The sequence below is a fragment of the Stegostoma tigrinum genome, chromosome 2 (genome assembly GCF_030684315.1).
Source record: "Stegostoma tigrinum isolate sSteTig4 chromosome 2, sSteTig4.hap1, whole genome shotgun sequence".
NCBI classification, from domain to species: Eukaryota; Metazoa; Chordata; class Chondrichthyes; order Orectolobiformes; family Stegostomatidae; genus Stegostoma; species Stegostoma tigrinum.
Window position 1 is genome coordinate 118,422,078 of NC_081355.1, and position 288,358 is coordinate 118,710,435.

At 40.8% G+C, this 288,358-nt stretch overlaps 1 protein-coding gene across 1 annotated transcript; it reads right to left on the reverse strand.

Moving 5' to 3' along the window:
• Positions 1-20,309: 20,309 nt before the first annotated feature.
• dnajc1 (DnaJ (Hsp40) homolog, subfamily C, member 1) lies at positions 20,310-200,738 on the reverse strand. Its single transcript, XM_048556105.2, has 12 exons — positions 200,270-200,738; positions 153,244-153,345; positions 153,109-153,155; positions 129,444-129,609; positions 125,319-125,416; positions 122,470-122,563; positions 110,250-110,337; positions 107,187-107,356; positions 61,612-61,731; positions 28,386-28,434; positions 24,773-25,239; positions 20,310-22,237 (listed from the first exon to the last, which is right to left on the reverse strand). Exons 1-12 carry the CDS (start codon positions 200,420-200,422, stop codon positions 22,169-22,171), a joined length of 1,623 nt encoding a protein of 540 aa, XP_048412062.1. The 5' UTR covers positions 200,423-200,738; the 3' UTR covers positions 20,310-22,168.
• Between the last annotated feature and the right edge of the window lie 87,620 nt (positions 200,739-288,358).

A 288,358-nucleotide genomic window follows, 5' to 3' on the forward strand; every position in this document is an offset into this window, starting at 1 on the left:
GCAAGGTGAACACAACAATCTTCTGAAGGGTTTAGGCCCGAAACGTCACTTTTGTGCTCCTAAGATGCTGCTTGGCCTGCTGTGTTATCCAGCTCCACACTTCTTGTTATCTCAGATTCTCCAGCATCTGCAGTTCCCATTATCTCTGAACACAACAATACATTTCTATCTGCAGAACCAGCATGCAAAGTGATCTCACAACCAAAGCTCTCAAGTCTTGTCACATACAGTTGTCCGCCACTATTCATGACTGAATAATTGATTGGACTACAAAGCTTCATCAATGCCCTCAACCTCAATGATGGGGGAACCCCTGTACATCACTGTAAAAGACAAAGCTAAAATATCTGCATCCAGAAGTGCCAGTCAACGATCCATCTTAGCCTCCTCTTTTTATCTCCAGCATCACGGCCACTTGCCTTTAGCTTGATTCATGCAACAAGATATCAAGAAAAGGTAGAGGGCACTTGTGACTGCAAAGGCTAGAAACCCTGACAACATTCCAGTAGTAATAGTAGTAGCAGTACACTCGCCTTATACTCCAGAGCATGCTGTACAGGTCCAGCTCACGGATATTTTGGTCATCAGCCGGGGCCATTCTACTCCCAACCTCATTATAGCAATGGCTTAATTGTGGACAAAAGATTTTTGTCTCCTTATTCGAAGGGTAATGTATTTGCATTGGAGGAAGCTCAGACACTTGTTCACTAGATTAATCCCAGAGAATGAGGGGTTTGTCTCATGAAGACAAATTGAGCAGTTTGACCCTATACACTCTGTCAATTCCCTTTAGCATCTTACATACCTCAATTCGATCTCTTCTCATTTTTTCAATCACCAAAATAGATGTAGAAAGGATACTTCCTCGTGGGACAATCTAGAATGAGAGGTCATAATTTTAGAATAAGGCAAGACTTAAAACAGACATGAGGAGAAATTACTTCTCCCACAATTGTGAATCTGTGGATTTCAATACCCCAAATTGTGATGAATACTGGAACAGTGAGTATATTTGAGGAATACATGGGCAGATTTTTAATTCATAATGGGTTGAAGGGTGGAAAGTGTACAGAAAAGTAAAGTTGAGATGGAGATGCAATCATGTTTAATGGCCGAGCAGACTCAATCACCTATTCTGCTCCACAGTCTTACGAGAGTGACAGCCCTTAACATTAAGGTTCGATCAGACACAGGAGCAGAATTAGGCTAGGCAGCCCATTTATTCTGCTCCACCATTCAAACATGGCTGCGCTGTTTCTCAACCCCATTCTTCTGGCTTCTCCCCATAATCCTTGATCCCCTTGAATCTATCACTTCCTTAAATACTTTCAATAACTTTGCCTGCCCAGCGGTTTGTGCCAATGAGTTCTACGGATTTACCACAAAATTTTGACTCGAAGTTCCTCCTCGTCTCGGTTCTAAAGGGTATGCTATTAAGTACAATTACTCCTCAATATAATAATCCCTTCATCCTTGGGATCATTCTTATGAACCTCCTCAGGACCTCCTCCAACGCAAACACATCCTTCCTTAGATACAGGGTCCAAAACTGCTCACAATATTCTAAATACAATAGTCTGACCACAGCCTTATACGGGCTCAGCAGTACATTTCTGTTCTTATATTCTAAGCCTCCTGAAATGAATGCCAACATTGCATTTGCCTTTCTAACAGCCAACTGAACCTGCATGCTAACATTAAAGAGCATTTGATTGAATATGACATCAAGGAAACCTGGCAGAACTAGAGTCACTGGTAAACAGCCACAGATGGGATTCATACCTGGCTCACAGGAAAGTGGTTGTGGTTGTTGGAGATGAATCAAATCAGCTTCAGAGCATCTCTGCAGGAGTTCCTCAGGGTACGGCCTTCATCCTCAGCTGTCAATGGCTTTCCACCATCACATCAAAACTGGCGATGTTTGCTGACGATTGTGCAATGCTGTGTATAATTTATGGTTCCTCAGATACTGAAGCAGTCCACATCCAACATTTGAGCTGTGTTAAGTGGTCAGAAACATTCACAAAACACAAGTGCCAGGAAAAGGCTGTCTCCTAAAAGAATCCAACTCCCTTTGATATAAGATAGAATTATCACTATCAACATCCTGGAGTTACCACTGACCAGAAGATGAACACAGGTAGCTATATAACTAATGTGTCTGACAGAGCAGGCCAGATACTTTCTGATTCCCTAACACCTGTCCACAAAGTCAAAGCCAAGATTGAAATGGAAAACTCTCCACTTGCCTTGATGACTGCAGTTCTCTCACAAGCAGCTTGTTTGACTGGTAGCACACACACTCCCTTCACCACTGAAGCAGTGTGTAACATAGCACTGTAGCAATCACCAAGCCACCTTTGACAGAATTTTTCAAACTCAGGTTTAGCAACAAAGACAGCAGATAAATTATATCAGAATCGGTACGTTCTCACATCTTCCTGACTTGAAACTATATCACTGTTCCTTCACGGTCATGGAGTCAAAATTCTGGATCTCTAACAGCACTGTGGATCCACCTATTCCTCATGGACTGCAATGGTTCAAGCAGGTTCACCAGCACCTTCACCAGGGAAATAAGGATGGGCAACAGAAGTTGGCCTAGTCAGTGATGCCCACATCCTGCATAAGAGAGAAAGAAATACCCAATGGTAGCCACAGCCAACTCAATTCATCTAAATATCTTGTAATGCTACAAGTTAAGTCACAATCTGATAACAAAATACACTGGTTCATAATGAGCTGACTCAGAACTCAGTTACCGACAGCAGGGTGGTGAAAGTAGACACAGCAATAATCTCAAAATCAAACTGGAATGAGCACGAGTGAAATAAATTTGCAGGGCCTCAGTGAGGCTGGTGTGGTGGGTGTGTACATCATAAGAGACAAAATATCCAGGTCTGGGCTCGTTGTAACAAATACAGTTTTTGCTATTATTCAGACCGAGAGGCAAGAGCTTGTCAAGTGTGATCTTCAACATTCTGGTCATCCAGCATCCCACCTCCTGAACTGGTATTGTTGCTGCTGCCGCTGCCACCAGTGATCCACACCAGGTCACTAAACAGCTAGTTTGACATTTTTTTTTATTAAAGGGTGCAGTGCCCAACAGAAATGGGAAGGAATCTGACAAAAGCAAGTGGGAGGCGTGGGCATAGAGAGAGGGAGGGTTTTAGAGTTTAGTGCAGTGGGATGGGGGGGCAGAAATGGCTATGAAGAAAAGGCTGGAGTGCAATCAAAACAGTGCAGAAGCAGCACATCCAAAAGCAAGGCAGTGGTTGGCTACTGACTGCTGATCTTGAGCCAACAGGGCCATGTGTTTACCCAACCATAGCCTGTGTCTTTTGGCACTAACGGAAGTAGGGAGACTGTGAACACAGCAAAGACCAAAGGCTTTGGACTAGGGACCCAAAAGCTAAGTGGGAGTTTCCATATGACAAGATCCTCAGAAGGTCTTCATTCATTTCGTCCCTCCCTCCTGGGAAGCAGTCTATGCTTCCCGCTGCCTGGATAGTTTGCTCAGAAAGACAGTAAGAAGCCACGTGTCACACGTGGAGGTGCCAGTGGGCAGATGTGATGTGTGAGCTGCCCAGGTAGGGAGAAGAGAGCTCAGGCGACAGAAGCAGGTGATTGGGAAGGTCTTCATTCCTCCTCCCTTCCTTCCTCTCCTTTTAGCATTTCTAATTTCTCTTTGACAAAGAAACAACGTGAACTGCAATTACACTTTGGATACTGTTGGGGGGTGGGATGACCTTTCAGGGGCTAGCAGCAGCAGTCAGGTCAGTGGCACTGTGATTGGCTCTGAGGTTCAGAGGGAAAGGGTGCAGTCAGACAGAGCGATACTGACTCAGTTGTGAGGGGGACAGACAGGAGATTCAGTGGCCGGACAAGAGAGACCAGGATGGTGTGTGTTTCCTCCCAGATGCCAGGGTCAAGGACGTACCTGAGCAGTTACGGGACATTCTGAAGGGGCTGGGTGAACAACCGAAGGTCATTGTCTACGTAGGTCATTTGTACTGATGTGAACAAAGGCATGGAGTCCTGCAAAATAAGTGCAGGGAGTTAAGTAATAAGTTAAAAAACAGGACCTCAAGATTACTCTCAATGCCACACAACAGTGAGGATAGAAATAGAAAGATAGGCCAGATAGCTGAGGAGCTGGTGTAGGGCAAGTCAGGGTTTTCAGTTCTTGGATCATTGGGATCTCTTCTAGGGTAATATTGACCTGCACAAGGGGGATGGATTACACTTTGACCTGAGGGGATCCAATAACCTCATGGGGAGATTTGCTAGTGTTACCTGGGAAGATTTAAACTAGTTTGGCGGGGGGATGGGATTCTCAATAAGAGAGGGGCCATTGAGATGTCAAGGGAAAATACATTAGCTATCGAAAGCAAGTTTATTATTCAGGATAGCGTAGGGGCACAATAAAGAGATGGCAACGGCTTCTGGATTAAACTGCATTATTTCAACACACAAGGCCTGACTGGCAAGGCAGATGAGCTCAGAGCATGAATTGGCTTTGGGGACTGGAGTATTACGGCCATAACAGAAACATGGCTGAGAGAAGGACAGGACTGGCAGCTCCATGTTCTGTAATACAGAAGCTACAATTATGACAGAAGTACAAGTAAGCGAGGCGGGGAAGTTGCCCTTTTGATAAGACAGGACAAAACAACAATGCTTAAAAGAGGATATTCTTAATGAGTCATCAAATGAGGCTGCATGGTTCGAACTTAGAAACAAGAATGGGACAGTCAGTCTGTTGAGAATGCATTACAGACACCCAAATAGCCAGTGGGTACTAGAGGAGCAGATACGTAGAGAGATTGCAGATGCCTGTAGGAATAATAGAGTAGTATTAGTTCGAGATTTTAATTTGCCCTGTATTGACTAGGCCACCCAGAGTGTAATAGGGCAGACGGGGTAGAATTTGTCAAATGTGTCCAAGAAAGTTTCCTACATAAATATATAGAGGGCCCGACTCAGGAGGGTACAACATTGGACCTCCTCTTAGGAAATGAGGTCAGACAAGTGACTGAATTGTCAGTTAGACTTTGGGTCCACTGACAGTAACACTCTTAGTATTAACACAGTTATGGAAAATGATAGGTCAGGTCCACAGGTTAAGATGCTGAACTAGTGCAGGACCAATTTTAGGGCTAGCAGCAGTCAAATGGGTGAGTCTGTTTGAAGGAAAAGGTACAACTGACAAATATGACACCTTTAAAAGTGTGATATCAAGAGTCCAGGGGCACTTTGTTCCCGTTAGGGTGAAGGGAAAAGCTGGCAGGTTCAGCAATCCCTGGCTGACGAGGGATATTGAAGCTCTGGTCAGGAAAAGGAAGGCGGCACTCATTGGGTATAAGCAACTGAGCTCAAGTGAATCCCTAGATGACTATAAAAAGTTTAGGCGCACACTGAAGAGGGAAATCAGAACAGGGTATGAGATGGATCTGGTAGATAAGGTTAAAGATAATCCCAAGAGGTTGTATATCTATATTAAGGGTAAAAGGGTGGCTTGGGAGAGCATAGGTCCCCTTAAAGATCTTTATGGCTGTCTACGTGTGGAGCAATAGGAGATGGGGAGATTTTTAATGAATATTTCTCCTCAGTGTTTACTGAGCAGACAGTCATGGATGTTAAGGAAATAAAGGAAGCAAATGGGGATGTTTTGGATTATATACTTATTACTATAGTGAGGGTAGTTATCAAAAATTAGAGAGCGATCTTGATCAGATAGGGAAGTAGCCTGAGGATTGGTAAATGCAATTCAATACAGACAAGTGTGAGGTATTGCACTTTGGAAAGTCAAACCAAGGTAGGGCCTATACAGTAAATGGTAGGGTCCTAGGGAGTGTTGTAGAATAGACCTAGGAGCACGACTTCACAGTTCACTGAAAGCAACATGACAGGTGGACAAGGTGGTGAAGGCATTTAGCGTGCTGACCTTCATCGGTTGAGGCATTGAGTTGAAATGTTTTGTTACAGTTGTACAAGTCATCAGTGAGGCTATATTTGGAGCATTCTGTAGATTTTGATCACCCTGGAAATTGTGCAAAGAAGGTGTACAAGGATATTGCCAGGACTAATAGGCCTGAGTTATAGGGAGAGGTTGACCAGCATAGGACTTTATTCCTTAGAATGTGTGGAGAATGAGGGGTGATCTAATTGAGGTGTATAAAATGAGGGGCATAGATAGGATGAATGCATATGATCTTTTCCCCAGGGATGGGGAATTATAGACAATAGGTGCTGGAGTAGGCCATTCAGCCCTTCGAGCCAGCACCACCATTGATCATGGCTAATCATCCACAATCAGTATCCTGTTCCTGCCTAATCCCCATAACCCTTGATTCCGCTATCTTTAAGAAATTTAATTGAAAACTAGAGGACATAGGCTTAAGCCGAGAGGAAAAAGATTTAAGGAGGCCCTGAGGGGCAACTTCTTCGGTCAGAGTGGTGCATATATGGAAAGGGCTGCCAGAGAAAGTGGTTGAGGCAGGTACAATAGCAACATTCATAAAAACATTTGTATACGTACATGGATGGGAAGGATTTAGAGGGATATGAACCAAATGCTGGTAATTGGAACTAGCTGAGTGGGCACCGTGGTGAGCATGGACCAGTTTGGGCCAAAGGACCTGTTTCCATGCTGTATTATTCTATGACTCTATAAGTAGATACAAGAAAACTATGACAGTTTTCCTACAATCTGGTTGCAAGTAGGAGGCAGGGACTGAAATCAGTGATTATGTGTGCACAGAGCTATAAATAGTTAATAGGGTATTTTCCCATCAACAAACTTGTGCAATGCTGTCCGAATGAAACCTGCACAATGTTTTCTTTAACAGTTGCAGTGGAATCATCTATAGGGTGATACAAAATAACTGCAGTAATGACATATATACAACATGGGATAATATGTCATTTGTAACTAGATACCAACAATGTATTTTATCATTTATTTTAATTAGAACTTCCTTTGATACTTGAATTAATTAATTCATGACCCTGTACGAAAAGCAGCATGCATGATTGAGGAGGGAGTGAGGGCTGGTTGCTAGACAGAATAGGGAGCCCAGAACCAGGAGAAATATCAGAATCAATGATTTCTCTCTGGGATCTTGGGGTTATAGCAGAGAATTGACCCAATTGTCTAAATTAGACTTTCCTTTTTTATAAAATAGCTCCATAACGCTCAAGTATTCTTCCAAGATTTCTGATCTCTAAATGAGCATTGCAAATACTCAAGCAAAAGATTGTCATCCCAGCTCATTTTATCTTAGAACATAGAACATAACAGCACAGTACAGGCCCTTCGGCTCTTGATGTTGTGCCGACCTGTCATACCGATCTTAAGCCCATCTAACCTACACTATTCCATGTACGTCCATATGCTTGTCCAATGACGACTTAAATGTACCTAAAGTTGGCGAATCTACTACCGTTGCAGGTAAAGCGTTCCATTCCCTTACTACTCTGAGTAAAGAAACCACCTCTGACATCTGTCCTATATCTTTCACCCCTCAATTTAAAGCTGTGTCCCCTCGTGCTCGCCGTCACCATCCTAGGAAAAAGGCTCTCCCTATCCACCCTATCTAACCCTCTGATTATTTTATATGTTTCAATTAAGTCACCTCTCAACCACCTTTTCTCTAATGAGAGCAGCCTCAAGTCCCTCAGCCTTTCCTCGTAAGACCTTCCCTCCATACCAGGCAGCATCCTAGTAAATCTCCTCTGCACACTTTCCAAAGCTTCCACATCCTTCTTATAATGCGGTGACCAGAACTGTACACAATACTCCAAGTGCGGCCGCACCAGAGTTTTGTACAGCTTCACCATAACCTCTTGGTTCCAGAACTCGATCCCTCTATTAATAAAAGCTAAAACACTGTATGCCTTCTTAACAGCCCTGTCAACCTGGGTGGCAACTTTCAAGGATCTGTGTACATGGACACCATGGACATCTCTCTGCTCATCTACACTACTAAGAATCTTACTTTGCCTTCTGGTTACTCCTACCAAAGTGCATCACCTCACACTTGTCTGCATTAAACTCCATTTGCCAGCTCTCAGCCCAGCTCTGCACCTTATCTATGTCTCTCTGCAACCTACAGCATCCTTCGTCACTATCCACAACTCCACCAGCCCTTGTGTCGTCTGCAAATTTACTAACCCATCCTTCTACGCCCTCTTCCAGGTCATTTATAAAAATGACAATCAGCAGTGGACCCAACACCGACCCTTGCGGTACACCACTAGTAACTGGTCTCCAGGGTGAACATTTCCCATCAACTACCACCCTTTGTCTTCTTTCAGCAAGCCAATTTCCGATCCAAACTGCTATATCTCCCACAATTCCATTCCTCCACATTTTGTACAATAGCCTATTGTGGGGAACCTTATCGAATGCCTTGCTGAAATCTATATACACCACATCAACCGGTTTACTCTCATCTACCTGTTTGGTCACCTTCTCAAAAAACTCAATAAGGTTTGTGAGGCATGACCTTCCCTTCACAAAACCGTGCTGACTATCCCTAATCAATTTCTTCTTTTCTAGATGATTATAAATCCTATCCCTTATAACCTTTTCCAACACTTTACCAACAACTGAGGTAAAGCTCACTGGTCTATAATTACCAGGGTTGTCTCTACTCCCCTTCTTGAACAGGGGAACCACATTTGTTATCCTCCAGTCATCTGGCACTATTCCTGTAGACAATGATGAGTTAAAGATCAATGCCAAAGGCTTGGCAATCTCCTCCCTGGCTTCCCAGAGGATCCGTGGATAAATCCCATCCGGCCCAGGGGACTTATCTATCTTCACCCTCTGAAGGATTTCTAATACCTTTTCCGTGTGAACCTCAATCCCACCTAGTCTAGTAGCCTGTATCTCAGTATTCTCCTCGACAATGTTGTCATTTTCTAGAGAGAATACTGTCAAAAAATATTCATTTAGCACTTCCCCTATCTCATCTGACTCCACACACAACTTACCACGACTATCCTTGATTGGGCCTAATCTTACTTCCGTCATTCTTTTATTCCTTAAATAGAAAGCCTTAGGGTTTACCCTGATCCTATCTGCCAACAACTTCTCATGTCTCCTCCTGGCTCTTCTGAGCTCTCTCTTTAGGTCTTTCCTGGCTACCTCGTAGCCCTCAAGTGCCCTGAGCCTTCACATCTCATCCTAACATAAGCCTTCTTCTTCCTCTTGACCAGAGATTCCACCTCCTTCGTAAACCACGGCTCCCGCACTCTACAGCTTCCTCCCGCCTGACAGGTACATATTTATCTAGGACACACAGGAGCTTTTCCTTGAATAAGCTCCACATTTCTAATGTGCCTATCCCCTGCAATTTCCTTCCCCATTCTATGCTCCCTACATCTTGCCTAATCTCATCGTAATTGCCTTTCCCCCAGCTATAACTCTTGCCCAGTGGTATACACCTATCCCTTTCCATCACTAAAATAAACATAACAGAGTTGTGATCGCTATCACCAAAGTGCTCACCTACTTCCAAAATCTAACACCTGGCCAGGCTCATTACCCAGCACCAAATCTAATGTGGCTTCGCCCCTTGTTGGCCTATCTACATACTGTGTCAGGAAGCCCTCCTGCACACACTGGACAAAAACTGACCCATCTATAGTACTCGAACTACAGTGTTCCCAGTCAATATCTGGAAAGTTGAAGTCCCCCATGATAACTACCCTGTCTCGCTCACTCCTATCGAGAATCATCTTTGCTATCCTTTCCTCTACATATCTGGAACTGTTCGGAGGCCTATAGAAAACTCCCAACAGGGTGACCTCTCCTTTCCTGTTTCTAACCTCAGCCCATACTACCTCAGTTGACGAGGCTCCAAACATCCTTTCTGCAACTGTAATACTGTCCTTGAACAACAATGCCACACCTCCACCCCTTTTACCATCTTCTCTGTTCTTACTAAAACATCTAAATCCCGGAACCTGCAACAACCATTCCTGTCCCTGCTCTATCCATGTCTCCAAAATGGCCACAACATCGAAGTCCCAGGTACTAAATCATGCTGCAAGTTCACCCACCTTATTCCGGATGCTCCTGGCATTGAAGTACACACACTTCAATCCAACTTCATGCTTGCCGGTGCCATCTTGCTTCCCTGAAACTTTAATTCGGACCTCCCTACTCTCAACCTTTTCTATAGTCGAACTACAATTTTGGTGACCATCCCCCTGCTGAATTAGTTTAAACCCACCCGAACAGCCTTAGCAATTTCCCCCCCCAGGATATCGGTACCCCTCTGGTTCAGGTGAAGACCATTTTGCTTGTAGAGGTCCCACCTACCCCAGAAAAGAGCCCCAATTATCCAAAACCCTCCCTCCTGCACCATCCCTGTAGCCACGTGTTCAACTCCTCTCTCTCCCTATTCCTCGCCTCACTAGCACGTGGCACGGGCAACAAACCAGAGACAACAACTCTGTTCGTCCTAGCTCTCAGCTTCCATCCTAGCTCCCTGAATTTCTGCCTTAAATCCCCGTCTCTCTTCCTACCTATGTCGTTGGTGCCAATGTGAACCATGACATGGGGCTGCTCCCCCTCCCCCTTAAGGATCCCAAAAACACGATCAGAGACATCATGCACCCTGGCACCTGGGAGGCAACACACCAACCGTGAGTCTCTCTCGTCCCCACAGAACCTCCTATCTGTTCCCCTAACTATGGAGTCCCCAATGACTACTGCTCTGCTCCTCTTCCCCCTTCCCTTCTGAGCAGCAGGGACAGACTCTGTGCCAGAGACCTGTGCCCCACTGCTTTCCCCTGGTAAGTCATCCCCCCGGTAAGTCATCCCCCCCACCAGTATCCAAAACGGTATACTTATTGTTGCGGGGAATGGCCACAGGGGATCCCTGCAGTGCCTGCCGGTTCCCTTTCCGTCCCCTGACTGTAACCCATCTGCCTTTTTCCTGTACTTGAGGAGTGACTACCTCCATGTAACTCCTCTCAATAACCCTCTCTGCCTCCCGAATGATCCGAAGTTCATCCAGCTCCAGCTCCAGTTCTCTCTTTCAATGCCAAACAGATGTGGGATGTCAATGAATAAAATGATTTCTGTTTTACAATCTATGAAGATACATTGGTTCTGATTCATTAACATAAGCACACCATTCACCCAGTGCCGTTTCAAAAGATACACAGTGCTAAAAAACACAATCACTAAGTAAGTGGTACTCAGAGAACTACAGGCCAATTAACTTCACATCTGTGAACATGCACATTAGGAGCAGAAGTAGGCCATTCAGCTCCTCACTAATGCTACACCATTCAAGAATATCATGGCCAATCCATTTGTTTTTTGAATTCTACATCCCCATCCACAGCCTTTGAACCCTTGCTTAAGAATCTATGAATAAGTATTACCTTGGTTTGACTTTCCAAAGTGCAACACCTCACACTTTTTTGTATGAATTGCATTTGCCAATACTTAGGCCACTTCCCCATCTGATTAAGGTGCCTCTGTAATTTTTGATAACTTTCTGCCTTAAACATCCTTAATGACTCTGTCTCCACTCTTATCTGAGGCAGAGTTCGAAAATCCTACAGGCCTCAAAAAAAACTCTTGGCTGTCCTAAAAGTTGCCCCTTAATTCTGAACTACAGTGACAAAAGGCACTTTGTTCATACAATTCAGGATCTTATGTACTTCATTCAACCACTGACTCAATGTTGTGAAGTGACGACTCCAGTGGGAACAAAACTAGTAATGTCTACTGTGGATAAAGAAGAACTGGTAGCAACTTGGATTTCCAGAAGTCTTTGATAAGGTATCAAAATTTAAAAATTACTGAGGAAAATATAAACTCTTGGTGTAGGAGGCAACATATTGGCAAAAGTATTAGATTGGTTGACCAACTAAGATTGGACAGAGTAGGCATAAATGGTTCATTTTCTGTTTGAAAAATGTGAATGAGTGATGCAATGAGTGCTGCAAAAATTGCAGCACGCTGCTGTGCAGAGGGACTTGGTGTCCTTCTGCATGAATCGCTAAAAGTGGGATTGCAGGTGCAGCAGGTAATTAAAAAGGCAAATGGAATTTTGTCAGCCATTGCTAGAGGGATGGAGTTTAAAAACAGGGAGGCTATGCTGCAGCTGTACAGGGTCCTGGTGAGGCCAGACCTGGAGTACTGTGTGCAGTTTTGGTCTCCTCACTTGAGAAGAGAAATACTAGCATTGGACGGGGTGCAGAGGAGATTCACTCGGTTGATTCCAGAGTTGAAAGGGTTGGATTATGATGACAAACTGAGTAGACTGGGATTAAACTCATTGGAATTCAGAAGAATGAGGGAAGATCTGATAGAAACATCTAAGATTATGAAGGGAATAGATAATTTGTTGTTTCCACTAGAGGTGAAACTAGGACTAGAGGGCATCGCCTCAAAATAAATGGAAGCAGATGTAGGTCTGAGGTTAGGAGGAACTTCTTCACCCAAAGGGTTGTGAATCTGTGGAATTCCCTATGCAGTGAAGCGGTTGAAGCTACCTCACTGAATGTTTTTAGGGCAAGGCGAGATAATTTTTTGAACAGTAAGGGAATTAAGGGATATAGTGAGTGGGCGGGAAAGTGGAGCTGAGTCTCAAAAAAATCAGCCATGATCATATTGAATGGCAGGGCAGGCTCACGGGGCCAGATGGCCTACTCCCACTCCTGTGCGCCACAGAGATCAATGCTGGGACCTTAACTTTATAATTTATATAAATTCCTTGGTTTGAATGCAATGATTGCTAAATTTGCTGAAGACACAAAGATAGGCAAGAAAGCAGATCGTGAAGAGGTTACAAGAGAATAAAAACAAAATTGTTTATTGAATACACAATGGTGTTGCAAAATTTAGCATAACGTGGAATTCTCCAATTCAGAAGGAAGAACAAAAAAGCAATGATGAAGCAGTTGTGAAAATATAGCAAGATTGGAAAAATGGAGTGGAAAAGAAAATCCAATTTTCCATGCAAGATTTTAATGGCAAGACAAGAATCTATTTGCATGTATTAGCATATCATGGTTACTTAATCTTGTCTAATTTATATGCAGCTTGCCATTCTGCAGGGCAGCAGAGAGAAACTGGATGGTGACATTTCCCAACATGAAAGCCTGAACAGGTTCCTAGTGGCTTCAGCTCACCATTTGTTCTTCAGGGCTCTGTTTTGGCCGGCATTCTCCAACATCTCCATGGGCAGCAGCCAGCTGGATCCTTTATCCACAGAGCTTAGCATCAGACAATCACCAGACTTCACCGCATCATAATGGCAGATCCCCAACTAACATAAAATACATTCATCACTTCAATACTGCACTTTTCTATTTGAAACATGTGATGAGTGATGTAATGAGTGGAATTCTGAGCACGTGTAAGGACAAACACTCATTTCAGGTATCAGTAGGATGCATATCAGGGTATTTTAGTGCTCACTCACTCTTCACTGAACTCCAATGCTCACCGCATCTCAGCCTTTTTGCACATTGTTACTTAATTCATAACATACAGGCTCAACCATATTCTGTCTTGCTTTGTCTTTTAGTGAAGGCACAAAGCCAAGCAGCTTGACATGGTTGCCAGCAATGATCAGAAATGATGCTGCAATGGCACCATGCTACATCAATGTTACACCCACAGCATGTGCCAGCAGCTTGCACCACAAACACACTAAACGTGCTACAACCAGACAGCCGTACCTCAAAGTCTCAGGGGAATGATGGTCAGTCAAAAGGGATTGTCACCAGACAAGTCAGTCAATCATGGACACTGTCCAATCTCCAAAGAGCTTGCACACTTGGGATGGTGGAACATAGTCAGTCCTGTAGTTCCAATGCAACTAGGCTGAGGATTAGCAGTAAATCAGATGGGGAACTGCACCACAGAGAACAATCAGGTCATCAGTCAGAATTGTTGCTCCAAATCAGTCCAGCTAATAGTTCATCATCATCATCAGCGGCATGACAAATCGTTGGGACTAGGGCTCAGGGAGACCTAAGACCTAATGTTGGGAGGCCAAGACTTAAATGAAAGAGTTAAATGGAAACAACATGAAGATCTTGAGAGGTCATTTAGATTAACAGACTGAGCCTAAGACTCACTCTGTGAAGCAGGGCCTATGTTCTGTTCAACTCTCTTCCATCGTACACTGGTGATTAGGAGTAGGTGAACTGTTTTATTTGTTATCTGAGGAAACACGCTTTATTCATGAGTGATGAGACATCTTTTAAAGGAGCAATTGCCTTAATCAGACACTCACAGGTTTTACATTTTTCTGATCATAGAATTCTGCATGCAAAATGCATGCAGTGATCGACTATATCAAAACAAATCCTGGCCGTAAGAAATTTTGACCATATAGTTTTATTATGGGCATTGATCACTGACATCTTTGTGAAGAAAGTAATCACGGATATCCATAAAAATGGCATACGGGAGTCACAATTCACAAAGACAATTCAAGATATCACAGGCTACATGCATGAGGGCATGGAGCAAATTTCCGCTCACCTTAAACTGTATTTGACAACATGTTCTCAAGTGCAATGATGCCTTTCTTGGTGACATAGCTGGGGGGTGGGGCTCAGTGATAGTACTGTGCAAAATCTCCAATTGTACTTGCAATGTTCTGGCTTGTCATAGTCATAGCAACATACAGCATGGAAACAGACCCTTCAATCCAACTTGTCCATGTTGACCAGATATCCTCGATGAATGTATTCCCATTTGCTAGTATTTGCCCCAAATCCCTCCAAACCCTTCCTCTTCTTCATATACCCACCTTGATGTATTTTAAATGTTGTAACTGTACTAGCCTCCACCAGTTCCTCTGGTAGCTCCTTCCATACATGCACCATCCTCTATGTGAAGAAGTTGCCCCTTTACGTCCCTTTTAAATCTTTCCACTCTCACCATAAACCTATGCCCTCTAGTTTTGCACTACCCCACCCCAGGAAAAAGACTTTGTCTACTTACCCTATCCATGCCCCTTATGGAGATTTCATAAACCTCTTTAAGATGATCCCTTAGCCGACGGCTCAGCAGAAAAAATAACACCAGCCTATTCAGCCTCTTCCTATAGCTCAAACCCTACAACCCTGGCAACATCCTTGTAAATCTTTTCTGAGCCATTTCAAGTTTCATAACATCCTTCCTATAGCAGGGAGACCAGAATTGCTACATACATTAGAAAAAAGGTTGATCTACAGGCATTCCATGACCCTCCCTAACAGGCCTGCCATTGGATTCAGAATAACGTTCAACTGTCATTTGCATCTGATGCAAATGTTGACCGCTCACATTATTAAGAGCCTGCTTGTGTTTCCGATATTCCCAAAAAAGGTGATGTAAAGAGGCAATACATTTATGTTTGTAAGGTTCTATTTTCAGTCATGTGGCCAAAAAACAACATGAGGTAACTCACTAGACTTTACAGAAAGAAATCCTCCATGAAAGGCCGTAAAATGCAGACTTAGGATGAATTTTACCAAAAATTGCTATTCTATAAAATAGCAAGAGCAATGAAATACTGAGGGATCTGGGGATATCCTCGTGCATGAATTGCAAAATATTAGTAATCAAATATAGCAAAAAAACTAAGAAAAATAAAATGTGGAAATGTCTTATATGGAGGAATTTGACAGGCCAGATTTGCATCAGTTGGAATTTAGAAGAACAAGGTGTGACTTGGTACGTACAAGATTCTGAAAGGAATTGACAGGGTGGATGCTAAAAGGATGTTTACTTTTGTGGGAGAATTTAGCACTATGGGTCACTGTTTGAAAATAAATAAGGAATTGCTGCTTTAAGACACAAGGAGCAATGCTTTCTCTGAGAGGGCTGTGATCCTTTGAAATGCTTTTTATGAAAATATGGTGTAAGCAGAGTCTTTGAATATTTTTAAGGTAGAAATACATAGATTCTTGATTGTCAGGTTAGGCAGGTATGTGGAATAATCATATCATCCATGATCTTATTGAATGGCAGTGCAGTTTCAAGGGATCATGTGGCTTACTAAGTGGTTCCTAATTTGTATGTATGTATTTAATGATAAATTTCTAATAGAGGAGTAACGCAAAAGGAATGTACCTTTCATTTTTTTGGCTCCTTGATCCATGTGTAATTTTTTTCAAAATCATTTTCTAATTCCAACAATGTCTCAAAATGAAACAAAAGTTTTTGCCTCTATTACTCTAAAGGTCACTGTACCAGAAGAACTAAACTCAGTACATAAATCAACAGTCATGTGCACGTGTATGACTTAAGATACTTCCTGCAAGATGTGACAAAGATTGATTTGCAAGTGTACAGCTCTACGTTTTTACCAGTAAGAACTTCATGTAAAGAGCTAGCATCTGGCTTAAGTTGTCCTATGTGACGTGCCTCCAAATCAACCAGAATTATGCTACCTAGTACCAACTAGCAACTTCTTCATTCTAGAACTACAGATCTATAATGCAACAAGTTCCACGGCTTCAACACAGCATGCCAGGCAACACACTACAATTCTCCTTTTGCTTCCTTATCCACATTTGGCATTGACACACGCTACATTCTTGAAGCAACATTTTATCAATGAGATAACTTACTTAAATAAAAATATAGATTCACACAGCACAGAACAGACCCTTAGGACCAACTTGTCCACACCAACCAAACATCCCAATCTGACCTAGTCACATTTGGCCCATAGCCCTCTAAACTCTTGCTATTCAAATACCCAGCCTTTTAAATGTTGTAACTGTACTCACTTCCACCACTTCCTCTGACATAAAACACTCTTTCCAAAAAAAAAAATCAGCTTCATTACTCTTTTTCTATTGGTGACAGTAAATTCAATAAATTCTTCCATTACCAACACGACTTATTTCTATCTCAACAACGCTGTCCACTTACAGGTCTTAAGTGGTCCATGATTTTCACATCTCTGAATCTGTTTGCTCAATATTCTTATTGCAGGCTTTCCAACTCCTTCTTGTGCAACCTTCAACTATCCCAACACACTATTACCTATTTTAGACTCTAATTGTTCATTGCTTTGAACTCAAAATCAATTTCCCATCCCAATTCTCTCAAGGTTCCTAGCTTGTTTAAAATTCCGATCAGAGATAATGGAAACTGCAGATGCTGGAGAATCCAAGATAACAACAAGCGTGAAGCTGGGTGAACACAGCAGGCCAAGCAGCATCTCAGGAGCACAAAAGCTGATGTTTCGGGCCTAGACCCTTCATCGGGCTCTGATGAAGGGTCTAGGCCTGAAACGTCAGCTTTTGTGCTCTGAGATGCTGCTTGGCCTGCTGTGTTCATCCAGCTTCACACTTTGTTCACTGGTTTAAAATTCCATCCAGTTTTATTTCCCATCTTGACTGGGGTCTCTGTCCATTCTCATTTCTTTTGCCTAGGCTCCTGTTCTTTGGAATTCCCTTTCCGTGACTTTCAATTTTTCTTTCTAGTTTTTGGGCTATTCTGAAAATCCAAAAGCAAAACACAAAGTGCTGAAAATCTAGGGTCAGGGCAGAAAATGCTGGAAGTATTGTGATGGCCGTGGAAAAAGTGAGACAGAGTTAGCTGTTCAGGTCATTGACCCTGTTTTGATGAAGATCATCGAGCTGAGGCGTGCTTCTGTTTCACTCTCTGCAAAGGCTATCAAATTTGCAGCATTTTGTGCTTTTCATAGAAGCCCTACAGTGTGGAAGCAGGCCATTCATCCTGTTGAGTCCACAATAACCCTCCAAAGAGCAGTCCACCCAGACCCACTCCCATATTCACTCTTTAACCCCAAATTTGCCACAATTAACCCACGTAGCCTCCATATCCCAGGACAGATTATGGGCAATTTAGCATGGCCAATCCACCTAATCTGTACATTTTATTTATTAAAATTCCAACAGCTATTCGCTTCCATAATTCACAACTTATTCACCTTGATTAATCTTTTCTCCACAAACTGTCAATTATCACAGGCCACCTTCCTTTATAAAAAAAGTTACACAATATTATAGCAATTACTATATTTTCTCCTTTAAAAAGTATAGAACAATGAAGACCATTCTGGCTAACAATATTTTAATTTTTAATGCTTACAAAGTGTAACATGTTACAGAGAACAGGTTGGAATAGTAAGTCAGTATTAGTGATGTGTTGAGTGTGAAACTAATATATAAAACTGGGAAAGTTGCCAATATTACCTCAAGTGCAGGCAGTTTGGACAGTCTTCTTCCATTTGTAGTCATGACACAATAACATATATGGTCAATGTCAAGATAATAAAATGTGAGACTGGATGAACACAGCAGGCCAAGCATTTCAGGAGCTTTTGTGCTCCTGAGATGCTGCTTGGCCTGCTGTGTTCATCCAGCCTCACATTTTATTATCTTGGAATTCTCCAGCATCTGCAGTTCCCATCATCTCTGGTCTATGTCAAGGTTCTTTTCAGTCTCAAGAAATACCAGTAAATTCAGCAGTTGCAACCGAAGTATAGTCAGAAACACAGAATGTTATAACACAGGAGGATTTGGCACACTGTGCCAGATTTCAAAGATGTATCCAATTAATCCATGTCTCCTGCTGGTTCCCTAAACACCAGAGTTTCCTCCAAGTCTACATTCAATTCCTTTTTGAAAGTTATCGATGATCTTGCATAAGGATGCCAATGTTTTTCTATCCTTTATTACAAAAGGGACTGAATGTACAAGTAAAGATGTTATGCTTCAAAAGAAAATGGACTATGTAAAAGTACAGCAAGAGCAAGCATAATTTCTTAGTTTCTAATCCTCTGAAATGCTTAGTAAGTCACTCTGTTCAGAGGCAATTATGAAGAAGCAACAATTGCTGGACTTGCCAGCAATGCCCAAATCCCATGAAAGATCAAATAAGGGAAAAACTTAATCTCTAATATTTCTGCAAAGACAGTAAAATAAAACAAAATAAACAAAAGTACCAATTATATTTCCGCTAGTAGTTACTGTTCAATGTTGAGGTTGTAATTATGAAGAAAATAGACTTTCCTCCATGTACAAGGGCGGTCTAATATAAAAGTTCAAAAGCAGCACACAAATAACTTACACTGGTTATTAAATTAAGGTGCTTAACTATAGGACAGTCATCAAAAAAAAAATTGAAGAGCTAAACGTAACTCTTTCAGAAAGCTGAAACAGGAATGTTGAACTACATCACCACCTTCAGTACCAAATCATTCTACATTTAAATTTTGGAGTGCATTATGCTATTGACTTTTGGGGCAAATTGTTGCTGGAAAGGGGACTGAATAGGAATTAAAGACAAAGAAAGGAAATAAAATCATTGAAGAAAGGAAATAAGATTAGAGTAGACAGAGTTAAACAATTTTATCTTTGGCCTTCTCCAAACTGGAAATTTTCTTGAAACCCTCAGGGATTCTGTTTTAACTCTAATGATGAATTTGCGAACTGATGGAACGTCTAACATTATATTATCCACCCCAGCTAAAATATCCAAGCCAAACATAGCCTTTTGATTCAGACACACAGAACCTGATCTTAGAAGAAACAAGGCCTACCTTGTTTGTTCTTCGTCTATTCTAACACGTTATGACGCAGGATCTAATTTCCTGACCATCCATAATTCCAGACAATTTATACATCAACTCTTTTATTTTGCAAACAAGTTAGCATCTTTTAAGATATATTTGGACAGGTACATGGATGGGCAGGGAGCAAATGGACACAGACCGTTAGAAAATAGATGACAGGTCAGACAGAGGATCTTGATCGGCGCAGGCTTGGAGGGCCGAAGGGCCTGTTCCTGTGCTGTAGGTTACTTTGTTCTTTGTTCTTCTTTCAGGTGCTTACTCCATTCTGTCAAGCACACATTCTTTATCAACATCAAACATAGGAAAGCAAATCGTAAGACAAAGCATCTAAGTACACCATGCTTGGGAAGAACAGGAGACAATGGATTTGTAAGGTCCCAACCTCTTCACTACTGGGGCTTCCTTGCCTCACTTTTCAATCTGCAATAAACTAACTTGTTTGCCTTACTCTCCCTTTCCAAAACTTTAAAGGTACGAGGACTAGAAAGCCACACTCCCCATCTGCAAATGTTTCTTATGCATGCATATTGTTTCCCGGAACAAACTATACTTTTAAAAATTCCTACTTACATTTTGAACCAATCTATTGAGTACGTCCAGTTTAAGAACGGCAGCTTCACAAACCCATCTTCATCAGTTTCATTCAACGACCTCTGGTTAAGGCAGGAGATCGTAATATGACTGAGACACTGAAAATTAATATGGAACCACGGTTTAAGGGGATAAGGTTTTCTTACAATATAATTTAATCCAGAGGGTTTACACCACACACTTGAAAATTATACAAGGGCATACCAGTACAGATGTGGGGAGAAAAACATGTCAAGCATTAACAGCTTTGAAAACAGTTTATCGTGTACAACAGATGGAACTGTTAAAACTGAACGCCTTGGGAACTAGATGCACTGTACATCACAGTACATAAGTAAGATTTGTTATTCGAAAGGAAGACTGCTGGCTAAAGCGTGCTTGACTTATGTTGTAATAAGCAGATATTGTGGAATCTTAAATTATCATAATTCATTCGAGATTAGACTTCCAAGTAGACTTCAGCATACAAACATGTAACTACACAAAGCCTTGATCTAAAAACAATACAAATATCAGTAAAAGAGTTTGGCATAAACCAAACTTCAAACACGTGTAATGATAATCACACATACATCACATTTGCCAACTGGATAAATGCTTGAATTAGAAAACATACCACAGAAAGTTTCTACACTGTGCTGTTCCAGCAACACATGTAACTCACAGATACAATGCTTCATTTGGCTTACTGTAAATGCTAAATGTTACACATTAACTTATTAATGGACAGGTTGCAGAAACAAGCAGTGACAGCACAGAGCTCGTGGTGCATCCTTTCAACTTAAACTCAAGAATTTAAGAGCAAGTTATATTTGTAATCTTTTAAAAAATGTCAATCTGAAGATGGCAAATCTTTACTGGTTATAGGGCAACATATTGTGTGGTACCGAGCAATTCTAAACTGGAAGGTAATAAAAGGTGAGGCTGGATGAACACAGCAGGCCCAGCAGCATCTCAGGAGCACAAAAGCTGACGTTTCCGGTCTAGACCCTTCATCAGAGCTCCTGAGATGCTGCTGGGCCTGCTGTGTTCATCCAGCCTCACATTTTATTATCTTGGATTCTCCAGCATCTGCAGTTCCCATTATCACTAAACTGGAAGGTCCCTAGTCCTATGACCCACCTGCATTGTATCAGCTGATCCCAGACGGGGCTGAAACTGGTCTTACTTTTTTGAGCTAGGGATAAGAATCAGATAGGATTCTAATTTTGTTCGCTACCCAGAAACTTGTACTGGAAGCACATGTACACAGTGACCAAGGATATGTCTGTTTCAAAGAACAGCTACATCAGACTCAATTCCTCTCACCACAGTTGCTGCCAAACCTGCTTAGTTTCTGCAGCACTTTCTGATTTCATTAAGAACAGGTCTGGTTGTGATCCAGATACAGTGTACTCCAATGCTTAAGTTAGGTCCACTTACTTGGATAAGTTACTGAAGGGCTATTTATCACCCTTGTTGCAGAACAGGATGGCACAACAAACTTTAGGAAAGATTGGGATGGAAATAAAACAAAAACAGAAAAACAGATTCAAACTAAACTCCTTAATTAAGATCTTAATTTTAAATTCAATTTTACACAGTGTCAAAACTTTCAGTTCTCTATTAGCATGTTATAAAAGAACTGGTCAATTAAAGACACAAGAATCAAAACTCTACCAACAATTTTCAAAGGAAAGGAATACGAACTTATAACCAGTATAGAGACAAACATGGAAGTGGGATACAGAAGATTAGCTTCTTATAAACAAAATAAAAACTAGCTAGATGGTAAACATTTAGTGAACAAAGAAGAATCTAAAACATGAGTGTATCTGATCTTTCTGTAGGACATTTTGGCACATTAATGTTTTTATTAAGGCACATGACATTGGCAAAAAGAAGGCTGAGGTAAGTTATAAGCAACTAGACTCCACATTTAACAATATATTTGTCCATGGTGCAGTACTGCTTCCTGGAGGGAGACCGTGCTTTGTAAGTACCATTTTCAGTCAGCTTTTAGCTTGTTTCCTCTTCATTACCAGTTCAGCCAATAGTTTGTATCTGATTATGCATTCTTCCTGCAAGACAATAATAAAAAAAAAGTTGAGTGTGTTTAATAAGCAAGCTACAGCTACAAGTTGCCTTTTAAAGCTTGATCAACATCAATAATGCTGACAGGGAGTTTGCAAAGAAAAGAAAAAATGAGTATTTAGAACTGAAGCAAGTTTGAAAAGGTGCCAAAGACTTAGTCAAGAAGTGATTTTATTAGAATCTGAAAAGGACACTGCTGAGAAGTAATTCCAAGTGTGGACAACATCTTCACATCTTTGTTACTATCCAATTTTCCTTTTTCAAAACACCTCTGGCTGGTCTCCCATCTTTTACCACCCATTAAAGAGTTCCATCCAAACCGCTACTGCTGATTTTCTAATTTATACAAAGTCGCATTCACCTGTCACCCTTGTGCTTGCTGACCTACACTGGTTGCTAGTTGGGAAATGCCTCAGCTTTAAAATTCTTATCCTTGTTTTCAAATTCCACTGTGGCCTTATGCACTCATCATCTCTGTAACTCCTCCAATTCTATAAACTTCTGAGATAACTGTGGTCCTCATTTAAAAACAGGGAATGTTGAGCAGACATTTAATTCAGATGAAGAAAAATATGACTTCTGAATAGTTGATAGAAAGGACCTTTTCACTTAGAAGAGGTCATTAGCAAAGGGACACAGAGTTGGAGAAAAATCTTTCTTGTCCACAGGATGTTGGTCAGGAAATCACTCCCTGAAAAGGGCAATGGATTCATGAATTCTAATCAGATTTTCTGAAATGGCAGTGACAAAAGGGATGAATGGCTGTCCTCTAAAATGTCTGATTTAAGGTGACACCCTTAGAGAACTGAAGTTCTTCTTGGAGCCCCAGAAATTAGAAGTTACAACAAGAGTGCAGCAGGGAGTCAGGTATCCATGCTAACGCAGGGAAAGAATTCCAGACTCCCTCCACCGTTCCTGAGATAAGCCCTTTTCTGCAGTCTGAGCAGAAAAGTATGCCTAAGAGCAGATTTGTTAAAATTGACTTAAAGACTCAGTAAGGATAGATGTAAAAATATGGTTATAATGGCCCTGTTTACTTGCACATTGCAAACCATTAAAGTGGAAGGATTGAAAGGCACAATAAATGAGCAAAATCCACTCGACGAGATTAAATAAATTTGGGCAATCTCCGGTTGTAAATTTGTGAACAGTTTGCTCTTGAGAAGGTGGTGGCCATCTTCACAGATTCTAGTGATTCAAAGAAGTGGTTTTTCAACACCTCCTCAAAGGAAATTAGGACTGTGCAATAAATGCTGTTCTGGACAACACCCATCCTGTGAATAAATATAAAAAAAACTTAACCTAAATTAAATTTTAAAAAAAGACCATAATGCATTCTGCTCACTAATCAAAAAAAACAGACAGAATTATTTGGGCTCGAAAAAGTGGGTACCAAAAGCAGGATAATTCATAATGACAAGTTCACGTTGATGCAAGTGAAGTACTGGAAAATAGTTGTGCACTGGGTAACCTGGCCAAATTTGATATGGGCATTATAACTTCATGGACCTTTTAACAGGCAGTACTTATCATTTAGTTTATAATTAAAGGAATTACATAGTTAAGTTCTGTTACCTCCACTCCACACTATTGTTTCTCGCTGATTTCACCAAGTCATGATCTCAACTATGCATTCCAACCAACTGTGCTGTTTTTATCAACTGGCCACTATAAAGCATGTTGTAATAAATGCTGAATTGTTTTGCTTCTCCACTTAGAGAAAGGGATGTAGTGGTGGAGTGGTAATGTCACCGGACTAGAGATCCAGAAACCTGGCTAAGTTAATGTTCCTTGGACATGGATTCAAATCCCATCGTTACAGATGGTGAAATTAGGATTACATTAAATAAAAAGACATGAAAAGAAAAGCTAGCTCAACAGTGACCATATAAATACAATCAACTGTTTCAAAAACCCATTTGGTTTGCTACAGTTCTTCAGATCTACCACCTTTACCCGAATTGGTTTATATGCGACTCCAGATCCACAGCAATGTGGTTGATTCTTAACAGACCTCTGGGCAATCAGTGCTGGCCTAGCCAGCAACACATCCTGTGAACGAATTTGTATGTGTTCAAATTTAAAAAGTCCTTGAACCTCTACACTATAGCACCACATCTGTTTCCACATATTCCATTTTAAAGGATGTAAAATCTTGAAACCGGCATTCAAATTGGACAGTTATGGACCAATTTATGCATATACATACTTTGGCAGCAGAGCAGCAAGGGAAAGAAGACAGACTAAAAGGAAGTAGGAGTTACCATCCAAAAAAAAGTTCTCATTTCCCCACCTAAAAGTTGCATTTATATATTTGGAGTTTGAACTCTTTACAGGAACATCTTTTTTAAATTACAATATTTTAATTACAGATATTTAAATTAATTTGTTTTATATTTAGTACCAAAACCATTCAAGTTATTTTGAAACAAAGAACCAAAACAGAAATGTACAAACTGACAAACTGTGAGGCAGTTTTGTAAGGATGATGGATTTAGATGTGCCATTAATAGAGGACGTACTTTTGTTTTTCCTGGTACACATTTTGCTATTTTGTCCCAGCGTTCAGAAGTCCCTTTTGGATACTGTTGCAAGGCTAATTCAAGCAGTTTTTGTTGATTTTGATTCCATAATTCAGCAATTTCTTCTGAAGATTGTATCTTCCATTTCCTTTTCTTCTCCTCATCACTATCATCATCCAGTTCTGTGTTATCAAAGTCTCTTTGGCGCCTTCCTTTCAGTTTATGTTCAATTTCATCTTGAATCATAACAGTTCTCTCTGATGTTTTTGCAATTTTTCGTTTCCGTGGTCTAGTCTCTGTGGACAATGCCTCAGTGTAGTTATCTTGTTCATCTGCATTTTCAAATTCATTTTCTTTTTCAACTTCCTCATCTCTTTTAGTGATTATGTGGTCAGGCAGGACTGTTTCACGTTTGGCACTCTTTACAGTCTGGGATACAGACTTCAGATCCAATAGTTTTATTGTTCCTAAATAAAAACAAAAATGGATTAACATTGCACATGGTTTAAGTTTTGATTTAAAACAATATTTGTATGAACAATTTTACCTCTTTACACATATCTATGCAGTGAACATGAGATTATCTGCCACATTATCTTCTAAACCCCCTGCCCCGCCTTGAAAGAACTTTTGCATATAAATGTATCTTTGTCTTCATGTGTCAAAGTTCATGGATGGGTGGACAGGCAGGAGAATTTCAGAATAGTCAAGTCTGGAGGTAACAAACATTATTATAAGGTTTTCACTATTAAATGAGGTTGAAGCATGGAAAGATTCAGATGTGACAAAAATATTAGCACTGGAAACAAGATGGAATCAGCAATTTAATTCAGCAAACAGGATGTAAAGCTTGCAGAGAAATCTGGTTTGGCTACAGATATTAACTGTATTGATAGAAAAGTGTGTGAAAGATACAGAGTTCATGGCAGTGCTTAAAGATTATGGCTTCAATCTTCCTAAAATTTAAGCGGAGAAAAGTAAGGTGTCAGCCAAAACAAAATTCACTGGAAGCATTGAAAGGATTGGATGTTGTTAGCTTATTAGTGGAGGTTGGCCCATTATTTTTCAATTATTTCACAAATGGACAGCAGGAAACTGAACAAGAGGAGGGGGTCAAGGATAAAACCTTGGAGTTTATAGAGGTAACAGTACCTGTGCAAAGAGCAGCTTGTTGAACTGCCTCTGCAATTGGATAACAAACTTCGTACTGGAGTGTAATAAGAGCAATGCCACTGAGGAAGATGATGGGGAACAGGAGATGCAGAAGGATAGTGTTTTAAATCATGTCGAAGGTGGCAAAGAGCTCTCATGTTAGTGATATAAAAGACACATTTTGTGATGCATTTCAGTGCCATGGCAAAGGCAAAGACCTGATTGGTTAGACATGAAGTTAAGATAGTGAGTAAGTTATGGGAAGCTATTTGTTAGAAAGTAATAACTGCAATTTTTGGGTAGCTAATTAAAATTTAATTTGTACACAAACAATAGAGGGTTAATCATGTCAATTAGTGGGGCTTCATGTTCTACTTGTGAGTTGTGGCAAAGGTACACATTCTTCACTGTATTTTGTATTGAATGCATATGACAATAGAAGGATATTGTATTGGTGACCAGAACTGCACACAATATTGCCAATACAGTCTGGCTAAAGTTTTATGCATCTGTAACATAATTTGCCAACCTTTAAATACAATGGCCCAGCCGATAAAGGCATGCTATATGCCTTCTTGACCACTTTGTCCACCCGTATTGGCACTTTCAGGGATCTGTGGAGCTGTATGCCCCAATTTCTCCATACATCAATGCTCCTAAGGGTTCTGCCACTTATTACGTAATTCACATGTGAACTTGATCTTCAAAATGCATCACCTCGCATTTGTCTGGATTAAACTCCATCAGCCATTTCTTGGTCCAAATCTGCAATCTATATCCTGCTGTATCCTTTGACAATCCACCTCACTATCTGCAACTCTGCCAATTTTAGTGTGATCCACAAGCTTACTATTCAGACCACTTACACGTATATCAAACAACAAAAGGTTCCAGCACTGATCCCTGTGGAACATCACTAGTTACTGATCTCCATTCTGAAAAGCACCCTTCGACTGCTATTCTCTGTGTTGTATAACCAAGCTGGTTCTATATCCATCTAGCCAGGACACCCGAGATTGCATGGCACCCTACCTTTTATACAAGCCTCATAAGGAACCTTATCAAATGCCCTTACTACTTACCATGTAGATAACATCCACTGCCCTTCCCTAATCTATCATCTTGTCACTTCCTCAAAAACCTCAATCAAGCCGGTGAGACATGACCTCCCTCGCACAAACCCATGCTGCCGACCACTAACAAGTCCACTCACTTACAAATGTGGGCAAGTCCTGTCTCTCAGTATCTTCTCCAACAGCTTCCCTGCCACTAACATCAGGCTCATCAGCCCGTAATTACCTGGTTTTTCTCTTTTTCCTTTCTTAAAAGAGAGGAACAACATTGGCCATTCTCCAGTCCTCTGGAACCTTGCCTGAGACCAAAGAGGATGCAAAGATATCTGTCAAAGCCCCAGCTATTTCCTTCCTGCCTCCCACTGGGATAGATCCCTCTCTGGTCCTGGGGCCTTCACTACTTAATGCATTTCAATACACCCAAAACTTCATCCCGCATGACCCTCTCTTTGATGAGTACTGACGTAAAGTACTCATTAAGAATCTCACCCACTTTCTTTGGATCCACACAGAACTTCCCTCCTTTATCCTTGCGTGGGCCTACTCTTTCCCTAGCTACCATCTTGATCCTAATCTATGTATAAAGTGCCTTGGGATTCTCCTTAACCCTGCTGGTCAAGGAGATTTCATGGCCCCATTTAGCCCCTTACTTGCTACTTTCTTGATATTCTTCAAGGACATTGTGCGTTTTCAGCATACATAAGGGTCTAGGAAACTACCTTTTTTTGACTAAACTGATAATTTCCCCTGTCATCCAAGGTTTTTGAATTCTGCCATTCTTTTCCTTCATTTTCACAGGAACATGCCTGTCCCACGCTCTAACCAACTGGTCTTTAAAAGACTCCTGCATGTCAGATATGGATTTACGCTTGAAAAGTCACTTCCAATTCATGTTCTCCAATTCTTGCCTAATTCAGTTATAGTTGGCCTTCCCCCATTTTAAACTTTCATCCAAGGTCCACTCTTGCCCTTATACGTAAGTATCTAGAAACATACACAATTAGGGTGACTATTACCAAAATGCTCCCGCACTAAAACTTTGATCACCTGTCTGGGCTAATTTCCCAACATTACGGCCAATATGTCCCCCTCCCTCACTGGACTATCCACATACTATTTAAAAAAAGCCCTCTGGACACACCTAACAAATTGCTCCCCATTTAACCCTCCCATACTAAGTGAGTCCCAATCAATATGGCTAAAGTTAAAATCATCCACCACAATAAACCATGTTATTTTCACATCTTTCTAGAATCTGATTACATATCTCTCCCTCTATCTCCCACTGGCAGTTGGGAGGTCCATAATACAATCTCAGCCTTCTGACTGCACCCTTCCTATTCTGGCATTATGATGTTGAGAAAGTTTTAAATGAAGAATCCTCATACCCGGTGTGCTCGAAACAAAATCTTTGACTTGTTTAGCTTTTGTTGTAACCTATATTAAAAGAAAAATATACAGTTTACTTCTCACTAAGCATTTAATTCATTATAAAATTCAGCCATATGCAGTCACAAGTTTTTTTCAAATTTACAAGCAAAAGCTGTAAACCATTTCAATTTTCGTTACATTCTAGTTTTTCATTTTGTGAATGTTTTTTCTTCAACATTACCAATCTGTCATGTGCTACCACAGGGCTTCCCAAAGTTAGGGTCGTTTGTTTTGAGGTAGCAATGGTTGGCATCGAATTTTGAGTGAGTTCTTACAGCCGTATCATAAGACGATAAGACATAGGAGCAGAAAATAGGCCATTTGACCCATTGAGTCTGCTCTGCCATTCAATCATGGCAGATAATTCCTCAAACCCATTGTCCTGCTTTCTCCCCATATCCCTTGATACTCTTGATAATCAAGAACCTGTCTATTCTGTCTTAAATGTACTCAATGGCCTGGCCTTCACAGCTTTCTACAGCAGTGAATTCCACAGATTCACCATTCTCTGGCTGGAGAAGTTTCTGCTTATCTCTGTTCTAAAAGGTCTTCCCTTGACTCTAAGACTGTGCCCTCGGGTCCTAGTCTCTCCTACCAATGGAAGCATCTTCCTAACATCCTCTCGCCAGGACATTCAGTATTCCGTAAGCTTCATTTAGATCCCCCTCATCCTTCTATACTCCAATGAATATAGTCCCAGAGTCCTCAAACATTCCTCATATGTTAAGCTTCTCATTCCTGGGACCATTCTCGTGAACCTCTTCTTAACCTGGTCCAGGGCAGTACATCCTTCCTGAGATATGGGGCCCAAAACTGCACACAATACTCCAAATGTGGCCTGACTAGAGCCTCAGTAGTATATTGCTGCTTTTATATTCAGGTCCTCTCAAAATAAATGTCCAACATTGCATTTGCCTTCCTGCCTACTGACTCAACCTGCAAATTTACCTTGAGTGTATCTTGGACTAGAACTCCCAAGTCTCTTTGCACTCCAGATTTCTGAATTTTCTCCCCGTTTAGAAAATAGTCCATGTTTTTATTTTTCTCACAATTTGCCACTTCTTCGCCCACTCTCCTAGTCTGTTCAAATCCTTCTGCAGCCTCCCCACCTCCTCAATACTACCTGTCCCTCCACCTATCTTTGTATCTTCTGCAAATTTAGTCATCTCGACCATTAATGTATAAAGTGAAAAGTTGTGGTCCCAACACTGACCCTTGTGGAACACCGCTTGTCACCGGCTGCCATCCTGAGAATGACCCTTTTATCCCCACTCTCTGCTTTCTGCTAGACAGCCAATCATCTATCCATGCTAGCACATTGCCTCTAACACCACAGGCCCTTATCTTACTCAGCAGCCTCATCAGCTTTAACAAGCCTCTGCTCTCTTGGTTCTTCCTGAGGGATCAGGATAATTTTCAAGCCTTGAAACAGGGAAAAAGTTGGGAAGCATCTCTTCGTGACCATACCTAAGTTCACAATCACAAAACCTCTTTCAGACCTAATCCACAAAGATACCTCAAGCATCCTATTGCCCAACCTTTTGCGTGGAATTTGTCAGATTTCATTTAGTCGAGATTGTACTTTTTTTATGAAGAGAACATACATCTTAACCTTTGTGAGCTTATTTGCCTATTGCACACTACCTGACCAAACATAGTTTCAAACCAAACAGCCTGTCCATCAGGAAAACCAGCTACTTCCACTTCCCCAACAAGACGCTGTATTTAAGTATCTTGGTTCAAAAAGTTGGTTTTAAGCAGTGTCTTCAAAGGAGAAAAGTGAGGTGGAGGGAGACTATCCCAGAGCTTGACACCTAGACAACTGAAGGCATAACTTCAATGGGTTTTTTTTGTTGTTCATTCAAAGGATGTGGACATGGCCAGCTGGGCAACCATTTATTGGCTATCCCTAGTTACCCTTGAGAAGGTGGTGGTGAGCTGCTTTCTTGAACAACTACAGTCTATTGGTGTAGGTACACTTAGAATGCTTTAAAGGTGGGAGTTCCAAGGTTTTTACACAGCAATTTTGAAAGAATGACAATATATGTCCAACTCAGCATTGAGTGGCTTAGAGGGAAACTTCCAGGTGGTGATACCTCCATGCATCTTTTGCCCTTGCCTTTCGAGGTAGTAGCAGCCATGTGTTTGAAAGATTCAATTGCGGAGTCTTGGTGAATTTCTGCAGTACGTATTGTAGATGGTAGGCACTGCTGCTATTGAGGGGCAGTGGTGGAGTGAGTAAATGCTTGCGAACATGGTGCCAAACAACCAGTCTGCTTTGTACTGAATGCTGTCAAGCGTCCACGGCTTGGTCAGCTATAGTCATAATGTAAAATATCACCTTGACATTGCAGGTTCAAGCAGCTGCCACAGTGACTGACGCAATCTGTGGCAACAAAACAAAGTTAGTCACTGGGTTCAAAATAAATTGCTAGGCATTCCAAATTCTTAGTGTTATAATGCGGAGGTCAACCCCCCTGTAATAACTAAAACCGAAGCTCCCAAAGAGGTTCGCCCCACCCTATAATCTGTTAACAGTGGTGTGAAGGTGGTATAACATGCCTTCACCTTCAAGCTCAAGGGGAAGGTAAATGAAATGAACTCCTGACAGTCACTCTATAATCAAGAACTAACAGTTTATTTATCTAACTCTAACAGTGAGCAAATTAACCAAGCTTACTATTCTTAATACTCTCAATAAAATCTTCTGGATTTGACTCCTTACTCTAACATTAAACAAATGAACCGAACTACTAACAAAGTAACCCAACAATCCCTAATGCCCCCTCCCCCGGCAACCGCTAACTATTGCCTATAAAACAAATTTCTAATGTTATGCTGTTCTAATAAACACAATTCCCATTTATCTAAATCAAATTTATTTTAAGAACTTAAAACTTAGTCTCTCAAAATTACAGCCAGAATAGGTCTTCCGGAATGTTCAGCGCCTTCTCTGCTGTTCTACAGTCAGAAACACTTTTCTCTGTCAAATTCTTGGTGTCAGAAATATTAGCCATGAGTTCTACTGTACCTTTAGTCTTTTATACCCTTGATGATCTATCAATTCTTACAGTAGAATTGGTCCTAGGTTGTCAAAACCATCAAACTTAAATTTAATTGATTTTCAATCCAGTTACTAGTTGGGTCCACTGCTGTTTGTCATTTTTATAAATGACCTGGATGAGGGCGTAGAAGGATGGGTTAGTAAATTTGCAGATGACACTGAGGTCAGTGGAGTTGTGGAAAGTGATGAAGGATGCTGTAGGTTGCAGAGAGACATAGATAAGCTGCTGAGCTGGGCTGAGAGGTGGCAAATGGAGTTTAATGCAGACAATTGTGAGGTGATGCACTTTGGTAGGAGTAACCAGAAGGCAAAGGACTGGGCTAATGGTAAGATTCTTAGTAGTGTAGATGAGCAGAGAGATCTCTGTGTCCATGTACACAGATCCTTGAAAGTTGCCACCCAGGTTGACAGGGCTGTTAAGAAGGCATACAGTGTTTTAGTTTTTATTAATAGAGGGATCGAGTTCCGGAACCAAGAGGTTATGCTGCAGCTGTACAAAACTCTGGTGCGGCCGCACTTGGAGTATTGTGTACAGTTCTGGTCACCGCATTACAAGAAGGATGTGGAAGCTTTGGAAAGGGTGCAGAGGAGATTTACTAGGATGTTGCCTGGTATGGAGGGAAGGTCTTACGAGGAAAGGCTGAGGGACTTGAGGCTGTTTTCATTAGAGAGAAGAAGGTTGAGAAGTGACTTAATTGAAACATACAAAATAATCAGAGGGTTAGATACGGTGGATAGGGAGAACTTTTTTCCTGGGATGGTGACGGCGAGCATGAGGGGGCATAGCTTTAAATTGAGGGGTGCAAGATATAGGACAGATGTCAGAGGTAGTTTCTTTACTCAGTGAATAGTCAAGGAATGGAACGCTTTGCCTGCAACGGTTGTAGATTCGCCAACTTTAGGTACATTTAAGTCGTCATTGGATAAGCACATGGATGCACATGGAATAGTATAGGTTAGATGGGCTTCAAACAGGTATGACAGGTCGGCACAACTGAGGGCCGAAGGGCCTGTACTGTGCTGTAATGTTCTATATTCTAATCTCTAAGTACCTGGTTTAAATTAATTGGCTGATTCAAACTGGTTGCCTTAATAACAAAACAAAACTGCTGCCTGGGTTGCTAATGCCACAGCCTTTGATACAAATGTTTCAACTTCAGGAGCTCTCTATACATCTGTAGACATTGTCTTTAAAAATCTCCAAGACTACAAAAAGCTACATTATGTTTTCAAGCGATCACGTGCTCTTCCTCCCTAGCATATCACAAACATCACATTCCAACATCTTGCCTTCTAATCCACAAATAATCTAACCAACTTCGAAACACCCACCCCAAGAAAAAAATGAACCATCATGATGAAAAGAGGAATTCATTTTTTTCTTTCCTCGACCTTAATGCCATTATTATTAGACCCATATCTCATTAATCTGGAGTTACACATCTTATACTAATTCTACATACATACAACATTGAACACTACGGTTTCTATCTTATACAGACCTTTTCCTTTTAAACCCGAGATAACTCACCACAATAACATTTTCACAACGCACAACATGTACAATCAAATTAAATGCTTGAAACATAAGGCTCCAATGAAATACTCTGACGTTCTTATCATTAAATCTTTCTAAAAATGTCAAAGGTTTGTGATCAGTGTACACGGTTTGCAACATAAACATTAAATTGTTGTTCAGGCCAGTACCAAACTCAATAACTCTTTTTCAAAGGTTGAATATTTTCTCTGGTATACATTAAGTTTCTTTGAAAATTAACAGGTCAGCCTTTCAATTCCACAATCATCCTCTTGTAATAACATAGCTCCAACCCCCACGTTGCTTGTGTCGATTGTGACTTTTTTGGGTTTCAAGGAATTTGGTGTGGCTAAAACTGGTAGCTCAGACCCAAAAATTGCAGCACCTCTTTCATCCAGGGTGGTCTTGGAAAATCCTCGATGGCCTCCGTCTTCAGGTTCCATGGTGTCATCCGTCCATGTCCAATGCTACACCCTAAGAATGTCACTTCTGCCTTCTGTTTTTTTGCCAGATTTGTGACCAACTTTGTCTTCCGTAGTCTCTCAAGCAGCTCTGCAAAATGCACCATGTGATCTGTCCATGAATTGCTAAAGATCCCTAAAGTCATCTATATGAATCCTGCCACAACTTTGTTAATAAGCCTTTGAAATGTGGCTGGTCCTCTCTTCATTCCAAAGGGCATTACTTGAAATCGATACAGTCTATTTGGGGTTACAAATGCAGAAACCTCTTTCACTCTCCAACAAGGATAATTGCCATGAAGTAGTTCCGGCTTAGTGATATAAGTGGTTTGTCCTACTTTTTCCACACAGCCTTCAAGCCTTGGAATTGGGTATCAGTCTGATTTAGTCACGGTGTTGACCTTCCGATAATCTATGCAGAATCACTGAGTACCATTAGGTTTGGGAACCAGCACGATTGATGAACTCTACTTGCTTTCAGTAGGTTCAATGAAGTCTTCTTGGAGTATCACTTCGACTTCCTCTGTACCCAAGATTAAGCCTGTAGGAGTATAAATCACTGAGATAGCAAGAACTGCAGAAACTACAGTCAGAAATAACAAAATGTGGAGCTGGAGGAACACAGCAGGCTAGGCAGCATCAGAGGAACAGAAGAGGATCCTGACCAGAAACGTAAGCTTTCTGTTCCTCTGATGCTGCCTGGCCTGCTGTGTCCCTCCAGCTCCACACTTTGTTAAGCCTGCACAAGTGTTGTTTTATTGGAACAGCATTCCCTATGTCAACCTCATGAATTATAGTATTAGTCCTCCCCATTCTATTTCTACACACATTCTCTGTGCTGCAATAAGCCTTTCAATTTAGTTCTCTGTTCCTGAGACAGATAGCTGACCACCTGTGCCATTCTCTAAGGATCTCCTCATTATTCAATTTATTCTGAGGCACATCAAAATCCAAGAACAGCATGGTGACTCAGTGGTTAACACTGCTGCCTCACAGCACCAGGAACGCAGGTTCAATTCCAGCCTTGGGCAACAGTCTGTGTGGAGTTTGCACATTCTCGCCCTGTCTGCCTGGGTTTCCTCCAGTTTCCTCCCTCTTGCCAAAGATGTGCAGGTTAGGTGGATTGGTCATGCTAAATTGCCCTTAGTGTTCAGGGATGTGTAGATTAGGTGGGTTACAGAGGGATGGGGTCTGAGTAGGATGCTCTGAGGTTCAATGTGGACTTGTTGGCCGAAGAGCCCGTTTCTGTCCTACACGGATTCTATACTATTCTTAATACTCTATTAAAATCACCTGGATTTGACTCCTTACTCTAACATTGAACAAATGAACCGAACTACTAACAAACCTAACAATTCCCTCCAACTGCTAACTATTCCCAAATAAAACAAAATTCTAATGCTATGCTGCTCCAATAAATGCAACTCCCACTTATATAAACCAAATTAATAAAAAAATTTAAAACTTAGTCTCTCAAAATTACAGCCAGGGTACTTCTGGAACATTCAGTGCCTTTTCCACTGTTCTTCAGTCAGGGGCACTTTTCTCCGTCAAATTCGTGCGTCAGAAACATTAGCTGAGAGTGCTGCTGTGCGGATGATGGTTACTCCGAGAGCTTAGAGAATTCTGTGAGACCCAGTGATTTTCTCTTTAGAGCTGATGGCTGTTAACTCTACCAGATTTAGCACTTTGGTTGGAATAAAAAAAACTGATTGTATACCCTCCATCATGGAGTTCCAGGAAAATTAAAGGGTTACATGATTGAGGGCTTGAGAGGAAAGTCAATTTAGATATGGGGTGGAAGTTTGAAAGGACACAGGTTCAGTGATTTTTTTTTGAGTGATGACTGTAGATTTCAAAATGACGAGCAAAAGTACCTGAGGAGACAGAACTGTTAACAATATCAGCGAACATGGCAGCCAGGTTTAAAAAAAAATGTCAAATGAACCAGCAGGCTGGTAGAAAGAGGACTGAGGGAGTAGAAGGTTGGCCTGATGGATAACAGGGTGGATGTACAAGGGAGGGAATGAAAAAGATTAGGAAGGGAAGACACGAAAAAGAGTTACAGGAAATAGAGAAATAGAAAAAGGTAACTGTAAGAAATGGAAGAGATAGTAGGAACTGCAGATACTGGAGAATCTGAGATAACAAGGTATAGAGCTGGATGAACACAGCAGGCCGAGCAAGAAGGGTCTAGGCCCAAAACATCAGCCTTCCTGCTCCTCTGATGCTGCATGGCCTGCTGTGTTCATCCAGCTCTGCACCTTGTTATCCATTCATTTAAGAAATGGAACTTCAGTTTGCATGTCACCTTAAAAAAACAGCATTTCTGATAGTACAGTACTCGTCACGTACTGCACTTGAGAACCAGTCAATATTTTGGGGTCAAGTCTCTGCAGTGGACGTCAACCCATAACCTCTGACTCAGTGTCCAGCGATTGCTATCATGGAGCCACAGCTAAAACACTGAACCTTCTACAGAGTCATTGTGTTCCTTCTTAAAGTATCTTTTACATGTGAGTAGTTTTAAGAATCTTAAGTTGAACAACATCTGACAGTTATAAATCATATACAATGCATTTCATTTAACAATGATAGCAACTGTACATTCAATAGATTCACTAAATAACTTTATATCCACACTACTTTCTTATATTCTGCCCTTTGCTACATTTCAGGACAAGCTTAGTTCACAAGCTATGAAAAGTTTGAAACACTGAAGCCTTTATCAAGTTTAAGATTAAACAGTTTCAACAGCAATTTACACAGAACTGGTTAAGTTTTATAAAGTGCTGATTATAATTGATTAAAAACATAAATTCTTCCGATACATGCAAAAATGTTCGACACCTGTTCAAGTATCGAACAGAATTTCATAAATCGGAAAGGACATTAATTTTGAATGAGCTCCCCTTCTGTAATATTGCGAACATGACACTGACAAAGCGACTCTTTTCCTGCATTCCAACACAGTTCTGGCCTACTTAGTCATTTTACGCAAAAATAATCTAATGTATAAAGTCCAAATTTCGTGACAGTGACCCACAAGAAGTGTCCTGGAGAACATTTAATGGTCAACTTTATTTGTTACAGTGGTTTCTTCCACAAATACCCGGAATTCCTATTAAATACTGGTAGCCTGTCTGCATTTTTATACCTTGTCAATCACTAAAGATTCCTTGACTTCGGTGCACTTAGTACATGATAAAATTCTAGATAGTATTTTTTCTTTGATTTCTTTTGCCATACATATAAAAGCAACATGAATCAATCAATATTTTCCTACCTGTTTGGTACAAAACCCGTTAATCATTTCCTCTTATTTTTTAAAGACACATGGGACAGTTTATCTAACTTCAGTCCTTCTGCCACATGCTGTCAGGCTCCACACTAATTAGAAAGGTCTGCTAGCATCAACCCACCTGTCTGTTGTTTTGTTTCCTACCTGAATCTCTTATCCACGGAGACAGTAAATCCCCTACCAACTTGCTGTCAAAGTCTGAATACAAGAGATTAGTGACCACAGAGGAAAAAGGAATCAGTTTACACACCGAGAGCTGAATGAATGATATCACCTTACAAATAAGCCATTCAAGCTTTCCCTGTCTTTAATTCAGCACTCCTGTGCTTAATAATCACATTACAGTCCCGTCAGCCTGGCAGACAGTTAAATTCATGTATTTTTCTTAAAGAATAACAGGTCCGACATTTGTCATACACCACAGTACAAATGATAGTGGGAATGGAACAAGGACTAAGCCTGAAGCTACAAGCGTAACTTGAAAAATGAGTCAAAGAGCAGATGTGAGAAGGCAAGGAGAGAACACTGGTATAGGTTACCAGGTCAAGCAACTAGGAACTCTGACTGGAGTAAACAAATTAGCTTAAGTGAAAAGTTGATAAAAACAAAATCAATTGTATGCTACACATCAATGTCACATTAAACAATTAATTATATTTTGACTTTTTACTTCATGTTTGAAACTAATGCTTAACACTAAACAGCTGGTCAGCACTTTGAATATTAACTTGATCAGCATCACAGTTCAGATTAAAGAATAATGACTTGTAAAGGGGTGTGTTACAAATAAAGAACACTGCTGGTATTTTAATGTAGCTATACAAATGATGGTGCTACAAATATTTATGACTGTGTACAAATGAGTCAGACGAGTTGAATGTTTTGATCTCTACATCTTGTTTGACCTTTAACTGAGCTTTAAATCCAAAATCGAATCCATCAACGGCTCTGCAATATTGCCTTCTCTATGCCAATTCAGCTTTTCCACTGTTCAAACCCTTAAGCGTGCCTCTGTTCATTTCCAAAACTTTTCAATGCAATCCTTGATAACTTCCCATCTTTCACCCCAGACTACTGACCATGTCATGCAGGACAATAAAATCACCCTCATCCATCACTACCAGTTTACTAACTTTATTATTACCAAGTCAGAGGCCCAGGCCCATCATACAGACTCCCACTGTCTATGGCAAGGCCTAAATGACATTACAGGATACAAAATGAAACAGTGCAAGATGGTGGACAATGACACATCCCTTCCCTGACACCCAATGCTTTCTATGATAACAAGGTGTAGAGCTGGACCAACACAGCATGCCGGGCAGCACCAGAGGAGCAGGAAAGCTGACATTTCAGGCCTAGATTCTTTTCAGAAAATGCTTTCTACGTTCGGTTTGAGCAGAATACCATCGGCGTGGTGATTCCTGCCCTGACAGCCCCAGACACCAGTGTTCCCTCTGTCACCGGTTCAGAAATCAGACCAGTTTTCCTGGGAGCCAACCCAAGGAAAGCGATGGGCCTGGATGGTGTCGGCGGCCGAGCACCCAGATCCTTTGCTGAGGTAGTGGTGGAAGTATTCACCAATATCTTCAAACTCTCCCTCATACAAGCTAACGTCCCCACCTGCTTCAGGAAGACCACCATCATCCCCGTACATAAGAAAACACATGCAGTGTGCCTTAATGGCTACCACTCACTTGCTCTAACTTTGATAACCATGAAGTGCTCCGAGAGGCTGGTCATGGCCCACATCAACTCCCATCACCCAACCTGCCTTGATCCCCTACAGTTTGCCTACTGACATAACAGATCCACAGAGGATGCCATATCCCTAGCCCTGCACTCATCCCTGGAACATCTGAGCAACAATGACACCAACGTCAGAGTCTTGCTCATTGACTACAGCTCTGTCTTCAACATCATTATCCCCTCCAGACTGATCTCAAAACTGTGTCACCTTGGTCTCAGCTCCACACTTTGCAATTGGATCCTCAGCTTTCTGACACATAGACTGCAATCATTGAGGATAGATAACAGCACCTCCTCCACAATAATACTCAACACTGCAGCCCCTGAAGCCTCAGCCCCCTACTGTACTCCCTGTACAACCCACAACTGTGCGGGCAAATTCCGAATGAATGCTATCTACAAGTTCACCGACAACACTGACTGTGGTGGGATAGATATCTAACAACGAGTCACAATACAGAAAGGCGATAGAGGGCTTGGTGACGCAGTGCAATGTCTCTCTGCATCATCAAAACTAATGAATTGATCACTGACTTCAGAAAGAAAGGAGAACATGCCCACATCTACATCAACGGAAAGGAGACTGAGAGGGTGAAGAACATCAAGCTCCTCAGAGTGATAAAAACTGACAACCTGTCCTGGATTTTCCACGTCGTCAAGAAGGCACAACGCCTCTTCTTCCTCATGCAGCTCAGAAAATTTGTCATGTCCATAAGGGCCCTCACCAACTTCTACAGATGCACCATTGAAAGCACACTGTCTAGGTGCATAAAGGCCTGGTATGGCAACTGCTCTACCCAGGACCATAAGCAAGCACAGAAGGTGATGTGCACAGCCCAGTCTCACTACTACAGAAATCGGCCATCATCATCAAAGACATTGCACCATGGTAATGATCTCCTACAATCTCTTCCGTCAGGTAGAAGATGGAGAAATCTAAACACATACAAGATCAGACTCAGGAACAGCTTCTTTCTGGCTGTTATCAGACTGTTGAATGGACTGTGGCCTCAAATAATACAACCTGTATGCCTCTAAGTCCTTTTGATCTGTACACCCTTTGTTTGCTGTGATCTGCTTGTACTGCTCGTAATCAAAGCTTTTCACTGTGTTGCAGTGCACATGACAATAAAATCAATTGATCAAAGGAGCTGAAGACACAAATAGAAATAAACTAATATTACTTGAAAGCTATTAGAAATATGTGGCTCCAGGGTCAATAGAACTGGAAACTCAATATTCAAAGGTGTTTGACAATCTGGAAGAACGGACCGAAAAGAGAAAAGGAAGTAGAGTAGTATTATTAATAAAAGAAGGCATCAGTGTGATGGCAAGTATTGACATAGATCATGAAGCTGACTCGTTTGGGTGGAAATAATGAATAGCAAAAGAAAAGAAAAATCACAAGTGGGAGTTTGAGAGCTGCTTCAACATAGGACAAAGTATAAATCAGGTGATAATACAGGCATGCAAGAAGGCCACTGCAATAGTGATTTTAATCTGCATATTGACTAGACAAATCAGATGGGTAAGGGTAACGTGGAAGACAATTTGTAGAGTACATCAGGGATGGTTTCTCAGAGCACAATCTACCCAGGACAGGCTATTTTAGTTCTAGTAATGTGTATGAGATGGGATTAATAAGAGATATCGTAGCTCAGGGTCCTTTCGAGCAAAATTTCCTTTGAACTGCAGCCACTCCAAGGGTTTGAGTAAAGATCTTGGAGGCCTGGGCTGTCAGAGAAAACATTAGAGGAAATGCTGCTCCAGGGCATAGGGATTACAACACTTGTCCTTCCCTGATGGACATTTGTGAACCACATGGGTTCTTTCAACAATCGAAATTTGATTCATGGTCATCAGTAGATCCTTGATTAGAAACTTTTTTCTTCCGAATTCAAATTCTACCATCTGCAGGGTTCAGATCAGGTCCCCAAAACATTAGCTGAGTTCTTGATTATCAGCCCAGCGATAATACGATTATGCCTTTGCCTCCCTGATCTATCCAGTGACAGTATTTAAGCAGATAAAAACTGAAAGAACTGCAGATGCTGTAAATCAGGAACTAAAACAAAGTTGCTTGAAAAGCTCAGCAAGTCTGGCAGCATCTGTAAAGGAGAAAACAGAGTTAATGTTTCAGGTCCAGTGACCCTTCCTCAGAACAGAGTATTGTTCTGAGGAAGGGTCTCTGGACCTGAAATGTTAACCCTGTTTTCTCCTTCACAGATGCTGCCAGACCTGCTGACCTTGTCGAGCAACTTTGTTTTTGTTGTTGTTATGGCTGTATTTAAGCAGATATTTCATAACACTCAGCAAAGATTTATTCCAGTCAAAAATGATTCACTAAGAAGGATGAACTACCCATGGTTAATATCTAAGCAAACTTTAAAACATAGGAAGTAGCTAAAATTAGTGGTTGGCCAGTGAACTGAGGATTTTTGTTCTTTAGGAACTAATTTTGGATGATTAAAAAATAATAAAGAGGGAGAAAATCGATAATAAACATAAATTAGCAAGAAATATGAAAACAATCGGCAATAGCTTCTATGTGCATATAAAAAGAGAATAGCTAAAGTTAGCAAGGGACCCCTTGGAGAATGAAAGTAGGGAACTGATGACAGGGCACAGGGATGACAGATAATCTAAACAAATATTGTGCACTGATCTTTATGGTGGAGAGCCTTGTAATCATCCCAAAGATAATAGGTAAGTAACAGCTAATGGGAGGAAAGATCTTGCAACAGTTCCTATCAGAAGGCATAAAGTATTCGGCAAGCTAAATGTACTAAAGATAGACAGGTTGCTGGGACCTGATGGCCTGCAGGCAAGGCTTTTAAGGAAACTAACTGCAGAGATTGTGGAGGCATTAGTTGCAATATTCAACAACTCACCAAATTCTAGGAGGGTTCCAAAAAATTGGAAAACCACTTGTGTTCAAGGAAGAGAGGAAGAAAACAGGAAACCACAGACCATTTAGCCTAACATCTATTGTTTGGAAAGAAAATGGCACAGAATTTATGAAAGTTTAATACGCACTATCTGAACTTCAGACAATCTAGTCTACTGCATTCACTGCTCACAATGCGGTCTCGTCTACACTGGATTGGGGAAATGAAGCATAGACTGGGTGACTGCTTCACAGAACACCTATGTTCCCTCCTGAACTTCCAGTTGCCTGCCACTTTAACACACCACCCTGTTCCCTAGCCAACATTTGTTTCAGGCTTGCAGCCATGTTCCAGTGTAGATCAGAGCAAGATGGAAGAACAACACCTCATTTTCCGCTTGGAGACCCTGTAGCCCTCCGGACTCAATGTCAAGTTCAATAAATTTTAGGGCCTGAACTCTTCCATGTCCTTGTGCCCAACCCCACACACCGGATCTCGTTATCACAGTCTACCACTGCACACTACCTATTGCTAGTCACTAACAGTCTCCATCAACAGCTATTCACTTTCCCAGCTAGATCATTATCCACTCCTTTCTCTGTCCAACCATTCTCTCTCTTTGGCTTCTATCCCCACATGCTGTTTACTCCTTACCCCCTATCCCCACACTATCATCTGCATATAAACCATCATTTTCCAACCTATGATAACAAAGTGTGAAGCTGGATGGACACAGCAGGCCAAGCAGCATCTCAGGAGCACAACAGCTGACGTTTCGGGCCTGGACCCTTCATCAGAGAGGGGGATGGGGAGTGGGTTCTGGAATAAATAGGGAGAGCGGGGGAGGCGGACTGAAGATGGATGGAGGAGAAGATAGGTGGAGAGGTGGGGAGGGGATAGGTCAGTCCGGGGAGGACGGACAGGTCAAGGAGGCGGGATGAGGTTAGTAGGTAGGAAATGGAGGTGAGGCTTGAGGTGGGAGGAGGGGATAGGTGAGAGGAACAGCAGGTTAGGGAGGCGGGGACGAGCTGGGCTGGTTTTGTGATGCAGTGGGGAGAGGGAACGAGCTGGGCTGGTTTGGGGATGCAGTTGGGGAGCGGGAGATTTTGAAGTTTGTGAAGTCCACATTGATACCATTGGGCTGCAGGGTTCCCAAGCGGAATATGAGTTGCTGTTCCTGCAACTTTCAGGTGGCATCATTGTGGCACTGCAGGAGGCCCACGATGGACATGTCATCTAAGGAATGGGAGGGGGAGTTGAAATGGTTTGCGACTGGGAGGTGCAGTTGTTTATTGCGAACCGAGCGGAAGTGTTCTGCAAAGCGGTCCCCAAGTCTCTGCTTGGTTTCCCCAATGTAGAGGATGCCACACCGGATACAGTGGATACAGTATACTACATTGGCAGATGTGCAGGTGAACATCTGCTTAATGTGGAAAGTAATCTTGGGGTCTGGGATGGGGGTGAGGGAGGAAGTGTGGGGGCAAATGTAGCACTTCCTGCGGTTGCAGGGAAAGGTGCCGGGTGTGGTGGGTTTGGAGGGAGTGTGGAACGGACAAGGGAGTCCCAGAGAGAGTGGTCTTTGCGGAAGGCAGACAAGGGTGGGGATGGAAAAATGTCTTTGGTGGTGGGGTCGGATTGTAGATGGCGGAAGTGTCGGAGGATGATGCGTTGTATCCGGAGGTTGGTGTGGTGGTACGTGAGGACGAGGGGGATCCTCTCGGGGCGGTTGTGGCAGGGGCGGGGTGTGAGGGATGTGTTGCGGGAAATGTGGGAGACACGGTCAAGGGCGTGCTCGACCACTGCGGGAGGGAAGTTGCGGTCCTTGAAGAACGCAGCCATCTGGGATGTGCAGGAGTGGAATGCCTCATCCTGGGAGCAGATGCGGCGGAGGCGAAGGAATTGGGAATGGGGGATGGAATTTTTGCAGGGGGGTGGGTGGGAGGAGGTGTGTTCTAGGTAGCTGTGGGAGTCGGTGGGCTTGAAATGGACATCAGTTTCTAGCTGATTGCCTGAGATGGAGACAGAAAGGTCCAGGAAGGTGAGGGATGTGTTGGAGATGGCCCAGGTGAACTTGAGGTTGGGGTGGAAGGTGTTGGTGAAGTGGATGAACTGTTCAAGCTCCTCTGGGGAGCAAGAGGTGGCGCCGATACAGTCATCAATGTAACGGAGGAAGAGGTGGGGTTTGGGGCCAGTGTAGGTGCGGAAGAGGGACTGTTCCACGTAACCTACAAAGAGGCAGGCATAGCTGGGGCCCATGCGAGTACCCATGGCCACCCCCTTTGTCTGTAGGAAGTGGGAGGAATCGAAAGAGAAGTTGTTGAGGGTGAGGACGAGTTCGGCTAGGTGGACGAGGGTGTCGGTGGAGGGGGACTGGTCGGGCCTGCGGGACAGGAAGAAGCGGAGGGCCTTAAGATCATCTGCATGAGGAATGCAGGTGTATAGGGACTGGACGTCCATGGTGAAAATTTTCCTACCTATCATCAATTCTAAGGAGGGATCACTTGAGGGGAGGCAATGGCCTAGTGGTATTATCACTGCACTGTTAATCCAGAGACTCAGGTAACGTTCCACAGACCTGGCTTCGAATTTCGCCACGGCAGTGCGGTTATCTGGAATTACTGGTCTAACGATGACCATGAATTCATTGTTGATTGTTAGGAAAAACCCATCTGGTTCACTCATGTCCTTTAGGGAAGGAAACTGCCATCCTTACCTGGTCTGGCCTCCATGTGACTCCAGACCCACAGCAATGTGGTTGACTCTTAATTGCCCAGAGGGCAATTAGGGATGGGCAATAAAAGCTGCCTAGCCAGCGACACTCTCATCGGTGAATGAATAAAAAAAACCCCAAATCATTAACTCTGATTTCTCTTCACAGATGCTGCCAGACCTATTGACATTTTCCAGCAAATTCTGTTTTTGTTTCTGACTTACAGCATCCACAGTTCTCTTGTATTTTATTTGGTTAAGGAATATTACTATCCCAAACCTCCTCTAATCCCGAGAAGCTATTGGTTTTATTTGGCTGTTAGAGAACCGGGGAACTTGTGTCGGGATTTTTGATGAGGTTATGACGACTAGCAGAGGCATGTGATTTTGGGTTAACACTGAATGAAATGCCGAGAGGCTGTCGGGTATGTTGGATTAATGATGTGACCATGCTGAAGCCCAACCGGACTTCACACAGACAGTGCAGCTGGTCTTGTCATTAGGAAACGTGGCAAGTGGAGCGTAAGAACTATGGAGAATCCCAACTGAAGTGAAGTGGTCAGCCACACCTGTCTGACCAAGCTTGAGGAACACCACTTGAATGTGGGCACTCAGACAGCCTCATGCAGGGTAAATCCTGAACCGAGGGACCCTATGTCAACTCACAGTAGAATCCCACAACAAAGCTGAGCCTTGGCCAAGTGGCTAAACTATTCTTCAGAGTCTGGGCTTGCAAGCCATTACAGTTGCTGTTGGCACACGGACTCGAGACAGCAAAGGAGTTCTACAAAGCCTGACTTGAGTAGGAAAACTCGTAGGCTGGTACCCAGGAGAGTGCACACCCAGAAAAGTTCCCCTTCATGTGGGTTGGAACAATTAAATTTCTTAGTGACACCCAAATCAAAACCAATTAAAATGAATGTTTGGTTAAATGGTCCCTCAGTTCCCATGGAGGTTGATACTGACGTGGCTGTATCCATGACTGCAGTATCTGCCTTTAACCAAATTCACTCGGGGCTCCAATATTTAAACTTGTGCAAGACCTCAGCCAGACCAAGAACATACACTGGGGAACCGCGGCAAATTAAGGATATGACTTCAGTTCCAGTTCCGAGAAGCAGTTGGTGCAGTTACCACTGATGGTAGTAAAAGGCTAAGGCTCAGGTCTACTGGGGCAGAATTGGTTGAAAAAGATTCACCTTGACTGGCTCAACATTTTTTTTGCTGGAAATTGGCTGCCTCAGTGAAGTCCTCGTGAAATAGTCAAGGAGAACTTGGGACTATCAAAGGGGCCAAAGCCACTTCACTCTTGACGAGACTTGCCGTCCTTCACTAAGCTGGACACGAGCCGTGTCCACCTGCAAGTGCGAATGGATGAGGAGTTCCAGATGTATGCCACAATTAACACCCATAAGGGTTTATACTGATATACAAGACTGCCATTTGGGGTATCATCAACGTGCTCCTTTTGCAAGAGACCAAGGAGAATTAGACTCAGCAGATTGCGGCAACGACACCATTTTTGCAGCAGCAGCAGGAGCAATGACAGCGTGGACCAGGGGGCTGTCAGGAGGTAAGTTTCCCATTTAAGTACTTACCTTGAGGAATCAGTGGCCTCCATTTTTGCTGCAGCAGCAGGAGCGGTGACAGGGAAGTAAGTTCTTCATTTTGGTAATGGAATTGAGTGGGAGCAGTTGAATTGTGCTCTAGGAAGGTGAGTTAACTGGGTTTAGGTGGAGCAGAATTTGTAAGGAGCATCCAAGAGAGTTTTCTAGAGCAGTATGTAAATAGTCCAACTCAGGAAAGGGCCATACTGGACCTGGTGTTGGGGAATGAGCCCGGCCAGGTGGTTGAAGTTTCAGTAGGGGGTTACTTTGGGAATAGTGATCACAATTCCATAAGTTTCAGAATACTAATGGGACAAAAACGAGAGTGGTCCTAAAGGAAGAGTGCTAAATTGGGGGAAGGCCAACTATACCAAAATTCGGCAGGAGCTGGGGAATGTGGATTGGGAGCAGCTGTTTGATGGTAAATCCACATTTGATATGTAGGAGGCTTTTAAAGAGGGGTTGATTAGAGTGCAGGACAGACATGTCCCTGTGAAAATGAGGGATAGACAGGGCAAGATTAAGGAACCATGGATGACAAAGTGAAATTGTGAGACTAGCAAAGAGGAAAAAGGAAACATACATAAGATCTAGGTGACTGAAAACAGACTACGAAAATTTGGAAGAATACCTCGAAAGTAGGACCAATCCAAAACGATGAATTAAGATGGCTAAAAGGGGTCATGAAATATATTTAGCAAACAGGGTTAAGAAAAATCCCAAAGCCTTTTATTCATACACAAGGAACAAGACGGAAACGAGAGAAAGGATTGGCCCACTCAAGGACAAAGGAGGGAAGTTATGTGAGAAATCAGAAAGTGAGCGAGATTCTTAACGAGTACTTTGCGTGGCATTCACTGAGGAGAGGGACATGATGGATGTTGAGGTTAGAGATCGATGTTTGATTACTCTAGGTTACATCCACGTAAGGAGATGGGAAGTGTTGGGTATTCTAAAAGGCATCAGGGTGGATAAGTCCCCAGGTCTGGATGGGATCTGTCCCAAATTACTGAGGGAAACAAGAGAGGAAATAGCTGAGGCCTTAACAGATATCTCTGCAGCATCCTTGAGCATGGGTGAGGTCCTGGAGGATTGGAGAATTTCTAATGTTGTCCCCTTGTTTAACAAGGGCAGCAAGGATAATCCAGGTAATTATAGACCGGTGAGCCTGACGTCAGTGGTGGGAAAGCTGCTGGATAAGATACTGAGGGATAAGATCTATTTACATTTGGAAGAAAATGGGCTTATTAGTGATCGGCAGCATGGTTTTGTGCAGGGAAGGTCATGTCTCACCAACTTGATAGAATTCTTTGAGGAAGTGACAAAGTTGATAAATGAGAGAGAAGATAAATGAGAGATTTCATATACATGGACTTCAGTGTGATGTTTGATAAGGTTCCTCCTGGTTGCCTGATGGAGAAAGTGAAGTCACAAGGGGTCCAGGGTGTACTAGCTAGATGGACAGAGAACTGGCTGGGCAACAGGAGACAGAGAGTAGTAGTGGAAGGGAGTTTCTCAAAATGGAGACCTGTGACTAGTGATGTTACACAGGGATCCGTGCTGGGACCACTGTTGTTTGTGATTTACATAAATGATCTGGAGGAAGGTATAGATGGTCTGAATAGCAAGTTTGCAGAGGACACAGAGACTGGTGGAGTAGCAAATAGTGAAGGCAACCGTCGAAAAATACAACAGAATATAGATAGGTTGGAGAGTTGGGCGGAGAAATGGTAGATGGTGATCAATCCAGGCAAATGCGGGGTGATGCATTTTGGAAGATCCAATTCAAGAGCAACCTATATGGTAAATGGAAAAGCCCTCGGCAAAACTGATGCACAGAGAGATCTGGGTGCTCAGGTCCACTGTACCCTGAAGGTGGCAACGCAGGTCGAAAGAGTGGTCAAGGCAGCATACAACATGCTTTCATTCACTGGACAGGGTATTGAGTACAGGAGTTGGTAGGTCATGTTACAGTTGTCTCAGACATTGGTTCGACCACATTTGGAATACTGCGTACAGTTCTGGTTGCCACATTACCAGAAGGATGTGGATTCTTTGGAGAGGGTGCAGAGGAGGTCCACCCAGATGTTGCCTGGTATGGAGGGCACTAGCTATGAAGAGAGGTTGAGTAGATTAGGATTATTTACATTAGAAAGACAGAGGTGGAGAGGGGCCATGACTGAGGTCCACAAAATCATGAGAGGTATAGACAGGGTGGATAGCAAGAAGCTTTCTCCCCAGAGTGGGGGACTCAATTAGTAGGAGGTCACGATTTCAAGGTGAGAGGGGAGAAGTTTAAGGCAGATATGTGTGGAAAGATCTTTATGCAGAGGGAGGTGGGTGCCTGGAACGCGTTGCCGGCGGAGGTGGTAGAGGCAGGCATGATAGCATCATTTAAGATGTATCTAGACAGATACATGAACGGGCAGGGAGCAGAGGGATACAGATCCTCGGAAAATAGGTGACAGGTTTAGACACAGGATCTGGATTGGCTTGGAGGGCCGAAGGGCCTGTCCCTATGCTGTAATTTTCTTTGTTGACATAAATTGGGATGAAGAATTGCATCAGTGCAGTCACCACCACCAAACAGCGATTTGGGGAGAACGTGCTGTCAAGGGACGGTGAGACCTCAAACATTACTTCAGTGTTTCCCGCCCTTCCTCCTCCTCTGACCAACAGAAAACGCACAAGCAGCAGCAGCAGCAGCATAGTGAGTATAAATCTACAGGAGCTCAGGGAACATTGCAGCTGCAGTGACATCACAGGGAGCCTGTGACCTAATTCGATATTCAGAAATCTGCACTAAATTTGAAAAAGAACACAGCCAAGAAGCATCAATAAATGTAATTAACTCAACAAAGAAATTAACTAAGTAGAAATAGCTGGACAAGTGATGAGGTGTAGCTGTATGATGTGGGAGTTGGCTGATCTCATTGCGAATGGTGGTGACCACATCAGTGGTGTTGCTTGCTCGAGGAACTTCAGCTCTGAATTGATAAGCTGGAATCTGAGTTTCAAACACTGCGGCACATCCGGGAGGGGGAGACGTACCTGGACACTGTGGTTCAAGAGGCAGTCACACCTCGTAGATTAAGTACTTCAAATTTGGTCAGTGACCAGCAACAGTGGGGCTGACTGCAAGTGAGGCGGGTAGAGTGATCCTGCATTCAGGAACAGAGGAGCCTCAACTCTTGACCTTGTCCAACAGGTACAAGGTACTTGCTCCTTGTGTAGATGAGAAAAAGGGCTGCTGGGAGGATGTGCCAACTGACCACTGCACCGTGGCATGGGAGGCTATTCAAGAGGGGGAGCAAAACGACAAGTTGTACTTGTAGGGGATTCTATAATCAGGGGAATAGATAGTATCCTTTGCAAGCAGGATCAAGAATCCCAAATGGTGTGTTGTCTGCCTGGTGCCAGGGTAAGGAATATCTCTGACTGGCTTGAAAGGATATTGGAGTGTGGGGGGTGCAGGATCCAGTTGTTACGGCCTACTTCGGAACAAACAACATAGGCAAGACTAGGAAAGAGGATCTGTTCAGGGGTTATCAGGAGCTAGGAACAAAATTAAAGAGCAGGTCCTCAAGGTTTATAATCTCTGGATCACTGCCTGAGCCACATGCAAATTGGCACTGGGACAGAAGAACAAGGGAAGTAGACACTTGACTAGAAGAGTGTTGCGGGAAAGAGGGGTTCCTTTTCATGGGGCACCGATAGTATTGGAACAGGTGGGGGGATCTGTACTATTGGGTCTCCACCTGAACCAAGCTAGGACCAATGTTGCAGTAAAAAGAGTAAACAGGATGGTCAACAGGACTTGAAATGAGAAAGTGGGGGGAAAGGAAGGGTAAAACATCCTCCAGTGCGGAATAATATGAAAATAATGATGGGAAAGGAGAACTCGAGAGATTATTCAAATCTCCAGCACAGACACAAACAGGACAGAGTGTTTGGAAAGGTTTAGGGATCAAACTTCAAGCACACTGGATAAACTAGTGACAATGAGACAATATGACAATGATTGGATGGTTAATACAGGACTGATGATGTTATATCTGAATGCACTCAGTATAACAAAGAAGGTAACTGAGCTTTGGCACAGATCGAAATTGGCAGATATGACTTGGTGGCATCACAGAGATATGGCTGCGAGGGAATCAGGATTGTGAGCTGAATATCCAAGAATACACATCTTATCAAAAAGATAGGCAGGTGGGCAGAGGGGATGGGGTTGCCTTATGTGTAAGAAATAGAATTAAATCAATAGTAAGAAATGAAGTCGGGTCAGATGGTGTAGAATCTGTGGATAGAGTTGAGGAGCCCCAGAGGTTTAAAAAAAAAACCATGGTTGGATTTATATACAGTCTTCCAAACAGTAGTCAGGAGTTGGGATGCAAGATACACCAGGAGATAGAAAAGGCATGTATGAGAAGGAAAGTCACAGTGATCATGGGGATTTCAATACGCAGGGGGACTGGGAAAATCATGTTGGTAGTAGACTGCAAGTAAAGAAATTTGTGGAATGTCTATGAGATGGCTTTTTGGAGCAGCTTGTGGGATCCACTAGGGAACAGACAACTATGGATTTAGTGTTGTGCAGTGAGGCAGACTTAATAAGGGAGCTAAAGGTGAAGGAACCCTTAGGAGGCAGTTTAAATTTACTGTGCAATTTGAGAGGGAGACAACAAAATCAGAGGTAATGGTTTTACAGCTGGGAAGAAGTGACTGGGAGAGGAGCCTAGCAATAAAGACAATGGAACAGCGATGGCAGGAGTTTCTAGGAGTAATTCAGGAGGCACAGCAAAAATTCATCCCTAGGAAAAAGCAGCATGGTACAGGGAGAATGAGACAACCATGGCTGACTGAGAAAGTCAGGGATAGCATGAAAGCAAAAGAGAAAGCATATAATGTGGCAAAGGGCAGTGGGAAACCAGAGGATTGAGAAGTTTACAAAGACCAATAGAGGGCAACAAAAAACAAGAAATAAGGAAGGCAAAAGTGGACATTGCAGCAGTGGAAAATGACATTGGAGAGATAGTAGTGAAAATATGGAAACAGCTGAGGAACTGAATAATTACTTTCTGTTCAGTCTTCACAGTGGAAGACACGAGTAATATCCCAAAAATTCAAGAGAGTCGGGGGCAGAGCTAAGTATGGGGGCCATCACAAAGGAGAAGTTGTTAGAAGAACTGAATGGCCTAAAGGTGAATAAATAACCAGGACCAGATGGACTACACTCTAGAGTTCTTCAGGAGATAGCTGAAGAGATAATGGAAGCATTCGTGGTGATCGTTCAAGAATCGCCAGAGTCAGGGAGGGTCTCAGAGAAATAGAAAATCGCTAAAGTGGCACCCCTGCTTAAAAAGGGAGTAAGGCAAAAGACTAAAGTTGTAGGCCAGTTAGCCTAACCTAAGTTTTAGGTAAGATTTTAGAGTCCATTGTGAAGAACGAGATTTCTGAATACTTGGAAGTGTATAGTAAAATAGGATAGAGTCAGCATGATTTCATCAAGGGGAGGTCATGCCTGACAAATCTCTTAGAATTCTTTGAGGAAGTAACGCGCAAGTTAGACCAAGGAGAGCCAATGGATGTTATCTACCTGGACTTCAAGAATGCATTTGATAAGGTGGTGCACAGGAGGCTGCTGAGTAAGATAAGGACGCATGGTGTTCAAGGCAAGGTACTAGCAATGGACAGAAGATTGGCTGTCTGGCAGAAAGCAGAGTGGGATTAAAAGGATCTTTCTCAGGATGGCAGCCGGTGACAAGTGGTGTTCCACTTGTTTTGGGATGATAACTTTTCACTTTATACATTAATGATATAGATGAAGGAACTGAGGGCATTCTGGCTAAGTTTGCAGATGGCATAAAGATCGTTGGAGGGATGGGTACCATTGAAGAGGCAGGAAGGTGGCAGAAGGATTTGGACAGGTTAGGAGAGTGGGCAAAGAGGTGGCAAACGCAGTACAATGCAGGGAAGTCTGAGGACATGCACTTTTTTTTTTAAAAAAGGCAGGTATGGAGAAAAATAGGGAGAAAACTCAGAAGTCTGAAGCGCAAAGAGACTAAGGAATTCTGGACCGGGACTCTCTCAAGTTAAACTCGCAGGCTGAGTCAGGCAGGAAGGCAAATGCAATGTTGGTATTTATTTTGAGAGGGCTTGAATATAAAAGCAGGGATGTACTACCAAGGATCTGGTCAGGTCACATTTGGAATAGTGTGTGCAATTTTGGGCCCTATATCTTAGGAAAGACATACTGACCCGGAGCGGTTTCAGAGGAGGTTCATGGCAATGGTCTCAGGAATAAAAACCTTAACATATGAGGAACGTTTGAGGACTCTGGCTCTATACTCATTGGAGCTTAGGAGGATGAGGGGGATCTAACTGAAACTTACAGAATACTGAATGGGTTGGGCAGAGTGGATTTTAGGAAGGTATTTCCATTGGTAGGAGAGACCAGGACTTGTGGGCACAGCCTTAGAGGAAAGGGAAGGCCTTTTAGAACAGAGATAAAGAGAAACATCTTTTGCCAGAGAGTGGTGAATCTATGGAATTCGCTGCCACACAAGGCTGTGGAGGCCAGGTCATTGATTATATTTGTGACGGAGATAGATAGGTTCTTGATTGTCAAAGCGGATCAAGGGTCATGGGGAGAAAGTGGGAGAGTGGGGTTGAGAAACTTATCAGCCATGATCGAATGGTAGAGCAGAGTCAGCGGGCTGATTGGGCTAACTTCTGCTCCTACGTCTTATAACATTTTACAAGGGCTACTCCAGGTCACCATTTATGTGAATGACATATTAATGACAGGAAAGACCAATAAACAGCACTTGGAGAACTTGGACATTGTGCTTAAAAGTTTCTCCCAGGTAGTTGCATGCCTTAGAGGAGAAAAAGAAATATGTTCTAGGTGCTCCAAGTGACCTACTTGGGTTACAGAGTCATCAAAACCTTTGGAAGAGAAAGTGAGGGTGTTCAAAAGAGCCCTAGCTCCCAAGTCTGTACTGGAGCTTTGGTCTTTCCTTGGATTTGTGAATTAATTATGGAAAATTCATATGTAACCCGACTTCCATCTTGGTACTGTCACACCTGCTACTTAAAAAAGGGTCAGCCTTGGAAATGATCGTGAAGCCATGAAGCAGCCTTTCGAGAAGTGAAAAAGCAGCTATCACAATCTAAGGTGTCGGTAGTAGTGAACAGTGAATACTAGTGTTGACATGCAATGCTTCTCTGTATGTTATCGGCGTAGTGTGGCTCACCAGTGGCCAAGAGAGGAATGCCCAATCGCATATGCTTCCCAGACTTTGACTGATGCCGAACACAAGTATGCCCAGATAGAGAAGGAAGGTTTGATGATCATCTTTGGTGTGAGCAAGTTCCACCAATACCTTCACAGATGGGAATTGGTCATAAAAGCAGATCACAGACCCCTGCTCAGGCTACTGCAGAAAGACATGGCGATGCCGCCCATAGTTTCCAGTAGAATTTAGTGTTGGGCCCTTATTCTCGGTGGTACAAGTTAGAACAGTGCCCAGGAAGCCACGTGGCTAATGCAGATGCATTGACCTGCCTCCCACTGACAGATATTCCATCGGTGGTGACTCCCCTGGAAGGTTTTAAACTTTCTGGACACCCTTCCAGTCCCTGCGGACAATATCCAACTGCGGACACAAGAACATCCTGTCCTAGCAAAACTGCAAAAGCTACAGGTAATGGGGGAAACAGAAGGACCATCGCAAACAGGATTAAAACAGTTTTAGAGCCCCCAAGACCAGGTCACCGTACCGGACAGTACATTACTATGGGGAGCAAGAGTGATTGTCCCGAGTAAAGGTTGCCACTGGTCGAACTCCACCAGGGTCATCCAGGGGTTTCCAAGATGAAGACGCTAGTAAGAAACTATATCTCGTGGCCAGAGTTGGATGCCAATGTAGCTGCACTGGTAGAACAGTGCTTAGAGTGCCAACAAGGACAAAAAGACAAAAACTGCCTCTAGCAGCAACCCTACATTTGTGGAAAGGGCTGGGTAAACCCTGGACTCAGCTACATGTCAACTACGTCAGTCCATTCACGGGCTCGACATTCGTGGTCATTGTGGATTCTCATTCAAAGTGGCTAGACCTGCTTAAGGTTCATTCAGCAAACTCAGGGATGACAACAGAGAAGCTGCAAGCATCATTCATGAAACATGGACTCCTGGGAAAAATGGTCACAGACAGTGGGATGTCATTTACCCACAGGGAAGGTGAATATTTCCTAAAGACCAATGGCATTTGGCACATAAGGACAGTGCCATACCACCTGTCTTCCAATTGTCTCGCAGAAAGAGTGGTCCAGACATTGAAGGTATGCTTAAAGCCTATGTATCAATCGAGACTAAACTCTCCCAGTTCCTGTTCAATATAGGATCATGCCAAACACAACAACAGGAATAGCTCTGGCAGAGTTGTTGATTGGGAGAAGACTAACAGGTTAAACCTGATATTTCCCAACCATTGGGTTGAGGGTTGGTGGGGGTGGAGGTGGTGAAACGGCAGCAGGAACACCAATGCCAGGCAAATGCCTCCTCTAAGTGAGGCAGACTATTTAATTCAGGAGATAAAGTTTGGTGCCGGATCCATGGGAACGGCCCTGTATGTGTACAAGGTAAGGCTGATGTGAAGTGAGGTCCCATGATTTACAAAGTTACGGTACATAATACTGTCCAGAACAAACATGTGGATCACCTGAAAGCCATTATCTCACAAATGGGGCAGCAGCAAAACATACCTGGCTCCTCAGAACAGCCAGAAGCCCTGGTAGGAACAGCAGGTGCTCCCCCTCTGTCTAGATTTCTTTCAAGAATCACTAGAGTCTCCAATCAAATGCTGGGAAGACTAATATCAATGCCTTCAGTTTACACTACAAACTCCAATCTCTAGCTACTAACTCCATCCCTCACCATGGCAACACTCCAAGATTAAATAAAACTAATGGATGGCAGCCTTAGTGATATACTTTACTCCAAGATGAGTATCTAACCACATATGCAGGCCAAACTGAGGGTGCCTATTATCACTTAATAATACTGCTTAACTTTGCCTCTAGTCAGATCATCTACAGCTAAAACTCTCTATAATTTGTTACCTAGACTTAATTATCCAAATGCATCCCTGGCTGGTCTCCTACTCAACCCTCTAAACAACCTGTGGCTACTGGGGTTCCACAGGGATCAGTGCTGGGACCGCAGATGTTTATAATATCTATTAATAATTTAGAGGAAGGAAAGGAACGAACTGTAGCTAAAGCTACAGACAAAACAAAAATAGGTAGAAAGCCCGACTACGGGCTTACAGAGAAATATCGACAGGTTCAGTAAGTGGGCAAAAACTTGGCAAATGGAGTACAAAAGTAGAAAACTGAAGTTCATTTTGAAAGGGAGAACAAATGAGCAAGAGTATTATTTAAATGGATAAAAACTCCAAGCTGCAAGACAAGGACTCAGGGATATTTGTGCACAAGACATAAAGCTAGCACACACATGCAGCAGGTAATCAGAAAGGTTAATGGAATGCTGGCTCCTATTTCAAGGGGATTCAAGTATTAAAGTAGAGAAGTCATGCTATAGCTGTACAAGGTGCTGGTGAGACCACGTCTGGGGAGCAGTTCTGTCCCTGTCTTACGTAAGGAAAGATATAATTTCATTGGCAGGAGTTCAGAGAAGATTCACTAGGATGATCCCGGGTGTGGACGGATTATCTTTTAAGCAAAGGCTAAACAGGCTGGGACTCAACTCACTGGTTTTAAGAATGAGGTGTGATCTCATTGAAACATAGAATTTTTTTTAAGGGGCTTGATAAGGTAAATTCTAAGAGGAGGTTCTCCCTCACAGGCAAGTCTAGGACCAGAAGCATAGTTTCAGATTATTTAGGTGCCAATTTAAAACTGAGAATGAGGAGGAATTTCTTCTCTCAAAGGGCTAAGAGTCTTTGGAACTCCTTACTGCAGACAGATGTGGGGAAGAATCTTTGTGTATACTTAAGACTGAGATAGATAGAGCCTCGATCAGAGAGAGAATATAGGGATATGGGGATAGGGCAGGAAAGTAGACCTGAAGAGTGTTGGATTAGCCATGATCTACTGAATGGCAGAGCAAGCTTGAGGGCTGAACAGCCTACTCTTGTTCCTATTTCTTACAGTCAAAACCTCAGATCTTTCAAGAATCAGGATCCAATGCAAAAAAGATAAGCAAGCTGTTGGGAGGATACAAAGGTTCTGCAAAACAATATCTTTAGGTTAAGAAAATGTTTTTTTTTATTATTTGTTCATCAGATATGGACACACTGGCTAGGCCAGCATTTATTGCCATCTACAACCAGAGAGAAGTTAAAAGTCAACCACTGAGGGCATAGAAACAGAATTAGGTCAAACAAGGTAATATGGTGCGTTTTGTCTTCTAAAGAACATTATTGAACCAGATGGGTTTTTATAATAATCAGTGGTTACGTCATCACCTTCAGGCGAACTTTTGATTCCAGATTTCATTTGAGCTCAAATTTCACAATCTGCAGATGCAATATAATGTAGAAATGTGAGAAGTTACCTACTTTGGTTGGAGAGGTAGAAAGCAAAAGACTATTTACGGAGAGAGTAAAAAACGCTGTGATACAGAGGGTACGTCCTTGTACATGAATCATGGAAGGTTACCATGCAGGTACCGCACTTAATTTGAAAAGCAAATGGATTGCTGGCCTTTTCTGTAAACGAAGGGGATAATATATGCAAATAGGAAAGTCTTGCTACAATTGAAATGTATATTAGTGAGACCAAACTTCAAATACTGCGTGGTTTTACAAAGAAACTAGCAAATAGCAGGAGAACATAGAACACGACAGCACAGTACAGGCTCTTCAGCCTATAATGATGTGCCGAACTTTTCCCCTAATCCTAAGGTCTATCTAATCTCCACCCCTACCTTATACTATCTTCCATATGCCTATCTAATAGCCATTTAAATGCCCCTGAGGCTGACTCCACTACCCTTTCCAGCAATGCATTCTATGCCCCGACCGCTCTGAGTAAAGAACCTACCTCTGACATTTCCCCGATATCTACCTCCACTCACTTTAAAACTATGTCTCCTCATAATAGCTACCTCCACCCTAGGAAAAACTCTCTGGCTGTCCACTCTATCTATACCTCTGATCATTTTGTATACCTCTATCAAGTCACCTCTCATCCTTCGTTGTTCTAAAGAGAAAAACCCTAGCTCTCTCAACCTTTTCTCATAAGACTTTCCCTCCATTCCAGGCAACATCCTGGTAAATCTCCTCTGCACCTTTTCCAACACTTCCACATCTTTCCTGCAATGAGGTGACCAGAATTGGTCACAATACTCCAGATGGTGGCCGAACCAGGCTTTTGTATAGCTATGATCCCTCAACCTTGCACCACCAGTTAACCAGACCATGGCTGATCTTTTATCATAACATTAAATTTCCACACTAATCCCTTAGTCCATAATGTCTTTAATAGCTAGAAATCTATCTCTCTGCATCTTGAATATTCTCAATTACTTAGCTTCCATAGACATCAGGTCTAGGGAATTACAAAGATTCACATCCTGAGTGAAGAAATTCCTTTCATTTCAGTCCTAAATGGCCTCCCTCATATTACATTTTGTCTCCTGGTTTTATACCCTTAACATCCTTCTTGCATCTGTCCTGTCAAACTCTAAGAAATTTGCATGTTTTGATCTCCTGACATGACAAGTATGTTTGCATTGGAGGCAGCTGAAAGTAGGTTTCGTAGGCTGATGCTCAGAGTGACGGGATGACGTCAAATGAGGAAGGGTTGGGCACATACTCACTGCAGTTCATTGCACCAAATACAGGTGATCTCACTGAAACATAATATTCTGACGCTTGATAGATTAGATGCTGAAAAACGTATTATCAGGTAGGTGAATCTAGAATAAGAGATCTCCCATTTAAGATAAAGATGAAGAGGATTTCTTCTCTGATTGGTTCTGTTAATCTTTAAAATTCTCTTCCATAAAGGACAGTAAACGTTGGAACTTTGAATGTATTCAAGTCAATGACAGATTTTTGATCTGGAAGGAATCAAGACAATTAAAGTGGTGTTGGGACAGGGTGCATTTGGCAGGATGTCAAGTTTAGGTCTCTAGAAGATCTATATGATCTTATTGAATGGTGCAATAGACTCACTACGGAGGATAGCCTACTCCTGCTCTCATGTCATAACTATTCACCGATGAGTCACGTAGTCACTGATCAACAGTGACTTCTAGTTAAGCATCAACTCAAATTTAAAACTCTTATCTTGGTATTCAAAAACATTCAAAAAAACCTCTAAAACATCCCCAATTTTAATTCCACACTATTGGTGGCCATGCATTCAATCTGACCAAGGTGCTTTTGGGTCAGCTATGCCACAGAATCATAGCACAACATAATTTCAACGTTTTCAGGAGAAAAGAAAATATTTTTGAAAAGTATATCTCAATGAACATAGAACATTACAGCACAGTACAGGCCCTTCGGCTCTTGATGTTGTGCCGACCTGTCATACCGATCTTAAGCCCATCTAACCTACATTATTCCATGTACGTCCATATGCTTGTCCAATGACGACTTAAATGTACCTAAAGTTGGCGAATATACTACCATTGCAGGTAAAGCGTTCCATTCCCTTACTACTCTGAGTAAAGAAACTACCTCTGACATCTGTCCTATATCTTTCACCCCTCAATTTAAAGCTATGCCCCTTCGTGCTCGCCGTCACCATCCTAGGAAAAAGGCTCTCCCTATCCACCCTATCTAACCCTCTGATTATTTTATATGTTTCAATTAAGTCACCTCTCAACCACCTTCTCTCTAATGAAAACAGCCTCAAGTCCCTCAGCCTTTCCTCATAAGCCCTTCGCTCCATAACAGGCAACATCCTAGTAAATCTCCTCTGCACCCTTTCCAAAGCTTCCACATCCTTCTTTTAATGCGGTGACCAGAACTGTACACAATACTCCAAGTGCGGCCGCACCAGAGTTTTGTACAGCTTCACCATAACCTCTTGGTTCCGGAACTCGATCCCTCTATTAATAAAAGCTAAAACACTGTATGCCTTCTTAACAGCCCTGTCAACCTGGGTGGCAACTTTCAAGGATCTGTGTACATGGACACAGAGATCTCTCTGCTCATCTACACTACTAAGAATCTTACCATTAGCCCTGTACTTTGCCTTCTGGTTACTCCTACCAAAGTGCATCACCTCACACTTGTCTGCATTAAACTCCATTTGCCAGCTCTCAGCCCAGCTCTGCACCTTATCTATGTCTCTCTGCAACCTACAGCATCCTTTGTCACTGTCCACAACTCCACCAGCCCTAGTGTCATCTGCAAATTTACTAACCCGTCCTTCTATGCCCTCATCCAGGTCATTTATAAAAATGACAAACAGCAATGGACCCAACACCGAACCCTTGTGGTACACCACTAGTAACTGGTCTCCAGGATGAACATTTCCCATCAACTACCACCCTTTGTCTTCTTTCAGCAAGCCAATGTCCGATCCAAACTGCTATATCTCCCACAATTCCATTCCTCCGCATTTTGCACAATAGCCTATTGTGGGGAACCTTATCGAACGCCTTGCTGAAATCCATATACACCACATCAACCGGTTTACTCTCATCTACCTGTTTCGTCACCTTCTCAAAGAACTCAATAAGGTTTGTGAGGCACGACCTTCCCTTCACAAAACCGTGCTGACTATCCCTAATCAAATTATTCTTTTCTAGATTATTCTAAATCCTATCCCTTATAACCTTTTCTAACACTTTACCAACAACTGAGGAAAGGCTCACTGGTCTATAATTACCAAGGTTGTCTCTACTCCCCTTCTTGAACAGGGGAACCACATTTGCTATCCTCCAGTCATCTGGCACTATTCCTGTAGACAATGACGAGTTAAAGATCAATGCCAAAGGCGTGGCAATCTCCTCCCTGGCTTCGCAGAGGATCCGTGGATAAATCCCATCCGGCCCAGGGGACTTATCTATCTTCACCCTCTGAAGGATTTCTAATACCTTTTCCGTGTGAACCTCAATCCCACCTAGTCTAGTAGCCTGTATCTCAGTATTCTCCTCGACAACATTGTCGTTTTCTAGAGTGAATACTGTTGAAAAATATTCATTTAGCGCTTCCCCTATCTCATCTGACTCCACACACAACTTCCCACTACTATCCTTGATTGGCCCTAATCTTACTTTCATCATTCTTTTATTCCTTAAATATCTGTAGAAAGCCTTAGGGTTTACCCTGATCCTATCCACCAACAACTTCTCATGTCCCCTCCTGGCTCTTCTGAGCTCTCTCTTTAGGTCTTTCCTGGCTACCTCGTAGCCCTCAAGTGCCCTAACTGAGCCTTCACATCTCATCCTAACATAAGCCTTCTTCTTCCTCTTGACCATGATACAGCACTGATACATTTTCTAGAAACACATAAATCATTGCTTAGTGCTCTCCCAAACTTTACTTTTTAAAAAGTAAAACCAGTAATGGAGATAATTCATCCATGTATGTTTCAACTGTGTATGAGTCAGTCACAAAATAAAAGTGTGAAAGCTACACTGTTTAAATGCAAAGAAGTACAAGTTAACAGACAAGGAAGTTGGGGAAAATACAAGTAGCATCTTTTAAAAAGAGACCTATTAAAAAAAGTGCAACAGTCCCTTCTTTTTCATGAAACATTCTCCAACCGAGCAACTTTTTAAAATAATTTTTATATTTTATAATTTGAACAAAATTTGCTTAGAAATGAATACTTTTGTTAGCAATTCATTAATTATAATATATTAAATTTAGCATAGATAAATTGACAATATCTGTGTGGCAGCTGCTTTGGGCAAGGTTATTCCATAACTGAAACAACTTCCTTTTCTCAATTCTAATGCCTCATTTTTAAAATTGCAGAATACAAATTTCAAAGACTATGTAAAGACTACTGTCTCACCAACAAACTACAAAGCAGTATCAATGGAAAATCAGAAAAGAGCAATTTTTACTTTTGCATTGGATCTGCTATAAGCCTTAAAGTTTATAATCTATGTGCAGGAACAGGGAAGCATTGACTTAGCAATTAAATACAAGTTTTCTTTCAAACAAAATTAAGGAAATCCCAACAGAGGAGTCTCACATTCTCACAAAGCATTTTAGGTGTATGACACAATTGCGAATCTGTAACTCTTGATTCGTCAGCTTTTAAATTGGTTGTTTTACTGAACTAAATACACTGAATGGCTCAGCTTCTGAAAGAACAAACAATTTGAATCCTTGGTTCCCATACATTTTTTTATAAAACTCAAAAAGTAAAAACATATCAATAAATAATTTTGATTATTAGATTTATGCATTCTTTACTTAAAAATCGAATTTATGCCTCCACATCTGCTAATAATTCACAATCAGAATCATCCATTGAATTTTGTCAATCAATCTGTGATGTAGTATTCTGTCTGGATGCTTTAAAATATAAATTGCCTTCTTAACCCAACAGAAATATGCTTTCACAACTCAAAAGAGGCTCACTGCATAGCTTTGTACTGTGGTATTGTCTTCCTGTGATCACATTACGGTAGCTCAAACCACCAAGTAGCAGGATCCTGTACAACTGATCAATTACAGCTGTTGATTCAGTGATTGGAACACCTCCACGTCTGCTTCTTGCTTAGTTAGTTAATGGTTCACTTCCAGGTCCTAAAAGAACTTCAGTATTTTTCAAACAGTGTCTAACCCTATATACGCTGCCCTTACACTGCCTGTCTTGTTCAGTTTTGTCACTCAATATACAATGCAAATCCAAGTGACTCACATCTGCCACTGATCGACCCAATTCGTGAGCAATCTTTTCCCATCGACCTGGAGTGCCCCCTGGGAACTTAACCATACTTCTTGTCAGCTGGCGGAGGTCCTCTTCTGTCCACTCAGGGGCCTGATGCAATGCACAAAAAAGCAAGAGGAATGTGTCATATAAAATGAATGAAACAGAGTTTGACAAAAAAAGGATATAGAATCTCTCTCTAAATAATACTTAATTTACAAAACAAATTCCTAGTTACAATAATAAGTTTCAAATCAATATTACACAAAAATACTTAAACTTGGTAAGTCATGTGCAGTTTGTGGCTTTTTTAAAAAAAAACACATCATGAAACATCACAGAATGTTTAAAGAAAAAACCCTGAAGATATAAATACTTTATATAAAGTAATCTCTGACCCCAGTAATGAACAACCATGCATCATGGGGTTTGTATTACTAAGCCGTCGGTGCAGAGTGCAGTCACAGAGGTGAGTGACCCTAGGGACCATCTCCACAGCTACCACAAAGCCTCTTGCTGACACTAATCCTCCATGTCATTCTCCCACTGTGTTCAAACCACATTGACATCCGCCTGCTGCACTGCAAGCTTAACAGGGCCTTCCTGACTTTTTCGCTGCTGCCCCTAATCAATGGTTCTTACATGCTCCTTTCACCATGTCCAAATGGCAACTTCAGTCATAATCAAAGCACACTGCCCTGTAAAGGGCTTCTCGACAGGTCTAGCTATTTGCATTAATTTGCAAAGCAAACTGTTATTTAGTGGTTTCTGTACTGCGGCTGTGAAGAATGTTCCTTGAAGCAGATAAGTAGGCATAAATATGACCTGCCACTTAAATCCAGTGAACAATTGCTAAAAATGTGCTCAATATTTTTGCTCTTTCACTTTTTGCTCCATATTTAAAGCCTTTCCCCCTCAAATAAGTTCCCATTTAGTATTTTCAGAATGTTGAACTTTGCATTCTAAATTACACAAAAAAATTAATGCATTTTTAAAAATAAAACAGAATTCAATAACTTTCCAGGTTGACAGCATGAAACATGGACAAAGATTTTTGTATCAATATAAGAGTCATTCTAAACGACTTATAAAATATTATTTCAAAATTTGTAAATGAGTAATGGAGATAAGATTCTGAAAAGCCCTCCTGGATACAATAATTATAACAGTGTACAGTTAGAATCATGAATGCCTCATTATAAAACTGCCTACACTACATTTATTTAAATTGAGGAGATGAACAGGCAAGAGATCATAATAGAAGCAAGATGATGAACCATGATTTTTTTAAACCAGTAGAAGTGCAATAATAGTTTTCAACAGTTTGTAAGTGAGCCCAAAAATAAACTGTAAATGCATTACCAGAATATTCAAATTTGAGAAAAAAATATTAAGAACTGAAGTACTGGTGCACAAATTACGCAGCTCTCAAAGCCATTAGAAGACTGCGACAATCAGATTTAAACAAAATTTTGACCAGAGGAATTCTCCAGGGTTCAAATCATTCTACAGCAATGCATTGATATTTTAAAAATAGCTACAATACTTTAATAAAAAAAACTCTTGCACTAATTCCATTTAATTAAATGGCGTGATCAGGTTAACCCCTGCTGCTCCCCTTACTTGGATTGTATTGATATGAACTGGATTCAATCTGTAACGTTTGCAACTCACCTTCCCAAACTCAGGTCGTATCTCACAGTATCAAATTACATTCCAGCATGCGCTCAATGCAAAATGGGCCCATAGTCGAGCCGGATTTCAGACATGTTTATAACAGCTAAATTTTAAGTTAGTTATTAACAGTAGGTTTAAACAACCATCAAGTTTAATAAGAGTTTCTGCTGTAATCAAAGATCTCAGTACATCAATTCTTAGTTGAAAAACAGTCAAAAGTATTTTAATTAAAATCTGATATAAATTGATCAATTAGTTTCTTTTCAGGCAGTTGCAGCAATGTAACAATTGAAATGATTCTCAGACTATGGATCTTTACCTACTGAAATACAAATAAGTTTTGCAATCTTCAATTATAGATTATATTACTCTTACCACACCTAAAAAACAATAGTAGGTGTTTTAAATGGATGTACTACTACATTATTTCTACCAAAATAAAGCATGCTTAAACCAATGTACGCTACCACAAATGCCACATCGGTATTTTTTGAATTCTAATTATAACAAATTTAAATATTTCAGTAAATATTACCATTACCATAGTGTCATCAACATCAATCAATGGGGAATAAATTTCAAATACCATGCAGGGCATTAGTTTTATAATATTAAATCTAATTAAAAGATTCCAATTCAAGTGCCATTTCAGGATTATTAATTAATATATCAAACAGAACCAGAACAATAGTGTCAAACTACACAGGCCTTCCACCAGAACAAGTTATATTTGCACTACATCAAGACAGATCTTGAATGCTTTAAATTAAATTGAAGCAAATTACTGCTAACACCACTATTTAAATAGATTTGTTAAAGCAACAGTCCATGCTTTCATTACATTCTTGGAATGGATCATAACAAACAGTGCAATTTAACTAGGATTTTGGAATGATTTTCCATAAAAGAAACTCCACACACCTTCTCTTCTAATTTATTCCTTAAGAGATTCACCATCCATTTCCCTTACATTGTAAAAAATGCTCGCAAAAATACATCCAGATTGTTGCGACATACTGAGGAGGTTATTTAAAATCACAAATTACCAAGTAACAAGTTAACCAAGGACAGACACAATGCGCTGCTCAGCCATTATGGCTGCAATCCATCCTAAGTGATTAATTAAAAATTCCACAAAAACAGCCAACAGTGTCTCCAGACAGAATGAATGAATACTACAGCACAAATTCCTTAAAATCAGGAGTTAAATAAGTTTAAGGTGTTAATTGCATGAGTAAATTCACCCTGATTTAACACTGAATCAAGCTCAGCTAATACAGTTAAATGGAAGCATAAGTATGCTGTTTTGTTGTTGAAAACTAGGCAATTCCCAATTTCTTTGGGAACCAAGACCCAAAAAAATCCATCCCTGCAGTACATCAAAGTAATGGCAGATGCCACATGGCGAGGAGACAGCTGTCATTACTGTACAATGTCTGCATTCTAATACGACAGTAGCCTGCTCAGCTATGTGACCTAAACCCAATTAAATGTTTCCAGAATGCAATCTCTGCACGGATGGAGGCTAGATTTACATTCACTACAAATGCTTCACCATATTAAAAGGCATTACTTATTGCATTTAGGCAATTAAAATAAAACACCAATTAATAAAAGCAGCATGGTTTTGCTTTATGTACTGCAAAGGTCTGGTAAACTACTTCTATTGAAAATATTTTGTAAGAGATATATAGAAACTACTGTTTAGTCGATTTGAAAAAAACTTTATTTTAAACTATTTTGATAAACTGTGCATACCATTAATTATTTAGTTTTATGGAATGATACATAAAGGAAGAACTATTAAACTTGATTTAACTAAAGCATACTAGTTTCTCAGACAACACAACATGCCCCTTTTTTGAAAACCTTACTGAAGTATTTGACTTTTAAACCTGTCAGGCAGGTAGAAGCTTATGTACTGCAAGTTTTGAATTAAATTTGGCCCTCAAAGGATCAATTTTACTTAACAAAACCAAGACTTCATTCATATACCTGCAGTTTCAGGGAATCCCAATAAGCCTTAAAAATTGATTTGAAGCAAAATTTTGGAATATTAAAGGATAAAAGTAAAACTGATCATAATATTTTCTGCAGCAGCTGTCAACCAAAAATCTGTTAGTTACTGTACATGTTCAACTAAATAAGCAGAAATTCATTAAGACTAAAATATATAGCACGCCCACTGTACCTTCTGTGGGAGGCTGCTAATAATTTGAACAATCTGGTTATTTGAAAAAGTATATCAAATTGCAGGATAATCACTAACACCAATTCTCTCTATGCAAAACAGAACCATGCTGTTTTCCATACCTAAACTGAAATGAATATACTGGTTTTAAAAATGATTTAGAATCTGGGAGTGACAAAGTTAAATGAAAAATTAGAGACAATAGAAACTGCATATGCTGCAGAATCCTACATAAGATGTAGAGCCGGATGAACACAGCAGACACTAGATCCTAGGCCCGAAACATCAGCTTTCCTGATCTTTAAGATGCTGCTTGGCCTCCTGTGTTCATCCAGCTCTACACTTTGTTACTGCAAATGAAAAATTAGATTTTCTTTCTACTCCCGATTACAAGCCAGCATTCTCTACCGTACACATTGTCATACAGCATGGGAACAGACCCTTCAGTCCGACTTGTCCATGCAATCAGGGATCCCAAACTTAACTAGTGCAATTTTCCTGTATTTTGTCGATATCCTGCAAAACACTTCCAATTCATGTATGTTTCTAAATGTTTTAAATACCGTAGTTGTACTATCCTCTACCACTTCCTCTGGCAGTTCATTCCATACAGGTACCACATTCTGCATGAAAAAGTTGCCCCTCAAGTCCCTTTCAACTCTTAAATTTAAAAAAATGTAAGAACCGCAGAGGATAGAAATCAGAAACAAAAACAGAAATTGCTTCAAAAGCTCAGCAGATCTGGCAGCATCTGTGCTCAGAACAGTTAAACTTCTTTAAATCTTTCCTGTCTCATCTTAAACCTATTCCTCTAATTTTGGATTCTTCTATCCTTGTCTATTTACCTTATCTATGCCTCTCATGATTTTATAAACCTCTATAAACATCAGCCACCAGCCTCCAACGCTCCAGAGGGGAAAGTCCCAGCCTATCCAGCCTGTCTTTATAACTCAAAACTTCCAGTCCAAGCAACATCCTGGTATATGTTTTCTGCACTCATTATGGGTTTCAGCTCTGCTGTAATTCCTCCCTCACGTGCACTCAATGCAGAATCTCACATAACCACTTCAGCACTTGGGAGTCTAGAACATCAGCAAAACATTATCTTGGATGGGAAGACACAGAGTCCATGCGGACGAAGGCAAGCAACAAAAACGGATGGACAAAGGTAGGAGTAGTTTATAGAACCCCCAACGCAAACAGTAGCTATATGATGGGACAGAGACAAGGCTGTATATATTGATCACAGGTGACTTTAAACTTCATGTAGGTTAGGATGGTCAGATTGGCAAAAATAGACAGCAGGAAGAATTCATGTTTATTTGGGACATTTTCCTAGAAAAATTAGCTGTGGATCAAGCCAGGGATCAGGCTCTTTTTGTTCTGTGATCTTTAATGAGGCAGGTTTAATAAACACTGCCAGAGTAAAAAAAAACAGAAAACAGTGATCATAACATGGTAGAATATAGCATTCAGTTAGAGAGGGGAACATGGGTTGGAAACAATTGTGCTAAAAACTTAAATAACGCAATTACAAAGAATATGCCACAGCTAGCTGCAGTAAACTGGGAAAGGCATTTAGCAGCAAAGATGGTTGAGGAACAATGGCAGATGTTTAAGAAAATAAGGAGGATTCTAAGAGGGGATAAGCCAAACATTGCTAGCCAGGGAAGTTGAATGTAGCATCAAATTGAAAGAATAAAAATACATTTCAAAATGCTTTGTGGTAAACCCAGAGGATTGGGAAAGATTTAAAAACAAGAACAAAATCAGAGGAAAAAAATAAATGGGAGGGTAAACTTGCAAGAAATATCAAGATAAAATGAAAGAGCTTCTTTTTAATATATAAAAAGGAAGAGAAAAGCCAAAGTGAAAATGACATGAGGCTGGGGAAATAATATTGGGGAACCAAGAAATGGCAAAGAGTTAAATACTCTGCAATATTCTCAGCAGGAGACACTAATAGTATTCCTAAAGTATTTAATAATCAAGGTGCAGAATTTATCCCTGGACATTATGGGAAGCTGAGGACGAAATGATGAGGCCCTCCTAGCAGAAATACTGCTTCATCTACAGCCATGGGTGAGGTGCTGAAGGATTACAGGGTGGCTAATGTTGCACCTTTAGTTAAGGATAGCTATGAGGAGAAGCTTGGAAACTGTAGGCCTGTGAATCTTATGTCAGCGGTGGGAGGGAATTCTGAAGAATAGGAATTATATACATTTGGATCTGGGATAGCCAGCATGGCTTTGGGATGACATTGTCTACATGGACCTTAGTAACGCCTTTCACAAGGTTCCACTTGGTAGACTGATTAGTAAAGTTAGATCACATGGGATTCAAGGTGAGCTTGCTAATTGGAGACAAAATTAGAGGGTGTTGGTGAAGGATTGTTTTTTAGAACAGAGGCCTATGTCCAGCAGTGTGCAACAGGGCTCAGTGCTGGGTCCAGATTTGTTTGTTATTTATATATGATTTGGATGAGAATTTACAGAGATATGGTATGTTAGTTTGAGGATGACACCAAAATTGATGATATAGTCAACAGCGAAGAAGTTATCTAAGATTACAAAGGGATCTTGATGAATTGGGTCAATGGGCTGAGGAGTGGCAGATGGAGTTTAATTTGGGTAAATGTGAGGTATTCCATTTTGGTAAAACAAAGAAGGGTAGGATTTAGACAGTCAAAGTGATGTACAGCATGGAAGCAGACTCTTCGGTCTAACTTGTCCAGCCGACCAGGTATTCTAGATGAATCTAGTCCCATTTCCCAGCATTTGACCCATATCCCTCATATCCTTCCTAGTCATATACCCATGTCTTGTAAATGTTCTAACTGTGCCAGCCTCCACCAGTTCCTCTGGCAGCTCATTCATACAAACGCCACTCCCTGCATGAAAAAAAAATCACCCCTTAGGTCCCTTTTATGCCTCTAGTGTTGGACTCCCCCCTTCCTGGGCAAAAGACCTTGTCAATCTATGTCCCTCATGATTTTGTGTCGTCTATAAAGGTCGCTCCTCAGCCTCTGAAATTACCTCCAGCTTATTCAGCCTCACCCTACAGCTCAAACCCTCCAACCCTGCCAACATCCTTGTAAATCTTTCCTGAACCCTTTCAAGTTTCATAACATCCTTCCTATAGCATGGAGACCAGGTGTGCACACAGTATTCCAATGGTGGCCTAACCAATGTACAGCCACAATGTAACCTGCCAATTCCGATACTCAATACACCGACCAATACAAGCAAACATATCAAACGCCTTCTTCACTAGCCTGTCTATATGCAACTTCACTTTCAAGGAACTATGAACCTGCACTCCAAGGTCTCTTTGTTCAGCCACACCCCTCAGGACCTTATACCTTAAGTCCTGCCCCGAATTGCTTTTCCAAAATGCAGCACCTCATATTTATCTAAGTTTATACCATTAATGGTGGGGCACTGTCTAGTGTTGTCAAATAGAGACCTAGAGGTTCAGGTACATGGTTCTTTGAAAGTTGTGTCACATGTAGACAGGATGGTTAAGAAGGCATTTACTGTACTTGCCTTCATTACGCAGACCAGAGTATGGGAGTTGGGCTGTTACGCTGAAGTTGTACAGGTCGTTGGTAAAGCCGCTTTTGGTAGGATTGGAGAGGGTTCAGAAAAAAAAATTACCAGGCTGTTGCCAGGACTGGAAGGTTTGAGGTATAAGCACAGGCAGGGGCATTTTTTCACTCGTGTGTAGGAGGTTGGGTGGTGACTTTACAGAAGTTTGTAAAATCATGAAGAGTAAAAATAAGGTGAATCATAGAATTCCTCCAGTGCAAAGAGGCGCCTTTTGGCCCATTGACCCTCGGAAAACCATCACACCCTATCCCCATAACCCCACATTTATAGATACTGTAGGGCAATTCAGCATGGCCAATCCACCAAACCTGCATATCATTAGACTGTGGCAGGAAACCCACACAGGCACAGGGAGAATGTGCAAACGCCACACAGGAAGTCAGCCACAGCTGGAATCAAACCCGGATCCCTGGCAGCAATGCTTCCCGCCATGCCAACCCACAGGTCTTTTCCCTTAGATGAGGGAGTTCAAAACTAGGGGGTATATTTTTAAGGTAAGGAGAAAGATTTAGAACGGACCTAAAGGGCAACCTCTTCACACAAATGGCCGTTCGTATGTGGAATGAATTGTCAGAAGAAGTGTTAGATGCAGGTATAGTTACAAACATTGAATAGGTACCTGGACAGGAAAGGTTTCAGTGATATGGGCCAAATGCAGGCAAATGGGACTGGTTTAATTTGGAAAATAAGAGAAGCATGGACGAGTTGGACCAAAGGGTCTGCTTCCATGCTGTATAACTCTATGAGAGGAAATACAACTATCGCCAGGGTAAAAGTGCTAGGGAAATTAATGGGGCTAAAGATTGAAAAGTACCCTGGACCTGATGGGATACATTCTAGTATATTAAAAAGGAAGCAGCTAGAGAATTACTAAATGCATTGGCATTCATTTTCAAAGAATCAACAGATTCTGGATAAGTCATATATGATTGCAAAACTGCCAATATAATGCCTTTATTTAAAAAGGGAAGACAACAAAAAAAAATCCAGTTAGATTAATGTCTGTATTTGGGAAAAATGTTAGTCTATTATAAAGCATGTAATAGAAGAGCATTTAGAATTACATAATACGGTCAAGCAGAGTCAGCACGGCTTTACAAAGGGGAAATCATGTTGGACAAGTTAACTAGAATTCTTTGAGGTGGTAACGAGCAGGATAGATAAAAGGGGGAGCAGTGGATGTAATAGATATTTGGATTTTCAGGTGTTTTATGAGGAACCACACATTAGGCTACTTAATAAAATACAAGTGCATGGAGTTATAGGTAGTACATTCGCATTAGAAAGTTGTGTAGAATACTCATGAACTTGAAGGCAGGAAGTTAGATTTTGTTTATAAAAATGATAGTGGGTTAAAGCAGTGCGTGGTTCCTTTAAAAGACTGTGCTTAGAAGTTTGCAAGTATTGTACAGAGAGCCGCAAATTGAAACTAGGGTAACAAAGGCCTTACAGTTGGCAGGCAAATCAGCAGTCTTGTTTTGATGTTTTGGCAACAAGCGAGCCTCAGCCAATTAATTTAAATCAAGCACTCAGCAACTGAAAGCCAACTAAATTTAAAACTGATGGTTTTGACAATCTGAAACCAATCATATAAGAAAATGATGTGTCATTGGGGATATAGAAGAAGAGGGGTTTTGAAAAAAAAAAATCAGGGTGTAAGCCAACTGCCATCTGAAGCAAAAGCAAATCCACCATCTGAAAAACCTAGCTCTCAAACAAAATCATTAAGCTCTTAAAAAAAAACCAAAGGTACCATGGCACTTCTAGCCAGAAGTCCTCACAGAAGACATTACAGAGAAAACATCCTTGACAACAAGATCAGAAGAAAGGCTGGAGAGACTGTGGAGGAAGCAAAGTGTTCCAGAAGTCACAGTTGGTGTGAACTTTGAAAGACTAAGTTTTAATTTGTTTTCTTTTTACTTAGATTTATATGTAGGATTTGCATTTATTGAAATAGCATACGATTGGAATCTTGCTTTATTAGGAAATAATTTGTAGTTGGAGAGAGGAATTGTTCAGTTTGTTCATAGTTCTGTTAATTTGTTCACTATTAGGGTTAAATAAATAAATAAATAAATAGTTACTTGTTGCTTATAAAGTGACTATCAGGGAACCCCTTCATTTAACTCCTCTTTTAATGGATTATGACAGGCAAGGCAAGCTTCTCTGGGTGTTTCGGGTTTAATTAGAAGAAGGGAATCTCTACTCCTGCCATAACAGATTGGGGGCTGGTATTTCAGGTTAATTATCAGAAGGGTTTGACCTTCAATTTCTCTGTAACATTAGCACGGATAGAGGATTGGCTAACAAATAGAAGATTGATCCATTCTATAATTAATGGAGTGCCACAAGTACCAGTGTTTGGGTTACAATTATTTACAATGTATTAACATGGTTTGGATTAGGTAAGTAAATGGGGTCACCTCTCACTCTAAGTTCCAACAAACTACTCAGCTTTCCTCAGGAGACAGTCCTGTGGCCAAATCTGTAGATGATTAAAAAAGTGCAAAGGCAAGTGTGAGGATAGCACAGAATCTGCAGACAAATAAACACAGATTAAACAAGCAGGTAAAGATTGGCATACAGAATATAATGTGGGGGAAAAGTCAGATTATTTAAATGGTGAAAGATTCCAGAAAGCTACAGAAGAGGACTTTGTGAGTCCTCATCCATGAATCACAGAAGAAGCTAGCATCCAAGTTCAACAGATAATCAGGAAGGCAAATGGGGAAAGCAGAAAGAAGCATAAAAATTGGGAGGTCTTACTAAAAATATACGAGACATTAGTCAGACCACAACCTTATCTAAGGGAAGATGTGCCGGTATTGAGGCAGTTCAAAGGCGGCTCACTAGGTTGATAGTAGGTCTGAGGGAGTATCTAAGAAGAGTTTTACCAGCTTGTACTCATTGCAATTAAGAAAAATGAAAGTTGACTAACTGAAACTTACACGGATTTGTCAGAGTCTACGACCAGAAGGCAGCATTTCCTGCTGAGGGGTTGCACATTTAAAGTCAGAGAACTTCTTCTCTGGAGGTTACGATTCTGTGAAATTCTTTACCACACTCAGCCTTCAAGGCTGGAATGTTCAGTACAGTTTAGGCTGAGACAGACATTTTTAAGTAAGGAGGAAAGCGAGGGATATAAGAATAAGGCAGGAAAGCAGAGTTGAGGATTACCAGATCAGTCACGATTCTCAATGCATGGCTGAATGGCTTATGTTGCAAAGTTATGTAGAGTACTTGTAAATTGGAAGGAAGGAAGATAGAATTTGTTTGTAAAAATGATAGGGGGAGGGGGAAAGCGTGTGTAATCCCTTTTAAGAGGTGTTGTGCTTTTCTAAGCTTGGAGATTTAAATGAAAATGTTTCTGTAAGCACCTGAAGAGGTACATACAATTCTGAAATTGAAACATGTCAATTGGCTGTATGATTGGAAACCATAGGCTCGTTTTGATGTTTTGGCAACTAGCTTGAAGATCAGCCAATTAATTTAAACCAATTTAGGAGGCTGAAAACCAACAGAATATAAATCTGATGGTTTTGACAACCTTCAACCAATCCTATTATAAGAAAATTGACTGATCATCGGGAGTATATAAGAAGAGGGTTTTCGAAAACAGTATGAAAGTGAACTGCCATCTGAAGAGCAAATATTTGTTTCTCACAGAAATCTCTAAGCTCACTGAAAAAAGCACTACCTATTCATAGAAGTACACAACACTTCTAGCTGAAAGTCCTCTCAGAAAAATTCGGAGACAAAACGTCCCTGATAGAAGGATCAATGGAAGAAAGGCATATATGACTGGAGTGACAGCAGAAAAGGCAGAACATTCTGGAAGACACACCCCTGTATGGACTTTGAGAGTCTGAGTTTTAATTTACTTTTATTACTTGGGTTTATATAAGTGGAACATGTTTATTAGATCAACGTACCTGTAGAATTTTATTCAGTTAAGGAATAGTTAGTAAAGAGGGAATTGTTTGATATGTTAACAGTTCTGTTAATTTGTTTAGTTAGGGTTAAACAAATAAATAGCTACTTATTGCTTATAAAGTGAACATCAGGGATTTTCTTTCATTTAACCACTGCTTTTTAACAGATTGGGTGAGGCGAGCTTCTCCAGGTATTCTGGATTTAATTATTACAAAAGGAGACCTCTACCCCTAACATAACAGATAGGGCACTTGTGTTTTCATTTTAATTATCAGACAGGTTCGACCTCCCCTTCCTAACACCTACTTCTGCTCTTACATCTTACTGTCTGTAGATGCTACAGAATTCTTCTCAGAAGAATTAGAATTTCACAACAGGGAGATTTAACCATGAATTATTAAAGCAAAATGGTTCTGCCTTTACAAACCACCTTTTACACTTTCAAGATATTCAAAAATGTCCTATGGCAAATAGATAATGAGAGTGATGTGTTTTGAAATGCAAATAAACAAACCACATTGACGATTTGCTTGAACATAATTCATTTGCTTTTGGTGCTGTTAATTGCGGCATAGGTATTGGCTAGATCAGAAAAAATGTTTTGTTGCTTTGCTTTTCTTTCTGCAATCCAGGGTTTAGATTTTGCATCCAGCAAACTGAGCAAATATTGTCTTATCTGAAATCTGAAACCTGAAATCTACAACAAAGCAAGGCACTCACAGAACTTCAGTGAAGTGTTGGGCTAGATTATTGAAAACAAAAAAATTGCTGGAAAGAACAGCAGATCAGGCAGCATCTGTGGCGAGACAGCAAGCTAACACTTCGAGTCTCGATGACTCTTCAGTCAGATTACATTGTGAAGGCCTAGAGGCTGCCTTAAAACAAAGTCACAGCCTGCATGCTAAGGCAACTATTGACAGATTATAGAGGAGAGAGTCAACAGAAAAAAATTTAGGCAGTAACAAAAAATGTCATTGATGCTATCCTAAAGGAACAGCTCAAGTTGATACAAAAGCAAATTCTGAAGATATCTGAAATTTAAATTAAAGCAAATGCTGATGATATACAGCAGCTACCAAGAAAGTAACAGTGAACATTTCTAGACAATAACCTTTCATTTTACCCCATTCTTCAACCTGAAGTGTCAGTGCTGCTTTTCCTTCTAAGTGTGCTGCACGAGCTGCTATGCATTTCCCGCATTTCTTGTTTTTACTACGTCATATTTTTGACGGCTTTGTTTAATGACATACACTGTAAAATGGAATTGTATTAGTTTGTACTACTCATGGTCACTTACATTCTAAAAGCAAAATGCTACCAGGTCATTTAAACCTAAATATTTGAATTCTGGTCGTAGAATGTTGCAATTGTTCGCTCCAAAATTAAAATTAGCATGCACTTTTAATGCTGTTCACAGTCTTTTTTCAATACAGGCTGAAAAATATCAATGAACAGTGTAGGTAGAGATTTATCTATTTTGTCAACTTGTTGTTTGAAGAACTAGAGTATTGTTCTGTGTTGCAACCTATCTCCTTCTCTAACAGCAGAGATTTTAACATTGTTGATTCATTTTGATAATTAACACTCCACTATTTACTCCAACATCTATTGTGGGGCCATTATTATAACCTGTTCTGTCCAAATGCTCATTCAGGCTGGATAAATACATGAGATGAATAGGGCCAGCAAGCACTCTCAAACAGCAAGTTATTGACAAATGAACTTCAGTGACATTGTTTTAAAGGTTAGTAACGTGATGAACAAGTGAGTGCTTAAGGATATTATTTTTGCACACAACCAGAAGGCATTCAATGAAGTACTGCATAAAAAAAACCTAATATAAATGAGCACATATGGATTTGGAGGCAACCTACTGACTTGGGTAGAAAATGACTAAGGAGGTAGGGGACAGAATGTGACTCCTGGGATTTCTCTTGGGGCACAGGATTCTATTAGGTTTATAAATTAGTGGATAAGAGAGAGAGAACTGTATTTGAAGTTAAATGGCAGTGTAGTAAATAGTGATAGATGAAAGCAGGATGCTGCAGAGTGAAGTGGCCTGATTAAATGAAGGGTCAAAACCATGTAAGACGGAGCTCAATGGAATAAAATGCAAAGTCATTCAATTGGATACAGGATACCTTAGTATTTCTTAACGGTGAGCACTAAGAACTAGGAATAGTAATAAGCAGATTGATTTTAGGTGGTCAAAGCAAAAATTGGAAATGGATAGCAGACTAGTTCAAAAATTTACAGGATTAAAGGAATAACAGAAATAAAGGTGCTTATGATGATAGAATAAATGGAAAAGTGTCTCATCTTTTGAGAGATTCCCCATCAAGATATAACCTTACAATTGTTTTACTCTATTCAGCGAGTGATGTTAGGAAGTATTTCTTCATACAGAAGGTACGGTGTGAACGCCATGTGCCCCCCCCATCCCGAACCAAAAGCAGGTGTGGTTAGGTCAATTGGAAAATTTCTAAACTTCTATTTAACTGGGGCATTAAGGAGAAATGTAGGCAGGTAGATGGAATTAAGGTACGGATCAGTTATTGATCTAATTGAATGGCTTACTCTTGATCTGACATTCCCATCCAAAACCATTACTTCTTTAAAGAAGTTAAAATTGTTGCAATGTTCCACAAGTATGGTACCCTTTATTTTAGGCAGCAGTTCAAACAACCTAACTGGAAAGCCATTCCTCAACAGATGGATAAATTTTGTTATGCATAGGTATCAACTGGTATGGCCCAAAAGTGTTAGGCCACAGATCAGCCATGATCTCACTGAATGGCAGAACAGGCATGAGGGGCTGAATGGCATACTTCTGTAACTGATGTTCCAATGGAAGCCTGAGTTAACTGATGTAGGCAATATATTAACAATGTGTGTAAAGTTACAATAAGAATAAGCATTTTAAAAAAAACAAAAATTGCAAAAGAACAACATAGGCAACAGGGGCAAAAAACAAAGTTGCTGGAAAAGCTCAGCAGTCTAGCAGCATCTGTGAAGGAACAAAGAGTTAACATTTCGGGTCCGATGACCTTTCCTCAGAGGAGTTACAGCAACTGCAAGTCTTTCAGTTTTTAATGTAGGGAACAGTATTTATTCCACTGGTATATATGAAGTTGTTTACAATTACTTTTCCCCAATTGTTTTATTCTGAATTATTTTATCCCGCTGCTGCTTATCATTCAACCCATCATTCAAATGACTTATGTTCCAAATACTCATCTTTCCTTTAAAAGAAAAATCTGAAATTTTCTTTTCCACAGACTTTTATGAACATATTGCTATACCTTTAAAATGTCAACATGCCTGCAGTTATTTAATTTTGGATGTCTATAGGAATTAACCGCTTTTCCTACAAGTCAACTAAAAATGTTAGCATTTATTTGCAAGTTGGCCAGCAGCACAAGATGCCTCAAGACCTCTTCACACAAAGTGGACATCAAAATTACATTTTGGTGTCTTCCTTTTATTAATGGGAGAACCCAAAATTGTCTCAAGTATTTGCACTCGAATTAAATTCATAGAAGCAGATTACACAAGCAATTTGTTAGGATAAACCTACAAACATTAGATATCAAGTGCTATTCGCTCATTACAGAGAACTGCGAGGGCCAATAACTGACATAACAAAACAGGCATTTTGTGAACTGGAGAGGTTTATACTTTTGAATGAGTAGCATCCTAGTAACTGGCTGAATTTAAATCACCAGATCAAGCTTTACCTTCTGTGGATTTTGTGATTAAAAGGTGTATTATATAATTATTTCCAAAAGTTGGATTTTAAAATAGAGACAGAGGCAGGGCTGTTATGGTCAGATCTATGAAAGTTTCTTTTGGAAAAAAAAGGGTCAGAAAGTCATTTAGGAGCCAATGGCCTAAATACCTAATTGCCAAGAATGCATATGACACTAATCATGTGCTTCACAAAACCCCTGCAGTGTTAATGGATAGGATATTTACACTGCAGAATTTGATAGAACTTAGGACGTCATTGAATTTATGGTAAGAGACAGAAGTCGTAGGCCTCGGTCCTGCTCCTAGGCCAGATCACCAACACATGTCCCAAGCTCTGTGGCCAGGTAGAGTCAACCGAATAAAGTCATTAGCTTTAATTTGGCTTCAGAGCAGAAGAACTAACATTGTCAGTTATTTTCAGAAGAAACAAGAGTAAAAGTTCAGTTCAGTGCTTTCGAGTCTGTGCACTGGGCAAGGAAATAAGAGGTGCTCACTGGCTATAGAATCAGGACACAGCAAGGATTCAAAATCTTCAGAATAAAACTGAGAAAATATTTAAAAACAACAATTATCATTAAAGTGTCATAAATGCTTTTTGACCAGCATATATAAAAGTCTTCAAATTTTTAAAAATGAGAAGGGTTAGGCTCTCAGAATTCAGAAAGTTTTACGCCTACAAACTGGAGAAGAAATATAGTTGTCTTCACAACCCATGGAAAATAAACTGAAAGGGGCCACTTGAAAAGAAACGAAGTATTGAGGTAGGAATATAATTTTTTTAAACATGAGTCACTGTAATAGATGGTTGGGAAGCAGAAAAATTTTGTTTCTGTTATATTAAAAGTCTTACTAACTGCATTAGGAAAAGTAGCTTTTTTTCTCCCCCCCCCCTCACGATTTGTATGCTTTAATAAAAGAACATATGCAGCCTCGTGTGACCATATTTTGGTGATTTAATTATTTGATTTGATTTATTTCATTTATTGTAGTCCCATGTACCTAAGTACAGTGAAAACCTTTGTTTGCAAGCAGTACAGCCAGATCATAGCAAGGACATACAGATCAGAGTGCTTAGACAGAGTTACACCACATGGGAGATGCACAAAGCAAGATCAACATTAACAAAATCAACATTATTTGAAGTCAGAGAGTCTATTCATCAATCAAATAACGGCAGGAAAGAAGTTGTTCTTGAACTTTGATGATGTTTGCAGCCTTTCTGCAACAAGACTTGTTGTTGGCTCTTGTTCGTGGTCTGGGCTGTGCACCTAATGTTACAATCCTGAGCACAGCAATTGCCATACCAGGCTGTTACGTACCTGGACAGTATGCTTTCTACGGTGCATCTGTAAGGTTGATAATGGTCCTTATGGACATGCCAAATTTCCTAAGCCACCCAAGGAAGAGGTGGCATTGTTGTGCCTTCTCAACCATCACATCTACACAGGACGTCCAGGACAGTTTTATCAGTTATTGTCACTTCTAGGAACTTGACACTCAACTCTCTCAATCTCCGCTCCACTGATGTAGATGGGGGCATATTCTCCTCCTTTCTTCCTGAAGTCAGTGATCAGTTTATTTGTTTTGCTGACATTGAGAGTTAACCATATCATTAAAGTACCTAAAATATTATATATGTAGTCTCCATATTAAATCTATTAATTTTGGAATCTGACTTTTCCAATTGTTCCATCCATTTGGGATTTTTTTTTTAAAAATGTACACTTCTTTGGTTGCCAGCCTAAAATACCAAATTACAGTGTTAATGTTAGAAAAGAAGTGAAAGACCAGAACGCTTCAAGCTGGCAAGCTTTGGGCAGTCTAACAAGTCAACTGTGCATCACTGCAACCATGTTACAGACAGTGGGTAACATTAGCACACCACTTCCAAGTGATCTCACTACTCTTGCCAAAGAGAGGAAAATCAACAGCATTAAAGACTGCATATTTGGTGTTGACATAAATGACAACACTTAAAATAATACTGGGCCATTTGCAACTTTCTAATTACCGCTGTCATCCTATTCTCTTTTCTACATGCCTTTTTAAAGCTTCGTATCAAATAACTAATCAGAAACAGATTTACACATATGAACGATCACTTCCCTTGACTAAACTCATCGACAAGTGAGAGTAGACAAGTGAAAATTTTGGTACATTTAACAATTAAACTGACAAATTTCACAAAATGTAGTTAAGAAATGAAAATGGATAAAAACCCCAAAAATGCTAATTTAGTTAGAAGACCACATACACAATATTAATAAGATATCAGTAGCTGCAAGATAATTTCTTAGTTATGTATTTATTTTTGACAAATGTAATAGAAAAGTAACCATATTTAATTAGTTCACAACTCAGTAATATCACAAGTACATTTGTAGGCAAAGAACTATAGTTTCGTGTACTGAACAGAAATAGAAAGATAAAGTCATTTATTTACAACCGTATTTGGGAGGTCTTTTGTGTCATAAACAAGCCCACAAAATTTCCAACAAATCGAAAAATTCACCAATCTATTAACATGTGATGCTCACTTGAAAGAAAATCCAGCTCAGTGAAAGGAGAGTTTTAGAAACCAGAGAAATTTCAAAAATTAATCACAATTCTCAGCTAAATGAGTTGATGTCACCTAATAGCTGTAAAAATGCAACAAATCCTGGTTTAGGGAGTAAGGACAGGGATGGCTCCACCTGCTATCCACCCATTCTGTTTTAAAGTGCATGTGACAATTCAATAGATAAAACTGATTATTATCTCACCACTGTAAAACAGCATAAATGAAACACTGTCATGGCACATCAACAATTGGTAAATTAGGCAAGGAAATGAGAGGTGCTCACTAACTATAGAATCAGGACACAGCAAGGATTCAAAATCTTTAAGAAAAAACTGAAAGTGGACAGAATTTTTTTTAAAAATTCTTAAAATGTCATGGATGCTTTAGATTTCTAACATAAGTGCGTTTTTAAATAATATTACAATAACTAGTTAGTCAATATAAAATGATGATTGGCATGAAACGGTGTTCAAATACTTGAGGAAATACCTTTATAATAATTGCTCTTTAAAAGAAGCTATTAAAATCAACAAAACGTCCAGAGGACCATCCTGTGTCCACAACACTGGTCATTTTATTTAACAACGTCCCTTTTAATTAAATTAATAAACAATTTTGTTTTGAATTGAAAATACTTTTATAACTTCATCTATGATGGTTACAACAATACAAGTATATTTCCAAACAAATTTAAAGGTTTAAACTAAACTGAAGTATTTAAATATTGGCTAAGTGGCCTAAATTTATATTAATAGTGCTTTTACATGGATCAACATTGTGACCAATGCATTCATGAGTGGGTTAATTCCACCACAAATACCCGTTAATGGGAAGACAGGTACAATCTGAAACGTTTTGATTGCTTTGGATCAAAGCATAGCCTAATAGTGAAAATCCAGAAGCATGGTTAAAATAAATAACATGCATTAAGGCATATTTTCACTCAATTTTCTTGAATTTTCTTCTTGTCAAAGAAATCTCCTTACAAATACACAGCAATAAAAAGTACATATTTCATAACAAAAGGTGATAGTTTGCTTAAAACAAATAGGGAAAAATACTCATCTTAGCTTTAAGACACATTATATCTATTGCCTCTCCAGAATACAGCATTACACTTGGAATATCAACAATTAAATTGAAAGAAAACTGCTTTTCATTGTTTGTCAAGTCCTGTCAAGTTTGACGGCTTTGATCCATTATTCATTGGAGTATCAGTTTTGTATCCAGAAGCCAAGTTCATGTATGACAGCGTTAGCATTTTTTTCCAGTTTGTTTTATCTACCATACTCTCGTTCATGACAGCCACCTTTGGTGACAGCATTCCATCAAGCTAGGGTATTCAAATTTTGAATTAAGATTTAATGACGTGTAGATGTGCAACAACATCCTGGCATAATCATGCAATTTCCACTTTACATATGCGTGGCTTTAATGAAGGAACATACTACAGATTTCATTAAAGGAAAATGCCCATATTTCTACTATCATACATTCTAGAAATATTAACGACATTAACAAAAATTTCTCACAAGAAAATGCCCACTACAGCCTCTGCACTTTTTGTAGCATGCCTCGTAAGCAACCAGTTCAGTGTTTTCACCAGGCACTATAAAGTAGAAATGATTTTGTGTACTTTGGAACTTCAGAAATTCAAACAGGCTGGCACTAATGTGAATAACTCAAAGTTGATTGAGAGAATAGGTGAGGATCAGCAGGTGTGGGAGTTGGGGTTGTGGTTGAGATGGAGATGAACACATGGGACCCAACCGGACAATCAAAAGCGAGATAACAAAGGTGTGGAGCTGAATGAATACAGCGGGCCAAGCAGCAACCTAGGAGCAGGAAAGCCGACGTTTCAGGCCTAGACCCTTCTTCAGAAATGGGGGAGGGGAAGAGGGTTGTGAGAGAGAGGGAGGGAGGGAGGGAGGGAGGGAGGGAGGGAGGGAGGGAGGGAGGGAGGGACACAGACAGACAGACAGACAGACAAGATAGGTAGAGAGGAGACAGCTTTATTGGACACTAAAAACCGTAAGTACAGGAAACTTACTGGTGCCTGCCACCCAAAACGGGATTCCTCCACCTCCCAAATCCCTACCCGTGCCCAGGACCTTCCCCACAATGTACCCGCCGCCACTGGCCATGAAGCCACTTTCAGCGAACCCACAGGTGACGTCCCATCCACCATCGCTGGGGACACCACTTCCGGGAAAGCGAACACCATTGCTGCTGAAGCCACCACCTCCATCTCCGAGACCAACACCACAGACATTACTGTCACCGCTGCTGCCACCCCCTACCTCGCTCTGCCCACCGATGCCACCCCGGCCACTGCCGCCGACACAACCCTGCCCACCACCAACGCCGTCAATCGCTCTGCCCACAGCCAACAGCTGCAGAGGAGACAGCAACACTGAGCCCTGCTGAGTCTTCACCATCCCCCCAGACCACTCCCCTTACTGAGAACGAACGATCAGTCTTCAGTAAAGGGCTCAAAACTGTCCCCCTCCAGCCACACATCAACAAATACGGATCACATTTGGACACTGAGCAGTTTTTCTGCCACCTTCGCCTCCACGCCTACTTCTTTAACTGTGAGCCTGACCCTCCCTCTACTGACCCCTTCGTCCGCTTCTAATGTGCCCCCTCTTCCTGGACACCACCCCAAGGCCTCCTACCTTTCCTCGACCTCTTCACCTCCAACTGCCGTCGAGACATCAATCACCTCAACGTCTCCACCTCTCTCACCCACTCCAACCTCTCCCCTGCAGAACGTGCAGCCCTCCGCTCCAATCCCAACCTCACCATAAAACCCACAGACAAGGGAGGCTCAGTTGGAGTTTGGCACACTGGCTTCTACATCGCTGAGACACGGCGCTCACTCTCTGACACCACCTCCTACTGCCCCCTGGATCGTGACCCAGCCCTGAGCACCAAACCACCACCTGCCAAACCATCTGCAACCTCATCACCTCAGGTGACCTCCCACCCACAACCTCCAACATCATCGTTCCCCAATCCCACTCCCCACTGGCTTCTATCTCCTTCCTAAAATTCACAAACCTGCCTGTCCTGGTCGACCTATTGTCTCCGCCTGCTCCTGCCCCAGACCCACCAAAATCACCTCCATCTATCTAGACTCCATTTTCTTCTCACCTACGTGTGTGACATCACCCAAGCCCTCCATCCCCGAGAACTTCCAATTCCCTAGTCTCCAACACCGCATTTTTATTATGGACGTCCAGTCCCTATCCAACTGTATTCCCCATGCAGGTAGCCTGAAGGCCCTCTGCTTCTTCCTGTCCCGCAGGCCTGACCAGTCCCCCTCCACTGATCCTCTCATTCACTTAGCCAAATTCGTCCTCAACCTCAACAACTTCTCTTTCAATTCCTCCCACTTCTGATAGACAAAAGCGTTGGCCATGGGTACCTGCACGGGCCCAAGCTTTGTAGGTTATGTGGAACAATCCCTCTTCCATACCAACACTGGCCCAAAACCCCAACTCTTCCTTTGTTACATCGATGACTGTATCAGGGCAGCCTCATGCTCTCACGAGGAGCTCGAACAGTTCATCCACTTCACCAACACCTTCCACCCCAATCTTAAGTTCACCTGGACTATCTCTAACACCTCCCTCACCCTCCCAGACCTATCTCCATCTCAGGCAATCACCTAGTAACCGATATCCATTTCAAGCCCACCGACTCCTACAGCTACCTAGATTACACCTCCTCCCACCCACCTTCCTGCAAAAATTCCATCCCCTACTCCCCAATTCCTTCACCTCCGCCGCATCTGCTCCCAGGATGAGGCATTCCACTCCCGTACATCTCAGATGTCCTCGTTTTTCAAGGACCGCAACTGCAACCCCACCCCCGCAGTGGTTCAGAAAGCCCTCAACCAAGTCTCCCACATTTTGCGCAACTCATCCCTCACACGCTGTCCCCGCATTAACAGCCAAAATAGAATACCCCTCGTCCTCATGTACCACCCCACCAACCTCCAGATACAACGCATCATCCTCCGACACTTCCGCCATCTGCAATCCAACCCCACCACCAAAGACATTTTTCTATCCACACCCTTGTCTGCTTTCCGGAGAGACCACTCTTTCCGTGACTCCCTTGTCCGGTCCACACTCCCCTCCGGCCCCACCACACCCAGCACTTTCCCCTGCAACCGCAGGAAGTGTTACACTTGCCCCCACACTTCCTCCCTCAACCCCATTCCAGGCCCCAAGACCTTCCACATCAAGCAGATATTCACGTGCACATCTGCCGATTTGGTATACTGCATCCGCTGTACCTGCTGTGGTCTTCTCTACATCAGGGAAACCATGAGGCGGCTTGGGGACCGCTTTGCAGAACACCTATGCTCGGTTCGCAATAAACAACTGCACCTCCCAGTCGCAAACCATTTCAACTCCCCCTCCCATTCCTCAGACAACATGTCCATCCTGGGCATCCTCTAGTGCCACAACGATGCCACCTAAGGTTGCAGGAACAGCAACTCATTCTGCTTGGGAACACTGCAGCACAAATTGTATCAATGTGGATTTCACAAGCTTCAAAATCTCCCCTCACCCCGACGGCATCCCAAAACCAGACCAGCTCATCCCCAACTCCCTAACCTGTTCTTCCTCTCACCTATAGCCCCACCCCCAATTCCTACCTACTAACCTCATCCCGCCCCCTTGACCTGTCGTCCTCCCTGGACTGACCTACCCCCCGCTCCCTACCTCCACTGGCTTCATCCCCGCCTCTTTGACCTGTCTGTCTCCTCTTCACCTATCTTCTCCTCTATCTATCTTCTACCTGCCTCCCCCTCTCTCCCTATTTATTTCAGAACTCTCTACCCCTCCCCCATTTCTGAAGGTCTAGGCCCAAAACATCAGCTTTCCTGCTTGGCCTGCTGTGTTCATCCAGCTCTACAGCTTGTTATCTCGGATTCTCCAACATCTACAGTTCCTATTATCTCTGATACAATCAAAAGCGAAGCCAGTACCTACAAGAGAAAATCAGCACTAAACGTATCCTTGGAAGGCCTAATGCTGCAAAACGGGACTAGAATAGTTAGGTGCACATTTTTGACAGGTGCACACTCAACGATCCAAATATCTGTGCTGTAGATTTCTATGACATGGGACCAGAAGCTAAAATATATACTACACTTGACAGTTAAATCACCCTGGCTTTCATGAGGTTGGGCATCACAGAAAGTAGTGCAGAAATATACAAAGAGGTATTGGTGAATTAAATAGATTGAACTGTATCTACAATAGTTTTGCCAATGTGTGGAACGGTGAAGTCAGCGACAGATATAATCCCAACTGATGTTATTACTGGACAATCAAATCTCAGACTGCAATCTGACTTGAATAGATCATATTTGTATTTTTTTATTAAAGATATGAAATTTCACCAAAACACATGCACACACTGCTGCAGAACTGGTTTTAACAAGTGGTATATGATGCAAAAGATAAAATATAGAATAAATCAAGCTACCTACATTTCACACAAATCTTTACAAAGATTTTAAAATATTCAGTAAAGGTACAACATTCCATCTATCCCAACAGTAAACCTTTATAATACTCAAACAGAGAGAATCCCCTTCTTTATCACATCTATAGGTTTGACTTAACGTTTGCCTTCAATTCCCCATTTTGAGTCTGATTTCCTCATCCTTGAATATTCGCAACTGAACTTAGGCTTTCTCATCCTCAAGCAAGCCTTTCAGGCTTCTAACCAAACACCCAGCTGGTCTTAAAATTTCAAACTAAAAACCTTTAAATGAGATAACCTATTTTCATTTTTCTAACTAACTCATTGTTCTGTGAGACTGTTAACCACAATGTCTACAAACTGAAAAGCAAAATAGTTTCCAAGCTATAGGTATTTCTCCTCAGCAAAAAACAAAATCAGCTCCTGATCCTTCTAACTGACTGATGTTCTATCAATATTTACTCCAACTATTAGTAAAACTCTCCCAATGCAAACAAATTCCCATCAGCACTCCAGGAACTCTCTCAAACAAACTAGCTTTTAAAAAAAACATGGCTCCAGAAATACTGACATATCAATTAAATCCCCTCACACACAGTTCAAAACCTATAAGACACTAAATCAAAATTCAAACTCAATGTATTTTAATATCATTTATTTTAAAATACACATCACACTATCTTTGATAAAGGTTGATTGATCAGGAGTATTTTCTAAATGTGAAAAATTAAAAACTGTAAAGGAACAAACAGCATTAAGGTTGCATACAAAAACCATTAAAAAGGAGTTTACAGTACAAAAACATTTTTTAACAGTTTAACAGAATGTTTGTCTTCATGTCAAAGTAACTAGAAAACCGGAGGGAGAAGATATTTTAACAACATTTAACTCTATTAGAACGTAAGAAATAGGAAGAGGAGTAGGAGTAGACCGTTCAGTCCCTCAGGCCTCTCTGTCATTCAACTGGATCATAAGGTCTGACAAGAGTGTCACGGCTGATCTGACATTCCTCAAAACTGTTTCCCTGCATTTTCTCCACAACCTTTGATTCCCTTAATGATTAAGAATCTGTGTGCCTACCAAGTTATCTATCTCAGCCTTAAATATACACAGGGACTCTGCTCCCACAGTTCTCCATGGCAATGAGTTACAAAGATTCTCAATCCTCAAAAGAAGAAATTCCTCCCCATCTACCATTTGTAGATCAGATCTCCACATCTCAGGAAAGATAGAAAAGATGTTGGAGTGAATGCAGCATAGATTTACCAAAAAGATTTTGGGGCTAAATTGGTTCACTGCAAGGAAAGTTTTATCACTTCAGCACATATTCCCCTTCAGATCAGTCCCAGATAGTATGGGTATTTAAGATGGTTAAAGACTTTATAAAATAAATATAAGAAGAAAATTATTTCCAGAACAAGAGGTGCTATCTTAAAATTATTGCTCGGCTGTTGCATCAACAAGATCAGAAAGCACTTCCTCGATAAACTGAAAAGCAAAATAGTTTCCAAGTTATGGGTATTTCCCCTCAGCAAAGAGTATGGAAATCTATAAAGTTTCATCCCCAAATTGCTACTGGGGATTATTTAGTTGCAAATTTTCAAAACAAAGATTAACTTGCAAACATTTGGAGGGATATGAAAACAACAAAAGGTACATGCAGTCATGATGCATATCCATTTAAAATGTAACTGAATGGCAATGTCAATTACTTCTCTGATCCTGTATCTCAAATTTCTACATCATTGACAATGATTGTAAAATCAAATAAAACTGCAAAAGGTCTATTTACATGATTTGACAACATGACCTGCACATTTAGTTTTAATTTGGTTTAACATTTTCAGTTCAAATGTTATTTTAAAAAGGCATATAAAATGAGAAAAAAGTTCAGATCTAATACATAAACATATCACCAAACAAAATATACAATAAAATAATTTTTGACCCTCAGCCAAAAGTAATGACATAGTTAATGAAACAAAATATGCATTCAACAAAAAATTTAGAAGCATTAAATAATCTCAAACCCAATGTAGCATTTGACCCAAAGACAGACCAAGTCAACTGAGGTGACCATGGTGGCACAAAACCTTGCTCTCTATTAATGCAAAACATGTGGCCACAATGCTCACAATTTCTTAGAAATATGCAGTTTGACATTTGCAGCAAATCAATCTGGAAAGGTGAACTACACTGAGTACTGCATGCTGACCAAGATGGTCCAGAAGTGACTACTGAACTTTAAATTTAAGAAATAGCCTGGGTTGTCTTATTTATTCTTTAAATGTCTAATGACTGCCTCATCTGCCCTGCATTAACACAATTTTAGCTTAGGGTTCACAGCTTGTCCCAGTGGATGGAGATGTGAAAAAAAAGGGCAGGGAATGGAAAGAAAATAACTTAAGATTTACATTTCTGACCGCTAGTCAGTAATTTCCTGTTAGAAAGCGCATTTTTGCAGATGTCAAGGATCAGAAGAGAGAAATAGGCCTCCGTTTATGGTCTTCCTTCTTAATCAATGATGTGTATATAGCACCTTACAATTTGTAAAACATTCCAAGTCCTCTTATAGGAGGTGGGAAAGAAACATATCCATCAAGAACAAAAAGAAGCTTTAGAACACTTGGTCAAGGGAGTTAGTTTTTGAAGGATGTCTCCAATATGGAGAGAGATAGGGAATGAAATAAAAATAATTCTGGATAGCAAGAATGTAGCATTTGATGGCTCTTCTACTAAAAATGGAATACAGGAACAGAGATTTTCAGCAGGCTAAACTGATGTTTGAAAACAAGCCTGGAAGAGATCATGCAGGAAAAAAGGCATTAGAAATAATTTAAACAATGATTTAAACTCCATGCATTTGAATGACTGGCAGCCTGTGGAGATCAGCAAGGACAGAAGTAGAGATGAAAAACAACTAATATTGGCTAGGATGCAAGACCAGGCAAAATTACGAATAAGCTAAAGATTTTGTAGAAAATGCTTAGGCAGCTTTAAGACTTTAGCTGGAGAATGATTCTCAAAAAAAAAGGTTTATTTGAATATTCAAGCTCGAGTAAAGGAAATTCTGTTCAGATTGTGGACAACGTAACAGAAATGAAAAATGATAATACTTGGTGATGGATTGAATGTGGAACTTAAATCTTAACTCTGAGCCAACAATTCAAATGATCCAGCTTAAGCAACAGGAAAGAACGAACCTTGAGCCTGATGAGTAGTTTCTGGGGCTAAATGCAATAGCCTCTGCCTGGTCAGTTTAGGTTTTGATTCATTCACAAATTTTGTGTAACCAATAAAGGTTGGACAAACTACAGCAGCGTTATAAATATTGGGGTGACACTACTATGGATTACATGCAGTCTTGGCTTATAGAAGAGCAGCCACTTTTGGGGAAGATACTAAAGGGTTAACAAGGGAAGAGACTGCTGGGGTCTTGATAGAGATCTTTGTATCCTCTTTAGCCATATGCTAGAGAATAGCCAATAGCCTCCTTTTAAACAAAGGAACAGTAACAGGGAGACACAAGGAAATTGTAGGACAGTAAGCCTTACAAGAGTGATAGGGATTATTCCTGATTCCATGCTGATTAGTCCTGATGAATCTATGACTTATCAAGTAACAGCTAATCCTCTCTCGCAATATTAATTCCAGTAATTTGCCCATCATGAAGGTCAGGCTCATCAGCCAATAATTTTGTCTATCCCTCATATCATTTTTGAACAGTGGTACAACATTTGCAGACCATCAATCTTCTGATCCCTCATCGATATCTAGATGAGGATTAGAAAATTATGCTCAGAGCATGCACTATTTCCTACCTGGTTTCCTTCAATACCATAGCATACAATTCATTGGGCCTTGTTGATTTGTCCTCTTTCGAGGTCAGATCCTCAGTTATGTTTATTTTACCTAATATTTCACAACCTTTCTCGAACTAGGAAGTCTACCATTATCTCTCCCCTTTGAAAGAACAGAGACATAATACTCATTAAGTACCATGGCCACATCTTCAGCACAAACACAAGTTACAATATAGATCTCTGGTAGGCTCAAACTTTTGAGCCTCTTTCAATGTTTCACATCTTTTAATGTGCTGATAAAAGACTTTTCATTTTCCTTCATTTTACCAGCCAATTTTTTTCCTATAACCTCTCTACGCTTACCCAATTTTTTTTCCCCACTTCACCCTAATATTTTCTAAATTCCTCAACATGTCCTAAACTATTGCTTCTTTTGAGAAGATCATATACCCTATTCACTGCATTATTCAACTGTTTATGCATTTGGATAATCAGGGGACTCGAGATTTGGTAATTCCATTGTTTTTCATTGTCAGGATATGTCTACATTGTGTCCAAAGAATCTCACTTTCCATCGATTTATCACCAACTTTCGTCCAAGTGGCTGTAACAAATCCACTTTTGCTACATCATGTTGTAAAAGGTAGCCTTTCCTCAAAGCTACAGCAGGCATAAATTTCTAAATTTGTCTCTTTTCGTAGTTATGAAAATCTAACCATTATGATCACTCGCTCTAAAACGGTCTCCCTCTTCTACTTCATCCATCTGCCCAGCCTCATTTCCTACTACAATTTAGGATTGCACACTCACTCAGGCTTGTTATATGCTGGCTAAAGACATTATCTTGAATGCAGTTCAAGCATTTATGTTCTCCGAGCCTTTTATACTGTTTTCATCCTAGTTTATTTTTGGACATTTGAATTCCCCAACTATTAATGTGCTATTGTTTGTGCACTCACTTTGTTCTAACATATTTGTTCCTTTAACTCTCTCCCACTCACAACAAAACCAGCAAATCTTCCTGCAAGCATATTCATCCCAGTCCTATTTAGGTGTACAGGCCGCACCTTACCCAGAAGCTATCTCAATGTCCCAGAAACCTGATGGTCACCTCCTACACTAGCTCTCTAGCTAAATGTTCAATTGCTCAATTCTTCTGCTTTTACGCTCACTAACACATGAGACTAGAAGTAACCATAAGCCTACCATTTCAGATGTCTTGCCTTTTAAACTCTTATCTACGTCACTGTAATCTGTTTTCAGGACCTCATCCTCAAACCTAAATCATATCATCAGTACCAACATGGAACAACCTCTGACTGATAATCATCCCCCAGAAGAATATCTCACTACTGTGCAACATCCTATACCCTGGCATCATCAGGGACGCAATGCACCGTTCTATAGTCATGATGCCTGCTGCAGAAACGTCTGTCTGATTCCCCGACTATGGAATCTACTTTCATTACTGTTCTTCCATCCTTCTTCCTTAGTGATCTGCCTTGTGGATGCACGAAAGTGACAACAGCCATGCTCAAGTCCTGAAACCCTGAGCAGTAACTTGTGCAGTCAGTGATAGTTCCTGCAGGTATGTTTGTCTAAGACAAATTTTTACAGAGGGGGAATGGCCAAATCCCTCTGATAATTAAACCAAAACGCAAGGTCCGATCTGTTATGACGACAGTCGAGTTTCCCTTCTAAAAATTACCCCCAAAACACCCAGAGAAGCTTGCTTTTCCCCTCGTAATCTGTTAAAAGAGTGATTAAAAGAAAGAAAAATCACTGATCCCCTTTATAAATATCAAGAAACAATTTATTTAACCCTAACAAAGAAGAATTTAACAGAATTACTAACAAACCGAACAATTCCCCCTTCAACTACAATCTACTCTTTAGCTAGTCTAAATTCTACTGGAATGTTGTTCAAATAAACAAATCCTACTTATATAAACACCATTAAGAAGACAATAATAAACTAAAAACAAAACTTAATCTCTCCAAATTGGCACAGACTGTCTTCTGGAACGCTCAGCCTTCAGTTACTCCACAAATGTCTTTCTTCCACTGATTCTGCTGTCATGCACGTTTTTGTCTGGAATTGCTTCTGTGAGGACATTTTAGCTGGAAATGCCATACCTTTTTAGGGTAGATGGTGCTTTTAGTACACAGATGGCTGTGATAGCCAATTTCTCTCTTTAAACAGAGAGAGAGGGAGAACAAGCAAGAGCAAGCGGAGGTAAATGGCAGAGATAATGGGAACTGCAGATGCTGGAGAATCCAAGACAACAAAATGTGAGGCTGGATGAACACAGCAGGCCAAGCAGCATCTCAGGAGCACAAAAGCTGACGTTTCGGGCCTAGACCCTTTTAAGTATCTAATGGCTTGGTTTAAATTAGTTGGCTAAATTCAAAAACCTGTTCGTCTTAATAAAAATGCTACTTTGCCTGCCAACAGTGTAGCCTTTTGATACAATATTTCCATTTCAAGAACTTTCCGTGCAGCTGCTGCTGTTTGCAGACATTTTTATTAATTTCCAAGCCTACAAAAACATATCATTTAACGGGAAAATGCACTCTTCCTCATATCATTTTACAAACAAATGCTAACACCCTACCTTCCAATCCACAAGTACCATACCCAACTTCGCAACATTACCTATTATGTATATCAATCAATGGCACAGAGTCAAACAAATGAGAGTATTAAATACATGGCTCAGAGTGGTGTGGAAAGCAATGTGTGGTCGAGATAAGGTTGACAAACAGGAGTCTGGAAGAACACAGCTGGCCAGACAGCATCCGGAGGAAAGAAGCAGTCAACATTTTGGATGTTACCCTTCATCAAGACTAGAGAAGGATTATACCCAAAATGTTGACTGCTTCTTTCCTCCAGATACAGCCTGGCCAGCTGTGTTCTTCCAGACTCCTGTTTGTCAACCTTGGATTCCAGCATCTGCAATTTTTTTAAACATCTCTAACTGTGATAGAGATAAACCTACTTTACATCTAGCATTGTGAAACAAGGCAGATTTAGTTATCAACATGTTCTGAAGAAAAAATGATCATAAGAAAATTGAATTCTACATCAAGTTTGAAAGTGAAATACTTCAATTCCAAACAAATTTTAAAAAAATTAACTAAAAGCCAATTATATTTGCAACATAAGACAACTGACTAAGGATTATTAAAGCAATGTTTTTATTTTCTGTATTCTTTCATTGGATGTAGAAATCACTGGCAAGACCAGCAACTGTTGCCATCCTTAGTTCCCCTGGAGCAGAATGGACTTGCTCACCTATTTCAGAGTGGAGTGAACCACATTGCTGTGGTCTGGAGTCAGACTAAGTTAGGATGGCAGATTTCTTTCCTTAAAAAGTCAATAGCAAACTAAATGGGGTTGTACAACAATAGATGATAGTGCCATAGTCAATATTACTGAAAATAATGTCAGAATCCAGATTTTGTTAATTTAACTTAAAATTCCACCAGCCACCAAAGTGGGATTTAAATCCATGCCCCCAGAGCAAATGTCTGTGCCTCTGGATTACTGATCCAGTAATAGTACCATGACAGCATTATTGCAAATCAAAATGTCCCCTACTGGTATGGGGTGAAAGATAATGTAAACAGTGCAAAATATTCAAAGAATCAATCCAAAATGTTCAACAAAACACTTTCGTAAAAAATACAACGAAAGTTCCTTCCATGCCTTACCAAGGATTGAACATAGAACACAAGACAGTACAGGCCCTTTGGCCCACAATGTTGTGCCAAACTTTTGCCCTAATTCGAAGGTCTATCTAACCTTAGGGGTGATACCTTATACTATCATCCACTTGCCTATCCTAACAGCTGCTTAAACGCCCCTCATGACGTCGACTCCACGACCATCTCCGTCAATGCATTCCACGACCCTACCACTCTCTGAGTAAAGAACCTACCTCTGACATCACCCCTATATCTACCGCCTCTCCCTTTAAAACTATGCCCCTCTCGTAATAGCTACCTCCACCCTAGGAAAAACTCTGGTTGACCACTCTACCTATACCTCTGAGCATTTTGTACAGCTCTATCAAGTCACCTCTCATCCTTCATTGTTGTAAAGAGAAAAGTCCTAGCTTTCACAACCTTTCCTCTTGAGACCTTCCCTCCATTCTCGGCAATGATCTGGCAAATGTCCACTGCACCTTTTCCAATGCTTCCACATTTTTCTTGTAATAAGGTGACCAGAACTGGACACAATACTCCAGATGTAGCCTAACTAGGCTTTAGTATAGCTGGAGCATAACTTCACTGCTCTTGAACTCAATCCCTCCATTAATAAAAAGGTAATACACCATACGCCTTCTAAACAACTCTATCCACCCTGGGGGCTGAAGGATATTATTAGATCAGAAAGGACTTAAAATTATACAAAAAAAGTTATATACTTGAACATTAGTAGAATCACTGAAGTGTGCGTTGGTAGTGTTTTGCTTTAGTAAAAAAAACGCAAAAGACATGACCAAAAGGTAAGTGCTTTTGCAATTATATCCAAAGGAAAGTTGTCCAAGTAAACACTGTCTTTTAGAGGTAGACACATACGCACATACAAAATCGGGAGCATTGGTAAGCCATTTAGTCCCTTGATCCTGCTCCATTATTCACTAAGGTTGTGGCCTCAATTCAAGTTTTCTGTCTAACCAAAACCCTTTGCTGGCCAGGAACCAATCCAACGCCACCTTAAAAATTTCAGTGGCCTGATCTCCACCAATCTCATAACTATTTAAAGTGATAAGCAAATTGAATGTAATGTGGTAAAGTTTGAGATTTACCTTCAAAATTGAGCTTTTTGGTGTTCAGTGAAACATTTCAGAAATTAAAAAGAAGTACTTTCTCATTTTAAAATTCTCCTGTAACAAAATTCACAATTTGTCCCTTTATAGGAGAACGTTTCAGTGATTTGGTGGTACATAATTTGAGCATCGTTTAGAAACACACATTTTGTCAATGCTTTGTGCCTTGCACTCATAGGGGCGTTCACAATAACACCAATATAAAGGGAAATAACTATTATTTGTTAGCAACTTGGCTAATGGCAATAAAAAGTCATATATCCAAACTGGCTGATGATACAAAGTCAGGCTGTACTGTAGACAGTGTAAATGATAGCACAAAATTACAAAGGGATATTGTTAGATTAGATGAATGAGCAAAACTGTGGCAGATGGAGTTCAAAGCAAGTGTGAGGTCATCCATTTTGGACAGATAAAGGATAGGTCGGGGTACTTTCTAGATGCTATGCATTAAATACAGGAGGAGATGTCAAGAGACTTGGCGATTCAGGTACACAGACCTTCAAAATGCCATAAACAGGTACTAAAAATAATCAAGGCGACTCCATGGCTAATGTAATGCTGACTTTTATCCCTCAAAGAGTGGTGCACAAGGACTCAAAAGTTAAACTGCAGTTACAAAAAACTGTGGGTAGACCATAATTAGAGTCATACAGCATGGAAAAAGGCCCTTTGGCCCAACTCATCCATGCCAACCAGGTTTCCTAAACTGAACTAATCCTATTTGCTTGCATTTGGCTCAATTCCCTCTAACTCTTTGCCATCTACGTACCTGTCCAAATGTCTTTTTAATATGATTCTGCCTCTACCACTTCTTGTACTTTCAGCAAATCAGGACAACACACCTGAGGAAGGTTATACTGGCTTTGGAGGGACTACTAGTTTTACAAGAATGATACCTGGACATTCTATATGGGGTGATTATACAAATTAGGCCTGTTTTTTCTATAATCTAGAAGGTTAAGGGCTGATCTGAATGAAGTCTTCAAGATATTAAAACCTTGCCTCTTCTGGTTGAAGGTAAACTGTTTCCACTAGTTGGGGATTCCTGAACTAGGAGGCACAGTCTTGAAATTACAGCCAGATCATTCAGGAGAGACATTAGGAAGTATTTTTACAGACAACAGGTGGTAGGTTTTTTTTTACAAACAGTAGTTGATGCCAAAATCCGTTCTTAATTTTAAATCTGGAGCTTGATGAATATTTGTTTAAACAAGGTATTAAGGGATAAGGGCCAAAAGCAGGTATATGGAGTTCAAACACAAGTCAGCCACTGAATGGCATAACAGGTTCATAGGGCTGAATGGCCTACGTCTATGTACGAGAAGGAAATGCTAAATGTGGAACTCTGTTTAGTACAGGCATTGTCATTGGAGACTACAAGTTAGATGATGACTGACAAGTCAACTGCAAGCTTTGTTTAAATTTAAACCATACAGATTGACTGTGATCAGTCAAGTCATTTCCCTGATGTATGATTGATTGATTGATTTTATTGTCACATGCACTGAAATATAGTGAAAAGCTTTGTTAATGAGTGGTACAGGCAGATCACAGCAAGAAAAGGTTGCACAGATCAAAAAGACTTAGAGGCACACAGGTTACATTGCAGGTTACATTGTACGAGGCTAGTCTTGTCTGATAATGGCCGGAAAGAAGCTGTTCCCGAACCTGCTTGTCCATGTGTTTAAGCTTCTGTATCTTCTGGCTGAGGGAAGGAGGTTGTAGGAGGTCATTACCAGGGTGCAATTGGTCTTTGATGATGTTGGCCGCCTTTCCATAGCAGTGAGCCGTGTAAATAAAGTCTATGAATGGAAGATTGGCTTCCATGATGGGCTGGGCTGTGCACACAACCTTCTCTAGTTTCTCATGGTCTTGACCAGAGCGGTTGCCATGACTGTGTTGCCAAATTCCAAACAGAAGCCATCAACAAGTTCAGTCACGATACCACCGTAGTGGGACAGATATCTAACAACGTCTCAAAATACAGAAGGGAGATAGAGGGCTTGGTGCAATGAAAACAACCTGTCTCTCAAACGTCAGCAAAACTAAAGAAGTGATCATCAATTCAGAAAGAAGGAAGGAAGGAGAACATGCCCCCATCTACATCAACGAAATGGAGGTTGAGAGGGTGAACAGCATCAAGTTCCTCTCAGTGATGATAACGGACAACCTGTCTTGGACTTCCCATGTAGATGTGACAGTCAAGAAGGCACAACAACACCTTCTTGCACAGGCACATCAGAAAATTTGGCATGTCCGTCAGGACCCTCATCAACTTCAGAATGCTTTCAATGGTGCATCTGTAGTCTGAAATCACCATGCTCACTGCAAGCTTGATAGTGAAATAGGACACCTCAAAACCATACCTCAAGATAAGTGGTAACTTGATCAGCAACAGGTTAGATTAGTCGTTTCATGCGGTTACTATGCAGGCGAGTCATTGAATCACAGTTCGCAACACAAGTGGTATTTGCCACAAACAAGAGTTTGTCAAGCCAGAAAGGCCTACTGCCTATTGCACATACATGACTAATGTGGTTATATAAAATTCAATCGCTAGTGTGATGCTTAGTATGTAGGGAGCAAGTCTCAAAGACTGTCAAATGGTATGACACATTTCCCTTAAAAAGTGTTCACGATGTTTTGACCATACTCAACCAGCCCATGAATGCAAAATGCAATGTCCAATGTTAGATGTGATTCTGCAATTAGATAAAATTTGCTAAATAATCCTGAGTGTACTAAATATATGGCAGACATTGAAGTTTGATACCGTTGGTTTGATCATAGATAATCGAATCCCTACAGTGTGGAAACAGGTCATTTGGCTCAACAAGCCCACAGCGACCCTTGGAGCATCCCCCCAGACCCAGCTCCCAATAACCCACCTAATCTACACAATCCCTCAACACTATGGGCAATTTAGCATGGCCATTCCACCTAACCTGCACATCTTTGGACTCTGGGAGGAAACCCACACAGACACGGGGAGAATGTGCAAACTCGACACAGTCGCCCAAGGGTGGAAATGAACCTGGGTCCCTGGTGCTGTGAGGCAGCAGTGCTAACCAATGAACCAATGTGCCGCCCCACCATTCCCAGTGTGGCGCATGAGCACACAATAGAAATGAAATCTATTAATACACAAGTCCCTTACTTTGCTGACAGAAATAACATGTCCACACACTGCACCTATTTCAACTGAACAAAATAAGTGTCTGCCATTTTCTAATTCCTTCTTCAGTGTGATGCCTTGACCAATTAGAGTCAGAGTCAGTCTGATTTAAATTTATACAAAGCTTGGCACTTAACTTTTGATCATTATCTAACACCACCACATCCTCCAAGGCATTGCCTCTTTTAATCATAGTTCACTTGTCAACCAATCACACATTATAAAATGTTGATCTTCCTTACATTGGCATTCTTGTAAATGTCCTGACATGTACTAGATGAAAAGTTTTGTCAAAGTGTGACTATTTTCAGCTGTAAAGATGTTTTCTTCCTTTCTTTTGACAGTTTTAATCTTCCTTCAAAGCGTGAAATGTTGCCCAAAGCATCACATTTGTTTTAACTGCTCTTAGACATTTAAAATAAATTCAAAATTATAAACCAACGTTTATACTTACTTAAGCTGAAACATGCAAAGTGCTTGTGATAACTTTCAGAGGTGTAAGAGTAAACTGATACAAAGAATTACAAAGAAAAGAATTATTAACTGCTAAGTGATCAAAAGATGAAATAAACATTAAGCTTTTGCGTAATGCAATACCAAACTGCTCAAAACTTGCATTGACTGCAATTCATCTTGAGATGAGAGTCTTTTAAGGAGACATAGACCAGGATGGCTACAAATGGAACTTTCATTCAGAAATTCAGAATAGCAAAAGGTGCCTTCAGGACACAATTTTAAAGATTTAACTGTGTTACTTATTGCTGTTTCCCAAATATTCAACTGCCGTGTTACTGAGAAACATTAAAACCAACTACATTGCCTCTTTATTTTAGTACTCAAAAGTTTTAAAACTGTTGGTGCCATTGAACGAATTAAGAACAAATAAAGTAGGTTAATTGAAGGCAGCAGTTACAATGGCACAACCCATTTTAAATAGCGAAGTCATACTCCAGCAGCTTAAGCAATAATGTGTGAAAAGTAGGAAGAAAATCAGGTAATCGGTAGCAGGGCTCCCAGGATCAACAAGCAACATGTTATTTGCCATTCCAGAAAAAGGTTTCTCATATTTCAAAAAGTGACACAGATGCATGGCAGGTGTTGGTGAAATCTCAGTACCAGATGAGCCCACAGGTATTTCTATTCTAGGTAATCTACTGTAGTTCACAGGCACTAAAGAAGTTTTTAATAAAACATAAAGCCAATTATTGCTAATGCTGGATATCTAAAACAAAAAGCAAAATACTAGCAACACTCTAGGTCAGACAGCAGGCTTTAATCCATAACTGGATATTAAAAATACAACAGTTGAATGGCTTTTAAAATGGAGATTAGTTTGGATGGGTTGACGGTACTGGGCTGGGGGGGTGGGGTGGTTGTGGCGACAGAGGGTTGTGTTGGCAATGAAGGTCCAGGATTTTGACCAAGCCGCAACGAAAAAATAGCAATACATCCCCATGTGGGAACAGCAAGTGGCTTGGAGGAGAACGTGTATGTCATGGTCTTCCTGTATATCTGCTACATAGTAGCGGTCTTTGATTTGCGAATTGCACTCCTGAGGTCTTGAATCCCATTGGGACCACACACTAGTTAGATCGCGTAGTCCATCATGGTTAGAAACACAGTGGCCAGGTTTACTTAATTAAAGCTATTGCATGTCAGTCTCCCTCGGCAGGAAAACCACTGATCACTAAGCTGGAAGGGGGAATAGGCCCATTGGGGAAAATAGACCTACTCACATATTCTCTACTAGGCTCATTATTAATCTAAGTAAGATCAATTCTTAATCAATAAGAACCCACAGAATTTAATGGCATCTGAGGGATCAGTCAGAAGTGGCACAGAATTCCCTTGCCTCCAAAAGTCCACACAGCAAACCCTATCAGATTTGCCTGCAACCTCACGAACATTATGAAATAGAAACAGAAGCATTTAGCCCCTCCAGCCTGCTCAACCAATCAATAAGGCCAAGGATGATCTGTTTCTGTTTAGAATTCCTCATGTCCGTTTATTGTCAATAACCTCCGATTCCTTTCAATCCATCCATTTCTATGGTAAAAATACTCAACAACCCAATCTCTACCATTTTCTTACATTGAGAGATTTTAGAACACTAAGCTCAAAGAAAAAGAAACTTAATCCTCATTTCTGCGCTAAAGGGCAACTCTAATTTTAAAACAGTGTCCCCTAGTTCTGGGCTGACCCACAAAAGAAAACATCTTTCCCTAACCTGTGAGGATCATTCAGGATCTTAGTATCTTTAGGGTAGCACATTGGCCCAGTGGTTAGCAGTGCTATCTCACAACACCAGAGGCCCAGGTTCACTTCCAGCCTTTTGACTGCAAACACCATACAGCCATTCTCCCCTTGTCTCTCTAGGATTCGCCTGCATGCTCCAGTTTCCTCCCACAGTCCAAAGATGTGCAGGTTAGATGGATTGGACACAGTGATGTGGCGGGGATGGGATCTGGGTGAGATGTTCTTCAGAAGGTCAATGCAGGCTCAACGGGCCAAATTGCCTCATTCTGCACTGCAGAAATTGTACATACTTCAATCAAGTCACCCCCTCACTCTTCTAAACTCCAAGAGAAACATGTCCAGCCTATCTCCATAAAACAAAGTACCTCCTAATGCACCTTTCTTTCAAAAATACTTAGCGCTTGATCGAGGAACAGAACATTGGGCAGGAGACTAGCTACTTAAAGCTATTCCCCTGCACCACCATTGCCTGTCCTCAGACGTGATCCAAGATCCCTTGATGATCCTTGGCTTTCTATTGAGTACACTACCGGTAACAGTCACCCCTTCCAGTGGTGTAACCTGTATTAGAAAACTTCCAGCCTCTGATGGACCAGCAGCTCTCCATTGACAGGATTTCTACATCCAGGTCTTGCAACACACTCATCTAGCTAGTTAAGTACCTGACTTAATCCGTTCAGACATCAGGACCAGTCCAGTTTTCCCACCGGTCTGCCAACAAGATGACAGAACCTGTGTCCGTTACATTAAAGTCTGTCCTGTGCATCAGACATTTGGTATCTAACAATCTTCTGTTTGACAAAACATTTCCCCCCCACCCCTCGCTTTTTTTTGTGCTGGTCTTTTATACTCCCCTTTGTTCTGTTCCGATTGAGTAGTACACTTCTATTATCTTCCAGTTACAACAAAGGGCTCTAAGCCTAAATATTAACTTTTCTAATCTACCCACAGATGTTCCCTGGCCAAGTATTTCCAGCACATTGTGCCCCACTCCCCCAACCTCGAACATACCGATGTCCAGGATGCACATGGAATAATATTTTGATTCACTTCAAGTGCAGATTTGTTCATTCATATTTTTGTATGCAACTGCAGAGACAGCTGCAAATCCACATCTGATGAGAATTTCCTGTTGTGATATAAAAACAATTTTTCTAAAATCTGAGCACTGCCCCAAAAGCTACCTTGAAGGATATGAAGTTAATGATTTGTTTCATTAGTAAGTGTAGAAAAATTTACTGAAGTGCAAAATATTGCAGCTGGGTTGTTAGCCAGATGTTTGTAAGTGACAGGATACGTTAGTTTTTTAAATACTATTCTGACATTATAAAAGGTGTCTGTCCTCTCAAGATTTTCTGAACACCCGTTTACAATGAACGAAGTAGAGGAATTTTAGGTGCCATAAGTAATTTACTGTAATAGCATAAAGGAGCACAAGTGCAAGTGCTCAAATACCCAAAAGTAGCCCAAGATTTAAAAAAAATGCCCTAACAGGAACAATGTAATCTAAGCCAATCTCCTTTTCTCCCCCATGAAAGCACTCTTGCTCGAGTGCCAGTAATTGAAGCAATAGTTTTGGACCTAAATACAAGATAGCTTTTCTTTGAATATAAAAACTAGCAAACACAAAACAGCTGACATGAACTAACCAACCAAACTTTAACTATTGTTTAAATTCCAGAGATTCTAACAATTTCCAGGTCACAAAATTGCATGGTGGGGAATAAATTTTAGAAGTGAAAAGTGCCATAGCTTGTTGATTCAAACTTTGAGAGACACAGGAAGCATATCATCTGCAACAGTGTAAATATTATTTCTTAGTCCAGATAAAGATGATAAACTAAAAGCACCTCATCTGAACTTCTGTCATTTACAGATAAGTAAGACTTTAGTCGGCTTACTCACAGCACACATGAATGTTTGTGTTAATGCATAATTAATACAGCTACAGACATTCATCTTGCATTCGGTTAGGATTTACATGAAAAATGAATAGTCAAAATGTAGTGGAATTGATGAGTGTACTGTCAGTAACAGAGCATGAAACCACAGAGCAAAAGCAGGCAATATTTTCAAGCTTCTTGTCATCTCCTGGTAAAATCCACCACAATCTAAAAGTTGAAGAATTCCAGGTGTTTTGAGTGCAAGTTGGTACACAACATGGAAAACATGAATTATGATGTCCGTAACATGGTTACCAAAAGAAGGAAGTAGTGGGAAACAAACAGAATCCAACCATCCACATCACCTATTTCATGAGGTCTGGTGCTTAATTTATTACTACTTTTTTTTGAAAAACTCATGTTTTCAGTTACATTTTATAATGACTTTAAAGGCTTAGAGGACATGTGACAGGAACCTATCCAGAGGTGAATATGAAAGTGATGAACTTATAGGGCTAAGGAGAATGGAAGTAGTAGGTAGTTCTTTCAAGGTAGACAAACAGGAGCCTGGAAGAATACAGCAAGCCAGGCAGCATCTGGAGGGAGCAGTCAACATTTTGTCAGTCCTGAAGAAGGGTAACACCCGAAACATTGATTGTTCTTTCCTCCAGATGCTGCCTGCCTGCAGTGTTTTTCCAGCTTCCTGTCATTCTACCTTGGATTCCAGCATCTGTTAGAGACAAAAAACTACAAAGCTGTTTCAGGGGCCTGTACAAAGATGATGGGCTGAGTGGCACCTTTCTGTAGTGTGAAATGCACTACCCACAATGAGATGTAACATATTCCAGTGGTTAATAATGAGAAACTGAACTGGAAAAGCCATTGAAATACTGTGTCTACTACAGCAGACCTGAGCAGGGATTTCTTTGAGTAACTCACTTCCTGACTCCCTAAAACCTGTCCACCATCTGAGGAGATAAAAGTCATGCATGGTTAAGAATGCTCTAATAACAAGCTCAGATAATCAGTCCACTCGATTAAGACCTCATTTAACACTTTCATAGGGTCATAGAGCACAGATAAGGCCCATCAAGTCAGCGCAGATCTACACTTAATCCCATTTTCCAGAACTTGGCCTTGAATTTATGATATTTCAAGTGTTTATCCAGATACTATTTAAAGGGTGTGATGTTTCCTGTCTTGACTACCCTCCCAGGCAGATTCAATCCAGAATCTCATCACTCTCTAGGTGAAAATGCTTTTCTTCAAATCCCCTCTGAACCTCCTCCTTAACCTTAAAATTATGGTCCCTTGTTATTGGCCCTTCAACTAAGGGGAATGGGTGTTTCCTATCCATCCTGTCTGTGACCCTCATGACTTTATTCTTCTCAATCAGGTCATCCTTTGGTCTTCTCTGTTCTGAAGCAAGCAAGCCAAACATACCCAGCCTCTCGTCAGCACTAAAATGTTCCACTGATGTAACATCTTGGTGAATCTGCTCTGCATCTCAAGTACATTCACATCCTTCCTATAATGTGGTGATCAGAACTGCAGAGTACCCCAGCGGTGGCTTAAATCAACCTTCATGCTCTTACAATCTATGCCATGATTTGATAAAGGCAAGTGTCCCACATGCCTTCTTAACTATCCTATTAACATTCCTTGCTACTTTTGGGGATCTGTGGAAAAGCACCCCAAGATCACACTGTTCCTCCAAGCTTCCTGGTGTCCTGGCATTCATTTGCCCTTATCTTGCTACTTCTTCTGAAGTACATCACCTAACACTTTAAGGTTAAATTGCACTGGTCAAAGATATGCCAACCTGACCAATCCATGTATATCTTCCTGAAACCTAAGACCTTCTTCCTCACAACTAAGTCATATTCATTATTTTGACCATTAACACACAATGGCAGCTATGTGCGCCATCTAGAAGATGCACAGCAGCAACTCACCAAGGGTCTTCCAACAGCACCTTCCAAATCATGACCTAGAGGGACAAGGGCAGCAGATGCATGGGAACACCACCATCCTCAAGTTCCTTTCTGAGCCATACACCACCATGATTTGGAAATATAACTGCTGTTTTGTCACCAGCGCTGTGTGTACACCTACACCATGAGGACTACTGCTGTTCAAGAAAGCACCTGGCCACTACCTCAATGGCAACAAGGGACAGACAATAAATGCTAGCCCAGCTAGCAATACTCAGATCTCATGACAGAATTTTAAAAATATGATAAATTTGGTTTGGCTTTCCTGGGTTTGGAGGGAGAAGTTGCTGCTCCTAACAATCACCCGTGATCAGTCTGGAAATGTCTGCTCAGAGATGAAGTGTTGAGGACATTGTCAGACTTGAATCTAACAACTGCTTGGCTGACCAGCCTACCAAACACACCGAGTTTCACATATGAATAGGATGTAGTTGGAGGAAGATTCTTTTGAGTGACTAGACAAAATTTTTCCAACTAAACAGGCATTTCTTTCAAATGTGGAAAGAGATATTTACATTCTGAAGAAGAAAAAGGTTTGTAACAACATGAAGATTAAAATTGTTTGTTAGTTACATTGAAATTTTCACATATTTCTATTTCACCTCTTAGCATAATCATGAATGGATTACCAAGGTAAATCGGTAGGCAAAGTAATTACTGAACAAATAAAATTAACAATTCATCTTGCATACTTAGAAAAGCCTCTAATTGGAAAATTCATTTACCATGTGGTTCACAAAGTACCTTTCAGGAAAAATGCCACCCTCAGACTCAGGTTATATCACTTAGAGCAAATGAAATTCCTCTGTCAGAGTGAATAAGCAGTTTGAATCTGAGCACAAGCCACCATACTCCACAAAACAAACAGCACCTGCTGGTTCCCATCACTAAATGCTAATAATGTGTAAACTTGGAAGTACCTAATTCATTTAAATAAAACAGAAAAAAAATTGTTTCCAAAAGAGAGTCACATTTAAACTTAATGAAGTGAAGTCAGGCAGCAAGTTAAATCTTTTAAACTATAATTGAAATTAATTTCATACATTTAGAACATTATATACAGTATTTCACTAGCTTATATTTTTGTTTATTCCTCAATACTGGTAGACATTCTTGATATACCTGGGAAATCTAAAAAAAAAATCTACATTGGCAATGTAGCACACAGTGAGATGGAGTCACACATTTAAGGAATGCACTTTCAATTCCCAATTTCTAATGTCAGTCATTTCACTGCAAGGACATGCTGAATACAAACTGGTCAGCTGGCAATAGGAACAGGGAATTCTAAATGGAGTTTCATTATCGTACTACTAACTAGCTTGATCAAGATGTAGATGCAGGCTTAGGGTGATTTGCATTGCCCAGCTGGACAATGAAGGGCCTTCCATTGTAATTAAAAATAATAGGAACATAGTTGGATTTAACATGCCAATCAAAATCATGCTTATTCTCTTGTTGAGATGAAAAAGGGAGAACAAAACCTTAATCTGTTTACTGCATCATGTGCCTTAAACATTCTGTCACACTTCACAATGAACACAGTTAATGCTGACCTGTAGCTAAACATGACAGTCAGTCTGCACAAACAACAGATGAATGTTTTGCATTGTTGATCAGGAGAGAAATGCTAGCTCCAGAATTGTCACACTCGAATTCAACTAATGAAGCTTGGTGGCCTTAATATCTTATTTTTTAAAAAGCATAACTCGTGCTTACTACTGCATGTCACGCCAACCCACATTTCAGAGAAAAATAAACTTGAGCATATATGGCATCGTAAAGGTTATAAAATGTCCCAAAAAGCAAAACAAAAGCTATCAGGCAGAGTGGCCAATAGGCTGGTCAAAAATGTCACCTTAGAGGGGGAGGGGAAGGTAGCGTAGAGGCAGAGAGACTTAAGCCCTAGACACCTGAAGCCTTGACCACCAAGAGTGGAGTGAAGGACGTGGAGATTCAGGAAAAGCTAGAGATTTGGAGAAATGCTTAAATCTTGAAGGGTTGCAAGGCAAGTCAGGTTATACAGATAAGGAGGGAAGAGGATATGAATTGAACATGGAATAAAAGTAATCAAAAAGGATATGATTTATGTAGGTTAGCACTGTAGAATGAGATAAATTAAGATTAGAGTTGAATTTAAAATTCAGAGTCAGGCTTATTAGAAATTAAGCAGAACAGCTTGTGAAAAAAAACTTTGAATCAACTATCCTATTGAGAGAAACTTACTTCTATCTAGAACTATCTTGCTTTGTACTAGCCATCACTCAAGCCAGCGGGGAGTTTTATCTATTCCCCATTCAATTTTCCAACAGTTCCTTGATATCATCCAGGGTCAAGAGCATCTTACTCTCACCGCATCGCTCATGTTTAATTTTTTTGTTCATTTTTGGACCACGTAACGAGGTCTGGAGTTTAACAATTCTGGCAAAACCCAATTGAGCATCAATAAGCAAGTGTTGCATTCATCAAACCCGATTAGCAAATGAAATTTCAAGGAAATTAGCAGAGATCAAGTAGATAAGTAGCTTTTGTTTCAACCCACCAAGTTTAAGGGGTCTTGCAGCACATAATGCCAACTCTCCCATCTCTGGGTCACAAGGTCCACGTTCAAGTCCCACTCGCCAAGGAATTGTCACAGTATATTTAAACAGGTTGATTAAAATATTTAAAAGTCTAAAATATTTATCTAAATTCACTGAAATATTAAAAAGATTATTTAAAATATATGAAATGATTAACCTGTGTCCAGACATCAATAATTGAATCTGCAATGAAATCATTTGTAGATTGAAGGGACAAGCAGCAATTCAGTATGGTTTACAAAACATTATCAACATGAGCAACTAAGTTAAAATGTCTCTCAATATCACGAGGTGACACTACTAATTCAGAACTAGTTTTGAGATAGAATCAAAAATTCTCTTTTCCCTACCATTTCTCCACTTCAAAAACTTTGAAATCTAAATCCCAGGAAAACACATTCATGCTTAGTCAGCTGATCAACAACAAACAATGGGGTTCAAACTTTGGGCTTTATCAGATATTAACCACATTTATACATTATCTTTAGTGTTACACTTCACTGGGGCTATGCACTGGAAATCAAGCTCCTCTGTTCCTGGAGTCATCATGGAAGATAAAGATTTTAAATTAGAATTCCCCAATTTTCTACTGGACCCAAGTTCACAAAACACAGACCACATTTCTGTACTTAATTATTATTTATTACAAATCATCATCTCCAACGATAAACAATTATATACAACAAATAGCTCTACTAGTCAAAACTCATTTCCAAAACTTCCGTACTAGAAATATATACAGAGACAAAATAAAAATTATGGACAGAGGGAAAGACTGGGAAGGTAATTCAGTAGTTCCCATCCACAGGGAATGCTGATCAGAACATTGTTTATTATTCTTTCATTGCCAGACCCTGCCACTTCTTCCAAGAATTTTAGGATGAATTCTTTACACTTATGAAAGGTATAAAAGACTTATCAATAACAAGTCACAGCAATTGACATGGGGAAATAAACTGGCTGTCTTCAGTTGGAAATGTTTCTGACTGCAGAGTAGAACATAAAACTCTTTCCAGAGGTCCAATGGCTTCACCCTCAAACATTCACACTCCCAACCTATCCTGCTACGTGGGAGCCAATCACCATTTTGTTATAATAGGCAAGAGATCTTTGTCGATAACTGGCCACTAGTCCACAAACCAATTAGCTACTTACTAGCCAAATCTCCATTCACATACAACTCCCTTGGCTCCAGCTCATCTGCAACTAGACATTCCTCATTTTATACAGCAGCTGTGTAAACTCTTCCTAAAATTAGTACCAGGTAACTTGCTGTTTTTATTCCAGTTCAGTCTACAATCAAATACATGGAAAAATGAAAAGGTATGGTCTTTACTTTAGCTTAGCCAAGCACTCCAAAAAGAAACATGGTGTGAAATTACTTTTAAAAGACAAAATATTGAACAACCATGTTTGCAAATAAAAAGCATAAAACTCTCTACCCACACTATTTCTTGCCAAATCATTTTGTCCAATTCATTTTTATTATTGTTTAACATTAACTAAACACAAATTTATGCACATTGCTCTAATACAAATGTAACTTCAAAAATCTTGAGTGTGACGGATCAGTTCATACAAAAATTAAACAGTAGTGATAAATGAGGGGTGAAAAATCACAACATTGCAACAAGCTTATTGGGCTGCAGCATTTTAGTTGCTGTTAACAGCAGATTGCACCAATTTTCACACAACACACTTTTAAAACAAGATATTTAACTCTTGCATGTTCCATGTTTTGACATTTATTTTATAATAAAAAGCATCCTCATTAGAAGTGTTACATTCTTATTTATTTTGTGACTTACCTTTCTTGACCCTTTTGACCTGTCTTCTAGCCAGTCTGCTACCTGATCCTCAATATCCTCGATAGTTGAAGCTTCTTCATGTAATGCTACATAGGCAACACTTCCAGTGGTAGGGGCTGTGTACACTGGAAACTCAGATTTTAGCTTCTTTACTTTTGGCCTTTTTTCTTCTGCAAGGCACAAAAATTACTTTTCAGCTTAAACTGTTGAAAAATCAATAAAAAAGCTTTTCGCATTTTCTGAAAATTGACATTCTATTAACACTTGCAATATATACCTAAATGGCAGTGAAACAATACTGTTAAGTAATTAGGTTACCTTCAGTGATTCATAAATGTAAATTAGGAATAAAAGACAACATCAATTATTTTAAATGCTATAATGATATCGAGCAAGCTGTGCACCACTGTAAAGGAATAAGGTTTTTCTTGTTTTAAATTTGGCAACAACAAAGAAATGGAAAACTGCCAAAAAAATCTCAGAAAGGTGCAGACATAACATCATAGCTCACTATATTTGTGCAAAGATGCACCCAATGGGGTAATATTTAGCTTCTGCAGATTATCTATTCACACCTCTCGTCTTCTGCTGCAACACATTGCTTTAATGAGACCCCATGTTGCATTCTCTCAATTTGCAAATTGCATCGAATTTCCCACTACCATACTACTTCTGTTCCCAGAGGACACTGCACAATCTCCGCTGAAAAGCAGATAGACGTGCAGGCAGATTAGCAATTAGGTCATGAAAAACAGCCAGAATAAAACAGCTCCATGCCAATCTGCATGATTTGCATTTACCCTCTCAAAAAGATGTTAATGTTATCATTAACTGTGCTTCCAAACTACGATTTCCCATGTTAAGAACACAAGCAACAGCTGGAAGATACACAGCAAACATCCCTTTGTTCGGTTTTGCACATCATGATTACACCGAAATTTGTTTTTCTACAGCAGTATGGCTGTTTGGGACTATCATATTCTCTTATTCTTAAGACACAAGCACTTAGCTTACTGTGGGGGTTTTGGTAACCCAAACAGTTCCTGAAATAATTCTTCTCAGATGGAATACATTCAGATTGCTGATCCCATTATTTCCAATTGTGTACATTAACTGCTATTAATTCAGCACAGGAACTGATGTACTCTGAAGTTATTTCAAAAATAAAACACTGTGTACAGTTATTTCTTATAAGTCGTTGCTGACTGTTTTTCTTATTACAGTACCATTCACAAAATGACACTGCTTGAAATAAATTGACTTTTAACATCTGGGTTAAACCAGAAAATAGAAATACCTAGGTACGATTTTACAAACTCAGACAAACATTTTAACATGTGACATATGAGCAAGGAACCAATGGGGCCCAAGCGTGGCGCGCCATTTGGTAAGACCACAGCTGATTTGATTGTGGCCTCATTTCCATTTCCCTGCCTATCCCCCACATGCCTAAAATTCTTGACTAATGCAAGAGTCAATCTACCTTTGCTTTAAAAATGTTCAAGGAACCTGCCTGCACCACTCTATGGGGAAGAGAATTACACAGTCTGCCAACCCAGAGTGAAAAAATCTCTTCAGATTGGTCTTAAATAAGAAACTAATTATTTTCAAACTGTATCTTTTAATTCTAGTCTTTCCCACAATGGGAAACAACCTTTCAGCATCCAACCTGTTAAATCCCTTCGATATATTATGTTTCAACAAAATCGCTGCTCATTTGGGGAGGCACAGTGGCTCAGTGATTAGTAGTGCTGCCTCACAGTGCCAGGGACCCGGGTTCGATTCCACCTTCAAGTGACTGTCTATGTGACGTCTGCACATTCTCCCTGTGTCTGTGTAGGTTTCCTCCGGGTTCTCCAGTTTCCTCCCACAGTCCAAAGATGTGCAGGGTAGGTGGATCCACCATGCTAAATTGCCCACAGTGTCCAGGGATGTTCAGGTTAGACATGGGAAATGCAGGGGTAGGGGAATGGGTCTGGGTGGGATGTTCTTCAGAGGGGCAGTGTGGACTTGTTGGCTGATTGTGTCCCTACAGTGTGGAAACAGGCCAATGATTTTTCTAAAGTCCAAAGAATATAGGCCCAAATTGTTCAACCTTTCTTCAGAAGTTAGAACCTGCATCCCAGCAATCGGTTGAATGAAACTTCTCTGAACAACTTCAAATGCAGTTACATCTTTGTCTTAAATAAGGCGACAAAATTATACACAGTACTTCAGACCTGCTCTCATAAATGCCTTTTACAACTGCCTTCCTAATCACGTTATGAACCTGCATAATAACTTTATGATTCATGCACCTGATCACCAAGTTCCTCTGTACTGCAGCATTTTGCTATCATTCTACATTTAAATAATATGCTTTATTTCTTCTTTCACCTTTGGTCTAAAGGTGGATACATTCACATTTTTCCACATTACATTCCATCTGCCAAAATTTCACCAATTCATTTAATCTATTTATATCTCTCTGTAGATCCAAATGTCTTCTTTACAACCTACTCTGTAGTAACTACGCATTCCGTTATGGTCACTGGTCGACAGTATTCAGATCCCTACACGCTCAAATCTTTCAGCGGACAGTTTTCAAAACATTCATGAGAAGACATGACTCGAAAAAAAATAACACCAGTCCCTTCAAAGAAAAATGGAGATTGTGGAGTTTCTCACAAATTTCATTTCTTAAGTTGTTTCAACATAAACATTGTAAATATGAAAAATGGGTGTTTGAAAATTGTCAGCTCTGTTTGTTTTATTCATGCATACCATGGAAATTTAGAGGCAATTCTATACAAGTCTAAAGCAGAGCTTGCTATAATATATATTTTATATTGCAAGATTGTGTCCCTCAGACACTGTAATGAGCTGAGTGAATTATTTTGCTGGTGATTCTTGATGGCAATGATTAATAGATGATTGTCATCGCTTGGCCTATAGATTATCATAAAATACAGTAATGTTAGGAAGAAAAGTGCAGTATTTTATGATAGCTGTTCAGTATATATTAACTAGGCTCACTTCACTGACAAAAGCACACAATATTTACACAACACAGATGTTTCTTACTCTGCACAGCTTCAAACTGGGCTTGGGTTTCTGCTTCTTTTTCTTTCACTTTCATTTCTTTCCATTCCAGATAAGAATCCTTAACATTCTGTAACAAAGCATATACACATATTGGAGCCATCAAATCAACAACACTGAATCAGTGCAAAATTTTTCAGCAGTCGTCATTATTTTAAATAATAAATATTGCTGATTTTACTAACAAAAGAAAACACAAGATGAGAGATATAAATTGAGAATCAAGTGAAAGTATTCTTCTATGTAAAACAGTGGAATTGGCATGATCCAATGTGACTACCATATTTCAAAATTAGTTGTTGATTTTCAACTCATCTGAACCTGCAAGCATTGCACACTAAGCAACTTATTACTTAGGCAGATAAATTGGTGAGCAATTCTCCATATGCTGATTGATCAACAGCAGTCTTAATACAATAATTAGCAAGAGGTGGATTTTCATAATTTGCTTATAGAATGTAAATTTGATTTGATAAAGTGATGCGGAACACCCAGCCAAAAACAACATTAAAGGGTCAAAAATAAATGAGGTTACTAAAATTTCTCTAGTGATAGAAGAACCAACTTACGTAAAGAACATAATTTTCTTGACTGCATACAAGATGAATATATGCATTGTTCAGGGATCGAAAGACAGGGACCAGGGTATTTCAGATACAAGTCATTGTAGTTGGTGCTGTTCCACCTATGTCCATTGAGAATCAAGCCTTATATTTGACTAAAACATATTTTAAAAGTATTCAACATTTAGCTGAGCCAACTCATTTAGCAGAATCAACTCTGCACACACGTGGAACCTTATGTAGCTCATCTCAAGCAGAAACAGCAGCTATTCAGCCGAGAGGTTGGTTATTAAGCAAGCTACAAAATCCACAGATTTTGTACAGGACAAGTTCCTACCAACACCATCAGTTGATATTAGGCCAGCTGATCTTTCTGGTTGAGACACACCAACAACAGAACAAGAAAAGAAGATTCTGCTGATAGATTTTCAACGTTAAAACTAAATTGAAAAACAGAACCTTCAAGGTAGTAATCTCTGGATTACTATCCAAGCCGTTGACAAACCAGCATAGGGTAAATAAAGCCCAGCAGTTAAATAAGTGTCTCAAAGACAGATATATGTGGAATGGGCTTCAGTACACTGACAATTGGGTAGAAGGAAACTATTTGCATGGGATGGGCTTCATTTGAACTGTTCTGGGACCAGTGTCCTAACAAAGTGAATAACTGAGTCTAGTGAGGGCTTTAAATTAATGAGAGAGGCATAGAGAGTTTGCATTAGGGGAATTGTAAGATTACACACCAAATGGCTATGCCCTCACAACACAGCAGCTATTTCCATTATGATATCAAGAGTAGTACAGGAAGGAACAGAGTGTACAAATATAGAAGAACAGCAGTAAACAGGATCAAGGGGGGAAAAAAGTAAAAAGACAAAGTGATTGGCTTTCTAATAAAAACAGCATAGTATTCGGTATGAAATAAATGAATGAAGGACAAGAATTGTTGGGTAGCATTGCTGGTACTGTATGGAAGAAATACAATAGAAAAAGAGATTGCTTAAGATTGCAAAGTTCAGAATCCATATAGTTGGAGGCAAGAAACAAAAAAGGGAAAGACCACACTGGTACAGTAGTCTATAGATTTCATAGAACATAGAAAAGTACAGCACAGTACAGGCCCTTTGGCCCACGATGTTGTGCCGTGGAATAATCCTAATTCAAAATTAAAATAACCTAAGCTACATTCCCCTCAATTCACTGCTGGCCATGTGCATGTCCAGCAGTCGCTTAAATGTCACTAATGACTCCGCTTCCACGACTACCATTGGCAAACTATTCCATGCGCTCACAACTCTCTGGGTGAAGGACCTCCCTCTGACGTCTCCTCCACACCTTCCTCCTAACACCTTAAAGCTATGAACCCTCATGGCAGTCAATCTGCCCTGGGGAAAAGTCTCTGGCTGTTGACTCTATCCATGCCTCTCATTACCTTGTACACCTCGATCAGGTCACCTCTCTTCCTCCTCTCCAGAGAGAAAAGTCCGAGCTCAGTCAACCTCTCCTCGTAAGACAAGCCCTCCAGTCTAGGCAGCATCCTGGTAAACCTCCTTTGCACCCTCTCCAAAGCCTCCACATCTTTCCTATAATAGGGCAACCAGAACTGGACACAATGTTCCAAGTGTCATCTCACCAGGGTTTTGTACAGCTGCAGCATAACCTCGCAGCTCTTAAACTCGATCCCCCTGTTAATGAAAGCCAAAACACCATATGCTTTCTTAACAACCTTATCCACTTGGATGGCAACTTTGAAGGAGCTATGCACTTGAACACCAAGATCCCACTGTTCCTCCACACTGCCGAGAAACCTGCCTTTAATCCTATATTCAGCATTTAAGTTCGACCTTCCAAAATGCATCACCTCGCATTTATCCAGGTTGAACTCCATCTGCCATTTCTCAGCCCAGCTCTGCATACTGTCAATGTCTCGCTGAAGCCAGCAATAGCCCTCGATACTATCAACGGCACCTCCAACCTTTGTGTCATCAGCAAACATACTAACCCACCCCTGAACCTCCTCATCCAAGTCATTTATAAAAACTACAAAGAGCAGAGGCCCAAGAACAGAGACCTGCGGGACACCACTCAGCACTGACTTCCAGGCAGAATACTTACCACCTGCAACCACTCTCTGCCTCCTGTCAGCCAACCAATTCTGAATCTATCTTCCTTTTCTATTGTAAACATTGAGGCAAATTGATTATTCAGCATGTCTGCCAGATCCCCACACTCAAGAGACAATGACATTGCTGACTGATTAGCATTTATTGCCCATTCCTCGTTGTCCGTGAGGAAGTGGATTTCCTAACAGTTGCTATAAAATGGGGCAGAAAATAAATCAGAAGATAATGAGAGGTAATTAAAAAAAAAGCACAACATTTTCAATGGGTGACTTTAAGCTTCATGTAGATTGGGACTATCAGATTGGCAAAGGTAGTCAGAAAGAATAATTCAGAGTGTATTCAGTATAGTTCTTGAAAAAATTAGTTGTGGATCTAACTAGGAGTCAGACTATTTTGGATCTGTTGAAATGAGTCAGGTTTAATAAATTATGTCAGAGTAAACGATTGCCGAGGAAACAGTGACCATAATATGGCAGAATTTAGCATTCAGTTTGAGAGGAACATTGGACAGAAACATTGGACAGAAACAAATGTGCTCAACTTAAATAGGGGCAATGACAAATGGCAGAGCTAGCTGGGAAAGGAGGTGAACAGCAAGAATGATTGACGAACAATGGTAAATATTTAAGAAAATAGTTCATGGCTCAGAGCAAAGATAGATCCCGGCAAAGAGAACGAAGTCTCAGAGGGGGATAATTTAACCATGGTTAAACTGGCAAGTTAAGGATAATATCAAATTGAAAGAAAAAGAACTATGTGGAATAGATTAGTGTAAAGACAGAGGATTGGGAATGTTTTAAAGAGCCAAAAGACAAAACAATAATGAAAAAAGAGGGAGACAATAAACTTGAGGGTTTAAAGACTTGCAAGTAACATCGAGTTGACAGCAAATCTTTAAATACGTAAGAAAGAGAAGCCAAAGTGAACATAGGCCTCTTAGACAATGAGACCAGGGCAATAATGGGGAAAACAAGAAATGTCAGAGGAGTTGAGTAAGTGCTAGAATCTCCATAGGAGAAGATACTAATTACATTTCAAAAACGTACAAAAGGTTGAACAGTTTGGGATTCTACTCTCTATAGCTTAGAAGAATGAAAGGTTATCTAAAATGAAACATATAGCATTCTTAAGGAGCTTGACAAGATAAATTCTGAGAGCATTTCCCCTCATGGGATAGCCTAAGACCAGAGGGCATAGTCATAGACTAAAAAAGGGTGCTAGTTTCAGATTGAGATGCGGAAGAACTTCCTGTCTTTAGAACTTGTTGCCACAGATAGCTGTGGAGACAGAGTGCTTGTGTATATTTAAGGCTGAGATGGATTCTTGATCAGTAGAGGAAATCAAGAGTTACTAGGAAAAGGCAGGAAAATAGATGTGAGGCGTGTCAGTCAAGCCATGATCCTACTGAGTGGCAGTGTAGGCATGACATTTCAAATAACCTACTTCTGCCTTATTTCATATGGTCTAAAATTACTAAATCACGAAGTGGCAAAAGGAGATGAAACAAATACAATGACCATCATGAGAAAAAAAGTGCTAAGAAAAATAATAAAGATCAACAAGTCCCCTGGACCTGACTGGACGCATCTTAGGATATTAAAACAAGTATCTAATAAAAATCAGTGGATGATGCTGCCAAGGATGCCTAGGTACTCAAAGTTCCAGAGAATTGGAAAATTGCCAAAGTCACACCTTTATTTATAAAGGGAAGAGGACATAATGCAGGTAACAAGAGTCCAGGTAGTTTAATGCGTGTTACTAGAGAATGTTGCAGGGTCTATTAAAAATGATGTAAAACAAGAGTATTTAGAAATACGTAATCTGATGACGCAGAGATAGCATGGCTTCATGTAGAGGAAATCATACCTGACGAATCTACTAGAATTCTTTGACCAGGTAATGGGCATTCATACATAAAGGGGAAGTGGCCGGTGCAATAAAATGCTTGGGTCTTAAATAGCCTAGCAAGCCACTTTGTTTCAGTGCAATAAATGCTGGTTTTGCCAACTACACCCATATCCCACTAAAGAACAAAGATAAAAAAGTAAATAAGTAATGACAGTTCACAGCCAGAAAGTAATTTAGAACTGCTTTAAAAAAAATAGGCTTACATAACTAAACTTCCAAAGGAACATTTGGTTAAGAGTGGGTAGTGTTGTCTTAATTTATATCTGACAGCAGATGTGTTCCTTACTCCAAAATGAAATTATAAACAGCTATTATAAAAACCAAACTGTCCATGAACAAGAAGAATGAGAGATATCCAGACTGCAGAACATGAAAAAAAATTCAACCTAACAGTGGGGATTGTGATGCACGGCTACACCGTATCTGGACTCCTCAAGACAGACACCACACAAATTTTACATTGACCTTCTTCTCCAAATAATTTCTGAACAAAGTAAAATATGTGCCATGACTAGATGGATAGACTAGATACAGGCCCTTCACTCCATCCAGTCCAGGCCAACCGTAATCCCAAACTATACTAATTTCACCTGCCTGTGCTTGGCCCATATCCCTCCAAACACTTCTTATTCATGTACTTATCCAAAATATCTTTTTAACACTGTAACTTTACCAACATCAACCATGTCCTCTGGAAGTTCATTCCACACACCAAGCGCTCTTTAAAACTAAACTGCCCTATTTTAGATACTCTCACCTTAAAAGTATGTTCTCTAGTCTTGATTTCCCCCACCATAGGGAAAAGACACCTGCTATTCACCTTATCTGTACCCCTCATGATTTTATAAACCTCAGCAAGGTCACACTTTACCCTCTTACGCTCCAGTGAAAGGAGTCCCAGCTTATCTAGTCTCTCTTTATAATCAAATCTTCCATACCCAGCAACATCCTAGTAAATCTCTTCTGAACCCTCTCCAGCTTAATAGTATCCTTCTGTAACTCTGCCCTCTTCAATCTTCTGGTTACATACTCAAAAAACTCAAATCAAGTTTGTGTGACACAATTTTCCTCGCACAAAACCATGCTGCCCATCCCTAATCATTCCTTGCCTCTTCAAATGGCTATAAATCCTATCTTTCAGAAACACTGCAAACAACTGACCCACCAAAGTCAGACTCAGATCTATAGTTCCCAGGCTTCTCCTTACATCTCTTCTTAAACAAAGGCACAACATTAGCCATTCTCTAGTCATTTGGTACTGCACCCGTAGATATACAAAAGCTACAAATATTTCTACATGGGGTCCTATAATTTCCTCTCTAACTTTCCACATCATTCTGGGATACACTAGAACAGGTCCCAGAGATTTAGCCACCTTTAATGTTTCCAAAGACTCCCTCTTCTGTAATGTGAACTATTTGGAAATAAATATATTTGTTTTGAAGAGTTCTCTAGCCTCCATTTCTTTCACCACAGTAAAAACTGACGCAAAGTACTCATTTACTAATTCACCCATCGAGGTTCAACACAAAGCTGACCTCTTTGATCTTTAAGGAGCCCTACTCTCTCTCTCTCTCTCTCTCTCTCGTTGCTCTCTTATTCTTAAATGTACTCATAAAATCTCTCTGGATTATCCTTGGTCTTGGCAAACAAGACTATCTCATATCCTCTCTTTGCCTTCCTGATCTCCATCTTAAGAATACCTCTACACTCCTTATACTGCTCAAGAGATTCACTGGAATCCAGCTGTCTATATTGATGATTTTTTTTTAAAATCTTTGACTAGAACCTCAATATCTTTATTCATCCACTATTCTCCAATCCACCGACCCTACTTTTTCATTGTAACAGGAATATAAATGACTCTGCAGTTTTGTCATCACACTTGTGAAAGCCTCCCACTTGTCAGTCATCCCTTTACTTGTGACCAGTCCACCCCAAATCAATTTTTGAAAGATCTTGCCTCATACAATTAAAATTTGCCCTACTCCAAATAAAAGCTTTATTTTTTTTTAAAATGGAGGCTTAACCTTTTCCAATAACTATTTTAAAACAAACAGAATTATCTCAACTATCACTTCAGTCATCCGTCTTATTACCCAAGAGAAGGCAAAGTTTTGTTCCTTCGCTAGAAGGAATGTTTACATATTGACAAAGAAAATTTTCTTGAACACATTTGACAAATTGCTCACCACCTAACCTTTAACACAATGGTAGTCCACGTCAATTTTTGGTAAATTAAAAGTCACCTATTCCAACATTATTATTCTGACATACATCTGTAATCTCTCTACATATTTGTTCCTCAATTTCTCTGACTATATGAGGGTCATTATTCTGGCATAGTTAAGGAAATGTGTTCAATCAACTACTAAAAGGTCACTATGGCATTGGTAGAATGAAGAGATAACCAAACCTCTTTTTGTGCTGGCAGGGCTGCACTCCAAATTTGAGAGAAACTACTTTAGTCACCAAATTACCACCATAGGAATAGTCAGAAAAGGTCATGACAAAGAATCCAAATTGACAATATCACCTTTTGAAAGGTGCAAGTTTTTCCTAGTGGTTGACCCACATACTAAATGGCCTGAAGTTACCAAGGTGAAGATGACACCTTCAAAGAAAGTCACTGAAGGGTTGAAAGAACCCCTTGTAAAGTTTGCTTATTCCGAACAATTTTTCCGTGATATCAGTCCACAATTTATACATCAAAAGTTTACAGATTATCTGAAGTAGAATGGAATTCAAAGTGGTATCAGCTCCATACCACTCAGCCACAAATAGCTTGGTAGGAAGATTCGTTCAGACAATTAAATACTGTTTAAAGGTAACTCAAGAATGAGGATTACTATCCAAGGTCTGAGCCAATTTTTGTTAACATAAACAACCTGTTTGATGACTCAGTCCTCCAGCATTGCTCACAGTACAACATCAGTTGTTCACGGCATTTGACTTGCTGAAACTACCCTTCACAAAGACATTGTTGACAGCAAACAACAGAATCACGTTGTCAAAATGAGAGAACAAGGCCAAATGCCACATTTTATAAAAAGAACGAGAAATGTTGGCAAAGAATTACACCACTGGTGAGAAGTAGGTACCAGCCGTCCTTGTGGCAGATGTACAGGCAATGTCCCTACAATGTACAGGCAAGAGACAAATGTAATACTGAGAAAATATGCAGATCAACTCTTGGCAACCAGATGAAATGTGCTCAGGACAAGGCTAATTTAAGATCCACAAATAACTATGCCAAATAGAGATACCCAAATATGCTAGGGAACAGAACAGTAACTGAAACCTGAGGAGGCAGTACCTTTTTGGAGAATACAATGACACTGTGCAAATCTCCAGATATTCAGTCACCTCAGGAAAAGACAAGTAATGTTCCGAGATAGTAGGAACTGCAGATGCTGGAGAATCCGAGATAACAAAGTGTGGGGCTGGATGAACACAGCAGGCCAAGCAGCATCTCAGGAGCACAAAAGCTGACATTTTGGATTAAGTAATGTTCCGAATATGTCTAAACCACCAGAGGTTAAAGCCAATGAGAAAAATAAACAGATGCCTGAGGTGCACTGAATTGACATCTTTTGGTATGTTTTATCAACTAACTATTTCATACATGTCTGTAAAGATTGAAAATGTTTTTATTGCAGGAGCCTCTGATAACATAGTAGACTATCACTTTTAAGAGTCCAATCACATGATGTAAGGCTGACGCTATCAGCAATGTTAGATAGGAAATAACAACTTAGTCCAACCATGCCAGCTGTAGAGTAAACACGCCCATAATAAAGTTTCTTCGGTTTAATGTTTCAGCCTCCTGGTCCTTCTTGGGACATAATACTGTGGGCCTGAAGTCACATGTAGGCCAAACTATGCAAGGTGACAGATTTGCTTCCTTCGTGGTTATCTAGATGGGCCGTTATGACAATGGCTTGACATGGCTTTTTTAGCCAACTATGTAAATTGCTGATAGCAGAAGATTGAAATTTTAGATTCAAAATAATACCTAGAAATGGACTCTTCCCCCAAAACACATGAAAAATTCTCTGGAGGTGATGACAATCATCAGAAAAACGTAAGACACAGAAGGGCACCTAATTAGTTATGGCTTAGTATGCTAGTATATCAATTAGATTTTTAAGAAACTATACACCAATTATTTATTTTCCATATAACAGTGGAAACAAATAACAAGTAAAACTGGGAAACATCTGTACAACAAATAATGGTAACACTTCAGAAGAATTCTGTTGGGAAAAAAAATCCCCTTTTAACTTCTGAGCAAGTGACTACTTAAATGGGCTGCAGCAATTCTACAGCACAACGTTTAATTTCCAAATAAACCAATGAATAATCTAAAAATATCTAAATTTAAATATAAACATGAACTGTAGGCCTGGAATGCCAGGAGAATAACACAGCAGGGTTGAGTTGTTTTAACACTTCTCCAGCAAGTAGCATAATTACAAATGAGAAAAGCATAAAACTCATCTTAATTCATCCATTTAAAAAGATTCAAATCATCCTTCTCATTGCAGAATTCAATTAAAATAATTTCTAGCGTTTTCCTGATCACAGTGCATGAGGAATAATATCCTGAATGCAGCTTTCATTAGTTTGCTTTAAGTAGAAAGAAAAACACAGAAGCAATGTTGCTGATTTAACTTTTACATACAATTAACCCTGTTGTACACAACATCACCTATCAAAAGTGTCCTTTCAAGACTGAAAATCCTAAGACTTTTAATCCTCATAGTTTAAACTTCTGACAGGAGGCTACAGTTCTCAATTATCTGGTTGCTCCAAGGTTCAATCAGCTGACAGCATTGAAGGTTTGATCACTAGTTATTCCGACTTGCACTCTATCATTTTAGTCCAATAGTTCTGAGTGTTTTGATGACTTTGACGCTAGCCGAGGCCAATTAGCTGTTTTCTGTCCATACATCCACTTGGTCATATGTGAATACCATAGGACCTGAACAGACATATTTTTCAAAATTTCAAAGAGGTTGCTCCAAGCTACTTTTCATTTTGCTGTAGATTTCAACATATAAGTTTCATGCACCCGGTAGCAACTTGCTCAATTAATCAAAATCACCTACCAGCAAGTAATTCCTCTTAAAAATCAACTTCTTAATGATAGGTTCAGTGCATCCATTAAGCATACACATCTAGCAGCAACCTGATGCAGGAGCTGCATGTTGGAACAGGGGCCAAAAATATCATTTGAAAGCCAATGTAAATCTGGTGTCATACCACAAGACAAGGCACATGGTAGTGCCAGATATTACAAGCCAGTAAAATTCACAAATCAAGAGTGTCGTGCTTTAGTGATAAAACTTGAGCTATTCAAAATATTTAACCATGAAATATCTAGACGTTCTCAGTTAAAAATACTAGCCGTGAAAGAGGGGCGCAAAAACATCAGAAAGGGCGGGCAAGAATGAGCACAAGAGATAGAGATACATAGACATACGCAGGGAGAGAGGCAGCGAGAGCGACTGACAGCGACAGCGAGACAAAGACACATGGGGAGACAGAGGGAGACGTGTGCAAGGACAAGACAGAAACACAGACGGCAAGTAAAAAGTAAGCCAGAGAAAGGTAGATAGAGACGGCAGCCAAGAGAGCGCGATAGAGACAGAAAGTGGGTGTGAGCAACACACAGAGTGAAAGAGAAGTGCGGTGAGGGTAAGGGGAGAGAGACAGGAATAGAAAGACCAAGGAATAGGCCAATAGGAAGCAACAGACAGAATCACTGGGTCTTTTTCTAGTTGGAAGGACGTATCTATTGGGATGGTCAGAGATAATGTGAACTGCAGATGCTGGAGAATCCGAGATAACAAAGTGTGGATCTGGATAAACACAGCAGGCCAAGCAGCTCCTAAGATGCTGCTTGGCCTGCTGTGTTCATCCAGATCCACACTTTGTTATCTCTACTGGGGTGCCACAGGTTTCATTCCTCAGGCCCAAACTATTCACAGTCTGTATTAATGACCGCCCTTAGTGCTTAAGCTCTTTACAGTCCAAACTCAGACTTTTCTCCCTGATTTCAGTGGCATATTAGTTCACAGCGAAACAATCAGCAGCAAATGCAGAAACAACTAGCTGGTGACTGGCAGAGCAGCTTCTCACCAATCCCTTCCATTATCATTTATAGTAGCAACTTTTCTGACTGTTCACCCCACGAGCAGATTTTCCATATCAATTTGAGGGCTTCAACCAGCTGCCGCTTCCAGTATACTTTAAGCATTGGCGATTTTGGTGCATTTATAATTCTGGAATGTTTTTGTGCATCTGTTAAACAACGTTTAACAATATTTATCTTACCTTGCCATTGAAAAAATACCCAAAACTTGCTTCATGTTGATTGCTGAATATCAATAACACACCAAAGAAACAGATATCAGGTTGATGTCCATAAAAATGTACCACTAACAGGCCACTTCATATTCTGAGGAATTCCATCCAAGTGCAGAAAGAAATAGATGTTCAGGCTTAAGTGCCAAATAACATTCACAAAGCACAACAGTCAAGCAATGATTATTTCCAACAACACAGAATCTAAACATTTTTCCTTGAACAGTAATACAATCACCAAGTCCCCCATCATCAATCTCGGGGCTACCAATGACTAGAAATTAAACTGAATTAACCATATTAATGACCTGCATTTAAGCATGCTAGAGGCTGGGAATTCTGTGGTAACTCATCTCCCAATTCCCCAAACCCTGTCCATCATATACAAGGAACAAGTGTGATAGAATACTCTCTAGTCACCTGAATGGTGTCAACTCGAACAACACTTTAGAGATCAGCACATACTAGGACAAAGCAGCCGACTTGATTGGACATCTTAAACATTCACTTCCCCCACCACAAATGCACAGTGGCATTGGGGTATTCCATCTACAAGATGCATTGCAGCTACTCACCAAGACTCCCTGGAACAATACCTTCTGAATCAGTAACATCTACGTTTGAGCAAGAAAAGCATGGGACAGCAGATGTATCATAACCTGGAAGATTCTAATCCCTACAACTCCTCCAAACATCAAATCTCACATCTTTCGCAGCTGAAATTAAAATCAGTGCTCAATCATTTCTGGGTCACAATTCTAGAACTCCATTCCTAACTTCACTGTGGGTGTCTATCTACACAATGCAGATTGGAGCAGGTCAAGGAGGCAATTTGCCACCCTGCCTTCAAAAGCAATTAGGAATGGGCAACAAATACAGGCCTTGTCAGCAATGCTCACAGCCCGGGAATTAACACTTAAAAGAGAACATAATGCACATTGTTCAATCTATTTTTCTATCCAACCGGTTCAAAGATGTTGTCACACACCTTTGGGTCAGGTGGTGCTCAAACATCACAGTACGTCACTACCAGTGCACCACGAGAGGGCATTGCACATTTTTCAATAGTGCATAAACTAGATAGAACAATAGATCGGCATTGATGGAGTTTTGTTGCTACAGGTGTGACATTGACTCTTTAGAAAGTGCTGTTTCCGGAAATGAGAGAAGGTAATAAGGATTCTTTCAATCAAATGAAAATCAAAATTAATTAACTTTAAAGATTTCTTCTCATCTTACCTGGCAGCACTGTGGTAATGACTTCAGAAAGAAATAAAACCAAAGTCCTATCTTGCAAGGCAACAGGTCCTGCCATTGAGGCTTTACAACAGATCTGCAGGATAGGCACAAATCAAACAAAATACAAGTTACTCCATTCAAAGTAATTCCTTTAAGTGAAATTTAATGCAACTCAAACTTATGTTCATCTGTTTCTGGCTGAGGCGGCAACCTCCTAGCCCGTTAGTTTGTCAAACTGCCTTCTTACCTCATACATCAGATGCAAAAGACAACAGTAATCAAATAAAAGTTGTTGACCTTAAGAAGATGACGAGAATGAACAGTGAAAGTCCAATGTTTCTCCACAGATGATGGATGTCTTCTGCACTTAATGGTAAGGTCCTGGGGAGTGTTGCTGAACAAAGAGACCCTGGAGTACAGGCTCATAGTTGCTTGAAGTGGAGTGACAGAGAGACAGGGGAGTGACAAAAGCGATTGGTATGTTTGCCTTTACTGGTCAGTGCTTTGAGTATACACGGTGGGATGTCATGTTGTGGCTGTACAGGGCATCGGTTAGGCCACTTTTGGAACACTGTATTCAATTCTGGTCTCCCTGCTACAGGAAGAGTGTTATGAAACTTGAAGGGGTTCAGCAAAGATTTACATGGATGTTGCATGAGTTGGGGGGTTTCAGTTGTAGACAGAGGCTGAATAGGCTGGTGCTATTTTCCCTGGAGCAGCAGAGGCCGAGGGATGACCTGATACAGGTTTATAAAATCCTGAGGGGCATGGATAGGGTAAGTAGTCAGAGACTACGAATAATGTGGTGAATAACTTGTAGATGGCACTGGGGAGCAGGATATAAAAGGACCAGGTTAGGACTGTAATGGAATACTCTCAACTTGCCTTGATGAGTAGAAATTTGACTCCAGCTCAACTGGAATGTCATTTACCTCCTTCAACATTGATACATGGTGGCGGCAGTATATACCACACAAGAGATTCACTACAGCAACACTCAATATCCTCTTCAACAGCACCTTCCAAACTCATGATCTAGACCTGCTGGAAGGACAAGGGGAGGCAGTACATTGCAGCAATACGATCTGCAAGATCGCCCTTTAAGCCACACACTATCCTGATTTGGAACTATATCACTGTTCCTTTCGTGTCACTAGGTCAAAATCTTGGAACTCCCTTTCCATCAGTATTGAGGGTGTACATGTACCAGATAAACTGCAGACAGTGGCTCATTACTTATTCAATTAGCAATTACAGAATGAGCAACATATATGTTTTGCCAGTAATCCCGACATCTCATGAAAGAAAAGACAAAGGACGACACATCAGGTTCAGGAGGGGTGCATCAGTCTCAGTTGTCTCCAGTTTCCTCTTTTGAAGTCCATCTATGTGGATGTGGATTGAAATCAGCATCAAACTGAGCTGTCACACAGTCCACAGTTGTATAACTTGTCAATGCTAACTGCTGGAGCATACATATGAATAATGGCCACTGGTACCTACAAAATTGTACCTTAAGTTATTAGACATAGGAACAGACCTCTCATATTAGAGATGATCTTTCTCTGCACCTTCTCTGTAGTTATAACACTGTATTCTGCCATCTGTTCAATTGCCCTGATGCACTTACATAAGATATGATTTGTCTGGTTAGCAAACAAAACATTACTATATCTCAGTACATGCTAAAATAATAAATTAAATCAAATAAATATACTTAATAATACAAATCCCAAAAAAGATACTATGAAGCCACTTAACGTGCATATCTCTGGTTGTGTGAAATAAACTTGCATTTTTTAAAAAAAATTAATACTCCACTTACTATTTTCTTATTACCACTTCACTAGCTATGAAATGCAATTCAGGAGTACGATGATTATTCTTCACTTGCCTGGATTGTTGCAGTTTTAAGTAGCACTCAAGAAGCTCAACATCATCCCGGGAGCCAGTGCGGATGGTACCACATCCAACACATTTAACATTCAGCTCCTTCACCATCAGACAGTGGCAGCATTGTGTACCATCTACAAAATGCACTGCCATAACTCACCAAGGCTCCTTTGATAACACCTTCCTAACCCACAACTATTTAAAAGGACATGGGTAACAGATGCATGGAGACACTGTCACATACGAGTTCCCTCTAAGCCAAACAGCACCAGCTGGAACAGTACCACCATTCCTTGACTGTCACAGGATCAAAGTTCTGGAGCTCCCTTCTTCATGAGCTATGGGTGAGCCTACGTCCCACGGACAGCAGCAATTCAAAACGGCAACTCAGTACCATCTTTTCCAAGGCAATTATGGATGCATGATAAATGCTGACCTAACCAGTTATGCCCACATCCCATGAATAGATAAAAAAGTACACCAGTTTACTTCAGTACCCTCATTTTGTTTGAGTCTTAATTTTATTTAGCTGAAAATAACATTTTCAGAAAACAACCACGTGAGCTTGAAGGCACAATGAGTTGGTCATGAACTAAGAGACAGTAGACTTGACAGATGGAAGCAGAAAATGTGTGATGTGGAAACTGAGAAAGGCTGGCATCATTTTCTTGTTTCCCTAGTCCCCATGTTATCACCTGAAAAGGATTAGACAAAAGTGGCACTATCCAGAGGATTTTTAACATTCTTCACTCATTTACGAAGTTTACAAATTATATCTTCATGCCACAAAAAAACTCACGTCCCCATTTCTGGGCTAATGATGTTTATCAATATAAACCTACAAAATTATGAACAACAATTATTGGCAATAATACTTTATTCTTTTTACTATTATTTTTTAAAATCAGTTTTCAAGAAACTTTGCTGCCAAACATTTAAGTATTTTGCAGTGGTACCTCTCATTCTTCTCAAGAACACCAGCTTTTCCTTCATCCGAAGATTTACCACTTGCTTTTTTCTTTTTCTCTCTCTTCTTTCTAGTAAGGAGGTCATCCTGAAAGACAAATAAGGTTACAGGTGACTGCCAAATAATTCTTATACAGACAAGGATGAGGGTCTGACTAAGAAATATCAGTTGCTCTCTGCAACCGTATTGCCCTGAAAATCATCTAACAAAAGTCATCTGTTGCCATAGTATTAGGTTCAGTGTTTCTCAAACATGTGATTTAACATCAGCGGTCAGTCATCCACAATTCCATAGCAGTCAATGCCTTCCAGAATCGAAACAATTCAACTCCCTTTCTCTCACCCTGATCTGAGTCCCACCTCTACCACCATTATAAATACTACTCAAAATCAGGAATCACCAGATTTAGCACAATAGGTAATGGCTAAATCACATCTGCAGATCTGTAAGAAGTTCTAATTTTGCAGCTGGACAATTGATTAATATCCGTTTTGTGCAAGATAAGAAAGTAAAAATCCATACAATGACAGAAATAAATACTCTAGTGGTTGCACTTTGAGCACCTATTCAAAAATCTTACAGTTAAAATTGCCAACAGCAAGCATGAAGAATAGTTACCACAATTAAAAATAGCTTAAGTGAAACTGCTCTGTTACGAATTGCATCAGGGTTAGAATGGCATTCATGAACCAGTCAATGCTAAATACTACTACACAAATTATTAAGTCATCTAACGTGTAATGCTTCAATATCATTAGGCAATTTTTAGAACTAACAGATTTGTCTTCATTTGAGCCCTAAATACTACCTAGTGGGACCTGGGTTTCCAAATTCAACTCGTAATTATCTAAATAATTATTTATTGTTTTGGAACGTAGAGGAATTGTTATTTTTGTAACAATATAGAAACATTGTGTTGGGTGGCGCAACCACTGTGCAGCTGCAGATATTTAAAATGACAAGAAATAACATGGATGTTGAGAAGCAAAATGCTGTCATCCAAACACAGCTATATTTATTTGTGCACATACACTGTACCCATTTGCTTCAACTCATGATTTTGAGAGTGACTCTTAAGTATTATTTCCAAAGATATTTGCACCACTTTAATATTGAGTGAGAAACGTTGTTTTGTTCATTGGCCTCTTATGATGTCCTGCTGAGTTCAGTTAATAAATACTTTAAAGCTATTCTGAAGCTGGAACACTTTGAAGAAACATAACGCAGTACGTAACTATTTGTATCTAAATAAAATTGGTTTTAACATAGAACAATACAGCGCAGAACAGGCCCTTCAGCCCTTGATGTTGCACCGACCTGTGAACTAATCTAAGCCCCTCCCCCTACACTATCCCATCATCATCCATATGCTTATCCAAGGACTGTTTAAATGCCCCTAATGTGGCTGAGTTCACGACATTGGCAGGCAGGGCGTTCCACACCCTTACCACTCTCTGAGTAAAGAGCCTGCCTCTGACATCTGTCTTAAATCTATCAACCCTCAATTTGTAGCTATGCCCCCTTGTACAAGCTGAAGTCATCATCCTTGGAAGAAGACTCTCACTGTCCACCGTATCTAATTCTCTGATCATCTTGTATGTCTCTATTAAATCCCCTCTTAGCCTCCTTCTCTCCAATGAGAACAGGCCCAAGTCCCTCAGCCTTTTTTCATAGGGCCTGTGCTCCAGACCAGGCAACATCCTGGTAAATCTCCTCTGCACCTTTTCCAATGCTTCCACATCCTTCCTGTAATAGGGCGACCAGAACTGCATGCAATATTCCAAATGAAGCCGCACTAGCGTTTTGTACAGTTGCAGCATGACATCACAGCTCCGGAACTCAATCCCTCTACCAATAAAACCTAACACACCGTAAGCCTTCTTAACAGCACTATCAACCTGGGTGGCAACTTTCAGAGATTTAATTAGAAAATATTCTTCATTTCCATCAACGAAAACCTGTGCCCTGGACATAGCATAAATATCAGGCATCAAGAGTCACTAATATGTACATTCAAAACAACAGAATGGTTTTCGTTTCTGGTACATTTTAGAATTTAAAAAGAAATCTCCTCACACTTATGACTCCAGCAGCTCAGTTTCTAATGTTTTTTGACTAGCATCCAAAGCCAACTCTCATTTAATGTCTTTTTAATCCATTCACAAGATGAGGGTGTCACCAGATAGGCCCATCCCTAAATGCCCAAATTGCAGTTACCAGTCAACCAGATTGTGGTGGGTCGAGAGTCACATGTCAACCAGACCAGGTTAAGGATGGCAGATTTCCTTCCCAGATGAACCAGAATGGGCTCCCCCAAGCCCCAATAACTGGCAATGGATTCATGGTCATCACTGGACTCTTAATTCCAGATTATTTTTTGTTTTAATTAGACCCTGCCAGGGCTGAATTTGAACCCAGATCCCCAGAACATTATCTTTGTTTCTGGATTAACAGTCCTGTGATAATACCATCACCTCTCCAGTTGAATTTTAAACTGTTTGCATGTTCTACCATACTGTAAATTAGGAGGAGCTTCAATGTAGGAAATAAATAAGAGGAAGTTTTCAAATTTACTTTGGAAAACAAAATGGCTGACAAACGTAGCAAACTTTACTTGTTACAACTCGTCGAGCCACCTTCAAAAAAATGGGGCTTCAAAAGCCACACTGAAGGAGCAAATGCTTGAGAACACTACTGCTAGCAAGCTCTACTCTTAAGTCACAAATCACACTGATCTGAAACTATATTGTCATTTCATCAGTGACACTTGGATCACACACTTGGAACTCCCGTCCTAAGTGCACTAACAGTACCTATACGGCATGGACAAAACAATTCATCAACATGTTCTCGAGAGCAATAAATTCTGGTCTGGCCAACAATGCTCACAATCCATGAAGAAATTTTAAAAAACCTCAATGAGGATAATTAGCATAATAAAATAAAAACTTCTAATAACAAATCTTCTCTCAGAATAATGCTCAATTGTTTATTTGCAAGCTGAAGTTTATTGTGGCTCTAGTACAAATTGCAGTGTATGGGTTCATCATTGCAAGTGTCCAGTGCAACAGGATATAAGAAACCAGTCAAGCCCAAAAAACTGGACAGTTCAGTCAAATTATAGGCCATGTCAAGAACAATGCCAAAAAAAGAAATAATTAAAATAATTTTCTTTATCAATAAACTTCAACTCTGTTTCTTCCATCTCACTGAGATTGAAAGATTCCAAAACAGTATTGAAACATTTACAGCAATAAAAGGTTGCAAACAAAAATACAGGTTAACAACAGGATTAAGTCATTTGTTTCAGCGGACAATATTTTCAGAATCTCACCAAAGGCAGGAGTTAGGAAATGGCTTCGGCTCCCCTGACGTTTCGTGGTCTCCCAAGCCAAATAGAAGAGGAAGACAATATTTGATATGCAGCCTGAAGGTCACAACTTCTTGGTTCGACTGGCTCCATCCTCTCACCTAAAACTGACTGCTCAGTAATGCCTGAACAGCTCTGAATAACCTATTCAAAATCTAGGCAGGATTGAATTTGGCAACAATTTGGAAATATTTGGTTCTAGTTGTCACAATTCACATGGCACTTACCTAGATCAAATGAATACAGAGGACCGTAGTGGCTGAGTCATTAAGAACAGCCAAGGATGGGACAAACAGATGATTTCTAATCAACAAGGGAATGAAGAGTTATGAGGAAATGGGAAGAAAGGGGAATTGAGTATTGTCAGATTGGGTATGATGATATCAGTCAATGGTGGAGCAGACGTAGGGGCCAAACGGTCTGCTTCTGCCCCTATATCTTATGTGCTTACAATCAATTGATCAAACTGTTTTATAGTAAAACAAGCACACATTCCTACTAAAAATGAAAAGTTAAAATTCCAGAAGGAAATTTGTAAATGGATGTCCATCTGTTCCAACTTTCTACAAAGGATATTCATAGAACCATATAAAAGCTTAAATAGAGTATTTAAAAAATGGGATAAAATCCATAAAAGGTTGATAATGTGATGTTTTACTATTGAAGATTAATAATGCTGATATTTTAAAAGATAAAGTCAACAACACTTTTCACCAAAGCTCTTCTGTATTTACATCAACTTACCAGTTGTTTCTCAAAGTATATCGACCAAACCACAGCATAATGGCCCACAGTCAGGATAATAAAGAGAAGCAAAGAAAGTTCAACATTGCTCATCTTTCTCACTCTACGGTAGTAGAAAACGGGCTGTCGCCAATCCGGCAGACCACTTTTCAAAACTTCATCATATCTGCAAACAGAGAAAAAAAATAAAAAAGAAAAAAAGAGACTTGTGGATTGAAAATATTATTGTCATAATTTCCAAAATAATTACAATCACTTAACAATCAAGTTTCTCTTCCAAACTAAAAAGTTATACTCCATTCAGCTCCTATAAGAATTGCATCCAAAAGATCACCATATATTCAAAAATTTATTATTGCAGCGCTAATTGTTTAGTGCCACTAATATATTATTGTTATGGAAGTTAATCGCTACATTTAACACAAGTTCTACATACTTTCATTTACAAAAAGGAAAATCATGTAAATTTCATAAATCAAAATCAGTGGGGAATAAGAAAATGCTAATTTATTCCACAAGTGAAGAAAGCCTTATAAAATTCTTATGATGCATTACGATGCCAGGAGAAATAAAATGGGGAAGCTCTGGTTTCTGGGCATATTGTTGCACAAGCAAAATACAGATGGTTTAAATCTAAACTCTGGCAAGATGAATAACGTGTTGTTCTGTGGATACGGTTCTTCCCATTACATCCCAAATTCTTGAGGATGACAAATGATAAATGAGTCTGCAACTCATGGTCATGCATGTGCACTTCCTAGTGGTTGGATGAAGAACAGCACGATCTAACGTTTTGAAGCAAATTACAGATCCAACAAATTTTTGTTCGGGATGATAGAACATACACCCTGAAAAGTATTCTTTTTAAAATGGAACTCAAATATTCAAAAAAGGTAGAAATTATTATCAGCAGATCTTCCATGACATTACAGAAGACAAGTCCGTGTATCAGGTATATCATGACAGTCAAGATGTAACATAGTTCATCACCCACAATTTTGTACATTTATTAATTCAAACACAATTTACCTTACAGAAGACACAAAGATAGGTGGTGGGACAAGCAGTATTGAGAAAGCAGGAAGACTGAGGAAGGCTTTCTAAAGAAGGGTCTCAACCCGAAACGTCAGCTTTCCTGCTCCTCTGATGCTGCTTGGCCTGCTGTCTTCATCCAGCTCTACACCACGTTATCTCAGACTGAGGAAGGGCTTGGTCAGGATAGGAGAGTGGACAAAGAAACGATAGAAGAAATACAAATGTTTAAAGTGTGAAGTTACATACTTTGGTGAGAAAGTTCAGGGGTAGACCAGTTTCTACAGAGGAAAAGGTTTCAGAAATTTGAAGCACAAGTAGACTTGGGAGTCCTAGCTCAGGATTCTTACAGTTAACATGTTCTGATGGCAGCTAGGAAGGCAAATGCAAGGTTAACATTCATTTCAAGAGCAGAGATGTCCTGCTGACAGTGTAGAAGGCTCTGGACAGACCACATTTGGAATACTGAGAGTTGTTTAGACCCTGCATCTAAGAAAGGTTATGCTGGCACTGGAGGGGGTCCAGATGACATTTACAAAAATGAAGGGCTTATTACGTGACATGCAGTTGAGGATACCAGGTTTGTATTCAATGGAGTTTAAAAGGATGGGGGGGGGGGGGGGGGGGGGGGGGGGCAGTCTGACCGAAACTTACAGAATACCGAGCAGCCTGGATAAAGCAGAAACAGAGAGATGCTTCCACTACCAGGACAGTCTAGGAGCAGATGGCACACACAGTCTCAGAATGAAGGGATAAGACCATAAGACATAGGAGCAGAAATTAGGCCATTCAAATCATGGCTGATAAGTTTCTCAACCCCATTACCCTACATTCTCCATGTAACCCTTGATCCCCTTGACAATCAAGAACCCATCTATCTCCCTCATAAATACATTCGATGACCTGGCCTCCACAGCCTTTTCAGGCAGCGAGTTCCAGATTCACCACACTCTGACTGAAGAAGTTTCTCCTTATCTCTGTTCTACAAGGTTTTCCCTTTCCTTTAAAGGTGTCCTCAGGTCCTGGTCTGTCCCACAATGGAAACATCTTCAAAACATCCACTCTGTCCACGCCATTCAGTATTCTGTAAGTTTCAATTAGATCCCCCTCATACTTCTAAACTCCATTGAGTCTAGATCCAGAGCCCTCAACCGTTCCTCATATGTTAAGCTTTTCATTCCTGAGACCATGGTCATAAACCTCCTCTGAATCATCTCCAGGGTCAGTACGTCATTCCTAAGATACAGGGCCCAAAACTGCGCACAATACTCCAAATGTGGCCTGACCAGAGCCTTATAGAGCCTCAGAAGTATATCCCTGCTTTTATATTCAAGTCCTCTCAAAATAGATGCCCAACCTCACAATTGCCTTCCTGACTACTGACTCAACCTGCGAGTTTACCTTGAGAGAATCCTGATCTAGAATTTCCAAGTCTCTTTGTACTTCAGACTTCTGAATTTTCTCCCCATTTTTCTCCATACCTCTATTCTTCTACCGAAGTGCATGACCTCACACTTTCACATGTTGTACCACTTGGCACTTCTTCACCCACTCTACTAACCTGTCCAAATCCTTCTGCAGCCTCCCCACTCCTCAATACTACCCATTCCTCCACCTTTGTACCATCTGCAAACTCAGTCAGAATGCCCTCCGTTCCTTCATCTAGATCATTAATGTATAAAGTGAAAAGTTGTGGTCCCAAAACGGACACTTTTTGATCACCACTTGTCACCAGCTGCCATCCTAAGAAAGATCCTTTCAATTCCACTCTGCTTTCTGCCAGACAGCCAATCTTCTATCCATGCTAGCACCTTGCCTCTAACACCCTTGTCTTACTCAGCAGCCTACCTGGCATATTGTCAAAGGATTTCTTGAAGTCCAGGTAAATAACATCTTTTGGCTCTTCTTGGTCTAACCCACTCATTACTTTCTCAAAGAATTCTAGCAAATTTGTCAAGCACGTCCTCCCCTTGATGAAATCGTGCTGACTTTGTCCTATTTTGTCATACACTTCCAAGTATTCAGAAATCTCATTCTTCACAATGGACTCCAAAATCTTGCCCATGACCAAGGTTAGGCTAAATCGGCCTGTAATTTTCCATCCTTGCTCACTCACATTTTCAACAGGAGTGCACTTAGCATTTTTCCAGACCACTGGGACCTCCCCGATCCTAGCGATTCCTGAAAGATCACCACTAATGTCTCCGCTATCTTCAGCTATCTTTAGAACTCTATGACATAGGTAAATCGCTAGGGCCAGATGGACTATCTTCAGGCCATTCAGTTTTTCTAGCACCTTTCTCCTTGGTGATGGCCACCATACTGAGCTCTCCCATCTGTCTCTCTTGAACTTTTGGGATATTACTAGTGTCTTCCACAGTGAAGAGTGATCCAAAATAATTATTCAGTTCGTCAGCCATTTCCTTGGTCCCCACTACTATGTCTTCAGTATCATTTTCTACAGCTCCAATGTCAACCTTTGCCTCTCTTTTGCCCTTCATATATCTAAAGAACCTCTTGCAGTCTTCATTTATATTACTAGCTAGCTTACCTTCAAATTGTAAACCTTTTCCCTCCTAATTCCTTTTTCATTGTTGCCCTCTTAGTCTTTGCAAGCTTCCCAATCTTGAGTTCCCACTGCCCTTCACCACATTATATGCTTTCTCTTTTGCTTTTATGCTGTCACTGACTTTCCTCATTAGCCATGATTCTCTCATCGTCGCTGTACCATGCTTCTTTTTACTGGGGAGTTAATTTTTGCTGTGTCTTCTGAATTACTCAAACTCCCCCCATTGCTGTTCCATTGTTTTTCCTGCTAGGCTTCTCTCCCAGTCAATTCTGGGCAGCTTCTCCCTCATGCATCTGTAGTTGCCTTTATTAGCTGTAATACCGTTACCTCTGATTTTGTTGTCTCCCTCTCAAATTGCAGAGTAAATTCAATCATATTATAATCACTGCCTCCTAAGGGTTCCTTCACCTTTAGCTCCCTTATCAAGTCTGCCTCATTGCAAAACACTAAATCCATAGTTGCCTGTTCCCTCGTGGGTCCACTACAAGTTGCTCCAAAAAGCTTTCTCGTAGACATTCCACAAATTCCTTTCTCGTAATCCACTATCAACATGATTTTCCCAGTCCACCTGCATATTGCAATCCCCACGATCACTGTGGCTTTACCTCTCATATGCACCTTTTCTATCTCCTGGTGTATCTGGTGCCCCAGCTCCTGACCACTGCTTGGAAGCCTCTAATTTTAATCTAACTATTGGTTTTGTTTTAACCTTTGCGGTTCATCAATTCTACCCACACAGATTCAACACCATCTGACCCTACTTCATTTCTTACTATTGATTTAATTCCATTTCTTACTCATAAGGCAATCCCACCCCCTCTGCCCACCTGCCTATCTTTTTGTTAAGTTGTGTATTCTTGTAAATTCAGCTCCTAATCTTGATTCTCTTGCAGCCATGTCTGTGACACCCACCACATCATACCTGCCAATTTTGATCTGCACCACAAGCTCATTTACCTTCTTTCTTATACTGTGTGTATTCACATACGACACCTTCAATCCTGTGTTAACAATCCTTCTTCTCCTCACGGTCACTTGTTTATCCAGTGTGCTGGAAGTTTGATTCATAACCCTTTCCAAACATGGTCTTATTCGTGTCTGTGCTGGAAATTTCATTGAAAGATGGCACAGCATCCCAAGGGTGAACAGCAACAGTCACGTCAGTACCAACATGGATTTGTAAGAACAATCCTGTAGCCATAATGTAAGGAGCTAGGTGCAAATTAGCAAGGAGACTACCACAGATAGCAATGTCTAATTTACTTTTAGGATCAGGAACTTGAGGACAGAGCAGATGAATGCCATTTGCACAGACAGAGGAGGGAGGTAGGGAGGGAGGGAAACTTCTGGATTCTTGGAACACGGAGACCAGTTGCAGAGAAGATGAGACCAGACCACATAGGTAAAAGCAGGCTGTGCCTAAACAGAGATAACAAGGTGTAGAGCTGGATTAACACAGTCGGCCAAGCAGCAGAGGAGCAGGAAGGCTGACGTTTCAGGCCTAGGCCCTTCTTAAATTTCTGAAGGAGGATCTAGGCCCGAAATGTCAGCACTCCTGCTCCTCTGATGCTACTATTGATAGAATGGGCTGAAGGACTAAACTTAATGATAATATTTGACAGCTGCATGACCTTGAATGAGTTCTGTGAACATGCCTGTAGGTGCCAAAGCCAGCACTTCCGTACCTTTTTGTTTGTTACGCTGTATGAGAGCGCACACGAGAAAGCGCGAGAAGTTTCATTCCAAGTCACTTGACTTTGCCTCAGACTTGGATCACAAATGTTGCCAGGAGCATCCTTCGCCTCCAGGCCAACCGTCAATCGAGGGGTCCCCAATGAGCAAAAGGGCATGAGGCTTACTGATATTTTCCCCCTCACTTTTTCATTCTTTTTATTTATCTAAAAGGTTCTTTCCTCCCCCCCCCCCCGCACCTTTTATTATTACTCAATAAATGTTCATATTTAAGCAAATTGTTGTTGTTGAATCTTCTCTTACCTTCATTTAACAAAAGCCAATAAGAACTGCTTAGATACGCCCCAGGATGCAAGGTTTTAAGAGGTGTATTTTGTCCCTTTTTTAAAAAAAAATGAGGAATGGTTGTGACAGAGTTTACAAGCAGCCTGTGCAAAGCCATTAAACCATACAAGCTTATAAGGCTTTGGGTGTTTTATTTAAAAATATGGAATAATAGAAGCAGCATGAATGGGTGGGGTCAAGCTCCCACCAAACAAGAATTTTAGTTTAACGGTCAGTAGTTGCTGAGGTCTTGAAGCTGGATGTGGAAGCTGTTATTCCTCTCTCTGCTACAGTGAAATCTTGGGTTCTCTTCCTACTGTGAGAATTACATCCGAGACAATCTATTTTACCAAATTTGCCTTTGCCAATGGTGTGTTTACAGGATGTTACTATTTTGGAACTGTTGCTATTTAGCAGTTAAGTGATCTATTACTCTTAAGTTTTCCAAGAGAATTGGGTTATTCCAATTTCTTCTATTGTTTGCATTTTAACTGTAAAGAAAGAGTCATGTGTGTTTTGCTTCAAGCCTGGTAGTCTCACCAACTGAATTGCATCCAGAACACAACACATTATACTTGGTTTTAAAAATAAAAAACAATTGGGATCTAGGCCATCTTTTTCATATAATTTGAGAGGGTTTTGTCTGGTTCATAATACAAGTAACAGTAACTTGTAAGATGGAAAGTAATTAAGTCTAAATTTGGGCTGCAGTATATGTATGCAAATGCAGAGTGTGATTGGTCAGTTGCAAATATAAATACAGCATGGAAAATGACACTGGCAATTACAGACTTCACCCAAGGAAGTTAGGACTGGGTATTAAATATTTCTGGATACAAGTTATGATGTCTCAATTAAGGAGAATATTTTAGTGCTGGAGAGAGGGCATGTCTCTGAACAGTCTAGAACAAAATTAAATTGTTTTGAGCCGAGGAACACTGCCATATAAGGTATAATTATATTGCCCAGTGTCATCTATAGTCCACCAACCCATGGACAAATTTAAAAAGGAAATTACAGAGAAGTGCAAGAAACGTAAAGTAGTTATAATGGGAAATTCCAAATTTGACTTGAGGAAGAGTGCAAAGGCTTTAGACAGAGCACAGAAGATTTACAAGTGTCGTTACGAGGATTAGAATTTCAGTTATGTCAATAGATTGGAGAAGTTAGACCGTCTCATTGGAGATAACGTTGAGAGGAGGTTTGATGGCAGCACACAATTTCATGACTGTGTGTGGACATAATGGATAACGAGAAACTGTTCTCTTTGGTGCAAGCATGGAGAACAAGAGGGTGCAGAATTAAAGCACTTGGCAAAAATAACAATGCCAACAAGAGGAGAAACCTTTTCACAGAGCATGTGGTTGAGATCTGGAATGCACTACATGAGTATGTGGACAGTTGAATAGAATGTGAATTGGATTATCTCAGGAGAAAGACATGAGCAATAAGCTACAGGGAAAAAGGCTAGGTGTGGAATTAAATGAATTGCTCCTCAGTTAGCACAGGTATGGACCAAAAGGTTCAACTGTTCTACGAATTTTTGATTCTTCAGAATGAGAGATAGTAGCACTGCAAACGGCAGAGAACAGCAAGGGTTTCTAAAATGTATTCTGGAGAATTCTTTTATAACAGTACATTTCTAGTCTGGGAAAGGGGGCACTGCTAAACTGGATACTTGGGTATGAGGTGGATCAAGTATTAGTAGGGGAATATTTGGGGTACTATAAGGTTCAGATTAGCTACAGAAGCAGGTACTGAGAAATCCAGAATAAAATAAAATTTATTTTGGTTTTAATTCAGTCATGGGATAAGGGCATCACTGGCTGCGCCAGCATTAATTGCCGTCCCGACAACAAAACATCCAAGAATAATTACTGTAAAATTTGCAATTGAACTAGAATCTGGGAGGTGATTCCAGCCGGGCAAACAGTTGAGGAACAATTGACAGGAATCAACATTCATCATTTTTAAGAAAACAAACTCACCAGAAATCAATTACATATTCCAAATGCAGTTTGAAAGCGATTGATAACGTTTTGAGAATGAAGTCACAGATTCTATTTATACTGGAGTGTGCCTAAAAGGCCGTAATATTGAGAGACATGCAGTCCGTATTTAAAATGATTTTATGGCTTCAAATCATGACGCATTATTAAGGTTTCCCAAAATATTTCTTTTTATGAGAATTGCCATCTGTGTTCACTTAGCACGTTCGTTTTTTTTTAAACTAGAGCTTTTACTACTACTTTACATAATAAAAACAAGGTTCCCGAATGTCTCAGCAATATTGTTCAGGAAGTATTTGAGTCAGTAACTAAAGAAGCATTTTTGAATAAGATGTTAAAGTGAGGCCTAAACTGTCCTCTCAGTAGTACGTTAAAAAAAAATGCCATTATACGATTCAAAAAATTCGAAAGCATTGTACTGGCCAATATTTATCTTTCATCAACCATTTTTTAAAAGTCTAGTTACTACACCATTGATGTTTTTTGAACTTTGCTGTGTACAAACTGGCAGTCATTTCTCATGTAGTAACAGCAACCCTCCACTTCAAAAAAAATCCTTTAAATGTGAAACACTTTAGGACATGCGAGTTTTGAGAAGATTTGTAGCTCAGGTTGAGGTTCTGGATGGGAGTTTGCTCGCTGAGCTGGAAGGTTAGTTTTCAGACGTTTCGTCACCATTCTAGGTAACATCATCAGTGAGCCTCCGACGAAGCGCTGGTGTTATGTCCCGCTTTCTATTTATCTGGTTAGGTTTCCATGGGCTGGTGATGTCATTTCCTGTTCTTTTTCTCAGGGGATGGTAGATTGGCTCCAAATCAATGTGTTTGTTGATGGAGTTCCGGTTGGAATGCCATGCTTCTAGGAATTCTCGTGCATGTCTCTGTTTGGCTTGTCCTAGGATAGATGTGTTGTCCCAATCAAAGTGGTGTCCTTCCTTATCTGTATGTAAGGATATGAGTGATAGTGGGTCATGTCGTTTTGTGGCTAGTTGATGTTCATGTATCCTGGTGGCTAGCTACCTGCCAGTTTGACCAATGTAGTGTTTGTCACAGTTCTTGCAAGGTATTTTGTAGATGACGTTTGTTTTATTTGTTGTCTGTATATGTCTTTCAAGTTCATTAGCTGCTGTTTTAGTGTGTTGGTGGGTTTGTGGGCTACCCTGATGCCAAGGGGTCCGAGTAGTCTGGCAGGCATTTTGGAAAGGTCTTTGATGTAGGGGAGCGTGGTTATGGTTTCTGAGCCCGTTTTGTCTGTTTGGGTTTGTTGCTGAGAAATCGGCAGACTGTGTTCATATCTACCATCCCCTGAGATTTAACAGCAAAATACGTATTTTCACTCTAAACCAATAGGTCAGCAATACATTAAATTCAAAAGAAACAAAAAGTGTTAAAATGGGTTTGTACACTAAAAGAAAACATCAACATATCCATCATTATTCTCTGCAACAATGAAAAAGTTCAAAATCAGGTCTAGCTGTTCGGGCTAAAATGATCAAAGGGCATGGGAAAAAAAGTGGAAATAGGGTACTCAGTCAGATGAACAGTGATGATCATACGGAATGTCAGAGTAAACTTGAAGGGTTGAATGTCCGACTCCAGCTGCTATTTTGTCCAAATGGCATGAATTGCTCTTACTACAAAAAGTGTAAATTTTTAAAATCAACAGGCCAAACAAAAATATGAAAAGACTTTCTAATATGGCAGTGACCCCTCTGCTCCATTTCACCAATATAATTTGAGAGCTGAAAACAATGTTTAAAAAGTATTCAGACTGAAAGCAAATTCACCACACTGATTAATAAAAGCAAAATACAGTAGAGCTGGAAATCTGAAATAAAAATACTAGTGAAATGCATCAGGTCTGGCAGCAGCCATGGAGAGTGAAAGTGTTAATGGTTATGAACAGATTCCACGAAAGAGGAATTGAGGCCTAGGGCACATCAAGGGCATGGTGCATATGCATGCAAGGAGGAAATTTTTAATATTAAGTTAACAACATTAAAATGCTAAATTTTACCTTCAATTTTACTTTGCTTTATTCTAGATAGAACTGACTTTTAAGAACATAGTAAATAGGAGCAGGAATAGGCCATTCAGACCTTTGAGCCTGCTCTACCATTCAGTAATCTAAATATTCTGTGCCAACGTATAAGTCTGAATGGTGTTTAGGCAATCCCAGCAGTCACCTGAAAATGAGAATTAACTATAATATTCAAATAGGTGCCTTAGGGCACTTGTGGTGTAGTGGCAGTGTTCCTACCTCTGAGCCAGGAGGCCTGGGTTCAAGTCCCATGTGTTCCTGAGGTGTGTAACAACATTTCTGGGCAGGGTGATTCAAAAATATATCATATAGGTGTCCTGCGTTTGATTTGGTATCCTTTCGGAAAACTAGAGTAAGGCTACATTGACTAGCTCATTACTAATCTCACACAGCATTAAAACAAAAGTAGAACACTCAGGAAGCTAGCTATAGAAGCAGCATTTGAAAGGGATGGCTTCTCCATTAAGACAAGTCTCTAAATAGATTTTGGAGATTTTGCAGCCACCTTTGGTTAATTTGGTTAAGTTCCAACAATTTCAGAAAACTGCGCAGCTGACCTTTGGCTACTGCTACAAATGTTTCAGTTAACTACACATGTTGTTTCTGCAGTCTCCCAACCATAAACTAGCTATTTGAGAATGGAACAGAATTCCCATTCCATAAACATGCAAGCTAGTTTCTAAGCTCAATAGATAGCAAAGAAAATGTCGGAAATAGCACCTAACATTTTCTGTTTTTATTTCAGCCATTCTTCATTCACAATATTTTGTTTTTGAACACAGGCTTATACTTGAAAGACTCTGTTGTCATGTCCCCACCACCGCTACTTTCTTTTAAAAATACCAGCGCTGTAAGGAAAAAGCAAGCATGTTGGCAGTACTTAAAGAATGCTCATGTCAAGGTTGAATATTAGTTGTTTGCATGGAGGGTAGTATGTGCAGTGTATAACTTTAGGAGCATCAAAGATATCCCATTACATCATCTGGTGCCTGCACTGCGTTAAATAGGACAGCCTTTCAACAGATTAAGCAATTGAAAACTTGACACCCATGATGCATTACAGTCCATTTGCAACAGAATTACATTCAGCCACAATCTGGAATCTCATGACCCCAACTCTACTACTGTAACCATGCCACAAGATCAAACTTAGTTTTATTAAGAATTCAGGCAAGCATGTAAAACAGCAGCATGACACACTACATCACAGGTCCACGTTTACCAACAGCAGAAGCAGCATACAATAGAGCAAGATTACCCCAACAGATCAAACCCAAGCACACTGTCATCCTGTCACATCTAGCTGTGAATGGTGGTGGTAATTAAGCAACTAAAAAGGAAGCTGCAACTTCACAAATATCTGCATCTTCAATAATGGGAGCACAGCACATCAGTTCAAAAGAAGGTAGAAATATTTGCAGTCTTCTGCCAGACGTGCCAACTAAATCATTCAACCCAGCCATTAGCGGTCCTCACTATCAGTTGTTATTATTCAACAAACTCAATTTACTCCATCTGGTATACAGATAGGCTAAAGGCACTGGATACCACAAAATGTTCTGGGTCCTGACAACATACCAACACTAACATTAAACATTTGTATTCCAGTATCTGATACGCCCATAGCCAAGTGATTCCAACTATTACACTGGCAACTATTTGACTAGGTGGAAAACTGCACAGATCTGTCCCCTACACAAAGAGCTGGGCAAATCCAAACCAGTGACCTCTAACACCTAGCAGGATGATGACAGCAAACGGTTGGAAACACCACCATCCAAATGTTCCCTTCCAAGCCACACATCATTCTCACATGCAATGGTATGTTCATTCCTAGATTGTCACAGGGTCAAAAGTCTGTAACATCCATTCCTAACAGCAATGAGTGTGACCCTACACCCCAAGGACTACAGGGGTGCGACAGCTCACCAGAGTAAACAAGGATGGAAACTAAAATGTTAGCTTAGCCCAGGATGCCCACATCCTATTAACATTTGTTTTTAAATTCTAACCCGGACAATTACTGTTCCATCAGGCTACTCTTGTTCAGAGAGATGTAAGGGATTGTCAACAGTGGTACCAAGTACACTTGATCAGTAATAAAGTCTGAATATGGACAAAGTAGCTCAAATCGAGGGTGGGGAGAGATACTGGACACAAATGTAGCATTCGACCAATTTCGGTATTGAGGAGCTCCAGCAAAACTGAAGTTAATAGGAACCGGGGAAAGCTCTCCCCTTAGTGGAGTCAAGCCTGGTACAAACAACCTGTGCTTGTTGATGGGCCATCATCTCAGTCTGGGAAATCACTGCAGAGGTTCCGCAGGGTTTTGACCTTCCTTTCATCATCACGAAAGGGTAGAAGTAGGATGTTCACGGATGACTGTACAATGTTCAGCACCATTCTTAACTCCTCGGACAGGAAGCAGTTCATTTACAATGTGCAGCATGACCTGGACAACATCCATGCTTGGACTGAGAAGTGGCAAATAATATTTGCAGCACATAGTTACCAAGCACCAATCATCTTTAAGAAAAGCAAATCTAACCATTGCCTCTCAACATTCACGGAATTGCCATCTCCAAATTCCTGACCACCAAAATCCAGTGGGCTACGACTGGCCAGAAACTGAATGGACTAGCCATATAAATACAATGGCTACAAGAACAGAACAGAGGCTATGAATTCTGAAGCAAGTAACTCACCTCCTGGCTCCCCAAAGTCTGTCCATCATTTAGAAGGCACAGGTCAAGAGTATGATGGAATACACCCTGCTTGCCTGGATGAGAACAGTTCCAACAACATTCAAAAAAGTTCAATACCATTCAGGACAAAAACAGCCAGTTTGACTGACACCCCATACACCATTTTCAACACTTACTCCCTCCACCACCACAGCACAGGCAGCAGTGTAACCCTCTACAAGTTGCACTTCAAGGTTCCTTCAACACCTCATTTCTAACCCATGGTCCATACCATCTAGAAGCACAAAAGACAGTAAGTGCACAGGAGCCACATCAAGCCACAAACCATCTTGATATGAAACTATAATCACCATTCCTAGGATTCTGTCCATTGAACAGTAAAGAACTCCATTTCTAATAGTTTCTGCAGGTATAAGTTACTTTTTAAACTACTGAGTCAATGGGGTAAGTTCACTGCCATCTCCTTGTGGGCAAATAGGGGTGGGTAATAAATACTGACCTAAACACACACACACCCCTCTATCTGCTCCAACAGTACCTCCAAGCAATACTTGGCATCTAGAGGGAGTAGGCGCTTCCAACTAGGAAAGCTAATGGCATGCTGACCATCATAGCGAGAGGATAGGAGTATCAGAGCAAGGGTGTCTTGATACTGTTATACAGAGCAATGGAGAGGCCACACCTTGAGTATTGCATGTAATTTTGGTCTCCAAGTCGGAGGAAAGATATTCTTGCTGTTGAAGGAGTCCAGCGAAGGTTCAGCAGACCGATTCCCAGCAGGACTGACATAAAAGGAAAGACTGGACTGACTAGGCTTATATTCTCTGGAATTTAGAAGGATGAAAGGGGGAATCTCAGTAACATTTTAGAATCCTGACGGGATTGGACAGGCTAGGTGTGCGAAGAACTAGGGGTCACAGTCTAAGAATAAGGGGGTAAGCCATTCAGAACTGGGATGAGAGAATTTATTCACTCAGTTGTGAACCTGTATAATTCTCTCCCACAGGAAGCTGTTAGGCCCGGTTCATTTGATATATTCAACAGGGATGTGGACGTAGCTCTTGCAGCTAAAGGGATCCAGGGATACGGGGAGAGGGCGGGAATATTGAGCTTGCATGATCAGCCATGATTGTATTGAATGGTGGTGCAGGCTCCAAGGGCAGAATGGCTTACTCCTGCATCTAGTTTCTATGCAAAAAAAAAAAAGAGGAAGAGTTACTTACAGTTCCAGCAGATGAGTTGAAATTTTAAGTCACTTCAAGGCCCAAGTATTAAACCAAACAGAAAAATATCTCCTAAAAACAAGCTATGCTGGATCTTGCTAGAAGTGGAGCACTGAATGCTCATGGAATTGCAACATTTGGATACCATGGTGTACTCATTCTGCGGGAGTTATTTTTATATGTTCAAAAAGTTTTGAATCTGCATGACAGTTGATTAGAGTTTTTGACCCTTATCTATGTTTATTTCTGCTATTAATAGAATTTTGTTTTGTTCTACTGTTAAAAGTCTCCTTTCAAATGATGTTTATGATGAATTCAAGTGTGGACCAGGTGCCATAAACATTGCGATCCCTGGTTGTTGAGTTTCTCCTTTTAGGCTGCATGACATTGACTGAATAGGTGTTCCTCGGCAGAGTTCTTGCATCTATTGACATTGAACTCCATTTTGCTGCTGCTGTTTTTGGGCAAGGTCAATGAAGTTCGTAGACTGAATTAGATATTAATCAGTCCAGAAGTCATTTGCTCCTGATGTGATATGGGTAATGTGAACATCCTCATAGTCCCTTTCTTAACAATAAGATGGTCAACTAGGTGCCAAAATGTGGAGTGTGTATTAGCCTGAAGTCACATATTTTTCTCCAACGAAAAAGGGAGTTTGTCATGACCAGTCCACACTAAGAATTTTAATAGGCGCAGGAGTCCATTAGGATTTGCCTTATCTGTACATTCCTTACCAATCATGTCTTTGAAGAAGTTTGTGTTCCTGCCAGTTCTACAAGTGGAACCGCTGCTGAAATGGAGAAATATGGTGGAGGAGCATTCAGAGCACAAAGACATGGCCTAATCATGACCTCATCTCCCTTATCTGGATGGAGAAGAGCAAGTCCAAGTGTGATAGCTAGAGGAGTTTCACTTCCCTGAAGCACAGGGAATGTCATTTCATTTTGATGCACCGAATTGAGGGGTGGAGGCAATTGAGAATTTTTGCACTGTGGACATTATCTTCATAGCAAGAGAAGTCCAGAGAGCAGCAGCAACCTCCGAGGTCAAAAAATGCCATGAACAAAAAGACATTCAACTCTGTCAACTGGGAAGAACTGTGTCATATTCTCTTCAATTCAGATTATTTGCAAAATTAACATGAGCAGGTGATAGTGGTAATGCAATAATCTAGTAACTCAGAGCCCCAGATTAATCTTCTGGGGATTTCTAATCTTATGATGGGGGGGAAGTAGTCATTGAAGTCACTGAAGGTGGTTTGGCTGAGGACATTATTACGGAGAACTCCTTAAGTGGCACCCTGGAGATGAGCACCCTCCACAACCATCACCCGTTATGCTAGGGCTGACTCCAATCAATGGAGATATTTGTTGCTGATTCCCATTGATCCTGGTTTTGCTAGGGCTCCTTGAAGCCACATTTAGTTAACTGTGATTTTGATGTCTAGGGCTGTCACCCTCACCTCACCTCTAGAATTCAGCTCCTTTGCAGATGTTTGAAGCAAAGCTGTAATAAGGTCAGGAGCTGAAGGGCCGTGGTGAAATCCAAACTGAGCATTAGTGTGGAGCTTATTGCTAAGAAAATGATAGTTCTGTTAAAACCTTGTGACACCTTTCTGATAAAAGAGCAGGTTAAATTGGATGGTAACTGGCCAGGTGTATCTGACCTGTCTGTGTGCGTGCAGAACATTGCTGGTCAATTTTCCACTTGGTCAGGTAGATGCCACGGTCACAGTTGTAAAGGAGCAGCACTGTTAGGAACTCAGCAGGTTCTGGACCACATATCTTCAGTGATATTGTCAAAATATTGTCATGGCCCATAGCCTATGTAGTATGCAACATCTTCAGGCATTATCACGTGGAGTGAATCAAACGGCTAAAGACTAGTACTCAGGTTACTGGGGACCTCTGGAGGAAACCAATATGGATCATCCACTCAGCACTTCTATTGGAAGATTGTTGCAAATGCTTCAGCCTTATCTTTGACACTTTAGTTCTGGCTCTCCCATTATTTAGAATGTTGCTATTTGTAGAACAGCTTCCTCCAGTTAGTTAATTGTTGAATAAATAGCTAATCTAATGACAACCATACAACTATCATATACTGCTGTAAAGATGCATTTGGTTCACAAAGGGTGCTTTAGAGAACGAATTCTGCCACCCTTGCGTGACCTAACCTATATGCGTTTCAATACCCACAGTAACGCTTTTGACTTTCATTGCCCTTGAGCAATTGAGTATGGACAATATATGCTGGCTGGGCTAGTGACATCCAAATCCCATGAATGAGTTAGGAAAAAAACTGTCCACTACATTCACAGTTGTATATGGAAGGGGTGCAGAGCTTGGATCGGATCTATTGGTTGTGGATCCATTAATTTTATCCATCAGTTGCTGCTTAGGACAACTTTCATGGAGCTTCACCAGGTTGACACCGGACTTTTAAAAGTGGTATGCCTGCTGTTGTCTCTAGCATGCACTCAGCATTGAATCGGGTCAATCCTGGCCTGACGGGAGTTGTAGAGTTGGGGATACACCAAGCTATGGAGGTTGAAGATTGGACTGGAGTAAAATTCTGCTGCTCTGGTGGCCCAGCGCACTTCATGGCCGACCAGGCAAATGAATTGTTAGATCTGTTCAGTATATCCCATTTAGCAAGGTGAAAGTGCCATCAAACATGATATGCAGTATTCTCAATGCAAAGAAGAGGTCTCCACAAGGACCACTGTATTGTGGTCACTCTTAACAATACTCCCATGGATAGGTGCATCAGTGGTGACTGGTGAGATGTGGTTACTTATTTTTGCCCCTCAAATACTCACCACCTGTCCAGCAGTTATGAGCTTTAGAACTTGACCAACTCGATCAGTAGTGGTACTGCTGAGCCACTTATGATGGGCATCGAATTCCCCCATATAGAACACATTTTGCATCCTTGTCACCTTCAAATGATTCTACCAAGTGGTGTTCAAAATGGAGGAGAACTGACTAAAATCAGCTATGGGTGGATGGTACTAATAATCAGCAAGGGGGTTTCTTTACCCATGTTTGACCTGACGTATAACATTTAAAGGGGCCTGGTTTCAATATTGACAATTCCAGGGAAACTCCCTCTTAGCTGAGACTTTTCTGTCAGCTTGTGCATACAGTCATTTAAGATAGGGAGGCTATGTGGGCTTCATGTTGTGTAACCTTACATAAATGCATTAGGGTGCTAGACTGCAATGACATTACTGGGTCATCCTCTTCCTTCAGGTTGAGATCACATCACCACATGATGGGATCAGGAAGGCCATTTCCTAAAAGTTTGTATCAGAACGTGAAGAAAACAGCAGTTGCTGGAAGCTCAGCAGGTCCGGCAGCATCTGTGAAGCAAAAAAATCAGAGTTAACGTTTCAGGTCTGGGTGATCCTTCCTCAGAACTGAGGGTCATCAGACCTGAAACATTAACTGATTTTTTTGCTTCACAGATGCTGCCAGAACTGCTGAGCTTTTCCAGAAACTTCCATTTTTATTTGCAATATGCTAGACTATTTGGCTGCTGAATCCTGGCCTGGCATTCAGCACAATTATGGTTGATTTGCTCGTGTTTCAAATTTGACATTCCCATCTTACATACCTCCAACCCCTAATAACCTTTTCATTTCCTTGCCCTACAAGAACATACATACATACAAATCAATGGTTCTACTATCTTTAGCTTCCAAGGCAGAAGGTTCCAAATTCACACAGCTCCCTGACAGAGAAAAATAAATTCTCCTTACTGCGCTAAAAGGATGACTCCTAATTTTAAAATAGTTCTGAACTCACCACAACCACAAATGTCATTCCCACATTCACGTTGTCAAGACTGCTCAGGATCTTAAATAACTCAATCAAGTCACACCTAACTCTAATAGAGGCAAAATACTGTGGATACTAGATATCATAAACAAAAACAGAAAATACTGGAGAAAGACAGCAGGTGTGGTGGCATTTATAGGCAAAGTAGAATTAACATCGAGTTCAGTATGACTCTTCTTCAAAAAGTGGTATTGCGATCACACTTAGCAATATTGTCATGGACAGAAGAATCTGTAGGAGACGGGTTAGCAAGGACGTGGACACAGACTTGATTAATGCAATCATTAGGGGTTATGCTCAAAAATTGCTGAATTCAATGTTGAGTCTGGAAGGCTGCAAAGTGATTATGCAGATAATTAAGCCTTCTTTCCCCATCTTTCATCAGTTCTGAGGAAGGGTCACCTGACCTGAAACATTAACTGTTTTCCTTCAGATGCTGCCAGACCTGCTGAGCTTTTCCAGCAACTTTTCAATGAAACAAAAACACTTTGTTGAACAACTGCAGCAGGGCCAGCACAAAAATGTTAGCATGGGAGGAAGATGGTTTATTAAAACGGCAAGCAATATTCCACAGAGTGGTCATCCAGTCTGCATTTAGTCTCACCATCGTCCTCTGACAACAGCATAAAAGTTACCATTTTCCCTCCACTTTCAGTTCTGAACAGTCATGTTGATGATACCGGTAATTAGCAGGAGGATTTTTTTTTGTCCAACCTGAACTCAAAATGTTAACTCTACTTATTTCAATACTGTTGGGCCATCTCCAGATAAATGATCTTTTGCAATACTTGAAAGACATCTGTTCAAGTACAGCTACAACTGGCATCTACCCAAAATTGCCCAGGCATGCACTGTACAAAACCAATCTGCCAATTATCATCGTATCAGCTACAATTTTCCTACATATTTGATCCCCAATTACTGCTGATTACTGGATGCCTTTAGTAAAATCCCAACGTGATCACCCCCTTCCCATTTCTCAATTCCACCCATATAGCTTCACTAGATGATCCCTCAGGAATACCCTCCAAGTACTGCCTTGATGTTTCCCCAAAATCAAAAATACTACTCCCCCTCCACAATTGCCTCACCTTCTATCACTCCTATAACATCTGTACCCTGGAACATTGAACCGTCGGTCCTGTCCCTCCCTCAGCATATTTCTTCAATAGCTACGAAATTTCAGTCCCATGATCCCAATCATGTCCTGAGTTCAGAGTTCATTGGTCTTACACGTCAAACCTCTTGTATTGAAATAAACAGTTTAATTCATTATTCTTCCCTCGTTCCCTGCAGTGCTCTTGCTTACCTTGTCAATTTAACTTGGTCTCTAACTTCTGCACTAGCCTCAACTTTCTCTTATCTCTTTGTGATTAACGGTTCCACATGCCAGATCGAGACATTAAAAGGAATTTCTTCTCTTGGAGAGTAGTGATCTGTTGAACTCTTTACCACACAGAACTATTGAGGCTGGATCATTAAGTATATTCAAGGTTGCAGCAGTCATATTTTTAATTAGTAAGGGAATCAAGAGCTGGCCAGCAATGATCTCACTGAATGACAAGTAGATTTAGTGAGCCAAATAGTCTGCTTCTGCTCCTACATTATCACAAGGCCATGATTTGTATGCTTTAAAAGGAGCCCAAACAAAACTGGAGCCAATGGGAATTAGGGAGAGAAATGCTCTACTGTTTGCAGTCATACCAAGCACAAAAAGAACAATGGTTGTGGTTGCTGAAGGGTAGACATCTCAGTTTCAGAATGCCTCTGTGAGAGTTCCTTAAGCTCATATCCTAAGCCCAACCATCTTCAGCATCTTTATCAATGCCCTTCTCCCCATCACAAGATGGAAAGTGACCAGTTTGCTGATGGTTGCACCATTCACAACTCCTCAGATAGTGAAGCAATGCATGTCTAAATGCAGCCAGACCAAGACAACGTCCAGGCTTGGGCTGACAAACGGCAAGTTATATTAGCGCCAAGCAAGTGCGAGGGAATGATTATCTCCAAGAGAAAATCTAGCCATCACATCATGGCATTAGCGTCACTGAATTCTTTCATTTACCCTTGCTAACAAATCCTCGGAGGCATCCACCTCATGCAATTCTTCCCTCAGCACTCAACAATTCATTTCATGAGACAGGCTTGAATAAAAAGTAATATCATTTAACCTATATTGAAGTTTATACAACCTCATTCTGAAAATGTTTCTTTAATGCTCACTTTATAACTATACAGATTGCAGTTCTGTAACAACCAGAAAATGTTGCGACATAAAAGGTGTAATTGACTACATGAAATTAATGTTATTGCTGCATTTAGAAAGTCATTTGACTTTTTGTTTCCTCAGATTCAATTTAGATTGAATCAACGCAAGCATTGTAACAATAAAAACACATCATATGATTTTGTTAACCCTATCAACTTAGCACAAACACTACAGGCAGAATTTCATTTAAAAGGTGATAATATCTGAATAAACACACAAATCAGCGAACAATTTATCAAAAAGGATAAAATGTCCATGAATTGTAAAGATGATACCTTGTACATAAAACTTTCCCACAATTTTGACAGTGTTCACATTTGCATATTAAATCTCTCTACTGAAGGTCAAGTTTAATAATTAACCACACGAGTATCCTCTCAATAATGCAAGTATTGTAAATGACTGTTAATGAACTTCTCTTGGCCAGACAGCAAACAATTATAAGTGGTGTTTTTCAGTTTGCCAATGGTTAGAATTTTTCAAAACGTCAAATATTGCATTTTGCTTTACAATTTTTCTTTCAATGTTTCTCTACATCTGCTTTGACAGTGAACAAATTTTAATTCACCCACCTTCAGTTTTTAATCTGGATACTTGAATCACATTGATTAAAGAAATATCCTGTTTATTCATTGTTCGCTTAAGGTCCACATGCCCTCGCAGTGGCATCACTGTATATTTTCAGCAATTTGGTAGGTAAAATTACACACAAAGTTTAATATGCCCAAAACAAGTCCAATGTACACAAACTAGCAAAATCTGGCCCTTTTCACATGGAAAAGACTATTCTGCATTTACAAATATTGGGCAAGTATTGCATACAAAAATTAAAAAGGGGAAGCATACTGCAACACATTTCAGAATCACCGGCTGGGAGATTTTTAAAGAGCTTGTACAGTAGATATGTACAGTCCTGGTCAAAGTGGGAAACTGTAAGCATTTCATTACAAGTGCTAAAGCATATACTTCAAAAAATGTCTCAATTTTATTTCATAATCCACTGATGTTGCTGTCAAATTTGTATTGAATACTGCCTCCTGGTGATGGAATACAATTTCTGCCCCAAAGTAAAAGTTCTTTTTGGCAAATTTTACACTATTCAATTTGATGTTCTTTCCTTTTGTGCTCTTGACACAAAAATGCAACATTATAATGAACAGAATTTAAAATGACAAACATTAAATTTGTGCAATGTATAAAAATACTGACGTATTAAAATAATCTCAATCTTAAAAATTTTAGCTAAAAAAAGTTATGCATAAACCTGAACATTTTTTTGAAACTTACTTTAAATACTTTTGTGATAGTTCTTCAAAGACTATCTTACTTTCAGATATCAAGTTAATTCACAACAGAAAAACTAAACATTTGGGAACCAAACTTCAGATTTTTTTTCCCCCCATACTATGATGGGCTAGATAAGGATCGCAAGAGTAACGAGTACAGCATAAAATATATTGTGATTAAATCATAGAATCCCTATAGTGTGAAAGCTGGCCATTCCACCCATCGAGTCCAAACCAACCCTCTGAAGAGCATCCCAACGAGACCTCCTCCCCACAATCCCTGTAACCTCACATTTCCCACAGCTAATACACCTAGCCTGCACATCTTTGGACTGTGGGAGAAAACCGGAGCACCCAGAGGAAACCCACACATACGGGGGAAAAGAATGTGCAAACTCCATATAGACAGTCGCCCAAGGGTGGAATCGAATTTGGAGAAAACTGGTGCACCCAGGGGAAACCCACACAGTCGGAGGAAGAATGTGCACACTCCATACAGACAGTCGCCCGAGGGTGGAATCGAATTTGGGTCGTTGGTGCTGTGAGGCAGTAGTGCGAATCACTGAGCCACCATGAATTCTCACAAATGACAAGAAGCATTTCTTTTGAGTGCCATCAGCCTATGCTAAGTATGGAATCCTGACAGACACAAAAATGGAGCTGCAGAACAAGCTCCTGAAAGAACACAATTCATGCTATAAGAATACCTGGAACTAGCAAAACTCATGAGGAGAAATTTCAATATGGTCTTCCTAAACTGACTTTAGTATTAGTATTATTTAGACTTTCCCATTAGTACCCAAAAAATGCACAAATTCAGGACATTGGGATGATAGCCATGTTTGAAAAGCTGTCCAATTCTGAACAGAAAGACTTCGGTGGAACGTGTTCTCTTCCCATCATTCTTTTCCATTTGCAGGCCTGTAAATTTATTCATATATTAATACTTGCTATATTTGAAGCAAACGGATAATAGCCTAACAGTGTAAAAGTTAAATTGGTTTCAACAAAGTTTTAATAGTTTAAAAAAAAATTGGCAGCTGCAGTTTCAGCAAATACAAGTTCACTCAGTTTGTCTCTTGCATGCACATGTTCTATTCGTAACCGAGTCCCATCTAGGGTGACAACTGCAGCAAACGGAAGCTAACCGCTGCTCCACAGGCAGGAAAGAGGGGAAAAACCTTGAAATAAAAAAAGACATACATACCAGAAATCTTTGATATTCCCTGCAAGTAGCACACTGCTTTCACACGCATGACAATACCACTCAAGTCCTCTCACTAAAATTCCTCCACTTTGTATGAAGATGGCATTATTATTTAAAGGGTAGAATTGTGCAGTGTTTTCAAATAGTTTACATAAGCTAAATGTGGCTTCTTTTCTGGAATTCACACCTTAAAGTACCAACTACTATATGCCTGTAGATTCCTTTTCTCCAAAGTCCATTGGTTTACCTAATTAAAACAGAATTCTGGAAATACTCTGATTAAATGAGATTTGAAAAGTGCAAAGGCAGACTGAAATTTTAGAGTAATCCCCATCACGCTAGTGTTGACGATTTCTTGAAAAATTTACCCCTCTTTTCAGATGCTGAAGGACAAACTAAGCATTTTCAGATTTCTGGAGTTCAGAGATCAGAAGAATTTCTAGACTCTCTCTTTACATCTGCTAATAGAACATGTTACTTAGCCAATTTTAAAGGAATTAGAGACCTTGGATTCTGAAATCTGTCACTGCATTTTCACTTAACTGTGTAAAAGCACAGAAAAACCAATTTTAAATAAACATCAATGGAAATTTGCAACTACACTTAATTATCAAGTTAAAGAAGGTTTCTTAACACCAAATTGTCTAAGAATTAGAAGTCACATTGACAAATGTGGTTGAAGATTAAATTTAATTTGTGTAATTCAAAGATAATAAAAATGAAGTACCACATATTTCCCTTTCTTAACCCATCTTGTGTTATGGTGTTTAAGCTGGATTTCAGTCGCCAACCATTCAGGCCATGTTCTGGAGTTTAACTCAGTTTTCTCATCTCACCAGACTAATAGGCCCTCAAGCAAAGTCTGTACTGGAATAGGGAAATAGATGCAGCAGTGTAAACATTTAAAGCCAGCTCATGAAAGCTGAACTATGCTAGCAGCAGTGTAAAACTGAATGCAACTTCAATGATATCACCAAAGCCGAGCTTCACAATCAAGTTTGTAGCCTCTCCCACAAACAAACAAATTTAACTTATTTTTTATTGGTTAAAAAATAATATTTTAACAAAAAGTTCATTATTAAAGAGATCACATGTAAAACAAAAAACAACTTTTATTTACTCACATGTCTCCTGAAGCAACTGTTCAATACTTTCAAAGTCCGCTAAACCTGAATTTACTATTACATTCAATGATTCTCCAATTACCCAAAAACTGATGGCAAAATAACAGTAAAAAAAGTGGCTTCATTACTCAGCATAAATCATACCACACAGCTTCCTCAGTGACACACTAATTTTAAGGATGTATTTAACGCAGAAACAAAAACAAACAAGCGACTGTTATACCTGAACATGTTCCATAAAAACAAGTTGCTATTCCTTCTGTCATTGAACTAATCCTCGATTAGGATATTCAACTACAAAAGAATAAATGTTTTAACAGGTTTCATAAAACACTCAACATACCTCTGTCTTTTCTCTTCATCTTTCAAAACTTCATAGATAGCCACTAACTATAAACAAAAAAAGAGTCAAAATACAAAGTACACGAGCAGAAATACGAAATTAAAGAAAGGCTAAAGAAGAAAAGATTGCTCTTACTTGTCTAAATTGAATTTCTGCATTTTCATCTTTGTTTTTGTCCGGGTGTAAGATCAAAGACATTTTCCGATAGGCTTTCCTTATGTCAGCAGATGTAGCTTCCTGCAAAATACAAAGTCGACTTTGTCAGAAATATATAAAGGCTCTTAGCATAGTGCTATGATCGAGGAAGACAGCAAACCCAGTACAACTCCTCAGGCGATGTAATTTGAGCAACACGAGCAATGGCCATGTTATGCATTCAGCTGCACATGACTAAACAGTCATTGGTTCTGATTCCCTATTCTTTTCCACATCTGAACTAGTGCAAGACTAAAGTCAATATAAATTTCACCAAAACCTTCTGGAATTAAGGACTTTGTTCAACAGTGAAGGAACAGGGAGGTGAATACAGAGTATTAATAACATGAATCTGCTTAAACAGAGACACCTGCTTGCTGGGGAGACCGGAGTTTCCACTTTTTCAACCGCTGCGTATTGATGCAACGAATTTTCTCTTTCTTAAAAATTGCATGCAACTTTAGTATTTCTAACAACGCTTCTACTTTTTGCCAAAGACAGCTTTCAGCCCAAGTGCGAGAAGGCTGTAGCTTCAAATTAGCTAACAATTAGAAGACCCGATTGCTTTGTTTTACAGATCTATCAAGCAAACAGTTTTGCAATTCCAAAATTGAGACGTGCGTAAAATATTGTTTTGAAGTGTAAAGCAGGGAAATAATAAATCATATAGAATTTCAGCTTAGTCTTGCTGTGTTACCTTAAATCGCAAACGATTACTACACAGTATTTCTGTCCAACATATTTGCATGCATTTCCCCCAGTATAATTCAAATTTTATATAACCCCACACTACGCAGAGATGAAAGTTATTTTCCTTCAAAGGCTTTCAATAAACAGATTGCAAAATACAATTGATAAAATTTCAACCTTAAAACCAAACCAATTCTAAAAAAGGAATAGAAAAAAAATTGAAGTTTGCAAAGATCTTCATATTTCAATATTAAACCGAATGCAACACGTCAAGCTTTGCCTACTACCAGTTTTAAATTCATATTTAAGTGTTACCAATTTTAACAAGTAGTCATCTGGTGCAGACGTCACATAACAAAAAAATATAAATTGTCTTCAGTAATACAAATGGGCTCAGTTTAACTCAAAATGTAGCTCCTCAAGTAACAGATTGACATTAACGCACAATACGGCTGTCTATGCATTTAGCCCTCAGGTTCAATAATTCTGTTTCTTGTGTGCTTTGTTAATGATTTATGCTTAAAAAATGAAAGAGAGCAGAACAAGAAAGGGCTTCTAAAGAATGTGACAAGCAGCACTGAATCATCTGCAGTACCTGAAGCAACTAAGACTTCAGATTACAATTTAAGGTTTAAAACTGAATGTCTGCTACTATAACATTTTAAAATCAGTGTGCTTCAAAAGTGATAAATACTAAGTAATTTCAAAAAATATGAAAATATAATTGAAAAAATATTCTGAAAAAATATTTCAACATGAGAAGTATCTACAATCCTTCCTGCACCCTCTCAGTTTATATGGCAAATTGTTCCAATTCTCTATTAATAAAGCAGCCATATCCCTTAAAACCTTTCATTTTGAAATAATGTTTGCAACAGTATGTGAATGTTAAGAATTACAACAGTCGAAATGTCTGCATAAAACTCAAGGCCTTCACCCAGTTTGGACTCTCTAACAAAGTGTACTAGGAAAGCAATCATTTTCTGCCTGTACTACTCTATGGAATATCATTCAATATTAGATGTTTTCACTAAAAACCTGCATATGTGTTATTTATAAATTTAAATTATGTTAATACTGTATATACATCAACACAAAATACAATGACTTAAGCGTAATTGTTCTTAATGCTCCACAAGTGGTGCACAAAATGAAAACAAAAACAAAAATCAAGGCAACTTATCAAGGCACTACAAAGTGGTTAATTTGTACAAGAAAGACAGAAGGCTCCACATCTAGCAAGTTATCTTGGGATTAAAGAAATGCCAGTTATGATAAAATTCAAACAAGTGGCTTATAAAAACAGCATGGAAAGAGAATGGTTGCAAATGAGGGAATCCAATATAAAAACTGGAAAAATACAATAAAGTCTAACTGCAATTGAAAGCAAATTGAAATTGAAATAGCGTGTTTTGCAGCTCAACCCTGAACAAAGCCTTGCTATTTAAAACTATAAATTTGCTTCGCCTTATTTAGCAGTTTTGTACATGGTTCTTTGTAATATTATTTTCAGATCTAGAATAATGAGCTGGACTAGTATAGTTGCTTCAAAGTGGTAAATCATCGGTTCCTATTTACAACAAGCAAAAATGATGTATTTCCCACAATATACTCCCTCCCTGTCTGTCCCACAATACGCTACATTAATCCTTAGGTAAAAATCAACAGCCGGAATAACAGCAATGCTGCCCAGCAAAGAGCCAGTTCATCATCATGGGATGAAAAAAAAAGCAAAAGCAGAAAGTTTATGAACTAGTTTAGAGATTTTTTTTCAGAAATTTCAGCTACGTACTCAACACTTGTAATCAATTTCACATTTTGGATAATTAAATATTTTAATCACAATCAAAACTGAAACATTGAAATCTCAAAACAAAGTTATAATTTGAATAAAGCTAACGGGAGAAGTAAACTGGGCATTCAATTACATGTTCCAGGGTATGATGTAATTATTTATTACATTTTCAAGTACATCAAAATAAAAAAAAAATCAGACCATCAATAAAAAAAGCCCCAGTTGAAACAATTCATCAAATTTTGTTCATGCTGTCCTCAACGGGTTTCCCCCCGCCAATTGTTGAAGAAATATTCTGTTGTTCATATGGTGAACAATTTTTTTTTAAAAAATGTGCCAGTGTTCAGTTTGGGTTGAACGAGTTAAGTTTCAAAATTTTAAACTAAAATATCAGCAATTGAGCATCATAGGATGATGTCAGTAAGTGCTTGTTTTATTGCACTCATTTGTTTCTGAATAAAATCATTTTTTAAAAACTGGTTCTCTCCTCTACTCCTCAGGTTGCTTATACTTAAGCATGGATTTCATTCCCATTTTGACAAGGAATTATTCAACCACAGATAGCATCACAATCAAACCAGCTCTGGCCCAATTCAGCCACAAATGCACATTTGATCTCGGGCCATATGATACAAATTAATGGCAAACTTATTTTATTTTTCTCGTTTTCCCCACTTTGCTGTGGCTGAGATCAGCTTAACTCAGGACATACCAGAATTAACCCTGGGTTGTTTGAACAAAGATATAGAACAGTTTCATTGGTATTAACCCTGAAATTTACACCAAGCAACACCAGTGAGCAAATCTATAACGTTCATCTCCCATCATTTTATTTTTCCATTGTCTGGGTGAAATATTGGCAAGTTAACACCTTTTCAAAAATAACAGAGTTGTGAAGATTGCCAGCCAAGTGCACAAATACTCATATTCCACAACATAATTTCTGTGCCACTCTTTCTCATCAAAATTACATCAATTTCTCTTTCAAAATAAATAAAATGATTGTAAAACATTTGCCACTTTAACCAGTTTGACAAGAATGCAAATTACCATGAAAACTACGAGGTTATATAGCACAATGAAGCTAGATTAACAGATGTGGTTGAACAGAGTTACTATAGTATACTGGGTAAGTGACTATCTTTACAACTATCAATTTAAATTGTCTGCTACCTCAGACTTGGTACCTCAACACTCGAGATATTTTTTACTCCCTTGCACTGAAACTAAAATCCAATAAAAATAGCCAATGTTATCAAAATTTTTATGCAATAAGTTTCAACTAAAAAAACTTCCATAATATTGTACAGTGAAAATCAATTGCATGCAAGATTGAAGAGTTCTCCTACAGTCCCTTATCTAGCCTCAAAAAAGTTATTCATCCTTCAGTTCTTGGCTTACATTTACAAACCATCATTGATTACGAAGGTCGAAACTAATTTTAATTAGGACAGTATTTTGCTTGCACAGACAGCCTTGTTTCTGGTAGCTGGCAGCAGAATAATAAAACTGTGTGAAATGCATGCTCCCTGACAAGTTAGATTTATTTGTATTATATTTAATCTATGCCTGGCCTTGGAAAGAATTCTGAAACAAGGTTAGCGCAACAAAAACTAAAATTATCAGGATTGCTACGAGTGCATTTGTTGTGTGTCTCTTAGGCACTTATTCTTGCACTATTGTATTGACGCACAACCCCTGTTAATTAATAAGCAGAAAGCTGGAACTATTTCACCATAACATGCAGAATTATAGTACAAAGCACCAATATTTGCCACAATAAACACACTGTACCAACAGATCGTATCAGTATTCAAGCCCATAATTGTGTAATTTCTTCCCTGCATCACAAGAATATTAGTTATGATAATCAAAATAAAAGAAGAGGAGAAACAACGATAAAGCTCTTTCCATTTAAGTGAAAAATCACATTTAGAGATTTAATTAAGTCATCTAATAGCAACGACATTGCAAAACAAAGAGGATGGAGTGCAACATATACTCCAAAACATGATAAATGGCATAACAGCAAATGAAAAATCAGTATCACCAGGATAAAATACTTCGTAGCTCAGTTCTTAGTGGCTTTAACTGTTTGTTAATTTACTAAAGGTACAAACAGTGACTAAGCTACATTTCCTAATGTGAAATATTTGAAATGGGAACTGCACTGAGGCATGAACTGATTTGGTGGATGCCATGTAGATTCCACATTCCAACCTAAAATTTTAATTAACTCATCTTCACTTAAATTAAACAAAAAAAATCCCCCAAAATCAACTGCAAACATAAAAATTTGCTTGCCCACAATTCACTATTTAAAGGTGATGCCACGAGAATAATTTTCAACACAGATCTCCCCCTTACTGCCTTAGAATTTCAAAGCTAAAGATTTAATTGTAGATAAACCAGAGTAGGTTGGTTCTACTAGACAGAACAAAAAGAAAACGCAACAGTTCTTCTGGTAAGTGATTATCTTGGTTGATTGAGAGTGGTTACATTTAACCTCTGCCTAGCCATACCAGATGTATGGGTGGAAATCAATGCAATGTTGAGCTGTTGTTCTCAACCAACACAAAAGGAGGTTCAGAAGGATTTGTGCTTAGAAGGGTTATGAAGTTAGATAATTCAATTGAACCACTGTGCATATGCTTCAGACATACATTCTGTTTGGTAGAAAGATTGAGGGCTTCTGAAATGTGGGACAGTATTGGAGAGCATTAGAAAAGTTGATTCGATAATCAGGAAAGTACATTTTAAAAAAAAAGTTGCAGGAATAGTGCACCAGCTTCAATGTCTTTTTCATGGGGTAGTGAGAGAAAGAAGAAAAAAGGTTGGTCTTTCCCTTTTCACTATCACAGCTAAACTCTGTTAAATCTCTAGAAGGTAGACTATTACAACTAGTTGTTGGAGATTTACAGCCAGCCACAAAAATGTAGGATGCAGCAACTTACAGCTAGCTTGCCAACCATTACTTAGTAAAATAAGTTTTTCCCTGTTGTATTGTAAAACTTAAAATTATTCACATGCTACTCCCAGTCAAATAAGTCAACTTCAATGCCTTTTTCACTATATACTGCTGCTTGACCATAACTGAAACATGTCCTATTAAATCAGGCATTAACAAACTGATTCATAAACGTTATGATTGAAACTTAGTTTTAAAATAGCAAATTAAGGCAACCTAAAAATTTACAGTACATTCGTTATATCATTGTTTCCTTTACTCAAAATGTGAGATTAAAAATTAAAACGTAATAAAAAGTGGCTAGCATATAATTTATAAAGGGAATATTTACACAATGCTCCAGTGCTTTCAAATTTTAATTCCTGGTTTCTCTTCTAAATAGTAGAAGCATACATTTAATGCAGGAGAATGGGAGTGAATCATTTCAACATTTAAAATAAATCCATAGTTCTCTTCACACTGTTACAGAAGATAAAAAGAACAAAAGATACATATTGAAAAAGTATCTGAGCGGAGTCACGCCTCACAGGTTGTCAAATTCTTAAACCTACAAGCTGATCTAGCTCGTCCCAGGTACCAAGCATATATGCACTTCTTCAAAATGTACAAGGGATTTAAGAAACTGCACAAGCCAACATCAGGACACACACACACACACGCACGCAAGTTAAAGATGCTTCAAATGTCCCAAATACATTAATCAGAGATACCGGACAAACCAAACGTTGTGGTGTCCTGCAACCATGTTCTTATCAAGATTTTTAAAATTAAAAAATTTGCTGGCAGAGGCCAAGTCACTGTAGAGGTTCAATATACTTCTCTACGTGCAAATTTAAAGTCAACTTTCAAACTCATTTTGCTGTTTTCCTCAGTAAGATCATCAAGAACAATGACTTTAAAAATTGCACACATGGAAACTTACAAAGTCTCAACTTACAAAGTCTCAACTCACAATTCCATACAACATTGAGCATAACAGAACACTTCCCTAAAAGTTCCTTAACGCAAATGCCAGAGTAAGACAGCCACTGCAATAACACTCATTGGAAAACTCAAAATTTTAAAACTGCAGAAACTGACCAATACAAATGTCAAAGGAATTCCCCACACACTTAACTTCCGCGTTTGTTTAGCTATTTGAATGGCTTAAATATTGCAAAAAGGTGCATCTGTTTTGAATTTCAGTTTTGCTAAAAATTCTGAAGTATACAATTCGCCACTTGCGAAGATCTTTGCATCCTCGCTGTCCACTGGAGTTGTACCTGAGGACTGGAGAGAGGCAAATGTAATTCCTCTCTTCAAGAAAGGAAATAGGGAAATCCCTGGCAATTATAGACCAGTAAGTCTCACGTCTGTCGTCTGCAAGGTGTTAGAAAGGATTCTGAGGGATAAGATTTATGACCATCTGGAAGAGCATGGCTTGATCAAATACAGTCAACACGGCTTTGTGAGGGGTAGGTCATGCCTTACAAACCTTAGCGAGTTTTTTTGAGGATGTGACTAGAAACGTTGATGAGGGTCGAGCTGTGGATGTGGTGTATATGGACTTCAGTAAGGCATTTGATAAGGTTCCCCATGGTAGGCTCATTCAGAAGGTCAGGAGGAATGGGATACAGGGGAACTTAGCTGCTTGGATACAGAATTGGCTGGCCAACAGAAGACAGCGAGTGGTAGTAGAAGGAAAATATTCTGCATGGAAGTCAGTGGTGAGTGGGGTTCCACAGGGCTCTGTCCTTGGGCCTCTACTGTTTGTAATTTTTATTAATGACTTGGATGAGGGGATTGAAGGATGGGTCAGCAAGTTTGCAGACGACACAAAGGTCGGAGGTGTCGTTGACAGTGTAGAGGGCTGTTGTAGGCTGCAGCGGGACATTGACAGGATGCAGAGATGGGCTGAGAGGTGGCAGATGGAGTTCAACCTGGATAAATGCGAGGTGATGCATTTTGGAAGGTCGAATTTGAAAGCAGAGTACAGGATTAAGGATAGGATTCTTGGCAGCGTGGAGGAACAGAGGGATCTTGGTGTGCAGATACATAGATCCCTTAAAATGGCCACCCAAGTGGACAGGGTTGTTAAGAAAGCATATGGTGTTTTGGCTTTCATTAACAGGGAGATTGAGTTTGAGTCGTGAGATCTTGTTGCAGCTCTATAAAACTTTGGTTAGACCGCACTTGGAATACTGCGTCCAGTTCTGGTCGCCGTATTATAGGAAAGATGTGGATGCTTTGGAGAGGGTTCAGAGGAGGTTTACCAGGATGCTGCCTGGACTGGAGGGCTTATCTTATGAAGAGAGGTTGACTGAGCTCGGTCTCTTTTCATTGGAGAAAAGGAGGAGGAGAGGGGACCTAATTGAGGTATACAAGATAATGAGAGGCATAGATAGAGTTGATAGCCAGAGACTATTTCCCAGGGCAGAAATGGCTAGCACGAGGGGTCATAGTTTTAAGCTGGTTGGTGGAAAGTATAGAGGGGATGTCAGAGGCAGGTTCTTTACGCAGAGAGTTGTGAGAGCATGGAATGCGTTGCCGGCAGCAGTTGTGGAAGCAAGGTCATTGGGGTCGTTTAAGAGACTGCTGGACCTGTATATGGTCACAGAAATTTGAGGGTGCATACATGAGGATCAATGGTCGGCACAACATTGTGGGCTGAAGGGCCTGTTCTGTGCTGTACTGTTCTATGTTCTATGTCTTAGCGTTTGTATTGCTTATCGAATTTTGCATAGCAGGTTTTTTAGGGAGGCCAGTTTCCATCTTTAAATTATCATCATTAGTAACTTCGATTAAGATTTGTCATACGAGCAAAACTAGAACCCTTTTTACCATAAAGATGCACATTTTTTCATTGTTGAAACACTTAGTGCATTGAATCTTCTAGAACCAGCAAAAAAAATCTGAAACCATAGCTTGATCTTCTCAACCTTTTCTGCATCAATTCCCAATGAGTCTGAAACATCTGAATTAAACTAAAGTATAGATTTAAATTCAAACACCCACCTGACCTCCAACCTAGGACAGAGTTGGAAAAAAGATGATGAAAAACTCTAAGAATTAAAGCATGTTCTGAAAATTGTGGTGCAATTATTTAGCCATTTAACATAACACTATTTTTAGCAATATGAAATACAAATGCTAATTTAAGAAATTCATCAATGGGACCTTTAGAACAGAATGAGTATGATTCAGTTCCTTCTTAATTCATAACTAAAATCAACAGAAATCTTTGGTTAACACATAGTATGGCAAGCTCTGCAGTGCTGCCATCAGGTGGTTAGCTAGGGGATGGCAACTGAAACAATTCTCTTGGTACAATGATAACTAGGTGTAGGGCTGGATGAACACAGCAGGTCAAGCAGCATCAGACGAGCAGGAAAGTTGACACTTCGGGCCTAGACCCTTCTTCAGAAATGGGTCAGCCGAAACGTAAGCTTTCCGGCTCGTCTGATGCTGCTTGGCCTGCTGCGTTCATCCAGCTCTACACCTTGTTATCTCAGATTCTCCAGCATCTGCAGTTCCTACTATCTCTTGGTACTATTGTGGTTGTCACTGTAGCAAATTGCTTTAATTTTGTTTTTAGATTCCTTCCCCTAAGTTAACACATAGAACATAAGAAACGGCCAAAAATTGTGAAATTAAGCCAACAGGCATGAGAAGTATATTCTGTTCTAAGATGTCTATCAACGCATCATAGTCAGTTTCAGTTGTTTACAGCTAAAAGTACTGCATGCTTCCATAGAATGAAGTTGCCAAGAACAGAAAATTACATTGCACTGGTAAATTCAGTCTGCAAAACAATAAACCCACTTATAAACAAGTAAGTGGCTATCAACTAAATTGATCCAACTAGGTAGGGGTAATAAATGCTAGACTTGAATAATCAAAAAAAAAATTACCCTGTGAAAGAAATATTCCCAAATGTATATTTCATGTGGCTAATGTTTTATGTATCTCACAAGTAACTACAACTTTTTGATGCAATGTTGAGTGAGAATCTATGTTGTCAAGCATGTTAAATACTGACTTAATAGCCAAACACTTTTCATGACATAAAATTTGGAAATGAGAAAGAATGACAAAAGTTGCCAGAACTTTGAAGCAGTTCAGTCAGCATCCGAAGCATAACCATCTATAAGAGACATACACTAAAACATATAATTAATTTGAAAGAGCAAATGGCACATTTCCAGCATGTTATATTTCCCTTTTAAAATTTTGTCTGCTGCAGGTCTCATCTCCAAAGAAGATTCTGGCAGGTGCCCTATGCTAGCTTGTCCACACAGCCTATAACTAGACAGTAGACACAATATTAATTACAAAGCAATTTTACCATATGAAGCATCACAGTGGGCAATATATGCTATTTCCCAAAGTTCGACAAGAAGTGCCCTTTTCAGAGGGTTGATTAGGACTCTGAATTATTACCAGGTTTTCTCCTCCACAATCCAGGGGTACAGAGACAAAAAAAACAGACCTCACATCAGCTCAAGAGATCAGTTACCACATATCAAAATTCAAACTTGGGACTTCCCTAGATTGTACAAAATTAGTGAATAACGCCACTGAACCAGAATTTCTAGCATTCTTGAATTGTATTTTTACTTTTTAAGAAAAATATAGAGAACGAAATTATGTAATACTGTACAAAGCAAGAAGAAAGATTCCATAACCAACAAAGCACATTCACATTCTTAAGTACCTCTCAATGGACTTCATTTTCCAGGACCTGTGATAAAAAGATATTTTATAGTTTTATCCTAAGCAACAAAGCCATGAGAATAGTAAATATGGCGAAGGCAGAAAAGGGAGATTTTGTTTAAAGAGGTCTTATCAAGATTTGTAGCTAATTCAAAATAATGGATGAGTCAATCAAGTTAATGCAGGTGGCAATCATATTTTCTAATCAGCCTGTTCAGAGATGTCAGTACACTTCTGAAGCAGGTGGAACCTGGACCTATACTTGAATATTCAATATATCTTTCATAAGAAATGAAAGAACATATACAGACCCACTTCACCACAAGATAATGGTTAATGTGATGTGACCTTATGTTTCCTGTCTGGCCTCCCCAATAACCTTCAACTCCCTCAATTTAAAAGCTGCCTAACTCAACCTTGTATACAGTCAATAACCCAGGCTCCATTGAACTCTGGCGAAAGAATTACAAATACTGGCAACCTCCAGGAGAAGAAATTTCCCCTCATCTTCATATAAAATAGGAGATCCCTTGTGAAACGGCGTCCCCAACTCCAGCTACAGCCATCCCAGAGAGAAAATATCCTCTCAGCATCCATTCTGTCAATTACCCTCAAAATCTTGAATGTTTCAATAAGATCACATTTCATTCTTCTAAAATCCAATGTATAGAGGTCCAAACTGTTCAACCTTTTCACAAAAGACATACTCCTTCACTACAGGAATCAACCAAGTGAATCTTCTCTGAACTACTCCCCAGGTCCCACCTTAAGCAAGATGACCAAATCTGTACACAGTCCTAGGCGTGCTCTAACCGAAAGCCAGTACAGTTGCAGCCACACTTCCTGCCTTAACGCATTATCCTATTACAATAGAGCCTAATTACTTGGGTGTACCTGTAGGCTGACATTTTTTGACTTTCTGAATCTTGTATACAGACATCCTGGCACCTCGGTACCCTAGCATTCTCTCTCCATTTAAATAATATTCTGCTTTTCTATCCTTCCTGTCAAAAGGTGAACAATCTCACATTATACTGAAGCTGCTAAACGTTTGCCCACTCACTCAATTTGAAGATTCTGCTTCCTCCTCACAACTTGCTTTCCATCAAAAAGGTGTAGAGCTGGATGAACACAACAGGCCAAGCAGCATCAGAGAAGCAGGAAGGCTGACATTTCAGGCTGAGACCCTTCTTCAAAAATGTTTTGCACTGTCAGCAAATGGTGACCACTACAGTAAACTCCCTTTAAGTTTTATTAATATAAATTGTGAATAGTTGAGGTCCCAGCACCAATCCCGGCAGCACTCGACTAGGTACAACTTACCACTCAAATATGACCCACTTATCCCAATTCTCTCTCTTATTAGTTAGCCAGTCCTCTATATTCAAGTTAATACATCATCCCCAAAAACCATAAATTCATAACTTGCAACGCACAAGTGATCTATTCTGGGACTACAGCTTATAATATAGATTACTGACTTGGAGGATGGAAGTGAATGTAAAATAGCCAAATTTGCAGATAAGACAAAAGTAAGTGGAAAGGCAGGTTGCGAGAGGGTTATAAAAACAGTTTACAGAGAGCACACTTACAGTTCTGAGGAAGGGTCACTTGACCCAAAACGTCAGCTCTGCTTTCTCTCCAGAGAAGCTGCCAGACCTACTGAGCTTTTACAGCAATTTCTGATTTACAGCATCTACAGTCCTTTTAGTTTTTATTTATGGAGAGATACTGCTAGGTTAGTTAAGTGAACAAAAAAAGTTAGCAAATGGAGTAGTATGTGGGAAAATGTGAAGCTGTTCATTAGGAAAGGGAGAATAGCTACAAAATATAGCAGCATAAAAAAGGAACTTTGGAGTATCTGTGCTTGAAACATAAAGCTTGTGTCAGTGGAGGCTAGATGGGTCCATGGGCTTGTTCCTGTGTTGTAGTGTTCTTTGTTCCAGTACACAGGTGCGACAAGTAATACTCTAAAAAAGTGAATTTGTTAACTGTACTCTTTAGCTGTAATAAACATCCCCTGATTTAAGCCACTTGATTAATCAAGGAAGAAATACTGAGCAGTCACCTACCAGCTTTCCTGTGGCTGGCAGGTAGAAACAGGTTGAAGGGTCTCTCTTCAGCTGTTTGCTATATCCCAACACCGCTGCCATTCTCAGCCAGGTCCACTCTCCGCATGCCTGGTCTCCCTCTCTACCAGATTTATTCGGCCACCTCTCTGCACTTTTGACACTTCTCTTCTCTTTACTAAACTGCTGTTCCCACGCTGTCATGTTATTTGAGATGCTGCTGACTCTGCTCTGTCCCACACTTTATGAAGTTACTGTTCCTGTGTTCTCGGATACTAACACAGGTAAGAAAAGGGACATGGTTCTGCATTCAGAATTTAGGAACTGCGTTCCTTGCATGGTGTTTTGCTCATGCTGTTTTGGAATGCTTGGGAATCAGGAAAGAATATTGGAAGGCAATTCTAGGAGAAGCAGATAGCAATGAAGTAGAGAATACAACATTATAGGGAGGTTCAGAGTAAGGGAGAAAGCAAAAGTTTAAACTAGAGTTATTATGCAAGTATGTGAATGCACAGAGTACAGTTATTAAGAAAACAAAAACGGTGGGTTAACAGATACGCATTATCCTGCAGGATGGTGATGTTTTGGAGATAGTGGAGACTGTTTAAAGGAAGGGCAGATCTGGATGTCAGATGTTCCTAGCAACAGTGTGACCCAAAATTTAAAAAAGAACAGGGTCATTTTTTTTTAGTGAAGTCTATCACTGCAATACTGAGAAAGTTTCAGGAGGGTTCAAGGGCAGTGCTCATTTTGCTACAGCTAAGGAATAAGAAGGGTACAATTACATTACACCTAGCAATACAGCCATCGCATGCTAGTGGAAAGGGCACAGAAGGAAAAAAAATCCCCAAGGAAATTGCAAAGAGGTGTAAACATCAAGAAATAGTTGTAGTGGAGAACTTCAACTACATGTATAATCAATATGGATCACAATTGTGAAAGGGCAGCAAGGAGCAAACATACTAAGTTTTTGATTAAGAACAGTAGGAACTGCAGATGCTGGAGAATCTTAGATAACAAGGTGTAGAGCTGGATGAATGCTGTTTGGCCTGCTGTGTTCATCCAGCTCTACACCTTGTTATCTCCGATTTTGAATAAGACTACTTCCTACAACAGTTGTATCCAGTCCACCAAGAAAGGAGGTATTGCTAGATCTGGTTCTGGAAATGACGTGGGCTAAGTCAAACAAGTGACAATGGAGGAATATTTAGTGAACAATCATAAAATATTAGGATGAAGAAGAGCATTTCATTAACCTTACTCTAGAGCAATCAATTAATTGGTGGAGAACAGACTTCAATGGGGAAAGAACATAGCTGAGCCAGACAGACTTGAATTCTTTATTCATTAACAGGATGAGGGTGTCGCTGGCTAGGTACCATTTCTTGTTCATACCTAATTGCCCAGAGGGCAGTTCAGAGCTTCTAAAGTAATTTCCCTAGAACATGATTTTCTATAGAGCAAGAACACAGCAATCATTGTAGGAGGGCTTGCTACACCTGTGCACTGAAAGAAAGAACACTACAGCAGAGGAACAAGCCCTTGGGCCCGTAAGTTATGTTTCATGCTCAAGTACTCCCAAGCTCCCTTTACAGTGCAGTTTTTTTAAAAAACTTTTCTCCTTTTAAATAACATACTGTTCCTTTGTTCTTCCTTCCAAAATGATTGCTTTTTCTGGAGATCAGAGAAATGAGGGGGACTCTCAGAGAGTTGCAATATTCTAACAGGACTAGACAGAGTAGAGTAGATATAGGGAGGATGTTCCCAATGGTGGTGTCCAAAACCAGGAGTCACAGTGTGAGGATTCAGGGTACACCATTTAAGGCAGAAATGAGGAGACATTTCTTCACCTAGAGTGGTGAGCCTGTGGAATTCATTACCACAGGAAGTAGCTGATGCCAAAACATTGAATGTATTCAAAAGGCAGCTAGAGATAGCACTTGGGGGCAAATTGGGTCAAATGTTTTGGGAAAGAAAGCAGAATTAGGTTGATGAGTTGGATGATCAGCCATGATTTTGATAAATGGTGGAACAAGCTCAAAGGGCTGAATGGCCTCCTCCTGCTCCCATCTTCAATATTTCTATAACCGCCTCACTGTCGATACTAATTTCTTTAATCACACAGCTAGAAATCAAGTTAAAAGAATAAAAAGGCTAACTAACGAGAGAGAGAGAGTTGGATAAGTGGGTCATATTTGAGTGGTAAGTTGTATCTAGTCGATTAGTGCTGGGACCTCAGCTATTCACAATTTATATTAATAAAACTGAGAGGGAGTTTGCTATAGTGGTCACCATTTGCTGACAGTGCAAAACATTTCTGAAGGGTCTCAGCCCGAAATGTTAGCCTTCCTGCTCCTCTGATGCTGCTTGGCCTGCTGTATTCATCCAGCTCTACACTTATCTTAAAGAATAAAAATGGTGCCTTTATGACAGGTATCAGGTAGTAAATACAGCTAAGAGGTGAAAAAGCAAATACACACAGCAAAGATGTGCAACTCACGTAAAAAGGGAAAACCCAAAGTCTTGGACAAGCACATCATTTGTAAAAAGATAATGAAAGAAAGAGTAGGGCGTATTAGGGACCAACAAAAGGGATCCATACTTAGGAGGCAACAGGCTAAGTTGCTAAAAGAATACTTTCATCTGTGTTCACCTCCAAGGCAGGTGTTTTACTAATATGCAGTACCCTATTTCTGCATATGGAAAAGTAAGTGTCCATGCAGTTCACTTGCTTCAACTCAACAGAAGAAGTAGATAACAGCCACTTTTTGCAGGGCAATGCCTGACCAGAGACTATAAAACTGAAAGAACTACAGATGCTGGAAATCTGAAACAAAAACAGAAATTGTTAGAAAATCTTAGCAGGTCTGGCGGCAGTGGAGAGAAAGCAGAGTTACTGAAATTCTGGACAAGGGTCATGGGAACTGAAAAGGTTAATTCAGATTTCTCTCCAGAGATACAGCTACACCGGAGAGCTTCCAGCAAATTCAGTTTTTGTTCCTGATCAGAATCAATCTGCTTGGTTTAAAATCTAAGTAAAGTCTGTCCTTTAATTGTCAATTCGCATTACCTGGTACATATCCATGACAACCAATCAGCACTCTTCCCTCATGCAGTATAAATGTGGGTTTTCTTGCAAATTAGCGCAATGAGTCCAAGACCAAAAGTTTTGGCAAAATGTGTAATTTTTCAGTGATATTCAAGTTCTATACCATCAAACGATAAACCACTATTTATATACTGAATTAAACTTTTGACAGCATGCTCAGTATAATTGGGCACAAAGAAAGTACTGACATTTAAAAAAAAACTCAATTTACATCAAAGAACAGTCTCAAAAACATTGCAAAAAAAAGTAACCAGCCACCAAATCTATACAGAGCAGAGCCTAAAAGGAGGGGCATCGACAAGTTTGGTCAGTGATAGGTTTAACGTGTCATACAGGAAATGAAGACAAACCGTTTATGGAAACAGATGGTCAAAGGTAAAGATGTTAACTGTTGTGTAAAAATGTCCAAGTGCATATATGAAGTATTAGAGGAACAGAGTTTATATCAGAAGGCTGTATACAATATTTCCTCCAAATTTCTTTTTGAAGCACAGTGGCTTGCTCAAGCTAAGACTCCTTTAAATTTTTTTGTTTCATTACATTGCAACATTAAAAGGAGCCAGTTTATGTAAAGACCAGGTTGTTCAACAGATTAGAGTGAGCACAGGCCAGGAGAAAACAGAGTATGAAGAGATTAGAAAAACGAGAGAGAGTTACAAAACGGAAATGTTGGTCAGCAGATAGCTAGTGCTGACCATTACGTTTAGGACAAGTGGACTTATTGACAGTTTATGATAATGGATAGAGTTTTCATGGAGATCAGGTTTATGCAGAGTGGGGTTCAGCAGCCAGGTTTTTAAAAACACTGCAGTAGCTGAATTGAAGGACAAAGCATGGACAGGGATTTTAGCTACAACAGGACTAGAGACACGGGATGCTAAAGGAGGTGGAAGAAAACTCGAATGATGCAAGGGAGGGTGGGGTCAGAAGTAGAGTTCAGAGTCATAAAAGGACACAAAAGTCGTGAATAGTCTGGTTCCAGATGAAACAGCATCCATAAAGATCATAAGTAGGAGGCTGCTATTTGGCCTCCCAAACCATTCAATAAAATAGTGGTTGATTGTGCCTCAAGGTTCCTTTCTTGTCAATATCCTATAAATTTAAACTTATTAGATCAAACATATATCTAACTCCACTCTGAATATATTTGGTGGTCCAACTCCACTGTTCTCTAGGGGAACGAAAATCCAAAACATTTCAGAGAAGAAATTCCTTAAATCCTTACATTTGAAAAGTTATGTTCCCTATTTCTATGTTCCCTGCAGAAAACAGCCTCTTAACATTTACCCTGTACAAGACCTTTCAGAATCTTATAAGTTTTGAAATTATACAAGGGAACATTGGTAAGGTCATGTTGAAAAGTGACCTTGCAAAAAGAAAGAATTGGGGTTTGGAAAGGTAAAAAGAGCTTCAATTTTCCAAATGTTTAAGTAGTAAAGAAATTGCAACTCATCGCAGACAGAATAATAGACAGAGATAATGGGAACTGCAGATGCTGGAGAATCCAGGATAACAAAAAGTATGCTGGATGAACACAGCCGGCCAAGCAGCATCTCAGGAGCACAAAAGCTGACGTTTCGGGCCTAGACCCTGCATCACAGAGGGGGATGGGGAGAGGGTTCTGAAATAAATAGGGAGAGAGGGGGAGGCGGACCGAAGATGGATAGAGGAGAAGATAGGTGAAGAGGAGAATACAAGTGGGGAGGTAGGGAGGGGACAGGTCAGTCTGGGGAGGATGGACAGGTCGAAGAGGCGGGATGAGGTTGGTAGGTGAGAAATGGAGGTTCAGCTTGAGGTGGGAGGGGATAGGTGAGAGGAAGAACAGGTTAAGCAGGTTGACAAGACAAAGACAGTGCCTCTTTTTGGGCAGCACGGTGGCTCAGCGGTTAGCACTGCAGCCTCACAGCACCAGGGACCCGGGTTCAATTCCAGCCTCGGGTGACTGTGCAAACTCCACACAGACATTCTCCCCATGTCTGCGTGGGTTTCCTCTGGGTGCTCCGGTTTCCTCCCACAGTCCAAAGGTGTGCAGGCTAGGTGGATTGGACATGCTAAATTGCCCGTAGTGTTCAGGGGTGTGTGGGTTGTAGGGGACTGGGTCTGGATGGGATGCTTCAAGAGGCGGTGTGGACTTGTTGGGCCAAAGGGCCTGTTTCCTCACTGTAGGGAATCTAATCTAAGTTATCGAAACAGGTGATGATCTACAGATGATTGTAACATCATCATACATGTGTCTCCTCACATCAGATCTTCAGCTGGCATAGGTACAACTTGCAGATGTTGATTAACAGAGAGCAAGGAACAAATCCTTGGCAAATTCCAGAGGTAACAGTAAAGGGAGTCACCATTGGTAGAAATTAGTCAATATAGTGCAGAGCTGGAGCAACACATCAGGTCAGGCAGCATGAGTGTCAACATTTTGGGCCGTGATCCCACCCCCATCAATCCTGATTAAGGGAATAGGCCCAAAGCGTTGACTCTCCTGCTCCTCTGATGCCACTTGACCTGCCGTGTTCCTCCAGCTCCGCACTGTATTGACTGACTCCAGCATCTGCAGTTCTTGCTATCTCATTACTATCCATTCATAAACAACTAATGTCTACCAAAGTAAAACCAAGGGAAGGCAACTCCAAAAGGTGGACAGCAGAGAGAGGAAAAAAAAGATGAAAAAAATATGGTGTTTGTTATTAGTGCACACCTATAATTACATATGATTTTTTTAAACATGCTATAGAATGTTTTTAAAAGATTGTCACAGCAAAAGAAAATATTGCCATGACAGCTATTCAAAAACACTTGTGTATGAATGTTTCATATTCTATCCGTTTGTCAAAATGAAATACCACAAAAAACATCTTAACCTAAGAATCAAAAGTTACAGGTACAATGTGTAATTGCAGCAATAAATGGAGGACTATATAGCACTATGCATTAACACATTTACTTTTCACTCAAGGCCAGAATTTGAATCCAAACTAGTTTGTTTGGAACTGCTCAATCTTTCTGTTGGTTGCACAGATAAAGTGCAAGTTGAGACAAAACACAGAATACTAGAGAAACGCGAGATCTGGCAGCATCCCATGGAGACAGAAACAGAATTAGCGTTTAAAGTCCGATGAGATTTTTCTTCCTCCAGCATTCAGTAGTTGTTTCAGATTTCTAGTGCCTGCAGTATTTGCTTTTATTACAGCGCATGCTGGTTTAAGCGGTCTCAGAGTGGACACAATTGGCTGAAGTGAGACTTGCAAAATTACATGGCAGTTGTTAGCTAGGTATCCTAAAGTTCGGGTCAGTATACAGTGTTGGAGTAGAATCAAGCAACTCTTTTTATACTGGTCACATTTTACAAAGACTTTGTATCAAAACTGAACAAACATCTGGAACACAAATCCTTTTTGTATCCAGGATGGTCATCTTCCCTATCCCCATTAGACCGAAAAAAAAAATCAATTTATCATTGTATTTATACAAAATCAGTTCAGATTGATTCACTTTTTAAAGCATGTTTTTAAAAGTTTTTTAGATTTATGAATAGGCATTGCATGAACCAGGTTTGTGACAGAGTCACGATTTTTCATTTTGCTTTTTTTAAAAAAAAATTTTCTAAAAGGTTGCTGTGGCAATTACCTTACAAAAAGAAAACCACAGTTCACCATCAGGGAAGTAGCTTCTATACATTTTTGTCTTTGCTTCCAATCAAATTTTGTTCCTTTTGGAGTTGAATTTATCAGATAGAACACAGCTATTATACCATCCCCATATGTTACTAACTAGTGGTTGTTAGACCTGCCACAAGTTAAACATATTGATTATTTTAATTCTTTCATATCATTGATGACAGGGTCAGCAATTTGCTGCACACTCAAAAATGGACTGCTTTGCTCTGGATGATAGAGTTTTTGAAAAGTTGTTGGAACTGCACTCAGAGGCAAATGGTGAGTATCTGTCACACTCCTAACTTGGGCTTCGCTGTAATCATTTTACGATTTCTTGAACTACATGGGAGGCATTCAGCCCATCATGTCCACACTGTCCTTTGAAGGATCAATTCATCAAGTGTCATATTGCTACCTTCCTCACGAAGACATGCAAATATAAAGTAAGTAGTTAAGGTCTTTTCCCCAGGATAAGAGAGTCCAAAACTAGAGAGCATTAGTTTAAGGTGAGAGGGGAAAGATTTAAAAACAAGGGACCCAAGGGGCAACTTTTTCCACACAGAGGACAATGTACGTATGGAATGAGCTGTCAGATGAGGTAGTAGAGGCAGTTACAATGGCAGTATTTGAAAGACATTTGGACAAGTTTTTAGTTAGGAAAGGTTGAGAGGGATATGGGCCAAAGGCAGGCAAATTAGACTATTCCAACAACTTCTGCTTTTCCCAAAAAGTTCAGCAGGTCTGGCAGCAGCTGGGGAGAGGGAAAAAAAAAAAAATCAGTGTTAACCTTTCGGGTCCGAGGAAGGGTCACTGGATCCAAAATGTTAATTCTGATTTCCGCCCCCCCCCCCCAGATGCTGCCAGACCTGCTGAGCTTTTCCAGCAATTTCTGTTTTTGATCCCAATTTACAGCATGTGCAGTTCTTTTGGTTTTTGCTGAGACTAGTCCAGTTTTGGACACCTGGTCAACATGGATGAGTTGGGCTGAAGGGTCTACATTTGTGCTATATAACTCTATGGCATTATTGCTCAAACCCTGGAAGCAGAATATTTCAGTAAACATGTTCTTAACTTGTTTGGCCATTTTCAATGACTTATGCACATATGCAGCTAGGTTTCTCTGCTCCTGTATTCTCTTTAGAAATGTATAAATTTACATTTGTATTTTCCCATCAAATTGGCTCATTTCACAAATCTCTGCATTAAAATTCATCTGAATTTGGTCCACCCATTCCACCAACCTGTGTACATCCTTCTGATATTCTACCAAATCCTCCTTGCAATATCTTCAAGTGTTCTACCATCCGCAAAATTTGAAATTGCATCCTATACATTAAGGTTTTGGCTGTCAATATCAGAAAGAGCACAAATCAGAATACCAATCTCCAGGATAAACCTCATTCCAGTCCAAAAAAAAAAGCATTAAACTGCTATTCTGTTTCCTATCGTGCAGCCAATTTCATGTTGTTACTGTTCCATTTATTCCAACAGAATTTTGTTCACAAGTTTGTTGTGCAGCACTTTACCAAATGCCTATGAGAAGTCCACATTTACTACATCAATAGCATTTCCCTTAACAATTGTCATCGTCTCATCAAATACTTCAGCAAGTGAGTTAAACATGACTTGCTTTCAACAATTCCATGCTGGCTTCCTTCATCAGCTCACATTTGTCAGTGACTATTAATTTTGTTCCAAATTATCACATTTAAAATTTGGCACACCAAAAGGTTGAGCATAGAGGTGTCTGGATATCATGAATTGGACTTAATCAGCCATTTCATAACTCAGATTGGAGTGGAAGGAAGTCATTGTCAATCCAGAGGTAGTGTCCATGAAACAGCTAGGGCTGTTAAGTTTCAGATCAATTGTAACCGCCAGGATGTTGATGACAGGGATTCGCAGAAGGTAATGCTGGATCTCTACAGAAAAGAATCTCTCTTGTTGAAGAAGAAAGGACAGTTGATTAACAGTGACAGACATTTAAGGAGACTCAATTCCTCCCAACTAAAATACAATCTTTCTTCCACTCTGAAATGCAAAGGGGTAAAAGCATCCATGGCTAAACAAGGAAGAGAAAGATACCGTAAGGGCAAAAACTAAGGTATAACATTTTGCAAAAAAGGGCAGTGGCAGGCTGGAGGATTGGGAAACTTATAGACTAACGCAAGGGTACCAATGTCATAAAAAGGAAGAGCAAAGGTTAATTATGAAATAAAACTAGTGCAAAATATGAAAATGAATAGCAAAAGCTTCTTTAAAGTATATAAAGGAAAAGTGCAGCTAAGGTGAAGGTTGATCCCTTTTAAAAGGCAAGGGTGAGGTTAAGAATGCAAAACAAAGAAATATTTTGCTCAGTTTTCATAGTGAAGGAGACTGAAACCATCCCAATAGTATGTAGGAAAAAAGTGATTCAACCTAATTTAGTCTGGTGAAAGTCCTAGTCATTGGTATTAGAATGACTCTAGCATAACAGACTTTAACAAGCAACTATTTAGTGCTAAGTCTTCACAGTTTTTAAAAAAATGATATTTCTGAGGGATCTTATTCTAAATATAAAATTATTTTTCTTTTTCCAAAATAGATTACATAAATTTCAGTCTTTATTCTGATTTCCAACATTTTTTCCTTTTTCATCTCAAGTATTACGATATTCTATCAATTGATCACTTCAAATCAAGCATTTAGTCACCTGACTGCACTCGTGAGAACCTGTATATTTAGATTCAGAAACCTGCTAAGAAGTTTCAAGTTGGATTTTACCATTATTGAAATAAAGGTTCTGAAAGAGCCAACACTGAGCTGTATTGACCTCCACCCCTCTGATGTCACACAATCCCTGGCTAGAGAAATGGGTGGTCTTGCAAAAGGTTCTGATAGAGACAAATGTGATACACTTGGTTCCTGATAGTTCTCATTATGCCTAACTAATTATTTATTGAACCAATTGCTATCATGCAATACAGTGCACCTTGTTCTACAAGACCGGTTGTTATCCTTTTTAAGGATTTGGAGTGTCCTCTAACGCTGTTAATTAGACAGACCCATAGTGATAGAACAGAAAAGAGGATTGGTCAGTTAGCTCAAGTAGTTGGATGACTGGTTACAATGCACTTCAACAGCACTGGTTCAATTCCTGTACTGGTTAAAGTCACCATGAAGGTCCCACCTTCTCAACCTCACTGCTCACCGGAGGTGTGGTAACCTTCAGATTAACCTCACCACCTGTTGCACGTCTCTCTCTAATATTAAGGAGAGCAGCTCTATGGCCCTCTGGGACTATTATCACCTTACATTGTTTTAAAAGAATAGAAAGGAGAATTTCAGATGGGAAACTACCTAAACAACACAGCAAAAGTGGATGGAACCAGAAGATACCTGAAATAACAATGTGAGTAGCTGTGTTGATTTGAATTCAAACTCGCCTTCAGAAGAAAAATTGCAGGCAAATTAATACACAATTAAGGAACAATACTGTCCTTTTTTAAAAAAGGAGTAGTAAACAGTCAAAATGCAAAATCTGACAGATGGGAGCAACAGTGGGGCAAAAAAACAACACTTCAGAAGATGACCTTCACCTTGTTGCTAGTAGCAGATGCAGGAAAAATAATGCAAGGCAAGGAACAGACTGAAAGCTAGCCATACAGGGAACAGGAAGTCTTTGTATGGAGCCATTAAAGGCTCCAGAAATAAAGTCAAAGTCAAAGGCCTGACAGAATTAGAGAAAAAGAAAGTTGCAAGCGTTGGAAGGGAAAGAGTCATCTGCTTCTGTGCGTTTTTTTCCCCTTGGAGCCTTTTATGGCGAGTTAGTTGGTGAAGTGGGTGTGGCAGCCAGAGTGGGCTGTACATGGAATGGCAGCTACCCCTGATGGTTGGATGTGGCAGCAGATATGGCTCCTCACAGTGACTGGAGGCAGCAATGCTAGCAGGGACATTCTCCTAGCATTCAGGGAGAATGGCGACAAAGTTCCTCCAGTGTTGGAACCCACAGTGGTAGACTTTTCAAGATGGCAGTGATGGCACGGTGATATGAGTGTAATTGGTGTGGGACTTCTGCCAGGATGGTAGTGATCTGGTCCGGCAGGGAGTCAGGGACTCGTGATCGCAGTCAGCCCAGGGAGGGGAGTCCTGACACTTGCAAGGCAGCAATACAATGGCATCACTATATTATGCCCAGAACAGAGACTCCTGCTTGTGGAGCTGGTGTGGGTTCAGCATGGGACCTGGCATTGGTGTCAGTGGTGGTCCCAGCAGTGGAGACAGTGTGTCTAAAGAGTGGAGTCTTCCAGGTTGCTGGGTCTGGTGCAGGCAGTGAAATGGGGGTAGTGGCACAGTCATCACTGGTGAGCCAGCTCAGGTCTCTCTCTCTCTCACACACACACACACACAGTTATAGCTTTCATCCTTATTAAACTAGTCTCTATCTCTGGATTGTGGCAAATGTTGAAGCTTTTTACTGTATTGTTCACTGGAAAATGCAAGTGGCAATAAATAAATCAATTATTCTTTAGATGGCCATCACCACCATTGTGAATAGGCCTGATGAAGCACACTGCAAGTGGAACAGTAAGAACCAGAAAATTACTTTCTAGGGGCTGCAGCGGCAAGAAGTTTCAAACTGCAAGGTGATTAGAAAAAAGGGACAAATGTATAACATTTGAAGCAAATATCTAACAGATGAAGAAAACTTGAACAATTTTAAGACTTTGAGGGGGTCAGGACACTGAGGATTTAAGTCGTAATTTTGATTAAAATTTATTATGGCAGTAGCCAAAGGAACTGCATTTTTAAAAATAAAAATTAAGAGGATTTAGGTAACACGGTGGCTCAGTGCTGCCTCTCAGCTCCAGGGGCCCATTTTTGATTCCTGCCTTATATCTGTGTAGCATTTACATGTTCTTCCAGTGTTTCCATGGGTTTCCTCCAGTTGCTCTGGTTTCCTCTCACTATCCAAAGATGTGGGGAATAGGTGGATTTGACTTTGGTAAAATTGACCTATATAGTGTTCACGGATGTGTAGACTAAATGGGATAACTGCAGTAAATGTGGCATCATTGGGATAGGGTGGGATACTGTTCAGAGGGTAGGTGCAGAATGGATGGGCCAAATGGCCTCTTTCCACATGGATTTACTTTCTATAATTTATTAACTTGCTTTGTCTATTAGACTAGGAAAGGCTGGAAAGCTTCCACTTTTTAAATTCAGGATAAAGTGGGAAAATACCATTTTGACCGTAGCAGGCAGGTAAGACCTGAAAAAGTTAGGAAGCTACAATTTTGATGACTTAAAGCAGGAAAATTCAAAGCTGAACAGGTATTTAACAGGCTTTTGCAGAAGAATTTAAAACAGCATAATTTTAAAAGAGTTTGAAAGACCTCGAAGAATTTGAACAGCATTGATTGAATGAAAGTTTAAAGACAGCAGATTACAAACAACATTGAGATAATGCAGCTTTAAAACATCTTTGGTGTAATAAGAATAAATAACCACATTTTTTAAAAAGGAAATGTAACGTAAAGTGAGTCAGTTTTGGTGCTGTGGATCAGCAAACAATCCGATTATAAACTATGCCCAGCCAAAGGCAAAAGGATTCCACATTAGTAAAATTACTGGTCCCTAGCAGGAGGTATGCAGATGTAGAACAGTCATAGAACTGCAAAAAAAAGGAGGAAGCTACATATACAAAGAACTCTGTATGGTTCAGCAACCAAGGCATTTATACGGGAAATCTGTGATCACAGACTCCAGTTTCACAGATCTGGTGTCAATGGACATCCTGTTGGTTTTTTTTAAGCTTGACAGAAGTGTGGGTGTCACTGTTACAGATACAACAACTGAAGAACCAGAAGTTACAGCCCACTGAGATTAGCCTGCACGTGGAATAACTGTCAAGAGTTTAGATAGTTCACAATGTAACTTCTAGTCTATGTATACCTTGAGTTGCAATCATCACCTCAGTTTTGAGCCTGAGGCCATAAGATACAAGAGCAGAATTAAGCCCTTTTAGCCAATCATGTCGGCTTTGCCATTCGATCACGGCTGCTCGTATTTCTGAACCCATTTTCCTGTCTTCTCCCCATAACTTTTGATCCCCTTACTAAGGACCTATCCACGTCTTTAAATAAACTCAATCTCTTGGCCTCCATACCGTCACTACCCTTTGGCTGAAGAAATTGCTCAACTCAGTTCTAGAAGTGTCACCCCTTCACTCCAAGGCTGTGCCCTCAGGTCCTAGTCTCTCCTACTAGAGGAAACATCATCTCCACATTCTCTCCAACAGGGCCTCACAGTATTCTAAGTTTCAACCAGATGCCTCTTTACCCTTTTAAAGGATCAGAGAGTACAGATCCGGAGTCCTCAGCCACTCTCTCTTTTTTTGTTTTAAAGCTCCTCTAGGCCCCCTCAATTCAGTACGTCTTTGTTTTAGATACAGGACCCACAACTGCTCACCGGATCCTTTTATACCGGCCTCCGTGTGCGTGTGCATGTGCAAAGAAGTTCTGTGCCTTAATAGGAAAATCAGCTGTTTCAAAGTCATACTTCTATCTTGACTTATGAACAAGTTTGAAACCAGAGAATCCACTCCCTTAAAATTCAGAAAACCATCAGAACATATTCAATCACAAAACACTTGGTACAAGTCTTGTTTGCCTCATCCACATTGATAAAAAAAGAGCTGTCAATGTACCTTTACTATTTTTGTTTAAAAATTATCTATTTTATTACCTACTGAAAATAACTGAGTTAGAATACATAAATTTTCTTTACAGCATAAACATGTTCAAACAAAGTTATCAGATCTATTGAGTTACCTCAGTCTTGATAAACATTAAAAATTATGAATACCATTGTACAAATCAATGTCTGGAGACTTTCAACAACTATCCCTTTGTAGCCTTTATTTCTAATAACATCATTCAGGAAAAGTAACACTTAAGCAATTGCACTTTAATCAGTCGTCATTTGGAACACAGCTTATTATTCTTCATGTTCTTTGCACAATAAAAGTAGCTACATAATCTAAACAATTTCATTTTCCAGATACAAGTTTTCAGAAAGCAGAATTCACATCTCATAGGAGTGCTTTTCTACAGTTCAAACGAACCCAACATACAAAAAAAAAGTTTGAACCACAGCAGCATGAAATTGTCTCAAACTCTCACCTTACTGGTGTAAGTAAATATCAGTCAGTATTAGAGGGACACAAGACTGTTCAATATCCCTCTTAACCCAAGCTGAATACTACAAACTTGCAGATGCCACAGTGTGCATTTCTCTAAGTCTTTTGGCAACAGAGTCTGGCAATAGCAAGGTGAAATGGGGAAGCTCATTTATGAGACAATGTCAAATATTCAATGTTTTTATTTTTTATGGTTATGCAAGGCAGATTGTCCTATTTAAAACACTTAATATTTTGGGAGGACATCATTTTTAATAAACAGCTCAGACAAAGATCTGTCTCCTCAGAGCTTGTTAGTTGACCCAGACAGTAAGTTTGGTTAATTCTCCCTAATGATAATTTCTCCCACTCAGCTGAAACACACCAAGTCATTTCACTTATAAAGTGAGAAGACAAATTTCTGTTCTGTAAGAGCATCAAGGGGAAATGGGACAAAAATGGTTAAATAAAGTTAATGCTCAACTATATTAATGAATATCAAAATGTAGAAAATGACCTATTAGAGTTATACACAGGTTTGCGTGTGGCACTAAACTAAGGAGGTTCATAAAACAGTGTGGCTATAAGGTCAGCAAACAGGTACAAAAAGTAATCAAAAGCTAGTGGAATGTTAAGCTTCCATCTTGAGGAGATGGAGATAAAGCCTAGCATTACAAAAAAAGTGCAAGTGACCTTTGAATTGTCCAGACTTCTGGTCCAGCTGTGTCTATGGTGCTGTATTTAAATTTTAGGCACTGAAACCCAGATTAAATCTAACAGTTTTAGAAGGGATACATTACAGATACTCCAGAATACCTGGCTTAAATGCACCTTCTTGAAGATTGACTGCATAAGCTTGGCATGTACCCTTGAATTCAAAATGTCAAGGAGCAACTGGTCAAGTTGTATAAAAATGATAATGAAATTTAACAGAAATGCTGGATCACCATACCTTTTAGAGAGAATCCAGAACAATGTACAGTAATTAGAAGTGAGATTTAGGAATCACTTATTCCAAGATCATCATGTACCTTGAAGTTTCATTTCAAAATCATGATCTGTTTACAAGCAAAGGACACTGATTGTGATTAGATCTAAACCATTTATCTCTTATTTATCAAGCCACAAGGATCTGTGCTGGGTCCACTGCTTTTTGTCATTTATATAACTGATTTGGATGTGAACATAGCAGCCATGGTTAGTAAGTTTGCAGATGACACCAAAAGTGGTGATGTAGTGGACAGTGAAGAATGTTATCTAAGATTACAAAAGAGATCTTGATCAAATGGGCCAAGGAGCAGCAGATGGTGTTTAACTTAGATAAATGTGAGGTGTTGTATTTTGGGAAGGCAAACCAGGGCAGGTTCTATACACTTAAAGGTAGGGCTCTGGAAAGTGTTGCACAGGCACAGTGCCTTGAAAGTGGTGTTGCAGGTAGACAGGGCAGTAAAAGACAGTATTTGGCACATCTGCCTTCATTGATCAGTGCATTAAGTACAGTTGATGGGATATCCTGTTGCAGCTGTACAGAACATTGACGAGGCCACTTCTAATACGCTATGTACAACACTGATCACTTTTCTATTGTGATGATGTTGTTAAACCTGAGGGTGCAGAAAACATTTACAAGGATGTTGATAGGTCTGGAGGGTTTGAGTTGGGGAGAGGCAGAATAGGCGGGGGCTATTTTTCCTGGAACGTCAGAGGCTGAGGGGTGATCTTAGAGGTTTACAAAATCATGAGGGACATTAATAGGGTGAATAGCCAAGGTCCTTTTCCAGCAGGGTGTGGGGTCCAAAACTAGAGGGCTAGGTTAAGGAGAGAGGGGTAACTTTTACCATGCAGAGGTGGTGCATGTGTGGAACAAGCTGCCTGAGGAAGTGGTGGAGGTGGATACAAATTACAATATTTAAAAGGCACCTGGATGCATAAATGAATGGGAAGGGTTTAAGTGGGATATGGGCCAAATGGGACTAGGTCAGATTGAGATATCTGGTTGGCGTGGACTAGTTGGACTGAAGGGTCTGTATCACTACCACTCAATGACTCTGAATGTGTGATGCTTTTGCTAAAAGAAACTTATAGTATGAACAGAGATAAATGGTTTAGATCTAATCACAATTAGTGTCCTTTGCATATGAACAGATCATGATTTAGAAATGAAACTTCAAGGTACATAATATTTCAAAAGACAAGCAGGAAGGTAAAAGGAGGCACAAGGACAGGAGTGAGAAATGGGCTTTGAGTCAGAAGAGCATGAAGTAGTATCAATATGGGTGGAGAATACAAAAAGAGAAATAAAGTGCTGGGGGTAGTTTATAAGACACAAAATCAGAAATTATGCCAAAGGACAGAGCATTAAGCAAGAGACAATAGGAAGTCTACATCAAAAGGCAATGTAATAACAATAGGAGACTTGATGTTCACACAGGCTGGCCAAAATAAATTGGCAAAAAATGTTCTTTTAGTGTGCAGGAACATACATTAGAATGGGCAAGAACAAAACTGTTTTAGATCTATTATTGATAATCTGTTTGATTAGGTAATGATTACAATCAATCGCTGCTTTATGAAAAAGGGAAATAGCATCTGACTAAATTTAGAATTTTAAGGAAATATCAACCAGAGTGGATGGAAGGGAACCAGTAAATGTATTCTGGACTTCCAGAAGGTATTTGTCAAGGTACTTCACAAAAAGTCATCAGCGCTCACTGTTGGAACTGGCATATTAACATGGATAGCAAACAAAAAGACAAAGATATTTTTCAAAGTGGGCAACCTGTGACCAGTGGAGTTCTACGGGGATCAGTGCTGGGACCACAATTATTTCCAATATATAGTTAATGACCTAGAAATTGAAAGTACTGCAGCCAAATTTGCAGACAACTCAAATGGAAATGCAGGTTGAGTTAGTGATACAAACAGTTTACATTGAAATAGGTTAAGTGAATAAAAAGTTGGAAAATTGAGTATAATATGGGAAAATGTGAATATTTAAAATGTAGAAAAACTGAAGGAAGGTTGCAATGCAAATAGAAAGCGAGGTACGTGTACACAAAATACAGAAAGCACACAGGTACACAGCGCACAGAGAGTAAATCGAGAAGGTTGGCTATGATTTCAAAGGGGTTGGAATATAAAGAGTAGGGAAGTGGTACTACAACTGTACAAGGTGCTGGTGAGACCACACCTGGAGGACAGTGAGAAGTTTTGATCCCCTTATTTAGGGCAAGATATCATTCCATTGGAGACAGTTCAGAGAATGTTCACCAGGATAATCCTTGGTATGGAAGGATTGTTTTGTGAGCAAAGGCTAAACAAATTTTGACTCTACTCACTAAAGCTTAGCAGAATGAAGGGTGATCTCACCGAAATACAATTTTTAAAAGGGCTAGACAGAGTAACTGCTGAGAGGACATTTCCCCTCATGGGAACAGTCTAGCACCAAAGCTCATTCCCTCAATAAAAGTGGCACTGACTTTTTTGTATTGTAATGACGGGAAATTTCTTGAGGGTTGAAAGTCTTTGGAACTCTGTCACAGAGCTGTTGGGGCAGCTTAAGGCAAAGATGGATTCTTGATCAGTAGCAGAATCAAAAAGGTCATGGGGAAAGGGCAGGAAAGCAGACATAACTAAATGTCAATCAACCATGACCCCCTATTGAATAGCAGAGTTGGTTCAAGGAGTCGATTGGTCTACTCTCATTCTTATTTCTTAGTCCTATCATGCAAATGAAACCAGGCTTAAATATTTATTACAAATTTTTTTTTAAAATCACTGAAGAATAGAATGTGATCACATTACATTAGAATTCCATACTAAATTTCAAAGTGACAAACTCTAGTTCCAACCATTTTTCAGTTACACAAGAAAGAATTATACAAGTACCAAGGTTGATTTGGTTTGGCAGGAAAGAAAGAAACAATTCAATGTTCAATTTTTTAAAAATCCAACCTATGTGAACAAGTGTCCCATGATTATCATATTGCCTTCATTACATACTCCAATCATCTGTTTTCCTAAGGAAATAAGGATGGCATTACATTGAGCACTCCATCCTGTTGTGAAGAATGACAGCCTGAGGATTGATCGCACTTTAAAAACCAAAGCTGAACCAAGAAGTTGTCTTGTTTTGCACTTGGGTTGTTTGGGATCTTAGAGTGGAGGACAAGAAATAAGTGTTGCTAAAGTTAACATTGATTCTTCAAAAAGGCGAAGACTGAAATCACCTTGCAAGATGGGGATATAGCAAAGAACAAAACAATGTTTTTGTGTCTACACAGCAAAACGATACAAGGAGTACTGGAAGTAAAAAGGAGTTAATAAGTATTCGTTAGTTAGTCAGATATTTAATATCAACAGATGAAAAGTATTGAAGAAGGCTACGTGGCTAAAAGCCAATGAATTCCCAGGATGGGATGGTTCATTTCCCATGGTTCTAAAAGGAAGTAGCTGCAGTGATAGTAGATGCATTGTTCATGACTCAAACTTCCTAGAACAGCTCAACCATTAATGGATTAACTATTAGCAAAATGGAATTCCATTATTCAAGAAGGGGAAGGAAAAGGAGAACTAGAGCATAGAACATAGAACAATACAGCAAAGAACAGGCCCTTCGGCCCTCTATGTTGCACCGACCTGTGAACTAATCTAAGCCCATCCCCCACACTATCCCATCATTATCCATGTGCTTATCCAAGGACTGTTTAAATGCCCCTAATGTGGCTGGGTTAACTACATTGGAATGCCCTGCCTGCCACACCCTTACCACTCTGAGTAAAGAGCCTGCCTCTGACATCTGTGAATGTGAGTTTGCTCGCTGAGCTGGAAGGTTAGTTTTCAGACGTTTTGTCACCATTCTAGGTAACATCAGCAAGCCTCTGACGAAGCGCTGGTGTCATGTCCCGCTTTCTATTTCTCTGTTTAGGTTTCCTTGGGTTGGTGATGTCATTTCCTGCATTGGTGATGTCTCCAAAAATCAGGGTGTTTGTTGATGGAATTCCAGTTGGAATGCCATGCTCCTAGGAATTCTCGTGCGTGTCTCTGTTTGGCTTGTCCTAGGATGGATGTGCTGTCCCAAAGTGGTGTCCTTCCTCATGTGTATGTAAGGATATGAGTGATAGTGGGTCATGTCGTTTTGTGGCTAGTTGATGTTCATGTATCCTGGTGGCTAGCTTTCTGCCTGTTCATCCAATGTAGTGTTTGTCACAGTTCTTGCAAGAGGTATTTTGTCGATGACGTTCGTTTTGCTTGTTGTTTTTATAGGGTCTTTTAAGTTCATTAGCTGCTGTTTTAGTGGGTTTGTGGGCTACCCTGATGCCAAGAGGTCCGAGTAGTCTAGCAGTCATTTCAGAAATGTCTTTGATGTAGGGGGGAGTGGTTATGGTTTCTGGGCCCATTTTGTCTGTTTGGGTTTGTTGCTGAGAAATCGGCAGACTGTGTTCATTGAGTACCTGTTCTTTTTGAATACGCTGTACAGATTATTTTCTTCTGCTCTTCGTAGTTCCTGTGTGCTGCAGTGTGTGGTGGCTCGTTGGAATAATGTTCTAATGCAGCTTCGTTTGTGGGTGTTGGGATGGTTGCTCCTGTAGTTCAGTATTTGGTCCGTATGTGTTGTTTTCCTGTAGACGCTGGTTTGAAGTTCCCCATTGACTGTTCGCTCTACTGTGACATCTAGGAATGGCAGCTCTCTGATGAAGGGTCTAGGCCCAAAACGTCAGCTTTTGTGCTCCTGAGATGCTGCTTGGCCTGCTGTGTTCATCCAGCCTCACATTTTATTATCTTGGAATTCACCAGCATCTGCAGTTCCCATTATCTTTGATGGCAGTTTGTTGTTGTTTTCCTCCTCTTTTGTGAATGTTATGCCCGTAAGGGTATTACTGATGGTCTTGAAGGTTTCCTCCAATTTGTTTTGTTTAGAGATGACAAAGGCGTCATCCACATAGCGGACCCAAAGTTTGGGTTGGATGATTGGCAGAGCTGTTTGTTCGAGTCTCTGCATTACTGCCTCTGCTAAGAACCCTGATTTCGGAGATCCCATGGGTGTACCGTTGGTTTGTCTGTAGGTTTTGTTATTGAAAGTGAAGCGGGTGGTAAGGCATAGGTCCACTAGATGATGAGGTCCTTGCTGATGAAGTTGGCGTCTGCTGTATGTGTCGTTGGTTCTTCTAATAGTGCAGTCAGTGTTTCTTTGGCCAGGTTGATGTTAATGAATGTGAACAGGGCTGTTACGTCAAAGGAGATAATTATTTCATCCTCTACTATCTTGGTGTCTTTGGTGTTCAGGAATTCTTGGGTGGAGCGAATGGAGTGGCGTGAGTCTTCCACGAGGTGTTTTAGTCTTTGGTGTAGTTCCTTGGCTAATCTGTAGGTTGGTGTTCCAGGTAGCGAGACTATGGTCTGAGGGAGGCTCCTGGCTTGTGAATTTTTGGTAGTCCGTAGAAGCGTGGTGTGTTGGATCCATCTGGTTACATTTTTTGGAAGTCTCTTTTGTTTAATTCTCCAGATTTCAGAAGTTTGAGTAAGGCTGTGATTCGGTTCTCTAGTTGTGGGGTTGGGTCTATTGCCACCTGTTGGTATCTGCAAGCAATGCCACCCGCGAGCAGCTGTACTTCTGACTTCTGTCTTAAATCTATCACCCCTCAATTTGTAGCTGTGCCCCCTTGTACAAGCTGAAGTCATCATCCTCGGAAGAAGACACTCACTGTCCACCCTATCTAATCCTCTAATCATCCTGTATGTCTCTATTAAATCCCCTCTTAGCCTCCTTCTCTCCAATGAGAACAGACCCAAGTCCCTAGCCTTTCTTCATAGGGCCTGCGCTCCGGACCAGGCAACATCCTGGTAAGTCTCCTCTGCACCTTTTCCAATGCTTCCACATTCTTCCTGTAATGGGGCGACCAGAACTGCACACAATATTCCAAATGAGGCCACACTAGCGTTTTGTACAGTTGCAGCATGACATCACAGCTCCCAAACTCAATCCCTCTACCAATAAAACCTAACACACCGTAAGCCTTCTTAACAGCACTATCAACCTGGGTGGCAACTTTGAGGGATCTATGTATATGGACATCAAGATCCCTCTGCACATCCACACGACCAAGAATCTTTCCACTGACCCAGTATTCTGCCTTCCTATTATTCCTCCCAAAGTGAATCACCTCACATTTATCCATATTAAACTCCATTTGCCACCTTTCGGCCCAATTCTGCAGTTTATCCGAGTCTCCCTGCAGCATTCTTCCACAGTGTCCACCACTCCACCGACTTTAGTGTCATCTGCAAACCTACTAACCCATTCACCTATGCCTGTGTCCAAGTCATTTATAAAAAACTGACAAACAGCAGTGGTCGCAAAACAGATCCTTGAGGCACACCACTAGGAACCGGACTCCAGGCTGGATATTTTCATTCAACCACCACTCGTTGCCTTCTTACAGAAAGCCAGTTTCTAATCCAAACTGCTAAATCTCCCTCAATCCTGTGCCTCTTTTCTCCAACAGCCTACCATGTGGAACCTGATCAAAGGCTTTACTGAAGTCCATGCATACCACATCAACTGCCCTACCCTCATCCACATGCTTGGTCACCTTCTCAAAAAAAATGAGGTTTGAGAGACACGACCTGCACTTGACGAATCCATGCTGACTATCTCCAATCAAATCGTTGCTTGCTAGATGATTATTAATCCTATCTCTTATAATCCTTTCCAAAAAAATTTTCCTACAACAGACAGAGGGTTAGAACATAGAATAGAACATAGAACAGTACAGCACAGAACAGGCCCTTCAGCCCACAATGTTGTGCCGACCATTGATCCTCATGTATGCACCCTCAAATTTCTGTGACAATATACATGTCCAGCAGTCTCTTAAATGACCCCAATGACCTTGCTTCCACAACTGCTGCTGGCAACGCATTCCATGCTCTCACAGCTCTCTGCGTAAAGAACCTGCCTCTGACATCCCCTCTATACTTTCCACCAACCAGCTTAAAACTATGACCCCTCGTGCTAGCCATTTCTGCCCTGGGAAATAGTCTCTGGCTATCAACTCTATCTATGCCTTTCATTATCTTGTATACCTCAATTAGGTCCCCTCTCCTCCTCCTTTTCTCCAATGAAAAGAGACCGAGCTCAGTCAACCTCTCTTCATAAGATAAGCCCTCCAGTCCAGGCAGCATCCTGGTAAACCTCCTCTGAACCCTCTCCAAAGCATCCACATCTTTCCTATAATAGGGCGCCCAGAACTGGACGCAGTATTCCAAGTGCGGTCTCACCAAAGTTTTATAGAGCTGCAACAAGATCTCACGACTCTTCAACTCAATCCCCCTGTTAATGAAAGCCAAAACACCATATGCTTTCTTAACAACCCTGTCCACTTGGGTGGCCATTTTAAGGGATCTATGTATCTGCACACCAAGATCCCTCTGTTCCTCCACGCTGCCAAGAATCCTATCCTTAATCCTGTACTCAGCTTTCAAATTCGACCTTCCAAAATGCATCACCTCGCATTTATCCAGGTTGAACTCCATCTGCCACCTCTCAGCCCATCTCTGCATCCTGTCAATGTCCCGCTGCAGCCTACAACAGCCCTCTACACTGTCAACGACACCTTCGACCTTTGTGTCGTCTGCAAACTTGCTGACCCATCCTTCAATCCCCTCGTCCAAGTCATTAATAAAAATGACAAACAGTAGAGGCCCAAGGACAGAGCCCTGTGGAACTCCACTCACCACTGACTTCCAGGCAGAATATTTTCCTTCTACAACCACTCGCTGTCTTCTGTTGGCCAGCCAACTCTGTATCTCTCTGATGAAGGGTCTAGGCCCGAAACGTCAGCTTTTGTGCTCCTGAGATGCTGCTTGGCCTGCTGTGTTCATCCAGCCTCACATTTTATTATCTTGGAATCTCCAGCATCTGCAGTTCCCATTATCTCTGTATCCAAGCAGCTAAGTTCCCCTGTATCCCATTCCTCCTGACCTTCTGAATGAGCCTACCATGGGGAACCTTATCAAATGCCTTACTGAAGTCCATATACACCACATCCACAGCTCGACCCTCATCAACCTTTCTAGTCACATCCTCAAAAAACTCGATAAGGTTTGTAAGGCATGACCTACCCCTCACAAAGCCGTGTTGACTGTATTTGATCAAGCCATGCTCTTCCGGATGGTCATAAATCTTATCCCTCAGAATCCTTTCTAACACCTTGCAGACGACAGACGTGAGACTTACCGGTCGATAATTGCCGGGGATTTCCCTATTTCCTTTCTTGAAGAGAGGAATTGCATTTGCCTCTCTCCAGTCCTCAGGTACGACTCCAGTGGAGAGCGAGGATGCAAAGATCTTCGCAAGTGGCGAAGCAATTGCATTTCTCGCTTCCCAAAGCAGCCGAGGACAAATCTGATCCGGGCCTGGCGACTTGTCAATCTTAATGTTTGACAAAATTTTCAGCACATCAGCTTCGTCTATCTCTATCCATTCCAGCATGCACACCTGCTCTTCAAAGGTTTCATTCACTACAAAGTTCGTTTCTTTCGTAAAGACAGAAGCAAAAAACTCATTTAGGGCTTCCCCTACCTCCTCAGGCTCCACACACAAGTTCCCTATGCTATCCCTGATCGGCCCTACTCTTTCTTTGACCATTCTCTTATTCCTCACGTAAGTGTAAAATGCCTTTGTGTTTTCCCGGATTCCTTCTGCCAAGCCTTTCTCGTGCCCCCTCCTGGCTCTCCTCAGACCATTTTTGAGCTCCTTCCTTGCCTGCATGTAATCCTCTCTAGCTGAACTTGACCCTAGCTTCCTCCACCTTATGTAAGCTACCTTCTTCCTTTTCACTAGAAGCTCCACCGCTCTCGTCATCCAAGGTTCCTTAATCTTACCCCTTCTTGCCTGTCTCAGAGGGACATATTTACTCATCACTCCCAACAACTGTTCCTTAAACCGTCTCCACATGTCTATAGTTCCCTTACCATGGAACAACTGCTCCCAGTCCATGCTTCCTAACTCATGTCTAATCGCATCATAGTTTCCTCTTCCCCAATTAAATATCCTCCCATTCTGCCTAATCCTCTCCTTCTCCATAGCAATGTAGAATGTGAGGCAGTTATGGTCACTATCACCAAAATGCTCTCCCACCACAAGATCTGATACCTGCCCCGGCTCGTTTCCGAGCACCAAGTCTAGAATGGCCTCTCCCCTCGTCGGCCTGTCAACGTACTGCGTTAGGAAACCCTCCTGAACACACCTTACAAAAACAGCTCCATTCAAATCTTCTGCTCGAAGGAGGTTCCAATCAATATTAGGAAAGTTAAAGTCACCCATTACAACAACCCTACTGCGTGCACACTTCTCCAAAATCTGTCGACCTATGCTTTCTTCAATCTCCCTGCTGCTATTGGGGGGCCTGTAGTAAACCCCTAACGAGGTGACTACTCCCTTGCTGTTCCTAATTTCCACCCATACTGACTCAGTAGGCAGATCTTCCTCGACAAAGGAAGCTTCTGTAGCTGTGATACCCTCCCTGATTAGTAGTGCTACACCCCCTCCTCTTTTTCCCCCCTCCCTATTCTTTTTAAATGTTCTAAACCCTGGAACATCCAGCAACCATTCCTGCCCATGAGAAACCCATGTCTCTGTTATGGCCACAACATCATAGCACCAGGTACTGATCCATGCTCTAAGTTCATCACTTTTATTCCTGATACTCCTTGCATTAAAGCAAACACACTTTAACCGATCCCTTGGTTCCTTCCCAGGAAAATCCTTCCCACTAGCTGGTCTACCTCTTGCTACTGCCTCACCTGCATCAACGCTCACCTCTGGTATACAGCTCAGGTTCCCACCCCCCTGCCATACTAGTTTAAACCCTCTCGAACTACTCGAGCAAACCTTCCACCCAGGACATTGGTCCCCTTCCAGTTCAGATGCAACCCGTCCTTCTTGTACAGGTCTCACCTTCCCCAGAAGGCATCCCAATTATCAACATATCTGAAGCCCTCCCTCCTACACCAGCTGCGTAGCCACGTGTTCAGCTGCGCCTGCTCCCTGTTCCTCACCTCACTATCTCGTGGCACCGGTAGTAAACCAGAGAACACTACTCTGTTCGTCCTGCTCTGCAGCTTCCATCCTAACTCCCTGAAATCACTTTTTATATCCTCAAACCTATTTCTGGCTATATCATTTGTGCCAATATGCAACACGATTTCTGGCTGTTCGCCCTCCCCTGTTAGAACTTTATACACCCGATCGGAGACGTCCCGGACCCTGGCACCAGGGAGGCAACATACCTTCCGGGAATCCCGATCTTGCCCACAGGTCTATAATTACCTGTGTCATTCCTACTGCCCTTCTTGAACAAAGGCACAACAATTGCAATCCTCTAGTCCTCTGGCACTAAACCTGAAGACAATGGAAAACTCAAAGATCAAGGCCAAAAGCTCCACCACCTCCTCCGTAGATCCCAGACAATCCTTCCATCTGGCCCAGGGGATTAATCTACCTTCACATCTTCTAGAGTTGATAACACCTCCTCCTTACTAACCTCAATCCTTTCAACTCTAATAGCCTGTAATTCAGCCTTCTCCTCTACAATATTCTCCTTTTCCTGAGTGAAAACAGATGAGAAATAATCATTTAGCACCTCTCCAATCTCCACAGGGTCCACACACAACATCCCACTGCTGTCTTTGACTGGCCCTATTCCTACCCTAGGCATCCTCTTATTCCTCACATACCTATAGAAAGCTTTAGGGTTCTCCTTTATTCTACCTGCCAATGTCTGTTCATGTCCCCTCCTTGCTCTTCTTAACTCTTTAAATCCTTCCTAGCTAATCTGTATCTTTCCATCGCCTCATCTGAACCATCTTGTCTCATCATCACATAAGCCTCCCTCTTCCGCATACAAGAGGTACGATTTCTTTAGTAAACCATGGTTCCCTTACCTTATCGCTTCCTCCCTGCCTGATGGGGACATACCTGTCAAGGACACGCAATATCTGTTCCTTAAACCAGCTCCACGTTTCAATTGTCCCCAATCTATGCCTCCTAAGTCTTGCCTAAGTGCATTATAATTGCCCTTCCCCCATCTATAACTCTTGCCCTCTGGCATGTTCCTATCCCTTTCCATTGCTAAAAGTAAACATAACCGAATTATGGTCACTCTCTCAAGTGCTCACCTACCACTAAATCAAACACCTGGCCTGGTTCATTACCAAGTAACACATCCAGTGTGGCCTCCCCTCTCGTGGGCCCTTTGACATACTGAGTCAGGAAACCCTCCTGCACACACTGGACAAAAACCGATCCATCTGACATACTAGACTTATAGCATTTCCAGCCAATGTTAGGGAAGTTAAAGTCTCCCATAATGACCACCCTGTTCCTTTCACTCCTGCCCAAAATAGTTGTGTCAATCCTCTCCTCCACATCCCTGAAACTTTGCAGAGGCCCATTTTAAAAAACCTCCCAGCAGCGTTACCTCTCCTCTCCTGTTTCTGATCTCAGCCCATAGCACCTCAGTAGACGAGTCCTCATCAAAAGTTCTTTCAGCCACCGTTACGTTGTCCTTGACTAAGAAAGCTAAACCTCCCCCTCTTTTACCAACTTCCCTGGCCGTAATGAAAGATCTAAACCCTGGAACCTGCAACATCCAATCCTGACCCTGTTCTATCCATGTCTCCGAAATGGCCACAACATCGAAGTCGCAGGTAACTTTCCATGCTGCAGGTCAGTTAATCTAACATTGATGCTACAATTTTCTGAGAACCAATTAATAGGGAAATCAGAAAATTGCAGTATGATCAAAGTTGTTCTGAACATGTAACTAGCATGGTAGTTAAAGTAGAACCAATAGTTGTAATATATTTGGATTTTCAGAAGATATTTCATAAAGGGCCAAACAAAAGGCTAATACGCAATGGTCTATGGAGTTGAGGAATAAGACAAAAGCATGAATGAAGAAATAGTTTTGTGTTAGGAAATAAAATGAGCAAGGATTTATAAGCAGGGTACTCTCAAGTTGGTAGGCAGTGACTAGTGTAACCCCACAGAATAACTGCAGGGGTTTCAGCTACTTATAATCTTTATTGCTCACTTTGCCCAAATATTAATGGCACAAGGTTAATCAGTCCATCAAGTCCATGCTGTCTCTCCATGGAATGATCTAATCAGTCCCATTCCCCGCTCTATATCCGTACCCTTGCAAGTTTTTCCTCTCATACCTAATCAATTTCTTTTTGAAATTATTAGACAATGAATTCAATGCCAATTCTACCCAGCTCCCTCACAGTGCATCTCTTGCCCAAAATCAGAGTTGAAACTCTGCACTACTGGGGCAAAATAAGTGATCTCATTGAAACATACAAGATTCTGAATGGACAAAAAAAACCTGAAAGAACTGTGGATGCTGGAAATCTGAAACAAAAACAAAAATTGCTGGAAAATCTCAGCAGGTCTGGCAGCATCTGTGGAAAGAAATCAGAGTTAATATTTTGGGTCTAAGACCCTTCAACAGAACCCTGACATTATGAAAGGGTTTGACACGTATACATGTAGTGGTTTCCCCTAGTGAAGGAAACTGAGCAGGGTCTTGGATTAACAAGCCAAATCATTTAGGACTGAGAAAAGAATTCCTTGACTCGGACTGTTAACCTTTTCCAATTCTCCACCTCTGGAGGGCCATGGATGGTAAATATATGATGAAGGCTGTGATAGGTTTTTGGTCTCCCAGGGAATCAAGGGTTCAAGAGTGCTGATTGAGAAAGTGGAAGAGAAGCTAAAAAACAACTGGCCAAGCAGGATCAAGGGGAATGTCTTTTTGTGTTCACATTTTTAATGTTCTCAATTTAAATCTGGAGCTCAGTTCTCCAAAAAGCTATGACCATAAACTGACATTTCAATTGTCGGAGGTCAATGGATTTCAGCTGTGTACGTGAACATGGAACAAGGACAGGTAAACAGCTGAGGTAAAAATCATACAAAAATCTAACTATGGCAGAATAAACTGGACAGACATTCTCTGAAGACTTCTCTTACTTTCTCATAAGTCTTTTTAAACTTATTTAAAAGGTGAACGTGTTTTGCTAGTTAGTTAGCAATTTCACAGCACTAGTTTTATTCAGTAGTAGTACTGAAGTATTCTTTCCAGTCTTTCTCCCCTCAGGCTAGGGCAGAACCTTCATGTCACTGCTTCTTTAAGAAGATTCAGATCGTTGCAGTAAAGATCTACTTACATCACACTTGTTCATTGCAAATCACTCCCAACCCAAACTAGTGTTAGAGATAACAAGGTGTAGAGCTGGATGAACACAGCAGGCAGGCTGACGTTTCGGGCCTAGACCCGAAGAAGGGTCGAAGATCTAGGCCCAAAACGTCAGCCTTCCTGCTCGGCCTGCTGTGTTCATCCAGCTCTACACCTGGTTATATCAGATTCTCCAGCATCTGCAGCTCCTACTATCTCTCCCAGACTAGTGTTACCCACTTTTTCTTAGAGCAACCATAAAGGCTCTAATTATCAGTTTCAACAATAGGACACAACTCAGACATTCACATGTTCCATACTACTGTTTGGTTAGCAACTCAAGGCTCCTTTTTAATTCATTGTTCCTCATTCAAGGTTGTTTCTTAAAAGGCGCTTGGTTCATTTAAATTAACAATTTAAAGGATTTTTGTAGCTCAACTCAACAGCATTAAGCAATAAAATTACATTCAGCAAACAGAACTACTTGATGAAAATCACAAAGCAATTAAACAAACATATCTTGACCTCTTTCCAATTCAGCTCTGTAAAGCAGTTTAATTTATTCACTCTTTTTGTCATCTTGGTCAACTGTTATCTCCAGTTTATACAATTGCATTTTCTTTTCCTTCATTCAGCACAAGTATATACGCTCGGACCAAATTCTGGGAGTTCAGTAGACCTGTGTAAACTTAAAGCCTGCTTGCAAAAAGTAGGTTTGTGTCATCACAAAGTGCTGGAATTAGTCAGGTATGACCTGCTAAACATTTTCAGATTTCTAGCACTTTAGTATTCTGCTACTTTGAATGAAAGTTTATTTTACTGTTGCTTTGCAAACTGTCAGGGTGAGCAAAGATCTACAGGGACTGAACCACAACTTTTTATTAATTCTAGCCAAAGACTGGGTATTGCTGGCTGGACCAGCATTTATCACTCATCCGTAGATGCCCTTGAAGGTGGTGGCAGCTGATTTTTGGACCACTAAAGTCTATTGGTGCAGATATACCCACAATGCAGTCAGCTGCCAGGGGGAAAGAGTTCCAAGATTTGGACCCAGCAACACTGAAGGGACTGTGACATATTTCCAAGAATGGAGTGCACATAGTTTGGAGGGACACTTACAGTTGGGGGAGTTCCCATATCTAATGTTCATCATTCTGACAGTGATGATCACAGGTTTAGAAGGTGCTGTCCTAGCTGCCTGGGTGAATTCTGTAGTGCATTTTGGAGATGATACATACTTCTGAGCATCAGTTGCTGAGGGACTGAATGTTTGTGGATATGATACCAATCAAGCAGACTGTTTTTGTCCTTGACTATGTCGAGCTTAAGGCTGTAAAAGGGGAATTAATCAAAAATGATGGGGTTGAAGCTAAACTCTAGAATGAGAGTTCATGGTGCACTTATCATTTGCAAAGTGATACTCTAGGTTTAAAACCCAAGGAAAAACAACTATAGAAATTAATAAAAACAAAACTGAACAAGCAAACGTTAGTAAAAGTTTAAAACTACTACTTATCCTAAGCCTACTCTACCATTCAATAAAACCATGGATGATCTAGGACCTTAACTTGATTGTCTAGCCCAACTTCCCTCTACCTTTGATATTTACAGATGCCATCAAGAAACAAAATTCAGAAAAACATGTTGCAAAACAGGGGGCAAAAAAAAAAGGGGCAAGTGTACAACCTGCTACACAGCAAGTGTTGAAGTGAATAGTATGGATGCAGTTAAAAGGGAAGCCAGGAAAGCATATTATGTGAGGGAGAAAGGAACGAAAACAAAATTTGCTGTTAGAACAGGTTAGATGAAAAATGGGGGAAGTCTTGTGAGGAGCAAATGTGCTAACATGGCGTGTTTCTGTGCCATATTTTCCAGTGTATTTGAGGTCCACATACATACAAGTTTTATAATTAATACAAAATATAAGAAAGTTATACACCATTAACATTAGTAATTAGAAAACATGAGAGATGAATGCATGGAATACGGAGGTGAGTTTCATCAGAATGATGCTACAGGGAATCTGTCATTTTAATTTTCCATTAATTTTTTTCTCAAATCTCTGCCTTTTGGCCTCCGAAGCTTTTCTAAGATTAGAATGGAAGCTGATGAAATAGCACTCCATCTTTCGATTAGGAAGTCTGATACACTCATCAGAAAGGACCCCTGCCCCATCCCTTCAGGTGGCAGTTAGACTCATTCTATTATTTCAATTTATAGACACAATTCACTTTAAGACACATCTTAATTTCCTTACTCAAATTGCTATCTCTTATGTAATAGACAACATTCCTTCTGTAATGAAGCGTGGTGGGAAATTCCATTCCACTATTTCCTCTTCCCCATCGTATTAGGTAAACTGAACACTGGTTATGGGGGTCAGTTAGCTCAGTTCACTGTTCCTGTTGTGGCCTCCTCTACATTGGGGAAACCAAGCAGAGACTGGGGTCCGCTTTGCAGAACACCTACACTCTATTTGCACTAAATAACTCCACCTCCCATTCCTCAGACAGCATGTCCATCCTGGGCCTCCTGCAGTGCCACAACCATGCCACCCGAAGATTGCAGGAACAGCACCTCATATTCCTCTTGGGAATCCTGCAGCCTGATGGTATCAATGTGGACTTCACAAGCTTCAAAATCTCCCCTCCCACTACCGCATCCCAATACCAGCCCAGCTTGTCCCCACCTCCCTAACCTCTCCTTCCTCCCACAAGTCCCACCCCCATCTCCTACCTCCGAGCTTCATCCTGCCCCCTTGACCTGTCCGTCCTCCCTGGACTGACCTATCCCCTCCCTAACTCCCCACCTATACTCATTTACTGGCTCCATCCCCGCCTCTTTGACCTATCTGTCTCCTCTCCACCTATCTTCTCTATCCATCTTTTATCCAACTCCCCCCCCCCCCCCTCCCTTTTTATTTCAGGGCCCCCTTCCCCTCCCCCATTTCTGAAGAAGGGTTGCGACCCGAAACATCAGCTTTCCTGCTCCTGCTCCTCCGATGCTGCTTGGTCTGATGTGCTCATCCAGCTCTACACCTTGTTATCTCTGTTAGCTGAATGGCTGGTTTGCCAACAAGTGGATTCAGTTACTATGCTGGAGTCTCCTTTTCAACTGCACCCCTTGTCTCAGATGTGGTGATACTCCAGTTAAACCACCAGTCACCTATGGGACGGAGCAGCCCAGTTGTGATTTCACCTTTTTATTATTCTCAGAGATACTACCATATCTACTGAGTTACTTCAGCAGCTTGTATTTGTTTCAGATCTCAGCATTGCACCTCCTTACAGTCAAATATTATCTAAATTAAAGCAATGCGTCAGCTGGAGAAAGAAACCTGCAAACTGCTTTGTGACTATCTACAACAGTGCTAAAAAAGATAACTGTCCCTCAATTCCTATGATTTTCTTCACTGGACAGCTAAAAAATTTGCTCAAGAAGATACAATACTCCAGGTTAATATTAGAACATGTCACCTGTGCATTAAATATTAGGCAACAATAGACACATAATGCAGAGTCCTCAAATTTATACCACAATAGAATTTGAATGTTTCCACTCCACATACAAGAATTGTTCTTGATGCATATAAAAGAAAATCTTAAGCTACTAAACAAGATTATTTGGATTTTGTTCAGCAAATCTAACAAATTCAACAGAACAGAGATGACTTAAAATTAGCAAAGCAACAACATTAAAAGATAATTAAGAATATTCAGTACTTAAAGAAAAACACTTTAATTGCATGAACTAGTTGGAAACTGTTCAGCCTGACTAAAGGTAGTATGGTGGATATCATACTCTGCTATGCCTGGAGACATCACAAAAAGTTAAACATTTTAACAAAGTATACCAAATCCCAAATTTACCTATTGGATAGATCCATGTTACCAGAAAACCACATACTGTGTTTCTGTACTTAAGCCCCACCATTCATTTGAAATAGAATAGGTGTTCGTCTCTGTTTAAAACCTATGAACAGTCAACATATCACTTACTTGCAAAAAAAAACCTGAACCCCTAAGAGAAGTGGCAGAGTGCATGCATAAGGTGGACAATGCCCCTATAGCGAGGCACAAATGCTGGCTTTTGGCTTCCTAAAGAAGCTCAATCCTCATTTTTCAACTGAGGGGGCTGCAAAACGAATTCAGACACTTTGCTACTTTGAATGAGAGAAAACACAGGATTGAGTACCTGCAAAGCTCTTGTACATTTCATCGATTCAGCAACCAGAGAAGTACCAGAAAGGCACCGGAACAGGTCTCCTCCTAGTATCTTCCAACCAGGAAATGGCACATAGCCAGGTAATTTTTGGACTCAAAATTAACTCAGTTTTCTTTTCACAGATGATGCCAGACCTGCTCATTTTCTCCAGCTGTTTTGGTCGGTTTCATGTAATTTCAGTTGATCCACAATTAGACTGAATGGCATTCATCACCAAACTAGCATCAGGAGCCAAAGTGAATAATGACAAGTGTCAGGTCATATTTTTTCAGAAACGAAGCCAGAATAATTTGTTCTCCATCACTCATGTCAGACTGCTTGAAACATTCAGGATAATGCTCAAAATGACACCTTGAAAAACCGGAAGAGAGTATATTGCCATGATAAGCCATAAGCTGGGTATGTGGGAACAATGCTCCCTCTCCACTGCAGGCAAGAACCTGGCAATCAGGTGCAAAGTGCTATGCAGGACACAGATATGGCATATTGCCTTTTCCTCCATTGTCTTGATCACTTGAACCATCTTGTGCTTAGAGAGTATTGAAAATGGACCATGTCTGCAGGGAGACAGTAGGCAAATCTTCAGGATTATTAAAAAAAGGACAGGGAACAAAAAACGAACACTCCATTTTCCCACATCCCCTTGCTACCTTCATATGTGATTGGCTCAAACAATGCATGGATTCTGAGTAAACAAACATTATGTTACTAGCTGCAGTGGTTCTACCTACCCCTTGTGTCATAAAACGTAGGTCTGGCCACATCATTCTGAATTCTCTATTCAGTTCAACAATGTCTAATCAACTTGTGAATAAGTTTCAGCAGAAAATCATCTTTGACTACAAGTCATCAAACAATTGTCTATACTTAACATCCTTAAAGCCCATGGGAAAAGGGAGAGGAATCCCAGAGCCGATAATCTAATTTAGTTTGGCAGAATGCTTCATTATCAGAATTTTCAAACAAGCACCAAGACATTGCTTGCTTATGGTGAGAAGGGGCCTTTGTGTTATGCTCTTCCTGCAATGCCCAGAGTCTCACTACACATTTGTCTCGATGTGACAATGATGGAGAAAGAGAGTACAGTCATCATTTGGAAGTGCCTTTGCCTCAGGAAAGAGACGTAGTGAGTGTTTTTTTTTGTCATGATTATCCAAAACAGCACCATGATGTACAACTCAGTATTCCAAAGGCTGTTTCCCAGTATATATACACACACAGCTATTGGAGGACTATCAACTCAGTCAGTATTTTATATGCCCAAAACTTGATCTTCCAAGGCCAAAGGTTGTTCATGATCAAGTGTTGCAACTGATATTCTGTCATCTAGCATTTTATAGAAAGGCACAGGCCTAAAGCTGCCGGAAAGGCCACTGTCAAAAGCTCCTCAGCTGAGGTGCAGGAAACTGAAAACCCTCTGGATGTTTGACATACAATAAATAAATATTGACTATAAAATTTTGAATGTTGAGTATGTACCCTAGTGGAAGAAAGTTTTTGTATTTGATATAATGTCAACGTTGAACATACAAATTTTATAAAACGTAATGCAGTACATCTTTGAACGGGTCTTGAATGAAAAACTTCACTGTCTTTCATTCAAAGGCAGATCTAACCAGTTCTTGAACACCCAAAAAAAGGGAGGGTCAACAGCTTTAGAAGTGTTACAGAGACAGTAGGAACTGCCGATGTGATTTTTCAACATGCAATTTGGTGATCCTTGGGATTCCGGACAAAGTAACACATTCCTCATAGACTGTAGCAACGTTTATAATAGTCTGACAGCGCTCCATTCCATATGGAAAACTGAATGCAGAAAGAAAAGCCACTTGAGTCACACAAGGAATTTCTTTCATAGAAATACGGAAACAAATGATTACTGAAAGACCGCAAGAGGGATCTTTCAGTAGTTCCTGACAAATCAGCTTGTCACTTTCAAGTAAAAAAATTCACATTTCTGAGTAGATTCAAAACGTCTTTAAGATCTGAAGGGAAGGACGTGGGGAGCGTTGGGTTTTTTTTAATATTTTCAGACAGTCGAAGTGATGTGGAGCCGGGGGAACGTGGACACAGTCGCCCAGGCCGCTTTCCCAGCAGCTTCGCTCTCAACTGGTTTACCTTCCTCCCCTCCACACCCCGGGCCCGGCTCGGGCCCTACCTCCCGGCTTCGGGCCCTGGCCCCCGGGCTAGGCCCCAGCTGCCTGGGTCTGACTCAGAGCCATTGCTCCGGTCGAGAGCCACAAACCCCATCAACCGCTTCAACTTTAAGGCTAAAGAACCGGCGGCGGAGGGAGGGGGACAAGGCCGTTATACAGTACCCCCAAGCCCCAAGCCCCAAGCCCCTAGCCCCTCGCCCCTCACCTGCTCCACGCCGAGGAACCGGTAAAAGTTCTCCTGCACTTCTTCCACAAGGTCGAAGAGCTCCATCTCGGCCGTGTCCCAGCCCAGGCAGAGGGGTACGGAGGACAGCAGCAAAGCCCACGCCACCAGCTGCGTCCAGAGGGCAGGCGGCATCGCCAACACCCGGTTGCCCCCGCCCCCGTCACCAGCTTTGGGGACGTGGCTCCTTCACTTCACCCGCTCACTTCTTAAAGGGGCCGCGCACATTCGACAGCCTCAGGAAAAGGACCTGCATTTATATATCGCCGTTCACGGATTGAGCACAGGACGTCCCAAAAGGCTTTTACAAACGCAGCGCCAGTCTGATGTGCTATGGTATGTGAGCCATAGGTCCCAAAGACTGGCGGATCATATCAAACAACGAACCTGAAACAGTGTCCAACATAAGATCTGGTTCAGTAGGAGACAACAATCCTGAGTGCACGAAGAATTGTCAGCCAGGCTGTCAGTGTAACACAATTGCATGCTCTGGAAGCTGTATATATTAACAACACAAGGCCTGTTCTTTGAAGGATAGAATGGGCATATACACATAGTGCAATTAAACAAAGAACCGCGGTTGTTGGAGATTTGAAACAAAAACATCATTCTGGCAGCATTTGGGGAGAGAAAAACAGAGTTACTGTCTTGAATTCAGCGCATCTTAGAACTGAAACAGTTGCGAAATGTTGATATTTATGCCGATAACACGGGGCTGGGGGAAGACATGAGTCGAACGGATGCAGATGGTGCCATCCATCCCTGGCTCCTGTGGGAAGCAGGGAAATGGACGCTAACGAATACTCAACCCCTCTTTAGCCACAGGAGGGGTGCCAGAGGACTGGAGGACAAGCATTCATTATTTAAGACAGGTTGTAGAGTCACAGAGATGTAAACATGGAAACAGACCTTTCGATCCAACTCATCCATGCCAACCAGATATCCTAAATTAAATCTAGCCCCATTTGCCAGCATTTGGGCCATATCTCTCTAAACTCTTCCTATTCGTATACCCGTCCAGATGCCTTTTAAATATTGTAATTGTACCAGCCTTCACCAACTCCGCTGGCAGCTCAGTCCTGCCATTAACTGTATACTTTTCTTTAACATTTGATATCCCAAAGTGCAGCACTTCACACTTACCTAAATTAAACTTCTTCCACCATTTCTCCACCCATATCTGTTTCTGATCCTTTAACAACCTTCTACACCATCCACAACTCCACCAACCTCTTTGTCATCTGCACACTTACTAACCCACCCACCTACTGTGCTGGTTTCCTTGTCCTGGTTATATCTTTGGTACCTCCATGGACAAAATGTCTGGATCCTGCCCTAAGAGTGCCACTCTAAAACACAAGCTACTGTCTCCAGCATGGGTGGAACAGACAGTGGTTGGGGGAATAGGAGGGTGAGATGCCTCGTTGAGATACGCTCTTTGCTGCTGTTGGCCTCAACTTTCAATTACCAATGAGACTTGAGGTGCACAGGTCCTTCCTTAATCAAGATTTCCAGGTGTCAAAGGAAATGTTGCATGTTTTCAAGGAGGCTTTGAGGGTGACCTTGAAGCTTTTCCTCTGTCCTCCTGGAGCTGGCTTGCCATGTTGAAGCTCTGAGTAGAGCTCTTGTTTCAGGAATCTTATGTCTAACATGCAGAAGATATGGCCCACCCGAGTGAAGCTGTTCGGGTTTGGTCAGTGCTTTGATGCTGGGACTCATGGCCTAAGTGGGAATATTGACATTAGTGCATCCATTAATGCCAATGGATTTGTACGATCTTGCAGAGGCAGCATAGGTGGTAATTCATCAGGGTTTTGAGGTGCTGACTGTGTATATTGCATGTTTCTGAAACATATTGAAGGCCGGTAGCACTACTATTCTGTAGATCATGAGCTTGGTGCTGAGTTTGAGGTCCTAATCTTCTAACACTGTCTTCCTAAGGTGACCCAGTGCTGTGCTGGCACCCTAAAGGTGGTGTTGAATCTCTTTGCCAATGTCTGCTCTGTTGATCGTAGGGTCCCAACGTATTGAAAGTGGTCCATGTTGTCCAAGGTCTCATTGCAGATTTTGATAAGTGGGAAATTCATTGCATGTGTAGGGCAGATGGATAGAAGTCATATGAATGCTTGGTGGAAAGCCCATGCTCTAGTATGCTTTGCTGAAAATGAATGAATGATGATTTATTGATTAGAATGAATGATGATTCATCCTCTTCAGGCTCAGGCTCGGTAATTACCCAACTGGTTTGAGGCTCATTCTATTTATTTTGTCTGTGCTCTTCTAAATCGTTTTGTTACATTCTCCACCAGACCCTCAGCTCCCAGCTTGAGTGGAGCTAATTTACAGAACAAATAGAAAGTTGTACCTTCATGACCTGCAGACCAAGATCATCCTCTGTCATTGAAGTACAAAATGTAGACGATGCATTAACAAATGCAATAAACAAAGAAATAACTAATGCCTGTAAAAATGATACGGCAATCATCATGGGGGATTTTAATCTACATGTAGATTGGTCAAACCAGCTCGGTCAGGGTGGCCTTGAGAAGGAGTTCGTTGAGTGTATCCATGATAGTTTTCTGGAAAAGTATGTAATGGAACCGACGAGGGAGCATGCTATCCTAGATCTGGTCCTGTGTAATGAGACAGGAATAATTAATGACCTCATAGTTAGGGATCCTCTTGGAAGGAGTGATCACAGTATGGTTGAATTTAGAATACAAATGGAGAGTGTGAAGATAAAATCCAATACCAGGGTCCTGTGCTTGAACAAGGGGGATGACAAAAGAATGAAGGAGGACTCGGCTAAAGTAGACTGGAAACAAAGATTTTATGGTGGGACAGTTGACGAGCACTGGAGGACTTTCGAAGCAATTTTTCAAAGTGCTCAGCAAAAGTATATTCCAGTGAAAAGGAAGGACAGTAAGAAAAGGGGTAATCTGCCATGGGTGTCCAAGGAAATAGGGAGTCTATCAAATTGAAAGAGAAGGCGTACAAAGTGGGCAAAAACAGCATGAAACTAGAAGATTGGAAAAACTTTAAAGGTCAACAGAAAGCCACAAAAAGAGCTATAAAGAAAAGTAAGATAGAACATGAGAAAAAACTTGCACAGAATATAAAGACAGATAGCAAAAGTTTCTATAAATATATAAAATGAAAAAGAGTGGCTAAAGTAAACGTTGGCCTTTAGAGGATGAGAAGGGGAATTTAGTTATGGGATATGATGAAAAGGCCAAGGCATTGAACAGGTATTTTGTATCGGTCTTCACAGTAGAGGACACTAATAATATGCCAGTAATTGACAGAGACAAAGGTAGGTGAGGACCAGGAGACAATCATTATTACGGTAGAGGTAGTGTTGGGCAAACTAATGGAGCTAAGGATTGACAAGTCTGCTGGCCTTGATGGAATGCATCCCAGAGTACTAAAAGAGTTGGCGGGATAAATAGCAGGTACCTGGTGGTAATTTTCCAAAATTTGCTGGACTTTGGGGCAGTCCCAGCAGATTGGAAAACAGCACATGTGACACCACTGTTTAAAAAAGGGAGGTAGACAAAAGATGCGGAATTATAGACCGGTTAGCTTAACCTCTGTGGTGGTGAAGATGTTTGAGTCTATTATCAAGGAAGAAATAGCAAGGCATCTTGGTAGAAATTGCCCCGTTGGGCTGACGCAGCATGGGTTCATGAAGGGCAGGTCATGCTTGACAAATCTTTTGTAAATCAGTGAAGACATTACCAGCCAGGTGGCCAATGGGGACCCAGTAGATGTGGTGTTCCTAGATTTCCAAAAGGCCTTTGACAAGATGCCACACAAGAGACTGCTGCATAAGATAAGGATGCATGGCGTGACGGTTAAAGTATTAGCACGGATAGCGGATTGTTTGACTAACAGGAAGCAAAGAGTGGGGATAAATGAGTGCTATTCTGGCTGGCAATCAGTGACTAGTGGTGTATTTCAGGGATTGATGTTGGGACCGCAATTATTTACAATTTACATAGATGATTTGCATTTGGGGACCACATGTAGGGTGTCAACGTTTGCCGATGACGCTAAGATGAGTGGCAGAGCAAAATGTGCAGAGACTGTGAAAGTTTGCAGAGGAACACAGATACATTGTGTGCGTGGGCAAAGGTCTGGCAGATGGAATACAATGTAAATAAAAGTGAAGTCATACATAGGAGTAATTGTAAAAACGATTATTACTCAAATGGTAAAAAGTTGCAGCATGCTGCTATGCAGAGGGACCTGGGTGTCCTTGTGCAGGAATCACAGAATATTGGTCTGCAGGTACAACAAGTAATTAGGAAGGCAAATGGAATTTTGTCCTTCATTGTTAAAGGGATTGTGTTTAAAAGCAGAGAGGTTATGTTGCAGTTGTACAAGGTGCTGGTGAGACCACACCTGGAGTACTGTGTGCAGTTTTGGTCTCCTTACTTGAGAAAGGATGTACTGGAGGGGGTACAGAGGAGGTTCACTAGGTTGATTCCGGAGTTGAGGGGGTTGGCTTTTGTGGGTCACTGAGTAGATTGGGATTATATTCATTGGAATTCATAAGATTAAGGGGAGATCTTATAGAAACATATAAAATTATGAAGGGAATAGATAAGATAGAAGTAGAGAATATTCCCACTGACAGGTGAAGCTAGGACAAGAGGGCATTGCCTCAAGATTAGAGGAAGCAGATCTAGGACTGAATTGAGAAGGGACTTCTTCACCCAGAGGATTGTTAATCTATGATTTGTCTTTTATGAGGCTGTGCAGAATTTGCTTGATTAGATTATGATTTTCCAAATGTCCTACAATTACTTCCTTAGTAATTGATTCCTACACTTTCCAAGAAAAGATGTTCAGCTAATTGCCTATAGTTACCCAATTATTGCTTTCCTCCCTTTTTGAATAGAGGTGTCATATTGGCAGTTTTCCAATCTTCTGGTATTTCTCTGGTATCCAAGGATTTTTGGAAAATTACAACCAATGCATTCATCATCTATGATACAATATATAAAAATATATAAGTTTCTGGTTGGCAAGGTGCAAACCCACCTCCCTCTCTCTGTAATTTCCTCTGGTCTCACAACCCCCCCCCCCGAGATAGGAACATTGGAACAAGAGGAAGCCATTCAGCCCATTGAGCCTTCCTTGCATTTGTTCGAATGAACACTCCAAAGCCTTTTACCCACCTTATTGCCATAACCCTGTATTCCACCAGTAATCAGAAATCAGTCAACACCTATCTTAGACATGCTCAAAGACGGAGCTTTCACAGCCCTTTCGATTGGAGAATTCCAAAGGTTCGCAAACCTTCGAGTGAAACAATTTCTCATCTCTGCCCGAAATGGAATCCCTCTTATTTAGAAACTGTGACGCCTCTTTCTCGACTCCTCAACCAAGGGAAATATCATAGCTATGTCCATCCTGTATCCCCCTTCCCCTTTAATGCATTGAAAAATTTCAATGATATCACCTCCCATTCTTTGAAACTTTAGAGAATACAGGCTCAGTCTTCCCAATCTCTCTTCAAAGGACAGTCCCACCATCCAATTCTGGTTAATCTATGTTGTACTCCCTCTATGGCAATAATATCCTTTCTGAGATAAGGAGACCAAAACTGTGCACAATACTCCAGGTGTGGTGAACCAAGCTCCAAGACAACCGAACCAAGACTTCACTATTCCTGTACTCAAATCCTCTTGTAACAAAGAGGAAAGTTCCGTTATCCTTCCTAATAGCTTGCTGCTTTCAGTGATTTGTTGACAAGGACACCACTTTTGTACATGCAGACTGTCCAACCGCCCAATACTGTGCAAATACTCTGCAGATCTATTCCTGTTACCGAAGTGGATAACATTACATTTTTCCACATTATATTCCATCTATCATATTCTTGCCTATTCGCTAAGCCTGTCCAATATCTCCAGAAGCCACTTTACATTTTCTTCATAACACACATTCCCACTTTGCTTTGCATCATCTGAAAAATTTGGAGCTATTACATTTGGTGACTGTAGTGATTGTAATGAGGTTAGCTGGGTGGACATCATAGAATATGAGTTCGCTGATTGGGGCTGCTAATCTGGTCCAATCAGGGAGTTCTGGCTGACAGATATAAACGGGAACAGCAGACATCCTGTTCATTCTGAGATTGGCTTTGAAGTAGCTTGATCAGTGTGAAGGACTCTCTACATGTAAATTAAGGGTGATTTGGTGATGGGCTACCAGCCTCTGTGGAGTTATTTCAACATCCTAATCATGTTTTGGCTACGTCTCCAGTTTTTGTTTGGAAATATACAAGTTGCAATTAAATATTCAGTCTATCCAGATGTAATCTGGGGTGATCATTTGTGGTCCTGACACCTTGAAGACTGAGATTGATAGATTTTTGGATTTTCAGGGAATCTACTGCTGGAGGTTGGAATTGAGACAGCAGATCAGCTACGGTCTTATTGAATGGCAGATGAGGCAGGAGAAGGTCTACTCTTGCTCCAATTTCTTGTGTTTCTGGTGATCTTACATTCAGTGTTGTGTCTCACATCAGGAGAGTTGGCGAAAAGTTGTTGTCTAATATTGTTCTTGCACAAATCAGAAACTGGAGCAGTGAAATTATAAGAGAAACAGAAGTGGGTTCTGACAATGTTGCACTCTGTGTTGAAACTGCAGTGATGAAACTGCATCACTGACATTCCATGAAGTGCAAGAGGTGGTTATCTATCATTATAAATGTTATGATTTAATAACCACCGTTACTAAAACCGTTCTTTTTTTTTCACTAGCCACCAAATCCCTGTTGTCCCATCCTGTAGTCTGCAACCTTCTGAGTTCTGCAGGATGGTTCAACTGGACTCGAGAGATTAATATTCTCCACTGATGCTAACAGACCCTGCTGAGATAATCCAACATTTTCTGTTTTCTGACCTGTGATTTCCACCTTGGAGACTTCCCCATACAGAAGTCAAAACAATTTTGTTTTAATTTTTGTGACTTTCTTGCAGAGTGGTGGGGGAAGGCTGCATTTTGATTTTCATGAGGTACTTAATGGTCTTCAAGGGCTTCTTTCTCATCACCTCCTGCGTTTGGTGACACAGCTAAGCAGCAAAAATCTACATCCATGCCAGAAGTAAATTGTGAAGAGAACATAAGTTTACAGAGGGATGTAGGTAGATTGACAGTGTAGGCAAAGATCTGGCAAATGGAATATAATATGGGAAAATGTGAAATTGCTATTTTTGGCAGGAAGAGTAAAAATATAAGCCTTTTACTGAAATTCTTAAAGTTTGCAGAGTTGTGATGTTCAGAGGGACCTAGTTGCCTTAATACATGAATCATAAAAATTAGTATGCTGGTACAACAAGTACTTAAGAAAGGTAATGGAATATTATTGACTATGAGAGGAATTGAATACAAATGTATGGAGGTCATGCTTCAGAAATACAGGGCATTGGTAGGACATCATTTCAAGGATTGTATATTGTATTGATCTCCTTATTTAAGGATGTAAATGCATTGGATGCAGTTCAGAATAGGTTTACTAGACCATTACAATGTATAGGTGGGGTTATAACTCACTCAGAGATGGTAAGAATTGCAGATGTTGGAGTCAGAGTCTCCTTCTGAAGGAGAAAGGTCCCGACCCAAAATGTCAACTTGCCTGTTCCTCTGATGCTGCCTGGCCTGCTGTGTTCCTCCAGCTCCGCACTGTGTTATCTATGATATGTGGGTTGTCTGAGGAAAAAGGTTTGTATATATGATGTTTATATTGACTGGGGTTTAGAAGAATAAGAAGCAACACCATTGAAACATATAATACCCTGGCGGGTCTTGACAGAGTGTATGTATGAAAGCATGGTTTCTCTTCTGGGAGAATCAGGGGTCACCCACTGAAGACAGAGAAGAAAAGAAGTTTTGTTTCTGTCAGAAGGTCGTGAGTCTGGACCTTCCTTCCTGAAAAGGTGGTGGAAGCAGAATCCTTGATTAATTTTAAATCTCAGGTCAAGTAGGATCTACTCCCTCTACCAGCATAGTTTATACTATCTAAAAAAGCAACTCACCAAAGCTCATTTGCAGCACTTTTCACATCTGTGACCTATACTACTTCATATGAAAAGGGCAACAGATACGTGGGAACACCACGACGAGCAAGTTCCATTTCAAGACTTGACCTCATGACTTGAAACTTTGTTGTAGTTCCTTCATTGTTGCTGAGTTAAAGTCCTAGAAATCATTCCCTCACAGCACTGCAGATGTAGCTATGGCCTGTTTAGAATATAATGGCTTGCTACCATCTTCTCAATGACATTTAGCGATTGGCCATAAATTGCTAGACCAGTCAATGATATCCATGCTCACTGAACAAATATAAAACAAATTCTTCAGACTGAAAAATCTAGGCAGAACAGACCTGATATCGAAATGCCCTATAACATTAATTGCATTTCTTATGTAGTATATGTTTATGGGGCGCATGCTCAGAGTGGAAGGATGGTCCATTATAGGTGGCCTCTAAGATGCCTGCAAAGTGGATGGCAATTCTGCAAAAAGGTCAAACAATATTGCAATATTGTGAAAAGCAGATCTCTTCTAACAACCATGATTTATTTTGAAATGTCCTGATGTTCTCAAATAGAATCATGGCATGTTTACAGTGCAGAAGGAGGCCATTCAGCCCATCATTTTCATATCAGCTCTCTGTTACAGCAACACAGCTAGTCGCTTTCTTGCTCTCTGCCTGTTCCTGAAACCCTGTGAATCCTTTCTCTTCAGATAACTATCCAATACTCTTTTGAAAGCCAAGTTTGAATCTGCCTTCACCATATGTTCAGGAAGTGAATGTCACATGCTCACCACTAGCACGTAAAAAGAAACTTTTCTCTTGTTGCTTCTGGTTCATTTGCGAATCACTTTCAATCTGTATCATTTGGTCATGAACCCTTTCAGCAAAGGGTAGAGTTTCACCTATGAGTTCTGCTTTCTGCTCTGCTGCAACCCTTTATGGTTTGGAACATTTCCATCAAATCACTGCTCAACATTTACTTAGGAGAACAAATCTTCTTTCCCTTATCTATCCTTGTATTTGCAGCCACTCCTCCTGGGAACAACTCTTGCAATTTTTTTTGCATACCTTGTCCCATGCTTTTGCATCTTTCCTAAAGTTTGTATCTACAATTGTACACAATGGGAGGAATTTAATGCTAATCCATATAGAGACTTTGGTGGTGGGGATGATGGGTAGAACCTGCTGACATCCCACCTCTATCCTGATTACTGATGTGATGGCAAGGTCCATGGACAGTATTCTGTCTTGCTGCCATTTTAGGCCCTTAAGTGGGCAATTAGTGCCCAGCTCCTGTGGGTGTAATACTTGCAGCAGTCACTGCTTCCCCCGTCATGCAACCGAACAAAAATTGGTTTGCAGCTCTCAACTGGCATGATGTCTTTTCCAGGATTTCAACATCTCAGGGCAAGCTACCAATGCATGGGAAAGTACACAGTGACACTTCATTCAGTGTGCCTTATTGAAAGGAAACTATGAAACCACAGTCACCGCCATTAAATACCGCTCATTAATCCAGTTGAGGCCGAATGAGACATTCATAAGGGATAATACTGATTCCTTTACTTCCTTGCTTTTGTACTCCATACTACTATTTCCAGGCCCAACCATCTTCAACATAGTGTTCACATTCACTTCTTCTAAACTCCTTTAGAATTGTGATCTTCATTCTCTATTATGTTTACTTGTTCTTTATATCAAAATATGCCATTTTACAATTATCTGCATTAAGTTGTCCTTCCACCTGTTCTTCCATTCCATAAACCTGCCTATATCTTCTTAAAATCCATCACTATCCTCTTCACAGCTCTCAATCCTTTCAAGTTATTTTTGATCTTAAAATTTGGAAATTGTGCCAGACACACAAAGTTTACGTCCTTATTACAGATCAAAAACATAACGGTTCCGATAATAACCTCTGGACCCCCCATACCATCCTCCAATCCAAAAAACAAATGTTCATACATATTAGAGATAATGGGAACTGCAGATGCTGGAAATTCCAAGATAATAAAATGTGAGGCTGGATGAACACAGCAGGCCAAGCAGCATCTCAGGAGCACAAAAGCTTCATACATATTCATACATATGTTCATACATATTCTCTGTTTCTGAGTCAACGTTGTATCCACATTCCAGTTGACTGTTTTCTGCATGTGTTTCAATTTTACTGAAACCCTATCACATGGCATTTAATCAAAAGACTTTTTGAAGTCCATGTATACCAGATCAACCACATCGCTCTCAATAACCTCATAACAAGATTCAAGTTAGCCGAAATACAATTTAAATTCGATAAATTTTCATTTTTTTTATTATTCTAAATTTGTTCAAGTGCCTATTACTTTTCTCTGGATTACTATTTCCGAAAATGTTTCCATTGCTGAGGTTGCACTTACAATTGTGCAGTTGCTGGGCTTATCCTGCCACAGTTTTTAGGACAAAGTTTTAAAATTTACAGCTCACCAATCCTCTGGTACCACTGCTGTATGCAAAGATGTTTAGAAGATTATCACTGGTTCCTCTGCAATTTCTATTCTTATTTCCCTCAGTAACCTTGATGCATTGCATTCAATTCAAGTCATTTATCAATTTTAAATACAACCAGCCTTTCTAAAACTTCCTCTTCGTCAATCTTTTGTCTATCCAGTAACTTAACTACTTGTTTTTTTGAACATAAAGTGCAATACTGTACCGATGTGCCTCCTGGTCTGCATTGTCATAAGACTTCTACCATGAGGCCCTGACTGGGGGCATGTATCTTGCAGCCAGTTTCAGTACACTCACAATAGAGACTATGTAGTCAGTGTTATGACAGCTCAAGGCAAAAATCTCCTCTTTAACTGCAACCTATTTTTCAATAGTAGTTTTACCTGCCAGTCTTTGATTGCACATTGCACAAGCCAAATCTGTTCAAATTGTTGAACCTGTTGAAATTGGCGTTCATTCAATTAATTTCATTTCCTCCATATTGATCCTTGCTCTTTTTATAGTTAACCTAAATTTTATTTCACTGTCCACCATATTTTCCTTACAAGCACAATCCACTTTGTTTTGCCTCATTGTCTAGAATCAGATCTAGCAATGCCTCCTTTCTCATTGAACTGGAAACACACTGATCTAGAACATTCTCCAGACCACACTTCAGAACCTATCAGTGGAATGTCACTGAGTCTAATGATTGAGAGTGTTTTTGAAATCAGTAAAGCATCATCAAATCATTGACAAAACAGGAAAAGTGTTAAACATCGGAGCAAACTGGCTCATAATGTAAAAACTGAACATATAAGTTTACAAGTATATTAAAAAAGATGAGAGTTCCTCAAGTAAACTTTGGTTTTTTAGAGCCAGAAACATTGAACAGATGTTTTGTCCTTAAAAGATATAAATCATAAACCAGAAAAGAGGACAGTCAAGTACTAAAGAACTTAAGGAAATTGACAGTCAGAATCTTTTCCGTAAAGTTGACAGTCTGTTTTTCCCAGATTTGAAATGTCTAAAACTAAGGGAAATGCATCTAAGTTGAGAGGGGGAAATTTCAAAGGAGATGTGGGGGACAGGTTTTTTTTACACGGTGAGTGGTAGGAGTCTACAACAAGCTGCCAGGGATGGTGATGGCGGCAGATATGGGGCAGCAGATATGGGGCAGTATGGTGGCACAGTGGTTAGCACGGCTGCCTCACAGCACCAGGGACCCGGGTTTGATTTCAGCCTTGGGCAACTGCCTGTGTGGAGTTTGCACATTCTCCCTGTGTCTGCGTGGGTTTCCTTTGGGTGCTCCAGTTTCCTCCCACAGTCCAAAGATGTGCAGGTTAATTGGATTGGCCATGCTAAATTGCCAATAGTGTTCAGGGAGGTGTAGATTAGATGGGTTATAGGGGGATACGTCTAGGTGGGTGCTCTGAGGTTTGGTGTGGACGTGTTGGGCCAAAGGGCCTGCTTCCACACTCTAGGGATTCTATATGATAGGGGAATTTAAAAGACTTTTAGGTAAGCACATGAATGTGTGAGGAATGGAGTGATATGGACCAAAGGCAGACAGAAGAGATTAGTTTAATTTGGCATATTATGGTTTGAAGGGCCTGTTCCTGTGTTGTATTGTTCTTTGTTCTGTATCTGCAGAGAAACGGTTTTAGAGAATGCAAAGGAAATAAAATGTGACACTTACATTGACTCACATTCCAGGGTTCAAATAGTCACTGCTGAGACTGTGAACATGCTAGTTATGATTTTCCAAAATTTCCCAGACTCTTGAATGCATTGCCAGCAACTTGAATTTAGCAAATATTACTCGTCTATTCAAGAAGGGAGTGATTGAAATTATAGGAAACAACAGATCAGTTATGCTGACATCATCATCAGCAAAATATGGAACTTGTTTTAATGTACTATTGTCTTAATAACAACTTCAATAATCATAGAACGATCAGATGGAGCCAACATAGTCTTCCAAAAGAAAAGGCATGTTTGATTTTGCATTATTGAGGATGTAACTTACAATGGGGTAAATGAATATAAGATACCAAGCAAGACATTAATTTATAAGGAAACAGCTTATGAATCTGTAGAAATATATTGGCACAGAAAGACAATTGGTTAACCGACATTGTGCAAAAACAAACAGGGCATTTTCAAGTTGGCAGGTTGTGTCTAGTGGAGTCCCACAAGGCTTAGTGTTATGACCTCAACCAATTACAATCTATATTAAAGATATGAATGGAAAGACAGAGTGTTAAGTATCTAAGTTTCCTGATGGTACAGAGCTAGGTGGGATTGTAAGATATAAGGAGGACACAAAGAGACTGCAATAGGGTGAATGGGCAACAAGTTGTCAAATGAAATATAATGTGGGGACATGTGAGATTGTTCACTTTGGCCATAAGAATAATAAAACTGTTTTTTAATATATGAACTTCAAAATGTTGCTTGGATATGCTCACACAAGAAACACAGAAAGTTAGCTGCTAGGTTCAACAAACCATGAGGAAGATGTAAAGCAAATCATTAGGAAGGCATTGGTATATTGCCCTTTATTGTAATGGAATCAGAATGCAGTGATAAGAAAACCTTGCTACAAAATGTACATGGTTTTGATGAGACCACAACTGGAGCAGTGTGTGCAGTTTTACTATCTTATTTACTGAAGGATTTGAGGCAGTACATCAAAGGTTCATTAGATTGCTTTCTGGGATGAGAGAGTTCTCCTATGATGAGAGGCTCAATAAATTAATCCTTTATTCTCTGGAGTTTAGAAGAATTAGAACTGATCTCATTGAAATTTACTCAATTCTGGAAGGCCTGACAGTTCAAACACTGATGAGAATTTGTTCCTTGGCTGGGGAATCCATATCATGGGGACAGAGCCTCAGGATAAATGGCTGATCATTTAAGACTGAAACGTTGGGATGCCCTTTACTAAAATGCTTGTGAATTTTTGGAATTATCTACACTACAGGATGTGGATGCTCCATGGTTCAATATAGTTAAGTTTGAGACAGAAAGATGTTTTGTCTTTCAGGGAATCAAGACATATGGGGGTTTTGCAGGAAATGGAGTTGACAGACAGAAGATCAATAACAATTGCATTGACTGAGAGAACAGCCATGAGGGGGCTGTTTATACCATTTATGCTTCTTTTCCTTGTGTGCTTAGGTTCTCTTTGCCTTGACATTATTATTATCGTAGACTATACAGAAGAATTAAAGAGCGTCATTAACTTCTCTACGATTCTGCATCTGTCTATAATCCTTACAATTGGAATCCTCCATACATTTCCCAATGTTCGATGAGCTATAGAATGCATGCAGTGGTGCAATGGCAACTTTATTGTTTCTAACCAAATGGATTTTGGAATGTCCTTTCTCTATACTGTAGTATTCATAACTAATGCTTCCACCCTTCCTTCTTTCACTTTGCTCCTATCTTTCCTGGATTACACATATCCAGGAATATTATTATCTAATACTACCTTTATTTTATTCAGGTTTAGATTATCACTGTGACATTATATTCTGATGTGGCTATCTGTACTTGCAGCTCACGAACCTTATTTAATACATTCTATGTATAGATGTACATACATGTGCAGTAAACCCAAAAGACTCCCTGAATTGATGGTAGTAAGAAAACTATATTCGTTTGTATAACAGTGCACACCAAATAGCAAATGGTTTGAATAATGATTCTGGTTATTTAGTTCCTAATATTCTCCTGCCATTTCAACTTGCATCTCTTCATTTGTCATCCATGCTTCATCTGGCAGTTCATTCTCAGACTCTACATTTAAAATTCATAGAATGAATATTCTTTGTTCATCAGACAGCTGGAGTGAATACCACTATGTATTATGAAATATTTCAATAGCATCCTCTGAGTCCTGTGTTTGGCGAGTTTCTAAGGTACAACTGGAAACGTAGTACCCTCTTTTGCACAACTCTTTCTGTTGGTTTCAACAGTTCCATACCATTTACTTGAGAGATAATTTATTGTAGCCATGTTATTGACACCAGATTAAGGGCACCCCTTCCATTCTTCATAATCCTTTTTCACTTTCTATAATGTTATCAAGAGAGTGTTGTGCTTGAGGTTTGAACAGCTGTAGAAAATGTCCATAAATTTCATCCAACCAAAACTTAAATCAGTGAATGCACAAAATGCAAATGGATGTTTATGGGAACAGCATTGGAATTGGATAGTCTGATAAATGCACCACATCATTGGAAACTGGTTGGAATGAAAGATGAAAATATCTGTTGCAGACATGAGGCAAGTCCGGTTGTCATGCTCAGCAACATTACCATCCTCAACTCGATTTCCTCGTTGTTGTTGTCTTTGCCATGTAAAACAACATTTACCAGACCTGACGCCAGTCCCCAGGCATTGTAGACACTAGCCATTTCAGGAAGGTACATGTTTTGTGTAAGTATACGTTGGGAGGGTACATATTTTGTTTAAGTATATTTTGTGTGCTCCAGATGGCCAGCCAGATGATGGCGCACTGTGCAAAATGGGCAGGGGTCTAGGGAATATGGATCTGTGCTCAATGTCAAATCCTGACCCCCATCCCACACTCACTCATTCTGAGCAGGAGTTCTTTTCAGTATACTTTGGATTCTGACAATTTCACAATTTCGAAATTTTTACAACTCACTTATAAGTAAATGCAGTAACACATGAAAATATGGCAAAAAATGCACATATGTTACTTACCTTTACAAATAATATATTTCAATTTTATGTATACATTTAGTTTACAACATTTAACTTGATTATGAATTTATTAAATTATTTAATGTTGAATATTAAAAACAAGTCCCATGTTTGTTTGCCAAGTGGTTATACTTTCCTGATTTCCTGATAAATTTAAAACTTAGATTGCAAACATAAAATCATACCAGAGGCATGTAAGAAATAGTAAATCCATTTCCACCACAATTCACAACTGGATGTGCTAAGACTGCAGAGCTTAGATCTAATCCATCGGTTGTGCAATCATTTAACCTTGCTCATCCCTTGAATCTTGTATCCAGTTAGTCCTGTTTTGTAGCTTTACCAGATTGACTCCTAATTTTTAGTATAACTGTTCCTGCTCCTGGCTTGCCTTCCTGCACTCTTCATTGAGCCAGGAATGATTCCCTTGCTTAAGAACAGAAAGTACTAGAGGACCTCAGCAGAGCTGGCAGCATCCGAGAGATCAGAGAGAGAATCAGAGTTAACATTTTGAGTCCAATATAAATTATCCTCAGAACTGAAAGAGAAGATGAAATAATAGCTGAAGCCCTTATAAGCCTCTACAGTGGGGAATCCTCCGTTTTGGAGAAACGAGGACATGTCAAAGAGGCAGCCCAGTAGAAGGTGGCATCATCAGAAGAGATGAGGTGGACATGGAGAAACTAGGAGAATGGAATATCCCTTCATGACACCATGAAAGGTGATTGCGGGGATGGTGGTTTAACCAGCAGGAGGATTCCTTGCCTGTTTTTGACCTTATGCCATGTGGCTTCATGGAATCTGGAGCGAATTTTGGGGACAACTCCCTATCGACTTGTTACCATTATAACGCCACCTCTCCTGGGTCTGTCCTGCCAGTGGAACAAGACATATCCCAGGGTTAGTGACAGTGTTGCCTGGGACAAATGAGTGTACGGTATGATTCTGTGAGTATAACTATGGCATAATCTTCATTAAAATTATAATTCTGGATTTTATTGAATTCAAATTCCATTTTCTGCTATGGTGGGATTTGAACCTATATCCCCAGAACATTACCTAGGAAAGCCATTCAAGCAGCCCATTCAAGCCAAGAATTAAAATACAATTGAAATCTTATTGATGTGATAGCACTCCAATTTGCAGGAAGTCATAAGGCCTTTAAACATTTCAGGTGGGCACTACAAGAATGCTTGAGGTTAAGAATTTATAGTTGTGTATGTTGATTCCTAGAAGATTAAAATAATGACTCCATTTCACAGATGCAGAAATTGACATCAAACCTCACTGTATGCTGCCAGAAGGCACATTATTAGTTCGGAACTACCATAGTGCAGTAGTGAGTGCTGTGATACATTGGATGCTTATGCACACATATTCATAATGACATAGCTCCTAAAACATTTCAAATAATATAACAACTAAACATCCTTCTTTCCTAAAAAAGACTTCCACTTATCAATGTAACTGTTTTAACAATTAATTCATTTATGTTGTTTACAATCTAAAGAAGATTAATAATCAAATTATAATTAAACTGAATGCATGAAGAGTCATTTATAGCTTGTTTCCTTTTCTCAACAATGTTATTCAAGGTGTTACTTAGGTAATAGAATATCAAGGTTCTTCTGAGCTAAAGCAGGACCCTGTAGTCAGTCTTTAATTTGATGGTATTTCTCCTCAAACTCTGCAGTTTAGACTGCAGTTTTATTTAAAGGCCTGACTTCAATTGAAGTTGGCTGAACACTGTTTTGTGAAGCAGAGTGATGCCAGCAATATGGGTACAATATTTGCATGGCTGAAGTTACTTGGAAGGACTCTCTTTCTCAACCTCACCCCTCACCTGAGATCTGGTGGCCCGCAGGTTAAACCACCTCCAGTTGGCACAGTAGGCATATGGTGACTTTACCTTTCCACCATTGTTTTAGTTTTCTGCTTTGCATGCCTTCTTCCAAGCTTTGGGTGTCTACATACATAAACCACATATATAAATAACACACCTTACATCATGGTGAGGTTGATGAGCAGACATTGAGTGATGTTCCTGGGTTGCAGAGAGTGGATATTTCCCATAGCATGGCTTTGCATATTTCCTCTTATGAATGGTCGAGCACTTCTTGCAGTTTGTCATTGGTCTCCAATAATTTATTATCCAACTGTGATGAAGAGGAGAATTTTAATTTCTGAGGCTGTGAAAATATACCGAAAAGTAGTAATGACTACTGTGCAGGTACTGAGTGGATTTTCTACCGTCATTTGGGCACTGATAGGTGCCAAATTTTAGTGGAAGGGCAGAACGTTCTGGCCCCCAACAGGACCTTCCAGGCTCTAAATTCCAGGAAGCATATGTAAGAGGCAGCTGGACAGCACTTCACTCTCTGCAACCCAAGACCATCACTCAACCTCTGCTCATCACCCACACCATAATGTAAGGTGTGTGAATTATATATACATAAATATCATTTCTTTTAGATTTTTGAATTTTGAACTAGTGGCATATGGGGTTTCTGCATAACTGATGGGGTTTAATTATTAATTTGCAAGTATTTTTGAATCTATGATGATGTCTATTAATGCACAGGGAGAGTAATGGAGATTTGTTTACTTTGAAAAAACCCACAAATGGACAAAGTTTACAGTATTTACATTGGACTTTCAGATAATAGATTCAGATTTTTTTGGGCTTAGAGGGAATAAATATAGAGTCATAGAGTCTTATGGCATGAAAACAGACCCTTTAGTCCAACCAGTCCAAGCCCATAATCCCAAACTAAACTAGTCCCACCTGCCTGTATTTGATCTATATCCCTGCAAACATTTTTTATTCATGTACATATCTCAATGTCTTTTAAACATTCTAACTGTACCCGCATCCACCACTTCTTCTGAAAGTTCATTCTATACAAAAACCATTCCATGTAAAAAAGAAAGCCCCTCATGTCTTTTTTAAATCTTTATCTTAGAAGAAAGCTTTTTAACTTTTTCATTGAGGCAGATTTACAGAACTTATCCCTAGCTGGATGCATAAAACAATTACTCCTGAGAAAGGGAAGTAGTTGAGGGTCATTTAGAAAGAGTAAGGAGTTCAGTTTAAAAGTTCCAGATCAGAAGTGTTTAGTTAAAACTCTGAAAGGTTTATTTGAAGACTGGAAAATCTAAGCTCAATTATATGATAAATCAAGAAAGATTCTCTGTCATTCGCATGACTGGGAATTGAAACTAAAGCTAAGCCAAACCATATGTGGGAAAGAGAATTCTCCCTGGTATTTGTGTATGGCAATGGAATGCTGTTGGGATTAATGGAATTTTATTTTTATTGTGTGTTTCAAAATATTTAATCACATGTTATACATTAGTAATTTCGTTTGTTCTATTTTATTTCCTATCTTTTCCATAGTTTCTATGGTTCTATGGTATCAACTTCTTTCTGATTATTAAAAAACCAAATCTGTAATATTGTATATTTGAGTTTCAATAAAAGCCAACAAAAATAAAACATAACCCAACAAAATAATAGATAATAAAGTGTGAAGCTGGATGAACACAGCAGGCCAAGCAGCATCTCAGGAGCACAAAAGCTGACGTTTCGGGCCTAGACCCTTCATCAGAGAGGTGGATGGGGGTGAGGATTCTGGAATAAATAGGGAGAGAGGGGGAGGCGGATGGAAGATGGAGAGAAAAGAAGATAGGTGGAGAGGTGGGGAGGGGATAGGTCAGTCCAGGGAAGACAGACAGGTCAAGGAGGTGGGATGAGGTTCCTGGTTTGCTTCAGGACATGGTCGAGCAGTTTCAAGGCTGAAGAGGTTACAAGAGAGTTGCAGTGGGAGAGAGATTCCCTGAGGTTGGTCCGGAGGGAGGGGGGTAACTTCTTCAGGTTAGGCATCCCTGGAAGAGGCTTCGCAGTGAGGTTAAAATTGTATCAGAGATAATGGGAACTGCAGATGCTGGAGAATCCAAGATAATAAAGTGTGAAGCTGGGTGAACACAGCAGGCCAAGCAGCATCTCAGGAGCACAAAAGCTGACGTTTCGGGCCTGGACCCTTCATCAGAGAGGGGGATGGGGGTGAGGGTTCTGGAATAAATAGGGAGAGAGGGGGAGGCGGACCGAAGATGGAGAGAAAAGAAGACAGGTGGAGAGGTGGGGAGGGGATAGGTCAGTCCAGGGAAGACGGACAGGTCAAGGAGGTGGGATGAGGTTCCTGGTTTGCTTCAGGACATGGTCGAGCAGTTACAAGGCTGAAGAGATTACAAGAGAGTTGCAGTGGGAGAGAGATTCCCTGAGGTTGCTCCGGAGGGAGGAGGGTAACTTCTTCATTTCTTGTAATTTCTTCAGCCTTGAAACTACTCGACCATGTCCTGAAGCAAACCAGGAAACTCATCCCACCTCCTTGACCTGTCCGTCTTCCCTGGACTGACCTATCCCCTCCCCACCTCTCCACCTGTCTTCTTTTCTCTCCATCTTCGGTCCGCCTCCCCCTCTCTCCCTATTTATTCCAGAACCCTCACCCCCATCCCCCTCTCTGGTGAAGGGTCCAGGCCCGAAACATCAGCTTTTGTGCTCCTGTGATGCTGCTGGGCCTGCTGTGTTCATCCAGCTTCACACTTTATTATCTTGGATTCTCCATCATCTGCAGTTCCCATTATCTCTCATAACCCAACAAATCAGTTTTCAGTCTGGAATCTGACTTGCCTAATAATACCACAAGTGGTACCATAACACCACCAACTCCTGCAGAACTTAGAAACATGCCAGAAGTCAGCCCAAGCTTCAGCAGCACCTCTGTACAAATGTTGCTGCAGGGATTTGATGTTTCTCAGGAATAGAAATGAGAATTCACTAAGACAGACTGGACTGAGGAGGCTGCAGAGATCAGTGCTCAATATAACCAGAGGTAAAACTTTATACACTGCTGCAAGAGGATGAATGATCTGCTGCACACCGCCAGAGCACGTGTCACTGCCTAATCAATGCATCATGCCTCTCTGAGTGTGATTTTGCATTCTCAGTTTGCCACTGCCTATGATTGTCATACACAAGATTGGGTACCAGTCTTCAACACGTGCCTCAGGAGCATGTCACTTCGTTCAAGCATCACAGCATTGCTGCCTCTCACACAACTGCCAGAATTCACACATTCAGCAGCATATGAAAATAGTAAATCAAATCAAATCAAACAGCTCTCAGAGTCCCAGGATCTCTGACATTTCCCTTTTTATATGTCAGCCAAGGCTCCCTGGTTGGACCAGATTAAAAACCTCAGTTAGGAAACTCATATTCTATGTGGTCCACCTGGCTGACTTCATTACAAACACTACACCGCTCCCCATCTGTGTTTGAGGACATACGTTGGTCCTTTTTCTTTTAGCACCTCCTGTAGTGTTATTGAACCAGCTCAAGTTCCTCCAATTCAATGTCCAATATTTACATTGTATAATGGACAGAAGCCAGCCTCTTGCGTCAGGAGCGCCTCAGTAGTATTTCATTCTTTTTCTAGTGGCAAAGGCATGGAGGCAGCTATATCCGTCATATTCATCTCTGATTGAAAGGACTTGTCAATGCTTGACTGAGAGAGTGAACCCATGGATTCCAGCAGGGGAACCAAGGGGTAAGGCATGTTTTGCTCCCCTCCTGTTTGCAAATTTGTGGCTTTTATATTGTCCATGTGCTTGTTCAGTACTATCGCACCTTTCTAAACTTTATACGTCACTGGTCCTTGAGTTGCATCAACATGCCTTTTACCTATTCAGGGCCATTTCTGTGACTCTTACATGAAACTTTATCCCCTGTATCAAACTATCTCTCTTGCTTGGCATACTCCTGTGTCCAACATTGGCATTTCTGATGCCATTTCACCCTCCCACAAAGGTACACAACGACCAGACTTAACCTGGTGCAGATTCTTCTACCCCTTAGCAACTCTGCTGGTACTATCACTGCAGTTGCCTGTGTGATGGGCCTATATTCAAATAAGAATTGTGACAACTTGGTATCTAGTGAGGTTGTAGGCTATTCCTTCAAGCCAGTCTTGGCCTGCTCTTTCTGCCAGAACATGGGATGATGGATTGTACGGAACTGTCTTTTATATGTTGAATCCCATTCGACTTTAAAAAGTACTTATCTTTCCTGTCTATAAATGATGATCCATTATCTGTGACCAATTCTTGCAGGACTCCATGTATTTAAAAAGATGCACACAGTTTTTCTATCATGATCCCCGCATATGATAAATGAACTCCAAGCACGTCCAACCACTTTGAGTAGGCATCGACAATGACTAAGAACATTGAGTCCGAGAAAGGATCTGCATAGTTGATGTGCAACTGAGTCCAAGGTTTACCTGGCCATTTCTATGTTTGTGAGGGAGCTGCTGGTGGTAATTTTTGTCCTTGTTGGTCACTCTCGGCACTGCACCGCTGATGTGGCTATGTTTGCATCTAGGTCTGGTCACCGGACATAATTTCTGACCAACATCTTCATTTTGGAGTTCAGTCAGTATTTGGCTGCAACCTTTGTTTGAGACAAATGCTCTTGCTCCCCATAACAATATGCTGTCTTTTAGCATGAGCTGGTCTTTCTGGGTCTAGAAATTCTAGTTGTGATGGCCCTTTGCTTCCCTCATGCAGTGTTTCAGTTTTGAAAGAACTGGATGTTTGTTTACACAGTCTGATACTGTCAGCTATGACTGAAAGAATGTCAAGAAAATCTCATATCAGTACAGATCTGCCATTGGGAGTACTACCGGTGGTGTATCTGTTAATGGGAGGTGGCTCAATGCATCCTCATTCGCTACTCACCCTCCGGTATTGTGTTCCAACTCACAATTATAAGCAGTTAGAATTAAAGCCCACTACTGAATGTGACCCAAAGCAATGGTTGGCACTCCCTGTCCTCTTGAAGCTTATCAAAGATATTGGTATAACTTCCTGACTCCAATTATGACTGCCAATCCCAGGCCTATCTCTCCCAGCCCTGCACTTCTGAGGAGAAATAACTGGGCCCCTCAGAGAATGCATCGACAAGAACTTTCTCGAGACCCTCCACCAGTGCACAGACATTCACCTTGATGGGCAAATCACATTCTGCTGAGCACAGCATTGACATGGATCCACAGTTGGAGGAGGAGCCAAAGTCTCTGGCACCGAGAGCATTGTACAGATGATGAGCCTCTGGAATTAGCCACTACTGAGGAGGCAGTGACATAGCGATAATGTTATTGGACAACAAGTGATCTAGAATCCTAGGTTAATGTTCTAATCCGGAATCCCAGGTTAATGTTCTCTTTCAGAGAAGGAGCAGAATGTGGCAGTTGGGAGATGTGGCACACGTCTCCGCTGGCTACATCTGCGGGAAGTGCACCCAGCTACAGCTCCTTGAAAACCGTGTTAGGGAAATGGAGCTGGAGCTGGATGAACTACGGATCATTCGGGAGGCAGAGGGGGTAATTGAGAGGAGTTATCGGGAGTTGGTCACTCCTAAGGCTCAGGACGAGGATAGATGGGTTACAGTTAGGGGGAGGAAAGGGGACAGACAGACAGTGCAGAGATCCCCTGTGGGCATTCCCCTCAGCAATAAGTATACCGTTTTGGATACTGCTGGGGGGGATGACCTACCAGAGGAAAGCCATAGTAGTCAGTTCTCTGGCACTGAGCCTGACACTGTGGCAAAGAAGGGAAGGGGGCAGAATAGAAAAGTACTCGTGGTAGGGGACTCGATAGTTAGGGGAATCGACAGGAGATTTTGTGGGCAAGATCGGGATTCCCGGAAGGTATGTTGCCTCCCTGGTGCCAGGGTCCGGGACGTCTCCGATCGGGTGTATAAAGTTCTAAAAGGGGAGGGCGAACAGCCAGAAATCGTGTTACATATTGGCACAAATGATATAGCCAGAAATAGGTTTGAGGATATAAAAAGTGATTTCAGGGAGTTAGGATGGAAGCTGCAGAGCAGGACGAACAGAGTAGTGTTCTCTGGTTTACTACCGGTGCCACGAGATAGTGAGGTGAGGAACAAGGAGCGGGCGCAGCTGAACACGTGGCTACGCAGCTGGTGTAGGAGGGAGGGCTTCAGATATGTTGATAATTGGGATGCCTTCTGGGGAAGGTGGGACCTGTACAAGAAGGACGGGTTGCATCTGAACTGGAAGGGGACCAATGTCCTGGGTGGAAGGTTTGCTCGAGTAGTTCGAGAGGGTTTAAACTAGTATGGCAGGGGGGTGGGAACCTGAGCTGTATACCTGAGGTGAGCGTTGATGCAGGTGAGGCAGTAGCAAGAGGTAGACCAGCTAGTGGGAAGGATTTTCCTGGGAAGGAACCAAGGGATCGGTTAAAGTGTGTTTGCTTTAATGCAAGGAGTATCAGGAATAAAAGTGATGAACTTAGAGCATGGATCAGTACCTGGTGCTATGATGTTGTGGCCATAACAGAGACATGGGTTTCTCATGGGCAGGAATGGTTGCTGGATGTTCCAGGGTTTAGAACATTTAAAAAGAATAGGGAGGGGGGAAAAAGAGGAGGGGGTGTAGCACTACTAATCAGGGAGGGTATCACAGCTACAGAAGCTTCCTTTGTCGAGGAAGATCTGCCTACTGAGTCAGTATGGGTGGAAATTAGGAACAGCAAGGGAGTAGTCACCTCGTTAGGGGTTTACTACAGGCCCCCCAATAGCAGCAGGGAGATTGAAGAAAGCATAGGTCGACAGATTTTGGAGAAGTGTGCACGCAGTAGGGTTGTTGTAATGGGTGACTTTAACTTTCCTAATATTGATTGGAACTTCCTTCGAGCAGAAGATTTGAATGGAGCTGTTTTTGTAAGGTGTGTTCAGGAGGGTTTCCTAACGCAGTACGTTGACAGGCCGACGAGGGGAGAGGCCATTCTAGACTTGGTGCTCGGAAACGAGCCAGGGCAGGTATCAGATCTTGTGGTGGGAGAGCATTTTAGTGATAGTGACCATAACTGCCTCACATTCTACATAGCTATGGAGAAGGAGAGGATTAGGCAGAATGGGAGGATATTTAATTGGGGAAGAGGAAACTATGATGCGATTAGACATGAGTTAGGAAGCATGGACTGGGAGCAGTTGTTCCATGGTAAGGGAACTATCGACATGTGGAGACGGTTTAAGGAACAGTTGTTGGGAGTGATGAGTAAATATGTCCCTCTGAGACAGACAAGAAGGGGTAAGATTAGGGAACCTTGGATGACGAGAGCGGTGGAGCTTCTAGTGAAAAGGAAGAAGGTAGCTTACATAAGGTGGAGGAAGCTAGGGTCAAGTTCAGCTAGAGAGGATTACATGCAGGCAAGGAAGGAGCTCAAAAATGGTCTGAGGAGAGCCAGGAGGGGGCACGAGAAAGGCTTGGCAGAAGGAATCCGGGAAAACACAAAGGCATTTTACACTTACGTGAGGAATAAGAGAATGGTCAAAGAAAGAGTAGGGCCGATCAGGGATAGCATAGGGAACTTGTGTGTGGAGCCTGAGGAGGTAGGGGGAGCCCTAAATGAGTTTTTTGCTTCTGTCTTTACGAAAGAAACGAACTTTGTAGTGAATGAAACCTTTGAAGAGCAGGTGTGCATGCTGGAATGGATAGAGATAGACGAAGCTGATGTGCTGAAAATTTTGTCAAACATTAAGATTGACAAGTCGCCAGGCCCGGACCAGATTTGTCCTCGGCTGCTTTGGGAAACGAGAAATGCAATTGCTTCGCCACTTGCGAAGATCTTTGCATCCTCGCTCTCCACTGGAGTCGTACCTGAGGACTGGAGAGAGGCAAATGTAATTCCTCTCTTCAAGAAAGGAAATAGGGAAATCCCCGGCAATTATAGACCGGTAAGTCTCACGTCTGTCGTCTGCAAGGTGTTAGAAAGGACTCTGAGGGATAAGATTTATGACCATCTGGAAGAGCATGGCTTGATCAAATACAGTCAACACGGCTTTGTGAGGGGTAGGTCATGCCTTACAAACCTTATCGAGTTTTTTGAGGATGTGACTAGAAAAGTTGATGAGGGTCGAGCTGTGGATGTGGTGTATATGGACTTCAGTAAGGCATTTGATAAGGTTCCCCATGGTAGGCTCATTCAGAAGGTCAGGAGGAATGGGATACAGGGGAACTTAGCTGCTTGGATACAGAATTGGCTGGCCAACAGAAGACAGCGAGTGGTTGTAGAAGGAAAATATTCTGCCTGGAAGTCAGTGGTGAGTGGAGTTCCACAGGGCTCTGTCCTTGGGCCTCTACTGTTTGTAATTTTTATTAATGACTTGGACGAGGGGATTGAAGGATGGGTCAGCAAGTTTGCAGACGACACAAAGGTCGGAGGTGTCGTTGACAGTGTAGAGGGCTGTTGTAGGCTGCAGCGGGACATTGACAGGATGCAGAGATGGGCTGAGAGGTGGCAGATGGAGTTCAACCTGGATAAATGCGAGGTGATGCATTTTGGAAGGTCGAATTTGAAAGCTGAGTACAGGATTAAGGATAGGATTCTTGGCAGCGTGGAGGAACAGAGGGATCTTGGTGTGCAGATACATAGATCCCTTAAAATGGCCACCCAAGTGGACAGGGTTGTTAAGAAAGCATATGGTGTTTTGGCTTTCATTAACAGGGGGATTGAGTTGAAGAGTCGTGAGATCTTGTTGCAGCTCTATAAAACTTTGGTTAGACCGCACTTGGAATACTGCGTCCAGTTCTGGTCGCCCTATTATAGGAAAGATGTGGATGCTTTGGAGAGGGTTCAGAGGAGGTTTACCAGGATGCTGCCTGGACTGGAGGGCTTATCTTATGAAGAGAGGTTGACTGAGCTCGGTCTCTTTTCATTGGAGAAAAGGAGGAGGAGAGGGGACCTAATTGAGGTATACAAGATAATGAGAGGCATAGATAGAGTTGATAGCCAGAGACTATTTCCCAGGGCAGAAATGGCTAGCACGAGGGGTCATAGTTTTAAGCTGGTTGGTGGAAAGTATAGAGGGGATGTCAGAGGCAGGTTCTTTACTCAGAGAGTTGTGAGAGCATGGAATGCGTTGCCAGCAGCAGTTGTGGAAGCAAGGTCATTGGGGTCATTTAAGAGACTGCTGGACATGTATATGGTCACAGAAATTTGAGGGTGCATACATGAGGATCAATGGTCGGCACAACATTGTGGGCTGAAGGGCCTGTTCTGTGCTGTACTGTTCTATGTTCTATGTTCTATGTTCTATGGATGGTGAAATTTGGATTTAATAAAAAAGGGAATAAAAATCTGAGTTAGGGTCAGGCAACTGTTATCAATTGTTGTAAAACATCTGGTTCCCTTCTGTATTTTGGGAAGAATATCTACTATCTTTACCTGGTCTGGCCTACATGTGACTCCAGATCCACAGCAATGTGGTTGGTTCTTAACTCACCCAGGGCAATTACAGGTGAACAATAAATGCTGGCCTTGCCAGCGATACCCACATTCCATGAGTAAATACAAAAAAAGTCAGACAGAAATGCATTGGCAAGAAGGCAATTGTCTGGCAGATGTACCAGAGATCATTGGCGAATTGGAGAGAAGGACAGATGAATGTGGTCAAGATCTGTCTGGTATCATGACTCTGGCACGTGAGCACATGACTGCCTCTGTGAATTGGGTGATTGCTCTGTAGAGGGTCAGGTCCAGCAGAATTTTAGTATCTGCTGGAAATGCACTCAGACCTTCAACTCTATTGTTTGGGCTATGGATGTTTTCACTTCCTGGCTTGGTAACGTGGGGACCTTGACCTCCCTCCAGGGTCAGAGAGCGACAGACAGACATCCAGAAATCTCCAGAGATGCCGTACCACAACATCCTCCCTCTGCTAGGGTCCCAAACACCAACTCAGATCAGGCCAAGGAAGATTCCCCTGTGCAGGAACTCCTACAGCCACCAAATAAACTAGAGTCCTCTGGCCTAGACCAACGCAGTACAACTGCCAAAGCCATCTGAGGCAAGGAGGCAAAGCAGTTGGCAGGATTTCTCAAGCTTAACTGCAACTGCTGAGGTGGCACTAATATATAGCAGTACAATAATACAAGTTGAACGATATTGAAGTCACTTTGGGTGCATGGGCAATAGCTTTCTGCACAGCACTTGAAACAAATACAGCATTTTGTACTGAATTTCTGTGGTCTGTTTCAAACTCCTAAGACTTTGACTATTGACGCTTTGCTTAAGGGACTGCCTTGAGGACCAATAATGTCCCTAAACACTGGGTGCACATTATGTGCAACAATACAAGTAACACTGATTCACTGTTATCCTCTGGGAGGAACATACCCTTTAGAAAGACGGAGGTTAAATTACACGGTTAAGATTTGGTAGTCATTTAGCATAGTTTACCTCCCTCTTGCAAACTAAACTTTATATCATGTGCATTACTCCGATGTATGCCTGCGAACTCTGCACTGATACCTTGGCCAGGAGACTGAGTAAGAGGTAATTCATGCATAGGTGTCAAATTCTTTTACAGTCTATGACAAACAGTGTCATAAATTTTCTGTTACAAATCAAATATTCCTTCAAGGGCCAAAATGCCTCGGTGCCAAAATTGGCTAATACTTTTGAATATCTGTATAGGTTAACAAAAAGTAATTAATTTTCAAATCTAGCCACTATCAGACTATTTTGGGTGTATCTGCCTCATCTCACTACTGCCTTGGCTCCCTCATATCTCCATCAGACTCCCCTTATTCCTTGTTTGAGGAGGCCAGTGAACGCTCCATCTGCCCTCTTCTAACTTCTCACCTTGTTTTTGTGTTAAGTTGTGCGGGTACAACAAGCAATACTTGGCGTACTAATGTGCTCCTCCTTAGCAGCCCAGGAAACTGATGTGCATCTTCAGAAGATGATGGCCCAAGTGGGTGTGGCATTTTCAACATCAATTTAAGGGTTTTATACTCAGGTAATCAGCTAAACCTTCCATGGGTGTTCCTTGTCACCATGAACCAGTCCTGGGGAAGATATGGGGGTGGGGTAACATACATTCGAGGAATGAAGGAATTGCAAAATGTAAATATAATGACAGCTCCCCGGATAGCAGGTGCACACATGCAGGAATTGTTTTCTGTGGTCACAAATGAGCTGGACATTGAGGGTGTGACGTCCCTTTCCATTCAGAAGTCTGACTGGATGATGCTGAGGAGCTCTGAATGCTACACAGGTGCAGCATGTGCAGCAAATCCTACAGTAATAGTTGCGAATCCTACAGCTCTGGCACCTAGGCTGTCTGGGCCCATGGTAAGCTCCTAAAACACTATTGCCTTTCTCTCATGAGCTTCGGTGAACTCCCAATTACATTCATGGGCTGCCAATTGGGAGACGCTACACGTGTCCCCAGTTGAGGTTTGAAAGCTATCACTGGCAAGGAGGTTCAGTGCAGCCATGAACTTTAGGTCCACAGGCAAAGTGCTTCCCCCCACAAGCCAAGCAACTGCAGGTCAGCCTGCGGTGGTAGCTTGTCCAATTATGCAAAGACACCTTCGACACCACCGTTCACTCATCTGTAATAGTTAAATCACGATCTGCAGCTGCTTTTTTGGTTAACTGCTCAATGCATTGAAGACCCTGGTTCCCCTATTCCCGTGGGCCTGCTAGATCACAGCTGCCTTCCCCTGAGACTCTTGTCTCTGTTCTTGGTGCTCTTCCCCTCTTCTCTTATTCTTTTCAATCTGAGCAATGTGAACACAGCTGTTGGGTTAGGTCGGCCAAACATGAGTTATGGGATTACTAGTATGTAAACATTTATCAATTAGATAGAAATTTTCCATTTGAGATTTTGACATTGCCAAAGTAAACTCTGGGCCACATTAAGGTGTTCATGTGTTGTGTGACAGCTACCTTTGCAAGTTGAGGCATGTTGTCCACAACCCATTATTGGTGCTTCCCTTCCTAACTCTGCAATGTGCAAAATGTTAATGATCTTTACCCTATTTAGCTTTCTATTGATGTTGTGGTTAGCAAAATGAGAGTTTTGATGAACTATATTACCTCTACAAGGCAGCGAGACAACTTCGTAGTTTGTAGCTTTCATAAGGGTTTTATTACAAGTCCATAACTTTTATATGTATTGGCCTCTGGATTGCTCTGCAATGTTGAATGTGCTATATGCCACGTGAGACTCATCAGCACCAATGGTGATTGTTAGGTGTCTCTCTTGTCAAAGATGAATAATAACTGGGCATGGTTGGGAAGTAACTATTTGTATCTTTCACACCTTCTTCGCCTTTATGACTGTGCAGTGAGCTTTTCTCTTATGTGTGAAGGCCTTAACTAAGTGCTTGTTTAGTAGATTTTTTTTCCATGAATTGTTTCAAATGTTTCATGTTTGTATTTGTGTTAACATATGCTAACAGATCTGTGTTCCTTTCATACTGTGCACTCTCCGTGAGTAATTTTGGAGGGCTCAGTTACAAATGGTGCTTGGCATAAATGTTTGTTTTGAATCTTCACACTCTACCCTCCCCATTTAAAATACACTTCACATTCGCCCAATATTTTCCTGTGGCCATCTCCTTTCATCTCCACCCTCTCTGTTCAATCTCTCCCTTTGACTATTAGTACTTCCATGATCTCCCTGATATTCCTGTTCTTCCCCTAATCCCACTCCCACTGAGATCCCTATTCCCAGCCTCATGTTTGCAGTCACCCCTTATTTATGTTGTCAGCTTTGTCTACTTTTCCAATAAACCTGATTACCCCATTGAGTTCCCCGTCGTGTCAGCTCCCACCTTTTGTTGTCCTCATTGCCCTATGGCTGTTATTGTCCCCTTTGCTTTCTTTCCATTTCCCAGGATTCTTCCAGTGTCCCCAAAATCCACACCCTTTCAGTTCATTGCTCAGCCCACCTTTTTCTGTTGATGGCCACTTTTAAGTAGATCTCCCATTTAAATTGTTTCTACTTTTAAGGTGAAACCTAATTGTCCTTCCTGTTCAGGTGTGCTGGCAACAGCTAGCTAGTGAAAATGTTTGCACTCTCTGAAGCATGGAGTAAAGGGATCAAGGGTTATTGAGAGAAGATAGGAGAATGGGCTTAAGAAACATGATTGAATGATGGAGTGTAGTCTAAGGGCCGAACAGCCTAATTCTGCTCTAATATTTTATGGTCTTATAGTCTTAAGTGGTTTAATCCATTAGGTACACACTCATTTGTATGGCCAAGTTTGAAAACAGACACATTTCCTGTTTTTAAAATCACACCCACAGATGAAATTCCAGTGGGCTGTGTATTAATGAATATTCATACCACGCTAAGAATAAAAAAAACTAACGCAACTAAAAGGTCCTGAGAATTTAACCGCAAAATTTGATCGGCTATCAAAATACAGAATTTTAATTAAGTCCTAATTAAATTGCCCTATCAACTCTTCTAAAAACTTCAGGCAAGCCCTCAAGATTCAGCCTGCAGATCTGCAGTTCACCAATTTGCCATCTATTCTCAGCACAGACATTCTTTTTTAAGTTCTTGATCAAGTTGAGGCATGTGCTGTTGAAACTTTGACCTGAGAAGCCATTTCTCCCTCTTGGATGCTTCCTCTAACTGTACAGCTTGCTGCTGCTCTTCTATTTTTCCCTTTTCAATATGCCATATTATATTTTTCTGAGCCTTCAGATTTTCTGGGACATCAACTCTATTCTCTAACCATAACCTTTTTTTTTATACAGCTATAAATTTCTGGAAACTTTAGATCTTTAGGTGCCTCTCAACTTTCTGAATGAGCTCTCTTTCCTTCTCTTGTCAAGAATTTTTCACGTATGTCAATCTTGGTGTTGAGAGTTTCAACATGCTGCTGCAACCCATTCATTTGACTTTGCATATTATCTTTCATTTCAATGGAATTTCTCCAACCTGTAGACACTGTGATTCTGGTAATCACTCTACTTCTCCCATTTCTTGGAGCTCTCTTTAAAATTTCTTTTCATCCATTGGTAGTTTACATAGGGATGAGTCTTCTCTGGATCAGTAGTCCGGTTTATTTTGAAATCTTCCAAGTATCCATGCATCTCATCAAAACACCCTAGGTAAGTAATTGGATCACTGCCACCACCACCTCCTCAAGGGCAATAAACTCTGGTCAAGTGTCTAATGGAGCTCTGTTGGCATTTCACCTCTGGGCTAGAAGGTCTAGGGCTCAAGGCCCACCTGCCCTAGAGATTTGTCATAACATATCCAAACAGATTGATTTAAAAATAAATGCAAGCCTGGTCATCAACACCCACATGCTGTAAAATGCTTTTCAAAAGAAGATCGTGCTTGATTCTGACTAAGAGGGGTCGTTTTCAAAGGGGACTGCTGTATTCAAACCACCTTCATCTCATGATTTACTAAGATCAGCTGCAGTTTTTGCAATTGCTCAATACCAGGATAGCAGGACCATCAGCTGAGTGATAAAGAAGATGCAGTTAAGGCCTCTCATTTCCTGTGTTCATCTGATACGGATCATTCTTAAGTGACAAAACTCAGTTCCTTTGAATGATGTTGCTCAGATTCAGAGATTCTTTCTTTTTGGAGCCATTTTCTTTCAAATTTTCATGAAAGATCCTCAGAAATAGTTAAAGAAAAATGATGCTTCTCTGATGATTGATGTCAAACTTCAGTTTCAGATTTATGGTAATGAATTGTTCTGGCACCCACTTCCCAATCTGAATGCTTCTGCGAATTTCTTTCCTCCTGAAATTGTCACATCCAGACATTCCATGGTAGTTGTACAGGGTTCCTTTGCCTGTAGTGTTCTTAACATCACTGTCATCTTCCAGAGTGTAAATGTTTTGGTTTCTATTCTGTCTCTCTTTCCCTGTCGCACTGCCTCTGATAACACCTTTCCTGTCTTCTTCCTTTGTTGTGTTCTGTTCCCAGCAACTGGGCATAATCCAAATTTTAATCTGTGTGCAAGAGCTTAACTTCTGTTGGGAATTTGAGTGGCCATCCACAGCTCCTGCACATTTTAACCTTTGACTTTCTTCATTTTTGATTGCAGTTCATTGCATCAGCCCTGCTGCCTTTCTGTTGACTTAACTGAGCGCTAGTTGACATGAGGAGTCTTCATCTAGATGATCATCTCTTGATCTCAGCCTTGAAAATACAGAGTAAACCAGTATATATGACAAAAAAAATTCCACAGATTCACTATTCTCAGAGAACAAATTCCTCCTCATCTCTGTCCTAGCTTGATGGCCTGCTGCCATCGTGTCACGTATTGTGCTTCCCAGAAGTTTGAGAATAATCACACTGTTTTACAGGACATCACATTGTACATATTTCTCAGCTGTCACCATGTGCTGCTGAAAGTTACATTGTTAGTTCAGTATACAGACTTCTTCAATTCTTTCTTGGGGATGAGAGTGCCCTGGAAAGGCCTGTATTTATTGCTCAAGCCTAGCTGTCCTTAAACTGCGTGGCTTGTTAGGCCTCTTCAGAGGGCACTTAGGAGTTATGGGTCATGGTTATCACTATGGGTCTGAAGGCAGACAAGATGAGAACAAAGAATTTCCTTCCTAAAGGGCCAGATGGGTTTATACAACAGGCAATGATAGTCATCATGGTCACCATTACTGAGACTAACTTTCAATTCCAGATTTTATTACCTGAATTTAAATTCCACCAGCTGCTGTGGTGGGATTTGAACCCACATCCTGCGAGTGAATGAAGGATATGACCCCAGCACATTAGCTTGAGCCTCTGGCGAGCACTAATTCAGTGACATTATCATTGCTCCATCTCTCCTTGGTGCAGTACAAAATGGCACAGCAAAATTGGGCGTAGAGATGCTTAGATTCAGCACATTTAAGGAAGTATGGCTAGCACCCAGTACAGATAGGAAAGAGAAACAACTCAATGGCTTCCTGAGAGGTAAATACAATGATATGTAGAAGTTATATAGAGCTATCTAGTGGTCAGAAATGGGATTGATATATAAAGATTTGCACATATAATAATTTAGTGCACTTTGGGATACATGTCACTTGAATGCTTCTTCACCTTTAAAATTTTGCAACTGCTGAAAGTGACATGACTTGCTTCATTGTTGGCTGTAAAATGATATGCAGCTGAAGATATCTATGACAGCACCAGTTTAAGGAGAAATAGGGCTATACTTTTACATGGAGATTATTAAGACTTCCTGAAGCAACTGCAGATCAAGAGGTACCTTCTCTATCCCTGAGATGGCAGAGCTATGAACTTGGCAACTATTGACTGATTCCAAAACTGTGAAGAGCACAGCAGGTGAATTTTATGGCTGTCACCCACATATTTCAGGGCTGAGGTCTCGTAATTGAAAATGGGTACCTATAAGCTTCCAGCCTAGCCCTGACATTTTACCTATGCCACATTTGTCACAATACCTCTAAACAGGTATATTGAAAATATCCAATGCTTCATTATGGTTCTTGTGGCACAGTGGTAGAGTCCCAACCTCTGTGCCAGAAGACCCCTGTTCGAGTCCCACTGGCTCCAGATCTGAACAGGTTGAATAACCTATTCTCCTGACCTGCTTTTCACGTTATGTCGGGCAGGCAGCCCACCTTTCCTTGTGCCTAGTGTTCAATAATAAGGCCTCGTTCTGCTTCTGCCACTATTATACATGCAGCAGGGGAAGGCAGAAGCAAAGCAAGAAGCTTAGCAGGTTTCACTGACCTCCAGCAGAAAGACAGGTGCTTACTCCGGGGGGAGTCCACCAAAATCATAAATCCCCATTACCCCACTCAGTCGGCCTCTAAAAATCCAAACCCTCACCTTTCGTGTCGCAAAACAAAAATGCCTGTAAGGGCTGCAAAAAGTCACAGACAAACTTTTGTTCTTTGATGAAGAGGAATTACTCAAGAGAAAATGAGGCAGTGTAGGGGTAAGATTTAGCAAAGGGAAGCCTATAGTAGCAATTGCAACTGGACTACTAGGAAGTTCCAAATATCTAAATGCATCAAGATCTGAACAATATCCAGATTCGGACAGTGAAGTGGTAGGTAACATTCATGCCACGCATGTGCCAGGCAAAGGCCATCTCCAATAAGAGATAATCTAACCATCAATCTTTGACCTTCAGTGGTGTCACCGTCATTGAAACCCCCACTATAAGCATCCTGGATGTTACCATTGACCAGCAACCAAACTGGACTAGTTATATAATAATGCAGCTACAAGAGCAGGTTAAAGACTAGGAATTTTGTAATAGTAACTCACCTCCTGGTTCCCCAAAGCCTGTCCACCACCAAAAGTGTACAAGTCAAAAGTGTCATGGAATACTTCCCGCTTATATGATTCGATAAGGTCTCTCCTCATTCTTCTAAACTCCATTGAGTACAGACCTAGCCCACCCAACGGCTTCCTATTAGAAAATACTCCATAACTGAAATGAGTTGGTCTAATCTTATCTGGGTTGCTTCCAATATCAGGCTATCTTTCCTTAGATGAGGGAACCAAAATTGTTCCCAGTATTCCAAGTGTGGTCTGACTAGTGCCTTGTACTTTTGGTTCTGTGGGGACTGAAATTGAGCAGTGAGATGGAAAACCAGTAGTGGGGGCACAGGGCTTGAGTGCATTTTTAACACCTGGTCTCCACTTAATATGATGGTCATAGATGCAGCTGCAGGCTGCCCCACCAACCCCCACGACAATGCCACCACCCCACCCCACCTTTCTACATTTGTATTTTCAATATGTGTAAAGAGTCCTTCAAGATGGGAGCACTTACATACATCAGCAGCATCCATCTTGGACTGTGTATTGGTGATATGTCAGAGCTGGTCGTGCCTCCCTATGGGAATCTACCTGCTATCTTGAATTGCAAGGCTCTAATGCCCTCTGGCCATAAATTGGTTTCACAGTGAAATTTTTTGTCGGAGCAGTATATCCTACATAGCACTCGTCCCAATGTTGTGTTCCCAAACCCATAAGGAAAATTGAGCATGGATATCCAAGCTCTGCTGTCTCTGCCTTAACTTACAACCAAAGTTCATTCAACCATCAATCCATGCTTGCTGAGATATACTTGTTTCCAGAGCCTGGGACAGGGAGTTCCATCAAGGCTCAATTACCAGGAGCCACATGTCTTTACAAAGACCACCGTGTTCGGGTTAGGCTGTGGGGAGGCTTGGGCCAAGTTTGGGATCCTAAATCAGCACCAGAGCCCACAGGTTCACTAATGAGCAATATCTTGATCGTAAAATTCTCAATTTGTTTTCAATCAACACATGGCCTCACCCCTCCCTCATCTACTCCATCCCCCCAACCCTTTGATACACCTCTGCTCTTCAGATTCTGGCATCTGGAGCATCTCCATTTTAATCTCTCAGCCATTGATGGTCATGGCTTCAGCCCTATGTTCTGGAAATCTTGCCCTAAACTACTGCACATCTCTAGCTCATTTTGCTCCTAATGACATTTTAGGTTATCACTTTGACCCAGCTTTTAGTCATCTGGCCAAGTACCTCCAATGTGGGTCAGTGCCATATTTTGTTATTCATCTCCTGTAAAACACTTTTTGGACAACATATTATGTTAAAGATGCAATATAAATTCAACTTATTGTTGTAATAAGATTGCATCTAAAACTGCTAAAGTGATGAAGTTCCACCTACCTCATAATTTCGTCCCTGACATTTGTCACAATTTTCATTATGCAAATGAAAATTCCCAACAAAGTGTAATATCACTGATGACATCCACATAATCACCTCACGTTTGCTCAGCTTATGCATGGTCATCCACTGCCAGGTAATTCAAAAAGACTCCCAAACAGCAAACATGATGCATTCACTCTAACCACCTTCTACTTGCCATCATTATTTACTGATATCTGCCAAGTCAAATGAGGGGACATGGAAAACTGGAGATATCTGCTCCTGTCTGCACTTCTTCGATATCTCTAAGTTGATTTATTACATTTAGTATGGGAGGAGCTGGAAGTATGTCATCTTGCTACATCTTTTACCGGAGAGTGGCAAAGTCCACATTGTAGCATAATGTACAGTAGATTACAGCAACCTGTTTGCCCCTTCTGGTGAGGCAAATTAAATCCTTTTGATACCAGAGATTTGTGGGTGGATTTTACAGGGAAATGTTTCACCTGCCTGGCCCCAATGTAAAAGTCCACTTGCACCATATGGCACCAAACCCAGCAGCTCTGCAGCGATAATACACTGTGGGCAGTTTAATTGAACCAGAGTGGCACTTTCTGCCCGACCTTGGGGGAAGTTCCATTTGAGAGAGCTGCCAACAGCTCAGTGGTCTCAGTAGCACTGGTGTTTGGGATAGAAATGCAATCATAACTAATGTGCCTTCTGCTTGCTATGTTATGTGACCTTTATCATGAGACACTGGCAGGAATGTGGCTGTCATCTTGCAGCCAGTTTCAATTAAGACACAGTTCACGCCAGCCTGTTGCCTTTGGAGCTTGAAACATGGTGTCAGATGTGGAACTGAAACCGAGTGTCGAAGAGCTGTTAAAAAAAGACGGATTGCTATTGGCAGAGGGACATAGGAATATTCAGAGATGTGAAAGCTGTGACAAGCAACTGAAAGAAACTGAAAAAGAACAAAGAAAAAAGCCATTACTAAAATACTGGGAAAGAGACAACTTTTCCTGTCCCAGCTTCCGTCAAAGTTTATAAGAAGCAGGAACTTACAGTTTTTCCATGTGTAGTGGCAAAGTTTCTTTATGTTTAACAAGACAGAGTAACCTAGGAGAAGCAATGCTCCTACAGTCATAGAGAAAAGACTGTTTGAAAGTGTATTTATTGTAAATCTCTCTGAAGCACAGGAGAAACATACTGTTGAAATTTTGTAAGCCTCGAAGGCATGCTTAAAATCTTAACTTAATGTACTTTGTGAAAGGCAGACGGTCAGTATGAGGGTCAAAGTTGAAAGGAAGTCCACTGATCAATGTGTGACTCCAGTAACTCTGTTTTTAAATCCTGTCAATTTGCACAACAAAAATATAATGTGATTTAAGATAATATTGTATTAAGCACACTCTACTGAGAGATGAGAAACTTACTCACAGGAATAATTGATGTGCAGAAATGCTGAGATTGTAAATCAGCAGTTGAACCATATTCATAGAACATAGAACATTACAGAGCAGTACAGGCCCTTCAGTCCTCAATGTTGCACCAACCTGTGAAACCAATCTGAAGCCCATTTAACCTACACTATTTCATTAACATGCATATGTTTATCCAATGACTATTTAAATACCCTGAAAGTTGGCAAGTCTACAACTGTTGCAGGCAGGGCATTCCACACCCTTACTACTCTCTGAGTAAAGAACCTACCTCTGACATCTGTCCTATATCTATCACCCCTCCATTTAAAGCTATGTCCCCTCGTGCTAGCCATCACCATCTGAGGAAAAAGGCTCTCGCTGTCTACCCTATCTAATCCTCTGATCATCTTGTATGTCTCTACTAAGTCGCCTCTTAACCTTCTTCTCTCTAATGAAAACTGCCTCAAGTCTGTCAGCCTTTCCTCATAAGACCTTCCCTCCATACCAGGCTTCATCCTGGTAAATCTCCTCTGCACCCTTTCCAATGCTTCCATATCCTTCCTATGATGTGGTGACCAGAACTGTACGCAATGCTCCTAGTGTGCCCGCACCAGAGTTACGTACAGCTGCAGCATAACCTCTTGGTTCCGGAATTCAATCCCTCTACCAATAAAACCTAACACACTGTACACCTTCTTAACAACCCTATGAACCTGGGTGGCAACTTTCAGGGATCTATGCACATGGACACCGAGATCTCTCTGCTCATCCACATTACCAAGAATCTTACCGTTAGCCCAGTACTCTGTATTCCTGTTACTCCTTCCCAAGTGAATCACCCCACACTTTTCTACATTAAATTCCATTTGCCACCTCTCAGACCAGCTCTGCAGCCTATCTATGTCTCTCTGTAACCTGCAACATCCTTCCGCACTATCCGCAACTCCACTGACTTTAGTGTCATCCACAAATTTACTAGCCCATCCTTCTACGTCCCCTGTCCAGGTCATTTATAAAAATGACAAACAGCAGTGGCCCTAAAACAGATCCTTGCAGTACACCACTAGTAACTGGTCTCCAGGATGAATGTTTCCCTTCGACCACCACCCTCTGTCTTCTTACCGCTAGCCAATTTCAGATCCAAACCACTAAATCATCCTCAATCCCATGCCTCCGTATTTTCTTCAATAATCTACCGTGGGGAACCTTATCAAACACTTTACTGAAATCCATATACACCACATCAACTGCTTTACCCTCATCCACCTCTTTGGTCACCTTCTCAAAGAACTCAATAAGGTTGGTGAGGCACAACCTACCCTTCACAAAACCGTGTTGACTACCCCCTAATCAAATTATTCCTTTCTTGATGATTATAAATCCTATCTCCTTTAATCCTTTCCAACACTTTGCCCACAACCAAAGTAAGGCTCACTGGTCTATAATTAGCAGAGTTGTCCCTCTTCCCCTTCTTGAACAAGGAGACAACATTTGCTATCCTCCAGTCTTCTGGCACTATTCCTGTGGACAATGATGACATAAAGATCAAAGCCAAAGGCCCTGCAATCTCTTCCCTACCTTCCCAGAGAATCCCAGGATAAATCCCATCCAGCCCAGGGGACTTATCTATTTCCACACTTTCCAGAATTACTAACACCTCCTCCTTATGAACCTCAATCCCGCCTAGTCTAATAGCCTGCATCTCAGTATTCTCCTCGACTCATTGTCTTTTTCTATTACAGATCAGATCAGATCTTGTGTAATATGATTGATAATCCAGACCCAAAAGTAGAACATTCACAGACAAAGGGAATTAATGGGACCCCCAACAGTCGGTGGCAACATTGATGGAGGGCACAAAGAAAAGAAGCTGTGCAATTCTCCAGCACCTCCTCCAGCAGGTGACAATGGTGAGGGATGGCAGCTGGAGCAGTGGAATGGAATCTTGCTGAAGAAGACAGAATGTATCTGGTAAAGACAGGGCTGATGGGAAAGGAGAGCAGATGGATGAAAGAACTCCTCAGACCAATATAACTGACATGTTCATTCCATGTATATAGTGTACATAGTTCCTTATTTGCCGTTAATTTCCCTTCCTGACTGTAATGATCTGATCCAGGGGAGTAAAAAAACCTTTGCTTCATGATCCTAGGGCCATTCTTGTGTGTTCAAATCTCATGTTTCTGGAGGATGATGAAATTACTGTGGAAGGCATCATGCAAAGGAGAAGGGAGTATGTCCAGCATGGGGAAAGCCATTTCCTCACTGCACGAGTTGAATCGTTTAACAAACAAGTTTATGGTTAGAAGGCAACACAACAAGCAACGGCAGACGCCCAGGGGAGAGATATCAGCTGAAGATTTTAATAAATCACTCTACATTATTTGATAGGTTGGTTAGCCAGGTCAATAGGTGACATTTGGTTTGTGACTGTTAGAAAGAGGATTGCAGAAGAACATCAAGTTAATATCGTGCTTCTGATTGATACTGGTGCATTATGCAACATCATGATTTTTACAGACCTGTGTAAAGTGATTCAGCATGGCAATCCAAAAATGAAGATGTCAAAGCTAAGTTTGTGGTGTTTTGAAGGCACCACACTAGTGCCAGGAGAACAGAATACTCTGTGAGTGCAAAACAACAACATAAATGAATATGTAGTATTCTAGCTCATGGAAGCAGATGCCTCTCAGTTCAACTGGACCAAGTTTAAAGCTTGGACTGGTAACCCTCAATATAGCAAAAGACATTTGCAAGAAGTTGCAACACATTAAAACATTTAATATGGAACAGATCCTAGAGGAGTATAACATCCTAGAGGATGTTAACAAAGTTAGATATCATCCAGGAGAATATCATCTCAAATTAGATAAGAGTTCAGGACCAATTCAGCACTTTTTTAATTCTCTTGTGGGACATGGGCATCACTGGCTGAGCCAAAAATATTTTTGCTCATTCCTGGTTGGTCTTGGAAACCTCTAGGTCCTGGCAATATCAGCCTGAGAAACAAGATAGAAGTAATCAAGAAGGCGACAACTCCCACAGAATGGACAAGCAGCAAGGTAGCAGTGAAACAACGTGGAAAGCTGAAAGTGTGCTGACCCAAAGGATTTAAATAAAGATTTGAAAAGATCCAAAATTTCCAAGCTCAGCAAGTCAAAGATCCACTGATGACATGTGACAGCCCATGATAATGGATGAAGCTGGGAGCTGACCTCTTTCCTCCCACAGGAATTTATTGTCTTGTCACTGCAGACCACTGTTCTGACAATGAAGATAGCGGAGATAGTCATGTTGCTGCAGAAGGACTTGGGCAGTCTAAGAGTTTGAGAAAAGGAGTGGCACATGGGATACAATGTGGAAAGTGTGAGGTTATGCACCTTGGTAGGAAAAATTGTGGGCAGACTATTTTCGAAACAGGGAAAGGCTTCAGAAATCTGAAGCAAAATGGGACGTGGGGGATCCAGTTCAGGATTCTGTTAAAGTTGAAATGTGGGTTCAGTGGGCAGTTAGAAAGGCAAGTGCAATGTTAGCATTCATTTAGAGATGGCTGTATTACAATAGCAGAAATGTATAAAGCTGTATAAGGCTCTAGTCAGACCTCATTTGGAATATTGTGAGCAGTTTTGGGTCCTGTAACTAAGGAAGGATGTACCAGAATTGGATGGGGTCTAGCAAAAATTTACAAGAATGATCCTGGAGAAGAAGGACTTTATATATGAGGTTGAGGACTCTGGGTCTGTACTTGATAGAGTTTCAAAGATGACAGAGGATCTAATTGAAGCTTACCGAATACTGAGAGATGATAGAGTGAATATGGAGAAAATGTTTCCTCTATTAGGAGAGACTAGGACTTGAGAGCACAAGCTCAGTTTGAAGGGATGGGCTTCTTGAACTGAGATGTGGAGGAATTTCTTCAGCCAGATTGTGAATGATCTGTAGAACTCATATGTATGACGAAGATAGTTTCCTGATCAGTAAAGGGCATCAACGGTTATGGGCAGGAAGCAGGACAATAGTGGTGGGGTGGTGTTGTGTAACATATTGGCCATGATGGAGTGGTGGGGCAAATTTGTTGAGCTGAATGGCCTAATTCTGCTCTAATCTCTTGAGATTTTATAATACTGGGAGGTGGACCACTTGACTTCAAGTGTCCACCACTGAGATTATCGAATGCCTGAAGCAAACTTCAATTTGACATTGAGTTGAGCAACAATGACCCTCAGTTCACAGGTGAAATTCAACATAATATACCATCTCCACACTATCCTCAAACAAATGGAAAGGCTGAAGTGAAAATTACTTTAAAAAAAGAGAATTTGCACAGATCCAGTACAGATGTATACAAGGCAGTCCTCAAGTGGTGAAACTCACCTCTTGAAAGTGTGGAGGTATTAGACTTAATGTCATGCTCCAGTTAAAATACCCTTACCCCAATAATAAAGAACTTACTGAAGCTAAATGTAACAAACCAGTATGAGTGACAAAATCAAGGTGGATTGTTTGGAAGCCCAAATTTATTTTGACAAAATTGCTAAACCATTGCCAGTGTTGAGTATTTTTTTTAGACAGAGTGCAGACATTCAAGTCTCTCAACAAGAGTCAGCTGGAATAGCAAATTGGGATGTGTGTGAAACTATTGTCACATCAATCATACAAGGTAGAAGTGAATGACAATGTATATCATGGCAACTGAAAGCACATCCGCAAAACTGGAGAAGCTGTTCCTCAACCGTTCTCATCTGATCAGGAAGATTCACCACTTGCTTTGTCCACACATTAACCATCAAACCCAGGAGCCTACAACAATCTAACAACAATGGAAATGGAACAACAACAGCTACTATAGCAACAACAATGGACATGGGAATGATACTTTCGAATGTAGGCGCATCTCTCAGATGAATAGCCAACAAAAATTGACATGCATACCACTTAGATACCAATATAATTTAAAGACTGAATGTAGTGTATATACAGAGACTTGCAAGAGTAATGAACTGCTAATGAATGGGAATAGTCATGTATATATTGGGTAATGTGGGTAACAAATGTGCTTGCTATTTTGTTTTTGTTGTTTGTTGTGGAAAGGGAAATGTAGGAATTAAAGTACAATGGTGTACAAAGGTCACTCTAATGTGAGGCATGTGTCCTGGACACAGAAAATCTTAAAGACGTATCGCTAGAGACGCTGTTCAGACAAGGCTGCTGTCCAGTGATCATGGAACAATTACATTTTTCAAATGACACTGAGCCCAGAAACATACTTAAGACAAATCAGTTTTGCAGCAGAACTGCATTGACCCATTGCATGTTCGCAACTTGGATCACACTGTTGAATCTTTTACCAATCATAAACATAGCAGCTTTGCAATAATCATGTGCAGACTTTTTTTGGGACAAATGCAAGGTCTGACACTATTGTCAGTCCAGGTGTAACGGGATTTCAAGCAGACATATTGGAAGAAGATTATAAAACATGGATTCTTTATTCCCCTGGGGATTTATACTTAGAAATGTGAATGGAAAAACTTAATTCTGAGGAACAAACAATTTAGACTAGATATGCACAAACTATGCTGTAAATCCAGCAGGATACTTTCAAGGTTTTAACTTGTGACCTTTAACCAGTTGGGTAGCCATCATTGCTAATTTCCCTTGAGCACATGAACCAGATGACTTTGTCTCCCTAACACAATGATGTAATTTCTCCCCACTTCTTGCAGTTCCTTGAATTCAGGAGTGCTGTTTAGATGGTCAACTGAGTCTCCTACAGCTGTTTGCCTGCTCCACCGTCACATCCCAGCTTTCTAGTCATCATCAATGCTTCAGTCTGCCACACCTTCATGGCCTGGACTCTTTCATGCTGTGCTTCACAAGTGTAGACTTCTGGACCTCCTGCACTTTGCTGTGACCCTGCTCTCTTCTTTCTCTCCTTAAGGCTTTTGGCCTCCCTGCTTCTCCAGCCCATGCTCCAGGCTTCAAGCTCTGCCCCCACTCTACCAAGGACATCTCTTTTTGTCTCAAGGGGAGTACACAAGTCTAACTGAGTTATCAACCCAAAAACCTCCCTGGTTGATGAACCTAGGGTCCCTGTGGAAAAAAATACCCACAGTAGGTGAGGCCAAACATCCCATTCCACTCGAAAGCCAGAAATCAGGACACCAAGGTCCCATTTGTCTCCCTGACACAGAAGTCCTGACTAAAAAAACCATGGTAAAAGCGAAGAAGGCAATACTGAGACTATTTACAGAGGGATGTGTAGCATGGACAAAACTTTTAGAAGAATGAGTAGATAGAACATGTGAGCTTTGTGACATTAGTTCACTTTTCTATTATCTTTTGCATTAAAAATTTTATTTGAGAGCCCATGGGTAGGGTGCAATGCGGTGGAATGGATGTGGTTTCTTATTTTGTGAATGGGATGTTTTTGAGAGAAGACCATTTCAACGTAACATACCACAGGAACAAAGGTAGGCCATTTGACCCATTCACTGAGACTATAGTTGATCTGATAATCCCCATCTCCACTTTACTGGCTTTTCCCCAAAACCTTAATTCCCTTACCGATGAAAAATTTGAGATTCGTTTTGTGATTACACACAAGGTTTTCCCAAATCCCTCTGTCCTGCAGTCTTTCTCCATTTAAATAATATTCAGCTCTTCTATTCTCCCTGTCGAAGTGCATAATCTAACACTTTCCCACCTACATTTGCCAACATCTTGCCCACACGCTTAACCTTCTATTCTTCTCTGGTAGGTGTTTTTTGAAAAATTCACTCACACGATGTGGACAACATTAGTTAGCCAGAACTCATTATCCATTCTCCTAATGGCCTAGAAGGCAATTAAGAGCCAATCACATTGTTGTTGGCCTGAAGTGAAATTAGGCCAGACTAGGGATGGCAGTTTCCTTCCCTAAATGTTATTAATGAACCAGATGGGTTTTTCTGACAATGAACAATGGTTTCATTGTCATCATTTGTTTCCTTTTGTCATCCTCACCACTTGCCTTCCCTACCTGTTTTTGTATTGTCTGCAAACTTGGGTATCATACATTCACTTTCCCCATTCAAGTCATTTATATAAAACAAACACAGAGAATTCTAGAAACACTCAACTGGTCTGGCAGCATCTGTGAGGGAAATATAGTTAATGGTTTGAGTCTGGTATGACTCTTTTTGTCATTTATATAGTCATTAATATATACTGTGAATAACTGAACTGTGCTACTCCACTAATTACATGTTGCCAGCCTCAAAATGCCCCCTTCGTCCCAATTCTCTGTCTCCTATTGATTAGCCAATCCTCGTTCCATACTAATATGCTACTACCAGTGCCAACGGCTCTTATCATATAAAGTGGCCAGACTTGTGAAATCAAATGCCTTTTGGAAATCCAAATATATTACTTTTAATGGTTCCCCAATACCTATCCTGCTTGTTCTTTATTATTCTTTCATTCATGGGATGCAGATGTCACTGGCTGGGCCAGTATTAATTGCCCATCCCTGATTGCCAAGAGGGAAGTTGAGAATCACCAACTTTGCTGTGGAGCTGGAATCACATGTTTGTTTTTATTCACTCATGGCAGTTGGGTGTCATTAGCTGGCCAGCATTTCTTGCCCATCCCTAGTTGCCCTTGAGGAGGTGGTGGTGAGCTGCCTTCTTCAACTGCTGCAGTCCTCCTGCTGTGGGTTGGCCCATAATGCTGTTAGGGAGGGAATTCCAGGATTTTGACTCAGTGACAGTGAAGGAATGGCAATATATTTCCACATCAGGATGGTCAGTGGCTTGGAGTATAACCTGGAAGTGTTCCCATATGTCTGCTGCCCTTGTCGTTCTAGATGAAAGTGGTCGTGGATTTGGAAAATGCAATCTAAGTGCAGTGAATTTCTGCAGTGCATCTTGTAGACAGTTAGAACTGACTGTTGGTGGTGAAGGGAATGGATGCTTGTGGATGCTTTGTCTGGGATGATGTCCATTTTTTTTTCAGTGTTGTTGGACACAAACCCATCCTGGCATATGGGGAATATTCTATTACATGCCTCAATTGTGCGTTGCAGATGGTGGAGAGGCCTTGGGGAGTCAAGAAGTGAATTACTCACCACAAATTTCCTAGCCTCTGACCTTCTCTTGCCCCCACTGTGTTTATGTGGTGAGTCCAGTTGAGTTTCTAGCCAATGTTAACATTCATGATGTTGATAGTGGGGGAATCAGTGATGGTAACATCATTGACCTTGGTTAGATTGTCTCTTATTGGAAATGGTCATTGCTTGGCCTTTGTTTGGTGCAAATGTTACTTGTTACTTGCTGAAGCCGAGATATTGTCCAGATCTAATTGCATGTGAACGTGGACTGCTTCAGTATCTGAGGAGTCCTGAATGGTGCTGAACATTGTGCAATCATTGGCAAACATCCCCACTTCTGACCTTACAAAAGTCTTTGATGAAGCAGCTGAAGAAGGTTGGGCCGAGGACTCTACCCTGAGGAACTCCTGCAGATGTGTCCTAGAGCTGAGATGACTAGCCTCTAACATCAACAACAATCTTCCTATGCGTCAGGTATGACTCTAACCAGCTGAAAGTTTGCCCCTGATACCCATTGGTTCCAGATTTTCTAGGACTTGTTGATGCCACACAGGATTGAATGCACCCTTGATGTTAAGAGCCGTCACTCTCACCCCACCTCTGGAATTCAGCTGTGTTGTCCAACCAGTATCAAATATAAACCCACCGACTCCCAACAATTACTTTGACTACATATCCTCACATCCTGCTTCCTGTAAAGACTCCACTCCAGTCTCCCAATTCCTCTATCTCCATTGCATCTTTTCCAATGAAGTCAAATTCAACAAGGGAGCCTCCAAAATGTCCACCTTCTTCCTCAGCTGACGATTCCCCAGGATCATAGCCAACAAGACCCTCAGCTGGGTCAGACACATCTCCCACACTTGGGTCTCACCTTCTGTCTTCTCTCCCAAAAACAGCGATAGCTACCCCTTTGTCCTCATCCAACCAACTCACCAACATCCACAATGAGAGAGTGATTAGCTGCCATTTCTTCCAGCAGGATGCCACCATCAGACATATATGCCTCCTCTCCCTTGTCAGCCTTCTGCAGGGGCCGTTCCCTCTGGGACATCCTGGTCCACTCCTCCTTCAGTCCCAACGTCCCCCACAGCCTTATGGCACCTCTCCCTGCTCCTGCAGAAGGTGTAACACCTGTCCATTTACTTCCTCCCTCCTCAGTAACCAAAGGCCCAAACACACCTTCCTGGTGGAGCAGCCTGCGCTTCACTCAATTCAGTCTACTGCAATACGCTGCTCACAATGTGGCCTCCTCTACCTTAGTGAAACAAAGTACAGACTAGGTGACCGCTTCGCAGAATACCTGTGCTCTGTCTGCAAAAAATACCCTGAGCTTCCAGTTAACAAAATGTGGTGCTGGATGAACACAGCAAGCCAAGCAGCATCTTAGGAGTACAAAAGCTGACATTTCGGGCATCCAGCTCTGCATTTTGTTTTCTCGGATTCTCCAGCATCTGCCGTTCCATTATCGCTGAGCTTCCAGTTGCCTGCATGTCAACACACTATACTATTCCCTGGCCAATATCTGTCTCTGGCTTGCTGCAGTGCTCTAGTGAATGTCAGCACAAGCTGGAAAAACAACACCTCATTTTCTGCTCAGGAACTCTACAGTCTTCTGGACTCAATATTTAGTTGAACAATTTTCAGCCTGGAGCTCTTCCATATCTTTACCCCAATTCCCACTCACCAGGCCTTGTTATCACATAGTCTGCTATTACACACAACACATTGTGAGCCATTAACAGTCCCCCTTAACAGCTATCCATCCTCCTAGCCAGATCGTTATCAACTCTTTCATCTGTGTAACTGTTCTTCTTTCTCTTTGGGTTCCAACCAATTTATCATTTGCTCTTTAACCTCTCCCACCACCCTATCTTCTGCACAAAAAACATTTTCCTAGCTGACATCAGTTCTGAAGAAGGATCACTGGATCCAAAATATCATCTCTTATTTTTCTCCACAGATGCTGTCAGACCTGCCATGCTTTTCCAGCAATTCCTGTTTTTGTTGTCTATGGATTAATAGTCTACAGATGATATCACTTAGCTTCCACAGATCCCTCCTCAAAGAACTCTAATACATTTGTCAGACATGATTTTCCCTTTAAGAGACTATGCTAAACTCTTTCTGAATCAAAGATCCATTTCTGCACACTCTGTTTTTCCTGCCATCCAATTAATTTTCTATCTATTCTAAGATGTTACTGCCAAACCATGAGTTTTGAATTTCTGCAATAAACTTTGATGTGGTGCTCTATCAAATGCCATCTAGAAATCCAAGTGTAGTATGTCTACAGGCTTCCATTTATCCAAAATGCATGATACACCTTCAAAAAACTCCAATAAATTGATTGTACTTGATTTCTTTTTGACTCTCCCTGTTATCTTGATTTTTTTATGTGCACAGTTATAATCTCTTTATAATTGATTCTAAGAACCTTTTCATAACTGAGGTCAAGCTAACTGGTCTATAGTTTCCTATTTTCTGCCTCCGTCCCATCTTGAATGGAAGGATTATGTTCCCTACTTTCCAGCCCAATTGAATCTTTCCTGAATCTAGGGAGTCTGAGGAAATTAACAGCCACCCAGCTACCATCTCATTAGCAAGATCTGTTCTCTTATTGGCCTAACACACTGAAACAAATTCAGACCAGGAGGGCATAGACTTGCATAATCCTAGTTTCCAAACCCAAACAATTTTGGGGTCATAATGAAGTGTTTATCTGTGACAAATAATATGTTGGACCCTGCTTTTTTCTGGTAGTTTCCAGGACTCTTATGGATCTGCAAACTGTCCTGAACATAGACCCCGTGTCAAAAGGAACTGGACCAGAAGTAGGGACATCTTAAACTTAGCCATTGACAGACTTGACAAAATTATGGAGGCTTCTAAAATCATAGTTGAAATGAATTACTGAATGGTAAAATGGAATCCATGCCAGATAAACAATCTGGACCCCAAAAAAAAAGGTGATTACAATTTGTTTACATTTTGAAAAAGATTTCCAAGGAAGGGGTGGGCCCTGAGCAGCAGCAGATGGATTAGCTTGCAGCCTGTGTGGGTTTGCTGTAGCTCAGTGGGCCAACACTAATTAATCGCTTTCCTACTGGCCCCACATACGCACAAGCAGGATCAGAGCTCGAAGGCACTGACTTGCACAATCCTGGAATGTATCCCCAAGCAGTTTTGGGGTCATAATGAAGTGTGCTGTTGTGATGAATAAGGTTTTTATAATATGTTTTTTGGACAGGTTTCAACATCACTCCCTTGTGGATATAAGGGTCTGGCAACAATTCACCAACTTAATATGAAGGGAATTCTGCAACACAGTGTGTTGTCTCCTTCGACTTCCTTTAGAAAGAACAGAAGTGCCCATAAACTGTTACAACTTTCACTTAATGTGTTATTTCCTGCTGGAAGTTGCTATCTTATGGTTGTTCACAGATCTACTTATAGATACTGGATGGATTGAACTGATGTATAAAGAAAAGTGACTACTGACTATCACAATCTCAAGATTTGTGCCATTTGAACAATTTAATTTCTTGCTTCATCGAAGAGAGTAGATTAATACTTTTTATTTCTGTATTTAGGGTCTATATATAAACAAACCATGCAGAGCTGTACATATTTTCCTTCCTATGCAGGTTGAAAACCAAAATATTTTAGACAAAATTTCCTTTTTACCCCATTTACTTGTTCCAGCAACTTAATCTTTGCATTTAATTTGCAACAAAACGTGTTTAAAAATACTTCTTAGCTAGCAATAAGCACTTGTAATCTGTAGAATAGAACGAGCATAATAACAGAAATGTAAACAGCCTTTTCGCATGTACAGCAAAGCTGCAGTAATATAACTCTTGAAGAAAAGAAATAAAGAAAATAAAACATAATTTAAGAAATAGAGTAGTTTTGAATTTGACATCTGTTCAGATTAGAAACAAACTTCTCCTTTGCCAAACTGTTTTAGACCTGCCACCAAGCATTGTCAATATCCCATATTGCAGAATAGAGATAATTTTGCCAAAGATTCCATCTTACACTCATTAGAACAAATAAAAGAATAAATCTTTTCATTTTTTTATTATTTATCCAAGGGAATGTGAGTGTTGCAGGCTGGGCCAGCATTTAATTTCCATTCCTAACTGACTTGGGAAAGATAGGATTGATCTGCCTTCTTGAACTGCTGCAGTCCATGTCATGTCGGCACATCACAGTGTTGTTAGAAAGGCAGCTCCAGGATTTTGACCCAGATATATTTCTGAATCAGGATGATGGGACACTAAATAAAAACAGAAAGAACTGCGGATTCTGTAAATCAGGAACCAAAACAGAAGTTGCTGGAAAAGCTCAGCAGGTCTGGCAGCGTCAGTGAAGAGAAATCAGAATTAAAATTTTAAGTACGATCCTGTGGAAGGGTCACCGGACCCGAAGCCCGTGACTTCTCTTCACAGATGCTGCCAGGCCTGCTGAGCTTTTCCAGCAACTTCTGCTTTTGTTTCTGATATGGCACTAGGAGGGGACATGAAGGTGATACCGTTTCCATGTATCAGCTGTCCTTGTCCTTCTAATTGGTAGAGTCCCAAGTTTCGACAGTGGAGTTTTGTTGAGTTGTTGCAATGCATCTTGGAGATGGTACACATTGCTGGCTTAATGCATCAGGAGTGAAAGGAGTGAATGTTGAGTGTGTTGAATGGGACGCCAATCAAGTAGTCTGCTTTGCCTTGCTAGTGTCAAGCTAATTGACTGTTATTGGACACATCAGATAGATGGGAAGTATTCCATCACAATCCCATCTCATGCCTTCTAAATGACGGTTAGGCTTTAGGGAGTCAGGAGGTGAGTTAATTGCCACAGTACTCCCAGTCTCTGAACTGCTCTTATGGCCATGGTATTTATATGGCTAATCCAGTTCAGTTACTTGTCAATGAAGCTGCAAGGATATTGTTAGTGAATGCTTAGGCTATTGAATATCCACGGCTGGTGGTTAGATTCTCTCTTCTTGGAGATGACCGTTGACTTTGTGCCACAAATATTACTTGCCATTAATCAGCTCAAGGCTGGATGTTGTCCAGGTCTTGCTGCATGTGGAGATGGAATGTTCCAGTATTTGTGGAGTTGCAAATGATGCTGAACATTGCTTACTCATCACCATTTCTGACTTTATGATGGAGGGAAGGTGATTGATGAAGTTATTATGTTCAAGCCTGGGACACAAGGACATCAAAGCTGGAAAAATGTTCAAGGCGGTAGGGGGCAGCATTTTAGTGACAGCGGCCACACGTTGTAACTTTGAGGCTCATTGTAGAAAATGAGAAAGATGGTCTGTGAGAAAAGGGTTTGGATTGAGGGAAGGCAGATTTTATTTAAATAAGGCAGGATCTATTCAAAGTAGACCAGGAACAGCTACTTGTGATAAAACCTACAGAGTGTTCAAAAATGCTTTGTCCCGGATAGCATGGTGCTTTTAAAATGTTTTTGGAGCTGCACCAATTAAGGCATGTGGGGAGTATTCCATCACACTACTGACTTGAGCCTTGTAGATGGTGGACAGGCTTTTGGGAGTCAGCAGGTGAGTTACTTCTGGCAAAATTCCTAGCTTCTGACCTGTTCTTATAAAAACAGTATTTCTTTGGCTGGTCCATCTGAGTTTCTGGTCAAGGGTAATCCCCAGGATGATAATAGCAGGCGATTCAGTGATGGCAATGCCATTGAATGTCAAGGAACAATGGTTCAATTCTCTCTTGTTGGGGGTGTTCATTCTAGATTTGGAACTGGAGTTTATATTTGTAGTATTATGAGGGCAAGGTCCATAAGGCTGAACTGAGAGAAGATGATCAGATTGTTGTAATGAGGAAGGTGAAAATAATTGCATTGGATTGTTTGTGTGTTAGAGAACAAAGGGAGGAATTTGGTGAAATTTTCATGGAAACTTTTATCTTGGAAGCTAGGACAACAAGTATAAAAAGGATGAGCAGATTTCTGCTTCACTTCAGCAATGCTAAGAAAGCAGTCCACTTGATTTGCAGTCTATCCACCACCTCCAAAGTTCACTCCCTTCACCACCAATACATAATGGCTGCAGTGTGCATCATCTACAAGATTCAGGGCAACAACTCACTGACACTCCTTAGACAGCACCTTCCAATCTTGCAGTCTCTACCTCCTGGAAGAACAAGGGCAGCAGATGTATGGGAATTTGCAAGGTCCTCTACATGCCATAAAACACCCTGCCTTGGAACTACATCTCCATTCATTCACTCTCACTGCATCAAAATCCTGGAATTCCCTTCCAAACAACAGTGTGTGTATACTTACACCGCAAGGACACAGCAATTCAAAAATTGATCAGATCATTATCACCGTTTCAGAGGCAACTAGAGAGGAGCAAAAAATGCTGGTCGAGCTAATGATGTCCATAAATACATGAATGAATAACAAAAACGTGGAATAAGTCTCTGACTATCCTTTACAATTCAGATATTGTCAAGGGAATTAAAAATAGAAAAGGGCTGTCTGTGCTCGAGTTCACACTTTCCTGGTTCTTTTGGAAGGTATTTGACTGCAGCTAATGAGATAGACCCCATGTTAAATTGATTACAGCTGGGACAGGCAGTCCACATCTACACAGCTATAACAGACATTCAATCAACTGCTAACCAGAAAATCACAATATAGCACTAGGTCAGTTAGATTCTGGAGTCTTTGTTGTACAAGTAGAACGTAGAACAATGCAGCACAGAACAGACCTTTCGGCCCTCGATGTTGCGCCGACTTGTGAACTAATCTAAGCCCCTTGCCCTATTCTACCCCATCATTATCCATATGCTTATCCAAGGACCTTTTAAATGTCCCTAATGTGGCTGAGTTAACTGCACTGGCAGGCAGGGTGTTCCATGCCCTTACCACTCTCTGAGTAAAGAACCTGCCTCTGACATCTGTCTTAAATCTAACACCCCTCAATTTGTAGCTATGTACCCTTGTACAAGCTGAAGTCATCATTCTCGGAAAAAGGCTCTCACTGTCCACCCTATTTAATCCTCTGAACATCTTGTATGTCTCTATTAAATCCCCTCTTATCTTCCTTCTCTCCAATGAGAGAACAGACCCAAGTCCCTCAGCCTTTCTTCATAGGGCCTACGCTCTAGACCAGGCAACATCCTGGTAAATTTCCTCTGCACCTTTTCCAATGCTTCCACATCCTTCCTGTAATGGGGCGACCAAAATTGCACGCAATATTCGAAACGAGGCCACACTAGCATTTTCTACAGTTGCAGCATGACATCATGGCTCCGGAACTCAGTCCCTCTACCAATAAAACCTAATACACCGTAAGCCTTCTTAACAGCACTATCAACCTGGGTGGCAACTTTCAGGGATCTTAGTACATGGGCACCAAGATCCCTCTGCACAGCCACACTACCAAGAATCTTTCCATTGATCCGGTATTCTGCCTTCCTATTATTCTTGCCAAAGTGAATCACCTCACATTTAATCCATATTAAACTCCATTTGCCACCTTCCAGCCCAATTCTGCAGTTTATCCAAGTCTCCCTGCAACCCGCAACATTCTTCCACACTGTCCACCACTCCACTGACTTTAGTGTCATCTGCAAATTTACTAACCCATCCACCTATGCCTGCGTCCAAGTCATTTATAAAAATGACAAACAGCAGTGGTCCCAAAACAAATCCTTGAGGCACACCACTAGTAACTGGACTCCAGGCTGAATATTTTCCATCAACCACCACTCATTGCCTTCTTACAGAACGTCAGTTTCTAATCCAAACTGCTAATTCTCCCTCAATCCCGTGTCTCTGTATTCTCTTCAATAGCCTACCATGTGGAACCTTATCAAAGGCTTTACTGAAGTCCATGTACACCACGTCAACTGTCCTTCCCTCATCCACATGCTTGGTCACCTTCTCAAAAAACTCAATGAGTTTTGGGAGTCACAACCTGCCCTTGACGAATCCATGCTGACTATCTCCAATCAAATTGCTGCTTGCTAGATGATAATAAATCCTATCTCTTATAATCCTTCCCAAAATGTTTCCTACAACAGATGTAAGGCTCACACGTCTATAATTACCTGGGTCAGCCCCACTGCCCTTCTTGAACAAGGGCACAACATTTGCAATCCTCCAGACCTCTGGTACTGAACCTGTAGATAATGAGGACTCAAAGATCAAGGCCAAAGACTCCGCCACCTCCTATCTGGCTTCCCAGACAATCCTCAGAAAAATCCCATCTGGCCCAGGGGATTTATCTACTTCACACCTTCTAGAATTGATCACACCTCCTCCTTACTAACCTTAATCCTTTCAATTCTAGTAGCCCGTAACTCAGTCACCTCCTCTACAATATTCTCCTGTTTCTCAGTGAAAACAGATGAGAAATAATCATTTAGCACCTCTCCAATCTCCACAGGGTCCACACACAACTTCCCACTTCTGTCTTTGACTGGCCCTATTCCTCCGAGACATCGTCTTATTCCTCACATACCTATAGAACGCTTTAGGGTTCTCCTTTATTCTACCTGCCAATGTCTGCTCATGTCCCTTCCTTGCTCTTCTTAACTCTCTCTTTAAATCCTTACTAGCTAATCTGTAACTCTCCATCACCTCATCTGAACCATCTTGTCTCATCGTCACATATGCCTCCCTCTTCTGCTTAACAAGAGATACAATTTCTTTCGTAAACCACAGTTCCCTTACCTTATCGCTTCCTCCCTGCCTGACAGGGACATACTTATTAAGGACAGCAATATCTGTTCCATAAACCAGCTCCACATTTCGATTGTCCCCATCCCTTGCATTTTGCTAACCCATTCTATGCCTCCTAAGTCTTGCCTAATCGCATTATAATTGCCCTTCCCCCATCTATAACTCTTGCCCTGTGGCATATTCCTAACCCTCTCCATTGCTACAGTAAACATAACCAAATTATGGTCACTCTGTCCAAAGTGCTCACCTACCACTAAATCAAACACCTGACCTGGTTCATTACCAAGTACCAGATCCAGTGTGGCCTCCCCTCTTGTCGGCCCTTCGACATACCAAGTCAGGAAACCCTCCTGTACACATTGGACAAAAACTGATGCATCCAACATACTCGAGTTATAGCATTTCCATTCAATGTTAGGGAAGTTAATATCTGCCATAATGACCACCCTGTTCTTTTCACTCCTGCCCAGAATCATTTTGCCAATCCACTCCTCCACATCCCTGGAACTTTGCAGGGGCCTATAAAAAACTCCCAGCAGTGTGACCTCTCCTCTCCTGTTTCTGATCTCAGCCCATGCCACCTCATCAAAAGTTCTTTCAGCCACCGTTGTACTGTCCTTGGCTAACAAAGCCACACCTCCCCCTCTTTTACCATCTTCCCTGACCTTAATGAAAGATCTAAACCCTGGAATTTGCAACATCCATTCCTGACCCTGCTCTATCCAAGTCTCTGAAACAGCCAAAACATCGAGGAAAATGACAGAGTAAAAGTTTCCATAAAATACAAGCTGTTTTGCCGTACATTAGGAGAATCAGGAATGGCCCATTTTTTCCCCATCTCGGGATGAACCCTTACCATCACTCACAGAGCTAATGAACAGCAGGAAAAATCTTCACCACTGACTACCTGCACTCACCTATCACCTTCCCACCTACTTTCCCCAGCCACCACTCTGTTTATGTCTCAGCTCCCATTCCCCCCCCGCCTCATTTCTGAAGAAGGGTCCTGAACCATCAACTTTCCTGCTCCTCTGATGGTGCCTGGCTCGCTGTGTTCCTCCAGCTTCACACTGTGTCCATTGACATTAACATTTTTTAAAGCCTCTGAAGATAACTGACACTGTTCATTTGAACTGCTCATTCCCTCAGTACATGAACTCTCGCTACTGTATGATCCATTGTTGGGCAGAAGTCATGATCCCAGAATGTGCCCTGACAAGGTCCTGGGTATTCAGGATGCAGGCAGAAATCTTACATACGTACCTGAATTGGAACTTGTCTTGATGACTTGAAAAACGTGGCTGATCATATTCTCTTGGCCTTCTTCCTCAACAGCCTCATTGATACTTTATTTGATCTCCCTGACACCCGGAATTACAGAATCTGAAAAGAATTAAGGTAATAGTAATGCTGTTGTGAGTGAAAATATCATTTTTGGCAGGCTTTAACAGCTATTGTGATGAGGCAGCATGAATGGAAATGCTGAAACACACAGTGAGCCATTTGTAGATGATGACACATTTGTGGTGGGAAGGTGGAGGATGTGTATATGTCTATAAATGATGTGGCCAGATGCGATAGTTGAGCAGTTTCCTGTCTTAGATTGATGTTCAGCTGGCAATGGATTACTCTATTTTTCTTCATAATGCTGTGTTTCAGTTTGGCTCAGTGGTTTCACTCCTGTATCTGAAGCAGATGGTTCTGCGTTCAAGCCACAAGGCAAGATTAGAGTATAGGCTGGCACTTTAGTGTGTGCTAAGAGAGTGGTGTGTTGTCAGAGATGCATGCTATTAGGTGTAATGTGAACCCAAATCCTTTCTGCCTGTCGAGATGAAAATCTCATGACATTTCTTTGAAATGGAGCTTGGGAATTCTTCTATGCACAGACAAGGTGTTGGAAAGCTGTAATAAGAAGAGGAAATGTTGGAAATATTCTGCTGCTCTGGCAGTATCGGTGGAGAGGGAAAAAAAAAGTGCAAGATTCAAAATGATGACCATGAAGAAGGCTGACTGGACTCAAAACTTTCACTCTGTTTTTTGGTTCACAGATGCTGCCAGACCGGCTAAGTTTTCTCCAGCACTTTCTATTTTTGTATCATATTCTATTGATTTATTAAGGAAATAGAAATCCTCATAATCAAGCAATAGCCTCTTTATTTGTCGAGTGATTAGGTGATTAGTCCATCATTTGGCCTACAGAGGGAACAGCATTATAACATTGTAATTATAGAATTTTGATGAAGAGTCACTGGAATCAAAACAATAATTTTGCCTTCTTTCCTCAGATAATGACAAACATATTGAGTTTCAACAGCGATTTCTATTTTTGTTTAATTACAGCATTATCTGTGTCATTGTACAACTAAAAGCAAAGTCACCATTGTCCTACTGGACCATAGGCTGCTCTCTCATTAGAAAGAGACAATGGTGGTGGTTTAACCTGAGGGTCACCACATCCATGGCGTGGGGTAAGGTTGAGAAGGTGGGACCTTTATGGTAACTTCAACCTGTGTAGGAATTGAACCCGAGCTGTTGGTATCACTGCATCATAAACTAGCCATCCAAGCTAACCAACCTATGTATGATTTAATTTGTACTGAGATTCCAATGGTAGAAGTTGGCTGTACAAGGATCCTGAGTTGTCCTCTAGCAAGGGCCACTCTCATCACAGTACAGCAAAACTGCAATTTGACAGATGAGTCATGAGGAATCTGTTAGTGATTTCCCATTCATCATTTCAAACCTTCTGAGCAAAGTCATTGACTTGAAACTTCAAATCTCTTTCCGTCTCCATGTGTTGCCAGACCTTTCTGTTTTTACTTCAGTGTTCTCCCAATATCCGGTGAAAATTTATTCACCAACCAAAACAGATTAAGTGCTCACTTTGTTACTACTTGTTGAGCCTTGCAATGTGCTAACTGCAATTTGTCTGTTGCACTTGCCTACATAACAACTTTAAACAAATAACCCAATGCTAATGTAAGTCAGAGCACAAAAGGTGCTGAATACAAATTCTTTCTTTGCCACACATTGTTCATGATCTGGTTCCCCATGGATCCCTATGTCCACTGGAATCTTCAGTAAAAAGACTTCCTTGTGTTCATTTCTGGACTGACACTTATTCTAAATGTGAAAGGTGGTCCTAGATGTTCTGCTGCCCCATTCCACTGCATATTAGTGATTCCTGCATCATTATGCATGAAGAGAGCAGAATGTATATTAATGAGATAGTTCCTCAGATCACTATTGCCTTTGAAACTAATAAGCTGTTGCATAAAAACATTGATGATGGCTACTTTGAAGCCTGCTCAAATGACAGCATGAGGTTTACACATTAGGAGTATTTCCAATCGCCTTTATGCCAACAAAGGTTATCAACTTGTGTTAAAAGGCCCTCTGCAGCACCACACATTATTGAAATCTACCTTTTTGCTATAAAATTACACAAATGGAAATTATTACACGGCCACTATGGGCAATTTAACATGGCCAATCCACCTCACCTGCACATCATTGGACTGTGGATGGAAACCAGAGCAGCTGGAGAAAACTCACACAGGCAAGTGAAAATGTGCAAACTCTACACAGATAGTTGCCTGAGGCTGGAATCAAAGCCAGGTCCTTGGCACTATGAGGCAGCAGTGCTAACCACTATGCCACCCAGCCTCTCCCAATTGTATAGTTTTTGTATTCTCCAGTTGGCTATCATCATGTCATGGTTTTTTGTCACAACTTCCTTTCAGGCCTTTGAGTCTCTGAGACAGGAATCAAATGACGGGTCAGGCAACAATCCTAATTTTTGAGCCAAATCTATTGTGGTAAAGGCAGACTTAACATGTTCAAAAATGTCTTCATTTATATTTCAGATGCCTATAACTGTAAGCTAAATGTTGTGTGAAACATTAATTATTTTAATATAAAGCAATGTTCAGAAAGGTTCTGTTATTACGTTATCTTTAAAACTGGCTGCAAATGGTACCATAAGGCTTACATAAACAGAATAGTTCATCAAACCCAGATCTTTTTGTTAATTCACATATCTTCTATAAGACCATAAGATGGAGGAACAGAAATAGGCCTTTTGCCCATTGTCACTGCTCTGCTCTTCATTGTTGATTTGATGATCCTTGACTCCACTTTCCTGCCTTATCCCAATAAACATTGATTTCCCTTTTCTATTTAAATCTATTTCAGATTTGAACATTAACCCAGCCTCTGCAAACTTCTGTGGTAAAGAATGCCACAGATTTAATGCCCTCAGAGGGAAGAGATTTGTTAGCCCTGCCTTAAATGAATGACCACTTTCTCTCAGATTATGTTATTTTGTCCTCGACTGTCCCACAAGGGGAAACAACCTCTCTGCACTGGCTTTGTCAAATCTCATAAGAATCTTGTATGCTTCAATAAAGTCTGCTCTCATTATTCTAAACTTGAAACAGGCCCTCCCTACACAACCTCCCTCACATGAAAATCATTCCACACACACCTGGAATCAACCTCGTGAACCTTCTTGCAGCTGCCTCCAAAGCCAATTATGTCTTTCCTTAGGTAAGGTATCCTAAACTGTTTACTTGATGTGGTCTGGCCAGAGCCTTGTACTGTTTTGCAAGTTCTTACTTTCAGACTTGACTCCATTTGAAATAAAGGCCAACATTTAATTTGTTTTCCCTTTTAACCACTGAATGTGTACTGCCTTTTTTGCATGCTTTCAATGAAATAACTCCACAGAGGCTGATATCCTGTCACCAAGTCATCCTTTATTTACACATGGAGAGTCCTTGACACTAATGCAGCTTCTTCAGAACCAGCTCACAGAGCCAAGAGAACCTCTGACACCTCTGTTTATATCTGTCAGCTAGGGCTCCCTGATTGGATCAGGTTAACAGTGTTAATTAGGGAAGTCATATTCTATGAGGTCCACCTGGCTGACTTCAATACTACCATTACATCCTTCCCCCTCTGTGTCCAAGGACACAGGACATTATTTTTATGTAGCTCCTCGTGGGACATTTAGTGCCAGGTCAGGTTCCTCCAACTCTATGTTTGATATGGGTGGTGTGTAACGCACAGTAGTTTGCCTCTTGTGCCGAGAACATCTCAGAAGAAATTCATTCTTCTCTTCAGAGAGGAAGGGCTTCAAAGTGGCAACATCTGCTGTGTCCACCTCAGATTCTGAGGTACCTTGAGCGCTTGATGGAGATGGAGAGCCCACAGGTTCGGGAACAGTCAGAAGGGCAGTCGAGGAGCTGGGCATGTTTTGCTCCTGCACCATTTGCCAGTTTGCAGCTTTCATATTGTCCATGTGCTTGTTCAGAACCATTCCACCCATGCGAACTTTATACGTCACTGCACCTGACCTCACATTGACCATGCCTCTTCCCCATACAGGGTCATTGCCGTGATTCCTTCACCAAACCTCATCCCTTGATGTAAACTGTCTATCTCGCTTAGCAGAGTCTTGTGTCTGGCATTGGTGTTGCTGTTGCCATGACACCACCCCCCCACCCCCCACCCCCTTGCCAGGTCTGGGACAATTAGATTTAACCTGGTGGAGAATCTTCTAACCATTAGCAACTCTGCTGGAGCTATCCCTGTAGTTGCACGAGAGATAGTCCTGCAATCAAATAGGAACGCGAACAGTTTGGTATCTAGCGAAGCTGTAGGCTGCTTCTTTAAACCTGCCTTCAAAGTTTGGACTGCTCTTTTTTGCCAGACCATTGGATGATGGATGGTGTGGAGCAGTCCTTACATGTCAAATCCCATTCAACTTAAGGAAATACTCAAATTTGCTGCGGTAAATTATGGCCATGCATCTGTGACCTATACTTCCGGAAGTCTGTGTATTGCAAAAAATGCACGCCATTTTTCTATCGTTGTCCCATGTTTGATGAATGAATTCTATGCACTTTGAGTGCATAGTCAATTTAGATGCCCATAAAAAGTGGCTAAGAACACTTAGCCCATGAAAGGGTCTGCATGGTTAACATGTAACTGAATCCATGGCTTATTCCAGCCATTCCCACTGATGTGTGAAAGATTCTAGAGGCAATTTTCATCCTTGTTGGCACTCTGAGCACTGACCCACCAACAAAGCTAGTTTGCATCCAATCCTGACCACCAACATATTCATTTTGAAAACCCCTGAATGAACCTGGTGGAGATCAGCCAGACAATCACCCTTGCTCCCATAGTATGGCACAGCAGCTCAGTGGTTAGCACTGCTGTCTCACAGTATCAGGGACACAGGTTTGATTCTAGCCTTGTGCGACTGTCTGTGTGGAGTTTGCACATTCTCCCTGTACCTGCGTGGGTTTCCTCCCACAGTCCAAAGATGTGCAGGTTAGGTGGATTGGCCATGCTAAATTGTCTGCAGTGTTCAGGGATGTGTAGATTAGGTGGGTTACTTGGGGATGGCTCTGGGTGGGATGCTCCAAGATTTGGTGTGGACTTGTTGGGCTGAAGGGCCTGTTCCCACACTGTAGAGATTCTATGAATAATATGCTGTCGTCAACTGTGATCTGATCTCTCTGGGTCCAAAAAGGTTTCAGTTCTGGTTGTGATAACCCTTTTGGTTTCCCCCATCATCACCAGCTGTTTCAGTTTTGCCAGGACCCCGTCTTTCTGCACCCAAAGTCTAATATTGTCAGCTGTGGCTGGAAATGTGTCCAGAAAATTGAAAACCATTACAGAGTCTTCTAGTAGCAGCACCACTGGTGGTGTATTTGCCAGCAGGAAGCAGTCCGAAGCATCTGCATTTGCTACTTGGCCTCCCAGATGGTTTTCCAACTTGTAATTACATGCACTGCTGTATTTGGCCTGAAGCTAGGTGTGGCACTGGCTTGTCCTCTGTAAGTAGACCTAGCAGGAATTTGTGGTCTGTAATTATTACAAAGTTACATCTGTAAGTGTATTGGTGGAGCTTCTTGACTCCAAATATAACTGGATGTGAGTTTGCTCGCTGAGCTGGAAGGTTAGTTTTCAGACGTTTCGTCACCATTCTAGGTAACATCATCAGTGAGCCTCCGACGAAGTGCTGGTGTTATGTCCCGCTTCCTATTTATCTGGTTAGGTTTCCTTGGGTTGGTGATGTCATTTCCTGTTCTTTTTCTCAGGGGATGGTAGATTGGCTCCAAATCAATCAGCGAGCAAACTCACATCCAGAACCTCAACCTGAGCTACAAATCTTCTCAAAACTCGCTAGCATCCAAATATAACTGCTAAACCTTTCTTCTCTATCTGGGCGCATTTACTTTCTGCACTAGTCAAAGTCCTGGATGCATGCACTGTTGGGTGTTTCTCTCCATTGGACCACCTATGAGCTAATTCTACCTGATGCAATGTGGGGAGGCATTATATGTCAGTACCAAATCTTGCTTGGGATTGTAGTGTGCCAAAACTTTAGAGGATGATAACTGTTTCTTCACTACTCCAAAAGCTGTGGTTTGGCTGTGAGACCATTTCCATGGCTGATCCTTTTTTAAGATGTAAAGACGCCAGGATGGACGCCACATTATGTATGAACTTTCTGTAATAATTCACCAGCCCAAGAAAAGACTAAGCTCTGGTACAGATGTGGGAGCTGGGGCACCTTCGATCGTCTTCACTTTATCTTCCAAATGTATAACCCGGTATTGTCAACTCTATAGCCCAAGTAGATCACTTGGGGGGGTTGGAACATACATTTTTCCATTCTAAGGCATACACCCACCTGGGAGAAATGTCTCAGGGCTATGCCCAAGTTCTCTAAGTGTTCCCTATTGGTCTTCTCTGGTATTAGCATGTCACCTAGATAAATGGTGACCTGAGGTAGAGCTTGTAAAATGTTCTCCAACATCCGCTGGATGATTGCACAGTTTGGCAATACCCAAATGACAGTCTTGTATACTAGTACAAACCCTTATGGGTATTAATTATAGCGTACTTGCGGGAATGCTCGTCTAACAGCAACTGCAAGGGCACATGACTCATGTCCAGGTTTGTGAAGGACTGCCCCTCTGCCAGTTTGCTCATAAATCCCCAATGCATGGGATTGGGTATTCGTCCAGTTGTGAAAAGTGGTTTACTGTTCGTTTAAAATCTCCGTTAATGTGAATCAACCCATTAGGCTTCACGCCCGGTATAACCAGTTCTGCCCATTTTTCAAACTGAATGGGTTTGATGATTCTCTCGCTTTCCAGCCTCTTGATTTCTGCCTCTACTTTTGTACATAAGGCAAATGACACTGGGTGGGCCTTGCAGAATCGTGGAATTGCTTTCTGGTCAACATGCATGGAGGCCTTGCGTCCTTTGATATTGCCCAGGTCTTGCTGAAAAACGTCTGGGTATTTCATTAGGGCTTCACTCAAACTGCTATCTTCTCATAGGAAAATGTTAAGCCAATCTAAGTGACTCTTTCCTAACCAATTTCATCCCATCAGGCTTGGGCCAGAGCCTTTTACTACAATCAGTGGTAACTGAATCAGCTGCTCCTCATAAGGGACTGGAACCAAAGTTTTACCCTTAATCTGTAAATGTTCCCTGGCACAGGTTCTCAGTCTAGCCAAGGTCTTGCGCAAACTTAAGGGTTAGAGTTCAGAGGGAATTTTATTAAAGGCTGGTTCTGCAATCACTGAAACGGCCTCAACAGTATCGACCTCTATTAGAACTGGGTGACCATTTAATCAGACATTTATTTTGATTGGTTCTGATTTGAATGTTGCTAAGCAATTTAACTGTTCCAAACCAGATGTAGGTGGACTTTCCAGGAAGTGCATTCCCTTGGATACTGGCCTATGAGTTCTCTTACTCAGTTTAAATCCAGTAGAACTCTTTTGCTGTCGCAAGTCCACATACTGATAGCAACTATAGTGGCTTTCCAGCTCTGATCCTGAAGAAAATTTTAACTGTTTGCCTGAGGCTTGGCTTTGTTTTGGTTAGTTTTGCTGTGGGCTGACTTAAGTCCCTCTGTTCAGAATATGTCCTGAGAGTGGCTATGCAATTGCATTTACTCAAGCGGTGTTCCCCAAGGTCATTCAGACGGGCAAGGATTTCAACTTTCATCGGAAGTTCCTACAACGTATTTGCTTCACTTGCCACATTTTCCAATGATAAAGCCAGTTGTAGTGCATGTTTGAAGTCCAGTTGTGCTTCAGCTAGTAGGCTGTTTTGCATAGTTACATCATTAATCCCACTGACCAAACATCTAATTAAGGGTTAAACTAAATCTCTCTGAAGAAGGGTCTAGGCCCGAAACGTCAGCTTTTGTGCTCCTAAGATGCTGCTTGGCCTGCTGTGTTCATCCACTTCACACCTTGTTATCTTGAATTCTCCAGCATCTGCAGTTCCCATTAACACATGCCTCTGCCAGTCCTCTCAACCTCATCAAAAATCCCGATACGAATTTCTCTGGTTCTCAAATCATCGAGTTAAACTGATAGTGTCTCAGAATTAGAGGAGGCTTAGGGTCATAATATTTCTTAACTACATCGATCAAATCTTGAAAGCTTTTAGTATCTGGCGCCTCAGAGATAATAGGGCTCTTAGTAACTGAAAAAGCTGCAGGTCCACAAGCTGTCAGGAGAATTACTCATTTGTTTTCATCAGTCCAATGTCATTTACCCAGAAAAAAAACACATTCTTTCTACATTGTGGGCCCAGTCTTCAAAGGAAGGATCGAATGAGTCAAGCTGCCCAAATAATGGAATGATGCCAGAAATGCTAACCTTAACTCAAAAGGTGACTGTTTGAGTGAATTTCTTCAGCAGCACTCCTTTCTCTTGTCAACACTGAAATAACTCCCAGGTGTGAGGTTATACATTTTGATAAGAAGAATAGAGGCTTAGACTAGTTTCTAAATGGGGAAATGTTTAAAAAATCTGAAGCACAAAGGGACTTGGAAAGTGTTAGTTCAGGATTTTCTTAAAGTTAATGTGTAGGTTCAGCTGGTGGTTAGGAACGCAAATACAATGTTGACATTCATTTCAAGACAGCTGGAATACAAGAATAAAGATGTATTGCTGAGGCTGCATAAAGCTCTGGTCAGACCATTTTTGGAATATTATGAGCAATTTTGGACCTTGTACAAAAGGAAAGATATGCTGGAATTGACAGGGGTCCAGAGGAAGTTTACAAGAATGATTTCAGGGATGCAGGGCTTTCATAAGAGGAGTGGTTGAGAATTCTGGGTCTGTATTCGATGGAGCTTAGAAGCATGAGGGCATTCTCATTGAAACTTACAGGATACTGAGAGGCCTGAATAGACTGGACATGAAGAAGATATTTCCACCAAAGGAGAGTCTAGAACTTGGGGACACAGACTCAGGTGAAGGGACGACCCTTGGGAACTGAGGTGAGGAGGAGTTTCTTCAGCCAGAGTGTAGTGACTCTATGGAACTCGTTGCCACAGAGAGCTATGGAGGCCACAGACATAGGTTCGTAATTAGTAAGGGGATCAAGCATTATGGGGAAAAGGCAGGAGAAGGGAGTTGAGAAACATATCAGCTATGATTGAGCGGTGGAGCAGAATCAATGGGCTTAATGGCCTAACACTGCTCCTATATCTTATGGCCTTATGTTCTTATGGCTTAGAGACCTCATTCCTGCCATCTTTCTTCACTGGGCCATGACAGGCAAGTTCTAGGCTCAAAAGGTGGGAGTTTCCAGCATGAACTGTTCTCTATCTTAAAGATCCTTTGCACAGATGGGAAGGAAAAATAATCTACTCCACTGCAACATTACATCCATTTGTTCAGCATTTTCTACTTGACCAAATAGAGTCATAGAGATGCACAGCGTGGAAACAGATCCTTTGGTCTAACTCATCCATGCTGACCAGATATCCTAGATAAATCTAGTCCTATTTGCCAGCATTTGGTACACATCTGTCTAAACCCTTCCTATTTATATACATATCCAGATGCCTTTTAAATGTTGTAATTGTACGAGCCTCCACCACTTCCTCTGACAGCTCATTCCATACAAGCACTACCCTCTTCATGAAAGAGTCGCCCCTTTGGCCCCTCTTAAATCTTTCCCCTCTCACTAACATTCCTGGTATCTGACAATGTTACGATGAAAATAAACCAAAAAGGATCATTACCTGTCTGCTTCCTCTGGATACTATGTATTAAAAAATTGCAAAACAATAAAAACATTTTCAATTTCAATTCAAGTGCCAGAGGAGATTTTCTTTCATTGTTGATTGTTACAACACTCAATGAATTATTTGAAGCTAGTTTTCAACTTGTCACCAGGGTAAAACTTATGAAGTAGAGGAGCTAAGAAAACTACCTGATTTTCATTTCCATTGATTTCAAAGGTTGAGCAAGTTAAATATTTACCCCATTATTAGTAAAACATTAATTAGAATCCCTAACATTTTGAACTCCAATTGAAAGTTCATTGTACTGAAATTCACAAATTATAAACCTATTCAAACTTGTCTGCGAGATATTTCATAACTTCTTTATGTACTAGCTAATGAATTACTCAATGTCTTATAGCATGATTCCATGAACAACACGGTCAAATTTGATAATAGTCTATACTTCACTAATAACCTATTCACAGCAGGAATTTTAAAAGAATATTTAAAATTTACATAGCATGCTGCTAGAAACATTTTTTTAAGATTGTTTCTGGAATGTTGGTTGAATTGCTCATGAAAAAGTGGTGGTGAGCTGTGTACATCGAGATTACTCCTCCTGTTAGTTGTTTAATTATACCATTACTACTCACAAGTGGATTTGTCTGGTCTGCAGAGCTGAAGTAAGCTTTGTTGGTTGTGGAATTGCTTAGCCCTGCCCATTGTATGTTGATTCTGCTGTTTAGCATCCAATTTGCCCTGTGTTATAGCTTCACCAGGTTGACACCTCATTTTTAAATATGTCTGGTGCTGCTCCTGGCATGGCCTCCTGCACACTTCCCTAAACCAGCATTGATCTCCCAGCTTTTTAGTGATGATGGATTAGGGGATATGCCTTGCCACAAAGTTACAGATTATGTTTGAACACAATTCTGATGCTTCCGATGGAATAGGACATCTCATGGGTGCTGAGTTTGTATTACTACGTCCATTTGGAGTCTTCACCACCATGTTTTGGACATTCCTATCAATACTATCATTGTCAGGCACATCTGCAACACGTAAATTGGTATGGGTGAGGCCAACTAAAACTTTCTCTCTTGTTGGTTCCCTCATCACCTGCCACAGACCCAGTCTAGCAGCTGCTGAGCCACTCCTGGTGGTGGACATTGAAATGCTCCACTCAGAGCATATTCTGTGCACTTGCCACCCTCAGTGTTTCCTTCAATTTCGATTTAACATAGAGTAAAACAGATTCTTCATCAGAGAGGTGAGTATAAGTACTATTCACAAGAGCTTTCTTGCTCATGTTTGACACAATGCCATGATAGGTTCCAGAGTCAATGTTGATCTATGTTATTTTTGGCTTTATAAAGATTACAGTTTATAACATTTTAATTGTATATGAATCAGGCTAGAATTGTACCGACTGACAAAACTGGAACAAACCTGACACTTCACACACACAGAATTATACCTTAATGATATCGTCAGATAGTGGTTTGACTGGTTTGTTGGACAGCTCTCCCAGTTTGGGCACAAGCTTCTAGATATTAGTGAGGAGGACTTTGCAGGATTGTCTGAGATGCAGTTGCTATTGTTAGTTCCGATGCCCAGGTTGATGTCTATGTTTCATTCCCTTTTATTAGACATAGTGGTGATTTGTTACAACTGAGTGCCTTGCTAGATCATTTCAGAGGGCAGTTAAAAATCAACAACATTGCAATGGGTCCGGAGTCACATGTAGGCCACACAAGATAGGGATGGCAGTTCCCTTCATTAATGGGTTAATTTCAGACTTATTGAACCTGCCATGGTGGGATTTGAATTCTCATACTCAGAAGATTAGCCTGGGCGCTGCATGATTAACTCAGTGACATTATCACTATGCTTCCATTTTCCACAAAATAACCTTGTAGAGAAACTGACTTAGATCTTTACAATTAATGTTGTAAATAAATATTTGGACCAGATTTCGAACTATTGCTGCTTAACATTCACTTGCATTCATAGAAAAATAGTATTGAATTAAACTATTGATCTTAATTAACTTCATTTTTAAACATATTTTTGTTCCCATTTCTCACCGTTTCCAATATATTTTTGATTGATTGCTTGATTTACTATCGTCACATGTACTGAGATACAGTGAAAAGTGTTGTTTTGCTGCTAAACAGGCAAAGTACATCAGGGTAGCAGACAAGAGTACAGAATACAGTGTTACAGCCACATAGGAGGTACAGTGAGAGAGATCAGAATTAACAGGAGATGTCCATTCAAAATTCTGATAACAACAGGGAAGAAGCTGTTCTTGAATCTATTTGTACACTTATTCAAACTTTTATATCTTCTGCCTGATGGAAGAGGGTGGAACAGCATACAAACGGGATGGGAGGGGTCTTAGCTTATGTTGGTTGCTTTCTCAAGACAGTGGGAAATTTGGATGGAAGGTTGCTTTGTATGATTGGCTGGGTTGTGTTTGATGGAAGGAAGACTGGTTTGTTTCAATTTTGTCTGTAAGTACAATGATAGACTGATTCATATACATTTAAAACTTTATAAATTGTAACATGCAGAAAGCCACAAATAATAAAGACCATAAGCAAGAAAACATACTACTGTTGATAGTAGAAAATTCTACTATATAAAAGTAACCTATGCGCCTTTAAATAAAATTAGAACTTTTTAACTGTTCAGCTATTTATACAACAAAGTTCAGACTAGGATTTCCATTTACCTCTGTATAATGTCTCCTCTACTGGTCTCTCAATAATAAAAAAAAATGCATGGGGCAACTGAGTGCAACTAATATTAAAGTGGCCCATCACTGCATGCACAGATCCTCCTACCCATCTTTTCACCTGTCTGGCAGGCATCAATTTCACATTTGAAAAGTGAAAAGATATCACAAAACTAAAGAAATCTCAGTTGTTTGCATCAAAATGTAGAACTTAGGAGCCAGAGCAGGCCATTCAACTCCTTGAGCCTTCTCCACCATTCATGATGATCATGGTTGATCATTAAGTTCACCAATCCCATATCTCTTCATCCTTTTAGACACAAGAGCTATGTCTGCCTCCTTCTTGAAAACATAATGTTTTGGCTTCAACAGCTTTCTGTGGTAATAAATTCCACAGATTCACTCCCTGAGTAAAGAAATTTCTCCTCATCTCAGTCCTAAAAGGTTTGTCCCTTGTCCTCAAGCTATGACCCTGGTCCTGGATCCCCCACTATCAGGAACATCTTTCTGCATCTCACCTGTCTAGTTCTGTGAGAATTTTATAGGTTTCTATGAGATCTAACCCATCTCTGCATTCTTCTGAACTCCAGTGAATACAATCCTAACCAACTCAATGTCTCTTCATACGTCAGTTCTGCCATCCCAAGAGTCAATTCGGTAAACTTTCACTGCACTTGATCTAAAGCAAGACTATCCTTCCGCAGACAAGGAGACCAGAACTGCACACAGTATTCCCAGTGCATCCTGGCCAATGCCCTGTATAATTGCAGGAAAATATTCTTGTTTCTGTACTCGAATCCTCTCAATGTGAAGGCCAAAATTCGATTTGCCTTCTTTACTGCTTGCAGCACCTGCATGCTTACTTTCAGTGACTGATGCACTCATTGAACATTGCCTTCTCTCAATTTACAGCCATTCAAATAATAATTTGTCTTTCTATGTTTGCAACTGAACTGGCTAACCTCACGTTTATCCACAACATACAGCATCTACCATGCATTTCTCCACTCACTCAGCCTGTCCATATCACACTGCAACATCTCTGCATCCTCCTCACAACTCACCCTTCCACCCAGTTTTATGACATAAGCACATTTTGAGATATTACATTTATTATTTGTTTTGGTGGTAACATATGAATAACTTGATAAAATTAGGATCCAGGAAACATATGACACTCCATCAGAATTATTCTAGTAAATGACATATGATTGCACACCTGTTACAATAGTAACAACTTACATTTATACAGTGCCTCTGATATACTCCAACAGTCTGAGGCATTTCATGAGCTTTACAAAACAAATAATAATCTTCTTATGATCTTATGGTCTGACAGCAAAACCCTTCCAGCTTCTGATCAATGTGGACATTAGTGAGAAAATTCGGAAAATAAGGTGAGATCAACGGTCATTAGACCCTTGATGTTGACACCAGAAGGTCCAATTCTCCAACCAAATGTTGAACTGTGAGATAAGAATCTCACCTAAAAAGCAACTGGCCTATTTATATCCAATTGCATTGATCAGCATGTCATTCATATCTAAGCTTGTCTCCTTTTGATTGTAGACTGAGCTTGCAACTCACGTTGTCAAGTGTGGCTTCTACCGCCTTCTATACTCATGTAACTTGTACATGGAATACTGGAGGTGAAAAGTGGCTGTGACCAGTCACAGAGTGGGCATAGTAAGTTTGTTTTTCTGTCTGAGTAAGTGAGCTCTACTTATGAATGGTGTGAGTCCCTTCAAGCAGCAATTGTATTAATCAGATACTGTCATTGTACAGTTTGAAGTCATCTGAACTCATTGTACCCTATATGTGAAATGCTTGGAGTGTCTAAAGTGTGGGATATAAATCCTGGTCACGAGCAACCTTGACCATGTGATTGGTCATTGCAAGCTGAAGATTGATTACTTCTAATTCACAGAAATGCTACAGGTAACATTAAAAGTGGCAATGTGGGGGCCACAATTGATGAAAACAATTCAAGATCTCACAAGCGCATGGAGCTGATTTCCTCTCACGTTGATCTATAAGCATTCATCAACATGGTCTTATGTGTGCAACGCTGCCTTTCTTGGGTGATGTGGGAATTGGATGGTGGGGGGGGGACAAAGTATCAGTAATCACACAGGACTTAAAATCTCCTACTGCATTTACATGGCACAGCTTCTACCACATTCACCGGCATAAGATCCCTGTGACAAAGGTCCATGTAGAGGAATTCCACAGCCTCCTTGTCTGAGTTCTACATATCTCACTGAATGAAGGACCACAGTGAACGGTCATTTGTGAGTGATAGGAATGCTGTCTGTTCACATTACTAAGAACTTGTTCTGTTTCTGAGATTCCCCAAACAGGTTCATTGGAAACATGCCAAATGGATCCAACTACAGCAAGTGTGACCTTTGTTGTTCCTGTGATGCTATGAAGGTGCAGAGAACCAGAGCAAAAACTGATGCTCCAACAAGCTCATGAGTAGCAGCAACTTGCAGCAGCAGCTGAATAGCTTCCATATGAGGAGGTCGCAGATGAAGATCCCCTCATTATGAAGGGAAAATGCAGGAGGCGCATAGGCTTTGACCTCAATGCCATTTCTTCCACATGAGCAAAGCGTAGTGTTTCTGCAGATTGACGATGTACTGGGACAGGACCACAGAATGGCATCATCTGTTGAGCAAGACTCATGAGCTGAAGGGCTGGGTGGTTATCCTGTGATGGTGGCTCCAAGAGTGACATCAGAGCTAAACCTGGACACAACTTGCTGCTTCCAATGATCCACTGTGGACCTTATTCGGATCTCATAACCATCAGCCCACAAATATTTAAAGATGTTCCTAATGCAATTTGCGCCAGATCACACTGTTTCATCGCATTTCCCTGTGGCAAGGCATAACTGCAGCCCAGGCAATAGACCTGGTCAACATAACTGTTTTCACCCAAGTGCAGGGCTTGATGGACTGCACACACGTTGAATTGAGAGCACCAGGCTATAATGCAGCCAACTTGATCAATAGAAATGGCTTCCCTTCCATCAATGTGTAAGTCATTTGCAAGCATTGGTAGAAGTCTGCTCTAGGTACCCTAGAAGCTGCCATAATATCTATAGCCTTGAGAATTATCATGTTCCTGCTTCATTTCAATGACTTGATTTCTTTCAAGATAGTTATTGGGAGACAATGGTTACCCTCTGTGGATATGCCTGATCGCTCTGTTATGCTGCCCTGACTGGGGCTGAGCATGGACACAATGCAGCCCACTGTTTAAGTAGGGTCACTGTGGAGCAGATAACAGGTCTGCAGAAGGTGAGATGATCCTAATCTTGAATCAGTCTGGAGGGACTGACAAAAACAAAGTTGCTGGAAAAGCTCAGCAGGTCTGGCAGCATCTGTGGAGGAGAAAACAGAGTTAATGTTTCGGGTCAGAACTGAGGGACTGAGACTATACCCCAGACAGAGTGTGTTGGATAATTCTAGCATATCTCACAATAGCTCTTCACAAGTGGAGCAGACAAATAATGGTTGTGATGGGCCCTGAGGAGCTGAGGGGGCAACAGCAGTCTTCTAAAGAGGAGATGAAAACATTAAACAACAGGAACATCATGTCAGTGCAACAACCTCAGGCACAACAAACCTGGCAGGACTTGACACCTGGTTCCAATAGATGTGGGCTGGGTGCAGTGGTTCATTAACTGTAAAGTTGTTGCTGCTCAAAAGGTCAGCAGTCCCTGTCTGTTTAAGGAGGGAAATATAGTTTCTGTCTGCTTGTGTATTCTTAACTTTGCTGTTGCTGAATAAACATGAATGTTTCCAACTGTTTGAAGGATTTCCAATATGTAATGACGTTACCCTACACTAAGAAGGGGAAACAGTAGCATTCTTTGTAAGACTGAATGACACCAAGGAAAGATAATCTGTGCAGCTTGTTTCTTAAATAGCAATAATTCTCCGAATGTGCACTTGTACTTACAATGAAGTGTGAGCAATGTTGGCTATGAGGACTGTGATGTGTTTGTTTTGGGTCCCCTCCCACTACATACACAGTAAGAGACAATCCCTGACCGACAGTGCTTGATCTGGTGTGTAGCTGAGCTTTAAAATTGGCACCAGCGCCAGGGTATCCTGGCAGTGATGACTATTTCTACGTATTGTGAGAGGGAAAGTAGGACAAATGGTGCATCATAGAGCCTTGGCACATAACTAATGAGATGCAGTTTGGAAAACAGAGTTAAATATTAGCTTTAAACTATTTGTAGGGGAGAAGTTGGTAGAGGGTATAAGTACTTACAAAAGGATATGGCTATTATTTATATAATGATACCGCGACAATGCTGTGATTTTAAGGGTTTATTTTGTCCTGGTTTTTTTTTAAAAGAGAGGTTTTAAGACAGAGGCATTGAGCTGCCTAGTTGGAAAGCCAGTAAAGTAAACAACTTGTGAGGCTTTAGTTTTTTTTGTGTTAGATCAATAAAAGCAACCTGAATGGGTGTGGCCAGTTCTCAATGACTAGGATTTATAGTTTCAAAGATAGAAGGAACTGCAGATGCTGGAGAATCTGAGATAACAAGGTGTAAAGCTGGTTGAACACAGCAGGCCAAGCATCATCAGGGGAGCAGGAAAGGTGATGTTTCAGGCCTGGACCCTTTTCCAGATTTTTCTGAAGAAGGGTCTTGGCCTGAAACGTCAGCCTTCCTGCTCCTCTGATGCTGCTTGGCCTGTTGTGTTCATCCAGCTTTACACCTTGTTATCTAGGATTTATAGTTTTCAGTTTTTCAGCTTTGTGGTTCAGCATCAGTCATTGTCAGAGTCTCAACAGTGTTAGAAGTGCAGTAAATGTCTGCCGGCTGCTACTGTCTCTGAGTTTTCTTTTGATGTTTTTCCTTCTGGGTTGCTGGAGTTACTGTGAGACAAATCTATTTTGTCAAACGGTGCGTTTATGGGATGTTGCTGTTTTAGAACAGTTAATTAGTAATAGCTAGAGTTTCCATTATTCTGTTAAGTTTTCCAATCGAGTTAAGCTATTATAAGTTCTTCTCTCTTTTGGTATTTTGGTTATAGTATTTGAATAAATTGTGTTTTGCTTAACATTGAATAGTTTGGCCAGTTGAATTGCTCCTATAACACAGCACATTATATTTGCCTTTAAAATAAGCAAAAATTTAGGGTCTAGGACACCTCCTTTAAATTTTCTGAGGGGGCTGTTGTGGTCCATAACAAAACCCAAAGCGGACAAGCACAGAAAAGGCAGTAAATGGGGTCAATGGAGAAAATGATTGTGTAAAGACAAATTTAATGGCTCTTTATTTAAATATACATTGTGTTTGGAATAAGTTAAATTTACTGCAAAAATTGAGGTTAATGCATATAATCTCACAGCTGAAAAGAAAACATAGTTACAAAGGGGAATTCATAGAATGTATTTGGACAATTTCCTAGAATAATCTGTTGTGGATTCAATCATGGATTGGGTTACTTTGGATTTGGTCATGTGTACTGAGGAAGATTTGATACATGATTTCAGAATAAAAGATCTCCTATGGAACAGTGACCATAATATGGCAAATTTAGCATTCAATTTGAGAATGAGAAACCTGGGCTGTAAACAACTGTGCTAAGCTTAAATAAGAGCAATTACATCAGGATGTGCATAGACTTGACTGGAGGGGGCTGGAAAAGATGTTAACCAGAAAATACAGTCGAGAAACGATGGCAGATATTTAAGAAAATAGTTCATTATGCACAACAAACATATATTCAAGGGAGAAGGAAAGATGCTAGGAAGTACATAAACCAACCATGGTTAACCAAAGAATTTAAGGATAGGAACAAATTGGAAGAAAACAATCTACAATATGGCAAAGATCATTGGTAAACCAGAGGTTTGTGAAAGTTTAAAACCATTAAAAGATGACCAAAAGAAAGGAGAAAATAAAATTTGGGGGTAAACTCGCAATTCATATAAACACAGACAGTAAGAACTTCTTTAAGTATCTAAATAGGAAAACAGAGAAGCCAAGATGAAATGGGCTGCTGAGAGATTGAGGCTGGGAAAATAACAACGGAAAACTGGAAAATAAGAGAAGTTTAACAAATATCATGCGTCAGTCATTACAGTAGAGGATATTAATGCCATTCATGCAATAATAGTAATGAAGGTACAAAAGTGGGAACTGAAATAATTATTAAGTCCTATCATCAGGGAACCGATACTTGGGAAACTAATAAAACTTACACAGTGGTAACAAAGTGTCGAGCTGGATGAACACAGCAGGCCAAGCAGCATTAGAGGAGCAGGAAGGCTGACTTCTGGTTTCTGAAGAGTCTACACCTGAAACGTCAGCCTTCCTGCTCCTCTGATGCTGCTTGGCCTGCTGTGTTCATCCAGCAAAACCATTTCCACTCCCCCTCCCATTCTCTAGATGACATGTCCATCATGGGCCTCCTGCAGTGCCACAATGATGCCACCCGAAGGTTGCAGGAACAGCAACTCATATTCCGCTTGGGAACCCTGCAGCCTAATGGTATCAATGTGGACTTCACCAGTTTCAATATCTCCCCTTCCCCTACTGCATCCCTAAACCAGCCCAGTTCGTCCCCTCCCCCCACTGCACCACACAACCAGCCCAGCTCTTCCCCCCCCACCCACTGCATCCCAAAACCAGTCCAACCTGTCTCTGCCTCCCTAACCGGTTCTTCCTCTCACCCATCCCTTCCTCCCACCCCAAGCCGCACCCCCATCTACCTACTAACCTCATCCCACCTCCTTGACCTGTCCGTCTTCCCTGGACTGACCTATCCCCTCCCTACCTCCCCACCTATACTCTCTCCATCTATCTTCTTTACTCTCCATCTTCGGTCCACCTCCCCCTCTCTCCCTATTTATTCCAGTTCCCTCTCCCCATCCCCCTCTCTGATGAAGGGTCTAGGCCCGAAACGTCAGCTTTTGTGCTCCTGAGATGCTGCTTGGCCTGCTGTGTTCATCCAGCCTCACATTTTATTATCTTGGAATTCTCCAGCATCTGCAGTTCCCATTATCTCTCATCCAGCCCTACACCTTGTTATCTCGGATTCTCCAGCATAGCATTTCCTACTATCTCTAAGACGTATACTGTGTTCGGCTCGCCCAGTGATAGGAAGGGTATTATCAAACTGGTGAAGGTTCAGAAGAGATTTGCCAGGATGTTGCTGGTGGGTATGGAAGATCTGAGTTATAAAGAATGGCTAGGATCTTCTTACAGTGGAACGTAGGAGGTTGAGAGGCGACCTGATAGATTTTATAAAATAACAAGAGATATAGATATAGTAACTGGTAGTTGTCTTTTAACGAGGATGGGGGATTATAAGAGTAGGGAGCACATTTTTAAGGTGAGAGGAGAGAGATTTAAAAAAGGACATGAGGCATTTTTTTTACACAGAGGGTAGTTTGCACGTGGAATGAACTTCTTGAGGAAGTGGTGGATGTGGGTACAATTGCAATGTTTAAAAGACATTTGGATAGATACATGAATAGGAAAAGTTTGAAGGGATATGGGCCAGGAGCAAGCAGGTAAGATTAGCTTAGTTTAGGATTATGTTTGGCATGGACCAGTTGGACGGAAGGGTCTGTTTCTGCGCTGTATGACTCTCTAACTCCATAAAGACTGGTTAAGGCCCATGGACTTGATGGGTGCTTCCTAGGATTAAAAGAAGCAGCCACAAACATAATGGATGCACAGATAGTGATATTCCAAGAATCCTTAGTCTCTGAAATAGTCCCAGAGGATTGGAAAACTGCCAATCTAACAAATCTAACTTATTCAAAAAGTAAGTTGACAAAATACAGTTAACTATAGGTCAGTTAGCCTAACATTTATGATTGAGAAAATGCCTGTGCCAAATAGAGAAAACATGGCTTCATGAATGGGAAATCATATCTCAGCAGGTAAGAAGCAGGATAGGTAAAGGGGAAACAGCATCTCAGGAGCACAAAAGCTGACGTTTCGGGCCTAGACACTTCATCAGAGAGAGGGATGGGGAGAGGGTTCTGGAATAAATAGGGAGAGAGGGGGAGGCTGACCGAAGATGGAGAGAAAAGAAGATAGGTGGAGAAAGTATAGGTGGGGAGGTAGGGAGGGGATAGGTCAGTCCAGGGAAGACGGACAGGTCAAGGAGGTGGGATGAGGTTAGTAGTTAGGAGATGGAGGTGCCGCTTGAGGTGGGAGAAGGGGATAGGTGAGAGGAATAACAGGTTCAGGAGGGGGGGACGAGCTAGGCTGTTTTTGGGATGCAGTTGGGGGAGGGGAAGAACTGGGCTGGTTTTGGGATGCAGCGGGGGAAGGGGAGATTTTGAAGCTTGTGAAGTCCACATTGATACCATTGGGCTGCAGGGTTCCCAAGCGGAAACACCTTCCACCCCAACCTCAAGTTCACCTGGGCCATCTCCAACACATCCCTCACCTTCCTGGACACCTCTGTCTCCGTCTCAGGCAACCAGCTAGAAACTGATGTCCATTTCAAGCCCACCAACTCCCACAGTTACCTAGACTACACCTCCTCCCACCCACCCTCCTGCAAAAATTCCATCCCCCATTCCCAATTCCTTCGCCTCCGCCGCATCTGCTCCCAGGATGAGGCATTCAACTCCCGCACATCCCAGATGTCCGCATTCTTCAAGGACTGCAACCTACCCCCCACAGTGGTCGACCGTGCCACTGTCCTCGACTGTGTCTCCCACATATCCCGCAACGCATCCCTCACACCCCGCCCCCGCAATAACCGCCCTGAGAGAATCCCCCTAGTCCTCACATACCACTCCACCAACCTCCAGATACAATGCATCATCCTCCGACACTTCCGCCATCTACAATCCGACCCCACCACCCAAGACATTTTTCTATCCCACCCTTGTCTGCCTTGCAGAGAGACCACTCTCTCCGTGACTCCCTTGTCCGCTCCACACTCCCCTCCAAACCCACCACACCCGGCACTTTCCCTTGCAATCACAGGAAGTGCTACACTTGCCCCCACACCTCCTCCCTCACCCCCATCCCAGACCCGAAGATGACTTTCCACATCAAGCAGACTTTCACCTGCACATCTGCCAATGTGGTATACTGCATCCACTGTACCCATTGTGGCTTCCTCTACATTGGCGAAACCAAGTGGAGGCTTGGGGACTGCTTTGCAGAACACCTCCGCTTGGTTCGCAATAAACAACTGCACCTCCCAGTCGCGTGCCATTTTAACTCCCCCTCCCATTTCTTAGACGACATGCCCATCCTGGGCCTCCTGCAGTGCCACAGTGATGCCACCCGAAGGTTGCAGGAACAGCAACTCATATTCCACTTGGGAACCCTGCAGCCCAATGGTATCAATGTGGACTTCACAAGCTTCAAAATCTCCCCTCCCCCCACTGCATCCCAAAACCAGCCCAGCTCGTCCCCACCTCCCTAACCTGTTCTTCCTCTCACCTATCCCCTCCTCCCACCTCAAGCTGCACCTCCATTTCCTACCTACTAACCTCATCCCGCCTCCTTGACCTGTCCGTCCTCCCCAGGCTAATCTATCACCTCCCCACCTACCCACCAATACTCTCCTCTCCACCTATCTTCTCCTCTATCCATCTTCAGTCCGCCTCCCCCTCTCTCCCTATTTATTTCAGAACCCTCTCCCCATCCCCCTCTCTGATGAAGGGTCTAGGCCCAAAACGTCAGCTTTTGTGCTCCTGAGATGCTGCTTGGCCTGCTGTGTTCATCCAGCTTCACACTTTATTATCTTGGATTCTTCAGCATCTGCAGTTCCCATTATCTCTAGATAAAGTGGAAATATTAGATGTAATATAGCTTGGATTTCTGAAAAATACTTTGTCAAATACTTCACATAAGGCTGTTAAAAAAGGTTACAGCTCACGGCATTGGAGATAGAATATTAGCAGGATTGGCTAGCTAATAGCAGATATCAAGTTGTGAAAAACAGGCATTTTTAGGATGGCAACCTGCAACTAATAGTGTAAAACAGAAATCAGTGCTAGGGTAACAATTGTTTACTGTATGGATAAGTGAATGTACTGTCACAAATTGAGGATCACACAAAAACAGGTTAAAAAGCATGTGGCAAGGTGACACAGAGTCCACAGAACAATATAGGTAATTTGAGTGATTGGCAAATAGTCAGCAGATGGTAGGTGAAGTGAGAGGTTACATGCTTTGGCAGGGAGAAAAGAAAGCTGAATATTATTAAATGGAGAAATACTACAGAAAGCTCCAGCATACAAGGTTATGTAGCTCCTTGTGCATGAATCACAAAAACTAGCGCCCAATTGAGTATAAAATAGTGATATCTTGCTAAAACTAGACAAGTCAGTGGTTAGGACACACCTGGAACACTGTAAACATTTTACCTACCTCATCAGAGGAAATTCATACTGGCATTGGAGGCTGTCTATATAAGGTTTCCTGAGTTGATTCCAGGTATGGAGGAACTGTCTGATGAAGGGAGTTTGAGTCGTTTGGGAGAAACACAGAAAATGCTTGAGAAACCTAGCGGATCTGGCAGCATCTGTGGAGAGAGAAACAGTTAACATTTCCATTTTGTTACAACTCTTCTTCAGAACTGATCTGATCTTCTAAAGCAGCCGTAATGGACTTGAAACATAACTCTGTTTTTCGTTACACAGATGTTACTAGACTTGCTTGGTTTCTCTAGCATTCTCTGTGTTTGTTTCAGATTTCCAGCATCTGTGGTGTTTTGCTTTTATTTAACCAGGTTGGATTTGTGCTTATTGGATTTTAGAAGAATGAGAGGACAACGCATTCAAACATTCAAGATTCTTAGTGTCATGACAGGGTGGGCGCAGAGAATTTGCTTCCCTTTGTGAGAAATTCTCGGACCAAAGGGCATAATCTCAGAGGAAGGGGTCACCAATTTCAGACAAGTGAGGAGGAATTTATTCCATCACAGGGTGGTGAATATCTGGATTTCTTTATCAGAGTGAGTTATCAGGGCTGTCAAGTGTCATTAGCCTTATTCAAGTTGTGATACACATATAGTTTATCAGTAAGAGATTCAAGGATTGTAGAGACAAGGCAGCAAAATGGAGATTATCAGATCAATCATTATGACATTAAAGAGTGGAGCACACTTGATGGGTCAAATGGCCTACTTTTGCCTTACATTTTATAGTCATATGGTCTAACACCTCCCAGGGATCACCAGGAACAGAAGCCCTCTATGAAACTTACCAAGGCTGATTCTTGGCCAATTTGTGTCCAATGTCACAGAAGAAGATATGATGTCAGATGGCCAAAAATTTTGCCAAAGAGGTAAGTTTTAAGGAGTGACTTAATGGAGAAAACCAAGGTAGCAAGATGGAGAGATATCAGGGAAAGGAGTTTAGAGCTTTCGGGATGAGGCAGCTAAACGTTTGCTTACCAATGAAGAAATGACTAAATTGGGAATGCCAAGGAGTCCACATTTAGAAGAGTACAACTATCCAGGAGAATTGAAATGTTCATTAAGTCAACATCATTCAGAACAAAGCAATCTGTTTGATTTCCACTCAAGCCATCATTCTCTTTATATCACACTGACATCCCTTGACTGCAATGTGTGCTATGTATCCATTGCACTGCAATGAATAACCAAAATTTGTGTGGCTTTGTCTTGAATTGCAGAATCTGCAGCAGCTGGAAGGACAATAGTAGCAAGTGAATGGGAATGCCACTGCAATAAATTCCGGCTTTGGTATTAAAAAAAACTTAATTTCGAACTATTTAAAGATTATAGATTTGAGGATTTTATCGAGATTTAAATTGTTACTTGAAATTTGTGAGTTCTCCAGCAATGAAGGCCAGGGTTATTGGCAAACAAAAATTCTACATGAAGGCACACCATTTTTCAATTCTAACAAGTCATTTCGGATACCCTTATCCTGTTTTTTTTGTATTACTGTAAACTTTTCAAAATGATGAATGAGTGACAGACTAACTGAAGTGACCAGAAGTTGGATGCTGGGTGCAATGCTGAGGCAAATGGTTTTTGCCCCATTCTTCTCAGGCTCAAATCTGTTGTAAAATTACTCCAAACTTTAATTGTAAATTTGTTAAACTAGCTGGTCAATTGTAAGCAAGGTTTAATATTTTGTAAAAAGAATTAAAGAGGTAGATATATCCTTCTCAACCCTCAAAAACTTAAACATGTGCTGACCAAAATTGGACTCCACTGCTGCTTGTTCTTGACTGTAAGAGTTTAAGTGCAGCCAAGCAGCATAAACCAAGGGTGGCTGGCTTCAAACAATTCTGTAGCTACAGTTTCAGGCCAAAAACCAGAATCAAAGCACAGCCTTAATAATTATTACATACTGACATTTCACCGGAAAGCAAAAAATTACATTTTAGTTTTCAAATTGCAGTGATTGCCAATGTTGCCAGTCTTTAAAAGTAGTATGTAAAATATCTGTATTAAAATTCCAGTAATTTATTTAAAAATACCAATGACCAATATAAAAAAATGCCGAGTCAACTTGACCTAAAGAATTACTGTAAATATTGTATTTTATGCTTTGGGATTAAAATATATTTAACATTTAATTTTCACCTTTTTCTCTTTTCTAAAGATTCAAGGATGGTTTACGTGCCAGAAAACTCTATTGTCTCCAGCAAGAGGCTGTTGCTCACCCTTTTCATAATGCGTACTGGTGGACTATTCAACTGCAGGGAGCATCATAGTTATGCCCACTTCTCTCCTCACATGACACCTAGGTTTTTTTTTACCAGGTATCACTAAATAGCAATCAGCAATATGGTGCTCTGCTACTTCTTCCTTTTCAAAGCCTAACAGCAACGAAATGATTGTAACAATCCCACTGTCATCCTAGATTAGGTTGACTACCTGCTCATGAACCAGGATTTAGACATGGAACCTTCCTGGGTGTGGGCATGAGAATATCAGAAATAGGAGCAAGAATAGGTCATTCACCTTTTCAGGCCTGCTGTTCTAATCATAACTATCATCTAGTTATATTCCACTTTGCTCCACTATAACTATGTCCCTGATCTCTGTCATTGACCATTCACAGCTCTCAAGTAAAAAAAATCCAACAAGTCACAATCTTTTGAATGAGCCAAATTGTCCTAATTTCATTTCTAAATGATGGAACCATAATCTTGTGACACTTTGTTTTGTATCTCCAAGAACTGGAAGCATTCTCCCAGCATGTAACCTGTTAAGCCCCCTAAAAAAACTATTTGTTTCAATGTTGATTCCAGCCAATGTATTCACATGAAACAACTTTAACAAAAAACAGCTAAACTGGTTGCATATAAACTGACATTTTCCCAGCCACCATCAGTTCTGAGGAAGGCTCACCGGACCCGAAACATTAACTCTGTTTTCTCCTTCACAGATGCTGCCAGACCTGCTGAGCTTTTCCAGCAACTTTGTTTTTGTCCCTGATTTACAGCATCCGCATTTCTTTCAGTTTTTATTTAGTATTTAACTGATTGTTTATTCAGCCATTATTTACCTTTCAAGAAATTGTTCCATTTCAAAGAAATTATTTTTTCTCAGAGATATGATAAAGTTGTACATAGGGTCATTTTAAACAATACAGCCTCACATTTTTAGAGTTTAAAGAAAAATTATTTTCATTTACATGAAACAGTCCACATGACAACTAAGTGCGATTTGTGACATACATGCACATATTTCTAATTCAGCAACTTTCACAATATTGTGTTTCACCAGAATAACAACTTGCATTTGTTTCATACCCATTTTGTAGCAAAATATTCCAAATGTTAAGGTTGTCTTCTTGCTAAGGAGACGTAAACATACACTTGGCAGTTGCACCATGCCTCTTGCCTCATAGAAACGCCTTGACGATTATTTCAAATTTTGTAGTGTAATTAAAGTTTGAAGTTGCCAAAATGAAATAATTTAGACCAAAGGTAGCAAGCAGCTTCTCTCTGTTCCTGTCTCCTCAAGTCACTAAAATGAGGTGTAGCTCTTGATAACATTTATCTTAATTACGCTTTAAAAGAGGTCCCCTTGTAGGAGAGTGTAGTATCAGAGGACATAACTCAAGGGAAAGGAGTTGCACCCAGTTAAGGCCAAGGAGGAATTCCTTCTCTCAAAGGGTAATAAATCTGTAGAAAGCTTTACTGTAGAAGGCTGTCAAAGCTGGGTTATTAAGTATATTCAAGGCTGAAATAGACAGATTTTTAATCAGTGAGGCAATCAATGATTGTGGAGAAAAGTAAGAAAGAGAACTTGAAGATGATTTGATCAGCCATGATCTCATTGAAGTGCAGTGCAGACTTAATGGGCCAAATGACATACTTCCGCTTCTACGTATTGTAGTCATATGCTCTAAAATTTGAGTTGTCTGATAAATATTACCTTCATGTTGTGCTATATCTGCAGCAGTATTTATAATCTCTTTAAACATAGAAAAAGGATGAAAGGATGATACAAATATTTTCTGTTTTTGGCTCTTTGGGAAAGAGCATAAGTCTTATAATTTCAACTGAATTAACAAGGCCTTACTTTCTATTTTTGACGTTTGTCATTCACAGTATCCACCATTGAAGGCAACAATTCTTCAATTTGCATTGTACTGATAATGTCCATCTGGTGTTTGCTGAAGTGATCTTCTTACATTCATTAAAATTATTAAACACAGTACCTTTAATATAGGGACACAATCTAAAATGCTCTATAAAGAAATGGAAACAGGTATCAAGTCTGGCAAAGCAATGGTGTTAAATCAGCCAGATAAAATATTCTAACCTACCTCCTTTCTCTCTTTAACTCCTCATTGGTTTTTTTACCTCCAGTTAACATTTTGTTCAGAGATTGTCCCAACTCCTCTGCCAATGTTTGAAGATTATTTAAACTGTCCTTATTGCTCTTAAGCCAGAGCCGAGCATTGCTCCTAATTATTGAAATTAACAGCAGTAAGTTTGAAACAGCCATCAGATTGTAAAAGTTTTATTTGAAAGTTCTATTTGTATTGCTATTACCAGAAGAAACCTCTCTTTCAGTGCTAAACTATGACACCTAACTTACAGTTAGCCCTTCTCCAGGCATGCTAAAGTATGATTCCACCGTTGCACTTAAATTTGAGTCTGTAAGATCTGTTTGCAAGTGCAGCCTTGCTACTGTATATACTAACATCCCATACAAACTAAAATCCACTTTACATGTTTCTGTTGTGAGTCAGTAAAGTTTCTGCTAACTATGGTTATTAAAGAACGTTATCAGTGAATCTAATCAGATAACTGGATACTCCAGTCATAAACCTTCCAGAAGATGTCAGTTTGACACTGCACAGGGTTACTGTTGCATGACTGATTCACAATTATTAACTATTTTTGCCAAATTAAAGCTAAGTTTCACATTCAATGATATGGAAAGCCAACGTATTTTTAAAAAAATAATTGCTGAAGAATGGTCACTGAACCTGAAACATTAATTCCACTTTCTCTCCACAGATGTGGTCAGACATGTTGAGCTTTTTCAGCAATTTCTGTTTTGACGTCTGATTTCCAGCATCCACAGTTCTTTGGATTTTTTTAAACTGATTTGTTGGATTGTGAGTGCCATGATCAATATTTATTACTAATCCATTATGGGCCTCATGGCGTTGATAGGGAATGGCTGCAGTCAGGTTTAGACAAGCCTACAGTTCACCATGTGATGTTATGTTATTAAATATGCAAGAGCAGATCATTTTCCTTCATTTTTTAAAAAAATAACAATGTTTGTTCTGCAACTTCCTCTGATAACACAGTTGAAATTAGAATTTATTTGGTGAGAAGTGGAAGAGAAAATCACAGCTCTCACCTCCTTTACACAATATCTTGGTAAACACCTGGCTCTCTATTCTACAATGCTATAATACTATCACATGTTCTGCTTACAAAATGAAATGTTCAAAGATTAAGCTCTGAATTTTATCAAAAATCAGCTAAGTGTCAATTTCAATCTGAGTTTCTCAGCTACTTTCTCTCTGTGAGCTCTGGCACATTATCTCATGCAAATCTCCACTGCTCACCTCCTTACGTATGTACCACAATGTACGAAGAATTGTCATGGAGATGGTTGACAGAGATAAGTTGATGACCTTGTTTGGACCCTGTGTGGTCAACCTGAAACTTCAGCTTTCCTGCTCCTCCGATGCTGCCTGGCCTGCTGTGTTCCTCTAGCTCCTTGCTGTGTTATCTCTGACTCCAGCATTGGCAGATCTTACTATCTCTAAGTTGACACCCTGCTTTGCCACAGGCAGCTGGAGGTGCTGACTTTTTTCCTCACGACAATCCACACAGCAATTCTGCAAAGATGTTAACAACCTATTATTGTCATGCAGCTAAGTGACACCATCTTCTCTCTGCCGCCTCTATCTATGCTACTGCACCTCCCTCCCACCATGACTTATGGTCTATCACTCTCATGATTACATGCAGCATCTTCTGTTACATGCTTTCAACCAGCCCAATCCAATGTGATCTGAAAATGAATCTGCTTCTGGACAGAACGTACTTGGCATGTCTGGGTCTGCTGGGCACAAATGCACCAGGTCACCTGTCCAAAACTCCAAGGCCAATGGGTTCCACTATAGGGCAGGCTCCTCCACCCTAGCTGGCTAGGACTACACCTAGAGATAATGGGAGGGAAAGGAAAAAGACCACTTTATGAGGACACATGTGTGGCAGGGCTGACTATTTGTTGTAGATATATAAGCATGTTTGTAAATATATGTTCACTTTTCATTATCAGCTGTGTGAGCGAATGTCATTCTAGCTGCAAATACAAGAATAAAGGTGGAGAGGCTTGATTTCATTCGTACCATACAATGTACTAACCCTGTGTGAATGATAACTATTGTTTCCATAGTGCTCATATGAGCATGAAGCTTTATCTAGATTGAATGAGAGAGCATCAATCATTATGAAGGCTTTCCTCAGATTGTAACCTCAATTTCTAATAAACAGCATGAGCCACATAGAAAGATAAACTGCACTTGTGGTTGGGATTACAAAGGAATGCTAGCCTTGGCAGCATCAGTATTTACAGTTTGTGAGAGATGAGTTCAGTTCCACTGAGCGATGTTCACAGTGAAGTCCTGCCTCAGTTGCTGTGGCTGAAGCTGCTGCACTGTAAGATGCTGAAGACATGGCTCCTTCTGAAGAACATCCTCATGTTCTTACTGCTACAGCTTTCAGATCCCCATCCTCCATCCCACAGCTTCAGTGCAGTTGTTTGGAGCAGAGATTCCGAAGATCAACCAGATCTCTGTCTGGATGTTACCAATACCGAGTTTCAGACAGGACCTATAAGGAAACCTGGTGTGGAGGGAAAATCCTAAAGCCCTTGCTAGCTCCAGTGAAAGACTGTGTTTCATTGCAGATATACTGGGCAGCATGATCTAGCGCTCTGACTTCCACCTCTGGACATAGTACAGTGCCAATGCCGCTCTCTCATCTGCACTGCGTTCTATGCAAGTTGAGTGGCTATGGCTCCCCTATGTGTTTGCCGTATCATGAGGGTGCCTACAGCTGGAAACTCCACAGTAGGGATTGGCTGTACATCAACTGAAGGTTAATGTCAGTCCTGGACTTGCAAATCCATTCATGTAGCAGCCCTTAGTGCAGTAGATGCAGGGACAATCATAGTTTCAGTAGGTTGTGTCCATTGGTATGTTTCTAATGAGCCGATGCAGGCAAAGTTAGAAACAAAGCACTTTCTCAGTGATGTGATCATTCTGCAATCACAGCAACACAAATTACATTTGAACAGTTTCCTCCAAACACTGAGACAAGGAGGCCAATAGGATGCCTGTACTTGGACATTGCACACTGTCGCTCTGATTCAGATGTCTGCTGCTCAAGCCTTTTAGCATAGACATAGTGACAGATTATTAATGATAATTAATAGTAATAATGAGAACCTCTCCTCCCACCTCTCATCTCTACAGTAACCAAGAAAGGTAACACTGCAAATAACATTGGGATTGATTCAGATGTTGACTGGTGTGGCCACCCTAACGCGAGACCAGGATTTTAACTGATACAGTAGGTCAGTACAACATTTTATTGTCTCAGATGTCTTTCGGTGTAATCTTCACATTCCTTTCTGACTTGCCTGCCTTGTCAACTTCATTGACTTTCATCTTCCCCACATTCCCAAGTAACCTGTTTATTTAACTGCTCACATCCACATTTTACCCCTGAGCCTAAGGCACAAAGCTTACTTATAATGAACATAGCAATACACTGTCCCTACCACCATGTATGAGGTCTCCTTTGACAGTACCACTTACCCATCCATGCTATTTTGTCTCCCACCTTTGAAGGCTTAAACCCTTTACAATTTTTATCCTCTAATCGCCTCATGGACTTCCCGAGCATTCCCACAGAAACAGTGGCCACAATAAACCTCCCAGACTTTCAATGTACATGGACCTGGTCTGATGGTGACCCTCTGACTGACTTGGAAAGATAACCACCTATGAGTTGTCAGGTCCCTGACTAGTTTCCATGCAGCTCTCTGTCTGACTTCCGGTGAATCCCAGTTTGGCCGCTGCAGTCCTGCAGTGGCCTACTGCCTGGACTGTACGTGTGCAGGGCCCCCTGACTGCCCCAAGTACCTGTCTGACCATATTGAGGCCCACGGACAGATATCTGATAATGCCCCAAACTTCCTGTGCTGGGGCATCCTGACATAAAAATACTCGCCTTATTTTTGGAGACATGGCTATTTAATTGAAGCATATACAGTGTGTTTGCTTGTGAGATGGCTGCTTAGTGGTTCTATTACTGTACCAATAATCCAGATGCCCAGGCTAATGGTCTGGGACATAGGTTTGAATCCTCAACTCTGAAATAACTCCACAGAGGCAGGTATCCCATCATGAAATCACCCTTTATTTACATAATATCTTATGTTATTTACATAGACTGTCCTTGGCTTTAATACTGCCTCATTCAGAGCCAGCTCTGACTGCCAGGCTGTCTGACATTCCTAATTTTACCTGTCAGACAGCCCTAATCAGGGAACTTGTATTCTATGAAGCGTAGTTGGCTGACCGTGTTCCAATCACTACATCTCTCTCCATCTAAGTCCAAGGATATAGGCCCATTCTTTTTCCTGGAGAACCTCCTGGGGCATTTTAGCTTTTGGCATTTTTGCATTTCATCCCCAAACCTTAAGTAAATAGAACTTACAAATTCCTTAACCCTCGGTCTTTAAATAATAAAGACTCTAGGAAGATTTTAACCAACCCATTCAACGCACAGTAATATACATCCACAACACAATAAAATGCATCTGTAACTAGAGATCTACTGGGCTGAAGCTTCTTGTGACCAGTGCAATTCCAAACCAGTATTATCTGCTTCTCCTTCTGAGGCTTGTGTCATTTCTTGTTATTCTATTTGAGACAACTCATTGTATAATGATATTCCGAGTTCAATTTAAAACACACCATTTCCTGGTCATGTTTGGTGTTCATTCTTTTATTATATTTTCCCAATTCCTGATGTCAATTATAACTATCAAAGGTGCCTTTATCCTTATTCTTTTGCTTGTGATCCTTCTCTCACATTGACACTTGCATCCTACAACTGGATTAACGTCAAATGCCACAACAATTGAATTATTTTGTTTTAATGTTTTCAACATTTTTTCCAAAACTGTGTTCCTTTCTAAAAACCTAATTCTAGTTGCTACTAGAAGTCTATCCATATCTAACACCTCAGCACAATCCAACAACTTGAAGACAAATACTGAATTATGAACCGCCAAGTTGAATGTTTGCATATGGTTTGTCAACTACTAATTTATGTTCTTCTATAAATAACCATCTGGCTTTCAAAAATTATCAAAATCCATTCCACATTTATAAATCATCTTCTGTTACATAAATTCACAGAATCCCTACAATGTGGAAACAGGCCATTCAGCCCAACAAGTCCACACCCCGCTTCCGAAGAGCATCCCACCCAGACCCAGCCCCATATCCCTGCACTTCTCATGTCTAACCCACCTAACCAAAACATCCCTGAACACTATGGGCAGTTTAGCACGGCCAAACCACGTAACCTGCACATCTTTGGACTATGGGAGGAAACCAGAGCACCCAGAGGGAATCCACACAGACACAGGGAGAGTGTGCAAACTCCACACAGACAGTCGCCTGAGGGTGGAACTGAACCCAGATTCCTGGCGCTGTGAGGCAGCAGTGCTAACCGCTGAG

Bases quoted from the DNA above. Each gene is read 5' to 3' on its own strand.
- dnajc1 (XM_048556105.2), bottom strand. From the start codon at position 200,422: ATGCCGCCTGCCCTCTGGACGCAGCTGGTGGCGTGGGCTTTGCTGCTG. The intron at 129,610-153,108 runs GTATGTTGAGTG...CTCTGTTTGCAG, and splicing joins GATGAAGAGAAAAGACAGAG to ATATGATGAAGTTTTGAAAA. The intron at 25,240-28,385 runs GTATGAGGATTC...GTTTTTATTTAG, and splicing joins TTTTGTTTCGAGCACACCGG to GAACAATAAAACTATTGGAT.